Here is a 269,336-nt window from a genome sequence, read left to right on the forward strand (position 1 = left end):
TAGGAAGTCAGAGTGTCTGTTTTACAAGTGAGTGTCAAGGGTCAAGCAATTCGTTTATGACAAATCCTGTTTTAGAACCTACTAAGAATTCGTCGGCTGGGGTCCATGTCATGGCATAACGGGAATAAAATAGGGAAGGGGTAAACAAAGGTGTTCGGACGCGCTGCTGGTGGAATTTTATTTGCTTGATTTTTGTGGTCACCCTTTTAATATAACCAGTCAACAAGGAAAGTTAGGATGTTTCAGGATTTAGATATGTACTAGACCGTGATATTGGCCACACTTCCTCTTTTATCACTCTCCATCCTCTGTCCAAGGTGCAAAAGAGGCAGTAAAGACAGGGTTTCCCACTGGCTCACGCCTGTAATTCTAACACTTTGGGAGGCCTAGGTGGGAGGAGCCCTTGAGGCCAGGAGCTTGCAACCAGCTTGAGCAACATAGCAAGACCCCGTCTCTGCAAGAAATTAAAAAAAGAAAAAGAAAAAGAAAAACCCAGCCAAGTGTGGTGCTGCACGCCTGTAGTCCCAGCTACTCAGGAGGCTGAGGCAGGAGAACAACTTGAGCCCAGGAGTTTAAGGCTGCACTGAGCTACGATGACACCAGTGCACTCTAACCTGGGCAACAGAAGGAGACCCTGTCTCTATAAAAAAAAAATTAATTAATTAAATTTCTTAAAAAGACACATTTTCCTTTAGGAGTGCATGGTAATTAAAATTCTAACATTAAAGCATCCCAGTTATTTAATATAGACATGTAAAAGCAATTCATCTGGGCGCTATGGCTCACACCTGTAAATCTCAGCTACTCCAGAGGTCGAGGCAGGAGGATCGCTTGAAGCCAGGAGTACAAACCAACCTGGGCAACATAGGGACACCCTGTTTGTACAAAAAAAAATTTTTTTTTTTTTAGTTAGCTAGAAGTGATGGCGCATGCCTGTAGTCCCAGCCACCCCAGGAGGCTGAGGTGGAAAAGATAAAAGTTGAATTCACTTAATTAGGGTGATCAATCTGTACCTCCTTTAATTGGTTTTTGATTCCAAAAGATATAGTTTTGATAACCCAAAAATAAGTAACTGACAGTCACAATCACTTAAAGTTTATTAAACCAGAGTTTGAGGATGCCCCTAGGAAAAGCACAAACACCAAAAGCTTGTGTGACCTGTGCTCTCCAAAGAGTTTTGGGAACTCAGTATTTAAGGGGAGGAGGGTAGGCAGTGAGGCAAATGGTTACATTCTTGTGAGGTTCTAATTAATTCTTAGTAAATCTGTTTTACATAAAATAAGGTGAACCTTTGAAAAAGAAGTAGAGGGAAAAGTCAATTATGTAGCCCTCTCAGTGTAGGCAGAGGAGTGATTGATTGATCTGTCTTGTCCTTGTTCTGTGTTTGTGGAGATAAGCTCATATTGTTAGTGTGAGACTTAACAGGACTCAGGTTTAAGAATTTACTTAGGTTGCAGACCTAAGGTTGTGATTTTAACATGCACTTGTTTTTATAGGGGGCTATATATCCTGAAAGGTTTTGGGGTTTACAGGGAATTTCCTTAAAAGCAGTCAGTGAGGGCCGCCATCTGGAGAGGCAAAAGGCCTCTTGTTGTGGGAACCTAGCGTATATATAATGTTATGACACAGGGTTGTGAAATCACTGCCATCTGAAAAAGGATGGCAGTGTTACATGACTCAGTTCCCAGGCTTAACTCTCCCCATGGCATAATGAGTTTGGGGGTCCTAAGATTTTATTTTCCTTTATAGTTTCCTGACCTCTATTACAATAAGGGTTCATATCCAACATAGGGAAGCTATTATTTTCTACTTAGTTAAGAATTTTATAAGACTTTAAGCCTCATGAAACATTCTATTTTTTTGACTGTATATTCAGTGCCAAACACTCTCTGGTACTTAGTAGGTGCTCAATAAATATTTGTTGACGGAATGAATGTATCTCCCCTGAATTGCATGTATGTATATATGTATGTTTTTATTTTTTTTTTTTTTTTAGAAATGAGGTCTTGCTCTGTCACCCACACTGGAGTGTAGCGGCAAGATCACAGCTCACTGCAGCCTCGAATTCCTGGACTCAAGCCATCCTCCTGCCTCAGCCTCCTGAATAGCTGGACTAGAGGTAGGAGCCACTGTGCCCAGCAATCAACCTTCATCTCTTATGTGAGTGCAAAGGTATGCTAACTTATAAAGCCCATTTACAGTTTAAAAACTTATCAAAGGGCACGAAATGAATACATATTGCATGGTTTCATTTATAGGAAATTCTAGAACATGCAAAACTAATCTATAGTAACAGCTGATCAGTGGTTGGTTGCCTGAGGCTGGATTCAGTTGGTGGGGGAGAGGAAATTGATTGCAAAGAGGCCCAAGGAAATGTTTTGAGGTGATGGAAAGGAAATGTTCTGGTGGGGTAGTGTACCCTGAAGGAGAAACAGAATATTTGTGTACCATCCTCATGACTACTGCACTAGTTTTCCTTCTTTTACAGTGTGGTTTCTATTAATAGAACCACCACTCTTTTAAAATGATTGTGTCCAAACTGGAACTCAGAAATCTGAGATCTTATTTTCCTGTCAAATGGTCAGATTAATTTGGCAGGATCATAGGACACATCAAGAGAAGTTATAGGAAAAGGGGTAGAAAGAGAAGTGCCAGCTACAGAGTTTAAACTTACAGTAGGCAAAAAGCAGCCACTGAAAGTTTTCAAATGAAAGCATACATTATGTAGCAAATAAAAAGATTACTTGGCAGTTAAGAGTAAGAAGCTTTGGAGGAGAGAGAGAATAAATTGGAGGACTTGCAAGAGTTGTTGTGATCTCTGGAATTACACAGAAAGAGAATGGCCATGAGGACCATCTGTCAACATTATATATTTGTCTCTCTTGCCCCAGCAGGTAAAGTTAATTAAGTTAGATACTTTGTGCACTTGACTAGAGCAATGTCTGACGTATTGTGGGCATTAGATATTTGTAGATAAATAAAATCATTTCAAAGAATTAGAGACACTTTTTACATTTCATCAGAGAAATCCAGAGGGATTCTCAGGACCAGTTATTAATTTCATTCACCTGGTCAATGTATCTGCACTCCTCTACATACTTCAAACATTTGAGCCATCTCTTGGGATACGGAGTGTGTATAAGACTACAAATTTCTAACTACAAGTAATATTTGCTAGATTTTTAGATTATGTATCACAGTATCTGCAGTAATAGACTGGGACTGATCTACCAGGGTACTTTACTAACCTTATACACATTCTTTCTAAATAATAGGTTCCATCACTAATCTGCTCAGACTATTGAATGCTACATCGAAAAATCACACCACTATGAAGATTGATGCATCACAATTTCATGCCCTGCAACCCACCTGAAACATATTTTTCTGCCTGTCCCACTTCAGTTATGTTTCACTCCTCCCATTCGTTATTTCAGACTTTCATCGCTTTCCTAAAGCCAGCTACTCAGCCCTTTCAGTCCTTTCAGCAAATTACTATGCCTCCAACTTCAAAGAAATAGAAGCTATCAGATAGAAATTCCCTCAACTTGGGAAGTCACTGTGGCAGAGACTGACTGCCATTTGCCCACCAAATACCCATTCTGCTTAACAACAAAACCTAGTTTGATGCAATCGGCCACCTGGAATAAGGACTATATTTCCCAGAGTCCCTTGCAGCTAGGTGTGGCCATTGATCTATCTTCTGGGCAGTGGAAGTGTTATGTAGAAATTTTAGGAAGGCAGCTGGGAGTGGTGGCTCATGCCTGTAATCGAGGCAGGAGGATTGCTGGAGTCCAGAAGTTTGAGGTTGCATGATGAGGCCACTGCACTCTAAACCAGGAGATAGAGCAATCTCTCAGGTAACCAGGTTCTATTCATTTTGTTGATCCACCGTCACTACAGTGTTTTCTTAATTTTCATGGTCAATATAAAGTCACTATGTACTGTGTACATGTTCCATCAGGTGGGAAGAGGGAAAGAGCAAGTGGTGAGCAAGGAGTATCAACTTTAAGTGTATGTAGAATTTGCACGTATCTGCTCATATCCCAATGGCCAAAACCTAGTCATGTGGCCACACCTAATTACAAGGGAATATGAGAAACATGGACTCTAGTGGGGCAGTCAAAACTCAGAATTGGGGGCTCTATTAGTAAAAGGAACAATGAGAGGATGGATACTGGGAAACAAAAGGAGCCTTTGTCATTAGTCAGCTCCTCTGGGAGCTAGGCATTCATGAGCATCTTTTTTTTTTTTGCTCCTGCCACAGAACAAACTTAACCCCTCCCCAGGGGAAACAACCCAAAGTTCTATCCAGGGTCTGAATTCAGCAAAACGTTCAGAATCTCTGGGTAACTCTGTTACTGAAGGGAAGAAGGAAAGACTGGGCACTGCAGACAATAACTGTTCATGCTTCAAACATACATTTGGCAAACTCTCTCTACCTTTCACACACATAAGCAGACGACGTGTGTGTGAGTGTGTGGCTTTGGCACAGCATAGTCACAATTTTAAGCATGCCAAATATGGGTCCACAATGTAGCAAAATAAATCATAGGAATAATTCAATTTGTGTCAACTATACAATGGCCTCATGTAGGCCAAATACAAATTTATAAGGGAGTAAATACAAGGAGATAAAAGGAAACATAATGATGGTAATGCTTAAAAAGAAGAAGAAAAATTTAGTATTTGTCCATCCATATAAAGTTGAGATGAGATTAAAACATCAATATGTATATTCTATCTGGTAAGAATTTCATGTGATAAAGGATTGCAAATAAAGGGAAACAGATTAACCAACAACTTCATACTTTAAAAATTATAAACAAGGCCAGTGCAATGGCTTATGCCTATAATATCAGCAATATTATAGGCATAAGTGGGAGGCTGAAGTGGGAGGCTTGCTTGAGGCCAGGAGTTTGAGACCAGCCTGGGCAACACAGTGAGATCCCCCATCTCTACCAAATATTTAAAAATTAACTGGGTGTGATGGCATGAGCCTGTAGTCCTAGCTGCTTGCGAGGCTGAGGTAGAAAGATCACTGGAGCCCAAGTGTTCAAGGTTACAGTGAGTTATGATCGCATCACTGCACTCCAGCCTGGGTGAAAGCAAAACCCTGTCTCTTAGAAAAGTAAATAAATAAATTAAATAAGTAAAAATTATAAAGTGTACTCAAATGATATTAAATGTAGAACTTAATAATTAAAAACTTTTAAACCTGTAATTTGAAGGAAGCCTTTAACACAAAAAATTTATTATACTTATATTAGACAAAAATGAAAACATTTAAATGGAAATATCTAACATTTACACTACATTAGGTTTGCCTTAACTAGGTACTATCATTAGTTATATATTTTAATTCCAAAGCATCAAATTTTTAATCATAAATTTTCTTAAAGAATAAAAATATTAAAAGAAACTTTTGAATTAAAAAATTGACATACTGTAGCAGCTTAAAAGTTAGCTTTCCACACTTAATTGAAAGATTTGAATTTTGCTTTTCTTTATTATCCCAGCAAACATTACACTAGAGAAAATGATTGGGAATATACAAATAGATTCATTAAAAACACAGGCTGATTATTCATATCTATTACATTCAGAAGTATGCAAAACAATTTAGTTATACTGCAAAGCTGTAATTCCTTTTCTAACAAAGCATTATTTTATAAAACTGTAGTGTTGTCATTGATTCAATTTTAATACAAAATACGTATATACACAATACAATATAAAAGTAAACTGTGTAGTGCCTTCCACAAAGGGATATATTAAGGCATTTTACAAATATACCAATATGTTGACCCATATTACTTTTGCTTTAGATTAAAATGAACAGGCTAAATGTTTCACTTTAAATACCAAAGGAATTTTTGTTTATTTCTGATTAAAAAATTTTTTCTAAAGTACCTTGGGTAACAGCAGCAGCAATGTCTAAAAATCCTCCCACTGTATTCTCTAATTTCTAACATATTATTAAGTCAGAATAAAACATTTCCACTCACAGTTTGCACTTTGCAACAGCAGAAGGTAATAACTTTTTTAAAAAGTCAATCTCAAAGTGACTTCTTAGTCATACATTCTATAGTTTCTATTACAAATAAGAAAGTAGAAAAGATATAGGAATAGGGCCTGCCTTATGATGTCACTGGACAATACATAACAGTATCTACAATAACATAATTATAGAACATATTTTATAAATACTATTGATATGCATAAAAAGGGGTAAGTATAAGAAAGACAGCAAGTTTTTTGATAAATCAGAAAATTATTTTAAAAAGAAAACATGTAGAACCAATGTTTTCACTCCATTTCAATTGAGAGCATCTATATTTTTGTTCTCACCTTTTTGGTCAGGAAGCACCAGATTCTATCCTGGAAGAACTGATGTAGTTCAGGAATAAGATGGCTAAAAATATATCCAAACTATTAAAATTGCAGATACCAAAGGCTTGTATAGTGCTTCAGATAAACACAGAAGGCTTATACTATCAGAGGAAATTTTAAAAGAATACAAAATGTGTAGTGTCTGTTACATTTGACAAATACAAATGGGGCAATACAGATTTTGTGGGAAGGGAGGAAGGAGACAGCACCTTAGTTTCCCTACAACATAAATGTAACAAAGTTATTTTCTACTGTATTGCACCATAGTCCAGAAGGAAAACAACTAACTGAAATTTAAATAAATCTGACTGGAAAAGCCCAAAGAGCAAGAAGGATATCTTATAAATGTGAGTAACAAGCTAAAAATTCTTGAATTAATTACTTTGTTTTGCATAGGATTTTATGGGACTAATCAAATGTTCCATGAGGTGAAGACTGCCATCTCCAAATAGTGCGTTTTCTTATAATTCTCTGATTAGAAATCCTTCAGAAACATTTCTGTATTAAGCCTGCAATGAGCCAAACATTTCAGTGCCCTCAAAATGGTGTTGGTGTATTTAAAACATCTTAGTGTTGTCCCAGCAAGAGAGAGGCATTTGTTAAAGTCATCTTATCACATGCTATATGCCTTTTCCATCACAAACTACCAGTGTTTATATAAGGTGTGCTAATCTGAATATGAATCAGTAAATTAAAAGCAAAGTTCTTAGGTTAATGTATCAATTTTCTTATAGGATAGATATCCTTAACCTAGAGCCTGTGACAGGTTTCAAAATGTCCAGAATCCCCTGAAACAGCATGCAACATTTTCTGTGTATGTGTGGGTGTGCATTTTTTTTCTAGAAAGAGAGTCGCCAGCTTTCATCAGAGTCTCAAAAGAACCAGTGATCCCAAAAAGCCCACGATAACACAGCAGTGGTTTTCAAGCTGAGCTCTAAGAGGCCACCTGTAGAAATGTGGGAAATATGAGCTAATAAATGTTCTTTGGCCTCCCTGCCATTCAACTGGAGCAGCTTTGCCTTTAATTTTACTACATACATGGTTTCCATTAGCTTTATATGAAGAAAAAGTTTGAAAATCACCAAAATTACACCTCTGATTCACAAATACTAAGTTTTGATAAAATAATTCCATGAGAAAAGGAAATAAAATAAAATACAAATTTTACTGTGGTCACAATAAAGCCTTTTCCCCTTCCTAAAAGATAACCTATGTGTATTTTGGTTTGAAACCATGAGTCTTCCTTAGAACCTAAGCGTTATATATAATAGGCATGTTGAGAACATATTTAACCTTAAATAAGTTAAGAGAACTTCAATTTTCTACTAAGACCACTAAATAACTTTCCTTAATTATTAATATCTATCTCAATTAACAGTTAATTTTTTCATCTATTAATCTGCCCTTAGGTAAAATATTGCCAAATAGCCAGATTTTCTTTTGCCAATAACAATCTGTATAGGCAACACTGTTCTGAAAGAGGAAACCTGTAACATTGATGACATAATTGAAACTAGTCACTATATAGAAAAAGTACTTTTTAAATGAGTACCCACAAATAATTGCTATCAAAGTTTTATATGAAACTGAAAATAATTTCTCTTAAAATGGTGGGAAAATGTTTTTTTCATTTCAAAGTAAAAATATGAAAGACATTAGTTTTTAGTATTTGAAAATGTTGATTTATGGCAGCTTTGTTCCCTTTTAAAACTGGAAGCAGCATTAAAAATACCAATATGGAAAGAAAACTAATAGTGCTTTGGCTTCTTTTAAAGCCAGAAATTCTTGAGAAATAAATGCTAGAAGATTAAATATTCCACCAAGGGGGGAAAAAAGATAAACTGCATTATTTTTCATTCTGATAAACATTAATATTGTTTCAACCTTGTATTTCTTAGTTCCAGTATGTGAATTACACAGATTATCATTAGTCTAGGAATACGCATCAACATGATGGCTTAATTTCTCTAGCTTATTTTGTACCAAAAACAAGGTTATGGGGGAAAGAAAAGCTCTGTAAATATGGAGTATGTTTCATATTTGGTTAAAGCAAGATAAAACTAAACTGTCTTTCAAAAAAATTTCAAAAACTCTTGTCTTTTAAAATTAGCATATATACAAATAGATAAACAAAGCTTCTCCTTTTATTAAACAAAGCACTATTTTTTGTTTTTAAGTACTTTTAAGTACCAAGAACTGACTATAACATTCAGTTCATAATTTACTTATAACTTTTTTTTCTAAATTACTGATTTAAAAGACTGGAATAAATTAACATTTTAAAAGGATTTCCCATAATTTAGGAAAATAAAATATTGTACACAGAGCACAGATACATAGCTCTGCCACACTTGCATAATTTCACTGTCAGAACCTCAAAAAGCCTTGCATTTCAGGCCCCTTTGCAAATCCTTATTACAATTACTTACTAGTGTATTAAACATATACTAGATCTCGATTTTTGATCTCTGAGCCTGTGTGTTGATCATCTTCATCTGACTGTTGCTCGGAGCCTTGTGAATTAATGTATTCATATTCAATAGGCTTTGGATAATTATATGGGTAGCCGTTGTCATCAAAAAATCTTCGAAAGGTAAATTCATAGAAAGCATGTTCAGGATGCTTTCCATTTTTATACCATCCGTTGAGAGTATCATTTACGTTTTCTTCCTCATTATCATCACTCCATAACTTATCAGGATCAACAGGATCAAAATTTGATGTATCTGTTGGGTGTGTGATTTTAGGAATGTATGAAGCAGACTGCTGTCTCAGGTCACTGGAGAAATCAATTGTCTTAAAAAATGGATGAGCTTTTATTTCATCAGCACCATTCTTGCCTAAGCGATCTTCTGGTCCTCGGCAAAGTTTAATAATAAGATCAGAAGCTTCAGGACTCAGTTTAGCTTGCGGTGGAATGTGAAGAGATGTTTGCCAGTTGATAACCTTTAAAGATTTTTAAAAATTAGGAGGGAAGAGATAAATTAGAAAAACAAAAATTTTCTCGAAGTTTTATACCAAAAGTCTTATTAGACTATTTATATATTTCAAATAAATTGCAGCGTATTTCACCTTCCATACTTCTATTAATCACTGCTGGTAGAAAATAACTTTTCCTCCTATCCTCTCCAGGCAACTTATACTCACACTACAAGACTTACTGTAAGTTTCTGTCTCCCCTGGGAGGGTCTTCTACCTCTAGTAGAAATCACTACTTCCACTACCTTCCACCCTGCCTCCACTGTACCATATATTTCTACCATAGTATTTCTAACACTTTGTGGTACCTATGTACGTCTGTGTCCTTCTACTGGGGTGTAAAATTCTTTTTTTTTTTTTTTTTTGAGACAGAGTCTCACTCTGTTGCCCGGGCTAGACTGCCGTGTCATCAGCCCAGTTCACAGCAACCTCAAACTCCTAGGCTGAAGCGATCCTCCTGCCTCAGCCTCCCGAGTAGCTGGGACTACCGGGGAGCACCATCACGCCCAGCTAGTTTTTTCTATTTTTAGTAGAGATGCGTCTCACTCTTGCTCAGGCAGGTCTCGAACTCCTGACCTCAAGTGATCCTCCCGCCTCGGCCTCCCAGAGTACTAGGAGTACAGGAATGAGCTACCATGCCTGGCTGGGGGTGTGAAATTCTATTAAGGCAAGGGACCATGTTTTAATTGTCTTTGTACTTCCCAATGCTTGGCAAACTGCCTGGCACAAAATTAATAGATATTTAATAAATCTTTGTTCTGTTTTTAAATAAAATGGAATGAGGAAAGAAGGAATGCCAAGTAAAGCCAGACTACCTAGTCTCTTCCCCTGAACTCTGGGAGGCAGGGGAAGTGGTACAATGTTAAATGGATTTTGGGTAAAACCTGATAAGTAGTAGAATGCATTGCTATTTAACCTAGATAAGACATCTTCAACTTGTCACATGGTAGGTAGTCAATAAATATTTGTTAAATAACTAAATAAATGAACCCCTTTTTTCCTTATTCATATAGGAGCTATACTATAGAGAAAAGAAAAATATACCCCCTCTTCTATTATCTGTTAATTTAAAGTCTTATTCCAGGTTAGAAAATGGAGATACCTCAACTAATAATAGAATAGTTTAAAAATTATTTTTGGAAAAATAAAATCATGGTATAGTTAGTAATAGTAATTTATACGTCTGGTTCTGTCCCTTATTTCTGACAGGAGAAATGAAAATATACAATCAGCTGGACAAGTTTTTCATTTTTTATTATAAAGTACCTTTAGGATGTTTTTAGTTTAAGGCCAAAAAAGAAAAAAAAAAAAACACTAGGCACAGCAAAAGGAGGATTCTGTTAGTTCAAAGATGGATGAATAAAATTATGTAAACTGAAGCACAGAGAGAAAAAAACATAGAATAAAACATAAGAGACATAGAGGACAATATGAAATGAATACCATATGTATAATAATTGGAGTCCCAGAAGGAGGGAAGGAAGCAAAAGAAATCTTTGATGAGATAATGACAGAGAATTTCCCAAAGCTGATGAGTCATTAATGTACAATTAAAGAAGCTTACTGAATCTCCACCAAGAAAAATAAAAGAAAACTATACATAGGCATATAATGATCAAACTGCAGAAAATAAAAGTTAAAGAGAAAAAATTCTAAAATCAACCAGAGAGAGGTCCCAGTTGTAAGATGTACTAGGTACACTCTATCCTGTCTCTCCCTGAATGCAGCTATAAAACCTGGACAGAATGCATGAAGCAGCTACTTGAGGACTCTGAAAAGTAAACAGAAAATAGGCAGACTGGGGAAGAAAATGAGAATTTGAAGTACCACTGAACCTGATGGTGAGTTTACCATTTTTCCCCTCTAATATCCCGAGCCTGGACTCAAGGTAGCTCAAAACCTGGAAGGGGCATAACACAGAGAGAGCAAGCTGCAGGAGAAGCTCCTCTAGTTTAGGCTCAGGGAATGAGAAAGGAGCTTCCCTGCAGCAACAGAGATGGCAATGAGGGCCTGTACCAGCCAAAAGCTCTGAGGGGGGCACCTTCCTCTCCAATTGGAAATAAATCATACTGCAATGGGAAGTAAAATCTCAAGGAGATGGGTCAAATCTCTGTTGCTTGTTTTCTCTGTCATCTTGCCACCTTGTCCGGGATGCAGGGTCAGTTACAAGATGTGTGGTGGAATGGGATAAATAAATCCTTACTTTCTGGTCAGAGAACTGAAAAAGGGAGCCTCAGGGAACTAGAAAGTACTGGGGACATCCCAGACAGGGAGGAGCTTGGGAAATTGACCCCATAAAGTTGTTTATGAACTGGTGGGCTCACCCTCCAAACTGTACCCATATGGATCTAATTCTAAAGACAGAAGACTGAGAATTGAACAAAGGAACAGACCACACCCTAGGGAGAAATCTACCTAGCAATGAAAAGGTTTTGAAAATGAAACTGACATTGAAATCACAAAGCACAAAAGGCTGGTTGGAACTTGTGGCCTGAATCCAACCAGGTTTAATGCCTGCCAAAACAATGTCAACATTCTCCATAAGATATAAACAAGACTCGGAGTCTCATAACATAACATTCAAAATATGCAGGATATGATCCAAAATTGTTTGGCATACAAAGAACCTGGAAAATTTAACTCACATAGGAAAAGACAGTCAGTGTTGAGATGACACAGATATTAGAATTATCTGACAAAGACTTTAGCCATTGTAAAAAAATGTTTCAAAGGGTGAATACTCATGAAATGAAAAAGTCTCAGCAAAGAAATTGAAGATATAAAGAAGTATCAAATGGAAATTTTAGAACTGAAAAATTACCAAAACAAAAAATTCAGTGGATGGGCTCAATAGTAGAATGGAGGTATCAGAGGAAAGAGTCAGTGAACTTGAAGACAGGTTGATAGAAATTACGCAATCTGAATAGCAGAGAGAATAAAGATTTAAAATATGAGCAGAACCTCTGCAATCTACGGTACTATACCTAAAGGCCTAACATTCTTGTGATTAAAATCACACGAGGAGAAAATGTGTGGTACAGAAAAACATTTGAAGTGATGGTTGAACACTCCTCAAATCTTATGAAAGATATAAATGTACAGATTCAAGATGCTCAGTGAAAACCAAATAGGATAAACCCTAACAAGTCCATGCCCAGACACATCATAATTATAATACTGAAAACTAAAGGCAAAGAAAAATTATTGAAAGCAGCCAGAGAAAAAGGACGTATTGTTTGAGGGATCTGAATGACTGCAGATGTCTCATCAAATTATGGAGGACAGAAGGAAGTGGACATTTTAAAGTGCTGCAAGAACTGAAATGTGGAATTGTATGCCAAGTGGTAATATCCTAAGGAAGGTGAAATAAAGACATTCTCAAATGAAGAAAAATTAATAGAATCTGTTGCCAACAAAACTGCTCTAAAATATTTACTTAAGGAAGTTCTTCAGATGTAAGAGATATAATATAGAAGGAATCTTGAAACATCAGGAATACAGGAGGAGCAAGGAAAATGCTAAATATCCAGGTAAATATAATGACTATTCTTCCCATCTCGAGTTCTTTAGAGTAATTTAATGGTTGAAAGCAAAAGCTGTTACATTGTTGGAGGCAGTTTTAAACGTATGTAGATGTAATGTATAAATAACAACATGAAGAGTAGAGAACAAAGGGACCTATGTGGTAGTAAGGTCCTATACAGAACATGAAGTGGTAAAATATCAAGTCTAAACAGACAATGAAAACTCAGTATGTATTTTGTAGTTACTAGAGCAACCACAAACAAAACTATACAGAGAGATAAAGAGTCAAAAACAGAGCAGAAGCCAGGTGCAGTGGCCCATGCCTATAGTTCCAGCTACTCAGGAGGCTGAGGCGAGAGGAACTCTTCAGCCCAGAAGTTTGAGGCCAGCCTAGGCAATATAGGGAGATCCCTGTCTCTAAAATAATAATAATAAAATAAATAAAATTAAATTTCAAAAACACAGTATATAGCTTTTGATTTAAAGTGAGAAAGGAAAAAAAGAAAGAAAAACACAGCATAGGGAGATGTCACAGAAAAAGGCCCTGTGTCAGGGGTCTGCCATAAAACAATAAAAACAATCATTAAACTGGAAAAACATTATCAGAATAAACTATTTTGGAATGCTGGAACCTGACCAGACAGGGCAACCAGAGGAGTGCTTCATGAAGGGAGAGGCTGCCAGAATTTGGTAAGACAACAACATGTGTGAACCCACTACCATCTACCATTCCATAGGCCCATTGTGGTCATGGAGACCACAGCCTGCCTTCCTGACTGGTTAGCGCTAGGATGGGCAATGAGAACCCTTTCCTCCAAAACTTTGAGGTTGTGCGCTTTGGTTGGTCTTGGTGATTCCCCTAAGGACCATCCCAGATGCCTGCCTTTATTTCATACCCCTCTGGAAGATTTAAAGAGACAGACACACTTTTCTTTTTTTTTTTTATTATTATTTTTTTTGAGATAGGGTCTCCCTCTGTTGCCCAGGCAAGAGTGCAATGGCATCATCATAGCTCACTGTAACCTTAAACTCCTGGGCTCCAGTGATCCTCCTGTCTCAGCCTCCCAAGTAGCTGGGACTACAGGCATGCGCCACCATGCCCGGCTAATTTTTTCTGTGTATTTTTAGTTGTCCAGCTAATTTCTTTCTATGTTTTAGTAGAGACAGGGTATCGCTCTGCTCAGGCTGGTCTCGAACTCCTGAGCTCAAATGATCCGCCCACCTCAGCCTCCCAGAGTGCTAGGATTATAGGCGTGAGCCAGCACGCCCAGTCCACTAAAGGGTTTTAAATGGGACAGTATATGGTCAAAATTGTGGCTTCTCATTTAAGTGCCAGAGGTATTTTCAAGTGGAGATACAGACATTTGTAGTTTGGGGCTAAAATGTGCAAAGCCAGAAGACAGTGACTGACAAGGAGTAAACTGGAATAAATCTTCAAAAGGGACTAAAGATCTTTATGAGAATAAAATGTGAGTACAGTGTGTGAGTGAGGGAGCATATAAGAGTATGATGATAGCAGGCTGATGGAGACTAGAGTTTATACATGCAATTTTAGTGTGTTCATATACTCTTACAAGTTCATTCTTTAACTCTAGATTAAGATGCTCTAAGTGAAGTACTAATAAATAAAATACTATGGTGCAGGGACTTTGTGACAATTCCTTTGATATAGATTCTATGCCTTACCTTCATCTGTGTTTCTAATGGTGTTTGTGCCAAGAAAGGAGGCTGTCCCACCAACATTTCAAAAAGAATAACACCAACACTCCACCAATCACATAACTGTGTGTATCCTAAAATAAGATATCAAAGTTACAGTTATTCATAAGCACTTAAAAAGTGCTGAGAATACAATCAAAATTAACATTAAATTTCCAATTTATACTATAAAATTAATACTTTATTTATTATAAACCTAAAAAATAAGGCATCCTCTAGTATAAGTATTGGCTGGTCTAAAGACCTATTATTTATGAAACAAATGCTTTACCTGTTCGTAGCAACACTTCAGGTGCAATATAATTGGGAGTCCCAACCAAAGAATGTGCTAGACATCGCTGGTGCTGGCGTGCAGCTCTCCGCTCTAGTGGCTTCAGTCTATCTCCACATCGACAGTTTGAGGGATCGCCCCACTCATTACTGAAATCCATGCTATCTTGCCGAGGATGGTCACCTGTACAGTAAAAATAAATAAATAAATAAAAGCAACAAGGACAAGAGTAAACCTAGTCTGTTTAATCTTTTGACATCATGGTTTAGGATTAACAACATTCTCCCTAGTTGTGTAACAAACTAAGACACAACGTATGCCAAGTCGCCTGCTTTCTGAGATATCAATAGGTAAGTTTTACACTAAATAAAATTAGCCTTAGACTCAGTAATTTATTCAATGTTAAATGATAACAATATAAGTCATAAGTAAATTAAGAATTTGTTATTCAGACTGCTCCCCATTACTACTCTAGACAAATTTTCAAATAAATTAGATGAGTGTTTCATTACTTCAATAAATGACAATGACACATAAGACAGACAAAGTTCTTTTCTCAGGCAACTTACATTCTAGAACGGAAAGAAACACAACAACTACATATGTAAGAAACATAGCGATATATCCTACACAGAATCAACACAGTATGATGTGTGTGACAAATGTGACTGGACAGCTACATTATACTGAATGGCTGGGGAGACCGACTGAGAAGGTGACATTTGCTAAGATGTGAAAAATCAAGAGGGACTCAACCATGTGAAATCAGGGCAATGCATTCCATACAGAAACAACATCAACAGAGTGAGGACCAGTGCAGCTGATAAAGGGGAGAATGGTAGGAAATGGAGCAAGAGCCAATGCACCTGGGTTTTGCAAACAACAGAAATGGTTTGCCTTTTACTCCAAGTATAATGAAACGATACTGGAGCTTGAAGCAGGATGATGACAAGATCTGATTTATTCTTACAATAAAAAGAAAACTCTGGCTGGTGTATGGAGGACAGATTATAGGGAGGACAAGAGTGAAAAGAGAGACAAGAGGCCATTATAGGTAATCTGGGACTAGGATTCAGTAGAGCTGGAGAGAAGTGAATAGATTCAGGATATATTTTAGAGGTGGAGTAAACAGGACTTACTGATAAGTTAGACATGAGGGCATGGGAAAAAAAAGAATCAGAATAACCAGGTGGGTGGTGGTAGCACAATGTACTAAGATGAGCCATGCTGGAAGGGAGCGGACATGGGGGTGGTAATAAAGAGCTCTTTATTGGCAATAGTAAGCCTGAAAGGCCTATTTGAAATCCATGGGAAGATATTCAGGAAGCAGTTCGATATAGAAATTAGGAATTTCAGGAAGACCATTTCTAGAGAGAGAGAGATTTGGAAGTCACTGACATACAGATGGTATTTAAAGCCACGATGAGATGAGGTCACCTAGAAAAATGTATCTGAAATTAACCTAACTGTAACAATCATATGGGATATTTGATTAAAATATGATTTCTATCCTCGAATGAAGATTTTTAATCAAAAGATTGGAATAGAGCCTAGGGATCATGTTTTTAAGAAGAGCCCCAAACAATAATTCAGGTGAATCTGGGAAGACACTAAATTCCATTATGTCAAACATTAAAGTAGGTTCAGATGTCTCAATTCTATCCATTTAATGTCAATTTACTTGTGTTCACAGAAGCACAGGAGGCTAATAATACTTACCTCAGAGGATTGTTATGAGTATTAAATTAGAATATATTGTATGTAAAGCACCTAGTACATAGTAAGTATTCAACAAATGTTAGATCAACTTACACTTCCTTTAGCGCTTGAAGGAATCTTGGTGAGGCAGTGTGGTGTAGTAGAAATAACATGGGCCCTGTAATCAGACAAACTTGGGTTCAAAGCCTAGCCCTTACACTTAATTTCTGTCTGACCTTGGGCAAGTTACTTCATTTAACTAGGCCTCACTTTCTTCATCCTGCCCCACAATGCCATTGTGAGGATTACATGGAATCATGTACATAAAGTGTTTAGGGTTAAATAAATTGTGTAATAGTCACACAACGGAATCCTAAATAGCAGTGAAAATATTACATGCGATAACATGGAGGAACCTCAAACATATAAAGGAAGTCAACACAGAAGAATACATATAGAATGATTACATTTAAATATAGGTTCAAGAGTAAGCAAAATGAAATAATGTATTGTTCAGGGATATATATATATGTAGTAAAAGTATAGAGAAAAGTACAAAACTGATTACAAAGTTCTGAAATAATGGTCATCTCTGTGGAGGAGAGAAGGGGAAGTGATTGTCTAGGGGCTTCAAAAGTACTGAAAATCTAGTTCTGAAACTGAATGGTGGATATGGGGCTTCATTTAAAAATTATTTTAAAAACACTGACATATTTCAAAAGTAAAGGATTTCACTCAAAAATGTTAAAGATATTTAGAAATAATCAAATCTAACACATTCTTTCATTTTATAAGTCTAAATACCTAAAGGGTTCAACCAAGTTTATGCAACACAGTCAAGACCTGACCCAGGTCTTCTGGCTCCCATCCAATGATGATCCATCTCATATTTTACTGCATTACTAAATCACATTATTATGAACAAACTAAATTCTATGAGTTTACTTACCACTTTGATAGTACTTAGAATCATGTGTCCATCTGAAGCCAGTGCAGAGGCCGAAGTCAGTCAGTTTAATATGACCATCACGATCAATCAAAATGTTATCAGGTTTAATATCTCTATGAATAAAACCCATTTTATGAACACTTTCGACTGCACAGGTAAGTTCTGCTATGTAGAATCGTGCCAGATTTTCTGGAAAGATGCCCATTCTAATTAATAGGCTCATCATATCACCCCCAGGAATGTAATCCATTACAAAGTATAAATTGTCCTTATCTTGGAATGAATAATATAGACGAACTACCCATTCATTGTCAGCTTCAGCCAGGATATCTCTTTCAGCTTTAACATGAGCGACTTGATTTCGAAGCAGAACATCTTTCTTTCGAAGAGTTTTTGTTGCATACAAAGCCTTAGTATCTACTTTTCTTGCTAGACAGACTTCACCAAATGCTCCTATTCCTAGTGTCTTTATCTTCACAAACATAGACTTGTCCATTTTAGCCCTTTTAAGACGGATGTAATTAGACTCTTTTTGGCAAAGCATCTTTCTCATTTGATCCTGGGCATCTTGAGATAATCCAACCTAGGCAAATAAACTAGATGTTAAATGAGGAATTATCTTCTTCAATATTGAATATTAAGAAATAGCTTAGAAAAACTTCAGGCATATGTTTAAAGGTTAAATGCATAAAATTTTTAATAAAGCAGGTTAGAAATCTAGAATACATTTCAGAGAAAATTAAAGATCAAAAGTGTGGCTTAGGAGATAGTTAACAGGAGATACAAGGTGAGTATATATGCAAATTTAGCTGTGGAGAGCAAGAAGAAGACACCAGTAGCTTTCTACTCTTCTCTAATTCACTCAGAAAAATGTTCCCAATGTATAAGCATCTGTTAACATGCATTTTCATCTATTTCTCCATGCATATTCACCAAAAATTATATGATTTAATTGCCTTCATCATATGCTTCTCTTTGTGGAATGCCTAGGCCTCAAATATTCTTCCCATTTTATCCTTTATGAAAAAAAAAAAAAAAAAAAACTTCCATTCCAGGCTCATTCTAAAAAACTGATGCATTAAGAATAATAAAAGAATGCCTTCTCTAACCCACTAACCCTTTCTCCATTCTCAATAAATGTACAATAGTCACTAACAGTCAGTCTTTCCTTTTGTCTTTCTCAGGGCATTAGAGTAAAGGTGAGACTCACAGCCAACCACTAACACAAAATGCAAAGGATTTCTCCTACTTTATTTAAAAGGAACAATATGCTTGGTTACAAAGTATCTTTTAGGTATTTTGGAATATTTTAAATAATCATGTAACTTATGAAGATATCAAAAACAGATAAAAACAAAAACCAACTTCTAAGTAGATACGGAATACCTGTTCTTAGAAGGGAGGAACAGTTTGTTTTGGCTAATTAATACAGAATTAAAGGGTTTAAATAGAAAGGAATTCCATTGAAAAAGTAAGGTCTAATTCTAGAAATGTGAGACTAAAATATAGCAACCTCATGCTTCTGTTAGGATGCACATTTACATGCAAAATCTTTTAAGAAGGGTGGCATGCCAGACTTAGTATAGAACTGTTTCTCTTAAAATCTTACTTGCCTACACAGTAATGGAGGCTACAGAAGTCAGCAAAGCTTCCAACACCATAAAAGTTTAAATCAGCTATTAGTGAAAGTGAAGAGGAAAAAGGAAAAATAAACTAAGAAAATACATACAGACAGACTTTAGTAAGAAATCCTAAGAACTAAAATATGGATAAGTCATAGAGATTATCATGATATTTCTCATCTAATAAAATTCAATTTAAAGTAGGAATAATAATATTATAAAACCAGATTTGGAAAAATCATTTTAGAAGAATGGATCTCTCAATTAGGTAAAGAAGTTTAATCACAAATTTAAGCCTCCTAGATTCTGGGTGACAGATGTAAGATTAGGAGTCAAATCTTTGAATTCTAAGTATATGATAAAAATAATGATGATGATGATAGTGTTCCCATAATATCTAGGGAAGAGATCTATCTGTAATCACAACACAGATTAAAGTAAATATTTACTTATTAATATTTTGATCTGCTTTTTAATACAGTCTGACTTAATAATTTCAGCATATTTTTCTCCAGTACATTATAAAAATGAAATTAGAAGGGAGAAATAACTAAAGGGAGAACTCTGACACTTTCTAATAAGACCTATGTGATGAATAAACCTATAAACTCAAAAACTTACAAGTAAAAAGAAATGTTTCATAAGTGTATCAAGAGATGGGACCCAGATATCCCTAGCTTATTCTTAAATGTTGTAAGTTAATGTGTAAAACCTAGGAAACAACCTTTGCTCCAATTTCCATATAAAGGGATTATGTATATGTAAACTGTATACTGTAAATTATATTTTTCTTAATTTAGATTAAGAACTTTATTATATGAAATTCTGAGTAAATCTTGAAATACTAAAGTATTTCATATTTTTAACCACTTTTAAATTCTGTAATTGATAATATATTTAGCTATAAGAAAAATACTAGGGCACAATACTTTAAAATAAACATAAAGCAAACAGATAATAAGTATAAAAATGGACATTTTAAAAGGTTTTACCCGCATCATTTCATTCTCTAACTGTTTTTTACGATGTAGACGTTGTTGATGAGATTTGAGTACATTTTCTACATGTTGCTCCATAAAGAATTTAAATGCCTGAGGAGAATAACTTTGAATACGAGATTCTCTTCGATCTTCATCTTTCTTGTTTTTCCTAACGGTGATAGGTGAAGTTGTAATCTGTTTCTTTTCTTTGTCCCCACTATCAACATTTTCATAACTCTTTTCACCTTCATCTTCCTTGGGCAAGCTGGGCTGATCCTCTTTGCTAGATTTATTGATTGATTCATATGGAGGAACAGATGGGTTTTGGTGTAGCAGGTGTTTCGGGTAAGGTGGTGGTGGACCTTGATAGTTTGGAGCTTCAGCAACAGGTGGCATAACAGTCATATTTGAAGCGGTACCTTCAGAAAAAGGACTGGCTTGAACAGTTTGAGTTGGTTGTGGTATCCAAGAAGGGTGTGTAGGTGCCAAAGCAGTCTGCAGCTCCGGTTTTAATACACGCATGCTTTTCACAGGCTGTTGAATAGGAGCTGGTGTAATTGCAGTGACTGTTGTAGCTGAAGGCTGAGAATTAGCAGAGTGACTTGCTCTATTTCCCAATGGGTTATTAAAAGAATTTGACCTCACTGGTATGTTAGGTTGCCATGTAGGGATTTCATGCCCGCCACTCGGGGATGACTGGGCTGGAGCAGAAGATGACTGAGGCCAATTTGTTTGCAGTCCAGGTACATTAATGTTATAAAGTTCCATGTTATGACTATTTCTGTTTGGCACCATCATAGACTGAGGAATATTTCCATTTGTATATGATGAAGGAGCAGCGGATCCCCCTGTTTGCAGAGCAGAAGGGCTTTGTCCATTAGCTGGGGTCAGAGGATATGGAGGGGGTGGCTGCCGATTCACAGTGCCAGCAGGAACAACATTTTGGTGTATCATAAACTCAGTCTGACCACTACCATTCTGAATCCCAGGTCTCCCTGGTGGAAAGTTAAACTTGCTAGAACTCTGCATGATGATTGGTTGTCTGCCAACAGGAACAGAACTTATGCCTCTCTGTCCCTGATTAGGGGGATTCATGGGGGAAGTGTTAAGAGGTGGTGGAGGATAGCCCTCCTGCCATGCCCCAGGGGGAACAGGAGAGATTCGGGAGATTACATATTCCATGTTCCCAGAATAGCGCTTTGTTTGAGAATTTGGTTCCCATGAGGGGGGAGGCGGAGTTGTACCTCTTGGAGGGGGAGTTTGGCCTCTTGGAGGTGGTGGAGGAGTGACACTCCTTACTTGAGGTGGCGGTGGTGGGTTGACTCTTTGTCCGTTGCTAGGGTGAGCTTGAGCAAATGCTGTTATACCAGATCCAGACAAAGGTCTTCCCACATCTGTCTGTGAGTTGGGACTTTCAGAATGATAGGCCACACTTTCTCCTAGTGGTGGGCCATGTCTCTGAGGGACTAAGGATTCTTTAGAACCTTTCCAGCTTTGTTTGCGGTTAACTGATTGTTGCACACTCCCTATGATCATAAAAGAGAAAAAAAAAAAAACATGTTTTTAACCTCCTATATTTGAAAAATTTAGCTTGGAATTGACACTACTAAATGATGCTCAGTTCTCTTTCGAGAATTATAAAAATAGGAGTAAGTTCAAGAGATCTATTATACAAAATGGTAACTATAGTTGATAACAATGTATTGTTATTGAAAACTGCTGAGAGAGTAGATTTTCAATGTTCCTACCACAAAAAAATGATGTGAGTTGATGCATCTGTTAATTAGTTCAACTTAGCCAAAAAAAATCATAAAAATAAAATTTCAGCAAGTGGTTTCATTTTACCTTTTAAAATTTTATTTATTTTTAACTAGGTAATATACTCATGGCTCAAAATTCACAAAGTACAAAATAATACCCACCTTTGTCCGTTAGCCGTATAGTCTCCAACCTTTTTGGCAAACTATATTTAATAACACATATGAGAAAAAATTGGTAAATGTTTAGAATGTACAGTTTAACACTCCTTTTCTTCTAGGTTGAGCACCATTTGGGGTCTGTGACTTAAGGGAAAATCATCATTCTGGGCAAGCCATAGAAGTCCTCTGGCCACCAGGCTCAGTCTCATGAGCCAGCTAAACACACCATGTCACTTACCCTGCTTTTAGAGTATACAGCCATCCTGCTATGCTGCACCTCCCCTAGAGCTCTTCATGTTCTCTCCCTTCCCAAACCTTTCCACTACCCTCTCTGGACCAGCTCTGCTCCACAACCAGCAGCTGCTCCTACGTCACTAACCTCTGCTCCAAGCTTTCCTGCCACCTCCTTAAAGCTGATTTTCTTCTGCTGATATTACTTCCTTTTCAGCTCTTTGAAATTAACGTTTTCTTTAAAAATAAACTAGGTTGAAATATGGGGTGCTACCATTTATGCTTTCAGGTCCTTATTAGTCTCTCAAAAATTAGCGAGCTCTTTTGAAGCTCACGCTATCTGGAGGCCACACTCAGTCCTACGTGCTCCTACCTGCCCTTTCTCAGTCACCCACAACTTTGGCATTTGGTCTCCCCTAAGCCCTGCCATTATCCTGTGATCTCAATATCCACGTGGATGAACCATCCACTGCCCTCAGCTCTCAGCTTCTTGACCTCCCCTTCTGCACTCCTCTTCAAATATCACTCTGAAGATCGTATTTCAAATTTTGATTATCACCTATATCTGCCCTTCCTGCAGAAGGGCAGAAGTTAAGGTTTATACTCTCAAACCACAACTTCATCTCCCTTTTCTTTTGTTTATTCCTATTGCAAAAGTTCTTCAACCTCATCAAGATCTCCAAGAATAATCCCTATTTCATCAGTCCTCCTCTTTCTCTATGACACACTTTGTCCAATTTAAATCCATGCTCCATCACTTCTTTCTTCCCTATATATTCCTTTTCTCCTCTCCTCCTTTCTATCCATTCACTAAATATTTATTCAGTATCCACTATATGCCAGGTACTACTCTAAGCAATCCAAGCACATTGGTGAACAAGAAAACATCCCTGGCCCCATGTGACCTACGTTCTTGAGGAAGGAGCCAGACAATAAGAAAGTAAATAAATAAATAATGTAACTTCAGAGCATGATGAATGCTATGTGAATGAAACATAAATGGTGTCAAAAGACAGAGAGTAACAAGAGGATAAAAGATGATAAGATTCAGTGGTCAGAAAAGGCTCCTCTGAGGAGATGACATATGAGGCTAAGGCTGGTTAAAGGTCCTGAGGTGGGAGCTTGTTATTTTCTAAGAACAAAAAGAAACCCAGTAAGGCTGGAGAGCAGTAAATGTAGGGAAGAGTCGTACTCGATGGGATCCGACAGATAGCGAGGCCACAGACAGGAGTTTGGACAGACTGAGAAGCCAATGTAGGCAGAGGAGGGGTATGCTCTGATTAAGGATTCAAATTACCCTCTCAGGAGTATTATCTGTCTTATTTTGTACTTATTTACTAAAACTCTGGTCATGGGTAATTCCAGCTATCTATTTTTTTTTTAAGGCTGCAAGAAAAGATGATGTAATGGGCAGATTGATTGTACTATAAGTTCATGATCAACATCTTCAAATGGCCTCCAGCACCACCAGTAAATTCCTTTCTTTCTCTGGTTTCCATGATTGTCAGCCCTCAGTCCTCTTAAAGTGTCTACCCTGTTTCTCACTCGTCACTGCTAGCAAATGACTCAATTTACTACTTCAGAGAAAACAGAAGATCTGAGAAAGTAATTCCCTTGCCAAGTGCTATGACTCATGCCTATAATCCCAGCCACTACAGAGGCTGAGGTGGGAGGATCACTTGAGCTCAGAAGTTCGAGGCTGCAGTAAGCTATGACCGCACCACTGCTCTTCAGCCTGGGCCACAGAGTGAGACCCTGTCTCTAAAAAAAAATGAAAGAAACTCCCTTCCTCATTTTCTCTACATAACCTAGGCCTGTTTGCTGCTGTTAGAGAAGATGGTTATTCATCTTTCTATCTAAGGCTAATAATCCCTCATCATATGCTTTGGATCCTATCTCCTGTTGGCTTCTCAGGAAACTTCTCTCTTGAATATTTATTTTTATTCTCTTAACTGTTATCTTACAATCATCTTTCGAATATGTTTCTTTTCTTTAAAAAAAACAAAAAGACTCTCCCTCCACTCTCATATGTAGACCTCTACCACAAAGTGTTATCTGGTCTGGTGCTGGTCCACAAAGTGATACTGGCCTTGAAGCTGAGTGAGAACTGAGAAACCTACAGAAATTTGACAGAATAATCTTATGTTTGTTAAATCTAATAATAAAATATGTAAACTTATATTTTGTATATCACTTTAAAATTTAATTTTCTAATAATTTATTTTCATTGTATTTTTAAAAATGATTAATTCATGATGAATTGGAAATTTTTTTTAAAAAAGACCAAAGATCTTCACCACAATGGTTTGAGAATCACTATCCTTGCTAATGTCCTCACTTTCTCCTCACAGAAAAACTTCTGGAAGTTATACTTGTGTTCTTTACTATTTCACATTCCATTTGGTTCTCAGCTCACTCCCATCTGAATTGTGCTCCCATGACAGGATAGAAACAAGTTCCCCCATTTGTCATACTTGTGTCCCCCACCAAATCCTTATGTTGAAGTTCTAACCCTAGTGCCACAAAATGTGACTGCATTTTGTAATTAAGGTTAAATGAGGTCATTAGGGTGAGCCCTAATGCAATATGACCTGTGTCCCTTTAAGAGGAAATTTGGACTCTGAGACACAGCCCAGACACACACACATGCAAAGGGACAACTATTTGAGGGCACAGCCAGAAGGCAGCCCTCTAGGAGCCAAAAGACGCCTCAGAAGAAACCAGACCTGCCAGTGACTTAATCTTGGAATTCTACCTTCCAGAACTGTGCGAAAATAAATCTTTGTTGTTTAAGCCACCCGTTCTAGTATTTTGTTTTGGCAACCCTAGCAAACTAATAACACCATGTCACTAAAGCCAACAAGATATTTTGTAGTTCTCATCTTGGTCAATCTCTTTTTTTAGTACTATTTGGCATTTTAACCATTCCCTCCCCTTCTTGAAACATTCTCTTCCCTTGGTTTCTAAGACACCAAAAACCTTGTTGGTTTTCTTCCCTCCTTTTTACCTAATTCTCCAATCTCCTCTGTAGGTTTATTCTCTCCTACCAGCTTTAAATAATAGGCTTGGTTGCAGGCCATCTTATCATTTTTATCTACGTTATCTCTCTTAGGTGACCTATGTCATACACATGGCTCATACATACGTCTCCAGCTCCCTACTTAATATCCCCCTCCACTTGGATAATTCAATGAACTTAACTCAACCTTTGGTCCAAAATTGAACTTATGATCTTTCCCACCAAATCCTGCTCCGTCTTAATATTCCCTTTCTTAATGTAGGGTGTTACCAGCCGAAAACCTAAGAGGCATCCTTCTCCAGCATCATCCCCCACAGGTAATCAATTCACCAAGTCCTTGTCAATTTTACTGTTCCCACTCCTCTTAATTCATTCACTTTTCTCCACTGCCATCTCCTTAGCCCAAATTACCTTCATTTCCCATGAACTACTGTATCTCCTCCATCAAGCCTATCCCCATATCCTCCCTTGCTCCTCTATAATGCATTCTCATCCACTGCAGCCATCTTTCTGCAACACGAATTTAATCATGTCACTACCTACTTGAAACATTTCCATAACTTCCCACTACTCTAAGGATAAAATTAATAAGTCCTGCATAGCCAGGCCCCTGTGAACTTCTCCAGTCACATCTCATATCTTGTTTTCAGTGCTCCAGCCATTTTCATTTCTTTGTGACATCAAAACCTGCCTCAGGAGCCACACATAGGGACACTCTTCCTCACTAAACTCATCCCCATTAACCCCTGTATTTCTTCAGGTATCAGCTCTATTATCAGTTTCTAGGAAGGTTTTCTCTTATCTTCTTGATTTGGTAAAAAAAAAAAAAAAAAAAACCCTTTATTGTATCAGTCCACAATATCATGTAACTCTTCCCTCTTCATTCAAACTCACATAGCTGTTATTCCACATATATTTGTGTGATTATTTGATCTCCCTTACTAGGATGTAAGCTCCACAAAAGGGCAGGAACTTACCCAATGCCAAGCAAAGAGTCTGAAACAATGGTTGACCAATAAAAATTTACTGCATGAAAAGAAGAATGAGTAAAGCCCTCTTATGAATCAATTAAAAAATAACAAACACAAGATTAACAAAGAATTAAAAAGGCAATTAAAAAATAACCAATAAATAAATATTCAATCTCACTAGCCATTAAAGAAATGTGAATGTAAAATAAGATAGAATTTCCACAGCCATTAAACAGACAAAAATGATATCTAGGCTTTACAAGTGAAGGTATTCCCATAGTAAACTGATACGGAGAATATACATTGGTAACTACCTTTCTGGACAGCGATATCTATGAAAAATCTTCCTTTTTTTTTTTTTTTTTTTTTTTTTTTGAGTCACGGTCTCCCTCCATCACCTGAGCTAGAAAGTACAGTGACATCACCATAGTTCACTGCAGCCTCGAACTCCTGGGCTCAAGCCATCCTCCTGCCTCACCTTCCTGAGTAGCTGGGACTATATCTGTGCGCCACCACACTCGGCTAATTTTTCTATTTTTTGTGGAGATGGGGTCTCGCTCTTGCTCAGGCTGGAGTCAAACTCCTGGTCTCAAGTGATCACTCCACCTTGGCCTCCAAAAGTGCTAGGATTACAGGTGTGAGCCACTACACCTGGCTAAAAAAACCTTACATTTTGATAGGTCTTCTAAAACTTATTTTTAGGAAATCATCAGGTATGTACAAAGATTTAGCTGTAAGAGTAATTTCTGTGGTGCTGTCTACGATGGCAAATAAAAAACGGACACAAAGCAAATGTCTAAAATGGGAGACTGGTTAAATAAAGTATGTGATAAATTATTTCAATGTGGCTATTAAAATTATTTTGTAAAACATTTAATAACAAGTAAAGTTATGCAGGGTGTATTAAATGAATAACATAGATTTTAGTATGATCCTGTGTTTTGTTTAAACAAGTATTAAAATACACTTATATAAACCCATTCAGGTTTCCCACAGGAAAAAAAACCGGGAAACAAAACATACTAAAATATTGTGGTTATCAATAGTGGTGTTTTCTTTTTATTTATTTGCTTTCGAAATAGTCTATGATTCGCAGGGCATGGTGGCTCATGCCTGTAATCCTAGTACTCTGGGAGGCCGAGGCAGGAGGATCATTTGAGCTCAAGAGTTCGAGACCAGCCTGAGCAAGAGCAAGACCCTGTCTCTACTAAAAAAAAAAAAAAAAAAAAAAAAAATAGAAAGAAATTAGCTGGACAACTAAAAAATATATATAGAAAAAATTAGCCAGGCATGGTGGCGCACACCTGTAGTCTCAGCTACTCGGGAGGCTGAGGCAGTAGGATTGCTTGAGCCCAGGAGTTTGAGGCTGCTGTGAGCTAGGCTGATGCCACAGCAGTCTACCCTGGGCAACAGAGTGAGACTCTGTCTCAAAAAAAAAAAAAGAAAGAAAGAAAGAAAGAAAAAAGAAATATTCTATGATTCTATGATTTTCATAATATGAAAAAAATTTAAAAAGAAAAAAATAGTTTGAATGATGGCATTTGTAGGGAAAAAAAGATGTATTTCAGTTGCAGTATAACCAATCATGTACTTTTCAACCTAGATTGCTGCTTATCAGAATTACCTGTTAACTTTTAAACGTGAGGGCCCCATCCTCAAATTCATTTTGGTATAAGACTATAATGTTATCTTAATTTGAAACTTTCTTTTACTGGGATGCTTTTAACAATTTCTAAGAGAAAAAGTTTGACATACTTAAGTATTTTAACACTATACAGTAAAAGAAGAGACTAGAAAAAAATGTTTGATTAGTCACCTGGTTTCATGCTGGCATTAATAGGTCTGGCAGCTGCCGTAGCCATCTGTTCCCATCGAGGATCTTGGTAACTCATTTTACTAATGAATTCAATTGCTGCTTCTATACTTCTGTTATTAGTTTTCTGAAGAGCTTGTATAACCATATCCTGATACAAAGTTTAAAAAAAGAAACAAAATTTAAATCTTATAATTAATACTCAGGGAAAGAACCCTGAGTTCTACTAGAGAAATTCATAATTATGAAGAACAGGGCCCCAACCACATTATTAATGTCCTATTTGTAACTACTAAAAAATCCATATAATCTCAAATTACTAAAGAAAACAAATCTTCAAATCTTTTAAGTGTTTCTTTAATACTTTGACCTTTATGTAACATATTACTATTTCCTTCTAGGAATAACTTCTTTGGTGTGGTACAATCATAGCAACATGAGTCTGATCATTTCTCATTCATAATTTCATCCTTATGTAAACAATCAGAGACTATCAGATTGTTAAAAAGCTATCAATCAAAATATTAGAAACTACTTTTTTCTATATTCAAGCATTTTATTAAGCACTTTTGCCATTGTGTATACTAGTAAAAGAACTATGCAGTTCTGGTTCTCATCCTCTTAGAGTTTTCAATTTTAGAGAATTATATTTACAGGTATGCAAATACAGGACAAATGGTAGAAGAAAATACCTAGACTAAATATGATTGTTATGGAAGACTTTAGGAGGTGAGATAGCATGATAGAAAAAACAAAGGACTTGGATTCAGACAGCTCTGAGTTTTTGAGTTGCAGCAGCTCTACTTTAGAATTGTGTGAACCTTGACAAGTTATTTAACATTTCAGAGCTTTAGTTTCTTCTACTGTAATAAGCTCACACAGTTGACCTGAGTATTAAATAAAAAAATATGGAAAGCACTAAGCACAGTGCCTGAAGCTCAAATGTTGGTTGTCCTCTTCAACTCCTTAATGTTATATATAAACATAAATTATACACTATCATGCACAAAGTATACTGACAAGCATTTTTCAAGAGATAAGCAACTACTTACTTGTCCTAGAGGATTCAGTATTTCAAATGACATTTTTACATGAATAATGACTTATTAAGACTAATGGGTGAACAGGCTACTTATCCTCCTATGTGAAATGACTGGAGATAAACATGAGACCAACCAACAAAAGACTGTGGTAGAAACTTGTTGCCTACCTACAGTCCATCTCCCTTTCTTGGAAAAAGTTACTGATTTTGTTGGAAGCAGCAAGGGTTTCTGGAAAATTTTTGCTATGCCTGACTTAGGTACTGGTCCCTCCTGGATCCTGTTTCCCAGGCAACAGATATGATACCTGTGCTAGAGCATGTTGCCACCAGGAAGTAAAATTCAAGAGACTTATAAGAGGCCAGGCGTGGTGGCTCACACCTATAATCCTAGCACTCTGGGAGGCCGAGGCGGGAGGATTGCTCGAGGTCAGGAGTTCAAGACCAGCCTGAGCAAGAGCAAGAGCAAGAGCAAGACCCCCGTCTCTACTAAAAATAGAAAGAAATTATCTGGACAACTAAAAATATATATAGAAAAAATTAGCCGGGCATGGTGGTGCACGCCTGTAGTCCCAGCTACTCGGGAGGCTGAGGCAGAAGGATTGCTTGAATCCAGGAGTTTGAGGTTGCTGTGAGCTAGGCTGATGCCACGGCACTCACTCTAGCCTGGGCAACAGAGTGAGACCCTGTCTCAAAAAAAAAAAAAAAAAAGGAGGCTCATAAGAGTCATAAGCTCTGACAACTTTAAGAGGCTGAGCCAGTGACAGCTATAGAAATTGAATCACTATCTTGTTTAAAGTATTATTATTTGGAATTCTGGTAAAAGCAACCAAACTCAATTCCTAACTGATACAAAGGTACAGTATGGTCACATTTTATGTCAATCAAACTTTACAAATTTGTAATGAAATACAAAGAAATTAATAAGTCTCACTTTATGTGCAAATTTAAAATAATACAAATCACTGAAAATTAAAATTCATCCAGGAGTGCTAAATTTTAAAGCCGGTTAAGCCACATGAAATATATCTGTATTTATGCTATTATCACATGTCAGTGCCACCTCCCTCATATGGCAACAAATTGGCACCCACTATCCTTTTCCAGTATTGAGGTAATCATATTCTTATTAAATACACTGGAATTGCAGCCTGGGATTTTGGTGATTATTATGCTGGCTTTTATTTTTTAATATTTATTGCTATGTTTTAAAATATTTTTTACATCTGTAACAATGTCAAGCAATTGTTCTTAAGTGGGGATGTTAGTGCAGTGTGAAAAAGAGCACCCTCAAATTGGTAACCTTAGAACATAATTTTGTGATAAGAAAACATTATGTCCACATTACACTTTTGTTTTTCTTGCTTATAAACAAAAATACACTGCAGTGATTGTGTATGGATGTGCTCCAAGAATGCATTTCACATTTACTCCTATGAGGAAATTAATCTACAGAGTCACCAGAAACAAATTCTCAAGAAAATAAACTGCCTTGAACTTCGTGTAGTTAAAAGGAATAGGTGAGGGTTTACAAAATGATAAAAAGAATGAAGTTAAAACTAGATAAGAATTTTGAAATACCAAGTTAGGATCTTGAGCAATATAAATTTTACACTATAATGGGAAGCTACCAGAATGAGTGATTCAAGGAGACAGTAGAAGTAGATTGCCATATTCTTTATATTACCACTGGTATAAAAAATACTTCATTATTTAGACAAATGAGGAATGACAGATGTCTAAATACTTTCAGTAGAGCAACCTTTAATGTTATTAATGTCATAAAAGTGACAATTTTGAAATGTATTATAATAAAGCCAACATATCTTTGTAATGCAAAACACTTATTATTGCCAATAGATAAAGAATATGACATTAATCAATGCCTTAGATTTCTTAAAAATCTAAGAAAGAAATTTTTAGTTCCTTAAAGGTATGGGCCATGTCTGGTATCACTCACTATCCTGACTGATGGGTTCACACATAGTAAAAGCTCAATAAATACATATCTATTAGGTGACTTATGTGACATATAGCATTACCACTCTTGAAGCTTTATACAGCTGTGTGATTTTATAATTCTCTTTCCTTAGCAATATATAAAAGCAATATATAAAACAGGAAAAGAATTTTAAGGGTAGTTATTTTTGTATAGTAGAGATAAAGGTAATTTTCAGTTTCCTCTTTATACTTTTTAATTTTTAACAGAGAATAGGTAATTTTTTTATAATCAGCAAAAAAGTTACAATTTCTAAAAATGTAATTAACTCTTAGTTATTCACATTTAGTTATATTTTACATTCTCCATAGCCAATATTTTTCTAAAATTATTTCTGCTACCTAAAATATTCATGTGCTGACAAGGTATATTATCATAAGAAACAAATTCTATTAACCTAAACAAAATATGACTTAAATATATATGTTACAAAAAAATTTCAAAATGAGTTCTGAAGGTAAATATTAAAGACTTGGCATAGTTAGCATAAATTGAAATTTCCTTAATTTTCGTGAACTTCAGATTTGGGCCTAAGTATATAACTGCTTAATCAACCATGACTATAGTTCTTTCTCCCTATAAACTCATACTTTATGTCCTTGGAGCTGTCTCCTTCCACCCCAACAGCCACTTAGCTCACCAAGCTCATATTTCACACAAACAGACATCCTTCCCCTACCCTCACCTGTGGCTTTCTTCAACTGCACTTGGACTCTGACTTCATGACCTGGCCTTTTAAATTCCAGAAACTCCAGAATTTAGTGATAGGTATCACAGAAGAAACTAAAGAAATAATAATTATTTTGTTATAATAATTAATGGAATTGTAAACACAACATTCTTTGCTGACAGAATACATAATTTATATACACAGTTAAATTCTCTCAAATGAAACACTTCAGCATAAGTTCACCTAAAAAGTGTTATGTAGTATAAGATAAGAAGAACCCTTTCTTCTGTCTTTAAAAGTTCTTACCTCATCAAATCCAGCAGCTTGCAAGTCTTGAAGCATTTGTGGATTAACTTCTGAAGTACTCCGGGAGGAAGAACTTGTTTCATTTGCAAACGGTAGTAGAGAGTTTCGAATTTCCTGCAAGGCTTTATGATGCGTCCCAAATTTGGGTGGATTTCTGACTTGTCGAGGATCTTCAGTTGACATTTTACTCATGTTATGCTCAGCCTTAGCAGCATCAGATGGTTTGGATAAATTCCTAAGGGATTCCCGAATTTCTTGCAACATTTGCCGGCTACTGCCAGTGTAGTTACTGGCAGGAAAGGTCTTAGGCCTCATTTGTCTATATCCTTCTGGCTTTTCACTCCTCTTCATGAAAACATCTATATATTTAACCCACACAAAGGACTTCTTTAAACTACTTGATAGATTCAGAGCTTCTTTTGAGCAGAAGTGAAAATGATCCTTCAAAGAAGTTCCAGGAATGTTAAAATTCTTTGCAACCTAAATAATTAACCCTATAAAAGAAATAAATAAATAAAAGCTATAAAGTGATTAATAAAGCAATACCATGTATTAGAGGAAAACCCCACTGATATCGGAGCTGAGAGATTCAGTTTATAGTTCCGACTCCATTAAGGATTATGTAGGATCAGAACAAGTTACTTATTTTCCTGGCCTAGAAAATAGATTTACCTCAAGTGGTTATGATGATAAAGAATAAAGAGTGCTTTAGTAGGCATATAAGCATATACAAATGCAAGCAGTTACTAAGTGAACAATACAACAGGCAACCTCTCATTATCAACTCCACCTCGTGGCTCCAATTAATTTTAAAAGATTTTACAAATTAGACTGTAATAAAAGGTATCTTTAGAAGAAAGAGTACTGTTGCTTTAAAAAGGTTTTTAAACCACTATTCCATAAGACCCCTTTATGCTTCAAAAACATGCTTGGGTCTATTTCCCAAGCTGTGAACTGGGCCTCTAGAGACAGTAAGCTTATCAACAATGGACTAGGCAAAGGCTCTCTCAGGTCAACTTGTCTGATTCCTCACTTAATGCATGAATGTCTTCTACAACACACTGGGAGAATAGTCATCTGAAGGCTTAAATGGGGACTTAAATGTCCCCCACCAATATGGAAATCACTAATTCAAGGAAGTCATTTCATTTGTAATTTGTAAGAAGTGTTAGAAAATCACATTAAATATAATTACCACTCATGTTACATAAAGATATCTACAGATATATTAATTAATAGATATATAAATATTGCCTTCTTGTGATTTAAGTCTCAGCCCTATGTTACCTCCTCAAAGAGCCTTTCCCTGGTCGCTTAATTATCCTTTTCTTGATAGTACGTATCACTATCTAAAATATCTTACTTGTTTACTTGTTAATTGTCCATTTCCCCTCACTGAAATAAACACTCCATGAAAGTAAAGGACCTTGTTTGTCTTGTAACCACTGTCTGTCTACCACCTATAACAAGACCTGGCACATACTGGGTGCTTAATAAACAAACACATATGTTGAATAAATGAAATAAACATGTGCCTCCTAAATATCACCAGTTACTTTAACCCTTCCCTAACTCTAGTCATGCTCTTCTGGATACACTTTGTCAAAATCCTACAAGTGCTAGAAGAGCACAGCACTTATAATGGAAATTCAACAACAAAAAATGTCATTCAAGCATTTGTTCTGTCAATTATTAGCAATACGTACTTGTATATTTAATTCTCTGAAACTGACTCCTGACGCATAAAATGGCTGGAGTTACATCTATCTCAGGATGGAACAAGGATTAAAAGGAACAATGCAATACAACTAAAGGAATATACACACAACTGTGTGAAGATATAGGATGTTTTTTGCAACATCATTTATAACAGCAAAAGATGACATCAGTTTAGATGCTCATCAATGGAGGATTGTTCAAGTAATTCATAGTACATTTATATAATATGTGACCAAGTTAAAAAGAATGATGTGGTTCTATCTATATGTACAGACAAGAACAGATGCCCCATAATGTATTCTTAAGCAAAAAAAGCAAGTTTCAAAATACTGTGTAAAAAATAAACCCATTTTCTATTCTAAAATTAAATCATGTTGATGGCTACACTGCTCTGTAAATATGCTAAAAAAATCACTGAATTGTACACTTTGTTTTAATTTATTCATTCATTCATTCTGCATGGGGGGAGGGTTTTCCTGCTAGACAAATTCTAAAAGAGCTGTAACATTAGAATTATACACTTTAAATGGATAAACTTTATGGCATATAAATTACATCTTAACAGAGCTGTTTAAAATAAACTTATTTTTTATGTTTGAATTTATATTTATAGAAATTAATTATATATACATACACACATATTTGCAGCAGGCCTAAGACAGGACACAGCCTGTAGCAACCACTAAAGGTATAGTTTCCGATGACTTACCTCATTAAACAGTACTCTTGTAGTACAACAGCAAATCTAGTTATGAATCAACCATACTCTACTTTGGCAAGCAGCCCACATTTGTCTATTTTGTTAAAAAAAAAAAAAAAATGAACTTTGTCATCTGAAAATTACACATTCTGTCTACAACATAACCCAAACTATTTATAATTATTTCATGAATGCAATTAGAACTGACATACCTTGTGCTTTTATGAAGGAAGCTGGTTCCTAATTATGAGCATTTTCTTTTCTAAGCATTCCCAAAATATTAATTTAATAGCTTACTAATGAATTTTCCTAGGCTTAATATTTAGCTTCACCAATCTAAAGTTTGCAGAAGTCACCTCTGGCCCTTTCTGAAAGTGAACATATTTTCCATATCCATTCTTCTAAAACCTACCTATTTTTCCACAATCAAGGATTAACAATATTGGCTGTGCAGGCTCACATATTAGTTCTTTCAGTATCTGGGTTGTAATTCATTTATAGGATCTAGACATTCCCTTAATATCTCACTTATTTTGGGTTTCAACTCCAAGTTAATCATCATTTTATTTTTATTGTTATTTTACCATTTCCAAGATCATTCTCTTTGATAGACAAGAAAGAAAAGAAAAGAAGCACAGTTTTGCTTATTCCTGTCCAGATAAAGCATTTGGCTCCATTTTCCTACCATGAAACATGGTCAATAGTATCCAGTACAAAAATATTTGTTGAACTTGTAAATGCAAATAACATATCACTTCTTTTTACTCTATTAAGTTTGTGATTTTTTTTCTAGTTATAAAAATATGTATCCTCATTGAAAAATTCAAGTATTTATATAAATATTACACAAATATATAAAGTAGAAGTTCCTTATAATTCATCTTCCTTACCAAGGAGAGTCACTGCAGTGGGCTGAAAACTGGCCTCTCAGAAGATACCTGCCTCCTAATCCCTGGAACTTAATAAATTTTATCTTATTTGGAAAAAGAGACTTTGCAGATGTAATTAAGGATCCTGAGATGGAGAGATTATCATGGGTGAGTCCCACATGCAATTACAAGTGTCCTTACAAGAGGCAGATTTGCTTCACACAGAAAAGGGGTGGGGGGCATGTGATGATGAAGGCAGACATTGGAGTGATGTGGCCAGAAGCCAACTAATGCCTGCAGCCAACAGAGGCTGGACAGGGCAAGGAACAGTTTCTCTCCTAGAGCCTATGGAGGGAGAGTAGATTTCCTGACAACTTGATTCTAGACTTCTGGCCTCCAAAACTGTGAGAGGATAAATTTATGTTGTCTTGAGTCACTAAATTTGTAGTGATTTACTTACATAAACCACAAGAAACGAATAATAATCACTATCAATACTTCATATTCTAACATATACTGTTAACCAAAATGGGATAATACACAAAATACGACATCTCATTCTTTTACATAATCATATGCATTCACAAGAAGAGAATGTAATGTTGCCCAAATTTCTCTTATTTAAATTTTTTCCGTTGGAGCATTTCATGAGCTTCATATTCTATGGAATATGCTTTAGAAAATGCTAGACCAGAGATATTCATTCTAGTCCTCTATTTTAAAACGCTGTGCTTTGATGATGTAATTTCTAACATTGTTAATACCCGAGTACACAATGGTCACAGAAATGACAGTTCTGGTATATGTGTAACAATGTGTTTTAGATTTATATAATTGAAAACTTATTTTAAGCTTATCTCTTTCATCTACATGTTGAAATACTTGTGAATAAAATATAAGGTCTGGAATTTATTTCAAAATAATTTGGCTGTGTGCTGAAGTGGATGGGGATATAGATAAGACAAAAGTGGTCATAAATTGAAAACTGTTCTAGCTGGGTAATGGGTATATGAGGGTTCATTGTACTATTCCTTTTACTTTTGTGTATGCTTGAAATTTTCCAAAATAAAAAATTAAAAAAGGAAAAGAAATGACTATAGTACTTTGGATCTTGGAATGGTTCTGCTGCAAATTCTTATTCAAATACAACATGCATTTAAAATATACAGGGATTTATTTAATTTAAAGAAACCATTATTTCCATGAAACAGTATCACTTCAACATTAGCTTTTAGCTTTTCAGGGGAATTAACAGAAATATTATTTTTTCTTTTCTTTTTTTTTTTTTTGAGACAGAGTCTCGCTCTGTTGCCCAGGCTAGACGGCCGTAGCATCAGCCTAGCTCACAGAAACCTCAAACTCCTAGACTTACGCAATCCTTCTGCCTCAGCCTCCCAAGTAGCTGGGACTACAGGCATGTGCCACCATGCCTGGCTAATTTTTTTTCTATGTATATTTTTAGCTGTCCAAATCATTTCTTTCTATTTTTAGTAGAGACGAGGGTCTCGCTCTTGCTCAGGCTGGTCTCGAACTCCTGACCTCGAGCAATCCTCCCGCTTTGGCCTCCCAGAGTGCTAGGATTATAGGCATGAGCCACCGCACCTAGCCAGAAATATTACATTTAAACACTCATTTCAATTGTAAGATGATCTGATCTTCTGATTTAAAAAATGTTGGAATGGAGGAATTGCGGTATGTCTTTATCCAATTGCTATTGTTAAATGTATTGTTGCAGAAACCATATTCACATATAGCACTTGCCTCCATTTTCCAGATAGCTCTGGCCAAAGCCCAGTGAGCAGATATGACACGTTTGAATTCTGGGCTGAGGCAGTTAAAAGCCAGTGTGCTTCAATGACAAGGTAAGTCATATTATGAGATGGTGGCTTTACAACATGGAGAGAATGTGGATTCCTGAGTCACTGGATGGAGAGCCCTTACTGATCACCATTAGACTTTCTGTGAGTATGACAGACATTTCTGTTGTGTTAACCCACTGATATTTTGGGATTTGTTACCATAAAACAGCCTAATACTACTGTGGAAATAGACAAAGAGTGCCCAAATGAGAACAAGCAGAGGCTATTTAATAAGAGATTGCTATAGGAAGGGGAATTAGTCACTGTCACTTGCATTTGGCAGAGATTCAAAGGCAGGCAGGGGAGTAGGAAAGCTTTATACTAAAAAGGGAGGAAGACTTCAGGTATGTTCCAACTGTAGGTTGTTAGCGTGAGGAACTGGAGGTGGGCTAACTATTATAGAAGAGGGGCATCCTATGTGATTGATTTGAGTAGCACGTTTGGCTTTCTCTGCCTGGTCCTGATTTAGAAGTAGGCACAAAAATTAGGGAAGCTGATAGTTACAGACCAAGTCCTGACTGTTTGGGTCTACTGCTACAGAGGTCATGGATCAGAGTTCTAGTTTCATACATGATCTGGCTATTGTCCATTGGTATATTCATCCTCTCATTATTCTAATGCAGAAATTGGTACCTAGAAGTGAGGTACTGCTACAGTAAAAACCTATGCAGTATTGGCTTAATGGTCAGGCTGAGGGCTGTGAGGAAACTGATACTAGAGCCTAGAAAAATGGAGAACCACGCTTTATAGTGGCAAAATATTTGGTAAAGCTGTTGCCTATAATAACTTTTCATATGACTGCACCTTATCCTATGATTCACCTCGTATGCCTACTGATTTTGTAGTCATATGAAAAGGGTTTGGAAAAGAGAATCTTGGAAGCGTATATTGGCTGCTATTGGCTATTTGGCAAACTATTATAAGTAAATGATGAGGTGGAAAAAAAAGCAGCTGATTTGAAAGTAGAAATAGAAAATAGAGTTCAGAAATTTAATCTTGAAGGATTGGAAAAGCAGCTTGCACCTGGACTCCAAACAGGAAGAGATAGGATTAAAAGACTGAGCACAGATGCCCCCTGAAACCTCTTAGCTAACTAAAGTACCTCAGTGGTAAAGATCGTATTAAGGGTATAGCCTTCCAATTCAAACCTAATAGTCTCAAACAACCAATTGAGAAGAGGAGGAATTGAAGCTCTCAAACCTTTGGATGAGTTAACTAACACATGTGAACTTTGGTTATGGTTACAGACACATGGAACTGATGGAAACCAAACAGATCGGAAGAGGCTTACTAACTTTGAGAAATCCGTTTTGTTGGAAAAAAATAATTATTTTTAATCCCTCAAGCTCAGACTAAAGAAGCTTTTGTCTATTCAAAATTTAAAACCCTTGAGTTCCCAACTTCTATGAGTAGGCTATTCGAGAAAGATTTGCACCTTCCAAAGAGGGACTATTCCCCCAACACCCACTACACATGTGGCCAAGGATGATAATGGAAAAAGAACATGCCAGGAAGTTCTTGGACGGTCTAAGAGAACAGTGGCTAAGGGTTAGGGAGAACAATGGATGAGAGAGTTCCTTCTAGATAATCGAATGAAGGTCTAATAAAGGAATCTTCCGTACCTCCAGGGCTGGTAGCTTACACGAGATCTGCCTAGGGAGAGTTCAGAATTATTATACATCAGTAATTGCTGTGTATCTCTGATTCTTCTCCTTTTCTAGTAAGAGTGCTCATTATGGCTCTTCTATCCTTGTTCTATCCTTATCATTGTGTATTATGGTGAGTGAGTGAGTGAGTGAGAGGGAGAGAGAAAAGGAAGGAGGGTAGAAAAAGAGAAAGAGCAGAAGGCAGATTACTTCACAGATCTCTGGACCAAGAGGAGACACATCTGGACCTGATAGAGAGATTACTGGGCATGTGGACCACAGGAGCTTGGAATTTAGCTTCTACCACTGATTTGGGCCCATTTTGCTAGTAAAAGAACATAATGAACATCCTTCCACAGCAATAGGTATCATGTTTTCTTGATTCTAAGATGCAGTTTTCCTATACTTTAATATTTCTAAAATCAAGAACATCTTAAGACCAATACTAAAAGAAATTTTCCAGCTCCAAAGCAGAGAAGTTCTGGAGTAGCAGACATTGCACATGCCTAACTTAACCATAAATAAAAAGTGAAATCTCCTTGTCACCTCATTGTATTATTTTGATTGGCAGCACCACATGATCCTCAAAATGTTTTGAAAAGATTCCAATGTGATGTAGTATTGTGTACTCAAACTGTCATTCAATAGGCAATGCAATTAATAAGGACATAAATAATTGCCAAATTTAAGCGAGATCACAGAATTTTCAAAGGTAAAATAGACTCAAAGTACATGAAACAACTATTAAAACTTTTGGAGTTATTAATACCTTCAGAAGAAGCTGTTTAATTTCCAACAATAAGTAACTTAAGGAAAAAAACGAAACTAAGAGTAAGCACAGGAAGAAAAGGAAGAAAAACCTCAGTATTCATCAATATGCCTTAAAATTACACACTCAATCATAAAGACAATAAAGAGGTTGAAGATAATTAGCTAGGGTTATGAAAAGCAGCATGTCATCATGATGTTAATTTCTGAAAGCCCAAAGTAATTCAGAAGAAGCCTAGATTCTGAACGTGAATAAAGTTGGGACTCAACCTTTATTGTAACAGATGAAAACAGTATACAATGGAATGGATAAATATATGCTACTGATGATTGATAAAAACTATATGTTTATTTTCTTCCCCCTGAAAAACTGCTACTAAATAGATGGTTTGTCTTAGATTGAGTGGTGTTTCAGAACTGAGAAAATGACAGTTCAGCCTCATCCCTTTTAATATTTGCATATTGAATTTCATCATGTAGCTATACTATAATTTATGTATTCCCAACCAAAGGACATTTAGGTTGTTTCCTACTTTCATTTATTAACAGTTACCTGTTGTTTCCGCTTTTATTTATTTATTTGTTTATTTTCCTGCTGAGGAAGCATCCCATTCTTTTGCTATTATAAAATAAGATTACAAACATCGATAACATCAATTATATTGGTACTATTCTAGTTCTGAGGATGGGTGGTGGATTCATGGATGTTCACTGTATTATACTTAACAGAACATGTACATAGCATATTCCTTATACATATCAAAATTAGTTAATAAAAATATGCTACAACAAAAATTCTTGTACACACATTGCTGAGCATTTTCCTTAAGATAAATTCCCAGAAATGGAATTGCTGAACTAAAGAAAATGCATATTTAAAATTCTGATACTTATTGCCAGATTGCCTTCCAGAAAGGTATACTAATTTACAGTCCCTTCAACAAGGTCTGGTCAACACTTGCATTATCAAATCTTAATAATCTTTGCTACTATGACATGTGAAAAATCAAACTATTACTAGGCAAAGAGAATTTTTAAAAGAACTCCTCTTTTCCTCTTTAACCCATGCTATGCTGGTGCCAGGTTAGTCTTCTTAATGAACAGTTCTGATCATATCACCCACCCCCTACTCCAAAACGTTCAATGACTCCTTTAACCTAGCAGTTAAAGTAAGAGCTCTGGAGTCAAACTGACTGGGTACGAATCCCAGCTCTACCATTCACTAGCTGTAGGACCTCTAGCAAACTACTCAGCCTCTGTGCCTCAGTTTCTTCATCTTCAAATGTGGGTCATAATAGGTCCTATTTCACAGGATTGCTGTGAGCATTAAATAAGTTTAATCCATGTCAAATGTTTACAACGAGTCCCTGACTCAGTAAGTGTTAGTATCTTCCTATCTCTGACCCACACTCTTTCTACTGTCTTACTCAGACTCTCCCACTATCTCCTTATGTGTACCTATCCCCTAACCAAGACAAATGACTTGCTTTCAGTTAACATACCTTGTGCTTTTCTGCTTTCGTGTCCTTATTCATCCTGTTTATTCTTTTTGGGAGAGCCCTTGCCACATTTCTTCTTATGGAAATTATACCCAATTTTTAAAGCCCCATTCAAATGCCTCCTTCAACCAAAGCGGTTAGCTGTTATCTTCCTCTGAACTCCAAATGCACTTTGCACAATTCAAATAAAACTTATGTTTTTGTCCTGTTCATGTTCTTGTCTTATTTTTCCTACAAGGTCACAGATTTAAAGAGCATAAAGTGTCTTGCTTGGAGGTTTTTTGTTTTGTTTTTTTTAACAGATAAAGAAATGGATCCAGACAAGTAAACTGGCCTACTGGTCATGTAGTCAGCTTGTGGAAATGCTAGGAATGGACTCCTTTAACACAGTTGAGGCCTCACTTCTTCATACCTACAGCTTTAACTTCCTAAGGGAAAGGATCATAACTTTTTTTTTTTTTTTTAAATTACTGACAGGGTCTTGCTCTGTTGACCAGGCCTGAGTGCAGTTGCCTGGTCATAGCTCACTGTAACCTCAAATTCTGGGGCTCAAGTGATCTTCCTGCCTCAGCCTCCAGAGTAGCTGGGACTATAGGTGTACACCACCACACCAGGCTAATTTAAAAAAATTTTTTTTTCTAGAGAAAGAAGTCTTACTATGTTGCCCAGGCTGGTCTCAAAGTCCTGGCCCTTAAGTGATAACACCTCACCTCTCAAAGTGCTGTGATTACACAGGTGTGAACCACTGCACCCAGCTATCACTCATTTTTTGAAGGGGCACTTAAATTGCTTAGACTGAATAGATTAAATCTCCCTTTTCTGGCAAGTTTAGATCCTCATCAAAAATACAAATGTCAGTAAATCCAAACAAATATTGTTGATTAGTTGGTCCAACTTAGGAAAAAACGAGGTACAATCACATAGTAAGACTTCAAAGTGTTAACTTGGGTTGAATTAAATTTATTAAAAAGGTAGCCTACCTGGGCCTGGTGGTGTATGCCAGTAGTCCCAGCTACTGGGCAGGCTGAGGTAGAAAGATCACTGGAGCCCAGGAGTACAGCCTGGGCAACATAGTAAGACCCTGTCTCTTAAAAAAAAAAAAAAAAGTGCCCTGCATCAATGCTTTGACTAGGTAAGTTATGAAAATAGCAACAATAATATGTACTGTTTCTTTCTTAGCAGCATAGTCTTAGTTGTTTAGACAGCAACATTCAAGAATCTCTGCACACTGACATTTTCTTCCATTCACTTTCTAAGAATTAACTGTCTGATCAAAAGTGAAAACAATCACTATTATATTTATCTTCATGCTGAAAAATAATTGCCATCTCTACTTGACAAAATGTTATTCAATAACTAAATAATTATTGTGGTGTATAAAAATCCCCTAATATGACAGAGTGTGGTGGCTCATGCCCGTAATCCTAGCATTCTGGGAGGCTGAGGTGGGAGGATTGCTTGAGGTCAGTACTTCAAGACCAGCCTGAACAAGAGCAAAACCCTGTCTCTACCAAAAATAGAAAAAAATCAGCCAGGCATGGTGGGGTGCACCTGTAGTCCCAGCTACTCTGCAGGGGGGGTGCTGGGCTGAGGCAGGAGGATCACTTGAGCTGAGGAGTTTGAGGGTGCAGTGAGTTATGATGACGCCACTGCACTCTAAGGGGGGTGACAGAGCAAGACTCTGTCTCGGGGAAAAAAAAAATCCCCTAATACAAACTTCTAATGTTCTAAAATTATAATCAAATATAACTAAATAACCACAGTTAGAACTGTTATATTTATGCAGAATAACATATTTATACAGAATAACAAGGACCAGCAATGAAAACAAAAAAATAAAAAATAAAAACCTATAGAATTCAAGCCAGATATCACACATAAAATATGTAGTGTAAGTATTTTTTATTTGCTTTTGGAGAGCAGCAAGGCATATTCAATCAATATTCGGGCATAGAAAGAATGTGCCTTTTCCAGCATGGGCCATGATCTAGTTTCTTGCAATAGCAGCTGATCACAGGAACACAATGCTACTTCTTTTACTGCTCAATCAGTCAAATTCCTCCACTGCCTTAGGGAATCAACTAGCCCATTCTACCTTATTTAAAAGAAAGAGATAATCTTAGTTAAAACAATCACCAAAGTAAGCACCTTACCAGAGAACATTCATTCCAATCATGTCTTACCTTTTCTTCCTCATGGAGGAAAATTGATAAAAATTTTTAACCTTCAATAAATAATCCATAAAGATCTGACAAGCTTCGTTATCCCAGCATTCAAATCCATTTCCCAAACTGAAGTGATAAAATATTATTTGTGTGCATGAGATTATACGTATTGCTCACTAGATTTACGAATAACTTCTAGACGATGATACATATTTTAAAAAGCCATATTAACATATAAGTCGACAAACATTAAACTTTTCTTTCCTTAGAAAATCACTTTCTAGAAGTCAGAGAGAATGAGGATATATCAAGCCATCTGAGAGTTATTCTTCGAGCTACAAATTGTTTCAGGTTACAATAAACAGTGTCCCCTTACTTGTATTTCCTTCATTTTCTGTAGTTATATACGTCCTCCTACTCCATAAAGACCCCCTCCAACTCTCCCACCACTTCCAACTATAAACACTAACCTAACATTACAGTGGCCTAGAAATAGAGATTCCAAGGATTTCTTTAAGGTATACCCAGGATCAGGGTCCTCTGGGATCCAAAGAACTGTAGCTCTTTTACTGCAATTTTCCTTCAGAATCACCTTTCGCGTTCCTTCCCTCCTAGACACCGCTGCCTCGGGTGTGTTGGGGGTGGGGTGGGAAGGAGTCAGTCCGCGCGAGGCCGCCAGCAAGACAGGCTCTTCCCTGCCTAACCTGCACCCCCAGGCCGAAAAGCCTGGGGCTATTCCTGCAGCACCCGGCGCGGCCAACCCTCGCTTCCCCAAGGCAGGGCTCAGCTCAGGTCAATGTAACCAGCCAAGGCAGGCCCGGACCGGGTCGGCTCTGCCCGCCAGTCCGCAGCAGCCCCTGGACCCCCGCCAGCGGGGATGGGCGTGGGCCCCGGCGGCCACCGCCCCGCCAACTCGGGCTATGGAGGAGAGAGTGAGCCCCTCCCGCTATGCCGGCCCCGGACCTACCTGCAGGGGAGACCAGGGCTTCTGGACAGCGGCCACGGGCCCGAGGGCGGGCGCCGAGGCGACCGGAACCCGTTTCAAGAGATCCCAAGTATTCCTCGTGCGGCAGGGCGGGGAGAGACGTCGGGGGGCTGCCGCAGGCCAGCGCAGCCCGTCGCGGGGGTCGCGGGGACCTGGCTCTCCCCTTAGCACCAGGCCACCGCCACCGCCGCCATTTTGCCTTCCACTCCGTGTCGCCGCCGCACTCCGCTGCAGGTTTCCCGGATGTGGGCATTTCCCGGCGTCGCTTGCGCGGGGGCCGAGAACTGGGGGCTTCTGCCCGCCGGGCCGCCGGGAGCGAGTGCCGCAGTGGCCTCTGGCCTCGCCGGTCACCTGCTGCTCTGAGAGTTCGTGAGCGTCGCCTCACGGCGCTCCCGCTGGCCACTGCCCAGATGACTCGCCCGCGTTCGCGGGGCACGGCTCTCTGCCGCCCAAGCCCACTCGGTTTATTCAGTCTCTCCCATTGAGTATTTTATCTGAACGGAGAGAGTACGGATGCGCATTTCAAAGAGCTTCATTCTCAGAAGGAAACAACAGTGAGTTGCTCTCTGAAGCGTCGCTGTGGACATCAGGATTCGAGGGCTTTGAAATAAAATTTTATCCTTGCTTAGAACTCTTTCTAGGAATAAATCTGTGAGCTTCGAACATCCGTATTTTCTGTGTCAGCCAGATAACATAATCTTGAATTAGGACCGACTGATTGACAGAGTTTAGAGATCTTTGTCAACTGAATCCGTAGACGAGGAGGTCATTATTGCCATAATTGGAATAAGGTGACGGTGTGAGAAGAGGTTTTATTTATCGTTAAGTTTGTAATGGAAAATAAAAACCTCAGGACCCGCCCCCCGCAAAACGCCTTATACCAAAGGGAAAGTCAAGCCTGGAGGCGGAGTCATACAACACCCCCTTCCAAATGAATAGCTTTTACTAACATTATGCATTACAGAAAGGTAAAAGGTCTCAGGAATCATTCATAAGGAAATTCTTCGCTGACCTCCCATAAACAAGGACATGCCAATTGTAACTGTAGGTCTGCAGGCTAAGTCTAGCTCCTAAAACTAAAGTCTGTTTGATTCCACATTGATAATGTTGATTCCAAGCTTATCTTTCCAGGTGCAGGACAGAGACAAGAGGAGATCAGTCATTCCTCCACCAACCCAGAGACATCTACATAACTGATTATTCCTTTACTCTCTTTTTCTCTTCAAACATTCACCTTATCTTGTATAAAATATAGATTTCCTGGGCACTAACTAAAGCCTCACAAGAATGTAACCATTTGTCTTGCTACCTACCTGCCCCTCTTCCTACACCCCCCCCCCCAACATTAAAGGAAACGTATAAATACTAAACCTCCTAAAAACCTCTTCTAATAAAAGTCACAGATACATCTGTGGCTTGTGTGTTCCTCCCTCCGTGCCCCCTCCCCTGCAGCCCCCGCAGGCACTCTAAAGCTGGCTTTAATAATCCTCCATTGATTGTGATCCTTGCCTAGTCACTCATTTTGGGTTGTCAAGTTGAATGGGAAGTCTGGGATAGAATCATTGGGTTTCTGATGTTTGTAGGTGCCATCCACCCTTCGTAAAGAGTGCCTTTGCCAATTTTGCCTCGTACAGTTAGTATTTTAAAATATCTCTTCATAATTTTTCTATTAGAGATTATAAAAATAAAATATTAATATTAAAGACATTTCTCTGATGTTAAATTAATGACTGGCTACTGTATCCAGAAATTCAAATGTGGAAAATCTCCATTAAAAGATTACATTCCCAAGAACATTTGGTTGAAAATCTATTTTCCACAAGCAGAAACTTTGTAAAAGATAGAGAATATGACTCAAGGTACATCACTAAATAGTCCGGGTCTTACTTTTTTTAACTGAATGACTAAGTAACCTATGATGTCCTTTTTAGCCCTAAAATTACATGAATTATTTGAATCTAATACGTTCACAGGCCTGTTTGCCCTGTCCAGAAGCATTATGTATCTGGAAGAGCATCTTGCCCCAAGAGTCCTGTCACCTGTCACCAACCCATGGAACTTCTTCACTTGAGTGCCTCAATGCTCTGTAAGCCTAAAGGAAAGTATTTCCACAAACTTTTTTTTAAAATTTATTTTATTTTATTTTATTTATTTATTTATTTTTAAAAAGTTTTTTTTTTTTTAAGTTTTTTAGAGACAGGGTCTCGCTCTGTTGCCCAAACTGGAGTGCAGTGGTGCAATTAGAGCTCACTGTAGCTTCAAACTCCTGGGCTCAAGCGATCCTCCTGCCTCAGCCTCCTGAGTAGCTACGACTAAAGGCTAATTTTTAAATATTTTTGTAGAGACAGGGGTCTTGTTATGTTGCCCAGGCTAGTCTTGAACTCCTGGCCTTAAGCAATCCTCCTGCTTTCACCTCCCAAAGTGCTGGGATTACAGGTGTGAGCCAGGTGTGAGCCACCTGGCCCTCCACCAACTATTGTCTTTAGGAAATTTCCTAGATAAATCAGTGTGTAGGAGTAGAAGGTTTAACTCCTGTGAAGCAGAGGGAGAGATGAGCAGGGAAAGGAGAGAAGGAAACAACAAGATGAAAAGTGGCTGAGACTGTGGGTGGGGATGGTGATGAAAGGCTGGGAAATACTGTGGGTGCTGGATGTCTAACAATGGTGATACCTGCCATGGCATTTGAAGGTCTTTGTATTACTGTGATGGAAAACCCTTGGTCCACCTTCAGCTACTTCAGCTCTTTAATGCTTCGTGGGAGTGGGGCTTGTTGGTTTCATTTTGTTTTTAGCAATAGATATAGAGGCTAGATTTCATGCTTGGGTGATTGCTGGTAGGAACAGGGACAGCATACATGGAAGTAGTATTGACACCAATGTGGCCCTGAGAACAGAAGCCCTACCAGATATTCATGCAATCTTAGGGGAAGACTCCAAGCTATGTGCAGCCCACACTTAAGTAATAGGGAATTGTGCTCCACCACCTTGAGGGCAGAGAGTCTCAATAAATTATTTGGAATTCTGCAGATTTTTCTCTTCTCCCACATTTATTTATTCAAATTTATTTATATTGGTACAGATTTATGGTTATTTTATACTTTGGGTATTTTGTTGCTCAAATTGTTTTAGTTTTGGCCTTTGGGAGTTGACTTGTGTTCCTTTGACATACTCCAATTAGTTTATTTTTTTATTTTTTTTAATAACTTCCATTTTCTGGCACTGTAATATGCTCTAAGCTATCTTATAGATTTCCTGTCCCGGTCCTGGAATCACCATTTCTCCAAGGAGCCCTGGTTTCTTTTGTTGGAAAATGGTATTAAAAACTAAATCTGGGCCGGGCGCGGTGGCTCACGCCTGTAATCCTAGCACTCTGGGAGGCCGAGGTGGGCGGATCGTTTGAGCTCAGGAGTTCGAGACCAGCCTGAGCAAGAGCGAGACCCCATCTCTACTAAAAATAGAAAGAAATTATATGGACAGCTAAAAAAATATATATATATAGAAAAAATTAGCCGGGCATGGTGGTGCATGCCTGTAGTCCCAGCTACTCGGGAGGCTGAGACAGGAGGATCGCTTGAGCCTAGGAGTTTGAGGTTGCTGTGAGCTAGGCTGACGCCACGGCACTCACTCTAGCCTGGGCAACAGAGTGAGACTCTGTCTCAAAAAAAAAAAAAAAAAAAAAAAAAAAAAAACAAACTAAATCTGCAGGCACGATGTGCTCCCTGCTACTGGGGTATCATTGATTCTAGGACCTCTCTGGCTAAATTTTTAAAATTTAAGTGTATTCCACACTATTCAGGGGTAAAAACTGTGTTTGATTTGTTGCTGCTATTATGATGATTTTTTTTTTTTTTCTTGAGACAGAGTCTTGCTTTGTTGCCCGGACTAGAGTGAGTGCCGTGGCATCAGCCTAGCTCACAGCAACCTCAAACTCCTGGGCTTAAGCGATCCTACTGCCTCAGCCTCCCGAGTAGCTGGGACTACAGGCATGCGCCACCATGCCCGGCTAATTTTTTTTTTATATATATTTTAGTTGGCCAGATAATTTCTTTCTATTTTTAGTAGAGACGGGGGTCTTGCTCTTGCTCAGGCTGGTCTCGAACTCCTGACCTCGAGCGATCCACCCGCCTCAGCCTCCCAGAGTGCTAGGATTACAGGCGTGAGCCACCGCGCCCGGCCATGATTATTTTTTGAGACAGTGTCTCACTCTGTCACTCAGGCTAGAGTGCAGTGGTGTCATCATAGCTGTTACAGCTATTATTTTTATAGTCTAGTATTAATTATAGTTTAGTTTCATATATCCATGGCCCATGCAAAACTCATTTTGCAAATTAATGCATTTCTGATGGCTGTGTGTTAGGTTGGTCTGTTAGCTACTGCCCACATAGTTTAGTCATGACAGTTTGGAATTGAATATTATTATTTTAAAAATTATTATGGGTACGTAATACTTGTATATCTTTATAAAGTACATGTGATGTTTTGATACAGGCATACAATGTGAATTAATCAAATCAGGGTAATTGGAGTATCAGTCACCTCAGGCATTTATCATTTCTTTGTGTTAGGAACATTCCAATTCCACTCTTTTAGTTATTTTAAAATATGCCCTTATTGATGACTATAGTCACTTTGTTGTGCTATCAAATATCATTCATTCTATCTATCTAACTATATTTTTGTACCTGTTAACCATCCCCATTTTATTCCCCCCACCCCTGCTACCCTTCCCAGCCTCTGGTAACCATCATTCTACTCTCTGTCTCCATGAAATCAATTGTTTTTAATATTTAGTTCTCACATGTGAGTGAGAGCATGCAAGATTTGTCTTTCTGTGCTTGGCTTACTTCACTTAACATAATATTCTCCAGTTCCATCCATGTTGCTGCAAACGGCAGGATTTCATTATTTTTGTGGCTATATAATATTCCATTCTGTATGTGCACCACAATTTCTTTATCCATTCATCCATTGATGGACACTTAGGTTGATTCCAAATCTTGGCTGTTGTTAATAGTGCTGTAATAAACATAGGAGTGCAGATATTTTTGCAATATCCTGATTTTCCCTCCTTTGGATATATACTAGCAGTGAGATTGCTGGGTCATATGGTAGTTCTATTTTCAGTTTTTTGAGGAACCTCCGTACTGTTCTTCATAGTGGTTGTGCCAGTTTACATTCCCACCAACAGTGTATGAGGGCTCTCCTTCCTTCACATTCTCACCAGGTTTTGTTATTGCCTTTTTGATAAAAGCCATTTTTAACTGGGATGAGATGATATCTTTTGATTTGCATTTCTCTGATAACCAGTGATACTAAGCATTTTTTCATATACCTGTTGGCATTTGCATGTCTTCTTTTGACAAATCCTTTGCCCGTTTTTTAATCGAATTATTTGATTTCTTGCTATTGCATTATTGGAGCTCCTTACATATTCTTTAGTCCCTTGTCAGATGAGTAGTTTGCAAATACTTTCTCTCATTCTGTGAGTTGTCTCTTCCCCGTGTTGACTGTTTCCTTGACTATGCAGAAGGTTTTTAGCTTGATGTGATCCCATTTCTCCAATTTTGCTTTGGTTACATTACTCGAGAAATCATTGCCCAGACCAATGTCCTGAGCGTTTCCCCAATGTTTTCTTTTAGTAGTTTGATAGTTTCAGGTCTTAGATTTAAGTCTTTATTTTGATTTGATTTCTGTATGTGGTGAGAGATAAGGGTCCATTTTCACTCTTCTGCATATGGATATCCAAGTTTTCCCAGCATCATTTTTTAAATTTTTAAATTTTTGAGACAGAGTCTTGCTCTGTCACCTGGACTAGAGTGCAGAGGCATCAGCCAAGCTCACAGCAACCTCAAACTCCTGGGTTTAAGCGATCCTCCTGCCTCATGCTCCCAAGTAGCTGGGACTACAGGCACACACACCACGACATCCAGCTAATTTTTTCTATTTTTAGTATTTTTTTTTTTTTTAGTTGACTGGCTATTTTTTTATATTCTTAGTAGAGACAGGGTCTCGCTCTTGCTCAGGCTGGTCTCAAACTCCTGACCTCAATCAATCCTCCTGCCTCAGCCTCCCAGAGTGCTAGGATTACAGGCATGAGCCACTGTGCCCAGTCCAGCACCATTTATTGAAGAGACTGTCCTTTCCTTGCTCTATGTTCTTGGCATCTTTGTTGAAAATAAGCTCACTATGAATGTGTGGATTTATTTCTGGGTTCTCTATTCTGTTCCATTGGTCCATGTGTCTGTTTTTATGCCAGTACTATGCTGTTTTGATTAGTATAGTTCAAATTCTGTAGTATAATTTGAAGTCAGATAATATGATTCCTCCAGTTTTCTTCTTTTTGCTTATCACTGCTTTAGCTATTCTGGGTCTTTTGTGGTTCCATATAAATTTCAGATGATTTTTCTATTTCTGTAAAGAATGCCATTGATATTTTGATGGGGATTGCGTTGAATCTGTAGATTGTTTGGGGTAGTATGGACATTTTAGCAATATTAATTTTTCCAATCCATGAGCATGGACCATCTTTACATTTTTTTGTGTCCTCTTCAATTTCTTTCATCAATGTTTTGTAGTTTTCATTATAAAGACCTTTCACCTCTTTGGTTAAGGTTATTCCTAGGTATTTCATGTTGTTTCTTGGTATTGTAAATGGGATTACTTTCTTGTGTTTTTTTTTTTCAGATTGTTTACTGTTGGCACATAGAAATGTTACTGAGTTTTGTATATTGATTTTATATCCTGCAACTTTACTGAATTTATTAGCTGTAATAGTTTTTTTTTTTTTTTTTTTTTTGGTGAAGTCTTTAGGTTTCGCTAGATATTTTTTTTTAAGGGATACTCACCACTATACAAATGAGGATCTAGATATTATTTTTAAGTAATAAATATTTTTTACCTCATCAGCAAGCTTTTAGTCATTCTTCTCCTGTACCTCCTAGGGTTTCCTACCCTCTTTGTACATCTCTAATGTAGGGCAATGTTTCAATGCTATGACGACTGTAGTCTAGGACCTAGCTGTTAGTTGTTCTACATTGCCTTTTAACATTAATGGTGGTTTAGCAAGATATTAATGAAAGAGTTCAAATAGTTGCATATCATATTTTGGGCCTCACCAGGTTTCATATCTGTAAAAGAGCACTACTACTGCTTCAGACCTTCTGTTAGTTTGAACCAGATATCATATTGATACCTTAAGTTTAAATGACGGCTTGATATAAACTATACACTGGTAAAGTATGTATATTTGTTGGACAAGACTCTAGAGTAGATCAATAAAAGGATGTTTCCACAATATTATTAAACAGAAGTATTATTCATAAGAGACAAGGAATTTTTCAGTTGTCAAATTTTTGATAGGATAGTTATAGCCCAGATATTTTCTCACAAGAGCCTCATAAGCAATTTAAATAAATGGAGCAGAATGTCAATAAACTAGTTTAGTTTACAAATACTTCAAGAACTGTAGGCAAATACCAAGATTCATGTGCCAGTGATAATTGAGAAGATTCTAACAGTGGGTCTAAGACCGTCAGTCCGTTTAACATCTGCACTTACCACTGGGATCAAAGTGTAGAGAGCATGATGGGCAATTCTGAAAATAATTAGCTTCTACAAAAGAGTTAAATAAAATTGTTAGTCCTTTCCTATAATGAAACAAAATTTGTCTTAGAACAAGAAAATAAGCCTATCATAAGGATCAAAAACCATCTGCATTAACTCAGGGAAATGGGAACCATGGCTTAGTAGTAGTATGTGTGAAAATTTAAGGGTCTAAGTTCAACTAATCAGCAGTCTAAAATGTCAGAATAGATAAAATAAGCTGAGACAGCATTACAAAGGAATATCGTAACTAGAACCAGGTTGGGAAGGTTTATCATAATCTCAGCAAGGCAAACACCACCTTGAAAAGTGTTCATTTTCCAAATCACACTTAACAAATTAACTGCCACACTAGAAAAAAAATTGTTTCCCTGGGGCCATGGTGTTTTATTAAAACAAAACAATCCTTGTTTTATTGTTTTCTGTGAGTTTTATGCAATGCAATCCACATTTTTAGAATTAAATTTTCAATATTAATTGTAACAATATGATCAACAAGTAAGATTTTCACAAACCAACTATAGGGTTTTGCTTCACAAGGCCCCAGAGTTAAAACTAGCCTGAGTTTTAATGTATACAACTCACATGACAGTCAGTGTGTTAAACAGGACCTTTGGTAAATGGGAGTATTTTTTAAATGAATAACAATATTGTGAATTTAGTTCAGTTCAACTGACAGTGATTCACTGCCCACTGTGCATCAGATGCTGTTAAACACTGTTAATGTAACACTAAGACATGGGCCCTGTCTTTGATATTCTGGTCCAGTAGGGGGAGACAGGCTCCTTAACACCTGCTGTAAACACAATTTAAGTCCTGCACAATGGGTTTTTAAAGCAGAGCGCAATGTGGTCCAGATTGTTGGAAGCCTGCAAAAGCTTTCTGCAAAAAATGATACCTAAAGGGAGTCTTGAAGGGTAAGTAGGATTTAGCCAAAAAAGGCAAGAAAGACTGAGAAGGGAACCTTGCCTGAAGAAGTTACAATAAGTAGTTTTGAATATTTGACTATGTGACAAGAGGGATTAAATTTTTTTTGTGGCTTCTAAGACAAATGAAAGCAAACTTCAGTTCAGTATATGAAAATTCATTTATTTAATGAAAACCCACATTAAAGCACACCAACATAAAGCAGATTCTAACATAACATGATTGGTGATTGGCTTGTCTCATAGGCTCACATCATTTCATTAACCCACATGATTCAACCTTTGTACAGGATTGAGTGTTCTGGATCCCACTCACACACTAAAACCCTACCACAATGGGGCATCAATTAGAGCTGTACAAATAAGAAGAAAGTGCACTGGAAAATGGGAAACTTTGTCAGAGTATGTTTTTAAGTATAGGCTGAATGATAATTTGTTGGGAATCCTGCAGAAGTGATGATTAAATTTAGGTTGGAGATGCCCTCCAAGGTAACTTCCACCTCTGATATCAAAAGAAACTCTATCTATGGTGGATCATGCCTGTAATTCTAGCACTTTGGGAGGCTCAGGTGGGAAGATCTCTTGAGCTCAGGAGTTTGAGAACAGCCTGGGCAATATAGTGAGAACCCGTCTTAAAAAAAAAAAAAGAAACTTTGATAGTTTCATGAATAAAGGCAGTGACAATTAATGAATTAATAAATTACAGTGTTATATACATAAAGCTTATTGTTTCTTATTAAAACTGGCAGAAATTGTCAATTGGTATAAAACGTAACACTATTCAAATGTACTTTCTTTTACTTACGGTTACAAGTATCCTTAAATCAAAGGAAAGCCTCAAACTTAAAGCAACTGTTTCCAGTCAAGACAGTATTCTAAATCCATATATGTCTGGCTCTCTTCTACCAATTATTTGCTATAATGATCAAGAGAAATTTTATACATTGCTGCTGGAAACTGCTAACATAAATGAAAGCTTCCAAATTTTCAGCAGAGGAAAGGTAAGGCCAAACAGGCTTGCCAGTCACTGTGCATGGAAAATGTGCCACCTGGGAGCTAGGGTCTTCCTGAAGTGAGAATCAACTCTAGGCCCACTCAGAGAAAGGATGTTAGTCTGCTGGGTAGGAGGGGAGGGTCCCTGCACTGGGTGAAGAGACGGCCATTGCCTTAGCAGGCTTTAGACTATGGCAATAGACATTTGTGCAAAGGGACATATAAAGTCAAAGGAAAATCCATAATAGCTATGTTTTTATTATTGAATCACAAGAGTGCACATTGGACCTGAATAATTGCGAGCCACTGACAGTTTTCATTTTTCCCATTTAGTATGGATGTATGTATTTCCCTGTAGGAATATTAATATGTTTAACTATAAGGTCCTGCTCCAGGCCCAGAGCCATTAACTGCTGTTAAAACAATGTTTTTACTATAGAAACCAGCTTGTCTTATAGAATTTCTTAAATTTTGGACTTGGCTGGTTGTATTCCCACGTTGTCATTAACGTTCTTTTGTCTCCTCTAGGGCCTATAAACTGGTAGAGAGGTAAATCAGGTTCCATTTTGCTGTTGTGAGTTGGGAAGCACAGCTAAACTGAAAACAGTTCTCAAATTGATATTTAGGGTAACAGTAATTTTGTGACTATTTGGTCTACTTCTTTTTAATGCTTGAAAAAAAAAAATCTACCCTGAGCTGAAGAACTATGTTTATACTTACCCCTGGAATACCACAAAAGATAAGTAGTTTCTCCTGGACAAGAATATTTCATAGGTGGTGTTATTTACTCCTTTTACATCACATTAGGAAGAACATGATGTCTGCTTGTCCACTTTTGTGATATAAGATTGATCAGTAGATTCAGGTGTTGTCTGCTTGATCTATTCATCATAAAATTAACCATCAGCAAAAAAGAAAAAAGGAAAAATAAAGGGGAATATACAGATTAAAAGCAATTTAAGAGACATGTAATCCAATGGACCTTGTCTGTTGATGTAAACAAATCAACTATAAAAAATGTTTATGGTCTGGGAAATTTAAATAGTGCTTGGATATTTGATGATATTGAGAAATAAGAATGTAGCATAGGCATGATAATGGTATTATGCTTATGCTTAAAAAAGGTGGGTTCTCATCCTTCAGAGATATATAATGAAGAATTATAAATGAAATATGACATGTAGAATTTGCTTTAAAATTATTCAGAGCAGGGGTGGGGTCATGGAATGGACAACAGCAGAGATTAAATAAGACTGGATGTGTGTTTTTAATTGATGAAGCTGATTGGTGAGTAAATAGGTTCATAAAATAACTCTTTTTATATGCTTAAAATTATCAATAATAAAAAGAAGAAACCTTCAGATATATTTGTTAAATAATTAAATTTCACTCATTCCTGTAATCCTAGCACTCTGGAAGGCTAAGGTGGGAGGACAGCTTGAGCTCAGGAGTTCAAGAGCAGCCTGAGCAAGAGTAAGACCCCGTCTCTACTAAAAATAGGAAGAAATTTGCCAGGCAACTGAAAATAGAAAAAATTACCCGGGTGTGGTGATGCACACCTGTAGTCTCAGCTACTTGGGAGGCTGAGACAGGAGGATCTCTTGAGCCCACGAGTTTGAGGTTACTGTAAGCTAGGCTGATGCCATGGCACTTGCCCAAGCAACAGAGTGAGAGTCTGTCTCAAAAAAAAAAAAAAAAAGTAAATAATTAAATTTCAAATGTAATAATTACATGCAAAATATGAAACCACAAAATATTTATATAAACCTAGGATAGGGATGGCATGATGCCAGGGGCAGAAATTGTAAAAAAAAGAAATCAATTAATTTGACCATATATAAAATGCAAAACTTCAATGAAAAGCCCCATAGGCCAAAAAATTTAAAAATACTTGTATCATATGACCAAAGGCAAAAAAAATTCTTCATATATAAAAAGATGTTACAAATTAATAAGAAAATGCCAAACTATCGAAGAAAATAAAAATGGCTAAGCATATAAGCAAGTTTTAAAAGAAGTACAGACTAAATAAACATTACCGCACTAGTCATAACAGTGAGAAGCTGGAAATGTGAAATAACAAATAATGGGCAGCCAGTTGAAATAAATTATGGTACACATACCTATACCTTAGAATATTAATGATATTAGAGAATGATTACTAGAGAAATGTGTTTGCTGCTAGGGAATGTGCATCCACAATGATATTATGTGATATATTTTCATTTTTATAAAAAAATTATACACATTGATGGATAGAAAGGGGTATGAAAAGACTAGTGTCTCTGTTTGAAATTATAGGTATTTAAATTTTTGACTATTTGCTTTTTCTGTAATGAATTACTTTTGTAGTAACAAAAAGTCTTTAAAAATTAACCCCAGCAGTAAAACTATAAACAGATTAAAATTCCTGTCAGCAATATTCTCTTTCCTTCTCCAGTTCTTTGGAATTCAAAGTTCCTAATTATTTTCAATGAAATAGCTTTCAGACAAATATATGTAAAAAAGCAGATGCATATACCCCTGAGGTAAAGTGGCATAAAAAAATAGCAAACATAAGGTCAGAAAAACAAAAATCTTACCACAATTACTGTTATTGGAATTATAAAGTAAATGAACACGTACTTAAATTGTGTAATAGCAGTGATTTGTCATTAAGGTTTGTGGTCAATAATATATTTATAATAGAACAAACTTTGGAAAAACAATGTCAATAAAACTGTCTTATAACACTGTATGTTAAGTCATTAACATTTGAAATAACAATAAAGATGGCAAAATTCTTTACTCCTACCCTATCATCATATGATTATCACACTTGTTATCTCTCAAATACTAGTTTGGAATTCAGTCCACTCATCAAATTCATCATATTGTATAATGTCCAGTTTGGCAATCTTTGACTACGTTCTAAAGCTAAACAAAAGCAAAAATACTTAGAAAAAATATATTTTTCTTTTTCCAAGAAAAATAAAGTTGGGACTAAGTAGTTGATAGAGTTTTCCTCAAAAATGTATTCTAAAGGAATCTGTCAAAACATTTTCACCTTTAAAAAAATTTGAACATGACTATAAATTTGTCATTTTTGGTATACTCAATTCCTTCTGAAAAAGTTTATTAAAATTATGAAGGAAATAAAATATGGAAGGATTGAAGAAAATACTTGCAATAAAAAGAATCAGTAACAACTGGCTAAGCCACTAGGGATGAGTGTACTCCACATGCTGATGGTAAAAGTTGTGGGACCGCATTGGTGCTTCCCATTACCACCACTGATGTTAAGTCCCACAACATCAAAAATGAAGAATTGGCTCCATGAGCTGTCAATAATAGTCTGTTTGTGCTGATGTACTTACCAGCACAAAGATCCCTCTGCTGTTCAAAATCTTTTGCCATCAATCATCTATTATATTCTGCAATTGTTAGGGAATATTGCACAACAACATAACTAACAAAAGCCGAAAATGGGCATTGACATTAATAGTAGTTTACTAATTTTTCCCCTGCAATCCACATTTTCTGATAATAAAATTTTGCACAGAAGTTGGAATTCAAAAGGCCAATTTTATGTTTTATCCAAAATCTTACAATTACAATACTTTCATGAAAAAAGTTGTCTAGTGACATAAATTGCTTCTGCATCAGTTCCACAAACAAGGCAAGGACCTAAAACATCCAAACTGTTCACAGACAGAGTCCTGTTGGGAAGTAAGCTTGTGATGTCAATACGGTCTTTAGCAGGATCAGTGAGCCAGGAACTTATGAGAGACTGGTGAACATTAGCTTGGTTACTAATGCTATGAGACAAAAATGTACTAGTTCTTCCTCCTGGGAGAAAAAAAGAAAAGGGAAAAAACCTTTCAAGACTGTTTTTATAGTAATAAACATCAAACTTCTGATATTTTAGAAAGGTGATGATTTTGATGTGTTTAATTCTCTGAACAGGCTAATAATTAATTCTTTTATCACACGTCACCATTTTTTGACCAAAGGCTTATTCAGTGTTATTAAATATTCAGATTTCCCTGGGATAATATGGATACTAAACTTAAAGTCTTCAGGTAAAGCAGAAGATTTCATTTGACACTGTCTTTCTGTTCATCTTTTAATGGCAAGTCTCAGAAAGGTAGCAAAATGGCCAGAAGACGTAGAATAAATAAGGAAAAAAGAAACCAAAAATGTAGATAATATACAGAAATACTAGCTCTTGAGTAATAGAAAAATAAAGTGATCATGAGAAAGAAGTTCTGGATATATTTCTAGATGAATACTTCTAAAAATATATTTCTAAATATATATTTATTCCTAAAAATACAATCAACTTGCTTCAGATTATTCTTACCTTTTTTAGATAAACATTATTAAAAGCAGAATTTTACAATATTACTAGATTGAAAACTTTTATCTCTAACAGTACTCTGCATTTAATACAGAATAAAATGAGGCAGAGGCAGTATATTTCAATTTTAGCCATTATTTACAATTTTCTTTCCTCTCAACTTGCTGTTAAAGCAAATAAGGGCAAATTTCATTCACTCAACAAATGGCTGAGTACCTACTATTTGTCAGGCTTTGTGTTAAGAGCTGGGAACACAATACAAAGTCTCTGATGTCTCGAAGCTTAAACATTAGTAGCTTTAAATCTTGCTGACACTTTAAAATCCAGCTCAAATTCCTTCTCTAAAACCTTTGAAGACAACTCTAGTTCATGTTTCTCTTCCTTCTTGGTACTTTCAGCACTTGGATGTACCGTTAATTTACTATCTTGTAACATTTCTTATGTGATGATTTAACTTTCCATGCCCCTTCCCCATAACTAAATTAAGTATTTCTTAAGAGCAAGTTGCATATTTTATATTTGTTTTACTTTTCCACAGTGTCTCACATTGTGCCTTGCAATAGTAGGTATAGAATGTTTTTTTCCAGTCTAACTGAGGTTCCTTAAAAGCAAACTTGCAAATGAACGATAGTGGGGTGGGGGAGAAAGGAAGTAAAAACCAAGTACGTATTTAGTTAATGCTTAGATAAAACTGTTAATTTCTCCATAAATGAAGTTAGCATAGACATGCATGCATGGTTCACACTCCAGAATTTTTCTGGAGAAGTTTTAGAATTTTTTCCCTTAGTTTTTCTGTTTATCTTTCACTGCTCCTATATTTCACATTGCTCTTGAATACTGTAAAAATTAACATATTATTAGAACCACTCTGATGAGACTCCTCTCTGCTTTCATTTTTCCCATCCCTCCTCCCACAGTCTATTTTCAACAGCAGCCAGTGATTCTTTGGAAATATAGGTCAGATCATGCCACTCTCTTGCTCAAAATTCTGATGGCTTCCTATCACACTTAGAATAAGATCTAAAGTCCTTATTATGGCCTAGAAGTCCTATGGTATCTGCTCCTTAGCCACCAGGGCCTATCTCCTACCACTGCCCTGCCCTGCTAGCTACACTGCTGCCACAGTAGCCTTCCTGTTCCTGCCCGTCTGCTGCCTTTGGTACTTGCTGTTTCCTCGAGTGCTTTCATGTGACTTATACCTTCACTTCTCTCAGGTCTCTGCCAAGCAGCCTCTCCTTACACCTCTCACCCCTGCCTTCATTTTTATCCTCTTATTCTGCTTTACTCTTCTTCGCAGTAATTGTCAGTATCTTTGCCCCAGTTATTTTCCTTTTCACTTCTAGTCCCCTTTCCCACTTTACTGTGCTCCACTATGTATTATAGGGGTGGGAGTCTGCAAACTGTTTTCAAGCCTCCTTTGCCACCTGCCATCCGCCATCCAGCTGGGCCCTGCCAATGGGAGGTACTACTGGTGGGTGACTGGAAGGTGGAGGAGGGGAGAATCGGCTCCCTTCCTGCTCCAGTTTTCTAGCAACAATAACACTGGCAGTAGTTCCAGCCTGGTTGAGGTAGCACCTTTTCTGCTGATCCAGAACCAACTTTGCCAGCATTTCCAACAGTGCAGCAGCAGGGGTATTAACAAGTTTTGGGGCGAGGCAAGGTGACTTATACCTGTAATCCTAGCACTCTGGGAGGCCAAGGCAGGAGGTCAGGAGTTTGAGACCAGCCTGAGCAAGAGCAAGACCCTGTGTCTCTACTAAAAATAGAAAACTTAGCTGGGTATGGTGGCATGTGCCTGTAGTCCTAACTCCCCAGGAGGCTGAGGCAGAAGATTGCTTGAGCCCAGGAGTCTGAGGTTGCTGTGAGCTATGATGACACCACTGCACTCTAGCCAGGGCCACAGAATGAGATTCTGTCTCAAAGAAAAAAAAAATTTTGGTTTCTGAAATCTAGGGTAGTTTCTGATTGGACTCTTACTGATACGTTATCTATTTTTTTAACTGTCTGTTACAGCATTTGCTCTATGTGTGTAGAGACTAGAACAGAGCCTGCCAAATGGCAGGCATTCAGTAAATATGTTTGAATGAATGAATAAACAAATGAACTTTGGAACCACAGACAAATGTTCAGAAACAGGAAGCTTGGAAAGTGCAAAAACAGAAACCCTTGATTACAAACAAGTGTATGGCTTCTGACTGACCATTACCTACTGCTGACTTTAATCACAAGATAGGGCCTTTTAACTTGAGAAGAAACCAGTACCTTAATACATAAAAGATTGGCTGGGTGCTGTGGCTCACACCTGTAATCCTGGCACTCTGGGAGGCTGAGGCAGGAGGATCACTTGAGCTCAGGAGTTTTGAGACCTGCCTGTGCAAGAGTGAGATGCCATCCCTACTAAAAAGAGAAAAATTAGCCGGGTGTGTGCCTGTAGTCCCAGCTACTCGGGAGGCTGAGGCAGGAGGATGCCTTGAGCTCAGGAGTTTGAGGTGAGCTATGATGACACCACTGCACTCTACCCAGGGTGACAGAGTGAGACTCTGTCTCCAAAAAAAAAAAAAAAAAAAAAAACCAACAACAAACATGAAACATCTATTTTCTTCTTCCATACACCCTGTCTTGGCAATGCAATATAAAAGACTTGCCAACATTTATCCTATGGTACGAGGACCCAGGTCAACTGGCACTCACAAAGAAGAACCTTGGCTGTTTGAAGTGAGCCAGCTTGTAGCATTTCTAGTCATTAACAGTACAGCAGTAAGTAACTGACAGTCACATTTCAAGCTCTATGATACTCGATACTGAAATTTCCTCTGAGGCAGGAGAATGAAAACATTTTGCCATTAAGTTAAAGATACGAGAATGTCGGCCGGGTGCAGTGGCTCACTCCTGTAATCCGAGCACTCTGGGAGGCCTAGGCGGGAGGATCCTTTGAGCTCAGGAGTTGAAGACCAGCCTGAGCAAGAGCAAGACCCTGTCTCTACTAAAAATAGAAAGAAATTAGCTGGACAACTAAAAATATACAGAAAAAAATTAGCCGGGCATGGTGGCGCATGCCTGTAGTCCCAGCTACTCGAGAGGCTGAGGCAGAAGGATTGCTTGAGCCTAGGAGTTTGAGGTTGCTGTGAGCTAGGCTGATGCCACGGCACTCTAGCCTGGGCAACAGAGTGAGACTCTGTCTCAAAAAAAAAAAAAAAAAGTGAGAAAGACTTTGGTACTTAAAAATATAATAAAAACTACACACAAGAATCTTCATTAAAAAGTTTTACCTTGGTGAAAGAGTGATGACTTTTCAGGTACGTCTGTGGAGGCATCCCAGTGCCAGAGGGACCCATCTTCAGAACAAGTAAATAGATGATCTGGGTTGGATGGGTGAAAGTGAACTTCCCACACTAAGAGATAAGAACCAAGCAGCTTATTCCTGTGCAGAGTGGCTAAACAAACAACATTAAAACCTTATCTCTAGGCATCATCTTCCATTAACCTCCATCACATACCTTTGAATCTCAAGTTTGTGATAATGAAAGGCTTCAAAATTAAAGAAAAGATATAATATATTAGTATCTATCTATCCAAGCTGTAACATGTAGAAAGGAAAAAGCCAAGTAAATTTACTTATGTATTGGGTCACAAAATGAATAGAAGTAATTGCTAAATCATTTGACCTATTACATTTTTTATGAGAAAAAATGACCACTTTTTATGGAAAATATTTTTTTTAATTAGCAAGTTCCCTTATTTTTAATTCCTGTGTCATTACTATATGAAGGTTAATATTATTGGAAAGACTGAGAGAGAAGACCCTAAAAGGAATATATGAATGAATTTCTAAGAGGCATAATCCAATATTGGCTCATGCCAAAAATCTGGACACTTCTGGCCTCTATCACATAAATAGCAACTGGCTCCTAGCAAACCAAAACTTGGAAATGTTCCAAGAATTTGGCTCCAGTTTCAGATGGAGGGCTTTTAAAAAGTCATACTGGGACTGCCCCCTTCACTCCACCCATAAACTTTAAGAGAACTTTATGTGTCTATAGACATCTGGGAGCCAGGACTCTTCAGAAAGTAACCTGCAGCATGCAGATAAAACAGGTATTCTGTTAACAAGGGTTCTGTTAGTCTGGGCTAGGTGACTTTACAAAATCAGTATAAAAAGTGCCTGGGCCGGGCACGGTGGCTCACGCCTGTAATCCTAGCACTCTGGGAGGCTGAGGTGGGCGGATCATTTGAGCTCAGGAGTTCGAGACCAGCCTGAGCAAGAGCGAGATCCTGTCTCTACTAAAAATAGAAAGAAATTATATGGACAACCAAAAAAAAAAAAATATATATATATACGTATATATATATATACGTGTGTATACACACACACACACACGCACACACATACATATATATATAAAGTTAGTCGGGCATGGTGGCACATGCCTGTAGTCCCAGTTACTCGAGAGACTGAGGCAGTAGGATCACTTGAGCTCAGGAGTTTGAGGTTGCTGTGAGCTAGGCTGATGCCACGGCACTCTAGCCCAGGCAACAGAGTGAGACTGTGTCTCAAAACAAAGTAAAATAAAATAAAATAAAAAGAAAAAGAAAGTGCCTGAAGTGTGGCATAAAAAGTGAATAGCAAGCAGCCAGGCACAGTGGCTCACTCCTGTAATTCTAGCACTTTGGGAGGCCAAGGTGGGAGGATCACTTGAGGCCAGGAGTTTGAGATTAATAGGCCTGGGCAATAGGGAGGCCCCGTCTCTACAAAAAACATTTTTAAAAAAATTAGCTAGGTGCTCACTTGAGCCCAGGAGTTTGAGGCTGCAGTGAGCTATGATCACACCACTTATTAAGTATTGTCATAAGTACGGCAATACAAACTGGTATTATTACTAGTACTTTTGTTTTAAAGAGATGGAGTCTTGCTATGTTGCCCAGGCTAGAGTGCAGTGGCTATTCACAGGTGCAATCACAGCACACCAGAGCCTTGAATTCCTGGGCTCAAGCGATCCACCTGCCTCAACCTCCCAAGTAAGTGGGGCTACATGTGTGTGCCACCACACCTCTAGCTTAAGCTGGTGTTTAGAAAATTTTTTTTATGTGTTACTGGTATCATTTTAATGTAGAGCAATCTGACAATGCATTAGAGCTGTAAAATTATACAAAAGTTTTGGCTTATCAATTCTACTTCTAAAAAATTATTCTAAGAATACAAGCACATGAAGCTGAATATCTAAGGTTATTTACTACAGTTTTAGATGTAATAATGAAACACGTTAAAGAATTTAACTGTCAAATAAAAACGAATTAGCCATATGTATTGTTATGGAAAGGTGCTTACATGTCATATAACCCACCCAATAAAAACTTTCCATATCTCCACAATACTTACTTTCAGCTTCATGAGCCTTCAGCAGAGACACAGGCATAGTACCTTGTCTAACATCCCAAATACTCAACATTCCATCCTGGCCACCAGTAGCTACAACATGCTGTTGATTGGGATGTCTATCAACACAGTGGAGTGGCACTCGGTCACCAGTCCTTTTGTGGGAGATGCAGTGACATCAAATATGTTATTAAGTATAATTTATCTTTGCATAATACAAGTAACATGTTTTATGTAGTGATTAAATGAGAACTTTATAGAGCTACTGGCTGAATCTTAATGATGCCAAAAAATTAACTAGATTAAACATATGTCTATGTGGTAAGAATTTTTTAAAAATTAAAGACCAAAATTATTCATTCTCACTTCAATTTGGAGACATGGATGCAAGATAATCTGATGGTAAGATGTACTAATACAAAACACATTTCCATTTCTTAGATTTTTTAAAAACATCATATATCAACTATACCAAATAATATTTACTCATCTTATTTAATGCTTTCTTTATATAATGATTTTTTCAGTTTGATACATTCTATTTTCTTAAGACAGAAGAGAAAGTTGCACAACTAGAAAGGCAGATTTCTGCTCAGAAAAAATATCTTGGACCATATTTTCTCTTTAATCATATCCAGAGTATACTGTATCCACTGTACATTTTAACAGTACAATCATTTAATGAGCAGAAATAAGTTCTCCATTAAATAATGTAAACTTCAAAGAGTAAAGTCTCTGAACCAACAAATACTTATCAAATGAAACATGGTACTATCAAGCCCATCAAGTTATACTTGCTCTATCAAATATAATCAGGGATCATTCTCTTAAAACAATTAAAATACATTATGGTTTAAAGTCAGTTGCTACAAACTATCAAACAAATTTTGGATTACACTACTGAAATTACAAATTAAAACTTACAATGATAATATCTGAGAAGGCTCATTTCCTTGTTGTCTGAAATCCCATATTTTTAACTGTCCAATTGAATTTACTGTGAGAATCTCAGGAGTTCGAAGGAAGGTCACAGCATGAAGTGTACTGCTATCTGCATTGTCTAAAAATTTTTAAAATGGTAGTGTTAATGTGTCCCTTTTTCCCCAAGAAGATCTTAAATCACATTCCTTCTATTGATTGAAATATTAGAAATAAAATTTTCAGTAAGTCATAATTTAATTTCTATAGAAAAATGCATTACTCACATTTAAATGGCCTCTCCTTGGATAGAAAAATATCACTCACAGGACATCTGAACTGTTTTCAGATGGAGGGCTGAGTTTTCACATATTCCTCTTTCTCTATTTCCTCTTAAGATTGTTACCCTGCATTTCCGAGATAGTTGTTCAAGCTCCTCTATGTCCAATCTTATTTCCCACTAGTCCTTGACCCAGAACTTCCTTTCTATTGGGCCAAATCCCAGTACTTCCTACAGAGCTCACTCTGACCTTGTATTACTCTGCTGACTCATCCCAAATCTACACATCTTTATTCTCATCAACTCTCTCCTACGTGAACTTGTTCCTGATTGTAATAATGGTCTTTTTCTTTGATTTCCTAGAGTGTTCAGAACTTACGACACATAATCTAACATACAGACTTTCGTTTTGTGCCACACCTCCACACTGCCATTAGGCAATGGTCCTTAATAATAAACAAGTGATGTAACTGAAAACTGAAAATAATAATCAACACCACAAAAAAGCAATATCACAGGCTCAATTCCCAGAGATTCTGATTCAAGAAGTCTAGGGTGGGGAACAGTTAAAGAATCTCTTCAGGCAAGCCTGATCGAGGCAAAGCTGAGAACCAATAGACCACAATAACCCCTGCTCAAAAACTTTTAATGGCTCCTTGGTTTTCCACCTAAAAAATGTTACCTCTGTGGTTTTGCATTAGAGACTCTTTGCAACACAGCCCCAACTTGCCTTTCTTGCTTCATCTTTCATCTCTCTTATATAAATATCTAAAGTCAGGTCAAACTACACTGTCATTCTCTGAATGGTTTTATCCTGCCTCTGGCCTATTCCCTTTGTCTCGAGTGCCATTCTTTAGTGTTACTTGTGGTCTAGATTTAGAACCTAGATAAAATTACTTGCCACCAATGCCCTCAATTCTTTATCTGATAATCCCTTCTAGCCAGGAAAAAAAAAAAAAAAAAGTTTCTGTCTCCTCTGTAGTCAGTCATTCATGCTGGCGTTACCAACAGCACATTGTCTTGACAAAGGGATCCTGCCTTGTATACTTTTATATTCCTCAAACATTTAATATTGTGTTTACTTAGCATATGGTAAGTGCTTAATTACTATGTGATGGACAAAAGAAATGTAATGATTTTTCTTACCTATAGTTCTGACAGCTTCCTTGTGATCAGCTCTGAAGAGATTTATTCGACCATCCTCTCCAACCGTGACAATTTCTGGGTTGTTGCACACAATACCTGTACATGGTGCACTGCTATAGGAAGGACTGCCTGGACCTGTGTGGTAGTGAGCTGTTGTCCACTGCTGGTTGACTGACAGAGTCTAGGCATCAGAAATGACAATACTATTAATTAAAGCAAAGTTCTAACAAACTAGCATTTTTCCCCAACAAGAGTATCTTTAAACTCTATCTCACACTATTCTAGAAAAAGAATAACTTTCTCCTTTTTTGAGTACTGAAATCTAGAAACAACTTCCATCAAAGCTCTGTATTCGCTGAATTAGATTCAAAAGGAATATTGTTCAATAACCCCCCACATTTATCTCAAACTACAGAAATGGTTTTTAGGTATCACGTAGATCAAGTAGTTGTATATTCAAAAGTAATTCTTTAAATTCTTATGGGAATGAGCCTGCAGCTAATAAATAAATCTCTATAGCTTTTTCTAAATGACTCCATTAAGAAAAATACTCAACAAGAACTGGGTCTTACATTTACTAGGCATGTCTATTAGTAAGGTGACCCTTATTAATTCTATATTTTAGGTCTAAACTAACAGAATTTACTTAAGGAATATCCAGTTTCAACAAAAGCTCACACAAACATGGTTCTAGAATTAATCTACCAAACAGTGGGTAATGTAACGGTGATATTTTCCCCTTCATGTTTTAAGACTATAAAACTTCATTATTTGTGTAATGATTAGGCATAGTCTCCTTTAAACCTTTCTAAAACTAATTAAAATACAAATTCACCTTTCAAACAAAAGTTCTTTACCTGGTTATTTGGATGGTGAAGGAAAATTGTTACACATCCTGTTGATGAAGCAGCTACAATTCTTTCCTGATCAAAAAACTAAATAGAAAATTTCTGCTTGTTAAAAGATTCAGAAATATTAACAGAGAAGCCTGTTTACTCAAATAGTACTAAACCCTGTAACAATTTTAAAAAGAGCCTACAAATACTAAGAAAATAAAATGTGTTAAAAGATACAAAAGTCAAAACTGCTATACAAATAAAAGTATTTTCATGAAGAATAAACAATAAAATTTTTTTCCTGAACTCATTCACCCATAATTGATTTAATTTTGGACCACCACAATAACGCTTTAAAGAAATACCATTCCTAGGGCTATGCATCTTTCTACAGAATAAAATCCTGGGACTCTAAAGTCATACAGATGAGGATTTGAAAACTTAATTTCATCACCACCACTGACTACTGGTTTCGAGACCTTGGCCAACTTAAGTTCCTTAAGTCTTGATAAACCTGTAAAAGGGGGAGTACTAATCTCTATTTAGGGAGTTGTTATGAGAATTCAAAAAAACAAAACTATGTAAACTACTGTGCACAGTATTTGTCACATGGCATATGTTCAAAAGTATTAGTCTCAGTTTTCTCATTGGTAAAACGGATAACAATACTTGATTCACAGGCATGCAATGAGAATTAAATTAGCTTATGTAAAGCTCTGCACCAAACAGTGCTTAGCACACAGTAGGTGGTCAATCAATAAAAAACTATAATTACATCTATATACCCTTTCCCAGTCCAGATTCTTCCACTTAGTGGTTAAATGATGTTAATTCAGATTCCTGTAAACCAGGGGAGAGACTAGACAAACTTTAAGGTCCTCTGTGTCTTTAAATGTGTTACTCTCAGTTTTTTAAAAGTTAGCTTTTGGATACTACAGAGATTTACCTGTAAATCCATTACATCACCATGGTGTCTGATATCACACAATAATTGAGGGTCTCCTTCGAACCCTCCATCAGAGTCCAAGTTTCCAAAATCTCCAATAGACCACAGTGAAACATAATTTTCCTGAAAAGCAAAAAGTTTTATCTTGAGATAACGTAAATGTCAACTCTGGGAAAATAAAAGCTGTATTGCCTTCAGGCAACCTTGTTCCCAAAGCATCTCAGACAAATGGTATGGTGAGAATGTAAAATGCAAGGAGGTAAGAGGTTCAGGAACACCATCTCTGGCTCTGAGCCTGAGATGAAGGATTGAGAGACGGAGAAGTGCAAGAGAAGCCAGAAGGTGAGTTGGTGAGGGCGGCCGGAAGCGCAGGGGAGAGGGAGAGAGAGAGAGAGAGAGAGAGACACATAGCGCGCGCGCTCTTAGCTCAGGGGCCGAGGATACCTCATTGTCCCAAGAGCCCGTAATGAACGTCTCCGCGGTCTGCAGGCTCCCCGGAGGTACCGGTCGCCAGCGGGTTTTGCTAATTTTCTGAGACACAAACTTCGCATAAATTTCCTCCATGCCAAAATCAGCGTTAACAGGTACAGCAAGAAACACAACGCGCACCTCTCAGTACCGCCCCTTCCCGTGGAGTCCTGATTGGATGGGAACTCACTGGAGAGACGGTGGCTGCGGAGAGTCAATTCTCGTCAGTAGCTCGTGTGTACATCGCCAGCACCCAAAGTGAAGGAACCTGTGGAGCCCATCCTCACAAATGCTGCCCTGAGCAGACGCAAGAGTGCCTTGCGCATTGTGCGGTAGGCCTTGCGTCCACTCTGCAAACTCAGCATAGGTGCACTGAGATAATGTATTTGTGCAATAATTGTGCAATGTAAAATTTAAGAGCAAAATAAAACAAAATCAATGCAGGAGAAACCACCTTGTAACCACACCTAAGTATTCAGTTGCACGTCACTGCACATACACAATGATTTAAAATCCTTAAGTTCTCATGGAAATACCTCGACTAAAGTGCCAACTTATTATCCTAAACTTCTCCCTGTTGTCCCCCAAACAAATCCTTTTGCTTCAAAGTTGATACACACTGTCAGAGCCTGGAGTTGGAATTTTGAAAACTCCAGTTTTAATTTTGATGCCAATTGCCTAGCTGTGTAGCCTTGGTCAAGTCACTCATGTATATAAGTAAGAATGAGTTTGGTGATATCTAATGTCAACTGTGCAGAAATCAGTGCTCTAGGTTCTTTCTGTGCTTTTGGTTACACCTACAACATCCTTCCATTACTCTCTACTTCTCAAAATCCTGTCATTCAAGGATCAGTTCTTCCTGTACCTTTTCCTGATGACTCCAGCCCATCTTGATCTAAATTAACATAGCACTTGATATCTAGATCACTGACACATTTTGCAATCTGTAGTTTTCTTAAGATACAGATCTCTCCAAGTAGAATGTAAATCCTACCAAATACAAGAAGTATGACTTAATTATCTTCTTAATCTCCTTTACACTATAGGTATTCATAACTGTGTGCTGGTTGTTTCATAAACAGGGCCATGATTTGTTGTTGTTTTTATCTGATATTGGTAGTGCTGCTTGACAAGGACAGCTTGTGGAAGCACTGCATGTAAATGCAATTCATCTGCGTCAACTTTAGATAGAGTTATCAGGTTCCTATAGGACTTGATTTTTTTTTCCAACCAGAAGACCATCAAGAAACTGTAGAGAGATGAGTTGGCAAACTATTAAATGGGTAAGAGTCCCAAACCAACAATTTTTATTCCTAATATTGAAACAAAGAACATTGTTTTGCGTTGTTTCATTTATGATCACAGAATCCCAGAAAATAGGTAATGTATATTTCAGATTGGAGGCAGGCTGAGTAACATACTTGACAAAATCTGGCAAGAACTAGAATTTGAAAATTGCTGCTGATGTTACTACCATAGATGTCTTAGAAAGCTAAGACAAAGGTTTTCTTCCTCAAAGTTTACTGGACTAAATGATTGCTGGAATCTGGCGGTCTCAGTTTTAATTAGGAGTCAGCAATTTGTATGCAACAGGCAATGTTCCCTGTCAGCTTCTCACTTGTGGTCTTGCAGAGCTGATAGCAATAAAGCTATAGTGGAATTTGCAAGGCTTAATTAGCTGGAAACGCACACTTGCATCAGGAGAATAACACATTCACTATAGGATACTGTGGTATTTTTTTTTTTTTATTGTAACCCTTTACGTCTGTATTGTCCTAAATGAGCAAAGCTTTGTCCCCCACCCCCATGACCCTCATATGTCATGGTATTTTTCCATTCTCTGAATTTGCACTTTACAGTTGAAAACAAACCAGGATGCTCTGCTTAACCAAACAGTGATACGCTTGCACAAAGCCAGAGGCTGGTGTACTCAAATTAGAGAGGGCCTTTGCCTTGGATTCTATTAAGATTATTGTTCTATTATTCGGGCTCCACCACAGGGAGCCTAGACTCTAACCAACCTAAATATTAGTCAACTGGGTTGGGTGAGGCCGGACGGATGAAGCCCACCGCCTAACAATCTGGACAGCTATAGGAGCAGACCTGCCGCTCGCAACAGCTGACCCAGCGGCGACTGCGGAGCCACCAGCAGCGGCGGCACACATCTACCCCGCCATCCCGCCGTCGCGCTCGGCGACCGGAGACGCAGCCAGTAACGCTACTGACCGCGCCGGGCGCCACTGGCCTGACCGCAGGGCAAAGGCAGTGCCAGTCCAGGACCTCAGAAAGGGACACGCAGTGGCAGCCGCGGCGGCGCTGACTCAGCCCGGCTTCCCTGCGGTTTCCTGACAGCCCCAGCACCCACAGACACGGGCGTGGAGGCAACAGGCCTCCCGCGCCTCGGGCTCCACCCAGCCGCACCCGAGGCCGCGCGGCGTCACAGAGCGCATGCGTGCCGCGGGGGATGCCGGGAGCGCGCAGTGGCGGCAGCGGCGGCGACGGCAGTAACAGCGGCGACTCTGGCGGGGACGCGAGCGGGGCGGTGACCGTGTGGGAGGTGGTCTCACTCTTAGGGAAACTGCTGGGCACCGTCGCCGCGCTGAAGGTGGTTCTGTACCTGCTCCGGGTGTGCTTAGCGATGGCCTGGAAATCCGGCGGCGCCAGCCACTCGGAGCTAATCCACAATCTCCGCAGTAAGTGCCACCCCCGCCCGGTGTGGGGCAGCTGGGGCAGGCTGGGCCTGGACCGGGTCCCCGTGGACCGTGCGGAACGTTCTGTCTACCCCCCCTTCCCCCCGCGCCTGTTGGAGGACTCCAGCGTAGGGTTGCACCAGTAGTCCCGAACGGCATGCGCTTGCAGTCTCCTCCCCCGGGACCTGTCACTCGTCGGCGACGTGGATTGGAAGGGGAGAGAAAGAGCAAGGGGCCGCTGCTGGTGGGGCAGGGGCAGTCTCCCTGCGGGCCCGGGGGGGAGGAGGCGCGGCACAGGTGGTGGTGCTGTCACTCGAGTCCGCCGTCCGGGTCCGGCATGCGAGGGGCGTGCCTTTGGGGTGGGGAGGTGTGGGCTAGGCCCTTCTAGAAACTGGGCTGGAACTGAGGGGACCCCACCCTCGCACCCCGCATTTTCTCACCTTCCCCCTCTTTCAGAATCAACCTCTCTGCAAGCTTTGCCTCTTATGCTGCCTCCCCCGCCCTCCGGTTTTTCCTCTGGAGGGAGATGCCACCGTCTGATACAGGCGAGGGGGAGGGAGAGGAAGATGAGAGTATTGCCATTGCAGATGCTGGGAGAAATTTCTTGGGCTGCTGTCCAGTGGAAAGCTCCGTGGGGGGCGGAAGAAGAGAGAATCAGAGGATGCAGTTCCTGAGAGACTTGTATTTCAGGAGCCTTAGAGGTCCCTCATCCAGCAAACGATTGTGTGTGGAATGTTCTAACTTTTTTCACGGCTAACGTAGGCTTTAAAACCCTTGTATGGAAGTTTCTTTATACCATTCCCTTTAGCTATTGTATTCCTTGCTCTGATGATAATTTTAGGGTGGGATGAGTGCTGTGTCATGTTCCTTTTTTAAATCGAAATATAGTGTCCCTGTCTTGCTGGGAGACTAGAAGGACTGCAGTCTATAATAATCTCATTCTGGTCAGAATTTACAGCACTTTCTTTGCCACTAACTTTGCAATAATCATATCCTGCCATGCGGTATTTTTAATTGTCCTGTTATTTATCTTTTGGTGTGTGTGTTTTATCTCCCAACTTGATTTGTAACCTCCATAAAGGCTGGGACCATTTCTTAAAAAATGTCTTTGAATCCTTTCAAAGAACTTATACTCATTCCTTTTTTCATAAATGCCAATTAAGTGTCATTATATAACTAGATCTAGGAGTATAATGGAATGTAATGCTAGGAATACAAAGGTGAATGAGAGAAATAAGCAGTACTGTTTGGCACATGGTTGGCACTTTATATAAGTCATTTCGAGGGATTTTTTTTTGACAATGCTTAAAATTTGGAAATGGTGCCTTCAGTAATGAATGTTTAGATGTCAGAATTTTGTCAAGCATTGCTGGTTCACTTTATGGAACGGTATTTGATTGGAAGTTGTCATTTATGTGCTGAGACAGTAGTATGTAGTATAATTTAGGTTCCTGTGGATTGCACATAAACGCAGTATGTTGTAAATATTTTTATAAAATTTATTAACATGATCTAAGTACTTGTTATTGCAGTATACATACCTGAAACATTCTATACACGAATTGTGATTAAGTAATTTTCCACCAGTAGGTTGTCACAGTAGACACTTGGCTGTAGCAGAAATTTGTAATCAATCAGGCTCTTAAAGTCTCTCCTTTTGGGGCCAAATTTGCAGTAAGCCAAGACTAGATCTTTTCCCAGTGGCTTTGTAATCACTTTAATGTATTGCGTTACTGTTCTTAGCTTACATTTCTAAGGATGTTTTTCTTGTTCTTTTTTTTAAATAGGAAAATCTTTTTATGACATATCTGTAAAGAAGGGTTTCTTAAACATAATACAAAAGTACTAACATAAAAGACTGATAAATTTAAATTAAAATCAAGAACTTAAGTTCATCAAAACATCATAAAGAAAATGAAAGATAAAGCTCAAAGTGTCAGAAAATATTTACAATATATAAAATCAATAACAAATTAGTATTCAGAAAACATAAGAACTATAAACCAGTAAGAAAATGTCAAATAACTGAGTAGAAAAATTAGCAGCACACAACAGACATCGTGCAGAAAAGAAAATTTAAATGTCTAACAAACTTATGAAAAGATGATTAGTCAGAAAATGCCAGATAAGACAACAATGAGATACCATTTTATATTCACTGAACTGGAAAAAGAAAAGAAAAGCCTGTTAATATGAAGTGTTAGTGAGGAGGTGGAGTAATGGGAGCTTTTTACCCATTACTGGGGTAAAAAATGTACATTGCGCTAACACTTTCGAATGCAATTAGGTACTAGCTGATAAAGTTAAATATTCACGTAGTCTCTTTGACAGATTCCATCATTAGCATTCTAGAGAAACTTGCTCATGTGTTAGGAGATGTTTATATGAATTGTCTTTACAACATTGTTTGCAGTATCAAAAAATAAACTTAAATGCTCATTGATAAGAAAAAAGATAAACTGTTGTCATGTTTTATACCGTATCAAAGGATATTTTTCTGTCAGAAAATTTAATAAGGAATATGTAACATACATGGAGGTTGATGTTGCAAATATTTAGTTTTATACTAGATCTGTGATTGGTAAGGGGAAATTAGAGTAGTCAGGTAGTTTAGACTCTTGTAACACTTGTGCAACTTTCATTTCAACTTCTTGCTGAAGTTTGTAGCTGGTAGTTTTCTTTTTTACATTAGTAAATTTATTATAAAAGTAATATTTGCTCATGCGAAAGTTGCAGTTGACACAAATTTGAAAATATCTCCTTCCTTCCTCATTATTCCACTGTGTATTCTTCCTAAATTAAAGGCTTTTAATTGAAACCTTAGAAAAAGATGAAAATGTGATTATGCTGATGTTGAAATGAAAAGGGATCTGCAAATTAGAAGAGGAAGCAAATTAGTTGTAATGTTTTTTAAAAGAAACGAAGTTCATGATTTATTTAGTTTTAACTTTATAATTTATTAAGAATATTTACTGTTTTTTGTATTAGAATACATAATAATAGAAATGTAGTATATGATTTCATAGTTGGTGCATCATTTAGAGAATATTTTTATTATTTTTTTTGAGGTGGGGGTCTCACTATGTTGCCCAGGCTGGTCTTAAACTCCTGGGCTCAAGCGATGCTTCTGCATCAGCCTCCAGAGTAGCCGGGATTACTGGCTTGAGCCACTGACCCAGCTCATTTATAGAATATTTTAGATTGTAACGATAGATTTTTCATTATCTCGTGGCTTGTCTTGTGATGATTGCTCGTTAGTAACTTAGAATAGCGACTAACACTTGAGCATGCTTCAAAATTTGGATCGCCTGTAGAGCTTGTTAAAACAAAGATTACTGGGTTTTGAGGATTTGTATTTCTAACAAATTCCTAGGCGATGCTGCTGCTGGTCCAGGGACCACATTTTGAGAACCACTGACATAGAGAATTGAAAATTACAAGATTGAGTTCTGCCAGTGTCTCAGCTAAATCAGTTTTATGCTTTAAATAAAGTTTTAGAAGAAGTCCATAGCAACCTTGCCCTATGGAGCGCTCTGTGATCTCTAATTATGCTGTCCTGTAGCTACATATGACATTGAGTATTTGAAATGTGGTTAGGCGAACTGAGAAATTAAAATTTTATTTTATTTTATTTTAATTAACTTAATGAAATAGCCACATGTAGTAGTAGTTACCATATTGGACAGCATAGGTCTATAGAAATGAAAAATACAGTTAATTTATGATTATGGGTTGATAATGTGCTCATGAAACAAATTGGCTTAATGTAAAACACCTATGAGCCTGCTTAATCCAGGAAATGTGACCATTTAAGTAATGTTTATATTAGAGTTTATTTCCTACTTTTATTGAGTTAATTTCAATGGTAAAATTTAGGTAAAGTAGCAGAGTAGATAAAGTGATGTTCTAGAGCAGGGAATATCTAAACCAGAGGGTTTGTGGTAGGTTAACTCTTAACTGATAGACTTCAAAGCTATACAGTCGTTCTCCCTTTTGCTTTCCAAGGTTTCATTTACCTGTAGTCCAAAAATATTAAACGGAAAATTCCAGAAATAAACAATTCATAAGTTTTAAATTGTGTGCTGTTCTCAGTAGTGTGATGAAATCTGTCAATGTCCCGCCTCATCCTGCCCAGGACTCAAATCATCCCTTTGTCCAGTGTATTCATGCTGTCTGTACTACCCACCTGTTAGTCACTTAGTAGCCTACTTGGTTAGCAGTGACTGTCACAGTATCACAGTGCTTGTGTCCAAATCACCCTTATTTTACTTAATAATGGCCCCAAAGCACAGAATTACTGATGCTGGCATATTGTTTTCATTGTCCTATTTTATTATTAGTTATTGTTAATCTCTTACTATGTCTAATTTTAAATTAAACTTTATCATAGATATGTATAGGAAAAAAACAAAGTATGTGATGATGCCACTGTACCCTAGCTGCGGTGACAGATTGAGACTCTGTCTCCAAAAAAAAAAAAAAAATGAGTGAGCAGGAGGGGTTTTTTTTTTTGAGGGGGAAGAGGAAGTGTGGGAGATCAGGAGTTTATTTTGAGGAATGTTAGGTTTTTATAAGATATTTAAGTGAAGATCTTTAATAGGCATTTGAATAAGAATTATGATGATTTTTAGTTTTTATATTCTAGGAGCATTTACTTTTGAAAATAAAGTGAAATTATTTTCTTATTCCATTAGAGGATCAGTTGTTAGCCACTACCAGTATAGCTAGTGGAAAAGAGCATTTAGTCTTTTTTTTTTTTTTTTGAGACAGAGTCTGACTCTGTTGCCTGGGTGAGTGCCATGGTGTCAGCCTAGCTCACAGCAACCTCAAACTTCTGGGCTCAAGCGATCCTCCTGCCTCAGCCTCCAGAATAGCTGGAACTACAGGTGCACACCACCATGCCTGGCTAATTTTTTCTCTTTTTAGTAGAGACGGAGTCTTGCTCTTGCTCAGGCTGGTCTTGAACTCCTGACCTCAAGGTATCCTCCCATCTCATCCTAGGATTATAGGTGTGAGCCACTGTTCTTGGCCAGCATTTAGTCTTAATATTCCATTACTTTTGTATGTACATGGGATAAATATTAATATAACCAGCTAGAAATTGGGGCCTCATTTAAAATCCAGAAAATACCTCCTCATTTTAACTTATTTCAAGTCAGTCTTGTGGATTTGTACTAGTAAGTAAACTTACAGCAGATTAAAATTTAATTTGTACCATTTTTTTGGATTTTATTAGTGTGTCTACTTTAGTCAAAACTAAATAAAATGAAAAATTCGGTTTTTTTAGTCTTACTGGCCACATTTCAAGCGCTCAATAGCCACACGAAGCTAGTGGCCACCCTATTGGACTGTGCAGATACAGAACATATCCGTCATCACAGAACGTTCTGTGGATTGCACTAGATCTAGATGCTTGGTTTTATTACAGTTTATTTAATATGATCTTAGGCTATAGGAGAGGAAAGGTTCCATTGTGCTGTTACAGGTATTTTTATCAGTATTGCATTTAGCTTAGGCCAACGTGCTTTAAGGGTGATAGTGAAAAGCCAATGATTATCCCATAAGGGTAATGAAGATAATAATAGGGGCAGCATTTTACATGGTGCTTGGACAGGATTGAAGTTGTTTGGTTTAGCAGAGAGAAGGCTTTAGGGATCAATGGTGTTTAAATACTTGAAGAAATGTCATGCAGTAGAGGGTCAAATTGGGACAAATGGGAGGCAGATTTTGGCAGGTAGTATTCACAAAGCTATCCTAACAATCAAGAGTTGGCTTTGGAAAAGTGTTTTTTGTCACTGAATATGTTGAAGCAAAGAATGGTTGACCATTTCACTGTAAGGGATATTGTGGAAGGGATTTTGTCGTCAGATTTGAATGCACACTAGATCTCTAAGGACTCTCTCAAATCCAAGATTCTGTGTTTTTTTTTTTTAATTTCACCCTATTATAGGGGTACAAATGTTTAGATTACAAATATTGCCTTTGTCCCACCTAAGTCAGAGCTTCAAGCATGTCCATCCCCCAGACGGTGGCACAGCATCCATTAGGTGAATATATACCCATCCCTCCACCTTCCTCCCACCTGCCCAACACCCGATGAATGTTACTACTATATGTGCACGTAAGTGTTGGTCAGTTAAGTCAGTTAATACCAATTTGATGGTGAGTACATGTGGTGCTTGTTTTTCCATTCTTGTGATAATTCGAAGAATGGGCTTTAGTTCTATCCAGGGTAATACAAGAGGTGCTAGATCACCATTGTTTTTTTGTGGCTGAGTAGAACTCCACGGTATACATATACCACATTTTATTAATCCATTCATGTATTGATAGGCACTTGGGTTGTTTTCTGTGATTTTTTTGAATAGCATTATAGATTGCATGAAATCACTTGTGTGGTGAGTGCGTTTTAGAAGTGAGCCACAGAAGTTAACTTTTTTTTTTTTTTTTTTTTTTTTGAGACAGTCTCTGAACTGCCCCAGCTAGAGTGCAGTTATGTCATCATAGCTCACTACAACCTCAAAACTCCTGGGCTCAAGGGATCCTCATGCCCTAGCCTCCCAAGTAGCCAGGGCTACAGGCATGTGCCACCACACCTGGCTATCTTTTTCTGTTTTTAGTAGAGACGGGGTCTCACTCTTGCTCAGGCTGGTCTTGAACTCCTGAGCTTAAGCAATCCTCTTGTCTCGGCCTCCCAGAGTGCTAGGATTACAGGTGTCAGCCACCACGCCTGGCCAGAAGTTAACATTTATTTTAACATTAACTTCTAATGTTACCTGCATTTTAGAGTTTTGCATAACATTTTAGTTTGTCACAGATGTAAAGGAATCCAAGGAACATATCCTTCTCCTTTGAGAATACAGTGAAAGGGATTTCTCTTTTGAGAAATAGCATCAAAACAAACTGTTAAGTTTATATATCAATTAAAAGTGATTAAGGTATATATTTTTAAAAGATATATATTTTTAAATAATCTCTGGTACTTATATGCTTTACCATAATTTACCATCAGATAAAATTCTTCTTTGATTATAGTATGAATTTAAAAACTAATCCCTTTCAGACTCTCTGTACTAAAAACATACAGATAGTACTTTGGGAATGTCTCATGCTCTATTTAGCACCTATGATACTTAATCATTCTGTATGGGAAGGAAAAAGGTGAAGGATTTCTTAATGTTTTCCCAGACATGTTGATAGTAGAGAAGAAATACAGGGTAAATGATTAACAGCTGTTCAAGTCTTATAAACTAATATAATAAATAAGGTAATATTTCTTTTATTGATAGATACAATTGATTTTTATTGATTGATACTAAGATATAACTTTGTACCAAGCTTAGAAAAAGTTTCTATATGGCTTGAAATCCATTTGTGGCTTATTTTCTTACCTGTATTCAGAACTTCATACCAATACAGGCCGTATCTTTTTCGTTTCTGCCAGGGTTGCCAATGTTCTTCTATTCTCCTAGATCAAGAATTTTGGAATAAGCATTGATTCTTTCTTTCAGACTGTCATCAAGTTAACTCAGCACTTCTTATGGTTGCCTTTCATAGCCATCCCTTTCTTTCACTGTATTCTCATCAATACCATCCCAGCCCAGGCTCTTAGTACACACTTGGAGGTGATATACCTGGTGTCTGATTGGTTGTCACACTTTTCAGTTTCCCTCCCCTGAGATCCATTCTACACATTATACTTATTTTTCTAGTGTACTCTTTTCTGTTTTGTCACTTTTCCACTCAGGCTTCCTAATGCTAACTGTATCGAACGCAGACACCTCTTACTTAGCTTTCAGGCCTCTTTAGGGTCTTATACAGCCTGTTCCCGTGCTCTAGCTCCAATCTTGTTCTTCAGGCTGATCTCATTTTCCTCTTCATATGCCTTGTGTATGAGGGTATATGTTCAGTTGCTATAACAAAGATCAAAGTAACAGTGGCTTAAACAAATTAAAGTTTCTCCTATAACAATCCAGACAGTTCAGGGCTAATATGGAGGTTCCACGGTGCTGAAGAATTAGACTCCTTTTCTCTTGTTGCTCCACTCCTCATCTGCAAGGTGAAGATAGTTTGCCTCCACTGTTTCCATATTCCAGCCAGTGGGGAGGTAAACAGGAGAAAGAGGAAAACACTCATTCCTTTTAAGGGCATGATCTAGAAATTGTGTACATGATTTCTGCGTAGGTTCCATTTGCAAGAACTTAATTATAAGGCTACAGGTAATCACAATGAGGCTAGAGAATGCACCCAAATAAAATTCTATCACTATGAAAGAAAGGAGTTTCTCCTACATCTTGCCAATTTGGGGGGCGGGGCAGATTGTGCATACACACACATATATCTGTCTCTCCATACTATGTGATAATGAGGATAGGAGAATTGAAAAGATTAATTTTTAATCAAGTCATATATGTACATAAATTAAAGATAAAATATAAGAAGGGCTTATAATGAAAAACAATATTCCTCCCTACCCCTAGACTCACTGCCTAGAGTAAGCTGCTTTTAACTATGTTTTTGGTTCTTGTGATTATCTTCATATCTCTAAATCATATGCTTAAACTACTGTTGCATGTTTTATCAACTTTAGACATCATCTGCAGATCTCTTGCCAAGAAGGATGAGTATTTACACAATACAAACCTACCTTCTTCCTTTATAGAGTTATATCATAATTTTTGGTTCCTCTTTTGTGGTTACCTTTAAGTAATATACTTAACCTTTATTTCTTGTTCCATAATTTATAAACTGACACTAACTCTTACACACTTCTACTTTGTTGGAAAGGAGGAGTTCCACCTCTCATTTCCCAACTTATTAACAGTTCTTTTACATTGTCAAAGTTGATAAAATTTATATTTTGTTCCAAACAGTAAATCTTCTGTACTTTATTTGTTGATTTTAAAAGCTAAAAATCAATAACCATCATTAATATTTATGGCTATGTCAACACTTTTCTGAGCTATGTAGTATGCTATGAGCTTATTCCCTCCTCTTTGTTTCCAATATCACAGACCCCTCTACTATTGAAGAGGACCATCAAATGTTTTTTGTTTTTTTACACATCAGTTGTTTGAAATCATGCCACATTTTAGTTTTCTTCATATATAAATCATGACTCTGGTATTTTTGTTTTTTTTCTTGGAATTCATTTTATCCTCTGTACCCCTCTCTATCCCTCAAGTTGGGAAGAGAAATATGTACCTTCTTAACATGGCCTTAATTTCTTCAAGCTTTTTATTATATGGCTTATAGCTTGGATTCTGTTGCATTCTCCTGTTTGAATCCTATTAACGTCTCATTTGGATCAGTTGCATATTTGAACCAACATTAGCTATTATTATAATTATTTAATTAGGATCCTTGGACCCTAGGGTTGCAGGCAGATTGGGTATGGGTGGTTCTCAAGCTGTTTGCTGTTTCAGAAAAGCCTAATGGTAATTGCACATTTATCCCTAATTAGTCTATACATGCAAAGTAAAACATCAAATTACTTTGCTGTTTGCTAGAAATATTTCAGGGCACTGGCAGTTATATATGTCATAGGTTACCAAAAATAGGAAAATGATTTAATAACTTAGTAAATGTAGCTTGGTGTAGGCATCTTTCAAAAACATGGGATCCTGGGCAAAAATAAACATAAATGAGAACCTTGTGAAAATTTTGGAAACCACCCAGTAATGCCTAATAAAGCTTTATTCTGAGCCTTGATGTGTTCAGCTTTTTAATTAATGACTGATGACATGCTATTAAAAATGATTTAGAGTTTTTAGTAAATTCCATATGCCTCTATATCTATAGAGTAAGAAAGGAGCCAAAGAAACTCACATGAATTTAATAGAAGTATATTATCTACCATGAGAAAGTGATTTCTTTAATTTACTTTGATTTTTAGAAAGTGCCTTTTAATACGTTTGACTTAAGATGTCATACTTTAAGTTTCCACCTAGAGAAGAGTTAATAAAGTGAATATGGTTTTTAAAAATTGATGAATAATTGGAACTATTAAGTGAGGCTGCTTAACTTAAAAAATAGGGCTTGGGATAGTCAAGATGTATCTTCAGATGTATACAACAGGTTAGCTGGATAGAAAATTCAGTATATTCTTTGTGGCTTTAGAGAGCAACACTAAGGGCTCATGTGAGTTAGTTGTAAAAAAGGGAGATTCATATTAATACAGGGACATTTTCTGATAATGGTTTGAATGTGGAAAGGGCTGTTCTTTGAGCTAGTAAGTTCCACATTAGTGGAACTCTTCTAGTAGAGAGCGTGGTACTGGTTTATGAAGTTAGACTTGATAGCTTCTAAGGCCTCTTGTGGCCTTGAGAGTCTATGAATCACCCCTCTGGAATTTGAATTAATTTCAGGGCAAAGGAACCACTCAAAAATTATTTTGGGAAATGAATTACTAGAACTCACTAAGCTATTTGAATATGCTAGTAGCAGTACAGTGAAGTGGTCAAGAGAAGTCTAATATCTTCTGTAAAATTGAGTAATAATAGTGCCTATTTTATAGGCTAGTTAGAGACAATATAAGATAGTTTATAAGTTCATGTCTTAAAAGAGATAGTTTATTAAAGTGTTTAGGACTATCACATGGTAAATATTGAGTAAATGATATCTCTATTACTTTGCTTTTAAAACTTTAAAAAAAATGCTTTCACTGTTTTATTTCGGTAACTTTTTTGGGTAGCTTGCCTAAGCTGCTTTGGGTAGAAATAATATTTTCTTTTTTTTTTTTTTTTTTTTGAGATAATTCTCGCTCTGTCTCTCTCTGCTGGAGTGCAGTAGCGTCATCATAGTTCACTGTAACCTCAAACTCCTGGGTTTAAGCGATCCTCTTGCCTCAGCCTCCCAAGCAGCTGAGACTACAGGCATGTGCCACCATGCCCAACTAATTTTTCTATTTTTTGTAGAGACAAAAAATAGAAAAATAGCTCTTGCCCAGTCTTAAACTTCTGGCCTCAAGCAATCCTCCCACCTTGACCTCCCAAAGCTAGGATTACAGATATGAGCCACTGCATCTGGCCAGTACTTTCTATTTGGGTTAATTTATCCAAAATTCATATTTTAAAATGGAAAGATCATATAAGTTTGTCTTTGCCAGTCTATCACTGTTTACAATGTTTTCTCTATTTGGTGTGTCATGTTTGCTAATATTGAAAAATACTGTTATTTGGGAGATTTGTATTTATATGAATACCTTTTATGGTGTCCTTAATCTACCTTTTTCCTAACTTTTTACTATCTGGCCTACAGTATTAAACGCTATCTTTGATTCCTTCTATTAGCTATACAATAGTCAGTAATCTAATTCTACTTTGCCTTTTTTTCCTCCTTCCATTATTTTTAGTTTTATTCTTTCAACTTTGTCAGAACATACAACATTTAAGTGCTTTGTTTTACCCATGTCCCTATCCTAATTTTCATCTCTGCTCTACAATTGGATATGTGTTCTTTGCTGACATATTATTGGTTATCTATTGGTTAGATGAAGCACATCCTTTAGAAGATTCCTCAGGAAGAGCTTGTATGTACTGCATTCTCTGCGTTCTTGCACATCAAAACTTTTTTTCTGTAGCCTTGGTATTTAATGGACAGCTTGGCTGGATATAAAGTCCTTGGCTTACACTTTAAAAAATCAGCTTTATTGAAGTGTAATTTACATAAAAATTCATCAGCTTTAAGAATACAATTTGAAAAATGTTCCAAACATGTATAGTATGTAACCACTACCGTAATCATGATATAGATCAGGGATCAGCGAACTACAGCCCACAGACCAAATCTGGCCTGCTGCCTATTTATAAATATTTATGGGAACACAGCCACAGCCTTTCATTTATGTATTATCTGTGGTTGTTCTTGCACTACAATGGCAGAGTTTAGTAGTTGGAACAGAGACTATATGGCCTTCAAAGCCCAAAATAGTTACTATTTGGCCCTTTACAGATGTATCTGATCTCTGCTATGGAACACTTCTTTCACCCAAGAAGTTCCCTCATGTCTCTTTACAATTAAGCTCCTTCCTCCACTTCAACCCCTAGCAACTACAGATTGACCTTCTGCCACTATGGTTTTAGCTTTTCTAGAATTTGTTATAAATGAAATCATATAGTGTATAGTCTCCTTGCCTGGCTTCTTTTACTTAGTGCTTTTGAGATTCATTCATGTTGCTGGATATATCAGTAGTTCACCCCTTTTTATTGTTGACTTGTACTTTTCTTTCATTGAATTTCTTGAAAATGCTGCTTTATTCTTGCTTTGCTTCCAATGTTGCTCTTAACCTGATAGTTACCTAATTTTTTTTTTTTAACTCATATTAGGTAATTTGATCTCTTTGGCTTGAGGTTCTGAGAATTTTTTTCCTTGTCTTTAAAATCTAATAGTTTCATTAGAATGTTTTTTGATGTTAATTGTCCCTGGTAATATTTTTACTCACTTTCTGGCAAGTTTTCTTAGAATATAGTTTTTGTTTGTTTTGAGACAGGGTCTAGCTCTGTCACCTGGGCTAGAGTGCAGTGACGTCATAGCTCACTGCAGCCTCAAACTCCTGGGCTCAAGCTATCCTCCTGCCTCAGCCTTCTAAAGAGCTGGGATTACAGGCATGAGCCATCACAACCAGCCAGAATATAGTTTTAAATATTGGTTCTGTTTAATCAGCCGAAATGTTTTGATTTGCATTTATAGTAGCTTTGAGTGGGGTTGGGTTGATCTTTTTTTTTTTCCTTTTCCCTATTTTTAGGCATTTTGTGGATAGAGGTCAAGAGCACCCTCTCCTGTCAGTATAGTGACTTGCAGTTTCTTTAATGGATGATAATGTTGCTAGTAGTGCTGGGAAAAAGGGAGGGGTTAGCATACCTTGTTGTGTTCTGTTTGTGCAGGATTCTTAATTTTCTTCCTTCTTTCCCTTTATTGCCACGTTTCCCAAGAGGTACCATCCTTTCCCTGTTTATCTGATTCTGCCCCAGAAGCAGGGTTTCTGGTAGTTGTCACCTCTGTTCCCAGTAACCATTTTTTTTTTTTTTTTTTTGAGACAGGGTCTTGCTCTGTCATCCAGGCTAGAATGCAGTGGCACAGTCATATCTCACTGCAACCTCCAAACACCTGGGCTCAAGTGATCCTCCTGGCTCAGCCTCACAAGTGGTACACATCACCACACCTGGCTAATTTTTAAAAAATTATTTGTAAGGATGAGGTCTCGCTATTTTGCTCAGGCTGGTCTTGAACTCCTGGCCTCAAGTGATCCTCCTGCTTTGGCTTCCCAAAGTTCTGAGATTACAGGAATGAGCCATCACTCCTCACCCTATGTATGTTTTTTAAAAGCTTTACTGCAATATAATTCCATACCATATAATCTACCCATTTAAATTGTACAAGTCAGTGGTTTTTATTATAGTCACAGATGCATGCAACCATCACCATGGTCAATTAAACATTTTCATTACCTCAAAAAGATACCCAGTCTCACTCTCCTATTCCCCCATCATGATCAGCCCTAAGCAACCACTAATCTACTTCTTGTCTCTCTTGATTTGCCTATTGTGGGCATTTCATTAAATAGGTTATAATATGCCGTCTTTTTTCACTTAGCATGTTTTCAGAGTTGATCCATGTTGTGATGGGAGTCAATACTTAATTCCTTTTATAACTAAATAATATTTCATTGTGTGGATATACTACATTTTGTTTATTTATCCATTCTTGGACATTTGGGTTGTTTCCACATTTCGGCTATTCTAAATAATGCTTCGGTGAACATTTGTGACAAGTTTATATGTGGTCATATGTTTTTATTTCTTTGGGTTATATACCTAGGAGTGGAATTGCTGAGTCATGTGGTGACTGTATGTTAAGCCATTTGAGGAACTGCCAGACTGTTTTCCAAAGTGGCTGCACCATTTTATATTCTACTAGAAGTGCATGAGGATTCTAATTTCTCTACATCCTTGCCAACACTTTTTATATTCTAACTTTTTGATTATAGCCATCCTACTGGGTATGAAATGATTTCTTATTGTGGTTTTAACACATTAACTGCCATGTGAGTTCTATTTAATTCATGCTAGTTTTGAGCCCAGGGCCTTGTGAAGCATATGTAACTCACACATCTCTATCTTGGGAGCCACGTGAACTATTTTTCAAGTTGCATGTAACTCACACACAGAAAACAATAAAAAATAAATTTTTCATTAAATTAGAAAGGATTGCTTTGTTTTCAAAGTTTTTGTTCTATTTTCATAATAAAACACCATGGCCCTAAGGAAAAATTTTTTTTTCTAGTGTGTAGTCAGTGTGTTAATTTGCATTTCCCCACGACTAATAATAGACATCATTTCATGTGCTTATTGGCTGTTTGCATATCTTCTTTGGAAAAATGTCTAGTCAAATCCTTTTGCACATTTTTGGTATATTATACCGTGGAGTACTACTCAGCTATAAGAAATAATGGGGATATAGCACCTCTTGTATTTTCCTGGATGGAGCTGGAACCCATTCTACTAAGTGAAGTATCCCAAGAATGGAAAACTAAGCACTACATGTACTCACCGTCAAATTGGTTTCACTGATCATCACCTAAGAGCACATTTAGGAATAACATTAATCGGGTGTTGGGCAGATGTGCGGGGGGAGGGGATGGGTGTATACATACATAATGAGTGCAATGCACACCGTCTAGGGGATAGATACGCTTGAAGCTCTGGTTCAGGGTGGGGGGCAAGGGCAATGTAGGTAACCTAAACTTTTGTACCCCCATAATATGCTGAAATAAAAAAAAAATCCTTTGCCATTTTTAATTGGGTTATTTGTCTTTTTATACTGAATTATAAGGATTCTTTATATATTCTAGATGTAAGTACCTTCTCAGATATGTGATTTACAAATGTCTTCTCCTATGAGTTGTCTTTTCACTTTCTTGATAGTATCTTTTGAAGCACAATAATTATTAATTGTGATGCTTTTGTTGTCATATCTAAGAATCCATTGCCAAATCCAATGTCGTGAAGATGCAGCCTAATATTTTCTTTTAAGAATGTTGTGGTTTTAAGTCTTACATTTAAATCTTTGATCCATTTTGAGTTAATTTTTGTTTATCCTATGAGGTCTGAGGGTTGAATGTCATTGTTTTGCATGTGGCTCTCCAGCTGTCCCATTACAATTTGTTGAAAAACACTATTCTTTCATCATTTTTTTTTTTTTTGAGACTGAGTCTTACTCTGTCACCAGGGCTAGAGTGCCGTGGCATCAGCCTAGCTCACAGCAACCTTAAACTCCTGAGCTCAAGCAATCCTCTTGCCTCAGCCTCCTGAGTAGCTGGGACTATAGATGCATGTCACCACATCCAACTAATTTTTTCTATTTTTAGTTTCCTGGCTAATTTTTTCTATTTTTAGAAGAGACGGGGTCCCGTTCTTGCTCAGGTTGGTCTTGAACTCCTGACCTCAAACGATCCTCCTACCTGGGCCTCCCAGAGTGCTGGGATTACAGGTATGAGCCACCATGCCTGGCTTGTTCTTTCATCATTGAATTGAAGATATTGGCACCTTTGTCAACCCACTGATTTTTAAGTTCCTTTCTGGTAGCCAGTGCAATGAATTTCCAAGTCCCAGACCTGTGTTAAGTATTTTGATACTTAGCGTTTTATTCCTCTTTTTGAGAATGATTTTATCTGTACTTCATCTGTGTCTCCTGCTTCCTTCTCCTCTTTTTCTTGGAGTCTTTTAAACCTGACCCCTACTATCTTTACTTTCTGTACCCACAAGCTTATAGAAGTAGCAGGAGCTTTGTTGAAACTTTTTGTTTCTTTTTCTACTTAAAGGAAATTTGGAGTCTGGTTATTCTTTGTCTCCTAGTAATGTGATGGTATAGATCATGTATAGTTTTGTTTATAACCCTTTTTGATCTTAGGTTGAGGTTTTTTTTTAGTATCTCTGTGGGAGAACTCAGCTTCTGGTGGCCAGCATTACCCTCCAGAACTTGGAAGCACCACAGTTGATGAATAAAGTAAATTAGCTTGCATAAATATTTTAAACTTCTCATGATGCCTTTACGGAGGGAGTCTCATTTTAAAATAGTCACTGAGCTATACTACATTAATAGTCAAATTAATGTAATCAGTAATTTGGCTACATTTAAAATGTAGCTAAATGAAGCAGGGCATGTTTTGGTTAAAAAAATTTATTTCTGGATTGTTAAAGTCAAGTTTACAAATTTAATTTTATAAATTTTAGATCTGTGAGGACAGAAACTATGCTGTCTTGTTTATTTTTATAATCCTAAACATGAAGCACGTGTCTGGTATGTATTAAATAGTAAACATACTGATTGAGTAAATAAAAGCTTTCATTGCATAATAAAAGGCTTCATTGCATAATAACAATATGCGTGGTACCATGAGGGCTTTTGAAGTTTAACATTTATTTAATCTCAAAGAACTAATTGTTGGGGAAGCCAAATATATATTATTGATCTTGCTTTCCTTGTTGAAAAAGTCACTTCTCCCAGGCTCTGTAACAATGTATCTACCTGGTCTTCATCCTGCCTCTGTGGCTGGTCCTTCTCATCATCTTAAAGACTCCACTTCCGTTGCATATCTCTTAAGTATTGGCTTTTGTTTTTCTTTTCTATTTATCCTTACCTGGCCACTTAATTCACTTCCATTGCTTCAGTTGCCATCTGTATAAACAGAAATTTAGATCTTTATCCTAGAGCTCTTTCCTGAGCCCCAGATCCATGTGTCCAACTGACTGCTGAGTATCTCCACTTGTATGATTATCCTTTTCCTTTTTAACTTGGATCCTTCTTCAGGATTTCTCAAATCAGTGAATGGCATCGGCACCTCAACCATTACCCCAACTTCCGCCCAAAATCCAGTTAGTCAGGTATACATTACATACTAAATATAACTCAAATCTTTCTACTTTTCTCTGTCCTTACTCTCAGTCACTATTAAAGACCAGGTTGCCATTATCTGGGCCATTTCAACAACTTCTAGTCATGCTGCCTTCCCGTCCCAGTGTCTACAGTACAAACAGAGTAATTATTCTAGTATACATCTGATCATGTCACTGTCTGCTGAAAATATTTGCCTCATCCATTTCAGAAAATGGAATCATCAAGACAGATAAAGTATTTGAAGTGATGCTGGCCACAGACCGTTCCCACTATGCAAAATGTAATCCTTATATGGATTCTCCACAATCTATAGGTAAGCTTTAGATTTCTGAAAATGTCACATTTTCCTCATTTATTTTATGAGTTTTGTAAGTAGAAAAAGACTGGGACACAGATATTTATTATAACCTTGTTAATTTGAATTTTATGACTCAGTAAGTTTCATAATCCCAAACATATCCATTTTAATAAAATGATGTATCTTTTTCTGTTTTCTCAAACAATAAATAATATTATAAAGAATTTAAAAAATTTTAAAACATGAAAAACAAAACTTTTAATGCAAACTTAAACAGTTTTAGCTGAGTGCTGAGTTTTCACATTAGATTGCTTTTTACATTAGCATTAATTTTTAAATTAATATTTAAAGGAAATAAGTGGGCTTAAGTTATTACTGACCTGTCTGCCTCACTTGCCCTGATTTTTTGGCTTGTGTTTGTTTTTAGAAAGTCCCGTATTTAACTCCTTCTCCTGAAGCAGGTTTTGCTGAACTGCTGAGCCTTGGCAGTGGGCGCCTTTGAGGCTTAGAAGTGCCTCAGGATTCTGTCGGCCAGCTGCCATGCTTATCTTCTTTTGAAGCACTGTAACGGTCAGCAGAGAAGATCCTGGGGAGCTTCTGAACCCCGAAGGCACCTGCTACCACCGCTCAGTGAAAATTGCTTCAGAAGCAAAAAGAAGCCAGGTAAATAAGTTTTGAGAAAGCAACACTGGAAGAAAAGAAACTAAAAGCTAAAAACCAAGACAACGTTATGTGAATTAACATCATCAGATGATAAGATAAGGAAGTAGTTTATTGGTTTCTTATGCTGCTTTGTCAGTTGTCTAGTTTTTTTAAAGTTGCCAGAAATATGAAGCAGTTTAATTTTGCAGTATATTTTCCCAATATATGGAAGCTTATTTTTTATATAAATCTGAAGAAAAAGCAAGTCAAAAATATATCAACTCTCAACTTACTGAACTTCTTCCTTTCTTAGCTAACTATACAGGAGAAGAAATTTTTAGGAATAGTTTTACCAGATGAGCCTTGGGCATGATTGTATTTTCTGATTTTAACTGCTGTGTGTCAGTACTCTAACAAATAAAAGTTTTATTTTCCTGAGATCATAAAAACTAAAAAAGAATTACTGTGAAAAATAATGTATGCATGTTAGAAAAGGAATTATATGAAATATTCAATATATTTTTGTAGCTGAATGCATCAGTAGTTCTCTTCTTGTTTTGCAGGTTTCCAAGCAACAATCAGTGCTCCACACATGGTAAGTTAACTTTGTTCATTTGGTTACAGATGAATCACATTTTTCTCCATGATCATTTTCTTCAGTAAAAAAGGTTTAAAGAAAGTTTTAAAATTTCAGGTAGATCAGTTTTATCATCTATGAATTACATGTAAATTGGTAATAATATCTTATTGTTTTCCTTTTTGAATATGTTATTCTGAATACATGGTCTGTAGAAGGAATTCTTTTTGGTAGAAACTGTCAGACTAAAGATTTTGGTGGTTGTCATTAGGGTCTATGACATGTAAAAATTCTACATAAAAGATTGTTTAGTGATGAGTTAATTAAAGGAGAGAATATTTTAAATAGTATACTAGATATGTTATAGAAATCACAAGTTGAATATTATTTCCCATTTTATTTGGAAAATTCAGTAGAGAATAGTTAAGTATGGCAGCCATGAAGCTGCACAGGTCCTTGAGAAGGACCTATTTTAAGTGATTTAGCACTTTTAATCTGTTGAGAATTTTCTTGGGTTTTAAATGTCAGTATTTGAATGAGTACTCTGTTGGATTTTGCTGGAAAGAACAATAACTTTTCTGATTCTTTGCAAGTATTGGGGGTTGGAGAAGCTCTTACTTAAACTTGATACTGATAAATTCTATATATGTATTTATAAGGAATTGATAATCAGAAGAAAACTAGGAGACATTTATAAAAATTGAATAGAAATGGCTTTTTAAAACATGACAGAAAACACAGAATCCATTTTAAAAACCTGATACATTTCGCAACATAAAACTTTAGGATTTCTGCAGAGAAAAAAATGTTATGAGCAAAATTTAAAGAAGAAAACTGAGGGAAATATTGTAATACATATAATAGCAAAAGTCAAATTTCAATTTATATACGTATATGTGTGTATGTGTAAATCCTGTAAGTTAATAATTAAAAGACCAGTAAGCCCAAAAGAAAGTGGATAAAGGACAAGATTGACAGTTCATTGAAAAAAATACAAATAACACTGACATTTAAACAAATGAAAAGATGTCATCTTCACTTAAACTTAGTAAATTTCAAATTAGCACTACAGTGTGGTTCCATTATGAGATCATCAGAGATCAAAAAGTTTGATACTTTGTCTTAGAAATGGGAAGCTGGCAGTCATATAATTTTTTTGGTGGAAGGGTAAATTGAGTCTTTTTGGAAGGCCATTTGACAATATCTATTGAAATGTGAAATAAATATAACTTAAGACTCCCCAGTTTTATTTCAAGATATTTACCCCATACTATAGTTACATGAATACAAAATGAGTTAACTAAATTTCTTCATTGATATATTGTTTATAATCACAAAAAAGTAGCAATAACCACTAATAGTCCACTAATAGTGGATGGTTAATAAATTATAGTACAGATGCTCCTCAACTTATAATGGGGTTACATCCTGATAAAGTCATCATAAATTGAAAATAATGTAAGTCAAAAATACATTTAGGGCCGGGCACAGTGGCTCACGCCTGTAATCCTAGCACTCTGGGAGGCCAAGGCAGGTGGATCGCTCGAGGTCAGGAGTTCGAGACCAGCCTGAGCAAGAGCGAGACCCAGTCTCTACTACTAAAAATAGAAAGAAATTATCTGGCCAACTAAAAATATATATAGAAAAAATCAGCCAGGCATGGTGGCACATGCCTGTAGTCCCAGCTACTTGGGAGGCTGAGGCAGAAGGATTGCTTAAGCCCAGGAGTTTGAGGTTGCTGTGAGCTAGGCTGATGCCACGGCACTCACTCTAGCCCAGACAACAGAGCGAGACTCTGTCTCAAAAAAAAAAAAAACAAAACATACATTTAGTACACTTAACCTACCAAACAGCCTAGCCTACCTTAAATGTGCTCAGAACACTTACATTAGCCTACAGTTGGGCAAAATTATCTAATACAAAGCCTATTTTATAATAAAGTGTTGAATATCTCATATAATTTATTGAATACTATACTGAAAGTGAAAAACAGAATGGTTGTATGGATAGTTGAAGTACAATTTCTACTGAATGTGTATCATTTCTGCACCATTGTGAAGTCAAAAGATTGTAAGTCGAGATTTTGTAAGTCAAGGACTGTGTGTCCGTATTGTGGAATATTGTGAAGCTGTTAAATGAGGAAGCTCTGCAAGTACAAATCTGGCAAAGTTTTCAAGAAACATTAAGTATGAAAGTCGAGTGCAGAAGGATATTTAGAACATTTTGTAATATGATAAAATCAAATATATACACATACATACATTTTTTTCTATAGAAATGAAAACTAAAAATTTTTGCTAAGGTAGAGAATTAGATGATTTGAGGCACAGGTGTGGAAGTGGGATCTGCTTTTCACTGTATACGCTTGATTCCTTATCAATTTCTTTCTTTTTTTTTTTTTTAAACCTTAGAATAGGAATGGCTTTTTTATGCATTCCCTATTCAAAGAAATTAGTGATTAAAAAGAAAAGTTGTAGTCTTAAGATACCCCAAATAATTGGAACTACTACTTAAAATGAAAGATTTATATAGAAGCATTCACTTAACCCTAAAGGTTATTTTAGAAAACTAGTATACAACATATTTGGGAAATTGACTGGAGGGTTATGTTTTCAGGTATTAAGGGAAATACTGTGGATTTTTTTCCCCATGAAGTTTGGTTCTGGGTGTCCAATTCACTGCCAAACAAAATCTGGCAGTTACTCCTTGGGAAAGGATGTATTTTTTTTTTTTTTTTTTTTTTGAGACAGAGTCTCGCTTTGTTGCCCAGGCTAGAGTGAGTGCCGTGGCATCAGCCTAGCTCACAGCAACCTCAAACTCCTGGACTTAAGCGATCCTACTGCCTCAGCCTCCCGAGTAGCTGGGACTACAGGCATGTGCCACCATGCCCAGCTAATTTTTTGTATATATATATATTTTAGTTGGCCAGATAATTTCTTTCTATTTTTAGTAGAGACGGGGTCTCGCTCTTGTTCAGGCTGGTCTCGAACTCCTGACCTCGAGCGATCCACCCGCCTCAGCCTTCCAGAGTGCTAGCATTACAGGTGTGAGCCACCGCACCCGGCCTAGGATGTATTTTTTAACAACAAAAAACCGCAGCTTTATTCAAGTACTATAGAGTTAATCCTTTTAAAGTGTATACTTCTGTGATTTTTAGTCTATTCAAGACTTGTGCCAATATCACCACTAATTTCAGAACATTTTCATCACTGCAAAAAGAAGCCCTATATCCATTACCAGTTTCCATCCCCTATTCTGCCCAGGTCCTGGCAACTACTAATCTACCTTTTGTTTCTATCGATTTGCCTATTCTGGACATTTTGTGTAAATAGAATCATATAATATGTGGCCTTTTGTGACCGGCTTTTTGAATTTAGTATAATGTTTTCAAGATTTATCCATGTTGTAGTGTGACTTAGTACTTCATTCCTTTTTATGGCTAAATAATATTCCAGCATATGGATATAGCACAGTTTGTTTAATTGTTGATGGACATTTGAATTGTTTCTACTTTTTGGCTAAATAATACTGCTGTGAACAGTTTTTCCATGGTCCTATGTTTTCATTTCTCTTGATAGGTATATGTATTACTGGGTCATATGATAACTGTATGTTTAACATTTTGAGGATCTAAAGTGGCTGCACCATTTTACAGTCTCACCAGCAATGTATGAGGATTCCAGTTTCCCTGCTTCCTTGTTAACATGTTATTGTCTGTTTGGTTTTTGGTTTTTGTTTTGTTGTTGCTGCTTTAGAGACAGGATCTTGCTCTGTTGCCCAGGCTGGAGTGCAGTGGCATAATCATAGCTCATTACAACCTTGACTTCCTGAACTCAAGCAATCCTCCTACCTCAGCCTACTGAGAAGCTAGGACTACAGACGTGTGTTACCACCCCTGGCTCATTTTTTAATTTTTTGTAGACGTGGGTTCTTGCTATGTTGCTCAGGCTGGTCTCAAACTCCTGGCCTCAAATATCCTACTGCTTTGTCCTCTCAAAGTGCTGGGATTATAGGCATGAGCCACTGAGCCCAGCCCTGCTTGGGGTTTTTTTTTTTGAGACAGAGTCTCACTGTGTTGCCCGGGCTAGAGTGAGTGCTGTGGCTTCAGCCTAGCTCACAGCAACCTCAAACTCCTGGGCTTAAGCGATCCTACTGCCTCAGCCTCCCGAGTAGCTGGGACTACAGGCATGCGCCACCATGCCCAGCTAGTTTTTTCTATATATTTTAGTTGGCCAGATAATTTCTTTCTATTTTTAGTAGAGACGGGGTCTCGCTCTTGCTCAGGCTGGTCTCGAACTCCTGACCTCAAGCGATCCACCCACCTCGGCCTCCCAGAGTGCTAGGATTACAGGCGCTGAGCCACCTCGCCCGGCCTAGAGCCACCGCGCCCGGCCTCTAGTTTCTTTCTTTCTTTCTTTTTTTTTCATCATCCAGCCCAAAATGTCAAAATGTTTTCATCTATCCTAGTTTCTGTAAAGTGATATCTCCTTATAGTTTTGATTTCCATTTCCCTAATAATTAATGGTGTTGATCATCTTTTCATGTGCTTATTGGCCATTTGTGTATGTTCCTTGGAGAGATGTTTATGCAATCACCCTTTTCTTAATTGGGTTTTTTGTCTTTTTATCGTTGAAAATGCATTTTATTTAAATACATTAAATTTTTTAAATTGTGTTAAAATACACGTAACATAAACTTTATCATCTTAACCATTTTATAAGTATACAGTTTAGTAGTGTTAAGTATATTCACATTGTTAGGCAATCGGCCTTCAGAACGCTTCATTATAAAACTGAAATTCTATACCCATTCAATAGCAACTTTCTGTTTTCCCATTCTTCCTTTCCTCCAGCCACTGGTGCCCACCATTGTATTTTCTGTTTCTGTGAATTTGACTACTGTAGGTACCTCATATAAGTGGAGTCATACAGTATTTATCTTTCTGTGACTGGCTTATTTGTCATAGCATAATGTCCTCACAGTTCATCCATGTCATAGCTTGTGTCAGAATTGTCTTCCAAAAAGGATGCATTTTGAATGACTTACATTTTCTGAGTAATGTATGACTTTTAATAAGGAAAACATGTATCTATGTGTGTACATTTATATGAATGTCTGTATATACGCATTTACAAACAGTAAACACACGGTGTCCTTTGATGCTTGCTGAACCAGGATGTAAGTAGGATAAAATATTATTAATTGTATTAATATTATATGGACAAGCAGTTGTGATCTTGAATGAATTACTACATAGATCTTTGCAGTATTAAAATAGAAGTAGAAAGTGAGGAAGCAAAGAGAAATGACATCTGCATCTAATGAGCCTTTAAATCACAAGCTTGGAAGTAACTATAACACTAGAATATTTTCCAGAGCTGTGAAGAGAAATGTGATGTGTGCGTTGGTCAAAAGATTAAAAGCAGCCTGTTAAAATGGCATGTTGGTAGCAGTGAGTACGCCTAGCATCCAGATTTTAGATCTTAAGTGTCATTGCTCACTAAAAGAGACTAGCACTTCTTGGAGAAGTGACTGATAGCCAGAAAGTGAGGAAATACTCAAAGGCTAATGGGATAATGTCAAAGGACATAGGAGCAGATTTAAAGAGGCTCCCAAAAGCCAAATTTGAGAGAATTTGAGAATCAAAAATAATGACGATAACAGATTATAACACAGTAAATTGAAAAACAAAAATCTGTGAGTCCATGGAGATTTTAAAAAAACAAAAAGAACAAGACAGGGAAAAAAATGAAAACAATTTTTTACAGAAAAACAGAAGAATGCCAATTACTAAACGTGGATGGAAAAATAGAATTTTAGGCCGGTTGCAGTGGCTCATGCCTATAATCCTAGTACTCTTGGAGGCCAAGGTGGGAGGATTGCTTGAGCTCAGGAGTTCAAGACCAGCCTGAGCAAGAGCAAGACCCTATCTCTACTAAAAATAGAAAAATTAGCCAGGCATTGTGGCGCTTGCTTATAGTCCCAGCTACTCAGGATGCTGAGGCAAGAGGATCACTGGAGCCCAGGAGTTTGAGGTTGCAGTGAGCTATCGATGATGATGCCACTGCACTAAACTCAGGGAGACAGAGCGAGATTCTGTTTCAAAAAAAAAATAGAAAAGAATTTTTAAAAATCACTATTTTGTAATCATCAATGTAATAATTAGGCAAAGATCATCAATAAATCTAAAACCATTAGGAGAAAGATTGTTGGGAAACAAAAATACTCATGTATTCTCAAATTATTACTCCACATACCACTTTTTAATTATAAAGAGAAAAATATGCTTTGAAAATAGTGATCACCACATTTACTGAGTGGTTAAGGTTGGCATGTCCAGTAGTGAGATGGCCCAATGAAATGTCATGTGGCTTCCTGTTGTGCGGCAGTTGGTGGGCTGCACGGGAAGACCTGTATGTGTTCTTGCTAGAAGTCTTGGATCTGAATCTAACTCTGAGGAAGTAGAAACATTGAGGATGTGGGGCATTATGTGTGGGGATAACTGAAAGTAGAAACATTTAGGATGTGGGGATAAGTGAGTCAGTGTTCTGAAGAACAGTGACATGGTGGGTGGAGGAGGAGAATTGAGGGGAGAATATTCTAGATTGGCAAATGCAGAATGTGAACTTTGAATAGATTGGGGAAAAAAAACCATTTAACGCATATTTGTGTGTTATTCCGAAAAGGGTTCTGTGTAACCTTAAAGACTTTCTACTTTGAAAGTTTGAAAACTCTTGGATTTATATGAGACTGCAGCTATTAAAGCCCATCTCTCCATATGTTGGTTGTGGGAAAAGATAAACTTAACCTTTCTTTTTTAACTTTTTCTTATGGAAAATTGTGGAAGAGTTCCAACACCACACATACAAATAGCATAATGAACCTTCATGTAACGATCATTCAGCTTTAGTAATTACGAATAGTTTGTTAGTCTTGTTTTATCTAACTTTTTCTCTCTTGGCAGAGTATTTTAAAGCAAATTCCAGACATATTATTTCACCCCTAGATACTTTAGTATAAAATCTCAATGACTTTAAAAACATAACTGCAATGCCATTTTTTAATTGTTTCATTTCAACTAAGGATTGCCATTATTATACCTAACAATGTTTGTTAATGTTATCTTATGTCTAGTCCATGTTCAAACTTTGCTTTAAAAATTTTTTATCGGCCGGGCGCGGTGGCTCACGCCTGTAATCCTAGCACTCTGGGAGGCCGAGGCGGGTGGATTGCTCAAGGTCAGGAGTTCGAGACCAGCCTGAGCGAGACCCCGTCTCTACTAAAAATAGAAAGACATTATATGGACACCTAAAAATCTATATAGAAAAAATTAGCCGGGCATAGTGGCGCATGCCTGTAGTCCCAGCTACTCAGGAGGCTGAGGCAGTAGGATCACTTAAGCCCAGGAGTTTGAGGTTGCTGTGAGCTAAGCTGACGCCACGGCACTCACTCTAGCCTGGGCAACAAAGTGAGACTCTGTCTCAACAAAAAAAAAAAAAAAAAAAAAAAAAAAAAAAAAAATTTTATCGTTAATTTGCTTAAATCAGTATCCAAACAAGGTCCATACGTTGCATCTTTTTTAGTCTTGTTTTAGTCTTTTGTCTCTTTAATTTTAGTAGACCCCTTTCTTATTTTATATCTTATTTATTTATTGACAAAACTGGGTTCATTTGTCATATAGAATTTCCCATATTCTAAATTTGGTTAATTGTTTCCTTGGTATTTAATTAGTTCCTTTAAAAAATTTTTTTTTAATTTTTTTCAAGAACACTACTTAATGATCCTTCCTGTTGCATCTCATCAGGAGTTACATAATGTCACTTTTTTTTTTTTTTTTTTTTTTTTTTTTTGAGACAGAGTCTCGCTTTGTTGCCCGGGCTAGAGTGAGTGCCGTGGCGTCAGCCTAGCTCACAGCAACCTCAAACTCCTGGGCTTAAGCGATCCTCCTGCCTCAGCCTCCCGAGTAGCTGGGACTACAGGCATGCGCCACCATGCCCGGCTAATTTTTTGTATATATATATTTTAGTCCATATAATTTCTTTCTATTTTTAGTAGAGACGGGGTCTCGCTCTTGCTCAGGCTGGTCTCGAACTCCTGACCTCGAGCGATCCACCCGCCTCGGCCTCCCAGAGTGCTAGGATTACAGGCGTGAGCCACCGCGCCCGGCCCATAATGTCACTTTTAGTAACTGGAATAAGAAGTCTTTAAAGTTTTTTTTTATTATAATACACACAGCGTATACACAGTAAGCCTAATGAATTTTTACATGTGTATACATGTATAACCACTGCCCAGATCAAGATACAGGACATTTTTCAGCACCTGAGAAATTTCCTGTGTGCTTCCTTAATTAGTCCCCATCCCCAAGGTAACCAGTGTGCTGGCATTTATCACCTAGATTAGTTTTGCAGAATAGGGAGTTTCCCTTCTACCCTTCTTGTTGACATTGCCTTATTTCTTATGATAAAAAAAAATTTTTATTTTGACATAATTTCAAACTTACAGAAATGTTGAATGAAGAGTAAAATTCCTGTGTACCTTTACCCATGTGCCCCAAATGTTATTTTACCACATTCACTTTATCATTTATTCTTTTTCTCCTTTCACCCCTCCCTCCTCCGTGGTGTGTGCGCGCGTGTGTGTGTGTGTGTGTGTGTTTGTTTCCTTTTTTCTGAGCTCTTTGAGAGTAAATTGCAGGCATGATGTTCTTTACCTTTAAAAATAAGGATTTTCTCTTACATAACCACAGTATAGTTATCAAAGTCTAGAAATGGATATTGATGTGACACTGTTAGGCAATTTACAGACCTTATTTAGGTTTCATCAATTGTTCTGATAATGTTCTTTATAGGAAAAAAATACATGTCACGAGTTTCATATGATTGTCATGTCTTTTTAGTTTTCTGAAAACACTGAGGAACAGTAACTCATTCTTTTCTTTTATGGCCTTGAAAATTTTTATGAATACAGGCCAGTTATTTTATATCATGTCCTCAATTTGGGTTTGTTTGATGTTTTCTCATTATTCAGTATGAGTTATGCATTTTTGCCTGGAATATCCCAGATGTGATCTTTCTTAGCAGAGGCATTTGAGATCAGTGTGTCCCATAATTGTGATGTTAACTGTGATCATGTGATTAAGGTGATGTCAACCAGATTTTTCCACTGAAAAACTATTTTCTGAACTCCACTGTACTACTCCACTACTACTACTGCTATTTTTCCTTTTGTGATTAATAAGTATCTTGGATGAACACTTTGAGGTTATTTAAATATCTTGTTTATTCATCAAATGTTAATCCATTAGTTTTGGCTTCCATTTATGATTTTTGCCTGAATCAATTATTAATGAGATGGTAGTTACCCAAAGACAATTTTCTAAGTTCATCACTTTTTCTATATTTATTAATATTGGGAACAGTTTCCCCTATTCTCCATTTATGTTAATATATGTATAGAATTATGTATTTATCACTGTAGATTAATGGATATGTATTTTTATTAATCAAGATCTGGTAGTAAATGTGCTACTGGATCTGATGATTTTTAATGGTGAAAACACCAGACATTTAAGAACAGCTTTTGAAATAAAATTTATTAGTTCCAACCTCATGTTTTGGAAAAGCACCGAGATGCAAGCTTAAAAGAGAATGAGGTAAGGAAGGTTTTAGTTCTTGGTTTAGTCCAAAGCATAACAATGAGTTTATCTATAATTTAAATGTACTGTAAGCATAAAAATACATATCCTTGAATTCTACTTCTAGGAATTTATCACCTAGATATACTTTATAATATTTTTATATAGATTATTATATTATTCTACAGGTATACATTATAAGTTTATTTCATCTTTTTGTTATAGAAGATTGGTGCTAACTTAAATATCTCCCATTAGTAGTATTTGTTATTATAACACATCCATATAAGAATATACTCCTTAGCCACAAAAAAGAATGAACAAGCTGGTTAAGTATTGATATGAAAGGTATTTCAAAACATAATAAATGAAAAAATGCATATATATTTACTTTCATATGCAAAGAATGAATATTTTTGGAAGGAATCACAGGAAACTGGTAACATTGATTACCTTTAGGGAGTGAAACTGGATAGTTGGGAATGGGAGTGGGGTGGGGACTTTTCACTGTAAATTATTCTATCTTTTTACTTTGAATTAATTAAATTTTAAAAATTCACACACTGGAGATCTAAAATTACTGAAACACTTGATTGAATTGTAAGAATTCTAATCAAACAGTGAGAATTTTCTTATGTAACTCCTATGTTGACATAAGTATATATGTTTTTGTTGTCTTGGTATGTGACAATAGTAGAAAAATTGGTAGAAAGTTAGCAACTATATTTATATGCCATGGTGTGTATACTTCAGAGTCTTAAATGAATATTTCCTTTGTTTTCTTTTGGCAGCATGCATATGCACTAGAACTCCTATTTGATCAATTGCACGAAGGAGCTAAAGCTCTTGATGTAGGATCTGGAAGTGGAATCCTTACTGCATGTTTTGCACGTATGGTAGGAGCTTTATTTTTCATTCTGGCCCCAACAGAAGAATATTGTATGATTTGGCTGTATGTTTTTTTAACTTGTGGTTTTGATGTTTGTTTGTTTATTCTACTAAGATAGTTTACTTGTTTGTTTATTAAGATAGCAGTTGGAGTGAGCATCGCTTAGGATTTTGTTGTTGTTGCAGGTGACAGAATATTCAACCCAAACTGGCAGATCTAAAAGGGAGTTTATTTGGTTGGTATAATGGAAAAGTATAGGGATATATCTGGCTTCTTGTGTGGCTGGATTTAGACCAGATGTTGTTATTGACAGTGGGTTTCTCTCTGCTTTTTGGTTTGGCCTTACTTTCCTCCACATGTTGGCTTCCTTATCAGGCAGACTCTACTCTGCCCTTGTGATCCCAAGTTAGTGGCCAGTAGCTCCCAAACTACATTCTTCCAAGTTCTCACTTGGCAGAAAAGAATAGCGTTTCCAAACACTCCTACAGGTTTATTAGGAATGAAGGTAGAGCTTCTTTTACATTATAAAAAGTGCCTTAGAAAAATGCCTTGTTTATTATACTTCAACTTTTATCACCAGAGGCTTATCTGGTAAGTGACTATTCAGAGTATAAGCTGGGGACATGATAACGCACCTTGGAGTAAAGGTTCATCTGTGCTCAGATAATCAAATCAGTTTGATTATGAGAAATCTTGTGCCTGCAGGCTAGATTGGAAAATTCTGGTCTTGTTAAGTTGGGATTTAACCTTGGAGTAGAATCCATGTAGCTTGCTGTAAATATATAATCAGCAGACTCACTAGAATGTAAGCTCTGGGAAGGTGGAAACTTTGTCTGATATTTTTCGTTGATGTATCTATCCTAAGCATCTAGAACAATGACTGGCACATAATAAGGACTCATATATTTTTTGAAGTTGTTTGCTTGTTTTCTAGAGGTTAAGTCCTCATTAATGGGTATCAGGGATTTTGTTTTTCTCTTCTTTTTTTCCTATCACCCTTGGTTGTCTGGCACAGGGATTTTTTTTTTTAAACGTTAGAAATAGCATTTAATTAGTGACTTGTTCTCTACACTTGAAATGTTTATGGTTATAGAGGAACATTCATTTTTTAAAATAATTAGGTTTCTGAGTTATCATTTTTAAAAAATTAGAGTTAATGTTTTTCACACATTTACCATCTGCTAGTCCATGTTCTAAGTGCTTTTCATGTTTACTCTTATTTAATCTTCATATCCTTTATGGAGTATATACGCTTTTCCTCCTCATTTTATAGCTAAGGAACCTGATTCATGGGAGAGGTTCTTTCCAAGGTTATACTGTTGTAAGTGATAAAACTTAGCTAAGAACCCAGGTAGTCTGACTTTAAAGCATTTATTGTTTAAAACTTTTTTTTTTATAACTAGTATTAATACTTGAGGCCTTTTTATATTTTTATTTATTTTTATGTTTTCCACTAATGGCAGTAGAATAAGGTATAGAGATCCTTTCCCATCAAATTTTTATGGAATATTTTAATATTTGAAGTTATGCTTTTAGATGAAACTTAAATTAAAAATTATTGCATTACCTTTAAATATTAGTAATTCTTCAAAGTTCTGGATTTAAAATAGAAATCTAAGAAAGATATAATTGTTCTTAGAATAAGTTTTTGTAATTTTTTTTTAGCTTTTAGATTGCTTAAACATAATTATTCAGTGAGAGTGATAGTTGAGAAAGTTGTATAGGTAAATAATTTGTGATAAACTGAGTGTTTAGCAATCTAATTGGAGGCTTAAGCTATTTATTTTTTATTTCTCATTGTAGAATATGATTTAGATAAGGAAACACTTCAATTGCACTTTGGAAAAACAAATTTAGCCCAATGAGCTATTGAATTATTTTCTCTTTTTCAGGTTGGAAGTAGTGGAAAAGTCATAGGAATTGATCATATTAAAGAGCTAGTAGATGACTCAATAAATAATGTCAGAAAGGACGATCCAACCCTTTTGTCTTCAGGGAGAGTGCAACTGGTTGGTGAGTATCAATCAACTTCAAAATTTCTTCTCCAGAGGATTTTTATTTTCAAAAGATCGAATGCAAACTAAATAATAGTCAGACCTAAATATCACACTTTTTACATTCACTTTTAAGTACTAAAAAAAGAAAAACAATTATTCTTTTTTTTTTTGAGACAGAGTCTCACTTTGTTGCCCAGGCTAGAGTGAGTGCCGTGGCGTCAGCCTAGCTCACAGCAACCTCAAACTCCTGGGCTCAAGTGATCCTCCTGCCTCAGCCTCCCGAGTAGCTGGGACTACAGGCATGCGCCACTATGCCCGGCTAATTTTTCTATATATATATTTTTAGTTGTCCATATAATTTTTTTCTATTTTTAGTAGAGACGGGGTCTCGCTCTTGCTCAGGCTGATCTCGAACTCCTGACCTTGAGCGATCCACCCGCCTCGGCCTCCCAGAGTGCTAGGATTACAGGCGTGAGCCACCGCGCCCTGCCAAACAATTATTCTTTTTGCCTGCCTAGTGAGTATATAGCATTGTATCTCTTTGTAATTTTAATTTTGTATTTCTTTCTAACCAATGGGATTGAATACTTTTTTCATGTGTTTGACCATTTGGATTTCCTCTTTCATGACATACCTATTAGATATTAGATTGCTTGTATTTTTATTTGATTTATAGGGCTTCTAGCCCTTTGTTTATATATATAGTAAATTTCTTCTCCCCCTTGTGGTGTACCTTTTCATATTACTGGTACCCTTTTGATAAATAGAAATTTTAAAATTTTAATGTAGTCAAGACTTACCAGTTTTTTCCAGTGCTTTCTGTGTCCTGTTTAAAGATACCCTGAAGTCATGAAGATATGTCCCTATATTATTTTTTAGAAGCTCTATCATTTTAGCTTTTCACATTTAGGTCTTTGATATTCCTAACATTGATTTTTGTATATGTATGAGGTGTAGGGGTCCAGTTATTTATTTTTTTTTATATGAATACACAATTGTCCCAGGATCATTTATTGAAAAATCCATCCTTTCCCCATCTTAAACCCTTTATACTAGAATTCTTCACATTAGGTTTGATCCGAACAGGTTTTTAAAGCATACCTTTTTTCTTTCAGTGGGGGATGGAAGAATGGGATATGCCGCAGAGGCCCCTTATGATGCTATTCACGTAGGAGCTGCAGCCCCAGTTGTGCCCCAGGCAGTGAGTTGGGATTTTTTTGTGTGTGTCTGTGTGCTTTATTTAACTAAAACTCTAAAAGATGATGTTCAAAATATAATTAGACTTTTGGGTCATGCATTTTGGTTACAGTTAGCTGTTACTCTTTTTTTTTCATATGCAAACAATTGTATAAATAATATGAAAATTACTAAACCACAGCTGTGGCTGTCTTACTTCAAGCAATATTTGATCCAGGTAAGAACTAGGACAACAATAGAATTGGGAAAATCCCTCTGGAGTTCATGACCTGATAATCAGTTTGGTGAAGTTTTATTATTCATAAATACGAGAATATGCAAGACTATGTTAGGTGCATGAGAGATATTAGGAAGTATTTGTCATACATTGTACCCTCACAGAGCTTATATTCTAAAATAGATGTGTCTCATATATAACAAAGAAATTAATGATATGATAGCATATCATTAGTAAATTATATATATTGGATGGAAAAGAAAATACGTTATGTGAGGGAAAAAATTTTGCATTGAGTGGTCAAGGAGACTTCATGCAGGGATGGAACTTGAACTGAATCTTAAGGAATAGTAGAATATGCATAGTTGGCAATGAGAAGGAAGTGTATTCCAGTATTGTATATTATTAGTATTATTATATTTTTGGAGTACAGTGGTGTAATCAGTCATAGCTCACTGTAACATTGAACTCCTGGGCTCAAGCAATCCTCCTTCCTCAGCATCTCAAGTAGCTGGGGCTATGGGCAGGTGCCCCCACACCTGGCTAAATTTTTTCTTTTTTTCTTTTTTTTTTATAGAGACGGAGCCTCGCTGTGTTGCCCAGACTAGTGTTGCACTCCTGGGTTCAAGCGATCCTCCCCCCTCTGCCTCCCAAAGTGCTGGGATTACTGGCATGAGCTCCCACACCCAGCCAGTATTGTACATTATATAGTCAAGGAAATGTTTAAGGTGCAATATTGATTTTTCATTTTAGTAAGGCTCTGATAAGCTTTTGTCATCCCTTAATAATTTTTGGTTAAGTTCACTAAAATGCTAGGTTTCTATTATAATACGTTTTACACATTCTTGACTAGATGACCATGGGCTCGATGTGACACTGTTTTTTCTGCCCAGTCTCATCTGCTCCCCAACCTGGAAAAGGTTCTTTTTTACATGTTTAGATCAGTTATAAGAAGCTGAAAGTTGAGGAATTTATTCTGGTTATTGACTTATATTGGCTGAATGACTGGGAATAATCACTTGATCTCTCTGGCCCTGTTGGTTATCTGTTAAAAAAAAAAAAAAAAAAGGAAGACTAAACCAATGGTTTTAACACATTTTAATTGAAGTATTAAAATAATGTAAAAAAGTGTACAAGTCATAAGTGAATATCTTGATGAATTTTCACATGTGAGCACAAGACCAATGGGTTTTTAACTTTTTTTGAGACAGAGTCTTGCTCTTTTACCCAGGCTAGAGGGCAGTGGCTTCAGCTTAGCTCAGAGCAACCTCAAACTCCTGGACTCCAGTGATCCTCTTGCCTCAGCCTCCTGAGTAGCTGGGACTACAGGCACGTGCCACCACGCCTGGCTAATTTTTTTCTATTTTTAGTAGGAACGGGATCACTCTTGCTCAGCCTGGTGTTAAACTCCTGAGCTCAAGCAGTCCTCCTGCCTCAGCCACCCAGAGCGTTAGGATTACAGGCATGAACCACCATGCCTGGCCTTGGGTTTTTTTTTTTTTTTTTTTTTTTTGGCAGCCTAGAATGAACAGTTAAAATCTAAAATATTACTAGAACGGCGTTTAAATGAAGGGGGTGGGTATAGGGCTCATCTTCCCTACTAGGACCCTGAGGCTTTCCAATTTTAAGGTAGCAAAGTACAGATGTTTATGCCTCCTCTTGGATATCACTCCAAAACAACTAGAAAAACAAGAAACAGAAACACAAACTCCATACTAGTTAACCAGGAGATTATACCTGCAATCCTGAACTCCACAGTATGAGAAGGTAGAAAGCAGATGAAATAATAGCTGACCCAGGAGGGTGGAGGAAGTGGAAACCAAAGAGACTACAGAGCAAAATATCATGCAGAAGCAGTTTGCTCTGCAAAACTCTGGAAAGGCTTAGGAATGGAAGGCATTAAGACTTTGGAAATCAGAGGTGAAGCATGAGTCTGAAAAGAGGGGGTGGTGCTTGAAATTCTGTATAAGAAACTATTAGCCTTAAGCCCCAAGTAAGAAAATTTCCCAAAGCTGACAGATTCTGTAGTTTGAAAACCTCTACTGAGTGCTCAAGATAATGAATTTTTAGAATAAGAAAAAAGAACCACAATATCATCATGAAATTTCAGAATATTAGGGATAAAGAGAAGATTCTAAAAGCTTCCAGAAAAACAAAGCAAATCTCCTGTTAAGGACTGCTAGTCAGAAAGGCATCAAGTTGCAAAATAACAGCATTAGAATCAAGTCAGGAGCAAATCATCAAAATTCTGAACTGAAAATTATTTCTAACCTTGAATTCTATGTGCACACACATCACCAAATAGAATAAAGATAGTTTTAGACTTATAAATCTCAATCTCCGTCTTTTAAAATATTCCAAGTACAATTTCACAAAATGCTTCTGGAGGAATTGCTTTAATAGTATGATCAAAATATGAGGAAATGGGGTTGGTTGTGGTGGCTCATGCCTGTAATTCTAGCACTTTAGGAGGCTGAGATGGGAGGATTGCTTGAGGCCAGGAGTTCGAGACCAGCCTGAGCAAGAGTGAGACCCCCATCTCTGCAAAAAAAAAATAGAAAAATTAGCCAAGCATGGTGGTGTGCACATGTAGTCCTAGCTACTGGAGAGCCTGAGGCAGGAAGATCACTTGAGTTTATAGTGAGCTATGATGATGCCACTGCACTGTAGCCAGGTGACAGAGTAAGACCCTATCTCAAAAAAAAAAAAAGGAAGAGACAGTAGGAACAACCAAAGAGGAAACCAAGTAGGGCATCTTGGTCAGAAAGAGGTATAGGAATTCCCAGGATGAAAGCTAAGTAGCAGGCCTGGAGAATAGGCAGTCCAGATTTGGAGTCACTAGAAGGAAGTCCCTCTACAGAAGAGAAAAGAAAAAAAGCACTAATTAGATAGGTTTGACTGTGTGAAATTTTTGTTGAGAAGCTGTTGGAGGGTAGAAGGATTTACGGACAGTTACAAAGAAAATTAAGTGAATGAATGAAAAAAGAAAAGCCTTCAATTTTAGCTGCAGGGAAAACAAAACTATTAATATTATATAAGAAAGGAAACAATCATTGGATACCTCTTGGCTCAGCAGCAAATCAGATTTACACAGTCATCACTGAAAATGATTTTAATAAATTATGATTGGTTAGATTGGGGCAAGGAAGCAGAATGTATGTTAAGAGAGCTCAATCCTTATATAGCATATATTTCGAAATATAAAGGTAAATACTAGAAGACAGCAGAAAGGATTTAAGATGATTGGATTTAAGGAGCAAGATTGGGGTGGGAGGAAGAAATCTGTTTTTCATTGTAAACCTTGAAATTGAGAAAAACAACTGAAAGAATACTTAAAAGTATTACTTTGATAAAAATTAAAATGAAAACTAAATTTTTAATTGAGGGCACCGTTCTCTGGGGTAATAGATATTATCCAAAGTAAGATTTCCTCCTTTGGATTGACGGTGATCTGTAAGGCTATATTATGATAAAATGGTAAAATATGATTTAAAAGTTTTCTGACTGGAGGGGCTTTCACTAAGTAGTCTTGGCTCTTCATTGATAGGAGTGTCCTTGTTCTAATGCTGCAGGGACTCCAGCCCTACCTTCCCTCCTCGTGGTACCAGTAATCCTAAATTTAATCATATAACTAGGGTTCCCTTATCTTTGCTTCAGTGATGCCCTAGATTCTAAAATAATAGGATAGGGATTCCTTGCTGATTTCTACACTTCTCCTCCTGCCCTATCCCTCCTTTTCAACCCACAGAGATTCAGAACAGGCACACAGGCATTAGAATTTTATACTTTGCCCTTGGTCTCCCCAAGGGAATAGTTCTACATTAGGTGGTTCAGTTCAAACATTTGGAGCACTATGGTTGTACCAGGTATTTACCATATGTTAGATGCTAGGAGCACAAAGATGAACAAGACACAGTCCCTATTCTCAAGGAACCTGCAGCTTAATAGAAGAGGCTGACAGTTGAGTAATAGTATAACAATCAAAGTATGTATAAGTTTGAATAGCCCTTATCCAAAATGCTTGGGACCAGAAGTGTTTTGGATTTTGGATTTTTTCAGGCTTTTTTGGGTTTTGAAATATTTGCATATATATAATGAGATATCTTGGGGATAGGATATAAGTCTAAACATGACATTTATTTCTGTTTCATATATATCTTATACACATGCCCGAAGGTAATTTTATTATTATATTTTCAGTAATTTTCTGCATAAAACAGAGTTTTGACTACCACCCACCACATGAGGTCAGGTGTGAACTTGTGTCATGTTTTGGATTTTGGAGCATTTCCAACTGTGGACTTTCAGATCAGTTTGCTCAACCTGTGTATATTAAATAAAGTACATTTCTGCTTTCTTCCCATGGACCCTAAAAGTTTTTTACAGTGATGTAAAAGGACTATTAATATCAAATCTATAACTTGGTGTATGTGTTTTTCTTTTTCTTTTAGCTAATAGACCAGTTAAAGCCTGGTGGAAGATTGATATTGCCAGTTGGTCCTGCAGGTGGAAACCAAATGTTGGAGCAGTATGACAAGCTACAAGATGGCAGCGTCAAAATGAAGCCTCTGATGGGGGTGATATACGTGCCTTTAACAGATAAAGAAAAGCAATGGTCCAGGTGGAAGTGATTTTATCTTCTGCTCTTTCTTCTTCCACACATGCAAGGTGAAAGGGTGTGGATTTTAAGACTACAAGAGCTGTTTTTTGGTTGTCACCTTTATGCTACTCCATTATAACAGAAATTCATTACATTAAAAATGTGAAAATTTTGCATGGTCTGCCCTTCTTTTGGTTTAATTCATGTCTTTGGGAAAGGGAGGGTGAGACTTGGTTGGCACAAAGGTGTTTTTTGTTTGTTTTTTCAGAGACTTTCAGCTGCAGTTCAGCACTTCTAAGGATATTTTTTTCATTATTGGCCACTCTGTGTTCCTATATTTACAAATCATTTTTATAGCTACTATATTGGCATGGAAACAAAGGCTTCCATCTGGAAAGGAATGGCCCTTGGTCACTCTCTATTGTATTAATACCATTGTTATAAGAAGGGGAAAGAACAGTTGTCTCAATTTTTGAAAGTGTTAGAATCCCAGAGAGGGCATCCTTCCTCTCAGCTTGATTTCTCTTTCAATCAGATCCATAGATGTCTGACAACCTGTACCTGCTTTTACATTCAGGCTTGTTTCAGAGCCACCATAAGGAATAAACTCATCATTCTAGAGGCCAGCCAATTTTTAAGCTATACTTGGGGAGGAGCAGGGATTCCATAAGCTACCTAGTGAGTGCCCAGGTCTCACAAACCCACCCAAAGGGCCAGCAGCATGCAGCAATTTTCAGCACAGCATGGCTTGTTGTAAATATAATGCCCACTTTTGTTTTATGTCTCAACATAATCTGAATATTTTGTTTGAAGCCAAGATTTCTCTTCTCTGTTTTCTTCCCATTCCCATTCCCTTTGATGAGAGGGAGTGAGATCAGAATGTAAAAGTACCATTAGCTAAGATTACTTGAAGTTAAATGCCAAAATACTAAAGCTTTATAATTTCTTTATCTTAGAATCTATTTTTATTTGACGTAAAGATTCTTATTTTAAGATAATTATTTTCTTAATTAAAATAGTGGTAAGTTTAATAGACCTCTCAATGTTGTTTTCTAGAAAGAGGAAAGGTACTTTTTGAATGAATGTTTAATTGCAAAAATGGTAATGAATCTAACTTAGTTCAAAACTGTGTTTTACTTTGAACTAAATTCAGATCAGGCTTTTCTAAAATATCTTCCTAGGAATTGCATTTTATTCTTTACCTATAGCTATTTTCTGTGAATTCAAGCCTTGAGCATAGCTACTTCTTAAAAGAAATTATTTAAAAAACTATCTTTTCAGTTAGAATTAGATATAGTTATTACCGATTTACAACCTTTCTTCATTTCTAATATGGTTTATATGATTACAGAGTACGTGATTACAAAGAATATGATTACATGGTATGATTAGTGAAATTTGATACCAAGTAAAAGTTCATATTCATTAAAAAGTTTAAAATTTTTCTTTTTGTATACAATAAATATTAGTATTAAACATTCTATCTATAATTTAATGATGGATTTATACAAAGTATTTTGTTTTTATATAATTAGAGGTGGCTTTACCATGAAGCTTATGGAGCTGAAACTACAGAGCCCTTTCTTGCTAAGGTCCTTTCTGACCCTGTACCTAATTTTATATGGTAGTCTTATTGATTTTTTTTCCTTCATAAAGAGGTTCTCCTAATTAAGTGAGCCTTAGGACCCCAGAAACCCTGAATCTACCTTTGATAAAACCAAACTATTTGTTAAAAAATTTAGAATAACTTTTAAACTTATGGACGATTATTTAGTCATTTGCCAAACATTTAAATGTATACCTGTTTTTCTTTTTGGCCTTCAGATTAAGAAAAAAATATCAAGCAATTTTTACATTTTCCATCATTGGAAAACTTTTTTCTAGCTGTACCAGGAGGACATTCTAATTTTTTCTGTTGTAGATTTTTTTTTTTTTTATCTCTTTGTTCAAATACATTTCCTACATCCAAAGATACAGTTCTAATTACAAAGCTACTCAGTTACTTGATTGTAATTCTGGAAGTTTAAAGCATATAACTCAAGGTGAAACAAAATTTAGAAACTAAATTGGGAAAAAAACAACTACCATATTAAAAAAATTGTCGTTGAAAATTACTGGAAAATAGGATATTTGAGAAGGTACAATATGAACAGTTAACTTAAAATCTTGACTGTTAATCTGCTGTTTCTCTTTGTGTTCGGAAACTATATCATCAGGGTCTAGGCAGGAAACAAGGCATAGTCAGGTAGGATTTTGAAGTGATTTTAATAAAGGGACTTTCAGAGAAATATGGGAAAGATATGGGAACCAGTAAAGGATGATGTTGTACCCAGGGACCAGGGACACCCGGGAAGCTTTTACCACTCTAGGTCTAAAAGGGAAAGGGGAGGAAGCAGTTTGACTGGAACCCTTGAGAGCAGGGACAACCTGGGTGGGGGATGGAGGAGGAGGTTGGTTGCTGACAGGAGCTGTAGTGACAGGGGGAAGCAGCCCCTACCAGATCTATGAATCACCTCAGTGTTCTTCCCTCCCGTGCTCCTCTGTCTTGCCAGGGTATCATGTGGGCCAGACTTACTGGAAGACAGAGGAAGGGGCCCTGTGGCAAATGTGGTCTGAAATCGGTTCTCACCACTTCCTTCCCCTTCCCCCTAAGTTGATACCCCTGCTGCTTTTAAAATTTAGGTCTGGAAGAGATTTGAGATGTCATCTAGCTTTTATATGCCCTATTTCTGTCTCCTTTAGGCCAATCTATACTTAAACTGTTCTTTTTTTTTTTTTTTTTGAGACAGAGTCTCACTCTGTTGCCCAGGCTAGAGTGAGTGCCGTGGTGTCAGCCTAGCTCACAGCAACCTCAAACTCCTGAGCTCAAGCGATCCTCCTGTCTCAGCCTCCCAAGTAGCTGGGACTACAGGCATGCACCACCATGCCCGGCTAATTTTTTCTATATGTATTTTTAGCTGTCCATATAATTTCCTTCTATTTTTAGTAGAGATGGGGTCTCGCTCTTGCTCAGGCTGGTCTCGAACTCCTGAGCTCAAACGATCCGCCCACCTCGGCCTCCCAGAGTGCTAGGATTACAGGCGTGAGCCACCGCGCCCGGCCCTTAAACTGTTCTTGACAGAAAAAAATGTGTTTAAATTTCCTTTGGAAAAGTAACATCTAATACCTTTGTTTGGCAATTTGTTCTGTTGTTAAATATTTTTTTCAGTGTGAGGACCTTCTTAATATCATTCATTCAACCAGTATGTGTGTACCTGCTATGCCAGGCACTGTACTAGGCGCCAGGAATCTTCAGCTGTGAATTTGAAACGGACTGTTCTCATGGAGCGTATATGAAGAGTAATGTAAGAGATCAAGACAAACAGGCAATTACAGTGTAGTGTGTTTAGATTCACAGTAAGGAGCAACTGAAGTGTTCCAGCCAGGCAATGAAGTTATCAGAATTACATTTCAGAAAGATAACTCTAGCTGTCATGTAGACAGTAGATTGGAAAGGGATAAGACTAGAGTCAGAAACAGGAGGGGGTTGTAACAATTCAGGGGTGAAATGACAGTGGCCTGAATTAAGGCGATGTTAGTAAGGATAGAGAAAAGTGGATTGATAGCTACGTCTAAAAAATGGTCACTGTTTTCTAAGTGTCTAAGTGTCTATTCCATATTTGGGAATTATCATCTAAAATGTTCCTTGGTCAGCTTCTTGCGAGACTAGATGATTTCTGTTCTTTCAGACTTTCTTCAGGATTAATGTAACAACTCACAGTGCTTTCTTAGGAACCATCTCTTGTTTCTCACCAGCTTTGCGTCCTTCTTTTACTGAGGGATCCGCTGAGGGTGAGATTTAATTTTTGCTGAGGAGGTGTGACAGAAACTGTATTTTAAAAATGAGAGCTAGTGGGCATGCTGAATTCTAGTACCAAATAAAGCCCCAAACTTGAATGTAGGCTTATGTCTCCTTATACTTGGAAAAATGTCACTTGTAATTTTGGTGGATTAACAGAAGGTGAAAGAATGCCATATCTATAGGCCATAGGCCATAGACCCAGAATCTGTGGTATTATGATTGTAGATATGTAATACTTGTATTAGTTGCTTCTGAAACGTAATACTTTTAAAATTTGTATTTTATTTTAAATAAGTATCTTTATATATGTATATTTATATCAATATTTTGTTCTTCTGGTGAAAGTTTTATATTTGTTTTGGGTTTTTTGGTTTTTTTCTTTTTTTTTTTTTTTTTGGGGTTTTGAGACAGGGTTTCACTCTGTGACCCCGGCTAGAGCACAGTGGCATCATCATAGCTCACTGCAACCTCAAACTCCTGGGCTCAAGCTATCCTCCCATCTCAGCCTCCCAAAGTGCTAGGATTACAGGTGTGAGCCATTGCCCCCGGCCTGATTGTGCATTTCTAAGGTTGACAATATAGGTCCTAGGGTATCCAATTGACCCTGTGTTCCATATTCTATATTGTTCCTTTTTTATTTTTTTACGTATGTTAGAGCATTGTGACATATTTTGTATCCTTAAAGCCAGGGATATATTGTTATTTTTGAAATTCTTTTTGTGTCTCTCACAATGCATTGTATGAAGCAAATTGTACAAAGCTTTTGTGGGGGGGCAGGGGACTGGGTGGAGGAGGGGCAGAGTCTTTGCACCATCATTGCTCGCTGCAACCTCAAACTCCTGGGCTTAAGTGACCCTCCTACCTCAGACTCCCTAGAAGCTGGAACTACAGGCATGTGCCACCACGCCCGGCTAATTTTTTTATTTGTTGTAGAGATGGGAGTCTGGCTATATCTCAGGCTCAAACTCCTGACCTCAAGCAATCCTCCCATCTCTGCCTCCCAAAGTGCTGGGATTATAGGCATGAGCCACTGTGCCTGGCCACAAAGCTTTTATTACCTCAGAAAATCCATTAAATTATTAGAAAACATTTGTGGATTTTGATTATTGATTCCTAGTAGATCTTTTCATTTGTTCTTGGTAAAGAACATATAAGAGTAAATGTTAGTAGCATGGAGTCATTAAAACCTCATAAACATTTAAATTATGTATAATTATATGTTATATAATAAATATAGTTAATAACCTAACGAATATATTTAGCACATTATATATAGCAATTTTATTTATTTTATTTTATTTTTTTAGAAATGGTCTCGCTCTATCACCCGGGCTAGAGGGTAGCAGTGTGATCATAGCTCACTGCAGCCTTGAACTCCCGGGCTCAGGCGATTCTCCTGTCTCAGCCTCTTGAGTAAATGGGACTAACAGGCGTGTGCCACCATGCCTGGCTAATTTTTTATTTTTATTTTTTGTAGAGACAGGGTCTCACTATGTTGCCCAGGCTGGTCTTTGAACTCCTGGCCTCAAGTGATCCTCCAGCCTCAGTCTCCCAAAGTGCTGAGAATAAAGTGCCAGCCCTTTTTTTAAAAAAAAATATGGTAATTTGAAAGAGCCTTTCTAAAAATTTAGGGCATACTACTTTTTATTGTAATTGATCTATTCATGTAAGTCAGATAAAGATATGGTTATGTAGAATTTTGAACATTAGGAAAAATTTAATGACTTACAAGTTACTTAGATTTCAGAGTGTTAGAATGGTGAGAAGATTGTACATGCACTGGTAGCAAATTTTTGTTTCTCCCTGGCATCCTAATTTTAAAATTCAGGTCTATAAACTTAATATCTTTATTAAAGCATTTTTTAGATGGAGAGAGGCTATTTGGAAATGTTGCGCTATGTTGATGAGGCATTAATTTATTTGCAGTATCCTTAATGCCTTGTAATAGGTAAATAAAATATAATGAATTAATAAAAGTAACAGTATGTTTAATCCATATTTTAAAAAGCACAGGTGAATTTGTTTATAAATAGAGCACTTTGCTAGTGAACTCTTTGTAGACTGAATATTTTAATGCTTGCATGAATTTAAGTGAAAAATTCTATGAGAATTATAGTACTGTTATTTAGAAGAGTATACTAAGAGCAATCAGAGCTTATAATTTATCACTTAATATATAATCCAATACTGTGTGATAAAGGCACCTTATGGGAGAAGTAATTTTAAAAATATTGCACAATTTACAAAATTCAGTTTTAACAAAATCAAATTATCTGGTAATTCTTTAAGTTACCACTTACCTGTGGAATATAAGTTCTTTGTTTCTCTTTCCCTTCACAGCAGTCCCCAACCTTTTTGGCACCAGGGACTGGTTTCATGGAAGACAATTTTTCCACAGACCGGGGTTGGGGTAGGCGAATGGTTTAGGGATGATTCAAGTGCATTACATTTATTATACACTTTATTTCTGTTATTATTACATTGTAATATATGGTGAGATAGTTATACAACTCAGCATAACGCAGAATCCGCAAAATCCGTGGGATCCCTGAGCTTGTTTTCCTGCAACTAATGCCGCCGCTGATCTGACAGGAGGCGGAGCTCGGGCGGTGATGCCCGTGATGGGGGGCGGGGGGGCGGGGGGGTGGGGGGGGATGGTCTGTAAAAAGAGATGAAGCTTCTCTCACCTCCTGCTATGTGGCCCAGTTCCTAACAGGCCACGGACTTGTACTGGTCCACGGCCCAGGGGTTGAGGACTGTAGCTTTCAAATTTATTTTAACAACTTTTTGAAAACTTTAAATTTTTATTACAGACAAGTTGCTAGAAGAACTCCTAAATCTCTCTTTCCAGAGTCACCAATTATGAGCATTTTTCTACATTGCTTCATCACTGCCTCTTTCTGTATAGACATATATGTGTAATTTTTTTCCTTTTTTCTGAATCATTTGAGATTTAATTGCTAACATCATGCTTCCTTACCCCAAAGTACTTGAGTGTTTAATGATTTTTTTTTACTCAATTACCCTCATATATGAGGCTTTTAGTCTTTTCTGGTAGTTTTATTTATCTTTTCACTTTTAATGGCCTTATTGAGGTGTAATTTATATACCAAACGGCTTATTTTAGGCTGCATTTTTGTTCCTCCCTCCCTCTCAGTGGCAGTTGCTGGCACAGTGCTGCACCTGGCTGAGCGAGTGGTTTCTTTGGGAGCTGACAAAGCTGCCTTATGAAGTCAGCTGACAGGTCTATTATACCTACAGATGGTGCCTTTTCTCCCAGAGAGTTTGGACTAAGATTGACCCACTCCATAATTGCTAACAGACACTCTCAGCAAAAGACTAAATTTTTGTCCAATTCTGTGACTTAAAAAAAAAATTTGAACTCTGAATACTCAAGTTGTCATTTTATAATAGTGTTAAGATGATCCTAGACCTAAAAGTTAGAATTTTTCTGAATTTTTGATCTTGAAGGAAGAAATCTATTTTTAGAATTAAAAAATAACTCAGGCTTCTAGGTTTCATACTTCATTCTGGAGTAGCATAAAAGATGTTCGAATGGCTGACTTCCTATTTTGCTTTGACTTGGGATTGTTTGCTCTTTTCTTTTTTTAACATAGTGATTGGGGATCAGTGCATTTTGATTGATTTAATAGTTGTATCTAAACTATTATAAAACCAAATTGTTTAGTATAGAACTCCTACTTATGTTTTTTTCCTCTTTTCTCTCCCCAGGGATGAATTGTAAAAGCAACATCAGCTTGACCAGTCTATAATATTACAATGGATTGCTCATCTCAGTCCTCAAAGCTTTTTGAAAACCAACACCATCACAGCTTGTTTTGGACTTTGTTACACTATTATTTTCAGCATGAAAATGTGTGGTTTTTCTAGGGTTTCTAATTCTTCAAAGAGGCACGGAGCCAAATTGCTAGAGGAAGGATGCAAAGTATAAAGTTGTGAATTATTACTTTAACATGCCCACATTTTACTTTGAAATATTAAAAGAAAGGGTTCTGCAAAGTGGAAAACTTAGTTTATGAATTGATTTTGAGGAGTGGTTTTTCTTTTCTTGGACACTTAATTCTGTTCTGATATTAATTTATCAGATTGCTTTTGTGCATTGGATAACGCCACCATTCACAAGTTAAGAGTTTTGGTATTTGAATGTCTGTTAAATGCTACTAAGAAAATAGAGATGAGCTTTCTTTTTAAAGCTTTTGATGTGGTGTCATAGAATAGCATGTTGTAGATACAATCAGCTGCTTTGTTACCTTAAAACTTGGCATTTGTAAATATTAAACCTTAAGATGGCAGGTGATGTCCTGTAAACACTCAGCTGTTCAGATTGGACATAACTGAAGTAGTTCTTCCTCTCTCTCTCAAAATTATAGGAGACTTGTAGCTTAGTGGGTTTTTTTGTTTGTTTGTTTCTAATTTGCTGCTGGTAATGTACATGAATTTAACATGCTGTGTAAGCTGTGTCCTAGTTACTGAACAGTTTATGCAGTGCTGCTTTGCCAAATAAAGTTCAAAGTAAAACAGGCATTGGTGGTGTTTGAATATGGAAGAAAGAACCGCATGTCCACCAGATACAAAATGCTAAGATCACAGAGAAAAAATTATTTCTCTAATGTTCCCTTTTGTGAAATCTAAGTAGGTAAATAGCATTAATCCAACTGTGCATTGTAGAATGTGACTACAATGCTTCAGGGCCAGGACCATACTTGAATCATCCTTTCTCTCTGCCTACCTAGCACGGGGCTTTCCTGTAGTAGATGTATAATAAATGCCGAATGAGTGCGTGGGTGAATAAATTGACTTAATGTCAGGAAAGAACAGGTTTGAGGATGAACATACCAAAACATTTCTCTCACTTATAAATAGATGTATTAATATAATGACTGTACATGAATTTCTAAGAAAGCAGTAGCACTTAGGGATCCTGTTGTGTTTTATACCTTTTATAATAAGATCTTAGTTTTTCTAAGGGTTCTAAAACTTGAGGAAATAGAGGCTCTAGAATGAGCAGAAGCAGCACTCTCAACAGAGCCCTCCTGGTCCGTGCAAGTGTGCATAAATCTGGCAGGGAGATCCTTAGCATGTGAGACACTCCCTTGCCTCCCCAGCTTTTAAAAGTCTTAGACATTACTTCTTTGTGACTTCTTTTAAATGGCTTTAAAAAATTATGCATACATTTTCACAATTGTCTCTTCTTGGGTAAGGTATTAGACACAGGAAACTAGCATTCTTGCTAGCTTTATTTGCTGTTGTTGATTGCTTCTGGACCCAGGCCTTGAACCCCCTCGGTCCAGAACTCAGTATCATCTGAGGTAGACGCAAAGGTCAAATATTTCAAATATTCTTTAGGACTTTAATTTTTAAACTTATCCACTAGTCTGTGTCTTTCATAGATATTACCTACATTTTACTATATGTAAATCTCTATGTTAGGTTTTGGGGATAGAAAAAGGCCTGTACTCTAAAGTAGTTTGCAGTCAGGTTGAGGAGACAGTTTATAAATATGATCAGACAAACTTAAGTGCCACCTGAATAGTACAGACAAATGCTATGCCTTAAGCCTTGTTCAAGCATTGCTCTTAGAGTTCATACTTTTATGAATTAAACCTTTGGAATGTTGCGTAAATCGGAATGGATTTTAAGGGAGCATCAGTAAATGGGTAGAAATGGAAGTAAAGGATTTTGGCTAGGTCCAAGAGTTTTTCTCTTTAAGAGAGTTAAATTTATGTATGGGTGTTGGTCAGAGATAAGAAATGTCTGTTCTTTTAATTCTTATTTTTATTTATTTATTTGGACAGGATCTCACTCTGTTACCCAGGCTAGAGTGCCGTGGCGTCAGCCTAGCTCACAGCAACCTCAAACTTCTGGGCTCAAGTGATCCTCCTGCCTCAGCCTCCCAAGTAGCTGGGACTACAGGTGTGGCACCACACCTGGCTAATTTTTTTTTATATTTTATAGAGACCGGGTCTCACTATGTTGCCCAGGTTGGTCTTCGACTTCTGGCCACAGGTGATCCTTCCACCTTGGCTTCCTAAAGTGCTGGGATTATAGGTGGGAGCCACCATGCCTGGCCAGAAAACATTTTTATATATTAATAAAAGTCCCTATACTCACCACAATTTTTCCTAAAATTTTTTTGTACAAGTTAAAATTATTTTTGTATTAAAATTTGTTTTGAGAAATTTCCTAGGTTTTGAAATAACTTTATAAAATTATTTTTACATTGAATAATAAGTTGATCTCTTTCCAATTCACAGTGTGATGACACTAAAAAAAAACTAATGTGTTTTGAGAATTAAGTAGGCATGAAGACATGCTTGCACCTAAATAAAGCAAATATAGGAGAAAGCTCAGTTCTAACCACTCAATCTGTTTCTGAAAATATTCAGCTTTGGGAGGCCTAACCTTATTTTTGTCCTTGGTGGTTTCCTGTTTATCCATTAAAGTAGCTGTAACTTAAAATAATTCACTTTTTATCTTCAGAATACTAGAATCTAATAGGGCAAAAGAGCTAGGAAAAGGGGGCCAGGAACAGAGAAGTCTGCAACACAGGTGTTAAAAAGCCAGCGAGATGACTTAATAGCAAACTGCAAACTAAGCTTTTCCTTCTTTGTATTCAGCTTGGGCAGTTCTTTGTTAGAAATTCTCATTCAATTTTAATGGGGAAAATTGTACAAAACCCGGAGTCTGGTAAACAAATGATTGAAGTAGTTCCGCTAGGAGCAAAGTGGCATAATCCTTAAACCAAACATGAGACAGTTGTGGAACAATATTAACAGCAACCCCAAATTACAGAATCTGAGGCTCAGATGCTGTGTTAAGAAACATCATCAATGATGTTGAGGGCACATCTGAAGGTGAGGACAGCGCCTGCGTTCTGGGCACAGCACACTGTAGTATGTTTACATAGTGAAATCCAGTTAAAGTCAGCAACAAGGTCAGCCTTGAACAGCAAAACTGAGAGCAAATAGAAATATGCATCTTCATGTTGGGTGGAGGGACGTGGAGGGAAAATACAGTAAAAAGCAACAAGAGCAGCCATCAGAGACTGAACGAAGGTGTTGGTAAGGGTAATAGGGAACTGTGGGGCCAAATCACAGGTTCTGAAAAGTCAGTCGGAGCAAGGAAAAAATTCTGTTGATTTCCTATTAAAACATACTTGGTACTCAGGTGATTTGAAACATTAAAATACTTGTGGAAGTCTGGAGGAGGAGTTACTGTCTACCGAGAATGAAAGGAAAAAGTAAGTTTAAGTGTTCAGGAAGATGGTTTAAGGGGGCCTTTTCATAGGAAAAGAGATGTAAAACACAACGTGTTTGAGAGAGAAATTGTGGACACGTTTCCCCTTAAAATTATTTTTAATTGTCTTAGATGCAGAACTCCTTTAATCAGGAGAGATAACTTTAAAAAGTCCCATTCAGTCCATCTGATGATATGTTTTGTAGACTTTCATTCTCCTTCCCTCCAGTATACTTTTTATGGCCTTAACCAAGTCACTTTTCTCTAATCCTCTGTCTCCCCCTTTGTCAGGTTGATATGGTTAAATTCCAGTAATGCAGTAACAGTTCAGTCAATATTAGTAACTTATGATTATATTAAAAGGTAAAGAAAAGCTTAAGAATAAAATACAGTTTATTAAAGGAATATTGTTTACATAGATACAGGATATATTTTCTTAAGTATTTCAACACCATAGCAACATTAAATTGTGTTTATTTTCTTTATGTATAAAAGATGTGCTGAAAGATGCATGCCTCATCAGTTTTTATGTTATTGGGTATGGCTATAGGTAACATCTTTCTATATAAAAACAAACTGCACAGCATCATATATAAACATCTTAAGTTCATTCACACAGTTCATTTCTCTAAACTGCCCTTGAGAAATCTAAATCTTTGCTGAATTCTAAACATTCAACAAAATGCTTGAGTTTCTCATGAAACAAATGTTATACCCAATTTCTTCTTTTTTTAGAACTAACTTTCCATCTGTTAATGTATTTTGATATTTTTTTTTTTTTTTTTTTTTTTTTTTTTGAGACAGAGTCTCACTCTGTTGCCCAGGCTAGAGTGAGTGCCGTGGCGTCAGCCTAGCTCACAGCAACCTCAAACTCCTGGGCTCAAGTGATCCTCCTGTCTCAGCCTCCCGAGTAGCTGGGACTACAGGCATGCGCCACCATGCCCGGCTAATTTTTTCTATATATATTTTTAGCTGTCCATATAATTTCTTTCTATTTTTTTTAGTAGAGGTGGGGTCTCGCTCTTGCTCAGGCTGGTCTCGAACTCCTGAGCTCAAACGATCCGCCCACCTCGGCCTCCCAGAGTGCTAGGATTACAGGCGTGAGCCACCGCGCCCGGCCCGTATTTTGATATGTTATATCCTCTACCTAAACTTAAGCCCTTTGCTAAAGCAACAACCTACCTTAGGTTCAGTCTAAAGTGTACTAGACTCTAGAGTGTTTTTCAAGTATTTTAAAAGATTTGCCACTTAACGGTGAAAAAGATACGTAAATGGGAACATCATGTGAGTGTAGACAGGCACCATACTATATATTCCTCTCAGAAGAATCATTTCTAGAATGTATATAATCACAGCATTAAGTGATAATTGGAATAATTTGCCTTTAAAAAGCCTACAGATCAAAAGGGGAAAGATGCTAAGCTAGATTCCGATTTTCTGTAAAGATGACTTTGTGAAAAACTGCTTTATGCTCTAGAATACATAAATGTGGCATTAGCTAATGGCACATTATTACATTTTATAGTATTAAAAATAATGGAAAAAACTGGCTTATTCCATTTATCCCAGGATAAAAGAACCTGCTGATACTTGAACATGGTGACATTTTTGCAAAAGCTGTACCCAAAAATCCACTCAATGTTCTGCTTTTCAATTCTCTCTTTCATCAACAAAGACTAATGTCAAAAACCAGTGACTCCGTAAATGAGTTGCTGTGCTCTGGACCATGGAGTAGTGTTGAGTTGATAAGGTATTAGTTGTCCTCCTCGCTCATTTTGCCCTCAGCTAAGTTTCTGTTAAAGTTTTTGGCCTGCCAGTTTCTCTGCTTCCACCTTGATTTCCTATCACATTTCATGACCATCTTAGAGCTGTTGTAATCCAAAGTCTGGGTTTTTTTCTCCCAAAGATCAGCCTAAGGAGGCACTAGGAAGAACCCACATTGATCCTCCCTGAGGTTCCATGACCTGTTCATAGGTTTATGATATACCTGCCATAGGTAACAGCTCATTGAAGGTATCAACTCACTTGAGATTGTTCTCAGAAACAGGTTTTGCAGGGGAAAGAAAAAGGAGAGCATGGGGAGCTTACAGGATAAAGAACAGGGCCACAGAACAGGGGGGCCGTGCCCACAGCGGTCCAGCGCTGCCAGGGGCTTCTAAAACGTGAAGGGTTAACACTGCCACCCTAAGACCACCTCTTGAGATACTGAATTTTCTGCCTCAGCTAAGTACAAATTTCTATTTTCAGGGACAGCTTATGTAAATGAGAATTTTAAAAGTCTTTAATCATGAATTCCACTCTAAATTTCAAAATATTTCATACTTTCTAAGGAAAATCTTACTATAATAAATAATAAAGACAAGATGTGGGATTTGCAGAATCTTCTAGCCCATTTAAAAACAAAAGAAGTTGTAAATACCCAGAACATAATATATGTATAAATTATAAGTGAAACACGTCCTTGCTCCAAAGCTATTTAAATTACATTTATTATAGATACATCCCATTTATGAGGTAGTCCGATTCCTCAGATGTAATGGGACGAGCTTTTTTAAGTTTCTGTTTCACCAGTCGTAGTCTGCAACCAACCATGAGAAGCAGCAAAGCAGTGATAGCCAAGCCCAATGCCAGGGGTAGCACCGCACCTGCAAAAAGGTTAGAAATGAAGAGGGTAAGACAGTAATTATTAACAATGACAGCTACTATTTACTATTCGATAAGCACTTTGCAGTTCTATTTAATCTGAACAACTCAACTAAATTGGTACTGGTATTACTACCATTTTGCAGACTAAAGTGCAGAGATATAATTTGCCTAGAAGTGCAAGCTCATAAGTTGTAGGTTTAGGTCTAAAACCAGACCTGTTTAAAACCGAATTCTGTACCAGCTTCCTATAAAATTTGTATGCCATCAGTGGGTGTAAATGTTGCAGTCCGATCACTCTTACATAAGAGACATTCTGACCATAAGAAATTTTTACTGTAGTCACAGGTTACATTTATGGATTCATAAATGATCATTCTCTCTTAAAATACATATGGACTAACTCCTGATTTCTTGTTTTGGTTAGTGCTTAAGAAATTTATTTTCTTTTCTAAATCCAGGGAACCTACTCTCAACCAGCAGAACCTTTGTTGAAAGCTAATTGCAAAATATGCTGGTATGATTTTGGCCAACGGTCATTAAGAAAAACATCTCTAGTTTTTCCTGTGGGGCTGGTCGCAGATACCAGACTAGAACCATTAAAGGTTTGCAGGAGTCTGGAAGGGACAGGGTGTGCCCAGAGCAGTCTTTCTTATCAAGTTCAGCAGGCTCTATTTTTAATCTGATCTACTCTGTAGTCAGGCCAGGTTTGGAGATGATATGGTGGAACTATTTTAACTACAGGAGTCTTGCCAACTGGTGGAACCAGAGGTGAAACATCTCCATTGTGTAAGCTCATTCTATAACATTTTCTTTCATTTATTCATTCATTCTGCATTAATTAAGAGCCTTCCATGTGCCAGATGCTGAGCTAAATGCTGGTAATCAAATAAGCAATTTTTATTTGTAAACAAATACCCCCTCCAAAAGATAAGCTAATGCTAAAAGTGCCAGCTTTATAGCTTAACACATTGACTGCCACACTAGAATTTTTTTTTTTTTTTTTTGAGACAGAGTCTCACTTTGTTGCCCGGGCTAGAGTGAGTGCCGTGGCGTCAGCCTAGCTCACAGCAACCTCAAACTCCTGGGCTTAAACGATCCTACTGCCTCAGCCTCCTGAGTAGCTGGGACTACAGGCATGCGCCACCATGCCCGGCTAATTTTTTCTATATATATATTTTAGTTGGCCAGATAATTTCTTTCTATTTTTAGTAGAGACGGGGTCTCGCTCTTGCTCAGGCTGATCTTGAACTCCTGAGCTCAAACAATCCACCCGCCTCAGTCTCCCAGAGTGCTAGGATTACAGGCGTGAGCCACCGTGCCTGGCCCTAAAACGATCCTTTCTAATGTTATTTTTTATTGTTTTCTGTGTGTGAGTTTTATGCAATGCAACCCATGTTTTTAGAATTGTCCATATTAATTGTAACAATATGAAAACATCAATAATTAAGATTTTCACCAACCAACTGCAGGATTTTTGCTTCACGAGGCCCCGGGCTCGAAACTAGCCTGAGTTAAATACAACTCACACGGCAGTTAATGTGTTAAGTCGTTGAATTCTCATAAACACCATATGAGTTGGTACTATTATCCTCCCCATTTTACAAATGAGGGAACTAAGGCATCGAGACTTAAGTGGCTTGTCTAAGATGGTCTTGTAAGTGGTAGAACTGGTATACGACCCCAGCCAGGTCAGCTCCTGAGCCTGGGGTCTTAACTCACTATGGTACACTACACTTAACGCATTATGGTACACTACACTTAACCCACTATGGTACACTACTTCTCCAAAAGGTACATGAGACAGTTTTTGAATGACTTTAAGTCTGAGTAGATAGGCATTTAAATGGAAAAAAAAATGCAACAAAGTGTTATAGTTATTATACTATGATAAAATTATTTATGAAATACAGATGTAAAAAGAAGCAGTCCATCTGGTCTGTAGGATTTTTGCTTGAGTGATTTTGATGTATAATAATGCTTGTTTGCGGTAGATGAAAGAGATAGTTTATTTTTTGACATTTTTCAGATCGAGATGCCTGTAGGAAATCCAGATGGAATTTTCTCTTAGGCTCTTGGATTATTTGGGTCTAAATATGTGGAAGCCTTGAGCATAAAGGTGATAGTTACAGCCATGAAAGAGGTAAGGCTGCCAGAGAGAAAGGAAGGAAGGAAGGGACAGGAACAAGTTCCTGGGAAACACCGACATTTAGAGAGCAGGCAAAAGAAAAGGATCAAAAAAGAACAGAGAAAGACTGGTCAGAGAAATAGTGGGAAACCAAGAGAGAGTGAGGTCTTGGAAGCTGAGGGAGAGGCCAGTCCAAGTGCTCAGCTGAACCAGATGCTACGGGGAGGCCAAGCGAGGTGAAGCCTCGAGAGCCTGCCGGAGTGCACAGCTGGCACTTCACTGACAGGGAGACTGAAGACTGAGGGATGCTATTTGGGTTTTGTGTATACTAACAGAGACCTGAGTGTGTCTGCAGCCGTTGGGGGAAGGAGCCAGTAGAGAGACAGACTGAAAGCATGGCAGAGCTCACATGTGATGGAGAAACGCACCTGTCAAGACCAAGGGTAGAGACTGACCTTGGAGAGAGGGGACACCTCTTCCCTTAGCACCGGAGGAAAGCAAGGGGGTGGGAATGCAAACGGATGAGTTGTTACGTCTGGGGGTAGGCAGCCGAGGAAGGTCACTCCCACATAGCCTTGATTTTCTGGCCTCCTCTTGAAGACAAGAGGACCTAGAACTGATGACTCACTAATGGCATTTCCACCTCTGGTGTATTTCTGGAGTCCCAGGTAAACCTTGAACAGGATTCTCAAGAACAGTTTGGAAGTGTCTGGGCACAGGCGGGGATGTGGAAGTTGCTTCGGTGACTGTTAAGTATCAAACGAAGTTTTGGGAGAGGCCAGTATTCCCCTAGAGAACTGTGAAAGATAAAAACCTGTGATAAACCATGGCCTGGAATTTTATTCTAGAGCTGTCTCGTGTGTTCCACACACAGCAGCTCTCCGGAGGTGTCAAGAATCACTGCTTCATCTCTCCACACCAGCAGTTTGGGTCTTAGAGCCACTGCTGGCTCCCAGTGGCCACCCAGTGAAAGTTTCAGCAGGGCGTGTGGCCTGGAGGTGTCAGTTTTCTCTCCACCTTCCTGCACCAGCCTCATAAGTTGGATATGTTACAAAGGAACAAGACAAAGAAGGGACTTTGGTCAACCCCACAGTAACTCCAGGGACCTCAAACCATTTCTTACAAACTGGAACACAACAAACCAGCCCCAGTTCTGCTTGTTCAGGGCAGGAAAATGAATGAGAGGGTTCCAGACCTCAAAATGTGTCTAACTTGTTTAAGGATGAGCACCAGAGTTTAGGCTAAAGGGGAAGGAAGGTTGTGGTTGAAGACCCCAAGCCCAATCCTGGGCTCAAGTTTAGCTACGGTAACAATAAAACAGGTGTGTGGTCTAGGAAAATGTTCTATTTGCCAAAGTAGATATGAGGCTGCTGAACTGTCCAATCTGATTCCTGCTTAATGCTTTGATGACAAGGAAAATAAAAATCTCCCATGCAGTACTTGCAAGAATACCAAAAATTATTCTCGATTTTTTCATACTTATTTGGCATAGTTTCTTCAATGTTTTTAGTTTGGGTAATTTGAGGGTTTTTTTTTTTTTTTTTTTGACAGGGTCTTGCTCTGTCACCCAGACTGGAGTGCAGTGGTGTGATCCTAGCTCACTGCAGCCTCGAACTCCTGGGTTCAAGCGATCCTCCTGGAATACAGGAGTGCATCATAATGCCTGGATGATTTTTAAAATTTTTTTGTAGAGACTGGGTCCTGCTATATTGTCCAGGCTGGTCTTGAACTCCTGGCCTCAAGCACTCCTCCTGCCTTGGCCTCCCAGAGTGCTGGGATTACACGAGTAAGCCACCACACCTGGCCTAATTTGAGACTTAAAATTCTCTAGCCCCTTCTAAAACATACCATGATAGTATTCTCAGTAACCAGCTAAGGTGACGAATTATGTATTCTGTTCATATGAATGGGAGTGACATTTAAAATATGTTAACAATTAGAATGGGCACCAGCCAATTGGAACTGAGACTCTCCGGATACATGTGGGTGTGGGAGCAACAGGCAGGCTGGTTTCCCTGATGGGGGACAGGGCCCCTTTTATTCAAGTATCTTGGGACAGGCTAAGTCTGGTAGGCTGGCAGACTGTGGGGGGTGGGGTACCCAGGTACTTGACATCTGGATTATTCTTAGCCATCTATTGTTTAAAATTTATATTTTAATATTGTCCATATATTAAAAAAATACTTTAGGATAAAAAGAAAGTTTTCTTAATGTTTAGATCTGTAATTTAAGAATCATATATTGTTCTCCTAAATCTTCTTTTACTTATGAGTTTGTGGAATTTAAGACTAAAACCTGCCTCTCTACAAAATTTCTAGTTAAAAACAACCAAAATTATGAAATTATGGTATTCTTCTTCCACTTCTTAAATACTCCCTCTACTTCTTACACCCTCCCCCCATTCCCACCATCTTCTGTCTTTGTCACTAGCGCACTTGGAAGAAACAGAAGTAGGTACTCTGAGACCTTTACCCTTCTGGCATGATGCATAATAACTCAGTAACAGCCACTGTTTATACATTTGGCTCATCGTGAGCCAGGCAGTGCACTAAATGCCTTTTATGAATTGTCCCATTTCTTCTCCCTAGCAACCCTATGCAGCATGTGTAGTTACTGTCTTCGTCGTACTAACGAGAAACTGAGATCCAGAGAGAGAAGATAACCTGCCCGAGGGCACAGAGTTCAATGGATGAGCCAGGATTTGAACTCTGGCATCCGACCCTAGAGCCTGCGTTCTTAACTACCACGCCACGGGGATGACATTCTCCACAGATGTCGCACCTGGAGGGTGTATAGAAGAGGAAGCTGAGGTCCAAAGATAGCAGGGTGCTATCGAGAGCCCCAAGATGCAGTGCAATATAGGAAATGAGAAGACAGTTCTGGTCCACAGTTCACTGCTCCTGTCATGAACTCTGGAGAGTTCATCTAATATGCTCAGCCAGAGGCCCATACCCCGCAGTGGGTTTCCACGGCATACGTTTACCTGCTTCTGGGGCTGGGTGTTCCCCACCTCCTCGATCGCCCTTTGACTCAAAGATATAATTTTCCTCTTTTGTCTTCTTCCCTGAGGAACTACTATCTGCAGAAAAGAAACAGAACATTTATTGAAGGAGCATCAGAAACTTTAGGAAACAGACATGAAAATACAGCCCTATTTATTTTTTTAATAGTGGATTTAGAAAAAGAATTTACAGGATTTATTTCTCTAATAAACACAGGTTTGTGCTTGATACTAAAATACCAGATAACTAATGTGACCAGTTTAATAAAGCAGAGTACGCAGCTAGCACAAAATCACCAGGACCGCCACCAGCTCTCCTGGAGGAGGAAGGACAGACCTCAGGCTAGAAGAGCCGCGGCAGTGCCTGGACATCACGTCATAAAAATCAGAAATAGTCAAGAAACGGTTTTCTTTGAAAAATAAACAATGAGTGTACATACAGCATTTAGATGTGCTATTTCACTTTTTCTCATCACAACCCTGCTCGGCAGGTGTGAGCAGCTCAATTTTTCCTGCTAATGCCCAGGGCTCAGGTTTCTATCCAGGTGGGTCACAGGGCTGGGATTCAAGCTCAGATGAGTCTAACTGCTCCTTGGTGGAAACCAGCACTTCTAATTTAATGACATATTATTTGTTTAACTATTCTACTCAGTTCTAATACCGAGGGGAAAATCTTAAGAAAGATAAAATCTTAGGATCCCCAGGATCTGATGAGCCATGGCTGTGCCTGTCATTTGCCATCCAGTAATTGACAGCGTTTGTGTGTTTATCACAATGACAGTGTAACACTTAATGTGTTGGCGGAGTTACCCTCATGCTGTGTGTGACGTCACGTGGGATTGTTTAATATTATAAAGCTTAATGGCAATGAATTAGAAATGATCTACTGACATGAATTTTCTTGAGAAACAAAAAACAAATTTAATGTTTCTTTACTCATATGGCATCAAGAGAAGTGTTAATAACTTCTGCAACTGAAAGAAGACTAATCAAAGGCAGTATATAAAGTTCTTTGGTAACTTGTACTTAGCATTAGTCATGAATTTACTAAGAATCACAAAGTCAACTGGATAACGGAACATTGTAAAGTTAGTCTGTATACCTACTGGAGCCAGAAAGTAATTATTTAAAATGATCATTGCAGCCACGTGTTAATGCTGTTAAACAGAAGAGACAAGAATTACATGTTTTTCATCAGGACATCCTTAGCCCTCCTTTTTTCTCACCCTTCATCCCGTCGGTCGCCATATCACGCAGCCCATTTCCCTCAAACCCTCTGCAGCATCCCTGATGGGGGCCTCTCTCCTCGCTCCTCACGGCCTCTGCCTCGGGTCCTCATCACCTTTGGCTTGAGCTCTACAAGAGCCTCCTCCTGGCCTTTCTGTTCCAGATATTCCAACTGGAGTGTCTGCAAAGTGGCTCATCCACACTCATTCAGCATATCAGTACCGGGAGATCAGCTGAGTCTGCTTGTCTTGGCCAAGGCCACAGCAGGCTCACGCCATTCTACTGTGCCACATCTTGGTACTCTAAAAGGACCTGTGCCTGTTGGCCTATACATAGCCAAAAATTTGGGCTTTCTCCATAAACCTCAGCTCGGACAGAATGAGAGAGATGACTGAAGCACAAGCAATTTCTTGCAGCTGGAAAATCAGACTGACCTTCCAGATTGCTTTCTGCTGCTGTCCACCTCACCGTAGTGGCAGAAGCCCCATTCGCCTCCAGAACAGGGAGGGGAGGGAAAGGAAAAGAAGCCAGTGTGACCCTGGTAAAAGAAGGTAGTGACCACCATGGGGAGAAGGGGACAGAGACAGCCAGCTAACAGGTATGGGAGCAAAGTAATCGTCACCTGGAACTTTGGGACCCATGTCCCAGTGGGATGGGGACAGGGAATACTGAACATTAATGACGTGGCTGGTACAGCACTTGGGCCATCGAGAACTTGGACTATTGACCACAAGGCAAAAAATTTCTAGTATGGTGATTTTAACACCTTGGGATTTCAAGGCCCAATAAAAATTGAAAATAATTTCTGAGGCCAATTTAGAGTTGTCAATTTTTATTTTGCCATGGCATTAAAGGAAACAACTATATACTAAGACCTTCATCCTAAACCCCCAAATTATGAAGGATCTAATTACATAAAAAGGACCGGTCTTTAAATTGAACAAATTTAGCCTTATAAAAAACTTACAACATTGTCCTTCTTTCTGTCACTTGCCATGAGTGGATGAAAGCTTAAGGATGGGTGCTGGTCCTTCCACTGGCTGTGGGGCTGGCTGCTCTGAATCCCCTTTTTGCCGCCCTGTCCAAGCCGCCAGGTCAGGGTTTCAAGGCTCTCAACCTGGCCTCTATTCCCAAAAAGCACCCTTCACTTTGGGCAGCCGCAGTGCCCTGCTTCAGTAGTTTCACTCCCGACTCCACTTGCCCACGCAATTAACTAAAACCCTTCTTTCCCACTTACTCAAATTCTTTATGCCCACTCTTCAGAGCACAGCTGTATTTCCATGCCCATCATGTAGCCAGGGCCAACCACCATTAGGCACCGTGGGCACAGAGCCTGGGCTCCGTGGTGCTTTTAGGGGCCACAAAAATGTTTCCATTTAATTTCTTCTAAAATCCTAAGAAAACAACGAATGTTAATAATGAATATGTAATAGTGAATTCAGCCTGGATTATATTCATGGTTATACTGACAAAGCCATAAAATATAATATTTAATTTTCTTTTAATGGAGGAAGGGGCCCATGAAGGCAAAAGTGCCCAGTGCCCACGAGAGTCACAAGGCAGCCCTGCAGACAGCAAACCCTAACTTCCCCAGTGCTCACGGATCTCTTCCTTCTGAGCTTCTAGCACCACCTAGGCAGGGTCTTAGGGGAGCTGTAGCTGCTTCCTGTCTCTGTGGCTAAGAGACAAGGTCCTTGAGCACACAGCAAGGCTTGCTGCATGGCTCAGGGCTGGTTTTCAACTACTAAGTTAAATCCTGGCTTCATCACTTACTAGCTGTGTGAGCTTGTGTGAGTTCTTAACCTCTCTGTGCACCTCAGTGTCTTCATCTATGAAATGGGGATAATGATTTCTACATATCATAGGGTTGTTATTATATAATGACCAAAGGAGTGGAGAGGGATGGGCACTCAATGAGTACTCAGTGCATGAAAATTATTATTATTATTATGATTTTAGAGATAGGGTCTTGCTGTGTTGCCCAGGCTGGAGTACAGTGGCACCATCATAGCTTACTGCAACCTCAAACATCTGGGCTCAGGCAATCCTCCTGCCTCAGCCTCCCAAGTGGCTGGGACTACAGGCATGTGCCACCATGGCAGGCTAATTTTCCTATTTTTTTGTAGAGACGTGGTCTCACTCTTGCTCAGGCTGGTCTTGAACTTCTGACTTCAAGCGATCCTCCCACCTCAGCCTCCCAAAGTGCTAGGATTATAGGTGTGAGGCATTATGCCTAGCCAAAAATTATTATTATTATTTTTAATCAGAATATAGTTCAACCAAATTTTCAGATTTGCAGAACATAGCCAGGACAGTGGTCACCAAGGACTTCTCCAGGTATCTGGATTTTCTTATATGATACCTGATCCCAAGTAAGGTAGTGTGTGTGTATATACATACATATATATATATATATATTTTTTTTTTTTTTTTTTTTTTTTGAGACAGAGTCTCACTATGTTGCCTGGGCTAGAGTGCCGTGGCATCAGCCTAGCTCACAGCAACCTCAAACTCCTGGGCTCAAGCAATCCTTCTGCCTCAGCCTCCCAAGTAGCTGGGATGACAGGCATGGGCCACCATGCCCAGCTAATTTTTTCTATATATTTTTAGTTGTCCAGCTAATTTCCTTTCTATTTTTTTAGTAGAGACGGCGTCTCGCTCTTGCTCAGGCTGGTCTCGAACTCCTGACCTCGAGTGATCCACCAGCCTCGGCCTCCCAGAGTGCTAGGATTACAGGCGTGAGCCACCACGCCCAGCCAAGATTTTGTTATGTATGTTTCTAGTTTAGGAAGCTATAGTACAAATATTGTAAACACCTGCTGGCATAGGAAAGCACTATTTAATACAGAGAAATAATGAAGATCATGAACCTATTTTATTACTTTTTTACTGCTAGTAAACAAACCAGAATGCAATTTTTTGGCCAGTAAATATTTTAAAAGTTTTTTCAAGGATGTGACACTGAGTATATATTTATTTAACCACTGCTTTTATGATGCAAATCTCATGGTGTTGATATCTGAGTATTTTCAATAACATTTTGAAGGTTCAACGTAAGCCTTGCTTAGGTTATTTTCTTATACACTCTCAGCTTCAGTGAATGTTTCTGAGCTTTTGTTTGGTAAAGATATGGAAAAATATTACTGTGTTTTAGAGTTAATGCTGCCTGGTTTTTCCAAATGCCTGTTGCTTATGGTTCTCTAAAAGGAACACAATATTTGTTTTTTAGACGCAAAACACTTGGTCCACCTAGCAGCTGCACACAGAAAACTAGCAGCCCTAACAACAGGCTGGAAATCAAACTACTAAATTACCTAAAAACCACCGTGTAGCACCATTCCATCCCTTTCTTCCTCCCCGCGTCTTACTGCCAGGTTAGCTTAAAAAGGGACTTCTGTGCATTCGGCTTTACTTCCCTCTCCAGTAATAAATGTGGAAGTGGGAAGATAACATGGTTGGCAACTCATGTCCTACTTTTTAAAAATAATGAGCCAGGGCCGGGTACATGGCTCACGCCTGTAATCCCAGCACTTTGGGAGACTGAGGCAGGAGAATCACTTAAGCCCAGGAGTTTGAGACCAGCCAGGGCAACACAGTGAGACGCTGCCTCTACAAAATATAAAAACATTAGCCAGGCATGGTTGCACATGCCTGTAGTCCCAGCCACTCGGGAGGCTGATCCCCTGAGCCCAGACATGTGAGGTTGCAGTGAGCTATGATGGCACCACTGCACTCCAGCCTGGTGACAGAGTGAGGCCCCATCTCTAAAAATAAAAAATAAAAAAATAAATAAGCCAGGAATAAAAACAAAATGCCAAAATTCACCAACTCCCATTTTTTTTCAGACGATTAGCTGGTTTGTCTTTCACCTAACAAAAAACATAAAATATTAATAATTGTTTTCACAATGTTCTCCCCGTCCGTCTCTTTCCAATGAAGATGAGAGCTTGTTCAACCTAATTTTGAAGAGGAACTCAGTACTGGGAACACCACTGCACTGTTTCTAGTTTTTATTTGAATTACTCATCTTACAGACTTGCAGCTCTCTTACTCTGGTTCCCTAGTAAATATCACTGGACTTGAATGCTCTAGCAAAAATTGATATAACAGTAACATTTACTGAGAGACATAAATTACATTTACATACAGTATTTCATGCAATCTTTTTTTTTTTTTTTGAGACAGAGTCTCGCTTTGTTGCCCGGGCTAGAGTGAGTGCCGTGGCGTCAGCCTAGCTCACAGCAACCTCAAACTCCTGGACTTAAGCGATCCTACTGCCTCAGCCTCCCGAGTAGCTGGGACTACAGGCATGTGCCACCATGCCCGGCTAATTTTTTTTTTTGTATATATATTTTTTAGTTGGCCAGATAATTTCTTTCTGTTTTTAGTAGAGACGGGGGTCTCACTCTTGCTCAGGCTGGTCTCGAACTCCTGACCTCGAGCGATCCACCCACCTCGGCCTCCCAGAGTGCTAGGATTACAGGTGTGAGCCACCGCGCCCGGCCACTCATGCAATCTTTATAGCCACACTATGAGATTATGTTAGTATCCTCTTACAGGTAAGGAAATGAAGTTCAAAGAAATTAATTAATTACCTGGTAGCTAATAATTGCTGGTGTCATAATTAGAACACAGGACAGATCTAAAGCAGGAGCTTTCCCACGGAACCATACTGCTCTCAAAATTATAGCTAGTAAGTGAGTTTTGTACACTAAGAACCAAGTCAATAATATATTTATTATATCATAAATTTAAGTGGTTTCCATAGGAAGGTCTTGGACAACGCTCTATTAAGGATGCAGTAGAGAAAATGGTTCACTATACTTGGGGAAAAAACTCTAGGCTTGGAAGTGGGCTCATTTTTTAAAATAATACAAGTTCATTCGGAATCTTTAGTTGTCGAAAATAAAGAGCATTTTCTTAACTGCCCTCATTCCCTGGAGAGAGGAAGACGGTACGTAGGAAGTGGGAGAGATTGCGTGTTAGTGAGCGGGCAAGGTGCACAGACTTCTGCAGGCACAGACACCATGGACCCTAGAATTACCCAGGGGACCTTGCCCTGCCTTCTGAATATTCAAAATATGAATTTCTGCTTTTTACATTTCATGAAAGAATTCACTGTAATTTCCCAGACTGCCTGATTCACTTTTCCTAGACTTCAGCGTATGGAATGCCACAGAGAAATGCTTCACTTCCAAATATCCAATCACAGGTTCTAACCAGTGTGGCAAATCAGAGCAAAACAAAACAATTGCATCACTTGCTTTTGCAAATAATCCTTTTTGGCAATGATCCTTCTAGAAGAGTTAATGTCATAGTAAATTATTTTTCCTCTCTTCTGAATGACCTGTTATATATGTTTACCATGAGTAGCCACACATTCACAGAGGGATCTGGCAGCTGGATGAAAGTTGTTTTAATTTCACTTTCAGTCGCCATTGAACATGCAAGCATGCTCTGGAAGAAAGTTGGAAACACCAGCTGGGAAAGTGGCTACCATATGGGCCTGCATTCCAGAATGCTCTGCAGCTTCCTGTGATCGCCGGCTACACCAGCCCAACAAACACAGACACCAGCATTGTCCTTTCTTGCTGCTCAGTGTAGATCACACCATACGTCTACAAAGTAGATAAGAGGGAGCTCTCTTCTTGGCCCGCCTGCCTCCTTACACCAGAAATGTTATTTAGGCCTCATCATAGCCATAAAACTCCTCATTGACATTCTCTTTGCTCATTTTCATTGCAGTACCAGTAGGCTTTGGAAAAGCCTCTACAACTTGTCTAAAATTAGTTAAAAAGAATTCTAACTTCATTCATCATCCTTTCTCCATTAGTGAGGACAGGATAATAAAAATGTCACTATTTACAAATACATTTGTATTTGCCTATAGGATAGTGTTTTGAACCTAACAGAATGCGGGGGCTAGTCAACTAATTTCTAGACAAAAATGTACCACGTCATTTGTTTAAAACCAAGTGGCTCCTGGGCAATGACCCACATGTGGGCCAGGGATTACAAAATAGAACTTTATGCAGTAAACTACTTTGAATAGTTACTACTTATAGTAGTAAACTATCTATAGGTAGTTTATGCAATAAAGTTATTGTATAACTAAGTTTATGCATAAACTAAATTGCATAAAATAAGTTTATTGCATAAAATACCTATAGATTTCAAATAATAAAAGTCACGTAATCTCCATTACAATCCACAAACTTGCAGACTGAGACCTTGTAGAGGGTAGAAAACCACCATCTCTAAGTGCCTCAGAATAGTGGGGTATGCTTGATGGCATCTGCTGATTACAGCTAAATGACATTTTCAAAAGTAGTAGGTCAGTGAAGGAGGCTATACTCTCCTCAGAATAATTTCATGGAAATAACCATTTGAGTATCCTCATTTGTGGTAAGTGAATTTCCTTTAGCTGGATCTTCCAACCACCTGAGCATCTGTCTGGGTGCTGGCGCCATGTTGGAGCATGACAGGCTGTTTGGATGTTCTGCCTGGCACGCATCAACACATTCAAACTACCTTCCCAGAAACGTGATCTTGCAGCTTCCAAATAGCTTCTCAGTAAGAAAAGGGACAAACACAATGAAGAAATGAAATACCCGTGAAAAATCTAGGGCATGTGAAAAAAAAAACCTTTAAAAATCCTTTATAAGGAAGGATGTCCTCTCTGAACAAAACACCTTCTATAATAACACAAAGGTTGAAGTTGCTCACTCTAGTTAGCTCTGGAGATAAGTGAAATGAAGCTTTGGCATATTAAGCAAGCAAACCTATGAAAATGCAGGCAGAAGACCACATCTCCACATAGAAACCACGCATGCTCCTAAGTCCACGCTTCCATCCAGTTCCTTAAAGACTCTGGCTGACCTGCTAGACATGAATTCTCATTTCCAAACAACAGATTCCATTTGAATGAGGTTACAACACTACTTCTCTAGCACCCTGCAGGGCTGAAAACCAGATTTCTTTCCTCTGGCTAGGTCTGATATAAGAGGATAGCCTTGTTATTGAATGACTTGGACCACAGAGAACAGGCCCTACAGCTGAAACCACATCCGACAACAATTCACCCATTGTGCCATGACATGCTGAGCAAACACCAGCAACACTGGACTTCTGTGCTCCTCCTGGCTGGTGGCTCTGAGCGTACTGCGTGTGTATTCACTTGTGTAACCAAAGACTTACCCATACCCTTCATTTTATCCTTAGTAACAGGTTTGGAATAAATCCTCAAGAGTGGGATAATTGGGTCAAGGCATACACAGTTGTAAAGCTTCAGAAACTGCCTTCTGGGAGACCACACTGATTTTATTCCCACCAGAAGTATATGAGATTTGTTTCTCATACACTCTTAGAAATATTATTATATTTTTTCATCTTTGTCAATGTGAAAGATGAACAACCGCATCTCATTGCTTTGTATACCACATTATTTGTATTAACCTTAATATTTCGTTAACAGTTAACACATCTTCAATGAGCTAAGCCTCACTTATCCTCACCACATGTCTGTAAGGCAGGAGGCAGAAGTACATCTAATTTGTTCATATTCATTGTACCAGCTGATGAGCCTTATAAAACCCAGGCACATGTCATGAACAATAAGGTACTTTTAAATCTGTTTATGTTAGGCTGAATCTTTACCTCAGGTGAAGTCAGAGACTGGGGGCTCTAGTCTGGTTGGCTTAAGGACAGCTGCTGTCCAAACAGAAACTACATGCTGTGAGGGCTCTTTCTAACATTTTCAAAGTTCCTTTCTTCCAACTTTCTTCATTCCTAGACTTCCAAAAATTATGGTTTTTCTTTTTTTGACAACATAGATGAACCTGGAAAAATTATGTTTTTTGTTGAATATTTGATAACCCATGAAAATGCTCATGAACTCAGAGAAAAATAAAAGTTTTACAAAACTATTATCTTGGTTTTGTTAAAAATGAATAAATATGCATGCGTGTGTGTAGAATTAAAAGTAACCAGAAGAAAATGCAACAAAATGTTAATGGTGAGTTTGGCTAGATGATTTTAATTTTCTTCTTTGTATTTTTTTTTTATTTTATGAATTTTCTACAGTAAATCTGTATTACTTTAATATTTAGAAAAACCCTCAATATGCTCTAAATGTAACTGAACATCTGATCACTCTGCATCTGTGAAATGCCATTCTTTCCATCTTCATAGCCACGGCCAAAGGCTTATTATCAAAAAGGACAAAAACAGAGATTGCAAATACATTGGAAACTGGGTGCCGACTCCCATCAACTGCTGGTGGCAGCCTGGAGCATTATTTTCAAAAGAATTCTAAGGCTGAGTCCACACTCCCCAGGGGACCAGTGCTGTGATGACTGAGCGACACCTAGCACAGGTAGGGATTGATAGGGTGGAGTATAGGGTCAGGCTATTTGTCATTCCTGAATCAGAATCAGGGCTGGACGGCACCTTGGAGGTCATCTGGTTGGTGTCCCTTATTAACAGATGAGGAAACTGAGGTCCAGAGATGTGAAGCAACTTCCTGGAAGTTCTAAAGGCAGAGCCAAGACCAGAACCTAACTAAAGTTCTCTACCCTCAGCTAATGTGTTCATGCTCAAGTGGGCCTCTCTGCCACAGTGACGTAGCAAGAATTCATCCATCCTCTGAGAACACAGTTCTCTCTGTCAACTCTTCACCCCTTCAGAAGTCCTGCCAAAGACACCTGGTCTCCCCTGACTCTGCTTCTTAGGTGGTGGTTGTCTTCTCCATAGAAACCTACATGGAGAAAACCTCCTAAACCAAGTAACAAGGCTTGGATGCAGTGACTGATCTGCCCAGTAGGTGGCAGTTCCAACAAGGAATGGACCAAAGCAGGCATCTGAAGTGGACTTAACCCAAATGGTCAAAAAGAAAAGCCACTGATAGAATTCAGAGTTTTGCAAACATATTTGTATGGAGGCACTTAAGATCTACAAAGTAAATGAAGTAACAAAATACAAGATTGGAAGAAAATATACCAAAATATTAAAATTAGTTTTCAATAAAGGGTGGTATTTTAAGTCATTTTCCTTTTTTAATTATTTTGCATCTTCCATCTTACACAATAAACAAAAATTTTTCACAATAAAAGTCATTAAAATAGTGACAGATGATTTCAATAAAATGTATGCAGAGTTCGAGTACCGAAAAGACATCTACAAAAGCATTTGGAAATGTGATGATCTGTATTTCTGTCTCATGTCACATAATCGTGCAAATATTAGTATGTAAAAAAGAAATTTAAAATGATGGGATGCTGTAAGACTTTAGTAGTGTGAATGTGTTTAAAATCTTATTAGCCTTATTAAAAAACAAAAAATGACATACTCAGTTAAATCGGACACATAACACTGAATTACTAGCACACGCAACCATTTTGAGATGACATATCTTTACATTCATCCTTATGTTCACTTGCTTAGGGTGAAGCGGACTTACATAAATGTGGGGAGCGGTCTAGGCCTCCTAGTGTATCCGCCCAGGACATGCATAGTCAGGCCCTCCACCTATCCCTGTGGGACACGCCTGTGGGACACACCTATCCGGGGCTATAAAAGCAGCTTGCATTTCCTGTTCGAGGTCTCTCGCCATGTAACTGTTGTAGGTGCCTCATTAAACTACTGCTGGAAGAACTCCAACTGGTCGTGTCGTACTTGCTGGCAACTGCGGCGCGACAAGTGGTGCCGAAACCCGGGAACTCTTGCACCAGGCGGAGACGACCTCATTAGAGGTGAGTTCAGAACCACAGTAGTTGAGGTAGGGTCGGACCCCCCCCCCCTGAGAGTGCTTTGATATGGGGAATTCCCCGAGCGCCCAGCTGCTCCGTGCTCTACAGGAGCTTTTGGCTGCACGAGAGTTGAAAATCCCCGAGCGTGTCTTACGGCATTTTATGCAGGAAGTAGATCGTGTGGCACCATGGTTTCTCCACTCGGGCTCTTTCACCGTTCCGAGCTGGGATAAATTAGAGAAGGACCTTCGCTGTGCCCATGCTACTGGGCCCCTTCGAGAGTGCGTCCTTCCTATTTGGGCATTGGTGCGCACCTGCCTAGAGGACTCTCCTTGTAGTATTCAAGTGCAGCAGGGGCAGCAGGCTCTGAGTGACTATCAAGATAGCATGTCAGAAAGGGATAAGGGTGGTCCGGACCGGCCGGGGCGTTCGAGAACCCGGTCGGAAGAAAAGCGGGGAGCCGCCCGCAAGGGAGGGCGCTCAGGAAGGCGACGGGGACGCCCGTTGCCCGGCCCGTTATCTAGGGAGGACATGGCTTGTAAAATGGCCGCCCTCCGTCTGTCTTCTTCTTCTTCTTCCTCTTCTTTGTCCCGCTCTTCTTCCTCGTCTCGCGAGAGGGAGGCGGAGCTTTCTCCAGCCGATAAGGCGGACTTGGAGGAGGCGGCGGCGGCGTATGAGGCGGAGCGTTATCGCCCGCCTCCGTATGCCTCCGCCCCTCCCCCACCAGTTGATGGCGGGGGAGGTACATCTTTCATGTCCGACCGGGTTCGGAGAAAAGTCAGCCAGTGCTTTCCTATACTTCCCGGGCCTTTCAACAATTTTGCCGCCGTCTCGGCGTTACCCATCGCACTGGCTTGCCCTATAACCCCCAGGCCCAGGGCATTGTAGAACGCGCCCATGGCACAATCAAAGTCTACTTACAAAAACAAAAGGGGGAGGCTGGGGCTTTGGGCGGTGGCAGGTCTCCCAAATCTGCCCTATCTCTTACTCTATATACTTTAAATTTTTTGCTGCTGGATGACCGTGGTCGCTCGGCGGCAGATCGCCATGTGGATCCTGGCCCCCCCCTTTCCGAGTGGGTGATGTGGAAAGATGTGCTTTGTAATCAATGGAAAGGACCGGATCTGATTCTCAGCAGATCCAGGGGAGCTGTTTGTGTTTTTCCACAGGACGCCCCGGACCCTATCTGGGTTCCGACACGCCTCACCCGACGCCTCAGTCATCCTGCTGCTTCCTCGCCGGCTCCTGACGACGATGCTGTTGTGGCGGATTCTGCTTTCCCTGACCATGACCCTCCTCGCCCTGGGAGTGCTGTCCAGGGCGAAACGTCGTTGGGCCATCCTGCCTGTATTCCCGAGACCCCTGCCGGTGTCTCATGATTCGCAGATATTCCCCCGGTTCTTTATTACCAATGCTTCCCTAGGACTTCCCTACCTCCCGTGGTCCAACGAGTCTGGAGCGGTTCCCGGCAATGAATCCTATATCCTTGCTGGGTCCTTGTGCTTTACTACCAGTATCCCGACTAACGGCAACCTGTCCTGTATACTTCTTGCCAACCAGACGGGTGCTTGGGTGGACCGGCCGCGTCCCCGCAACGGGACCTTTGCTAATGGGACTTTTGTGACAGGGATGTGGCCTGCGTTACACAAAACTGAACATTTGAGACCGCTGCGTCAGGCGCTCAGTTTTCCAACGTGACCTTCGGTCCCACGCCTGTTTGTCTCTGGCCTCCATTCATCTGGATTGTGGCCCGCCTGGAAAACCATACGGCCACCCTTAACTGCTCAACCGTAAACTGCACGTATACACGTTGCTGGAATGCCTCAATCGCGGCGGCGGGCGCCGTACAAACGGCACAGGTCCTAAATAACCTGTCAGCAACGGTAGCAACTGCCTTGGACACACAAAGCTCTATCAACTCACACCTGGCGGGAGGGATTATGCTCCTAAATCAACGTGTGGACTTGGTTCAAGAACAGGTGGACAGTTTGGTACAGCTCGCCCAGCTTGGTTGCGAGCGACGACTGCCGGGATTGTGTATTACTTCGATCCCATATTCTAACCTTTCCCAGGCGGCCAATCTCTCTAAAGAGCTTTCTCGGCTGTTACAGGGCTCTTGGTCTGCCAATTTCTCCAAGCTAGCCACTCAGTTACAACTAGAAATCACCCATATTAATTCTACCCGGTTAGATCCTATGCTTACTGATGGCCTCCTCCCCACCTTTTTGTCGCTTCTACACGGGGTTCGGGAATGGGCAGGTCTTGGATCCCTGGGCCTGCTGGGATGTCTTGCTTTTTGGCCTCGTGTTCTGGATGCTCATGCATGTCCGTTGGCAGCAACAAAGGGATCGAGTGGTTATGGCTCAAGCCTTTGCTGCCCTTCATGAGGGCTCTCCTCCTGGAGTGTGGATAAGCATGTTACATACGGACGGCAACTACCGCTTTTCCCCTTGACAGCATGGCGTGGCCCTTGCACCCCGAGGGCTTGTCCCCATTGCACCGGGAAGGGCGCGCGACCCCTGTTTTGTGGTCAGCCCTTGCACCTTCATGAGCTCTCGCTCATTGCACTGAAGAGTGGTGACCATACGCCCCTTGGTGAACTGTGACCCTAGATCCGGACTGGGGCTTCCGTTCACCATGAGGCAAAAACAAAAGGGGGAGCTGTGGGGAGCGGTCTAGGCCTCCTAGTGTATCCGCCCAGGACATGCATAGTCAGGCCCTCCACCTATCCCTGTGGGACACGCCTGTGGGACACACCTATCCGGGGCTATAAAAGCAGCTTGCATTTCCTGTTCGAGGTCTCTCGCCATGTAACTGTTGTAGGTGCCTCATTAAACTACTGCTGGAAGAACTCCAACTGGTCGTGTCGTACTTGCTGGCAACTGCGGCGCGACACATAAATACACAGAGTTTATGCTGTTTCATCTCAAAATAACTTAAAATTTAACATGTAGAGAATTGGTTTCCTTAGCTAAATGTTAAAACTTCCTGACTCTTATTTACAAATAAATGCATCGTTACCTCTGGAGTATGTGTATATGTATGAATGCATTTAGTAAGTAAGTGTCCTTTATATTAGCACAAATATCAGGGTTTTTTTTTCTTTTTGGCCAAATTCTTAATTTCAACTCTCTTCTTTCTTTTAAGATACTTCCTTAACACTTTTCAAATATAAACTTAATTGTAAGCCAAGTTTAGCTACAGAAAACAAGGCTCTTCATGGAGAACCTGACCCAAGTCCTCACCTGGCATCATAGGAATTACTTGACTTGCTGGTCCCCAAAAGGCAGAATGATTCCTCTTCTCTGTGTTCGATAATGCAGGTGGCTGGTTGGGGGCAGTGGCTTTCTGGAACTTCTCCAAAAAGGAGTCCCCCCCTGCCTCTTCACTCAGTCCTGTGGTTCTTGGCTGGGCAGGACTCGTTGCCGTGTGGGTCACCGTCTTTCGGTCAAGGCCCACTAAAGCATGAAGAGCTACTGTTAGTTGCTGGATTTCTTTTCTGAACTTTAAAACCACTGTATTTGCAGTCGATTCAAAGTCATGGATATTTGGGAATAATAACCCGCCCGTCTAAGACATGTCAGAGCCCCATAAAAAACTATTCTCTCTAGTTTTCAAGTAGGTAATCAGTTCTTCCAATAATTAGCTTTTCTAAGTATCCCCCCAAAAGAAATGGACAAGACAAAACTTAAAACCTAAAGTTTTGAGACTCTTCATCCTTCCTCAAAGCTGTACTTCATTAAACTTTCGGCAGCTCTTCTTCCTTGGGTTGCACTTTTATGTGTGTGACATTGTAAGAATTACAGCTCAGACTTAGCCACACCCTAGTAAGTCATAAAATCTTCTAAAAAAATTATCAAAAGGAAACATTCACTCACTTCAGTTTTTAGAAAAAGCATATGCTATACAACATTTTTAGGATGGAAAGAATCTTTGGAAAATTGAAAACAAATTTTACAACAATTTCCCAAAAATTTGACATTTGCAACTCAGACTAGAGACCTGTAGTGAATTCTCATTTAAGGCATAGCTTTTCCACATAAAGTTACACCTACCACCAACCAGAGGAACAACACCGAGTTTGCATTTTATTCTGAGAATGCAAACCTCCCTACTCCATTCCTTCCAGCCCCAGCCTGACAAGGCGACGATGACTCACGATTTTGGCAGAAGTCTTCATCGGACCCATCGGGACACTGTGGCACTCCATCGCAAGCCAGCGTGATGTCAATGCAGCAGCCGTTGTCACAGAAGAAGTGGTAGCGGGAGCAAACATGCAAACACTCTGTTTGTAAAGAAGTCTGGAGTCACAGGAGTGCAGGGAAGGTTAAGACTTCATTAAGATAAACAGAGACTGAGGGATGATAACATGCACTTGCGTAAAGAGATGCAGATAAGGAGGAAAACCTGACAGTTTGAGCTCAGGTTCTGGAGAGGCTGCAGGGCCCTTCTTGAGCCTCCCGGCTTAATTCTCAGGACTTCCCAGGGGCCATTCTCCAAACCACACTGCATAAGAGGTGGGAGCCCCGAAGCAGCAGCTCTGGTCTTCTCCATACACTCCTGCCTCCTCCCTCCGTTGTCCTACTCTGTTGTCCCACTCTGCACTCATGCCTTCCCCCCATCGCTGGGTGCTCTTCCTCTGGCCATTTATTGGTGTTACTGTCCCACCCCAATATGGCACTTGGCTGGCCATCCCTTATCAGAGACACGATTTTACGTATGCTATGTCCTGCATTCTTGTTTTCTAAGAAATCATTTTCATGGAGATTAACTTTCTACTACTGAATCCTATTTGTTGACTACCATAACATCCCTGCTGCTGGAGAGAATACAGAGAATCTTTAGCTGCTGGCTGGCATGAATTCGTTTTCATGCAGTGATGGCATTGCCTCCCCTTTGGAGCTCTTAGATTTTAATTTGCAATGTAATTCATAGGAGCTACAGATAGCTTCTTGAAAGGCATTTGCCCTCCCGCTTGATTAAACCAACTTTATTAGACTTGGCTCCAAAAGGATGGGGTGACAGTCTGGTACTGGCAACACAGACTAAAGGTATGAGGCTAGAAGTAGGTCCCAAGGAGTTCCACAACTTTACAGGGACAGAATGGACTAGAGAATTCACTTAGGAACATGAGACAGTGGCAAATTAGATGATACACCATCAAGAACAAAAGTCTGAGCAGTCCACACATCCAAGTGAAAACTCGGATACATATTTTATTGGAAAGCAGTTAAATCAATAGGGTTGGAAAAGGAGTCCGTGTGGGTGCAAGGCCATTTGAAGGTATCTTGATCCAGGAGGAAAACAGGGTAAAGAAAAGAAATGGTGGTAGAAACTCTTGAGGAAGGAGGGGAAGTAAAGAGCCTGCAGCTGTGGCTGAGAACTGGGGCCTGAGAGGAGAGTCGGCTCCAGCCACCGGGTAGAGAAAAAGGGGAAGGGGAACTCTGAACATCACGCAGGATACAGTTACTTGTCACATTCCTTAAATTCATGGCCTAAAAATCTCAACGATCTCGAAGTTTTAGTTAGTCCTTGGTAGTTTTGGAAAGCAGAGCCATATTTGTAATTTTTCTATTTCTGGATTAGCAGCCTCCAAACTTTTTAAACTATGCATCCTGATCAATAATATACTGTTGAACTGGTATCTCTAATTTATTTATAACTAATATTTATGTACTACTGTACTAACATGTTGTATAGCCTATAAAATATATTGCAAACTTTAAGGAGAAAATTTAAAATTAATAAAAATATAAGTTCTAGTGTCTTTTTTCCTACCTTAAAAATGTCTTGAACATCTCGGGGCCATCCTATTTGGAGACTGCTGAGTTAGATCATATAGGCAGTGCTTGCTGGCTTGCTATTTGAATAGATTATTTTTTCTAAACATGCAAAGAAGTTCAAAATGTCAACATATTCAAAATTGAACAAAATTGTTATCAAGCAGGAATCCCCATTTGTCTGGTTAGCCTAGTAGGTGCCACCCTAGGTTACCTTAACAGCTGGGTCCTTGATCGTAAGATCAATACATATAAGAGGGGAGAGAAACACCTCTCTACCCCACCTCTGTTTCTCAGTGTCTCCCTGTGGTATTTTATTAACTTTAATTCACAGCATGTTATTCCAACATAACCAGTAAGTGATTCCAGATAGCACTTAGTATGACACTGATTCTTTTTTATTTTCTATATAAAGTTATACACACAAGATATCTACCCAAGTGGCCATTCAGTAATCAAAAGTGATCCATACCACTTTCTGCCATTTCAAATACATTTTAGTATCCTCTTGGAAAAGGGCCAGATATTTAAGCTGGCAATTTACCTTTGGAGCCTAGCTGGCCTGAGTAAATAAGCCAGGGCAAATGAGTGGCTGGTAAGGTGTTAGCCCTTCCTCTCTCCCAGGCACCCAGGCTGTGCAAAAGCCATCCTTTTCTAACTTCTGTGGGAAATTAGAAGGTAGTTGTGTTTTCCGCACATGAGCACTTTCCTCCCAGAGTCAGCACTTGACTCAGTCCCTGCCTAGGGGAGCCCCATACCCAGGGGAGAGCCCTCTGGGTGCACAGTCCTACTGGTGACCCCACCTGTGGTCCTGGTGACATATCCTGTGAATAACTGGTGACTCTCCTGTGCAGCTGCAGTGACCCACCTGGGCCGGGCTGCACAGACTTGGGTGTCACTGGTGCAGGAGTGGGCGGGAGCTGGGTGTCTGGCTCTTCCATGTGCAGCTACCCCTCCTTCCTCACAGTAAACCTAAACCTTGGCTGGACAGAGAGTCATCAGCCAAACATATTTCTAATGCTACTTACGTAAGTCATCAATTTTTCCAAGTCCTTAGAATGCTATAATCTTTAACTCCTTGTAAACCTTCATTTCCAGTATGCATACTGAGCTCCGTTTTTGGTGGAAGACTAGAGCCTCTCGTATTCCAATTCTTTTATCCTGACTCTTCAAACTGCTGGCTTAATTAGCATCCAGATACTGAATAGTGAATACTGACTGTTCAAAACTGTCAGAGACGTGTGGGTTTACTAGAGCCATGGCTAGCGACTGCAAAGCTTTGTGAGACTGTAAGCTACAGGAGGACAAGAACCATCCCCACTGAGTGCACCACTCATCCTCAGTGCCTGGCACGGTTCCTGCACACTGCAGATGCTAAGAAAATCTCTGCTGACTAACTCGATCTACAAGTGTACCACATCTCAGCACCTCTCCAGAATGAATTATGAGGGCGTTTCCCTCTGCAATGTCACAATATCTTTAGTGCTGCCAAGTTCCATATGATGGCTATTTTTAAAACTTTGATGAGCTAATATTAGAAATGCAGATGTTTGGGAAGGCAAGAAACATAGATGAACGAAACAAATAAGTTTCACACTGTGCAACAGAATGTGAGAACCATCACATATATTTAAAATTATTAGTAATCTGTGTAAATGTCATGAAAATTTTTAAGTAGTGCTTTTAAATTGACATCTGTACTTTGCATATTTTAATTTATTTTATTTATTTATTTTTATTTTTTTGTAGAGGTGGGGTCTCACTATTGCCCAGGCTGGTCTTGAACTTCTGGCCTTAAACAATCCTCCTGCCTCAGCCACCCAAAGTGATAGGATCATAGGTGAGAGCCACCACAACTGGCCAAAAATCTACTCTTACAGCAATTTTGAAATAGACAATACATTATCAATAACTACAGTCACCATGCTGTGCAATAGATCACCAGAACCTATTCCTCCTATCTCCTTAAAACTCTGTACCCTTTGACCAACATCTCCCCTTTCCCCTTCCATGCCCCCACCTTGCTACTCTCTACTTCTGTGAGTTCGACTGTTTTAACTGTAGTCCTTAGCTGCACTCTTTGAACACACATATCAAACAGATCATCCATCTTTAAATAAAATCTCCTCCTGGGAGAGGCAGATGATTGTCCTTTATGAAGGCAAGTCCCAGAAAGATGGACTGTCCAGAGGGCCCAGTAGCTCACACAGTCCATTCTCATCCCCTGGGGACTCCCTTCACCCCCACCCAGCAGTGTCAACTTAACCCCAAACACAGTGGAACCTGTTTTTGTTATTGTCTTATTATTAAAGACTCTCTCATTCAACAACACCCAAAAAGAAAACAAAACAGCCCGTGTGTGGTGTGCAAAGCTAGAACACAAAATGCCAATCCAACACCACCCTGCCAGAATGGGGTAACCCAGGGTGGCACCTAGGGTTCCAGCTGGCTACTGAGAATGCGTGGGAAGGAATCTCTCTCTTTTTTTTTTTTTTTTTGAGACAGAGTCTCACTCTGTTGCCCGGGCTAGAGTGCTGTGGCGTCAGCCTAGCTCACAGCAACCTCAAACTCCTGGGCTCAAGCAATCCTTCTGCCTCAGCCTCCCGAGTAGCTGGGACTACAGGCATGTGCCACCATGCCTGGCTAATCGTTTTCTATATATATTTTTAGTGTCCAGATACTTTCTTTCTATTTTTTTTTTAGTAGAGATGGGTTCTCGCTCTTGCTCAGGCTGGTCTCGAACTCCTGACCTTGAGCGATCCTCCCACCTCGGGCTCCCAGAGTGCTAGGGGAATTTCTCTTACCTCCCGTGGCATAAGCTGTGGTAAGCACTGTCACCGACACGTTGTCAGAGCTTCTTTGCCCAGCAGTGTCGGTCACGGTCAGCTGGAAGATGTATGTTCCTTCCTGTAGGTGGGACAGCTTCAGGGTCCCCGATTGAGGCACCTGACACATAGATGGAACACATCATGTTTAGCGAGCAGATATGAGCATGGAGTCCAACATCACCCTGAACTGACATTTGTGTCCCTGGAGCAGTCCCAGGACCTGCCTCTCCACTCTGCTCTGTGAAGGCTGAACGCTAAATCGCACGCTATTTTGGCAGGTTGGCCTCACCTTGAATTTACCACTTCCAATTGTCCTCCGCACAACTCCACACTTAGTCCCTAGTCCCTTCCTTCCCAGCAGGCGGCCTCACTGACTTCAAGGAGAAAACCCACCACCCACCTCCTCCTGGTAACAAACCTGTACCACCATCACTTCCTTCCAGCAGCCCGAACGGAGGAGCTGTCTGTCCCTCTCGCATCCCCACCACCCCCCTCCTTCTAGCCCTTGGCCTTTCTTTCTACAACTTTTAGAACACTGACCCATCAACTCATCTCTCTTTAGAATGGCTCTGCTATTACTATGCTCAAGCTTCTCTCATCCTAAAAAACAAATTAAAAAAAACAACAAATACAAAATTCTCTAAGCGCCAAGGCCTCTCCAGCCAAGCTGATTTCCTTTCCATCTCCACTAACTTCCTGAAGGGGGTGGGGGCGGCCCCACCACTCCCCTGAGACTGTGCCGGCAAAACTCACTCATCCACCTGGCAAAAGTCACCTCATTGTCAAAGACCAATAATACTTATGTGTCTTTTATAAAAAGGATTTTTTAACTGGCCCTCTTACTGCATCTAGCAACGTTGGCCACTCCTGTCTTTGAAACTCCCTGCTTCTGTGGCCTGCCTTTCTGAGTTCGCCCAACCACTCTTTGCAGATGCCCTCACGGACTCCACTTCTGCTCACTCCCTACTCCAGGCCTCCGTCCTCATCCTCTGCTGTCCTCACGCCATTTGCAGGCAGCTTCCTGACCATGGCAAGAGCAACAGCTTCCAAGGCCCAATTTTGTGGTGTGATTTTGGGAGTCATTCCTGGATACAGCCTTAAGATTGTTTCTTCAGGTCTCCTAATGATTCTGTGAACAGTTTAATATCCTATTGTTTTGTTTTGTTTTTTCAAATTCCTTTCTGCTTAAATGAACTAGTCTGGATATTGTTCTCTGCAAAGCAGTGCTGACAATTATACATTCTATGACACTGATGCACTAATGGACTTCTGAAATTACAGAGGGTGGCACTATTATAACAATTATCTGCTTGCTTATTTATGAAATCCTAGAATTTAGACTAACCTTGGCTTAAGGATTTGTCAGCACTACGTATACTCACCAGCAGAATGCTTTATAATCATTCAGAAGCAATATAATGAGATACAGCGGTTGTCATGTTTTACACTGCTTAATCATCACCCGGAGCTCTAGTTAAGGTAGGGATGTCAGGGCCTTAGTCTTGGAGTCTGAGTCAGTGATCTGGGCCTCTACACTTGCCAAGCCCACTCAGGTGATCCGCTGATCACACTGGAAGGGACACTGCTGACATGGTAAGACAACAGGCACTGGCATCCAACAGACCTGGGTGTGAATGCTAGCCCTACCACGTACCAGCTGTGTGACCACGTACAGGTCACTTACCCTCTCTAAGCCTCAGTGTTTTCATATGTAAAATGTAAGTAATCATAGTACCCACCTTACGAGGATCAAGTGAGACAACTCATTAAAAAGAGCTTAACATAGGGCCCAGCATAGTAAGTACTCAAATATATGCACTGTCTCCTTTGTCTCCACTGGTTGGCTCTCATCTCAAGCTGACACTGCCCAGTTAGTTTTTATAGACAGGGCAATGAAACGTCAGTAAAGTGACTTTCATTTTCTTAGACAGTGACAGAACTGAGGCCTCCAGTTATTAATATAGTAAAGTCTACATTGGCCTGCAAGCTGTCCATCACTCTCCCTGCAAAAGCTTTAGGCTGGCAAGCTGGCAAAGACAGACACCTGTCCTTGGCTGTTTATTTCAAAGAGATGTTAAACAGCGTTCACTGCCATGCTGTTTCATCACCTCCAGCCCAACTATACTGAGAGGGCACTAACAAAGGTCACTTATGTGAGTGCCAAAATACTGAGGGTAACAGAGAGAGAGTGCTACTGACAGTAAGATGACTTCAAAAGGACCTAGAGTGAGCAATTGATCCTAGAACTCAGAACACACTGAGATGAAAGTGGCAGTCATTCTGAGAGCCACAGGGAAGATCAGAGAGTCAGGTAAGTAAGACTTAAAATGAGATAGGAACTGTGGTTTGCGACCTCAGGGTTGTACACGGCACCTCCTCTCTTTCATATTTCAAATTCAATCCCTCAGGAAATCCCACTGCCTCTACCTCAAAACCACACCCAGAATTTGACCACTTCTCACCGGTCCATGGTTACCACCCGGATCTGAGCCCACCCTGTCTCTTGCCTGGGTCACTGTGATGGCCAAGAGACCTGAGCCCTGGTGGGATCAGGGCCTGGTGCCCCCTTTCTTCTGGAAACCTTCCCTTCCACCTCCATCCGCAGTGAGGGAAGGGTCAGTTATGACCTCTCCCTGTGGCCACAGGGGCACCAGGGCTGAACCAAGGAAAAAGTCTTAAAGCATGGAGCTGCCTAAGTGGCCGTGGCAGCCTCTGACTCTCTTTTTCTCTGGCTCAGAATCAGGCAGGCCTTGCTGGGTGGTGGCAGTGCAGCAGGCTACACCATCATTTACTGCGTCCTGGGACTTAGGAACACAGGGGAACATGGTTGCAAACAATGAACATATTGGAATGTGTCCTCGTGAGGCCTTGCAGCCTCAGTCGAGTACAGTGCTTTGACAGAGCAGCTCTGTCCCAGCTGGTCTGCCTGAAGACAGATAGGAAGCCCTGGGCTGCCGAGGGGCTGCCGAGGACCTGCGTGTGGGACGGCAGCGGAGGGGGAGACTGCAGGCCTGACTCAGAGCAGGCACCTGCAAGGCATGTGTGACAGAGGAATGCTGAGTCATGACCAGCTTCTGAGCATGGCCATCAGGGTGAAGCAGAGAGGAAGTTAACACAGATTTGAAAAAGACCAAGAAAGGCTTGGGGCTGGGGGCTGGAAGGGCCATCCACAGGGAGACAGACACCCCACCCGGGACCTGTGCCAGAGCTCTCTGCAAGGAGAGTGAGTCACTGCAAGGAGAGTGAGTCACTGGGCTTCTGGACATCAAAACTCCGCATGGCAGCATGGAACAAAAATTCTACAGGCCTGGGAACCAATGGGAAGCCTTTTCCCAAGGCTTGGGCGGGCAGGACAGAGCATCCCTGGGCAAGGGGCCAATCCCTCCACGGGGACTTCGCATGCTGCCCCTCCTGCCTGCCCGGGAACCTCCTCCCTGACACAGCAAACAATGGATCTAGATGCAGACCATAATAATCACCTTCAGCCTCCCGAGTCCATTCAACTTTAGACCTATTCAGATTAAATACCCCTTCCCCATCTCTTCTTATTCATTTAGCTAACAAAAACTGTCTTTCCTCAAAATCAGGTATTTGGAATACATAGAGCTGTAAGATGGATGCTTTCCCCTCAAGGGCCCGGCTGACCCTTCTAGACATTTTCTCACATTAATATGACACTGGAGAGAGGATTTCAAGTATTTCACAAACATGTTCCAAGGTTCAGGATAAAACAATGTAAATATATATACATGTACACAACATACTTAATTTGTAACTTGGAGAGAAACATGACTTACATTTAATAAAACAAGGAGTTTCTAATTGCTGCCTGAGATCTCCATTCAGCAGTCACAGAGCCTTTGGTGGTTGGCCTCTGGCTAAATCAATGCATGACCCAGCCTGCTTTTCTGACTCAACCCTGTCTCCCTAGCTAGGAATTCAGGGGCTACGAATACATGTTTGAGCTTTACATATATACATACACACACACACACACACACAGGGTAATATACACACACATACTTACCATTGTATACACCTAATTACAAAATAAGTGTGGCTTATCTATTTTAAAAAATTATGTATAGCAGGTAGGCCAGGGTGCAATTGGTTTTGATTTAATAACGAAATCATTGGTGTAAACAATATCCATCCTTTAGTAAGCTTCCTTATGTATGGTATTCTGAAATCACTGCTACAGACTGTGTGCCCCCAAAATTCCTACGTTGAAACCTAATCCCCAATGTGATGGTGCTTCGAGGTAGGGCCTTTGGGAGATGCTTGGGTCAAGAGGGTGGTGTGCTCATGAATACGATTAGTGCTCTTATAAAGGAGGCCCCAGAGAGCTGCCTTGCCCCTTCTGCCATGGGAGGACACAGTGAGAAGACTGCTCTTTACAAACTACAAAGTGGGTCCTCAGCCAGGCGAGGTATCTTACACCTGTAATCCTAGCACTTTGGGAAGCCAAGATGGGAGGATTGCTTGAGGCCAGGACTTCGAGACCAGCCTGAGCAAGAGGAAGACCCTGTCTCTACTAAAAATGGAAAAAATTAGCCGGGCATGGCTCGCACTTGTAGTCCCAGGTACTCAGGAGGCTGAGGCAGGAGGATCCCTTGAGCCCAGGAGTTCGAGGTTGCAGTGAGCTATGATGATGCCACTGTACTCTGGTCTGGATGACAGAGTGAGACCCTGGCTCAAAACAAAAAAAAAAGAAGAAGAAGAAAGAAAGTGGGTCTTCACCAGACACCAAATCTGACTGCATGTTGATTTTGAACTTCTCAGCATCCAGAACTATGGGAAATAAATTTCTGTTGTTTATAAACCACCCAATTATAGTATTTTGTTAGAGAAGCCTGAATGGACTAACACAATCATTTAATTAAATAATTTTAAACATCTGATGAATGTAAATCAATCCACTGATTTATGAATTCCAAATCTCCCTGAACATACTGGTAACTCTGAATCATATTCCTAAATGTCATATTTTATGATCTGACTTCAGATTCGAAGATATTATGTTTAATAATCATGAAAGTCAGTGTCATTTAATGGGCTGCCTGAAAAATGTGTCTTTTTGCACTTAAGAATATATTATAGGTTAATATTCAGTCAAGTGGATATAGAATATCCTGTTCAAGGGCAGGAAATATTTAAGATCTAGTGGACAGCCTCTGGGTTCTGACCAATCATCCCTTCTTTCTTCATAAATGAAGAAGACAAGTCAGCAAATGAGCTTTCCTTTATGCTTAGTCCGTGCAAAGTGCTGGTACAGTACTGGACACACACTAGATGCTTTAAAAAAGTTAGCTATCCATTTTATCATAATTATCCTTTTAGGGTGAGAACCTCATTGATTTTTGTTGTTGTTTTTTAAATACCTGACTGGGTCATTTGGATGTGAAAGGATAGGTTCTAGAACCTGGTCTTAAATTATTACAGCAAGACAAAGCAAGGGATGACTTCTGTACCCCAGAGCAGAGACGGGTGAAGAGCCTATGCAGATGGTGGAGACAGGGGAGACAAGCCAGGAGACAGGAGGCTCAAGAAGGGGATGGGGTGGGTGCCCAGGGGAAAGCCCCGTCAGTGGGTGCTCCGGGGTGGTGGGAACAGTCAAGGGACTTAAGAACAAGGGAATCCAACACCAGGACTTAACTCAATTGCTTTGCCATGTGGGGTTGTGACTTCATGAAGAGGCTGCCCTTCCTCCATTCCCAACACCCTTCCAGGTCAGCCCATTTTGCAGCCTGAAGGAGGAACACATTCACATTCCAAGCCAGCTGGATATCATCCTCAGAAAAAAAGTGATTGGAGCTGTCCAAAATTTTAGGGTGTGAAATGAGGCTGCTCAAGTTAAAGCGATCAGAGGGGTGGCCCCTGAGGGTGGCTAAGTACAGTTAAAGGAAGATTCTCAAAATGGTACAACCATGACTCTCACACAAATATAATCTGAGCATGTCTCAAAGATTTTATTTAACTCATTAAGTAAAGAGGGAACCAACAAGGTGTTCAACTGATTGAAAGGAGAATCTGAAGACTAGACATATGTAAGCAGTCATGAATGACAAAAAGAGGTGTCAAGTAGTTGCAAAACTGAAACGGGTTTGCTAATCAGTACTGAAATGGATTTGTTAATATATTGGTTAGTATCTGTGGTACCAAAGTGCCATGTTTGAAATCCTCTTTTCTCCAATGTGAAAATCCATTGCCTCCACATACAAAAGAATTTATTGGAATTTCTATGGACAAGAATCATTTGATCACTACCAGTTTTCTACAGCTTATAAATGCTAACCCTGGAGGATCCACTAGCCAACACCCAGCATTCCACTGAAAGGTACTCAGTAATCTTTCGCCCATTTCAAAGTCTTCCACAATTTTTCCTGACAATCTTAACCCATAAAATGGGGATGAGCCTACATGTGATGTTTTGAGGATTACAGATATGTCTACACTGCCTAGCACTCAATGGGTGCTCAATCAACGGTGGCTATTACTATGGTGAAGTCATAGTAGGATGAGTTTACCCTTGGGGGCATTCACAAATATACACCATTATAGGAGACTCACAATTTGGAAGCAGATGGCTCTCCCTTTATTACTTAGATGATGGCTTCATAACTTTAGGTCTATCTGCCATTGCTATTATATATCTGGTTGGGGACATGCTCTAGAGTTTTCTCTTGATGGCATAGCAGTCAGTCCTAAAAGTATATAAGAAATACCTAATTTTATCAAATGCTTTTTCTGTGTCTATTAGGATGATCATATGATTTTTGTCCTTCATTCTGTTAATGTGATGTATTACATTTGTAATTTGTGTTGAACCATCCTTGCATCCCTAGGATAAATTTCACTTATCATGGTGAATGCTCTTTTTAATATGCTGCTGGATACAGTTTGCTAGTATTTGTTGGGCAGAGAAATACCTACTTTTTTCACTCCTTTATAAATGTCTTCAGTAAATTAAATGTTGAATCATCAGCATTATTTTTATTCAGCACTCATATATGCAATTCATTGCTTAGAAAATAAAGCTTTTAGTAGCAAGTATGAAAAGCTAGATGATGATAGAAGCAGCTGCTTGAATAGATATATCCCAGAGATGCCAATTAATAGTCAGTGTCCGTCCCAAGGGAGCTCTGTAGTGGTATGATCAGTGGTTATCCATACATCTTTTCTGATCAACAACCTTAATTCTCAAAATTTCAATTGAGATATATTACTCAATTCTGCAGCTGACACAAAGCATACAAGGATAATAAACATGATGGATGACACTCAAAGTTCAAAATTATTTCTGTTGTAGGTGAAAACCAAAAGCTAAGATGTAAGAAGGGTAAATAGAAGGTCCTGCACGCAGGTTCAATAAATCAATTACACAAACACAGGATGGGGAGGCCATGACAACAGCAGTTAATGTAGAAAAGTGAAGCAGGTTGCAGGTAATCTTGCTAATGGAACACTCAGCATGAACCTATTTGAGATGCAGCTACTAAAACAGTTAATGTAAATTAAGCTCATTAACAGAAGAGGCAACGTCTGGATCACAGGAGGTACTGGTTGTATCTGGAAGAACCACAACTTAAATATGGGGTTCCATTAGGGGTGTCAGATTTTTAGAAGGGCATGAATAAATTAATCCAAGAAAATCCAGATGAGGCTGGATGGTGGTCAGCGTGAAAGTCAATTCATATGAGGAACATCTGAAGAACTGAGGGTGTTGAGTTCTGAAAAGAATGTAGCAAATGGTCATGTTCCTTTTTTTTCAAAGACTTCAGAGGCTTTCACACTGCATACAAAGATGTGTTCCATGTTTTGCCAAGGGGAGGACCTGGCACCAACACACAGAAGTAACAGGCAGGCACATCTTGTTTGCCTAATAATTAGAGCTGATTAACCATGTCATAGGACATGATATGAAATAGTGAGTTTTTTTTCCTGGAAAAGTCAGGCAGAGAGCAGATGGCCCCTGGAAGGGATGATGTAGAAGGGGCTTGTCTGGATGAGAGGCTAGGTAGGATGTTGAACAAGGGTCCAGTCCAATTCTAAGACTATATGATCAGTGAGTAAAATCAGTGTGCTTAAATTGGAGTTGAGGGACTAGTTGATCATTGTTTTTGTTTTTGTTTTAATAGAGTATAAATCAGTGCTTTTCCACCTCACCCTTTCTCCACCTCCTTTAACTGAAATGGTTTGGATGAAGTCTATCTGTCTACACAGGGAATGCTCCTAACTAGAAAGGGTCCTGACAGGGCTAATAAAGAGCCACTTGTCTCAAAACTCAACATCCCCTTGGTGTAGGCAGCCCCTGGACCAGTGGCTCATTTCCGCCTGCAGCAATCCACACCCAGACAGGCCTGGCCAGGACCTCCTCATGCCCCTCCCCTCGGGCCTGACTGCCAGGAACGATGTTTACTGTTTACGTTCTGGGTCATGTAAAGAATGAGTTCATTCCATTGTTATTTTCCTCTTTAGACTCCTTATATTCCAAATTTTCTACCAGCATCTTTAGCTAAGAAAAAGAAGAAATAAAACTTTAAAAACGTAATCTGAGTCATTAAAACAAAGCATGGGTCTCCTTCCTTGAAGTATTTTTGTACTCTGGAGAAGTCCACAAACAGCAGCAAGAGGAAGGGTAAGCTTCAAAGCAAATGATCAAGATCATCGTTCACTCAGCAGGAAAGTAAATTTATGGAATAAACCATTTTTGGACAATCAATTTTATACTCTCTCTCCTGCTAGCTTGTAGACATTTGGGGAACATTAAGTGGCAGGACATTATGAAAGAGCACTTCACTGAAATACCTGTTTACATTAGCGATGACAACATGCATTACCTTCATGTCCACTGACGAGTCACCCTGCAGCAGCACCCACTCATACTGCACGATGGCGTGGTCATCTGTGCTCTCGCGCCCATCCAAAATCACCCCATCTGTGGGCAGATGCAAAACCACATCCTGCCCGGCCTTGCTAAGTGGAGGCTCATCCTTTTCTAAGAAAGAAAATAAATAATTCGTAAGAGAGATGATTCCCTATTTTTTCTAATTTATGAAGAGAGGTATCTTGTTTGCTGAGTAGATATTGTTTGGCAAAGAACTGCTAAAAGAATGTATATTAACTGGAAACAATTTTCCTACTGATTTTCATTGTATCTTCTTTACATAACAAGAAAACAGCAATATATTATGAATATGGAATTTAGCTATGATACATGCAGAAGAGGAGTGTGGCGTGTCAGCTGGTAGCAGTAGCTACAACAAAGTCCTGAGTACAAGACAGTGTACTAGGGCCTACCAATGTGTAAATCTGGAGAAGTGGTTTTATTCCCTAGAGGGGATTTTTTTCCACTTAATTTAAGAAGTACTTAAGTTCAAAGTTCTAGTACATGAATTTACCAACAACAACAAAAAAAAAATCCTTAAAACAAACCTGAAAAAAACCAAATTCACCTCTAATATGAATTTCCTTTTTTGTTATCCTTAAAGTTTTTAACATAAGAGTTCAATGAACATAAAAGTGTTCAATGGATGGGAAATATATTAAATTTGGAAAGTTAAGGCAAGTTCTTGCAGCCACACAAATTAAAGCCTGCATAGAAATTCTCTGGAATCCAGTTTTCATCTAGGAAAATTGAAGAGGTTCACAGCTTCTAATAACTAATTTTTATAACAGAAGCCAACACACTGAATTTCTGTTGTGATGTCCTACAACAGCAAAACAAGTATATATTTACCTTTGATCTAGAATGGTAATAAATAATTTAAGGCTAATTATGTTTACTTAAATATTAATATTTTACTGGCAGCTGCTTCATTGATGACTGATAGGATAAGCTGCACACAGAAAACATTTCTATGAGCATAGCTACAAAAATGTTAATTGACTTAACATTCTTAGTAAATTCACCCAAATAAATACATATGTTAAAGAAACAACAATATAATTGGAAAAACTCTACAGGTTCTTGTAATACATCCTTTTTGGTATCGACTATTTCCCTATTTCTCCAGGGCCAGAGCTCTTGTCCAAATGCTGCCTGGACATGTCCTTCCTCAATTACCCTGAATGATGCTGCTACGGCACTGCCTCTCCTCCTGCATTGTGACCTATCGCTTTCCTCAACCTCGGCAAACTTCCCAGGGCCAACCCACTTGTCCCAGTGCCTGAGACTCCGGGCTTCCTACAATCCTACTTCAGTTTCTCCTTACGCAACAAAGGGTAGTCACTCTTGATGCCCTGCCTCTAGAATGACTCTTCTGGAATGCTAATCTGATTGCCTCATTCTGCTGCTTAGGAAAAACCTTTCAACCAGTTCCTATTATCTTTTGGATGCTGGGGCCCTAACCCTCCAGCCTTATCTTGGCATCCAGTGGTCTGCCCAATGCCCAGCATCAGAGGATTTACGTGAGGGGCATGTGGCTCTAAGAGCCGGGGCTTTTCTCACTGAGAATGCTGCTGCCAGCCACAAAGGGAGATCTTTTTCTTTAAAGCGTGTTATAAGGAATAAGCACAATTGCTTATTATAGGCCATTGCCAAGGCGTATATTGTCTATGGAGAGAAGATAAGCCCCATTTCTCCAGTCATTTAAAATATGAGGACTAGTAACTTTGGTTTAAATAAGCCAAGTAAACAACCCCCTGCCTAAGAAGAAATTTGTTCTTCTGCCTTTTTCCTCCTCAGAGCAAAGACCCAGCATCTGATGTCTTTATTCTGCTCCTCCCAGATAAGGAGGGATGCGACATCTGCATTACCAATAAGCCCTTCTATAGAGTGTTCACGTTTCCTTTCGTTCTGAAAGGCTCATTGTTTCTACACAATGGTGTATCACTTCGTAATTCTGCAAAGCATCCGAGTTGTCCATTATAGCTTAAAATACTATTTCTAAGCAGACAAACTAAAATATGCCTATGTGATAAACAATGAACAATGAATGTGAAAAAGCAATGAACATTATTAATAATTTTTAAAAGCTCTCAAAGATTTAAGAGGGAGGAAGCAGGTAAGTGCTGAAATATCCCACATATTATAAAACTAATTGATCCTGCTTCTCCTGGAAGAAAAAAAATCATTTTAGTCATTTATTTAGGTGAGCTTCAAGATGATTTATGAACTTAGTAAAATCTTCATATCCTTTAAATTGATCACTGACATATTTGAAATAACAGAGATAATGTTTCCTCTTCAGTTCAAGTCCAGGCAAATTATACTGTAAAATGTATTATAAAATAAGTCAGAGCTTATCTACCCAGAAACAGCCCTTAAAATAAACAAATGACAACAGGAAGAGGAAACGAGTGTGCTACCATTTAAAAATGTTTGATTTGCTAATGAAAAACAAGATAAATGTAATTTCAAACTTTCGTCATAAAAATGTAATAAACCTATGTTAAGTACTATGGAAACACTGGTTTCTTTTGAAAACTAAACACACTAAGACCTGTGGAGGTGAAATAAGACTCCTGACAATTTAGAACGAGCTTACCGAGGTGGCATTTTATATAGAGAACAATAACATTGTTAACTAGCCTCATTCACAACACACTGCTGTGAACAGAGCCTCCGTGGCAAGGAAGGCACTCTAGAATCTGGGTCTGTGCTGTGTGGGCACCAGTGATATAGCCCAGACTGAGAAACTGGAAAGGACCCTGAGGTCAGGGTACGGAAGAGGCTTAAACACAGAGGGTGAAAATCTATCGTGTTTTTTAATTGCAACATTTTAGAAAAAAATCATCCACAACCCCAATATGATGATCATCATTTTGGTGTATACCGTTCTAGTCTTTCTCCATATGATGCTACCGATAGTGACAGTAGCTGCCATTTATGGGATGATTTCCAGGCACCACGCTAAGTGCTTTATAGGCACAACACCATTTAACTTTCACAACAAATCTCGGAGGTAGATAGTATCATCTGCTTAATACTGATGAGGAAAACTAGGCTCAAAGAGGCTAAGTTAGTTGCCTAAGATCACACAAGTGATAAACCTCTCAGCTCAGATGTCAGCCCAGATATTTCTAACTCAAAAGCTCTGTCCTTCTGCTATTCTTTGAGACACCCTAGGTGTATTCCAGTTAGAGTAAATATGATTTTACATTCTGGATTTAATCCATTAACTTATTGATATATACCACTTATTAACACTTATTCATATATCCTAGCACTGCCCATGTGATTACATAAACTTCACAATTGCCATTTTAATTTCCTAACCCTTACTATTGAACATTTACTTCATTACTAATGTTTTTTACCATTATAAATAATACCATATGCCATACTTTTTCTTCAGCATGGATCATTTACTATTTTAATAATCTCTGCTACATATTTCCCAAATTATTTCCAAGAGGGTAGTACCAACTTACACTATCAGTGAGCATATAAGAGTATATATAGGCTAGGCACAGTGGCTCACACCTGTAATCCTAGCATTCTGGGAGGCCAAGGCAGAAGGACCACTTGAGCTCAGGAGTGTGAAACCAGCCAGAGCAAGAGCAAGACCCCATCGCTACTAAAAATAGAAAAAATTATGTAGTCCCAGCTACTTGGGAGGCTGAAGCAGGAGGATTGCTTGAGCCCAGGAGTTTGAGGTTGTAGTGAGCTATGATGATGCCACTGCACTCTAGCCTGGTGAGACTCTGTCTCAAAAAAAAAACCATATAAATTTTTCCACATGTATGCCAATATAAAAGTAAACTTATTTTTTGCCAATTTAATAAGTGTAAGCTGGCATCATTTACATTTATTACTTGTAAGGTTAAACATTTTTACATATTTATCAACTATACTTCCTCTGGGAACTGTTTGCTTATGTCCTTTGCCCATTTATTTTTGTTTTTCTTGCTGATTCATAAGCTCTTTCTATTAATATAACAAATACTTTCTTCATATTTCCTAGACTCTTGTTTGCAATTCCTTTTGTTTCTGGATATGAAGTTTTTATAAACATGCACATAATATATCCTTTCCTTTTCGATCCCTTTAATTGATTAGAAAGCTATCTTCCTTCCAGATCCCTAACAGTAAGTTTATTTTCTTCAAGATTTCCAATGTATGAAGTAATCTATGGCTTAATTTTTAAAAAAATATTTAATTCTTTAATCCATCTGGAATTTAATTGTGTGTGGTCAGAATTGACACTGTCAACCAGTTATCTTAATATCATTTATTAAATATAATTGTTTATAACACAAAAGAGAGAAGATGAAAATGTGGGAAACTAAGGTCCTTGGAGAAGGAGATTGGTCAGGGACCTGTGGAGGGATTAGCCTTGAATGGGAAGGTGGCTCATTCCTTTGCACTTGGAGGACCCAAGGAAATGCTGGGGGTGGCTCGGGGTGGCTCTGAAGAGGGGAGAGCAGAAGTCTCCTTAACAGCTTTGATTTTCCCTGGCATAGAAGGGGTTAGCTTCCCAAATTCTTCCCAGAGATACTGGGTTTCAGGCTGAGTATCCAGTGGAAATCACATAAAGGTGCTGGGCCTTGAGCTGTTGGAGGTTGTATCCGCAGCTCCTCTAGGACCCCAGCAGCTCGAGCACCCACCTCTCCCTCCTGCACTCCCTTCTGCTGTTTTCACTTTAGCATGATATCCAGCCCCCAACCTCTCCAGTCACGAACACAACTCAACCAGAATTCTAGAACAACATTATGTACTTGTGTGCCACCTTTATAATTCACAAGGCATATCCATCCCTGAACCTCACAACAATCTGAGCTGGAACGCAAGTAGGCACCCAAGCCCCAAGGGGATCAGCAGGGACTTGTGTGTGGAAGAGCCAGGACTCAGACCAGGGCTCAGAACTTCAAGCACCCTCCTGTGCTCTACGGATGCTCTGGCAGACAGTTTCAGTCATTGCAAGACACCTCTCTCCAGTATCCCCCACTTGATCCTGCATTCTCCCACCATCCTCTACCCACCTGCTCAGTCCCAACCCTGCAGGTCCCTTCTCAGCTTCATTTCCACAACCCCTGAGCTGGGTGACCCCCAGGCAAGTTACTTTTTCTCACCAAGCCTTCATATACACCAGAAATTGTAACAGAATCTAGATCTGTGTGCTGTTGTGTGGGCAAAGTGAGTTCATGCATGTACAGAGCTTACAACAGCACCTAACACCAAACTCAACAAATCTTTGCATGAACAGGGTGGAGGGCTTCTGCTGTGAGTTTGTGCTATCCCACTCCACCTGGCCCGTAACCACTTCATGATCCTTGCATTCACCTCAAAAGGACCTGGTCATGACTCCTCTGTAAGGGCCCTTCTAAACCATTTCACCCTGTTTTAGCCTCTGACTCCACATGCTCACAAGATTCCAAGACATCAAGAAACAATTCAAGAGGGAAAAACTTAGTAGTCTCAGAAGCATAAAGAACTTCAACAGGTTAAGCATCTGGGCAGGGGACACACAGGACAATGGGGAAAAAACTTTGCCCTCTATGCAGAGCAGAACAAGGGCACCTCGGAGCCTGAGCTGCACCTTCCATGTTTCCAAGCTGCTAGGGACCTGAGGAAGTCTGAGCATGGCAGTGTTCTCCCTGAAATGAGGACCAGCCCAGAGGTCGCCTATTCTGATCCCCAAACCTCTACAAAACTGAATTTCTAGATGAACTCCCCCTAGAGAAGGGAAGGACAAAGAAGGATCTAGGAGGAAAAACCACTTGGAAGTCATAACCTAAACTTTTTTTTTTTTTTTAATTTTCATGGGCATATTCTTTCCTTATTTATTTTCCTTTTGGTTTCCCCTGGTTTATAGGAAAGCTCCCCTTGGCAATGTCAGTTTCTTCCAGGTGAGTAGTAAGAACAAGGGGAAGGGACTTTGTTTCTTTGCTGCTGGGGTATTTTGATCTGCGTTCAGGCAGGCAGGAGGTGTGTAACAGCAATGATGTGTGTGTGACAGCTGTGGGGAGACACTTTGGATGCTGGCGTGGGTCCAGGTGAAAGTGTTGCCTGCTCCTACTCCGTAGGGAAAACTACAGAGTCCTTCCCAGTGTTCTGCCTCCTTCCCAGTGTCTGTCTCAAGGCTAAACAGTCACAGCTGACGCCTTGATGTCTACTTCCCTGACAAGGGTCTTAAGTCTCATCTCAGGTGAAGGTCGGGGAGGGAGGCAGGGTGCAATGGACACAGATTTCCAGACCCTTCTCAATGGATCCACAGGTTTTAGACAATCCACATTTCCAAAGTGGCTGAACTCCTCCCCACCCTCATCTTGCTAATGATATCATTCCTGTTATTGCACATCAAACAGCAACAGAGTATGATGAAACACACTGCGCCTCACCACAGTGGACCCAATCAAGGTTGTGTTGCCTCAGTGACATCCATCTCCCACTGCTACAATTTTTTGTGCTTAAGTGTCTTGACTCTCATTCAGAGCATCTACAAAAAGTAAAGCCATGGAATTAGCATTATGTTTAGCTCTTTTTAAGAGACATGCCTTCAATGTTCTTATTTTCAATGAAAATCGAGCCCCTTCTTTTCACTCTTTATAGGCAGCAGTAGTTTTCGTCCCCGTTTTTGTCTGACGGAAGCAACTACAGGCGGAATCTTAACAGTCAGCAGAGCCACAGTAAGAAACAGGGGTGGGTGTTCTGAGCAATGTGGCATCTAATTAGATTTTGCTCTTGCAGGTACTTGACACAAATCATGCCTTATAAAACGCTTGAGAAAATAAACTTTTTTTCTCTGTACTTTTCTCCTCTTTTAAATCAAATTTCCGTGAATCCTTACAGATTAGCCTCCTTCTCCAAGCCCAGAAAAATTTCAGCAGCATCCCACCGTTCCAGCTTCTGCCAATCTACTGGGCTTTCTCACCCCTAAGACAGAAGTTAGCCTGTCTCAAGGCTAAACAGTCACAAGTGACCCTTTGATATCTACTTCCCTGGCAAGGGTCCTGAGCCTTATCTCAGGTGCAGGTGGGGAAGGGAGGTAGGGTGCAATGGACACGCTTCTTTGGATGCCTGAAGCTAAAATAACTTGGAACGAGTGTTTCGTTTCTAATTTGGTGAAGAGGGCCCAGCGATCCTGCCCAGGCGGGTCCCCTAAACGTCAGGTAAAGTGCAGCCACCTAACAGGTGCAAGGATAGCCCTACCCAAGCTGTGTGGCCCCAGTCAGCCCTTCAATCGCGTGCTTACCCAGCTCGGGCGAGGCGCGCGCGGTGGCCCCGGCGGGATCGCCGGCTTCCAGGCCGCCCCGCCCGCCGTCCCGGGCGCGGCTGAGGCTGTAGCTGCTGTAGCCGCGGTGCAGCGCGAACTTGCAGACGCTGAGGCCGCGCGCCGTGCAGTTGAAGAGGTAGCAGGCGAGCGCGGCGGCCGGGGGCGCGGGCCGCCGGGGCAGCTCCACCACGGCCACGGAGCAGCGCGGCTCGGAGCAGCAGGCCGCCACGCACTGCCGCCAGTCCCGCACGGCCGCCGGCGCCCGCAGGAAGCTGGCGCCCGCCGCGATGGAGTCCTTGGTGCGGATGATGGCGTCTGGCATGGCGCTGTAGCCGCCGCCGCCCTCGCCCGGGCAGTCCTCCTGGGGGCCGCCGCCCGCGCGCAGCTCCAGCTCCAGCTCCTCCTGCGGCCGCTCCTGCTGCAGCTGCCGGCGGAACTCCTCCAGCAGCTGCTCCACACCCGACAGCTGCGCATGGAGCTCGGACAGCGGCGCCACCGGCGGCCCGGCCGCTCGGCCGCTCGGCAGCCACAGGCAGAGCAGCAGCAGCCCGCGCAGCGCCCGGTGACGCGGCGGCCGCCGGCGACCCGAGCCCGCGCTCTCCCGGGCAGCGAAGGCCATGGCGGCGGGCAGCTGAGGGGACGAACCGAGACGGGCCGAGTGCGGGAGGGAGGCGGGAGGCGGGGGCGCGGGCCCTGGGCCCTGGGCCCCTCCTGCGCGGCCGCGGCGGGCGCTAGGCCCCGGCCTCAGAGCTCAGCGCCTCCGGGGCCCGGGCGCGGGCGCGGCGGCGCCAGCGGGAACCGCAGCAGCGGGAGGCATAGCTGGCCCGGCCGGGCACCGCTCCTCTCCCTTGCCCGAGGCCGACCGGCGCCCCGCGCCCCCCCGCCCGGCTCCCCCGCGCTGGGTGGCGGCAGGTCGGCCTCGGCGTAGTTCAGCACCCGGGGTCTGAACAGTGGCGGCGCCGGGGACCGAGCCACAGCGAGCCCCGCCCAGGCACGCCCCTCCGTGCGCGGCCCCGCTCCTCACCGGCGCGCTCGCGCGGCCCGGCCCACGCACCGCAAGTACCTCGCGCCGGCCTTGCCAGGGAGGGTCGGCAGCCTCCGAGAGCCGGCGAGCCGGGGAGCCGGGGAGCAGGGGACGGGTAGGCTCCTGGCAGTGCAACCCCGGGAACTGCTCTGGGCCTGCGGGCCTGCTCAGCCCGAGCAGGGTTTATGTCTGGGACCTCAGGCTTTATTATCCAACCAGACCTGCTCAGGGCGACAGCTCCCAGGAGCCTGGGCACTTGTGGGTGGCGGTGGGGGTGGGAGACAGAGTGCCTCTCCACAGATCCTTGTGGCCCCAGGGACTACTCCGGAGAAGGGACGCGCTCAACTAGGGACCCATCAGACAGCGTCCTCAGTCCTTCCTCTCCAGCGTCCCTGTTTCCACACTGCGTTCCTAAGCTGCTGTGCTTGGATGGCACGAGGGAGGGGGCAGTGCTGAAGGATGTTTGGTCAGTTTAACAATGTAGCAGTAAGTAGTCAGTTTCGCTTAGATTTCCACAAACATTAACTAAAAATCTGGACGCGGCCCATCATGGGAACCTGCTGAGTAATCTCTACAGCCTGTGAAGGAGAGGCCTTCAGCTGTTAGATCATGTACAATCTAGGGAGTTGTGCTTCAAATGACTTGAGGTATAAAAAAATGCCCAATTCCGGGGGGGGGTCTATACTTTTGAGTTCTAGCTGTCTGTGAACAGCTTCTGCCTCTTGTTTACTTCTGAGTCAGTTTCTGTTGATTCATTTTTTTTCCTGATTATGGATCACGTTTTGTTACTTTTTAGCAAATCCCCAAATTTTTGCCTGGGTGCTGCACATTGTGAATTGATCAGTGTTAAGTGTCTGTCTTTTTTAGAAGGGGAAGATTAAATACTTGGATATAGGAAAATAGCACTCTCTGCTGTCTTTTTTATTTCCAGAGCTGACATTTAGGAACCCATTGCTTGCAGGTCCAGAAAAGAGTAGGAGATAAAATAAGAAGGTAAAAATAGATAAGAAAAAGAAAAGAAAAGGAAAAAAAGCTGAATTTTACTTGCCATTCCATGAAAGGGAGAAATCATAAAGTTTTTGAGAGGATGTATGTGAGTGACTTTCAGACTGAAAGAAATGGCCTCTTAGCCCCTGAAGGCTAAGTCTGGACTGTACCACTTTGGGCTGGAGATTCTTCCATCTATGGGATGTTTATTCCACACACCTACACAACTGTAGCCACTTTAGGATGCCCTTGAAGCAATATAAGGAATTTTTTTTTTTTTTTTTTTCTGCCATAGGCCTTGCAGAACATGAACAGGCTGGTTATGAGGAGAAGCTTTCAGTAGTGATAAACGGCCTCAGAGGATATCAGCAAACCTAAAGACTACTTGTTTTAATAGTTGTTAAAATTAAAATAAGCATGCATCATAATATGTAATATTAACTAACAATTGTATGATTTCAAAGTTTGGTGAACACTTTCACGTACATGATTTCATGTGGCCTTCACAAAGATTCAGAGATGGACACATGACTCTCACTGCTGCCCTCTGGACAGTGAAAGAGAAGTCAGCACAGAATGAGACCTAGCTCATGTTCCATGGGAGAGGGAGGGAGGAGGGGACAGCATTTCTCAGGAGCATTCATTTCCAAATTTCTCCAGCATCACCAAAGATTTTCCCACCTCTAGAAGTCCACAGTAGGGTCTTTTTGAGAGACATGGAAATGACTTACGTTGTGTTCCATTAACAGTGGTTATTTCTGGGGTGTGAGATGGGGGTACTGAAGGGAAATGTTTACTTTTTTACTTTATAAGACCTTATATCAGTTGATTTTTTACAATGAGCTTGTTGTAAACCATTTTTTATTTTTAAAAAATAATCTCTGAAATCTGCTTTAGCCATGATGGAACAACAGGGATTGGACTTAACCCTGCACCCTGAAATGAAAATTTGAGGGGAAAAAAATGTATGAAACAATGGTTTTCAGACACCGGAGTTCTGATGAGCTGAGCCAGGCTCTCCGACCTGGAGCTTTCTTTGTCCTTCAGACCCACACCCTGCCTCTTAGCTCCCGCTCTGAGACACTCCCTCTTCACCCTTCTGTTCTGTCAATTAGTTTCAGTCAATCTTATCTCTCCTCCATCACATCAGCAGAAGCAATGCCAAGGAATGCCAAAGATGACAAAATAGAAATGTGTCATGGGCACTCAAAGCCCTTTTGTCCCTTAGGTGCTGGTCCTCCCTGTGTTGGGATGACCCATGAAACACAGTGGGGAGGCTCTTTCCAAAGACAGAGGAGGGTGAGGGGATACATTTCTTTCCTCTTAACTCTAACACACCCTTGCCTGGGCCTGCCCTGCGTTCCGTCTGTTCAGCTCAGCTGTGGGAACCAAAATCCACCAGCAGTTGAGCCCAGTCCCACTTCTGACCAGACACGCAGCCGTTCATAGCAGGCTCAGGTAGCCAGGCCCAACTTCCTCTGAATCCCCACAATTCAAGCCCAGTTTATAAAACTGGTCTTCTGCCTCCCTTCCTGCTCCCCAACCCCCTTTGCTACTGGGAATGGCACCTAAATCCCAGCCTGCTTGGTTGGGACAGTTAAGCCCTTCTCAGTCACCTTCTACCGGGCATTAAATTAGACCCAATTGCCTGCAGCTCTGTGGATGGGATCCGTTCTCATCTGTGCACAGATCTGTCCCCACCCAAGGGTGAGCACATCTATTCCCTGTATTCCTGTTCCTGCCACCCCACCTACCACCCCAGCCCCTTCTGCACCGGTGGCGCTTGTCTGACTCAAGCCATATCTTGCCAAGCCTGTTCGGACACTATAATTTGGTAAGCTCGCTTTTCACCTAGGAGCCCAGGCTCAAAACAGAAACAGACCTGAGTCTTGATATTCTTTTAAGCAACTCAAAGGAAGAAATCATTTCTCACATCAGAAACATTGACCCTAACAGAGTCATAGATGGAGAAGGTTATTTTTCACATCAGATCTCAGCTTTGGACTCCACAGAGAGCCCCAGGCACTTTGACTTTAACTCTAGAGCTGCCAACTTTTCTAAGTTGCTATACTTAAATGTTGGAGGTCTGCCTGGGCCAATGTGGGGAGGACACTGTGAAGACAAAGACAGCAATGAAAGAAAGAGAGGAATTCTTAATGTTGGAGCAATGATGGAGGAAGAAAACTAGTGGAAGAAGTCTGGCATCTAACAGTTCTCTCTCTCTTTCCACACTCACACATATCTGATTCTCATCAGAGAAAATATATAATTTAATTCATCACTGAGTATATTCCTGACAGGAGAATACTACCAGTTTGTCAAGATTTTTTTGAGACAGAGTCTCGCTCTGTTGCCAGGGCTAGAGTGCCATGACATCAGCCTAGCTCACTGCAACCTCAAACTCCTGGGCTCAAGCAATCCTCCTGTCTCAGCCTCCCAAGTAGCTGGGACTACACGCATGTGCCACAACACCTGGCTAATTTTTTTCTGTTTTTTTTTTTTTTTTTTTTTTGTTGACTGGCTAATTTTTTCTATTTTTAGTAGAGACGAGGTCTCACTCTTGCTCAAGCTGGTCTCAACTTCTGACCTCAGGTGATCCTCCCGCCTCGGCCTCCTAGAGTGCCAGGATTACAGGTGTGAGCCACTGTGCCCGGCCCAGTTTGTCAAGATATTAATGAAAACTGAAACCTCTCCTTAAATTTTCTAAAAACCTTTTTTGTTGTTGTTGTTGAATGTGTTTAATAATATCCCTACAGTAAAGTGCACAAATCTTAAATGGTCAGCTTGATGTATGTTTAAAAATGAAATCCACCTGCATAATCATCTGTCAGATCAAGTTACAGATTATTTTCCAAGGTATTCATTATTTTTCCGTTTTTAAAATTTATGTAAATGGAATCATAGAGTATATATTCATTTTCATCTGACGTTTTCCTCTCAACATCCTGTCTATAAGAGTCATTCGTTTTTTGTATAGCAGTAAGCTTATTCTTGATCAATTTCTATATAGTGTTCTGTTTGTGAAGATCTTCCACTTTGTCCTTTCTATGACATATTACAATGTTACTAGATATGTTAATTCACATGTTAGCCTGTGGCTCTGTACCTTTGTTTCATGGCACCTAGTGAGTCAGCACGGTTGACTGTGGTTTCTGCAAAGCTAAAACCTAACTGTACGTGAAAGTGAGTGTGAAGATATAAATATATCTCATTGAAACCAAATAAATATATTCTGAACTCATCTTCTTCTTAATTGAATTTTTAGAATGCCAGCAGCCCCTCTAATTCCAACTGGCGTGGAGGGAAGTCTGATGGAAAGTGTCAGTAAAAATGGCAGTCCTAATAGACTGTGGGCAAATATCTTATTTTTGCAAACTTTTCAAAATGAACAAGCTGACACATTGTAAAGGCCCCATCAAAAGCCATGGAAAGAACTCATGCAAATGAGGCACTCTGAAGCTTGGAAAACACACTTCCAAGTGGGAGATAATATATTAAATTGGCAGCCAGACTGTCATCAAAGGTCAGTTTTTGCTTTCAAGTGTTGGTCTAACATTGTTGCCTTCTCATAGTCCACTGTCCTTTTATGTTAGGTTATGTTATGTTATGTTTATTATTTGGGATATTTTTTTTTCCAAAATAAAATATTTATTAAGTTTTAAAATTTGAGTTTTTACTTGTTTAAACAATGGAAATGTCATAGATTATGTAGTAAAATGTATTTTCTACAAGTTTACAACATGTTTTTTTTTTTTTTTATTTTATCTTGTTATGGGGGATACAGAATTGCAGGTTACATATGTTGCTCCTGTGCCGCCTTTCCCCCCAAGTCAGAGCTCCAGGCGTGTCTGTTCCCCAGGTCGTGCGCATTGCACCCATCATGAGGTATATATCCCTCCCTTCCCCACCCCCCCTTCCCGAGTGAGCACCTTCAAGTGTTACCACTCCCCAAACGGTGCGCAATGCACTCATTGTGTAGGCATACCCCCATCCCCTCCCCCACCCCCCACCTCAGTCTGATATCCAATTGGTGTCGTTATTTGGGATATTTTGACGCACATATGTTACAGCTTTCTTCACCATCTGTGAACTCTTGATGGCATTTGCCCACATCTTCGGAGAATTAGATGTATCTTCACTTATTTGTAAAACAAATCATGTGGGTTTCTTTACATATGTAGAATAAACGAATTACTCAATTACTTAATTCATTATTAAATTATAAATTCCTCATATGGGAACCTTGGGAGCTCATTGGTAAGTACCAAAGGCTGTGACTCAGGTTGTCCATAGCCAGGGGCACAGGCAAAGCAGAAGGAGAAAAGTGCTCTTGTTGTTGACGTATAATTTTCAGCCAGACAGAACATTAAGTGCAAAAATTTCCTCACTTAGCACTAAGAGAAACTTCCTGGTATTCATAGAAAAGTGCAACAGAATCCTGACAAAGGGATCAAACTCTGAGATATGGAATGTACAGTTCTATCGTGGCTGCCTGCAGCCTCTGGATGTGTGGAGGCTTGAACTCCTGGAGGTCTGGATACCAGCGGCAAGTGCTGGACAGGTGGAGGCCAGAGGGGAGAGTGGGAACCAAGCCATGTTCACAGGGGCTTGGCATGAGCAGCTTCAACCTTCAGAAAAGACACAAGGGTTGGTTTAGGAGACTGAGGAGACCCTGGGTCAGTTCTCCTGGGCCGTCCCTCCCCAGTCATTCCCCCTGTCAGAGAGGACCTGTCAATAAGGGATACATTTTTCCTGCTACCCCCATGCCTGGTGCCTGCAGTCTATACCCACCTCCACCCACCTTTACAATTGGAGATCAGCCCAGGCCTTACTGCAGACCATGTGGCTCGGGACTGAGGCTGCTGAGAGATGGTCTGCGCCCCACTCAGTGCCTCCTCCCTCTCCTGGGCTCTCCAGTCCCCAGGGCCTGTCCAGAGGGAGGGCCTGGCTCCATGATGCCCTGGCCTCGGGAGGGGCTACAGGCAAACATTCTTCTCTCCCATTCTCCCAGTCTCTCATCACCCTGGTAGTGGCACCCACAACCCTGAATGTGACTGTCCCCCTCCATCCCCAGTCCATCTCAGCTATAATGGTGGGACTCCAGCCACAGCTCAGCCTACCTGTCCTCAAAGTCAATTCTGCTCGTCTGCTGGCTCAGGGTCTGGAGTGTGCAGGAGGCTGGGTGTCAGGGACATTGCCCAGGGCCCAGCCGTGAATCCCAGGGTCTGGGGACACTGGCTTTGTTCTCAACCTTGACCTGGACACTCTCTGCTCTCAACCTTCCAGCTTAGCTGCTGTGCCCCAAGCGACGTTCCATGGAGTGCAGCCCTGAAATCCAGCCTCTGGAATTTGGAGTGTCAAGGCCATTGCGGTTCCTCCTCCTGGGATTAGACCCTGTTCCCCTGCTCTTTTCCTTGTAAATAAAACCTACTTCCCTTTGAAACATCACCTGGAGCCACCAACATGTTGTTGGTGCCCGTGGTCCCGCTGTGTGCACGCCACCCAGCATGGCCCGTAGGAGCACACAGCCTGCTCTGAAAATCCCCTGACACTGCTGCTCCCCTCCAGTGTCCAGATGCCCTAAGCTTTGGTGTGGGCCCTCCTTTCCTGCTGGCCTGTGACAGTGACAACTCGTCAGAATGCAGAGCTGAGCTGGCCCAGGGTACTACTGTCAAGTGACAGGAGGTCTCTCTCCCCTGTCTCATTCTGGGATGAGAAGGTCCCATGGAAGGGACAGGGTGGGGGTGCTCTGTGAGTCCCTTCCCCTTCCTCCCACCTCACAACCTGCCCTGCTCCCCTCCCAAATCTGCCCACAGTACCTGTCACTCTAGGCACTCTCTCAGTACAGCCAGTAGGATGGAACAGGGGAGGAGCACAGTGAGGCTGCAGCAGATGGACCTGGTGGTCCTGGACATGAGTTGGGCTGTGCCTGGGGCCTCGGTGGATTGTGCTGAAATGGAAACAGGAGAGTGACAGCCCTGGTCCGAGCCCAAAATCTGAGGAGTCACCTTCACAGGTGCTGCTGTCCAGGTCCTCCTATAGCCCAGGTGTCTGTATCCCCTGCTGTGTGGCAGCTGCTGGGTCCTGTCCTGTCCTCCAGCAGCTCCCACACTGCTGAGGGAAGCAAGGGGACCACAGGACCCATCCCTCCTGCCCTGGCAGAACAGGAGGTGATGGCTGAGGGTGGGGTAGGGGAGGGTCTCTGGAGCTGGCATTTGAGGAGGTTTTGAAGAATTTCCACAAACAGACCAGGTGAGAGGAAAGGAGAAGTGGTTCTAGCAGGAGGAGGTCAGGCCAAAGATCTGGAAACATCATGATGCCCACAGTTTTGAGGCTATTCAGAAAATGACAATGATTAGACCAAAAGTATATGTAGTGAGGAAGAGATGTCAGGAGGTGAGAGGAGAAAGCAGGACAGTGACCAGACTAATGTCATTATCTCCCCAAGAAGAACCCAACATGAGTGGATCATTTTGCACACACACACACACACACACACACACAAATGCACACACACTATCTCTCTTTGTCTCTTTGTCTCCCTCCCTCACATATCACATTCTTTCTCACATGTTAGGATAATTAGGTTTCAATTCCAGAGAGCTACCATATTTAGTTTTCACACTTACCTGTTAGTTTCAGCATTTTCTCCCAATGCATCCAGAAGTCCTCAAACCATCTGGTGCAATCTCCCGTGGAGATCTTGTGGAAGAACATGGTTATGTCTGTCTCATGCTCCCACTTCTCTTTCATCCATCTGGCGCCAGGATGAAGGAGTGTCCACTTTCGATTCTCTGAGTCAAAGAGGAGGAACATCTGTCCATTGAAACCAATCTTCCAGGACCCATGGGCATGTCCTTTGGCTTCTTGGTGGCAAGACATCCTGCCCTGCAAGGTGAGAGGGTCTGTCCCCAAGGGAAAGAGATCAGGTCTGGGCTTGACAAGTCCTGTGCCCCCAACCTGTTCCTTTCCTATCTCCCGGCTGTGCTCTCTCTGCCACATCTTGGATTTGCTCCCAGACCCATTGGTTCAGATCAAAATACCCCCTTCCTCTTTTGTACATAAAAGGAACAAATGCCTACCCCAGTATCTGCTCTCTGCTGCCCTGGGCCATTGTAAACTTACCCCTGGGTGTGTGATTCTCCAGTTGAAAATCAAGCAGTTTCTTTCTGAGTTCTTCCATAACATTAGTCAGTGTTTCCATCTGTTCTTTCCAAGTGTTTGTGCCACAGATTTCCTTCCCCAGGGGACCACAGGGTTCAAAATTCTTGTTTCCACAGTTGCCCTGAAGAAAAGTCATTCCATCCACCTGGCCTTGAACCTCACACCACTGTTGTCCAGGTGTGAATTTAGGAATGATGGTGAAGTTATAGGAAAGAGTGTGAGTTTCTGTGGAGGAGAAAGACAGGTGAGGGCTGGGTGGGGAGAAATGGACCCGCAGATACTGCCCCCCACTGTGACAGGAAGAGATTTCCTCTGAAGGGCTGGGTGACAGAGCCAGGATTCCGCTTCCTGGGTTGTGATGTCCACCAGATCAAGGCCAGTGCTTCTCCCTTGTTTGAGGAGGAGAAGGGGAGGTCTGTGCCTGGCAAGAAAGCCCATGTGCCCAGACATGTCCCACCTCCCATCTGCCCACACAGGTCAGTACATGGCCTCACCAGGGAGGTGCCCACCTGCGATGGGAGGAGAGGCCTGGGTGCCAGAGCACCTTCAGCAGCAGCCCACGTGGGTGCGGGAGGGGAGAGTGGATGGGTTGCCCTGAGGATGCTGGGGCAGGGGGTCCGGGGTGAGGACAGGATGCAGGTTACATAAGGAGAGTTCACTGTCATAGGTCACAAAGCTCTGTCGTGATGTTCATCTGCTATGAGGATGCACTGGTGGAACCCTGGACACAGGTATGGTGCACAAGGCATGAAATAGAAAATGCAGGACTTGTGGGGCAGACGGTGGAGGAGGGGATCCAAAGGCTCAGGGCAGTGCATGTTCTGAGTGGCTGGAGTGTGAAACCCAGAACAATGTCCACCGCATTGTGGTCGGTAGGACAGCCCAGAGGATTCTTGCCTACCAAGCATAGAAGGAATGCACAGCGCAAAGTGCCCTGATATTATGAACCACCTCGGTGATGCCTGTTGCTGAAGGCAGAGTTGGTGCCAGGAGATGGTGCTCCTGAAATGGCTCCCAGTAGTAACGGGCGTGAAACATGCTGAAATAATTTGAGTGAGGTACTGCACTGTCAGAACCAAGGAGGGTACAGTGACAGACTTGATGAGAGAGCCACAGAGGGCTATGCCCGTGACTATAGGACATGGGGTGCAAGAGGCAGAATAGATGGCAGCCAACCCGGATACTGCTGGATTTACATGGTTACAACAACAAACACCAAACACAGAATGGATGCTCCGGAGGCTGAAGGCAGCACCTTAGGGAAAAATCAGGCTCCCCTGCCCAGTTTTCAGAACTGAGTCACTTCTGAGGCCTAGAACCCATGACAGGAGAGCCCAGGGTCCCAGGAGGGCCCCTGCAACCGCACAACAAGGGCAGTGGCTCCTTCAGCCTCCCCACAGAGATATCTGGGCCTTCCCTCTGGTAGCTGTACTCTGGGAAACAGGAAATATGGAGACCTTCCTACGAGACAGTGTGTGCTGACCTCCTGCCCAGGGACTGAGGCACCATCCTGTCCCTGTTACTGATGAGGCACCTTTGGAACAAGGTAATGAATGGACACCTGTCCCAGGTGCTGTTCAGAAGGCATGTGCTGGGTCCACAGACCCACTCAGTGGTCATTTCACATTCCCTGGTTTTGTACCAGGAATGGACAGCCTTTGTAGTTAATATGGTAAATATCTTATGCTTTGCAGGCTGTATGATCTGTCCTGCAAGCACATAACTCCTTTTGTTGCTTGAAACCAGCCATGGACAATATGTGATGAAAGAGTGTGTCTGGGCCTGCCACTAGGGCCATGTGTCCAAGGACACCATAAGATCCGAGAAGTACCTGTGGTTGGAAAAGTGGATTTGTGGAGTTCATGACAATTAGTAATTGGAGAATTACAACAAGGACTCCCAGTGCTCAGCAGCAAGGCCCTCCCACTTGCAGCAGGGAAATGCCGCTACTAAAAGTGGCTCTGGTATGGCTGGGCCCTGGTAGACATGGGGCCTCCAGCCATGGGATACCAGTGACCACACAGCCTCAGAGCTGCCCATCACCGGATGTGCTCCTCACCCAACAGGTCACTCAGGAGATAGGCCCAGCAATGACAAGACACATGCGATCCTCCTGGGATTGGCAGGAGCAGGGCCAGAGGGAACAAAGAAGCTGCACAAGCAGGTGTCCCGATGCCCAGGACACCACACTGTCATCCTGGCACCTCCCCAAGGCTCACACCTGTGGCTGCAGGGAGTGTGGGTTGGTCCATGTGGACTAGGCAGCCACAGCAAAGATGGGAGCAGTAGGCCCCAAACCATGGGACCACACTCCCACCTCATCCACCCCACTCACTTGGTGAGACAGGACACCCTGGGGATGGGACACCAATCCCTGGGACACTTTGTAATCCTGATCTGGGGTTACAACTATGACAGTGGCCACATCTGGTCCCCCTTTTGTCTGCAGGTTCTCTTTGCCTGCTTTTGCTCTGCAGAGAGACTGTACTTGACACAGAGAAAGAACCAACACCTGAAGATAGGAACGCGTCCCGTCCCTTCCCTCTGTGGAAAAGCTCCGCTGACTCCGGTGTACGTAGGGACTATTGCATATGACCCTGTCTCCCCAGCAGGCAGAATAGGTGGGTGAGGGACAATAGCAGAGGTGGGTACCTTTGCTTACCAGCATCCCCAGGGTCATACAGGGGGAAAGGTCCTTCCCATCCCTCCTACTTTAGGTCTGTGGGCCAGGTTGGCCATGTTAGCTGTGTGTGTCCCTGGGCAAGGGGGACAAGGTGCCAGTTGGTGGAGGTGTTAGGGCCCCTTCATGGATGGGGAGGTGAGGGAGGCCTGTGAGGGGACAGGCGGCTTGAGGTAGGGATTAAAAGGATGTGGCCTGTTCTTTGGCACAATGAATGTGTGTGTGTGTGGGGGGGGGGGGAGTGGCTGGGAGCCCCTGCCCTGCAGGTGATATTCTGGGGCAAAGTGCAGCAGGAAGTTCAAGGACACAGAGCCCAGGGGTGCTGGAGGGTTAGTGTGGGGACATTTTGTGAGTAGATCAGGGCCCGTGGTAGTAGCAGGGAAGTTTGTGGTCGCGTCCCTGTGGCACACTCACCCTCCTCTCAACAGTGCTAACCACACCTAAGCCCCAGCTCCAGGGCTCCGGTGTTCGCTTCTAGGGGGCGGGGAGGGGCTGGGGCAGGGGGGCTTCACCTGGGATCCGGGCCCTCTCCAGCCCTCTCGCCCCTCCCATTCATTCTCCCGCCGCGGTTTTGTAGCCTGTTTCCCGTCCCTCTCTTCGCGCTGAGCGAGAACCTGCGGCCCCGGCGACGGGGAACCGGAGGGAGGGAGCCTGCGGAGGGGACCTGAGGAGCGAGGCATGGTCCAAGGAGCGAGTTCCTGCCCTTCTAGAAGCCGGGCTCTCATTCGGTGCAAGTCCCCCCTTGGCCCCCAGTTCGGTGCAAGCTTCCAGCATTTGCCCCCGACCCGGCTTGGGGTCCGTCCCCGGACTCACCGGCCCGCTCCGCCCAGGCCGAGCCCGGCAGCAGAAGCAGAAGCGCGAGGACGCTGAGACCCAACTCGGAGCCCGCCGCTGGTGGCATCGGAGAACCGGAGCCCAGAGGATGGTGGAGACCGAGCAAAGCAGCTGGGCAGGGAGTCGCAGTCTGAGTCACCCAAGCGCTCCGAGGACGCCTATATATAAGGCCTATAATGCCGGGCCCCACCTCCCCAGGCCTCGTAGGGCACTTAGCTCCGCCCTCGCAGGCTACAGGGTGGAATTTCCCGCCGGGGGGGGGGAGGGGGGGACGGGGGGGGAGGGGGGGAGGGGGGGAGGGGGGACGGGGGGGGAGGGGGGGAGTGAGTACCTGGGCCAGAACAGCCACTGCAAAAGAAAAAAAAAAAAATTTTTTTTAAACAACAAATTTCAAGGACCCTTGCATCTGTCTCATCGTCTCATCCTGTAGAGAACAGGGAGGTGGGTAGTTCCACCCTTATGAGGAGAGATAAGAGTGAGCAGCTGTCTGTTAGATTTACAAGGGCTGGGGATTCTCCATACTCCTGTGGCTATTGTTTTACAAGTTTTGCATTAACCACATTATGTTCTATACATACTTTTTGGGTTCCCACCTGGAACAAACCTAACTTTCTACTGTTTTTATTATATACATGTGAATTAAAATAAAATCTTGAAGCTCACTCCCCCTATTCAGGCTGACTGAATAGACCCCCTCAGTGGCCAAGGGAATATCCTAAAACTAAATTGCCGGCCAGGAGAAGGGAGGTCAGACATCCCTCATTATGCCCCCTCCCTTCTTAGGGACATCCTTTGTAACCCATTAACAGGCTTAAGGGTATGCAAGACAAACCTGCAGGTCCTCAATTTAATTTACACAACAAATATATGTCTGATGGCTTCTCTCTGATAAACAGCAACTATGTTAAAACATTCCAAGCCTTTAGACAAAGCTTCATGTCTTTAGCCAATTACAAGTCAAAGAATCCTTAAACCAATCTATAGCCTGTGTCAACAGAAAAAAAGCCAAACTCTGTAAAATAATTTTAAAGAGATTTATTCTCAGCCAAATTTCAGGACCATGACTGGGAGCCACGTCCATGAAGCCTTGAGCAAATGGACTCGGTGTGGCTGGGTTACAGTTTAGTTTTGTACATTTCAGGGAGACAGAGCTTACAGGGAAAGTCATAAATCAATATGTGGGAGGCATACATTGGTTTGGTCTGAAAAGGTGGGCCATCTCTAAGTGGGGGCTTACAGTTTATAGGTGGCTTTGAAGATTCTTTGGCTTGTAATTGATTGAAGACATGAAGCTTTGTCTAAAGGCTTGGAATGTTTCACTATAACAAGCTGTTTATCAGAGATAAGCCACAGGACATATATATGTTTTTGCCTGTAACCTCCACCACCACACCCCACCCCCAGCACGGGCTGGCTGTCTCTCCCTGAGCTTTTCTGGAACACCTTGAGAGTGTAAAACAAATTCTAAAACCTGTGAGCTGGGCAAATGTAAAGAGAAATAGTTACATTTCTCTCCTTGTCTCTTTAGGTGTTTGTGAAAACAGAGTCCCAGCAGGTTGCCTGCTAGTTTGGGAGAGAAATAGCAATGAGTAGGGAGAGCCCAGAATTGATTTTTAGCTGTTATTAGAAAATTGGAAGATTCAACGCCACCCTGACATTCCCCCTTTCTGCTGTTAAAATTAAATTTTTATGTTAAATAAACTCAGAAGTTGGAAAATGGATGGAAATCTTTCTTCTGTAGCTACTTCAAGCTAAGGAGGGGCATAGAAATTTTTTTTTTTTTTTTTGTAGTTCATTTATTAAAAGGGAGGGGTTGAAAACAAAAGAACAGTCTTGAAGCTAGAATAGAGGCAGGATGGAGTTTTACTGGAGAGAAATAATTAAGGCCTGAATGTTACTATACAGTGGAAAGTGTAGGGTTTGAAAGTGAGAGTTGAAAGTAGAGCCACTAGGGGCCTTGGTAAAGAGCTTAAGATCATGCATGGTGAGAAGAGCTCATAGTTTTGAGAAGGCAAAGAGGTTTCTTTGACTGTAGGCAGATAGAGATGTCATAGAGCGCCCATAGTCGGGAGAGGGAAAGTAAGGTTATCATTATTAGGGCTTCCAGTAGGGACAAAGGACTGATGGGCCTGGTATATGCTGGGCTGTGGCAGCATTCATACAGTGACACAAGAAATACAAGGAGGAGGCAAAGCCTCCTAAGGAGTCATATGTCCCACAGCATATTACTGGAGCCTGGTATCCGTGATGGGCTTGACTTTTAGGGAGCACGCTGTGGGTGGAAACAGTTCTGGAGTTTTGAGTGCAGATGACTCTCGGATGGGATTTCCAGAAGTTTAGTTATAATGGTGGAAGCAGTGAAAGAATTATTTAAAAAGTTGAAGGGGACCCAGTTTGTCCTGGGAAATCCTTAAATAAAATCTAGTCTCTAGGCTATAAGTGTTGCAGTTCCTTTAAGAAGCAAGTCCAGTGAGTTTCATTGCTGGCAGGTAGGTGCTGGGTCAGGATGGTGAAAACAAAACAAAAAGAAAGGAACCGAACTTACTAATTTTTATCTCTTAAAATCAGTTTTTACAACTTTGTGAACGTTTAAACCTTAATAACAATTTAAAGAGATAAACTTGTTTATCAAGTTTATCTAGTTTATCAAAGATTATGAAGGTTACATAAAGTAAAACTCATTTGAATTCTTTCCATGTTCTTAATAAAATTTGATATAAGAACTTACTTTTTCTTCAAGCTAATTAATCAGAGTTCTTTTACATATTTTGGTAGTAAAACATTACATATAAATGGTCACACAAACATACATAGACATAAACAATTTTAGGTAAAATAAGGCAAAAAGTTTTATAGTTCGAAAGGGAGGTGAAGTATCTAGGACATTTGGTCAGTGATGGAAAACGAAAATTGATCCCTGAAAGAGTTTCAGGAATAGTCAATATGCCTTTACCAGCTACAAAGAGAGACTCAGGAAATTTTGGGGGTTAACGGGGTACTGCAGATTGTGGATAGACTCCTATGCTCTCAAGTCAAGGATTATATCTTTTTTTTTTTTTTTCCTTTTTTTTAAACAATAGTTTCATATTTTTTTCCCCACCCCCCCTTTCCCGAGTCAGCACCTTCAAGTGTTACCATTCCCCAAACGGTGCGCAATGCACTCATTGTGTAGGCATACACCCATCCCCTCCCCCACCCCCCACCTCAGTCTGATGTCCAATTGGTGTCGTTTCCAGATTTGTATTTAGGTGATGATCAGGGAAACCAATTTTCTGGTGAGTACATGTGATGCTTGTTTTTCCATTCTTGGGATACTTCACTTAATATAATGGGTTCCAACTCTCTCCAGGAGAACCATAGAGATGTCGTATCTTCATCATTCCTTATAGCTGAGTAATATTCCATGGTATACATATACCACAGTTTACTAATCCAATCATGTATTGATGGGCATTTGGGTTGTTTCCACATCTTTGCTATTGTGAATTGTGCTGCTATAAACATTTGGGTACATGTGCCTTTGTTACAGAATGACCTTTTTTCCTTTGGGTATATGCCCAGTAATGGGATTGCTGGGTCAAATGGCAGGTCTACTTGAATCTGTTTAAGATACCTCCATAATGCTTTCCACAGGGGTTGCACTAGTTTGCAGTCCCACCAGCAGTGTATGAGTGTTCCTGTCTCTCCACACCCACGCCAACATGTGTTGTTTTGGGTTTTTTTGATAAAGGCCATTCTCACTGGGGTTAAGTGATATCTCATTGTGGTTTTGATTTGCATTTCCCTGATGATTAGAGATGTTGAACACTTTTTCATATGTTTGTTAGCCATTTTTATATCTTCTTTTGAAAAATTTCTATTCATGTCCTTTGCCCACTTTTTGATAGGGTTGCTTGATTTTTTCTTGCTGATTTTCCTGAGTTCTAAATAGATTCTTGTTATCAGTCCTTTATCTGATGTGTAGAATGCAAAAATTTTTTCCCATTCTGTAGGTGGTCTGTTTATTCTCTGGACTGTTTCTTTGGCTGTGCAGAAGCTTTTTAATTTAATCATGTCCCATTCATTTATTTTTGTTGCTGCTGTGATTGCCTTGGGGGTCTTCTTCATAAATTCTTTGCCTAGGCCAATGTCTGTAAGAGTCTTTCCTACATTTTCTTCTAGAATTCTGATTGTATCACGCCTAAGGTTTAAGTCTGTTATCCACCGTGATTTGATTTTTGTGAGAGGTGAAAGCTGTGGGTCCTGTTTCAGTCTTCTACAAGTGGCTAACCAATTCTCCCAGCACCATTTGTTGAATAGGGATTCTTGTCCCCAGAGTATATTCTTTCCCACTTTGTCAAAAATTAGGTGACTATATGAGGATGGTTCTATATTTGGATTTTCTGTTGTGTTCCACTGGTCTGTGTCCCTGCACTTGTGCCAATACCAGGCTGTTTTAAGAACCACGGCCTTGTAGTATTGTTTGAGGTCTGGCAAATTAATACCTCCCATTTTGTTTTTGTTGCTTAAAATTGCTTTTGCTATACGGGGTCTTCTTTGATTCCATACAAAGTGTATAATTATTTTCTCTATGTCTGTAAAGAATGATCCTGGTAATTTAATAGGGATTGCATTGAATCTGTAGATCACTTTGGGTAGTATAGACATTTTAACAATGTTGATTCTTCCGATCCATGAGCATGGTATATTTTTCCATCTATTTGCAAGTTCTGCTATTTCTTTTCTCAGTGTTTCATAGTTTTCCTTATAGAGGAAGGATTATATCTTAAACTTTTGGATGAGAAACCTGACTCCCTCCTTTGGAGACCAGAAGAAACCCAGCTAATTGATACCCTCAAGCAGATCCTGATCACAGCCCCAGTCCCAGCATTACACTCCCTTGAAAAACCCTTCCATCTCTTTGTAAACATTGACAAGAGAAGTGCCTTAAGAGTTTTAGCTCAAGAACATGGTGGGCATAAACAACCTATGGCGCTTTTGTCTAACCTTTTGGATCCTGTCTCTGGAGGGTCAGTCAATAGCAGCCACCACTCTTAACAGAAGAAAGCAGGAAACTTACCTTTGGGGGACGTTTAATTATTAGTACACCCCATCAAGTTAGAACCCTTTCCCACCAATGGGTGGGAAGATGGCTAACTGTTTCTTGAATCCTGAAATATAAGGTTATCCTATTAGAGAGAGACGACTTAACCCTCATCACATATGGTTGCTTAAATCCCGCTGAGTTTCTACTTGGAAGAAAAGGAAATGTTCCAACTGAGCACTGTTGTATGGACTTGATAGAATACCAGACCAAAGTCCGCCAGACCTTAGACAAACCCTCTTTCAGATGGGCCTCAAATTATTGTAGATGGGTCTTCACGAATAATAAAAAGAGAGAGGCATAATGGATATTCTGTGATAGACGGAGTTCAATTAACCATAACAGAATCAGGAAGACTCCGGAATGGATGGTCGGCCCAAACCTGTGAACTATATGCTCTCTACCAAGCCTTAAAATTCTTAACAGACAAAGAAGGGACCATCTACACAGACTCTAAATATGCCTTTGGAGTAGTTCATACCTTTTGAAAAATCTGGATGGAACGAGGGCTAATGAATAGTAAAGGAAAAAACATAATACCTAAAGAGTTAATAATACAAGTTTTAAAAAGTTTAATGTTACCAGAAGAAATAGCTGTAGTTCATGTTCCAGGACATCAAAAGGGGTCCTCCTTTAAACACCAGGGAAATAGCTTAGCAGATGAAGTAGCTAAACAGGCTGCTCTCTCCTCAGAAACACCAGTGTTCCATTTAACACCACGTCTCCCTGCCCGTGTTGCAACCCCCATTTTTACTCCAGCAGGAAAAGAACAACTCAGGAAAGTAGGGACAGAAGAAAATTCAGAGGGAAGATGGCTATTGCCTGATGGAAGACAAATGTTATTCAAACCAATAATGAGAGAAATTTTAACCCAGCTCCACCAGATTAGTCATTGGGGTCCCCAAGCAACGTGTGATGCGATTCTCCGCATTTATGGTTGCAGAGATATCTACACGTTAGCCAAACAAACCTGAGGGATGTATAACATGCCAGAAAACTACTAAGCAAGCTCTAAGACAGGCGCCCTCTGGAGGAAGGAAACCACAGTTACTGCCATTCCAAAACTTTCAAATTGACTACACAGAAATGCCCAAAATAGGTTGTCTCAAATACCTTTTTGTAATCGTAGATCATCTCACTCATTGGGTAGAAGCGATTCCACTACCTGGGACAACTGCTAATAATGCAGCCAAAGTCCTAATTGAATGTATTGTGCTCCGATTTGGTCTGATCGAAAATATTGATTTGGATAACGGGAGTCACTTTGCTGCTAATATCCTCAAAGGACTCATACAGGTTTTAGGAATTAAATGGGAGTACCATATCCCCTGGCACCCTCCTTCCTCAGGAAAGGTAGCAAGAATGAACCAGACTCTGAAATATCACCTTACTATATTAATCTTGGAAACCAGGTTACCTTGGACTAAATGGTTGCCTATAGCCCTTTTAAGGATCCGAACAGCCCCATCGAAAAGACATAGGCTTATCCCCCATGAAATGTTTTACGGATTACCCTATCTCAGTTCAACTACTAACATTCCCATATTCGCAACCAAAGATGAATTTCTTAAGAACTATATGCTTGGTTTGTTTTCCACTCTGCTTTCTCTCAGGGAGAGGGGACTCCTGGCACAAACTCTACCCCTTGAGTTTTCAGTGTATCCACATCAACCTGGAGACTACGTGCTGGTCAAAGGCTGGAGGGATAGAAGCTCGAAGCAGCCTGGGAAGGACCCTTCTTAGAGCTTCTGACTACAGAGACAGCAGTCTGCACAGCCAAGAAGGGTTGGACACACCATACACGTGTAAAACAGACAGTCTTTCCCACAGAGGGAAGATGGGAGACAAAACCTGGATCCAATCCCATCAAAGTTAAAGGTTTAGCTAGCATTATCTTCATTTCCCTTTTCCAGCTATCAGCAGGTGTTTTTACAATCAATGTTCCCAGGTCCACAGCGCCGCAAACCATAACCTTTGACTCCTATCAGGTTATACCATGCGGAGGCCTGGAAAACCAAAGACAGCTTTCTGGAACTGACAAATACCTCTGCCCTCATTCTCCTCCACCAAATAATCCAACCCAAGATGTTACCACTGGCCCATACGCTAGATGCCCCGAGCTTTGTAGCCCATGCTACCAGTGGGTAGATATTTGGTGGACAAACCCAATATCAAAGGTGGACATCACCAGGAGGCTATCTTGGATCAACCTTAAAACCTAAAATCCACTTTTCAGAAGAGATTTCCCTAGAAAATTGCGAACTACATCAGTGCAGCCCTATAACTATTTCCATAAACGTCCCCACTTCTGAAGACACAACCTTAAATAGAGCCTTTGGAATGGGAGAAGATATATCTATCAGGTACAGATCCAATTGGAAAATTCTCTTTAAAAATAATGCCTTTGCCTCAACCATCACATTCCCCACTCCTTCTAAAAAACCCAACAACAGCATTGTACCTATATCGTTCCCCAGTAACCCATCTAAAGTAACCAGTATAGAGGTCAAGGATTTAAGGCAAACAGTTGCAATAGAAACTGGGAATAAAGATGAAAATGCCTGGTTAGAATGTATCAAATATTCTGTCCACACCCTAAATAAAAGCGACTGTTAGGCCTTTGTGACAGGGAGACCGGAGGCCCAAACAGTTACCTTTCCATTTGGATGATCTGTAGATCCTACAGGCATGCACTGTATGGTAGCTGTCTTCCAGGAGACCACGGCATGGGGAAATAAATCATGCAAAACCCTATAGTTGCTCTTCCCTGACGTGAGAGGTCTTACGGGTCAGCCCCCGAGTACAGCAAGGCCACCAGTCTCTGATGTCAACTTCTCCTCGTGTCGCTCTAGACAGGAGGAGGGGGCTGCATCTCTTGGAAACATGACCTGAATATTTCCAAATGAAAACCTGGCCTTCGAGAAGCTACAGAATCAATCTGCCCTCTCCATACCCCGAGGAGACGTCTGGTGGTATTGTAAAGACAGACTGTTTGAGGTCTCACCAGAAAAATGGAGTGACACCTGCGCTTTGGTGCAATTGGCCATCCCTTTTACCCTGGCCTTCCATCATCTCCCAGTTGAGGAAAGGGGACACCAGACAAAAAGAGAAATAGATGCTACCAGAGGATCTTTTGATCCCCATATTTTTATTGATGCTATTGGAGTCCCCCAAGGGGTACCAAGTGAATTCAAAGCTAGAAATCAAATAGCTGCTGGGTTTGAATCTATATTCTTCTGCTGGTCCACTATAAATAAAAATGTAGACTGGATCAACTACATATACTATAATCAACAAAGTTTTGTAAATTATACCAGGGATGCCATCAAAGTTATAGCTGAACAACTAGGACCTACCAATAAAATGACTTGGGAAAATGGAATGGATTTAGATATGATATTAGCAAAAAAAAGTAGAGTGTGTGTCATGATTGGAGGCCAGTGCTGCGCTTAACACCCCCAACAACACAGCTCCAGATGGTACAATCACCAAATCTCTGCAAGGACTTACTACCTTGGCTAATGAGCACTGAAAACTCAGGGATAGATGACCCTTTCACTAGCCTCATGGAGCAGTGGTTTGGAAAATGGAAAGGGTTAATGACGTCAGTATTAATTTCTTTAATTATTGTAGTTGGTATCTTCACATTAATGGGATGTTGCATTATCCCTTGTGCTAGAGGACCAATCCAAAGACTAATGAAAACAGCTCTAACTAAACAACCTCTTCCACCCTGATATGAAAACAGGTTATTACTACTAGAAGACCAAGAACACCAAAGGCACCTCCTCCTCACTGAATTTGAAGAAAAGAGTGAAAGAGTCTAATATAAAAGAGGGGGAAATAACCTTGATTTGATCTTTTCTGCCAAAGTGTCAGAAAGTAACACACTTCCGCATACATTACGGTGCCTGACTAGCCTGCCAACTCTAAACATTTACTACTCTAGGAGCCCCCTACCTCCTCTTCCCTTGGGCCTTAACAACATCCCTTAGCCAGTAGGGTAAGAACAAGGCTGTGCCATGGAAATCCTGGCCAGCAGGTTGAGTCACAGCCCTAGGTCCCCAAGAAGGATAGAAGCTGAGCAACCGCCCTGTAGCCTGCTGGCTGCTCTGACTGCCACTAGGCACCCTCTGATCAGAAGTAAAAGTTTTCAATTTGCAGTGTCTATTTTCTTAACGACACCCTGAGTCATTTCTAACATTTGGACCAAAGGGAGTTGATGGGGGGCTTTGGGTCGAAGTGGGGGTTAAACTGACGGGGCCGTGCACCGAAGGTGGGTGACACACAGGGTCTTGGACCGAAGAGGGGTGACGTAGGGGGAAAACCTTGGACCCAGTGAGGGCCAGGCTTTTGGAACAAGCTCCCCATACCATCGCACTCCTCAGATCCCCTTCAGGTTCTTCCATGGGGCGGCGGCCATTGGTTCTCTCCGCCAACAAGGAGAGTGACAGACCCTAAAAAGTCACGGCAGGAGGATGGGAGAGGTGAGAGGGCTCTCTGCAGGAATCCCAGGTGAAGACCCCCGCTCCAGCCCCAGGCCCTTGACTCGCCCTCCAGTAGAGAGAGCCCCTGGAAGACTGGTTAGGACACGAAGGGGGTGGGGGTAAAACAAACCACAGGCCCTGCTCTGCTCTCTCAATCTGACCAACCTTCCCCACACTAACCCTCCAGTACCCTGGGGTTTCTGCACCCTTGGACTTCATGAGGCAATATGCTCACAGCACATATCACCTGCTTTGCAGAGGCTCACCAGCCAATTCCTACCCCTCCCTCCACATTCATTGCTCCCAACGTCAGTGGCCCTGTCCCCCAACAGGCCTCCCTCACTTCCCCATCCATAAAATGGCCCTACTACCTCCTCCAAAAACTGGCATCTTGTCCCCCTTGCCCCGGCCCCATTGTGCAAACAAGGCCAACCTGGCCCATAGACCTAAAGTAGGAGGCATGGGAAGGACCTTTTCCCCCAGTATGATCCTGGGGATGCTGGTAAGCAGAGACACCCACCTCTGCCCTGGGGTCCCTTACCAACCTATTTATTCTGCCTGCTGGGGAGACAGGATCATATGCAATAGTCCCTACTTACACAGGAGTCAGCAGAGGATTTCCATAGAGGGAAGGGATGGAATGCTTTCCTGTCTGCAGGTGTTGGTTCTTTCTCTGTGTCAAGTACAGTCTCTCTGTAGAGCAAAAGCAGGCAAAGAGAACCTGCAGACAAAAGGGGGACCAGATGTGATCACTGTCCTAGTTTGGTGACCCCAGATCAGGATATACACAGTGTCCCAGGAATTGGTGTCCCATCCCGCAGGGTGTCCTGTCTGAGCTGCAAGGTGAGAAGTGGGTCCTTCCCTGCCTGAGGCTTCTGGGTGGGGTGAATGAAGTGGGAGTGCAGGTCCCATGGTTTGGGGCTTATTGCTCCCATCTTTTCTGTGGCTGCCTAGTCCACATGGACCAACCCACACTCCCTGCAGCCACAGGTGTGAGCCCTGGGGAGGTGCCAGGATGACAGTGTGGTGTCCTGGGCATCGGGACACCTGCTTGTGCAGCTTCTTTGTTCCCTCTGGCCCTGCTCCTGCCAATCCCAGGAGGATCGCATGTGTCTTGTCATTGCTGGGCCTATCTCCTGAGTGACCTGTTGGGTGAGGAGCACATCCGGTGATGGGCAGCTCTGAGGCTGTGTGGTCACTGGTATCCCATGGCTGCAGGCCACATCTCTACCAGGGCCTAACCATCCTGGAGACAGTTTAAAGGGTGGAATTTCCCTGCTGCAAGTGGGAAGGCCTTGCTTCTTAGCACTAGGAGTCCATGCTGTGCTTCCCCAATTAGGAATTGTCCTGAACTCCACAAAGCCCCTTTTCCAACCACACATGCCGCTAGGTTTTAGGGTGTCCTTGGACACATGGCCCTAGTGACAGGTCCAGCCACACTCATGCATTCATGTGTTGTCTGTGGCCACTCTCAAGCTACAAGACCAGAGTAAAGTGGTTGCAGGAGAGATTGTATTGCCTGCAAACCTAAAATATTTACTATATTAACTACAAAGACTGTTTAGTCCTGGTACAAATACAGAGAATGTGAAATGACCATTGAAAGGGTCTGCAGACCCAGGACACCCCTCTGAGCAGGACCTGGGACAGGTGTCCATTCATTACCTTTCCCCAAATGTGCCTCATCAGTAACAGGGACAGGTTGGTGCCTCAGTCCCTGGGCAGGAGGTCAGCACACACTGTCCAGTAGGAAGGTCTGGGTGTTTCTTGTTTCCCGATGTGCAGCTACCAGAGGGAAGGCCCACATGGCTCTGCAGGGAAGTCTGAAGGAGCCATTGCCCATGCTGGGGGATTGCAGGGGCCCTCCTGGGACCCTGGGCTCTCCTATCATGGGTTCTAGGTCTAAGAAGTGGCTCAGTTCTGAAAACTGGGCAGGGGAGCCCTTTCTCCCTAAGGTGCTGCCTTCACCCTCCTGAACATGCATTCTGTGTTCAGTGTTTGTTGCTGTAAACATTTATTATTTCAAATCAGGCAGTATCCACGTTGGCTGCCATCTATTCTGCCTCTTGCACCCCCATGTCCTGAGCCGTGGGCCTAGCCCCCTGTGGCTCTCTAATCAAGTCTATTGCTGCACCCTCCTTGGTTCTGACAGTGCAGTGCCTCACTCAAATTATTTCAGCATTTTTCATGCCTGTTACTACTGGGAGCCATTTCAGGAGCACCATCTCCTAGCGCCAACCCTGCCTTCAGCCATAGGCTTCACTGAGCTTGCCACAATGCCAGGGCCCTTTGCACTGTGCATTCTTTCTATGCTTGGTAGGCAAGAGTCCTCCAGGCTGTCCTACCGACCACAATGCGGTGGACATTGTTCTGGGTTTCACACTCCAGCCACTCAGAACGTGCACTGCCCTGAGCCTTTGGATCCCCTCCTCCACCGTCTGCCCCACAAGTCCTGCATTTTCTATTTCATGGCGTGTGCACCATACCTATGTCCAAGGTTCCACCAACACATCCTCATAGCACATGAACATCATGCCAGGGCTTTGCCAATGTGTTAAATCCTGTGACCCATGACAGTGAATTCCCCCTATGTCACCAGCATCCTGTCCTCACTCCAGGCCCCTCCCCCAGCATCCTCAGGGCAGCCCTTCCACTCTGCCCCTCCCGCACCCACGTCGGCTGTTGCTGAAGGTGCTCTGGCACCCAGGCCTCACCTCCCATCGCAGGTGGGCACCTCCCTGGTGAGGCCATGTGCTGACTTGTGTGGGCAGAGGGGAGGTGGGACATGTCTGGGCACATGTGCTTTCTTGGCAGGCACAGATCTCCCCATTATCCTCCTCAAACAAGGCAGGAGCAGTGGCCTTGATCTGGTGGACACAACAACCCAGGAAGGTGAATCCAAGCTCAGCCATCCAGCCCTTCAGAGGAAGTCTCTTCCTGTCAAAATCAGGGGGCGGGTGTACCAACACAACCCTCACCTGCCTTTCTCACTCTTTCCAATTACTTCACCATCTTTCCTAAATTCAGACCTGGACCATGGTGGTGTGAGATTCAAGGTCAGGTGGAAAAAAAGACTTTTCTTCACTATGACTGTGGCAATAAGGCCAAACCCTTTGGTCCCCTGGGGAAGGAAATAAATGGCACTAATGTCTGGGAAGAACAGAGAGAAACACTGAGCAATGTGGTGGAGGACCTCACAGAAACTACTTGACTTTCAACCAGAGAATTACAAACACAGGGGTAAGTTTACAATGGCCCAGGGCGTCAGAGAGCAGATACTGTGGTAGGCTAAAGGCATTTGTTGCTTTCTTGTAAAAAAAGAGGGGAAAGGGGATGATGTTGGTCTGATCCAATAGGTCCAAGAGCAAATCCAAGATGTTGCAGAGAGAACACGGCTAAGAGATAGGAAGGGAACAGGGTAGGGGCACAGGATTTGTCAAGCCCACACCTGATCTCTTTCCCACAGGGACACACACTCTGACCTGGCAGATCAAGCCATCTTGTCAGCATGAAGCCAATGGGCACACCACTGTATCTTGTCAGTTTGGCTTTGATGGAGAGGTGTTCCTCCTCTTTGACTCAGAGAATAGAAGGTGGACACTGGCACATCCTGGAGCCAGACAGATGAAGGAGAAGTGGGAGCCTATAGCACCCCTTCTGGTGGGGCCTCTCCCAGGAGAAATGAGAAAACTTGAATAGAGCTCCTACTCCACGCAGACTGCACTTGAGTATATTCAGCTCTGAGTGACTCAGAGTAAGGCCAGTGTCTGAGCTGCCTTGGGAAGAGTTTCTATTGACTGTTTTCTTTTTTGTGAATGAGGATACTTTCTCGGTTTTCTGTGTACCTTACATTTTTTTAGATAAAACAGAATATTTAAAATAATATAATTGTGGAATGTGTGGAAATTAGATTATCTTCTCTCTTCAAGGTTTGTTGTGGTTGCAGTTTATTTGTTTAGTGACTTTCCTGGGTGGATGCTATAAAGTCTGTGTTCTCTATTTTCTGTGATGCCTGAAGACTCTGCTCATTTAGTTGAGAGGTCAGCTATTACGTGAACAGAAATTTACATAAGTGCCTTGAAGAAATAAGTCTTTCACCCTTTAATGAAGGGTTTGTGTGTGGGATATGGCACTTCCTCAATACTGAGGCAGGCAGCTGATAACTCTGCCTTAGTCCTCACTTCCTTCTTGCACAGAGACTCAAGGAAAGTCCAAAATAAGAGATTTGTGCCTTCTCACATCTTTCCCTGGCATGTGCCACCCCTATGGACATCAGATTCCCCACAGTGTTTTCTTATTTTCTTGTTTTCCTAGCCCTGTCTTTTCCCCAAGTGGTATTTGTGCCTTGGACTGCTGTGATGTTATACAACTGCAATGATTGTTTTTATCTAATTCTCTGAAGTTTGGGCTTTTCCTCTAGAGCAAGTCCTAGTAAGGTCAGATAATGAAAATCTCTATGAATAGGACCTTTCCCGCAAGCTGTATATACGTCAAATATGCCCTCTGGTGCTGGAGCTTTTCAAAGTTCTCTAAACCCAGACTTTCCCCTGTGGGGTAGGCTGGGCTGCTGGGTTTCTTAGCTATCACAGTCATGAGATTGCTTGTTTTCCGTGCTCCCCTGAGTTAGGGATGACAGTGGGACAAGTTAACAAGCCACAAAACTCACTGTCCCTATTGAGATTCACTGTTTTGTTTTGTTTTGTTTTGATAAATGCTTCCCAGGTTGATTGATGGAAGGTTTGTTTAATTTTCAGAGTTCTGACAAAGCTGATTATGGACAATTATGCACATGTTCTCATTGCTTTCATGAGTAGCAGATCTTCAGGCATCCTAACTACACCATTCCAGAAGGCCTGACTCCCAGAGTGGCCCTTTTAGAATGGAGTCTGTGTCATGTGTCCTCTCTGCTCACACCCTCTGCTGGCCCAGCCTGCTGAGTGGCTGGGCTGTGTTGCAGGCCATGTGCTGCCCCCGCCCTCACCTCCCTGGACTCCTCTCCACGAACCTTCCTGCTGCTGCAGCCACTGGAGCCTCCTGGATTCTCTCGTGGACACTCCAGGCCCTGGACATGGGCTGTGGCTCCTGCCTGGAACTCTCACTTCTGTCAAGCCAAGACTCCCATGCCACCTTCTCAGCCATGACCTTCCTCGTCCATGCTTCTGAAAGCAAGGTGACTCCCTCCCACTCTTCACCTCCATTTCCTGGCTCCCCTGCTGACAGAATCATTGTCACTTTCTCGCAGTCTATGCAGTATGCGTGTTGGTTATGTTTATGTGTTTCCCCCTGGAGCAGGGATTTGTCTGTTCTCCTCAGTGAAGTGTCTGCAGGCCAGCACGCTGTGGGTGCTCAGGACGGACTTACTGGGTGAGTGAGTGAATGAAAGGGGGTGATTCAGGATGAGTCCCTCTTTCTTGTCCATTAGTTCGCTATACTTTACACTGTAACTGAGGACATTGTGGATTCAGTGTTTTCTGGGCACGATAAGTCAGGGTATGTTATGCAGACAAGACCTAGAATGAAATGATGATAGGAGGAAGAGTGTGAAGTTTCTTATAGCACTTGGGAAGAGGGAGAACAAAAAACCTGATCAGGAAAGAGGCAAAGTATGCTCGGTTTTAGCTCACCTGGCGGAGAGAGAGAGGCAGCCGTCTGGCAGCTTAGGGGCTGGTGCGGCCCACCCCTCTGCAATCCTGAGACCAGCGTCCAGGACCTGCTCGGCCCCTTCCTCTCTCCTGAGGCTGAACCCGGCTATGCAGCTCTTGGATCCAGGGGCCAAGGAAGCCACAGTCACGTGGTACAGGAAGGGCTGAGGGGGACAGTGGAGAAGGCGTGGTGGGCACTGAAGGGGACTCCCAAAGCAAGGTGTTCCTGAGGATAAGTGAAAAAATGTGCCCTTGAAGATGGGTCAAATGAAGAAGGGCATAAGGAACAAATGAGAATCATCTGTAATTCCATTATTCAGCATTTAATTTTAGCATTTTTGTACATTCACATATAATTTTTATAAAATTATAATCATATGCATTTAAAATATTTTAAAAGACTAGAGTTTATTTTTTAGAGCACTGATAGGGTTATAGAATACTGAGTTCATGGTGCACAGCCCCCTCTCTGCAGTCAGTTGACCCCATTCTTAACATCTTTAGTTTGATACATGTGTCACCCCTGATGAAGCACTATCGATACATTGTTATTGCTCACTCCAAAGCTTTCATTAGGGCTCACTTTGGTGTACACTCTGTGGGCTTTGCCTAATACCTTATGCCCTGAACATCCCCTGCGCTCTTCCTGTTTGTCCCTCCCTCCCCGGCCATCACTGATTTTTTTACTGGACAGCTTTCGTCTTACAAAGGTGCACACACTTGGAATATAGAGTGTGCACACTTTTCTGACTGGTTTCTTTCATTTGGCAATTTTCAGAGTTTCTTCCATGCCTTTCCTGGCTTGATCATCCATTTCTTTCTATCACTGAATCCTGTTCCAGTACAAGGATAAAGCAGACTTTGTTTATTAATTCACCTTTGATGGATATCTTGTTTCGTTCCACCTTGTGGAAGTTATGAATAAAACTGCAGCAAACATTAGTGTACAGGTTGTTTTCAGGACTTATATTTTCAACTCATTTTCTTAAATACCTAATTGTGTGATTCCTACATCATACCATTTAGCTTTGTAAGAAACTGCCAAACTGTCTTCCAAAGTAGTTGTGCTATTTTTGCATTCCTTGCAGCAAGTAATGAGAGTTCCTGTTACTCCACATGTTTGCCTGCACTGGTGGTAACTCATTGCTGTTTTAATTCATGATTTCCAAATGATATGTGATGTTCAGCATTTTCATCTATGCATACTTGTCATCTGTGCATCTTCTCTGTTGAGGTGTCTCATCACATACTTTGACCATTTAAAAATGAGGTGGTCTGTTTTCTTATTGTTAAATATTTTTTTGTGAGACAAAATTTGAAGTTTAAAATCAGAAGAGGGTTGCATTAAACAAACAAAATATACTTTTATGATTATCAATTTTTGAGACTCAGAGCATCCCTACAACATTGGAGATCCAGCTCATTCCTGAGACACATCAACCATCACAAAAGGTTTTCACTCTGTACTATTTGTAGCAAAAAAAAACAGAACAAAGTTCTGCAGGCATCCTTCCTATCTTTCAAAATATATTCACAAACAGGATCTTTTCATTGCTCAGAACAAAACAAATAGTTTTCTTGCTTAGCCAATTGGCCTGTTACTCTCCCCCTGGGATCTGATTTCTTAATAAGAGGGTTCAGGGCCCCAAATCCAGCCCGAAATTCCCAGGACACTATGGGCTACTTTATTGGTCCTTCTACGAGGGAATGGGTGCTTTAGCCTTTCTATGAGGGTAGTCACTCTCCTGAGATTATTGTGCCAGTGAACAATTCTAGGAGAGGTGGGAGGAGGAAAAGCAAAATGCAAAATGCAAAAAGCAAAGGGATGAGGCAAAATGATGAGGCTTTCATAAACACCCATGGCAAGGCAGGACAGCCCAGTTTACAAAGCACCCCCTACAAACTCCACAGATGCACACCCAAGACTGGGGGTGGGGGGAAGGAAAGAACTCCTAAGGGACTCAGGGAGATGAGGGATGATGACATAGAACAGCAGATTTCCCTAGGGACATTTCTCACCTTCCTAACACTGGAAGATGTTTCATTAAAAAGTTGCTGTTCAGGCCGGGCTCGGTGGCTCACGTCTGTAATCCTAGCACTCTGGGAGGCCGAGGCGGGTGGATCGCTCGAGGTCAGGAGTTCGAGACCAGCCTGAGCAAGAGCGAGACCCTGTCTCTACTAAAAATAGAAAGAAATTATATGGACAACTAAAATATATACATACAAAAAATTAGCCAGGCATGGTGGTGCATGCCTGTAGTCCTAGCTACTCGGGAGGCTGAGGCAGGAGGATCGCTTGAGCCCAGGAGTTTGAGGTTGCTGTGAGCTAGGCTGAAGCCACGGCACTCACTCTAGCCCGGGCAACAGAGTGAGACTCTGTCTCAAAAAAAAAAAAAAAAAAAAAAGTTGCTATTCAAAATTGTACTGAAAACATATATAAAAATAGCTCTGTAGTCATCTTAAAAACAAAAAATCCCGCTTGAGATAAGAGGAGTGACAGATAATATCAGACACCAACCCCTGAGGCATCTTTGATATAAATCTGAAAAATGGCCTGGCGGAGATAAAAGAAAGGAAAGGAAGAAGAGAGGAAGAGAGGGAGGGAGGGAGCAGCAGTGGGCAGGAAGAAAAGAATGGGGGAGGCAAGAAAGCTGGGAGGAACACAGTTTAAAGCCCATGCTTATCTATCCCAGCAGCCAAACAGAGCAGGTCCACAAAGGAAAACAATATAGCTATTTTTTAGGAACATTCTGAAAATCATCTTGAAGCTCAAAACATAAGAAACACAATCGCAAGAACACAAATCGCAATGCTCATTGGACTTAAAAACAATGACTACTGAGACTGGGTACTGAAATGGGTCAAAGCTGCTCAGAGGTCACTCGTAGGTACTGTCTGGCAGGATACTATGATCAGGTCTAATGCACCAAGTGGAGGCCACAGTGCCACTTGGTGTGGACCTGCTTTGGGAGCAGACACAGTCACCTGGATATTTCAAAGTACAAAAGAAGTCTGCCAGCAGCAAGATGCAAGCAGAGAGCAAGGACAAAAGAAGACAAAAGTTGGTTACCAGGGGCTCCCTTCTGACATAGAGGGTTTAAAAGTAAAGGAATGGGAAGACATTGCCCCAGAACGAAGAAGGGAAGTAAACCTCAAAACAGTGTCACAAGGTAAGCTATGAGAGTTGCACAAACTGTGCTGTCCCTAAGGACAAACATCTCAAGGTAAAGGGAAAGCAGCTCTCTTTTTCATCATCTCTCCCTGATGATTTTAAAGACCCCAAACCCAGACTCTGGCAGCGCTGAACCACAGGTGGGATACAAGGAGGAGAGCCAGAGGGGAGGGAACGTGAACCACGATGCACCCCCCACACCTCTGTATCCCTTCCCCAGACTTGCCAGCCAGGCAGTGTTGGTAGGTTGATATTTGATCTGGGATAAATTTGAGGGGGTTGGTTCTCAATAAAAAATGACCAGGGAAGCCACAGTTTCATGTTTTCTTCTATGGGCTGCTTCGCTCTACAGAAATACAGCAAGGGCCTTCAGTGTATTCTGTCCAACTGGGCCTGGGAACCGGGAACAGGGAGAAGAATGGTCAGAGGACAGTCATCTTCCGATCCTTTGGGGTGGTGGCGGGGTGGTGGAGACTGGCCCGGGGACTGCTGGTGCCGCCTCTTCTTTTCCTTGCAGACCGTGCTGGCGACTCAGGGGCACACACGCATGGGCCGTGCTGCTTCCTTCTAATCCTTGCAGGAGAGCCAGGTGTCCATCCCAGACTGAGCATCATCCCCCACTGCATGCTTCCTGTCGGGATCCTTCAAGTTGTGCGAATTGTTTACTTCTCCTTTGGAGTCTTCAGTTAAGGTGTCAGGGCTGGTGACTCCTGGGATACTGGGCAGATGGCAGGGTGGGGTCTGAGCCATGGGACAATTGGGACGATCCCACAGAAACTTTCGATCATGAATGATTCCAGTTCCTCCCGGTGTGGTGGAGAAGAGCGTCCCCCGGGAGGGCGGGCGCGGTGCGATGATAGGAGGCAGCTGCGGGGCGACGCGGATGGGCACCGTGCGCGTGGGTGTGGCGCGGCTCTGGCTGGGCTGGTGGCCGCGGCTGGCGACGAGGACGCGGCTCTGGGCGCGGGTTGTTGGCTTTGTCCTGCGGGCAGGCGGCAGCGGCGGCAGCGGGGCCCGAGCTTCTCTGGCTCCTCAGGCGGCCAAAAGGGCGCTGGGTTCGCTCGCTTGTCGCGCTCCGCTCCCGCCGCCCCTCGGCCTCCGCCAGCAGCTGCAGCGGCCTCAGCAACTGTAGCAGCGGTGACGACTGGGACAAGGACCGGAAGCGGGCGAAGGCCACCTTGTTGAGTTTCAAGAGTTCTTTATGTATTTTGGGCGCATATCCTCTATCAGATGTATGTTCTGCAAATGCTTTCTCCTCACCTGCGCTGCTTCTTTCATCCTCTTAGTTTCAGAGGATTAAAACTTTTGTAGAGCCAAAGTTTTTTATTTTAATGAAACCCAGCAGCATTTTTTTCAGGACTCTTTCTTGCTGTGTCTACAACCTCCTCGCCAAAGCGGAGATCTCCTAGATTTTCTCTATGTCATCTTCCAGAGGATTGATAGCTTTGCATTTTACATTTAGGTGTAGGATCCATTTCTTACTAGTATTTGTGAAAGATAAATTCCTAGCCAACATTTATGCTTATTTTTTCACTAAATATTATATTAAAAGAATTTCTCTTGTAGTTAAGAATATTTCTGAGACATGAACTGTATTTTCTGCATAACACTTGAGTTTCTGCACATACCATAGTACTGCATTAAACAATAGTGAACTGTTGAGCTAGCGAAGTAGCCTGGCTCCTGCTGCGCTGCCATCTCAGCTCAGCCTCTTTGCCTGTTCCCACTGTTCTCAGTTTCCTGCAGGTTCTTCGCAGTTCAAAAGCCTCCTGCCTTCAAACCTCCTGCTCACATCGTGTCTCTAAGGGATCTTGAGCTAAGATTGTGGGTAGCACGAGAAGCCAATGCTAAAATCGGAATTAGGACTTGGATTGCCTTCTCATGCAGGCACTGGAAGTCCATCAGGCCAAGGGGTGGCAGGGCAATTGTTCCAATTGCACTCCCGCTGAGCTAGGCCAGAACAGCCTTGGAAGGGATGCCATGAGTTGTGGGCGTAGCTCCAGCATTTGAGAGGCTCTGTGGTTAGGAATTAGGAGACCCTGGGATGCACTTCTCTGTGGGGTGCTACCAAGGCACTGGAGCCACATACGGAAGCTGAGCATGATGGATGTCAAGGACAGGCTAAAGGTGGGGGCTGAGGTGTCTCCAGCTATTCCCCGGGGACTTCTTGCTCTGTCCTCCCCATCCTTCCTGCCCATTGCTGACAAAGTCCCCCCCACCTGCTTTCCTGCCCCTCCCCTTCCCTGGGCACAAGAAGCCGCAGGGAAGCTGAGGCACCAAGAGGGAGAACCCCAGCTTAGCTTCCTTCCCTGGAGTTCTTCCCTTACCTTCTCCCCAAAAGGGCCCCACATTAGGTTCTTCTAAGTGCTCCCCATCTTGTGTGAACCTAAAATAAAAATAAATTAGCATTTTGGCCATGAAAGACTGTCCTGGACTGAAGTATGGCCCCCAAAGGTCACATGTTGAAGTCCCAAGCCTCAGTGTGACTGTCTTTGGAAATGGGGCCTTGAGAAAGGGAATTAAGGTAAAATGAGATCATAAGGGTGGATCCCTAATCCAGTAGCACTGGTGTCCCTGTAAGAAGAGGAAGAGGCACCAGAGCTCCCTCTCTCTCCTGTATGTGAAGAGAAAGACCATGTGAGGACACAGGGAGAAGGTGGCGTTTACAAGCCAGCCTGCACAGAGGGGTCTCATGGGAATGCAACCACGATTTCACCTTCATCTTGGACTTCTGGTCTTCGGAACTTTGAGACAATAAGTTTCTGTGTCTAAGCCACCTCCTCTGGTATTCTGTTACGGTGGCCTGAGTCCAGTAATCCAAAGGGTAAAATCACCACTTGTAGAATCTGCAAAAGACCCTGATTCTGGCTAACTGGGTCCTTGTTTTTGGCCGTTATTTCTACCCATTGAAAGTGGTCTGCAGGGACAGAAACCTTGCCATGGACAGCAGTGCATCGTCCCTTTCCCGTCACAGTGGTCTTGGCCTGGGTCGTTAGGGAGGGCAGAACGAATAGCTGGGTTAGGAAAGCTGTGGAGAGTCCTTAGCATGTGTGAGGCCAGGGTCACCTGCATGAACTCTCCACGATCTCTTTTCGTCCCCTGAGGTAGTGTTTCCTATATTACAGAGGTAGAAAGTGGTGCATGGAAAGTTTCAAAACCGAGTTTAAGCCAGTCAATCACAATTTCATCCATATGCCTGGCTCCTATTCCCTAAATACGATCTACAGCTCACACCCATTAACATCACCTCCACACCAATTCCATTGCCATCTGGGTCTGACCTGAGTCAGTGGCCAGGAGCCTGTCTCATGGCTGAGGCTGCAGTGCCCTGGTATCCACAGGGGCCCACCCTGCTCTCACCAGGCCGAGCTGCCTGGGGCCCTAATGCCAGCCTTCTGTCTCCCTCCTGGTCTCCCAGTGACTTGCCCACTTACCAGCCTCATTGGTGGGGGCTGCCAGGCAATTCCCAAGTGACTCCTCCCAGGGAACCACCAGGCTCCTGCACCCAGCCCCACAGGTGGGAGTCTCTGCTTCAGCACAGATCATGGGACCACTCAGCTCTGCCCCACTCACATCTGAGTCTCGCCCCCTGTGTCCTCCCTACCACCCTCCACATGGTCCCCCTGCACAGAGACTCTAGTGCATTGGGCCACAACCGTCTACCCTCCTGTGTACCTGCCATTCCATGTCCCTGTCCTCACACAAAGCAGGCCTGTGCTTGGTCCAGGCCTGCCACTTTCCCACAGGCTCAGCACTGTGGGTTTGTTGTCACCAGGTGCTGGTCCCCCACATGGAGACTGTGGAGTAGGAGGTCGTAGTCTCATATCCTCACTGGATGGGGAAAGGGCTCTGTGGATGGGGGCAGAAGGGCCTCAGCGCTCTGCCTGTACTTCCCCCAGGCAACCAGCTCCATAGCTCTAGAGGCCACTGGACCCTCCTCTCCTTTTGGCGTCTGCCCACAGTCCTGGATGTGTCCACAGGGACTGTGATGAGGATTCCTCAGCTGTGGATGGGTGGAGTGACACAGTGACAGACTGAGTGGGGACGGGGCTGTGGCCACAGAGCCAGGTGTGTAAAGTGAGACCCACATGTAAGAAGGTCCTCTATCAGCTTCTGTTCTCCATGGTAATTCAATCTGTCACATAATTGAGTCTCATCTCTGTACTAGACCAGATATTTATCGAGGAGGAAGGGACACATTATATTTCTAAAATCTCGTGAATTGGTGAGCTACAAATATACAATCTACTGTCACACAGTGAAACACTCTTAATGTGGGCTCAGGACACATGAGCGGGTGATCAATTTAGCCTGGGGAGGTGTCATGTGATGTGTCAACTTGGCAGGTGCTTTGGATGAGATGAACATTTAAATTGGTGAACTCTGAGTAAAGCAACGTGCTTCCCATGATACGGTGGGTGTGTTCTAATCAGTTAACTTCCTGAAATGAACTAAAAGATGGCTCTCTGAACAAGAAGGAACTCTCCAGAAGACTGCCTCACACTGCATCTGCACCATCCACTCTCCTGGGGCTGCAGCCTCCCGGCCCACACTGCGGAGCTTGGACTTGCAGCCTCATAGTTATGTGAGCCCCTTCCTTACAATAAATTTCTCTCTCTTTCTCTCTCTCTCTCTCTGCCTCTCTCTGTGTGCACACACACACAGAGACACACACACACACTCTCTCTCTCTCTCTCTCTCCCCCCCCCCCCCCACACACACACACATCCTATTGCTTCTGTTTCTCTGGAGAACCCTGGCCAATACAGGAAGATAAGGCAGCCTTAATGGGAGGTGATATTTGTGCCCACCTTTAAGCTTGACTGGCTCTTAGCTAGTGGAAAAAGGAACACCTGCTAGGAATGTACCAGAACTGAAAGGCTGGAGGCACAAAGGAAAGAGCAGGGCAGGCGAGGATGGTGACCTTAGGGGACTGGAGAGGAAGAGATGTCAGGAGGTGAGATGGGACAGGGAGGATGTGTGGGAAACCACTGTGGCACTCATGAGTCCTAGACAAAAAATTCATGGAAACACACACACACACACACACACACACACACACAGAGGTAGGTAAGTTAGTGGATTTAATATAAAAAGAGCTGTTAAGCCCTTTGGTGTGTTCCTGTCCCCTGTCATCGACTGCATCCAAGTGAAGGTAAGGATCTTTGATGTGAATGTCCCCACGGAAGGGCCTGGGGCTGACTGTGCAGGTGAGAAGGAGGAAGAGGGACAAGCTGCCTGAGGACAGGGAACAGAGAGTGAGGAGGACCTGGCTTTGTAGGAGCAGCAGGGTCGGGACTGTGTTTATTGAGGTATTTGCTTCTTTACATCAATTTCTGAAAATTAAGTTTTCCTTAAATTCCATTGTGTAACTAGTGGAAGGAATTTTAAAACAAGCAGAACTTACAGAGTAGCTGCACGTGCAGTACAGAGAAGTTCCCTTCCTGACCCCTTGAGAGTGAGCTGTCACGCTGACCCTCCCCATGTTGAGTGATGCCACCTGAGCCCTGTGCTTTACTGTGTTTCCCTGCACAGTGGGACACGCTCCTACCAGCCACAGGACCATCACCAAAGCAGATTCCCACCCAGACAGCTCTGCCATCTCTGTTCAGAGCCTGCTCAAGTTTCACCAATTGTTGTAATAATGCCTTTCCCAGCCAAGCATCCGATGCATTTAGGTATTTCCTATCCTCTTGTTTAGCTGGAGATACAGCTTGTGGTGTTTAATTTGCCCCATTTGTTTATCTGTTTATTTTTGAAAGTGTGTGGAAAAATCTGGATTTATGTGGTAATTACTATTGTGTGTCAATCAGAAGTCCTCATTAAAATATGTGGAAGATTTAACATTTTTCATCCAGCATTTTGGGTATTTCATTTCTGGTAGTTCAGACTTTCTAGGTGGACAAAGAGAGAAACAGAAATCTTTCTCCAACATTGAAAAATATATTGTACGTCAGTTGCATATTTTATTGCTAGTGGTTTGCTATGACATACAGCACCACAGTAAACAACTGCATATCTCTGTGGTTTTTGGAGTATGTGTGAAAGCCTGAAAATAACTCTGGGATTGTTGTGTAGTAGGATGAGCATATTGTCCACTGAATTGGCTACTGTCATATTATATGTCAGAGGACAGATTCAATATATACTCTTACCAACAATGAAAGCATCTCCAATATTCCATTTATTGTCCACCATTTGGTTAGTTAGATTTAAAAATGTGTTAGTATGCTGGGTGTGTAAGGTATACCACTGCCCTTTTACTTTGTTATGTTCATTATTTGGGATATGATGAGGCACATATTTCACAGGCTTCCTCACCATCTGTGAACTCTTGATAGCATTTGCCCATATCTTAGGAGAAGTAGACATATTCTAATTTCTTTTAAGGAGTTATTTTAATATTCTGCTTACTAATCTTTTGTCCATGGGCGATAAAATAACTTCAAGGTAAGTCCTCCTCTTGTGAGAACTTCCTTCCAATGGAAGCAGGTGCCGTCAGGGCTGAGGAATGACAAGGGAAGTCACTGCTGAGGGGGGACCTGCGTGGGGACGAACCCAGAAAACATCACAGTCCCTAAGCACAGAGCATGTGTTTGCATCCAGGGTGTGAGGACAAGGTGTGACACCCACAGGCAGATTGCTGCTAATTTACACTCTTTTTCTGCAGGAAATCTCACACGGTCACTAGGTTTATTACTGCCTGACATGAAATTCCATTAACTCTCTACTAGGTTGTAAAACAAAATCCCAAAGTTACTAAGATTTGACAAAAATCCAAATCTTTATTTAAATGTTAGTACAGTGCAATGAATTACTAAAGGAAGCAATCTTGAATATGATTTTTCTTATTAAAAAAAACTTACAATTTTTTTTAAACTTTTATTTATTATTTATTTCAGAACATTATAGGGGTTCAAATGCTTTGGTCACATAAATTTCCTTTGTACCCCTGAGTTAAAGCTGCCCATGCCCCAGACAGCATGCACTACACCCATTAGTGTGTATTTTCCCATCCCCTCTTCCCCCCATCACCTGCCCAATCCATGATAAATGATCCTTCCACATGTGTGCATAAGTGTTGATCGATTAGTAGCAATTTAATGGTGCGCACACGTGGTGTTTGTTTTTCCATTCTTGTGATACTTCACTTAGAAGAATGGGCTCCAGCTTCATCCAGGATAACACAAGAGGTATTAGTTCACCAGTTTTGCTTTGGGACTTTTTGATAACAGCCATTCTCACTGGAGTTAAGTGAAATCTCATTGTGGTTTTGATTTGCATTTCCCTGATGGTTAGAGATGTTGAACATTTTTGCATATGTTGGTTGGCCTTTATTCTATCTTCTTTTGAAAAATTTCTGTTCACATCCTTTGTCTACATTTTAATGGGACTATGTGATTTTTTTTCTTGTTGACTTGCTTGAGTTCTTTATAGATTCTACTTATTAGCCCTTTATCAGATGTATAGCATGCAAATATTTCCTCCCATTCTATAGGTTGTCTATTTGCTCTAATGATTGTTTCGAAAGCTTTTTAATTTGATCAGGTCCCATTTATTTATTTTTGTTGTTGCTGTGATTGCTTTTTTGGTCTTCTTCATAAATTCTTTGCCTAGGCTAATGTCTATAAGAGTTTTCCAAAACTTTCTTCTAGAATCATTATGATTTCATGCCTTAGGTTTAAGTCTGTTATCCATTATGAGTTGATTTTTGTAAAAGGTGAGAGGTATGGATACTGTTTCAGTCTTCTACACATGGCTGTCCAATTTTCCCAGCATCATTTATTGAATAGGGATTATTTCACCAGTGTATGGTTTTGTCTGCTTTGTCAAAGATCAGACGGTAATATGAGGATAGTTATCAAGTATCGAAATTGAAGTAGCAATACAAAATCTTCCAAAAAAAAAAAAAAACCACGCCTGGACCAGATGATTTCACACGTGAATTTTACCAGGCCTACAAAGAAGAACGGGTACTTATCTTGCAGAAATTATTCCATAACATCGAGAAGGAAGGAATCCTCCCCAACACGTTCTGTGAAGCCAACATCAGTTTGATACCAAAGCCAGGAAAGGACTCAACAACAACAACAACAACAAAAAACTATAGACCAGTAAGCGTCATGAATATAAATGCAAAAATTGTCAATAAAATCCTAGCAAACCAAATTCAGCTCCAAGTGGAGCTCCTTGGAGCTCCTTCATCCCAGAGATGCAGGGATGGTTCAACATACGCAAATCTATAAATGTAATTCGACACATAAATAGAAGTAAAAACAATGACCATATGATCCTCTCAAAAGATGCAGAAAAAACATTGGACAACATTCAGCACCTTTTTATGAGAAGAACGTTTAACAAAATAGGCATAAACGGTACTTACTGCAAAATGATAAAAACCGTATGTGACAAACCCACTGCCAACATGATACCCAATGGGGAAAAATTGAAAGCATTTCCTCTTAGAACTGGAACCAGACAAGGTTGCCTTCCATCACCACTTCTATTCAACATAGTGCTGGAAGTCCTAGCCACAGCAATCAGACAAGAGAAGGAAATCAAGGGTATCCAAATGGGAGCAGAAGGGGTCAAACTATAGCTCTTTGCTGATGATATGATCTTGTATCTTGAAAACCCGAAAGAATCTTGTCAAGAGACTACTGGAACCGATAAACAAATTCAGCAAAGTATCAGGTTATAAAATCAATGTACATAAATGAGTAGCATTTATATATGCCGAGGTGAGAACCAAGTCAAAGACTCAACACCTTTCACAATAGCAACAAAGAACATAACATATCTAGGAGTATATTTAACTAAGGAGGTGAAAGATCACTACAGGGAGAACTATGAAACACTGAAGAAGGAAATAGCACAGGACACAAACAGATGGAAAACCATACCATGCTCGTGAATTAGCAGAATCAACACTGTTAAAATGTCTATAGTACCCGAGGTGATCTACATATTCAATGCAATCCCTATGAAAATACCAACATCATTTTTCACAGATCTAGAAAATTAATTCTATGCTTCATATAGAACCAGAAAAGACCACGTATAGCCAAAAGCAACCTTAAGCAAAAAGAACAAGTTGGGAGGCATCAATTTACCAGATTCCAAGGTATACTATAAGGCTATAGTAACCAAAACAGCATGGTACTGGCACAAGAACAGAGACATAGACCAATGAAGCAGAATAGAGAACCCAGATATAAAATATTTATCAGGAAATCGGAAAGTAGGTTCACAACCTGAAATCTACTTTGGCAATATCATTTGGAAGAATAGTCATGGTTCACATGACTAAAGGCATCCCTAGGTTACAGAGGAGATACCTTCCTGAGAAGGTCTTTACGTCAATTAATAACCTATTTCAATAATTAATCTACTACGCTGCTTAGTAATACTTTTTGCTTTCATGGAAGCACTGCCTTTCATATGTTCCGTTGTTCTCACTTTCATCCTTTGTAATTGTTTCCATAGTGGAGTGACTGAAGCCTAACGCTCTCCTAGCGGACACTGGCATCTGGACTTTTTAGATGCTTAATGATTTCTACTTTCATTTCCACTGTAATCACCTTTGTCTTCACCACAGGCTCACCTGCACTTGCAGAGGATGTTCGCTTTGGAGACCTGGTCTTAAAGATAAACACAGACTCACGTGATGGAATAAAAAGGCTAAGACGAAAGAGACACTGTGTGGAACTAAATGATGAGACCAGCCCACAGCGTAAAGATGCTGCAACAACTACCCACCACATCATGCGGGTTTGTTTACATACGTGAAAGAAACGAGTTCCCGAGTTATTAACTTCCTCATTAAATTATAAGTTGTTCTTACGAGGATTCTTGCGAGTCCACTGGTTAATATGGAATGCCGTAAGTAGGGCTGTGTATAGCACAGGGACTGCCTGTGTCTGCTTTCCACAACCAAAGCCAAAGGAGAAAAGTGTTCTTGTTGTTGAGATTTCCTTTTCAGGCAGTGAGAACTCTAAGTGCAAAAATTGCATTTCTTAGCACCAAGAGAAACTAGCTGATACGTTCTGAAAAAGTGTAACAGGATCATGACAAAGGGATAGAGGCCCCAAGATATGGAATGTGCAGCTCCATCATGGCCACTGGCGGCCTCTGGATGTGTGAAGGCTTGAACTCCTGGAGGTCTGGACATCAGCAGCAGGTGATGGACAGGTGGCGGCCAGAGGGGAAAGTGTGAACCAGGCCACGCTCACAGGGATTGGCAGGAACAGCATCAACCTTCAGAAAAGACACAAGTGTTAGTTTCGGAGGCTGAGGAAACCCTCAGACAGTTCTCCTGGGCCGTCCCTCCCTAGTCACTCCCCCTCTTAGAGTGCCCCTCATGAAGGGACATGTTTTTCCTGAAACACCCATGGCTGGCGCCTGCAGCCTCTACCTACCTCCATCCCACTTTATAGCCCAGGCCCTACGGCTGCCCCCATGATTCGGGACTGAGGCTGCTGAGGGACGTTCTATGCCCCACTCAGTGCCTCCTCTCTCTCGTGGGCTCTCCAGCCCCAGGGCCTGTCCAGAGGGAGGGTCTGGCTCCATGATGAGCAGGCAAACATCCTTCTCAACCCTTCTCTCAGCCTCTCCTCACCATGGGAGCAGCACCCATAACCCTGATTGTGACTGTCCCCATCCATCCCTGGTCCAGCTCAGCTGTGATGGTGGGACTCCATCCACAGCTCAGCCCACCTGTCCTCAGAGTCAATTCAGCTCATTGGCTGGCTCAGGGTCTGGAGTGTGCAGGTGGCTGGGTGTCAGGGACATTGCTCAGGGCCCAGTGGGAATCCCAGGGTCTGGGGTGACTGGCCTTGTTCTCAACCTTGACCTGGACACTCTCTGCTCTTAACTTTCCAGCTTAGCTGCTGTGTCTCAAGCCACTGTCTGTGGGGTGTAGCCCTGAGCTCCAGCCTTTGTGACTGGGAGTGTCAAGGGTGTTGCAGCCCCTCCTCCTGGGATTAGATCCAGTTCTTTTGCTCTCTTCCTTGTAAATAAAACCTACTTCCCTTTGAAACATCATCTAGAATCACCAACGTGCTGTTGGTGGCTGTGGTCTTGCTGTCTGCATACCACCCAGCATGGCCCGTAGGAACACACACCCTGCTCTGAAAATCCCGACACTGCTGCTCCCCTTCAGTGTCCAGACGCCCTAAGCCTTGGTGTGGGCCCTCCCTTCCCGCTGACCTGCGACAGTGACAACTCATCAGAATTCAGGATTGCGTGAAACAGGGTACTGCTGTTAAGTGACAGAAGGTCTTGCTCCCGTCTCATTCCGGGATGAGAAGGTCCCATGGAAGGGGCCAGGGGAAGGGGGCAGAGCTCTGGGAGTCCCTTCCCCATCCTCCAACTTCATCACCTGCCCTCTTCCCCTCCCAAATGTGCCCACAGTACCTGTCACTCTAGGCACACTCTCAGGACGGTGGGTAGCACGCAGCAGGTGAGGAGCACGGGGAGGATCCAGGGGCCGTGTAGGGTAGCCCTGTCCGTGGGTTGGGCTGTGCCTGGGGCCTCAGTGGATTGTGCTGAAATGGAAACAGGAGCGTGATAGCCCTGGTCTGAGCCCCAAATCTGAAGAGTTGCCTTCTCAGCTGCTGCCGCCCCAGGTCCTTGTGCAGCACAGATGTCTGTGCCCTGTGCTGTGTGGCAGCCACCGAGACAGGTCCTGAGCTAGGATGGAAGGTAGGGACGTGTCCTGTCCTCAGGGAGCTCCCACACTGCTGAGGGAAGCAAGGGGACCACACAACCCATCCCTCCTGCCCTGGCAGAACAGGAGGTGATGGCTGAGGGTGGGGTAGGGGAGAGTCTCTGGAGCTGGCATTTGAGGAGGTTTTGAAGGATTTCCAGAAACAGACCATATGAGAGGAAAGGAGAAGTGTAAGGAGGGAACTGTCAGGCCTCAGGTCTAGAGACATCATGATGCCCTTAGCTTTGACACAATTTAGAAAATTACAACGAATGGACCAAAAGTATGTGTAGGGAGGAAGAGATGTCAGGAGGTGAGAGGAGAAAGGATGACAGTGACCAGACTAATGTCATTATCCCCCCAAATAGAACTGACCATGACTGCATCATTTTTACACACACCCCCCCCCCACCACCCTTTCTCACATGCTAGGGTAATGAGATCTAAACTCCAGAGACCTACCATACTTACTATTTCTGTGTTTCAATAAGTCTTTAGGCGTGATGTTTTCTGTCAAGATGCTAAATACGATGATCTCTACATTCTTGATAAACTTGTAGTTCTTCCCTTGACTCACTGCATCATGAAGCTGTTTGCATCTTTCATTCTCAGTTCCAAAGAGTTTTGAAACATTTCGATCAGTGTTTATCCAGCAAGTTGTAGTGATGTTTCCATTGGCTTCACGCTGAGAAGACATCCCCATCTCCAGGGTGAGAGTATCTGTCCCCAAGGAAAAAAGATCAGGTCTGGACTTGACAAATCCTGTGCCCCAACCCTGTTCCTTTCCTATCTCCTGGCGATGCTCTCTCTGCCGCATCTTGGATTTGCTCCTGGACCTACTGGGTCAGACCAAAATCCACTCACCCTGTTTTTTAACATGAAAGCAACAAATGCCTGTATCTGCTCTCTACTGCCTTGGCCATCTTAAACTTACCCCCAGTTGTGTCATTCTCCCATTGTCCTTTCTGTCTCAGGTCCTGTTGTTTGTAGGTCATTGTGCCATTTCTTTCCTCTTCCGAGGCACTGACATTTACACTGTGAAATTTACACCCCAATGATCTAAGTGTGAAGGAAGGAGTCACGATGAAGTCACAGGAAAGAAAGGCAGTTTCTGTGGAAGAGAAAGGTAGGTAGGTGAGGGCTGGGTAGAGAGAAAGGTACCCTGAGACACTCCCCCCCCCATGGTGATAGGAGGAGACTCCCTCTGAAGGGCTGGGTGACTGAGTCCGAGTTCACCTTCCTGGGTTGTCGTGTCCACCAGATCAAGGCCACTGCTCCTCCCTTGTTTGAGGAGGATAATGGGGAGGTCTGTGCCTGGCAAGAAAGCACATATGCCCAGACATGTGCCACCTCCCCTCTGCCCACACAGGTTAGCACATGGCCTCGCCAGGGAGGTGCCCACCTGCGATAGGAGGAGAGGCCTGGGTGCCAGAGCACCTTCAGCAGCAGCCCTCGTGAGTGCGGGAGGGGAGAGTGGAGGGGCTCCCCTGAGGATGCTGGGGGAGGGGGCTGGAGTGAGGACAGGATGCAGGTTACATAAGGGGAGTTCATTGTCATGGGTCACAGGCTTTAACACGTTGGCAAAGCCCTGGTGTGATGCTAATCTGCTATGAGGATGCGTTGGTGGAACCCTGGACACAGGTATGGTGCACAAGGCATGAAATAGAAAATGCAGGACTCGTGGGGCAGGCAGTGGAGGAGGCGATCCAAAGGCTCAGGGCAGTGCACGTGCTGAGTGGCTGGAGTGTGAAACCCAGAACTATGTCCACCGCACTGTGGTCGGTAGGATAGCCCGGAGGACTCTTGCCTACCAAGCATAGAAAGAATGCACAGTGCAAAGGGCCCCGGCATTGTGAACAAGCTCAGTGATGCCTATTGCTGAAGGCAGGGTTGACACTAGAAAACGATGCTCCTGAAATGGCTCCCAGTAGTAAAGAGCGAGGCACTGCACTGTCGGAACCAAGAAGGGTGCAGTGATAGACTTGATTAGCGAACCACAGAGGGCTCTGTCCGAAGCTCAGGACATGGGGCGAAAGGCAGAAGAGATGGAAACCAATCTAGATACTGCGTGATTTATAGGGTTACAACAACAAACACTAAACACAGAATGGATGATCAGGAGGCTGAAAGCAGCATCTTACGGAAACACTGGGCTCCCTGCCAATTTTCAGAACTGAGCCATGTCTGAGGCCTAGAACTCATTGCAGGAGAGCCCAGGGTCCCAGGAGGGCCCCTGCAACCCCACAGCAAGGACTGTGTCTCCTTCAGCCTCTCCACAGAGCCATGTGGGCCTTCCGTCTGGTACCTGTATACCAGGAAACATGGAGACCTTCCTACTGGACAGTGTGTGCTGACCTCCTGCCCAGGGACTGAGGCACCATCCTGCCCTTGTTAACTGACAAGGCACCTTTGGGGCAAGGTAATGAATGGACACCTGTCCCAGGTCCTGTTCAGAAGGCATGTCCTGGGTCCATAGACCCACTCAATGGTCATTTCACATTCCCTGGGTTTGTATGAGGAATGGACAGCCTTTGTAGTTAATATGGTAAATATCTTATGCTTTGCAGGCTGTATGATCTGTCCTGCAAGCACATAACTCCTTTTGTTGCTTGAAACCAGCCATGGACAATACGTGATGAAAGAGTGTGTCTGGGCCTGCCACTAGGGCCATGTGTCCAAGGACACTGTAATATCCTAAAGGCACATATGGTTGAAAAAGTGGATTTGTGGAGTTCACAGCAATTCCTAATTGGAGAATCACAATAAGGACTCCTAGTGCTCAGCAGCAAGGCCCTCCCACTTCCAACAGGGAAGTGCTGCTACTATGGCTCTGGCATGATTGGGTCCTGGTAGAGTCAGGGCCTCCAGCCATGGCATACCAGAGACCACACAGCCTTAGAGCTGCCCATCATGGGATGGGCTCCTCACCTACTATGTCACTCAGGAGATAGGCCCAGCAATGACAAGACACAGGTGATCCTCCTGGGATTGGCAGGAGCAGGACCAGAGGGAACAAAGAAGCTGCACAAGCAGGTGTCCTGATTCCTGGGACACCACACTGTCATCCTGGCACCTCCCCAGGGCTCATACCTGTGGCAGCGGGGAGTGTGGCTTGGCCCACCTGGACCAGGCAGCCACAGCAAAGATGGGAGCAGTAGGCCCCAAACCACAGGAACCGCACTCCCACCTCATCCACCCCACCCAGAAGCCTCAGGCAGGGAAGGACCCACTTCTCACTCTTCACCTCGCAGCCGAGACAGCACACCTTGGGGATGGGACACCAATCCCTGGGACACTGTGTATATCCTGACCTGGGGTCAGCAAACTAGGACAGTAGCCAGACCTGGTCCCCCTTTTGTCTGCAGGTTCTCATTACCTGCTTTTGCTCTACAGAGAGACTGTACTTGACACAAAGAATAAACCAACACCTGCAGAGAGGAAAGCGTCCCATCCCTTCCCTCTATGGAAAAGCTTCACTGACTCCTGTGTAAGTAGCGATTATTGCATATGATCCTGTCTCCCAGGCAGGCAGAATAGGTGGGTGAGGGACCCCAGGGCAGACATAGGTGTCTCTGCTTACCAGTATCCCCAGAGTCATACTGGGGGCAAAGTCCTTCCCATGCCTCCTACTTTAAGTCTGTGGACCAGGTTGGCCATGTTTGCTGTGTGTGTCCCTGGGGCAAGGGGGACAAGGTGTCAGTTGGTGGAGGTGTTAGGGCCCCTTCATGGATGGGGAGGTGAGGGAGGCCTGTGGGGGGACAGGGGGGCTGAGGTGGGGATTAAAAGGATGTGGCCTGTGCTTTGGCCCAAAGAATGTGTAGGGAGGGGTGGGAAGTGTCTGGGAGCCCCTGCCCTGCAGGTGATATCCTGAGGCAAAGTGCAGCAGGAAGTTCAAGGTCACGGAGCCCAGGGGTGCTGGAGGGTTAGTGTGGTGAGATTTTGTGAGAGCAGAGCAGGGCCTGTGGTAGTTCCAGGGGTGTGTGTAGTCGTGTCCCTGAGGGATCCCGCTCCACCCCGCCCCTGGTCCGGACTACACCTTGGTCACTGTCCATTGGCAGCAGTTGCGGGGGGAGGGGGGGCTTCATCTGGGATTATGGCCTGCTCCATCCCTCTTGCCCCTTCTGTCTGCCTGTGGTGACTTTTTAGTCTCTTTCCGCCCCTCTCCTAGCCGGTGTGGGCGGGGCACCCGGAACCCGCTGGAACTGGCAGGGGGGGAGGTGGCCCTCGAAGGAGACCTGAGGAGCGCGGCATGGTCCCGAGAGCTCCTTCCCGGGCTTCCAGAAACCGGGCACTGATTGGTGCAAGGCCCCCCCTTGTCACTCCCCTTCGGCCCAAGGCCCCCACTACTCACCCCCGTTCGCAACAAGGCACCCAATTGTCACCCCTACTTGGATCCAAGCCCCACCCCACCCCGCGTTTGCCCCCAGTCAGCTTGGGGTCCATCCCCGGACTCACCGGCCAGCCCCTCCGAAGCCGAGCCCCGCAGCAGAAGCAGAACCCTGAAGACGGTCAGACCCAACTCGGAGGCCACGGCCGGTGCCATTGGAGACCCAGGCCCACAGGACACCGGAAACCCAGGAGGACGCGGGCAGTTTGAATCACCGCCGGCGCTCTCGCGCTATTTATACCCCGGATTGCTCCGCCCACAGTGCTCCTCGCGGGGGAAGCAAGTTCCAGGGAAGTGCGCGCACGGGGGCCGGGGGCGGGGGGGGGGGGAGTGGGGGGAAGGGGCGGTCCATATGCTCCTTCGTTGCCCCTCACCCCTTCTTTGCTCCATCCGTTTCCTCCTGGGCCCCTATCCCGTGCCACTTCCTTTCCCGCTTTCAGGCTCCTTCCTTCTTTGCTTAAAAGGCAAGAGGTTCCTGCGCTGGCACACTGGGGCCTCAGTCAACCGCCTGAGTTCTGCACTTAGCTGTCCTAGTAGCAATGACATGTTTCCTAGAAGGTTCTGTCCTCATGGCGCCCCAGACCGGTTGCAAACCAAAGTTACTCCTCCTTGGAAAAAATATCAGAGCCCCCCCCATCAGCTCAGGCATTCGTAGTTCCAAGTTTGGGCAGTCGGGCGCGCTGCAGCCTCCTTCCCTCTAGTCCCTTCCACCGTGGGGCTTTCAGCCTTTAGGTGGTTCTCTGTCAGACTCTCATGTATTCAGCCATTCACTCAGCCACCCAGCTGGCATTAAGTAATGGCAGGCTCATCTGGTGGCAGAGGGGACAATCGGCACCTGTTGAGGCTGAGAAAGGCTCCGGAAACCTGTTGAGGCTGAGAAAGGCTCCGGAATCTTGATAAGCCGGGCCTGGTCCGGGGCCTTTGCAACCTTCAAAGAGACCTGGAGTGACAGGAAGAGGCCCTGGCCTGGGTGCAGGGCTGCATCTCTCCTCAGGGTGGGCCTGGCCTGTGCTGACTGGAGGGAAGGCAGGACTATGCCTGAAACAGGACCCGTTTTCAGTGGTGAGTCCTTAGCATGGGCAAGGACAGGGTTGCTTGTGTGAGCTCCTCATTTCATGTGTTTCCATAGCATTTGTCAATTTCTAATTGTGGAAGCTGATGCACAGAAAGGTGTAACAATTGCACAATATTCAGCCAGAATTCCATCCTGGCTTCTCTTTCTGAACATACAATCTAGAGATCACACCCATGAAATCACTCATGTGCAGATTCTGTTCCTGTCTGTGTCTTGACCTGAGTACGGTGGCCAGGAACCTGTGTTAGGGCTGGGGCTGGAGTGTTCTGGTGTCCACAGAGGGCCACCCTGCTCTGACCTGGCCATGCTCCCAGGGACCCTAATGCCAGTCTTCTGCCTCCTTCCTGGTCTCCCAGTGACTTGCCTACTTGCCAGGCTCATGGGTGGGGGCTGCCAAGCCCTTGCCAGTGGCCTCCTCCCAGGGACCAACCAGGATCCTACACCCAGCCCCATGGGTGGGAGTCTCTACTCCAGCACAGATCACTGGGCCATCCAGCTCTGCCTCACTCACGTCTGAGTCCCACCCCCTCTGTCCTGTTATCCTCCCTATCACCCTCCACAGGGCCCCTCGGATGGAGACTAGTGCATCAGACCACAACCGTCTACCCTCCTGTGCACCTGCAATACCCAGAGATGGCTGTCATCCCATGTCCCTGTCCTCATGCAGAGACAGGCCCTGTGCTTGTTCCAGGCCTGCACCACTTTCCCACAGACTCAGCACTGCGGGTTTGTCCTCACCAGGTGTGGTCCCCCACATGGAGAATGTAGAACAGGAGGCTGTAGTCTCCTTCCCTCACTGGATAGGGAAAGAGCTCCATGGATGGGGACAGAGAGGGCCTCAGGGCTCTGTCCCTCCTTACCCCAGGCTACTAGCTCTACAGCTCCGGGGTCCACCGGGAACTTCCCTCCCTCTGGCATCTTCCCAGAGCCCAAGATGTGTCCACAGGGATTGAGACAAAGATGTGATAAGGATTCCTCAGCTGAGGATGGGTGGAGTGACACAGTGATGAGCTGAGTGTGAACGGGGCTGCGGCCACAGAGTCAGGTGTGTCTGACCATGGATGCTTGTGCTATAAAGTGACACCACACATAAGAAGAATGAACGTCCCCCAGCTCCTGTTTTCCGTGGTAATTCAATCTGTCACATAATTGAGTCTCATCTTTATATTAGAGCAGATATTTATAAAGGATGAAGGGACACATCGTATTTCCAAAATCTCATGAACTGGCAAGCTATAAATAAACAATCTGCCATCACACAGTGAAACACTCTTACTGTGGGCCCAGGACACAGGAGGTGGTGGTCAGTTTAGCCTTGGGAGGTGTGATGTGATGAGTCAACTTGGAAGGTGCTTTGGATGAGATGAACATGTAAATTGGTGAATTTGAGGAAAGCAAAGTGCTTCCCATAATATGGTGGGCTGATCTAATGAGTTGACTTCCTGAAACCGACTAAAAGACGGGTGTTTCAGAACAAGAAGGAACTCTCCAGAAGATTGCTTCACACTGCATCTGCACCATCCACTCTCCTGGGGCTCCAGCCTCCCGGCCCAACTGCAGAGCTTGAACTTGCAGCCTCATAGTCATGTGAGCCCCTTCCTTACAATAAATCCCCCACCCCCTACCTCTCTGTCTCATCATCCCTTTATCTATGTACACATGTAAACACACAAACACAAAGACGCACGCACAGATTTTATTGCTTCTGTTTCTCTGGAGAGCCCTGGCCAATATAGGAAGGTAAGGCAGACTTAATGGGAGGTGACACTTGTGCCCACCTTTAAGCTTGACTGCTTCTTAGCTAGTGGAAAAAGGAACACCTGCTAGGAAAGTGCCAGAACTGAAAGCCTGGAGGCGCAGAGGAAGGACCAGGGTGCAGGGAAGGACAGTGACCTTAGGGGACTGAAGAGCAAGAGATGTCAGGAGGTGAGATGGGACACGGAGGAGTTGTGGGAACTCACTGTGGCGCTCATGAGTTCCAGGCAGAAAATCCATGGGAACACACACACAGACACACACACAGGCACACACATGTACACACACAGACACACACTGGCAGGGAAGATAGTGGATCTAATAGCAGAAGAGCTGCTGAGCCCTTTGCTGTGACTCTGTTCCCTGCCAACTCCTGCATCCACGTGAGAGTCAGGATCTGTGACCTGAATGTCCCCACCAAAGGGGCTGGCAGTGACTGTGCAGGTGAGGAGGAGGAGGAGGGACAAGCTGCCTGAGGACAGGGAACAGAGAGTGAGGAGGAAACATGGCTTCGCAGGAGCATCAGGATTGGGACCGTATTTATTGAGGTATTTGCTTGTTTACCTCAATTTCTGAAAATTAAGTGTTCCTTAAATTCCCTTGTGTAACTAGTAGAAGGAATTTTAAAACAAGCAGAACTTACAGAGTAGCTGCACGTGCAGTACAGAGAAGTTCCCTTCCTGACCCCTTGAGAGTGAGCTGTCACGCTGACCCCTCCCCATGTTGAGTGATGCCACCTGAGCCCTGTGCTTTACTGTGTTTCCCTGCACAGTGGGACACGCTCCTACCAGCCACAGGACCATCACCAAAGCAGATTCCCACCCAGACAGCTCTGCCATCTCTGTTCAGAGCCTGCTCAAGTTTCATCCCAGCCAAGCATCCGATGCATTTAGGTATTTCCTATCCTCTTGTTTAGCTGGAGATATAGCTTGTGGTGTTTAATTTGCCCCATTTGTTTATCTGTTTATTTTTGAAAGTGTGTGGAAAAATCTGGATTTATGTGGTAATTACTATTGTGTGTCAATCAGAAGTCCTCATTAAAATATTTGGGAGATTTAACATTTTTCATCCAGCATGTTGGGTGTTTCATTTCTGGTAGTTCAGACTTTCTAGGTGGACTTAGAGAAACAGAAATCTTTCTCCAGCATTGAAAAATATATTGTACGTCAGTTGCATATTTTATTGCTAGCGTTTTGCTATGGCATACAGCACCACAGTAAACAACTGCATATCTCTATAGTTTTTGGAGTATGTTTGAAAGTCTGGAAACTCTAGGAATTTTCTGTAGCGGGACGAGCGTATCATCCATTGAACTGGCTGTTGTCAGACTGTATGTCAGAGGATGGATTCAATGTATACTCCTGCCAACAATGAAGGCATCTGTGATAGTCCATTTATTGTCCACCATTTGGTTAGACTAATTGAAAAATGTATTAGTATGATGTGTGTGTAAGGCATACCAGTGTAGTTTTATTTTGTGTTATGTTGATTATTTAGGAGGTGTTGAGGCACACATTTCACAGGCTTCCTCACCATCTATGAACTCTTGATAGCATTTGCTCGTATCTTAGGAGAATTAGAAGTATCCTAATTTCTTTGAAAGAGTGCTCTATATATCCTGGATACTGATCATGTGTGCACGGGGGAACAAAATAACTTTCAACTGCTCTGTTGTGAGGACTTCTTTCCAATGGAAGCAGGTGCCATCAGGGCTGAGGAATGACAAGGGAAGTCACTGCTGAGGGGGGACCTGTGTGGGGGCAAACCCAGAAAACATCACAGTCCCTAAGCACAGAATGTGTGTTTGCATCCAGGGTGTGAGGATGAGGTGTGAGACCCACAGGCAGATTGCTGGGAATCTACACTCTTTTTCTTCAAAAACCTCCCAGGGTCACTATATTTATTACTCCATGACATGCAGGACATGAAATTCCATTAACTCTCTACTGGGGTGTAAAACAAAATGCCAAAGTCACTATGATTTGACAAAACTCCAGACCTTTATTTAAATATCAGTACACTATAATAAATTACTAAAGGAAGCAATCTTGGATATATTTTTTCTTATTATAATATTAAAAATTTTCTTTCAAGAGATGAAAAGAATCACAGGGGCTCTGAAGTCTATTTCAGCAATATCACTTGGAAGAACACAGTCACAGTTCAGATAAGTCCACGTGTCCCTGGGTTACAGACCAGATACCTTCGTGAGAATGTCTTTAGGTTGAATAATGACCTTTCTATGTGAATAATTAATCCACGACGCTGCTTAATAATACTTGTCACTTTCATGGGGACACTGCCTTTCACACGTTCCATTGTTCTCACTCCATCCTTTGTAATTGTTCCCACAGTGGAGCCACTGAAGCCTAGCGCTGTCCTAGTGAGCCCTGGTGTCTGGCCTCTTTCAGATGCTTAATGATTTCCACTTTCCTTTAAACTGTAATCACCTTTGTCTTCACTGCAGAGTCACCTGGACTCGCAGGGATGTTTGTTTGGGGACCTGGTCATAAAGGTAAACACGGACTCACACGATGGAATAAAAGGTTAAGACGAAAGTGACCTTGTGCGGAAATAGACAATGAGACCAGCCCGGAGCGTGAAGATGCTGGGACAACACATCACCACGCCGTGAGGTTCATTTACATTCACAGAAGAGAGGAGTTCCCAAGTTATTAACTTCCTTATTAAATTATACATTATCCTTACGGGGAGCCTTGGGACCCCACTGGCAAGTACCAAAGGCTGTGATTCGGGTTGTCCATAGCCAGGGGACAGCCTGTGCCTGCTCCCCACAGGCAAAGCGGGAGGAGAAAAGTGCTTTTGTTGACATTTCATTTTGAGCCAGTCAGAACTTTAAGGGCAAAAATTCCATTTCTTAGCACGAAGAGAAACTGGCTGATATGTTCTGGAAAAGTGCCACAGGATCCTTTCGAAGGGATCAAACCCTGAGATGTAGAATGTGTAGTTCATGCGAAGGCTTGAACTCTTGGCGGTATGGACAGCAGTGACAGGTGCGAGACAGGTGGCAGCCAGAGGGGAGAGTGGGAAGCAGGCCACGCTCACAGGGGCTTGGCAGGAGCAGCTTCACCTTCAGAAAAGATACAAGGGTTGGTTTCGGAGACTGAGGAGACCCTGGGCCAGTTCTCCTGGGCTGTCCCTCCCCAGTCACTCCCCCTGTCAGAGGGGACCTGTCACTAAGGGACATATTTTTCCTGCTACCTCCATACCTGGTGCTATCCCCATGCCTGGCTCCTGCAGCCGGTACCCACCTCTGCTCCCCTTTCTAATCTAACATCACCCCAGGCCCCACCGCAGCCCCTGTGGCTCGGGATGAGGCTGATGAGGGACAATCTGCGCCCCGCTCGGTGCCTCCTCCCTCTTGTGGGCTCTCCAGCCCCGGGGCCTGTCCAGAGGGAGGGCCTGGCTCCATGATCACTGGCCTTGAGGGGCTGCAGGCAAACATGCTTGTCTCCCATTCTCCCAGCCTCTCCTCACCCTGGAAATATTATCCAAACCCTGAATGTGACTGTCCCCATCCATCCCTGGTCCAGCTCAGCTGTGATGATGGGACTCCAGCTACGGCTGAGCCCACCTGTCCTCAGAGTCAATTCTGCTCATCAGCTGGCTCAGGGCTGACTGTGCAGGAGGCTGGGTGTCAGGGACATTGCTCAGGGCCCAGTGGGAATCCCAGGGTGTCAGGGGACTGCCTTGTTTTCAACCTCGACCCAGACACTCTCTGCTCTCAGCCTTCCAGTTTAGCTGCTGTGTCCCTAGCCACATTCAATGGACTGTCACTCTGAAATCCGCTTTTGGAATTGGGAGTGTGAAGGCCATTGTAGCCCGTACTCCTGGGATTAGATTGAGTTCCAGAGGGATTAGATCTGTCTCTTGCTCATAAATAAAACCTCCTTCCCTTTGAAACATCACCTGGAGCCACCAAGGTGCTGCCCGTGCTCATGGTCCCGCTGTCTGCACGCGACCCAGCATGGCCCGTAGGAACACACAGCCTGCTCTGAACATCCCCTGACACTGCTGCTCCCCTCCAGTGTCCAGAGGCCCCAAGCCTTGGTGTGGACCCTCCCTCCCGATGGCCTGTGACAGTGACAACTCATCAAAACTCAGAATTGAGCTGGCCCAGGGTACTTCTGTCAAGTGACAGGAGGTCTCTCCCCCCTGTCTCATTCTGGGATGAGAAGGTCTCATGGAAGGGATGGGGAGGGGGTGCTCTGGGAGTCCCTTCCCCGTCCTCCCACCTCACTACCTGCCCTGCTCCCCTCCCAAATCTGCCCACAGTACCTGTCACTCTAGGCACTCAGTTCACCAGTAGGATGAAGCAGGGGAGGAACAGAGTGAGGCTGCAGTAGATGGCCCTGGTGGCCCTGGCCTTGGGTTGGGCTGTGCCTGGGCCCTCGGTGGATTGTGCTGAAATGGAAACAGGAGAGTGACAGCCCTGGTCTGAGCCCCAAATCTGAGGAGTCACCTCCTCAGCTGTTGCTGCCCCAGGTCCTCCTGTAGCCCAGGTGTCTGTATCCCCTGCTGTGTGGCAGCGGCTGAGTCATGTCCTGTCCTCTGGGAGCTCCCAGGCTGCTGAGGGAAGGAAGGGGACCACATGGCCCATCCCTCCTGCCCTGGCAGAACAGGAGGCGATGCCGGAGGGTGGGGTAGGGGAGAGTCTCTGGAGCTGGCATTTGAGAAGGTTTTAAAGGATTTCTAGAAACAGACCAGGTGAGAGGAAAGGAGAAGTGGTTCTAGCAGGAGGAGGTCAGGCCAGAGATTTGGAAACATCATGATGCCCACAGCTTTGAGGCTATTTAGAAAATCACAATGAATGGAACAAAAGTATCTGTAGTGAGGAAGAGAAGAGGTGAGAGGAGAAATGAGGACAGTGACCAGACTAATGTCATTATTTTCCCAAGAAGAACCCAACATGAGTGGATCATTTTTGCTCACAAGTGCACACACACACAGACACAGACACAGACACACACTTGAGTAATTAGATCTCAGCTCCAAGGAAGCTCCCATATTTAGTTTTCTCACTTACCTGTTGGCTGCAGCAGTTTTTCCCAATGCGTCAAGAAGTTTGTAAGCAACGTCTTGCAGTCTCCTATCAAGATGTTATGGAAGAACATGGTCACATCCATGTTATTCTCCGACTTCTCTTTCATCTGTCTGGTTCCAGGATGAGCCGGTGTCCATTTTCTACTCTTTGAGTCGAAGACGAGGAACACCTGTCCATCGAAACGAAACTGCCAAGATCCATTGGTGTGCCCATTGGCTTCACGCTGACAAGACATCCTGACCTCCATGGTGAGAGGATCTGACCCCAAGGGAAAGAGATTAGGTCTGGGCTTGACAAGTCCTGTGCCCCGACCCTGTTCCCTTCTTAATCTCCTGGCCATGTTCTCTCTGCCACATCTTGGATTTGCTCCCGGACCCATTGGGTCAGATCAAACTACCCCCTCCCTCTTTTGTACATAAAAGGAACAAATGCCTGTAACCTACCCCAGTATCTGCTGCCCTGGGCCATTGTAAACTTACCCCTGGGTGTGTGATTCTCCAGTTGAAAATCAAGCAGTTTCTTTCTGAGTTCCTCTGCCACATTAATGAGTGTTTCCATCTGTTCTTTCCAAGCTTTTGTGCCATAGATTTCCTTCCCCAGGGGACCACAGGGTTCAAAATTCTTGTTTCCACAGTTACCCTGAAGAAAAGTCGTTCCATCCACCTGGCCTTGAACCTCACACCACTGTTGTCCAGGTGTGAATTTAGGAATGATGGTGAAGTTATAGGAAAGAGTGTGAGTTTCTGTGGAGGAGAAAGACAGGTGAGGGCTGGGTGGGGAGAAATGGACCCCCAGATACTGCCCCCCACTGTGACAGGAAGAGACTCCCTCTGAAAGGCTGGGTGGCAGAGCCAGGATTCGCCTTCCTGGGTTGTCATGTCCACCAGATCAAGGCCAATGCTTCTCCCTTGTTTGAGGAGGAGGAGGGGGAGGTCTGTGCCTGGCAAGAAAGCACATATGCCCAGACATGTCCCAGCTCCCCTCTGCCCACGCAGGTCAGCACATGGCCTCGCCAGGGAGGTGCCCGCCTGTGATAGGAGGAAACACCTGGGTGCCAGAGCACCTTCAGCAGCAGCCCACGTGGGTGCGGGAGGGGAGAGTGGAGGGGCTGCCCTGAGGATGCTGGGGCAGGGGGTCCGGGGTGAGGACAGGATGCAGGTTACATAAGGCTAGTTCATTGTCATGGGTCACAGGCTTTAACACGTTGGCAAAGCCCTGGCATGATGCTAATCTGCTATGAGGATGCGTTGGTGGAACCCTGGACACAGGTATGATGCACATGGCATGAAATAGAAAATGCAGGACTTGCAGGGCAGGCGGTGGAGGAGGGGATCCAAAGGCTGAGGGCAGTGCATGTTCTGAGTGGTTGGAGTGTGGAATCCAGAACAATGTCCACCGCATTGTGATGGGCAGGACATCCCGGGGGACTCTTGCCTACCAAGCATAGAAAGAATGCACAGTGCGAAGAGCCCTGGCATTGTGAACAAGCTTGGTGATGCCTGTTGCTGAAGGCAGTGTTGGCGACAGGAGATGGTGCTCCTGAAACGGCTCCCAGTAGTAACGGGCGTGAAACATGCTGAATAATTTGAGTGAGGCACTGCACTGTCAGAACCAAGGAGGGTACAGTGACAGACTTGATTAGAGAGCCACAGAGGGCTATGCCCATGACTATAGGACATGGGGTACAAGAGGCAGAATAGATGGCAGCCAACCCAGATACTGCTGGATTTACATGTTCATAACAACAAATGCTAAACACAGAATGGATGCTCCGGAGGCTGAAGGCAGCACCTTAGGGAGAAACTGGGCTCCCCTGCCCAGTTTTCAGAACTGAGCCACTTCTGAGGCCTAGAACCCATGACAGGGGAGCCCAGGGTCCCAGGAGGGCCCCTGCAACCGCACAACAAGGGCAGTGGCTCCTTCAGCCTCCCCACAGAGCTATCTGGGCCTTCCCTCTGGTAGCTGTACTCTGGGAAACAGGAAATATGGAGACCTTCCTACTGGACGGTGCGTGCTGACCTCCTGCCCAGGGACTGAGGCACCATCCTGTCCCTGTTACTGACGAGGCACCTTTGGAACAAGGTAATGAATGGACGGCTGTCTCAGGTGCTGTTCAGAAGGCATGTGCTGGGTCCCCAGACCCACTCAGTGGTCATTTCACATTCCCTGGTTTTGTTCCAGGAATGGACAGCCTTTGTAGTTAATATGGTAAATATCTTATGCTTTGCAGGCTGTATGATCTGTCCTGCAAGCACATAACTCCTTTTGTTGCTTGAAACCAGCCATGGACAATATGTGATGAAAGAGTGTGTCTGGGCCTGCCACTAGGGCCATGTGTCCAAGGACACTGTAATATCCTAGAGGCACGTGTGGTTGGAAAAGTGGATTTGTGGAGTTCACGACAATTCCTAATTGGAGAATCACAATAAGGACTCCTAATGCTCAGCAGCAAGGCCCTCCCACTTGCAGCAGGGAAGTGCCACTACTAAAAGTGCCGCTGGTATGGCTGGACCCTGGTAGACATGGGGCCTCCAGCCATGGGATACCGGTGACCACACAGCCTCAGAGCTGCCCATCACCGGATGTGCTCCTGACCCAACAGGTCACTCAGGAGATAGGCCCAGCAACGACAAGACACATGTGATCCTCCTAGGGTTGGCAGGAGCAGGGCCAGAGGGAACAAAGAAACTGCACAAGCAGGTGTCCCGATGCCCAGGACACCACACTGTCATCCTGGCACCTCCCCAGGGCTCACACCTGTGGCGGCAGGAAGTGTGGCTTGGCCCATGTGGACCAGGCAGCCACAGCAAAGATGGGAGCAGTAGGCCCCAAACCACAGGACCCACACTCCCATCTCATCCACCCCACCCAGAAGCCTCAGGCAGAGAAGGACCCGCTTCTCACTCTTCACCTTGCAGCTGAGACAGGACACTCTGGGGATGGGACACCAATCCCTGGGACACTTTGTAATCCTGATCTGGGGTCACAACTATGACAGTGGCCACATCTGGTCCCCCTTTTGTCTGCAGGATCTCTTTGCCTGCTTTTGCTCTGCAGAGAGACTGTACTTGACACAGAGAAAGAACCAACACCTGCAGACAGGATCGCGTCCCGTCCCTTCCCTCTGTGGAAAAGCTCCGCTGACTCCGGTGTACGTAGGGACTATTGCATATGATCCTGTCTCCCCAGCAGGCAGAATAGGTGGGTGAGGGACAATAGCAGAGGTGGGTACCTTTGCTTACCAGCATCCCCAGGGTCATACTGGGGGAAAGGTCCTTCCCATCCCTCCTACTTTAGGTCTATGGGCCAGGATGGCCTTGTTTGCTGTGTGTCCCTGGGCAAGGGGGACAAGGTGCCAGTTGGTGGAGGTGTTAGGGCCCCTTCATGGATGGGGAGGTGAGGGAGGCCTGTGAGGGGACAGGCGGCTTGAGGTAGGGATTAAAAGGATGTGGCCTGTTCTTTGGCACAATGAATGTGTGTGTGTGTGGGGGGGGGGGGGGGGGTGGGAAGTGGCTGGGAGCCCCTGCCCTGCAGGTGATATTCTGGGGCAAAATGCAGCAGGAAGTTCAAGGACACAGAGCCCAGGGGTGCTGGAGGGTTAGTGTGGGGACATTTTGTGAGTAGATCAGGGCCCGTGATAGTAGCAGGGAAGTTTGTGGTCGCGTCCCTGTGGCACACTCACCCTCCTCTCAACAGTGCTAACCACACCTAAGCCCCAGCTCCAGGGCTCCGGTGTTCGCTTCTAGGGGGCGGGGAGGGGCTGGGGCAGGGGGGCTTCACCTGGGATCCGGGCCCTCTCCAGCCCTCTCGCCCCTCCCATTCATTCTCCTGCCGCGGTTTTGTAGCCAGTTTCCCGTCCCTCTCTTCGCGCTGAGCGAGAACCTGCGGCCCAGGCGACGGGGAACCGGAGGGAGGGAGCCTGCGGAGGGGACCTGAGGAGCGGGGTTCCTGCCCTTCTAGAAGCCGGGCTCTCATTCGGTGCAAGGCACCCCCTTGTCCTCCCCTTCGGTTCAAGCCCGCCCCCTCCTTTTGCCCCCGGCCCCGCTTGGGGTCCATCCCCGGACTCACCGGCCTGCCCCGCCCAGGCCGAGCACCACAGCAGAAGCAGAAGCCAAAGCATGAGGACGGTCAGACCAAACTTGGAGTCCGCGGCGGGTGCCAGTGGAGACCGCAGCCCAGAGGACAGCGGAGACGGAGCGAGCGAGCTGTAAGAACCACCCGGGCGCTCGGAGGCTGAGTTAGATTCCGGTTGCTCCGCCCACACTGGACCTCGCCGGTCTCAGTCCAACAGGCTGAATTCGGTAGTTGGCTGTCCTAGCCGCAACGATGTGTTTTCTAGAAGGCTCTATCCCGATGGAGCCCCAGACCTGTTGTGAACCAAAGTTACTCCTTCTTGAAAAAACCTGGAAGTTCCCGCCCGTCAACTTTTGGCTGGGGAGGACTCTGCCCCCACCTTCCCGCTGCTGCCACCTTCAGGCCGCTAGTCACAGTCTTCCCTCTAGTCCCTTCCGAAAGGGCTCATTCAGCTTTGAGGCCGGTTGGTTCTCTGCCAGACTCTCACGTATTCAGCCATTCATTCAGACACCCAGCTGGCATTAAGTAATAGCAGGCTCATCTGGTGACAGAGAGGAGAATCGGCACCTGTTGAGGCTGAGAAAGGCTCCGGAATCTTGATAAGCGGGGCCTGGTCCGGGGCCTTTGTTTCCACCCTTCAAAGAGACTTGGAGTGACAAGAAGAGGCCCTGGCCTGGGTGCAGGGCTGCATCTCTCCCCAGGGTGGGCCTGGCCTGTGCTGACTGGAGGGAAGGCAGGACTAATGCCTGAAATAGGACCCTTTTCACTGGTGAGTCCTTAGCATGGGCAAGGACAGGGTTGAGCTCCTCATTTCATCTGTTTAAATGTTAATAGCATCTGTCAGTTTCTAATTGTGAAAGCTGATGCACAGTGTCAACATAAAAGAAGACAAACTCTGTAAAATAATTTAAGGAGGTTTATTCTGAGTCACATTTGAGGACCATGTCCCAGAGCCATGCCCAAGAAGCATTGAACAAGAGGACTTGCTGTGGCTGGGTTACAGTGTGGTTTTATACATTTCAGGGAGACAAGAATTACATTACTTTACAGTAAAGTCATAAATCAATACATGGGAGGCATACATTGGTTTGTCCCCAAAAGGTGGGACATCTCAAAGTGGGGGCTTACAAGTCACAGGGGGCGTTAGAGTTTCTTTACTTGACAATTGGTTGAGTTAGGCTTTGTCTGAAAGACTAGGAATCAGCAGAAAGGAAAGCTTGAGTTCAGATAAGTGTCATCTATATTTTAAGTGATGCTGCATGGGAATCAGGTTGGGAAGTAAGCCACATCACTAAAACCTGTTTACTGAGATTTTATCATTTATAGGTGTGACTCACCAGGCCCCCTCAGAAAGGACTTTTTTGGGCAAAGAAAAAGATCAGAGTTAGGTCCTCAACAGAAAGGTTAAGAAATTTGCATATGTATATCTGATGACAATGGTTTCTCTCCCTCCCATCCTGGCCTCCCACCCCCAGCTTGGAGCTGGACACCCAGCCTTGCTATGCTGCTGTGTTTCCTGCTGCCCTGGCTGCCCTGGCTGCCCTGGACCCTGGCCTCTCGCCTTGTCCTGCACGGCTGCTGTCACTCCAGCCAAGTCAGGAAGGAGGAGGGTTACAGCTTCCAGGTAGGTTTTATTACAGAAACAAACATCACCCAAATTTCAGAGGATTAAAAGAACAATATATTGTACACTACTAAATGGCTAAAATGGTAAAATTTGTTAAATGCTTTTTACCAAAATGAAACATTAAAAAATTATTTTAGAATGTATGTCTTGCTCATGCTATCTGCCCAATGGAGGCTGTCAAGAGACCCTGCTGATTAAAATCGAGGACAGCATTGAGAAACTTGTTCCCTAAAATTATAACCTGTGGGACACTTTAGACTTAGAAATCACATCAGAGGGATCGGCACATCCCTATGCCAGTTAAGCAGCCTGCAGTCCTCCTGCATGTCCCTGGCTGATGCTGGTTTCGAGCGAAGGTTCCTAATGCTTGCTCACTGCTGCCGCTCGCTGCTGGCCTGCTCCGCCTGGGCAAGAGACAGTCATCCCTCAAAGCTTGGCACAAGTATCAACTCCCATATATCTACCTCATCTTCCTACAATAAATAAGTAATACAGTACTCTCCTGTGTTGCTAATGCCTGAAGCCACAGTAAGGATATCTCACTTCGTGATAATTATTTGTATATTTCTTTCTTTTTTCTGAGGGAAAGTCTCACTGTGTCATCCAGGCTGGAGAGCAGTGGCCTGTTTATAGCCCACTGCAGCCTCCAACCCCTGGGATCCGTTGATCCTCCTGCTTCAGCCTCCTGAGTAGCTGGACTACAGGCTTAAGACACCACACTCAATTAATTTTCTTATTTTTTGCAGAGACAGAGTCTCACTATGTTGCCCAGACTGGTCTTGAACCTCTGGCCTCAAGCGATCCTCCCACCTTGGCCTCCCAAAGTGCTGGGATTTCAAGCATGAGCCATGGTCTGTGTGTATATTTCTTTACCTCTCCACTAAAAGCATGAAGTCTTTGAGAATATGTTATATCCCTTTATAACTTTTGCAGAAAAAAATTAAAAAAGACCTAATAGACTACTTTTCCTCAATGGTTATGTGATAGATTGTATTTCCATAGGGAGCAGGTGCTGGGGGGCGGTCTATTCACGTTTGGGGCTCACTTTACAGCACAACCATCCATGGCCAAACCACCCCTGAATCCATGGCTGTGATCTCACCTGTATTCAGCTCATCACTATGGTCACAGCAGCCATCCTCAAAAGGGAAACCCTAACTGCATCCTTGTCTTAATCATCATGAAGGTGCTAGGTGTTGTGGGCAGAAGTGAGAGGGAGGAGCGGGCTCCCTTGGCCCCTGGCTGCCAGGGAGGTCTTAGCCTGGGGTGAGGACTGGGCAGAACACCCAGGTCACATCCCAGCCATGCGTTGGACCATTTCTCATTCAGTGAGAAAACTAGACTAAAGTCTCCTACTCCATAGTCTCCATGTGGGTGACCAGCACCTGGTGATGACAAACCCCACAGTGCTGAGCCTGTGGGAAAGTGGAGCAGGCCTGGACCAAGCACAGGGCCTGTCTCTGCTTGAGGATGGGGACATGGGATGGCAGAAAACTCTGAGAATTAGCAGGTGCACAGGAGGTTAGACAGTTGTGGCCCAATGCGCTAGAGTCTGTATCCTGGGAGGCCATGTGGAGGGTGGTAGGGAGGACACCAGCACAGAGCGAATGGGACTCAGAAGTGAGTGGACCAGAGCTGGGTGGCCCCATGATCTGTGCTGCAGCAGAGACTCCCACCCATGGGCTGGGTGCAGGAGCCTGGTGAGTCCCTGGGAGGAGGCCACTGGCAAGGACCTGGCAGCCCCCACCCATGAGCCTGGCAAGTGAGAGAGTCACTGGGAGACCAGGAGGAAGGCAGAAGGCTGGCATTAGGGCCCCGGGCAGCTCGGCCTGGTGAGAGCAGGGTGGGCCTCTGTGGACAGCAGGACACTGCAGCCTCAGTCCTGATGCAGGCTCCTGGCCGCCAGACTCAGGCCAAGACACAGACAGGAACAGAATCTGCATACAGGTGATTTAATGAGTGTGATCTCTAGATCATATGTTTAGAAAGAGAAGCCAGGATGGAATTCTGGCTGAATATTGTTGCACAAGTTTCATAACTTTCTGTGCATTGATTTCTACAATTAAAAACTGACAAATGCTATGGAAACAGATTAAATGATCAGCTCACACAAGCAACCCTGTCCTTGCCCATGCTAAGGACTCACCACTGAAAAGGGGTCCTGTTTCAGGCATTAGTCCTGCCTTCCCTCCACTTGGCACAGGCCAGGCCCACCCTGGGGAGAGATGCAGCCCTGCACCCAGTCCAGGGCCTCTTCCTCTCACTCCAGGTCTCTTTGAAGGGGTGGAAACAAAGGCCCAGGACCAGGACCCATTTACCAAGATTCTGGAGCCTTTCTCAGCCTCAACAGGTGCCGATTCTCCTCTCTGTCACCAGATGAGCCTGCCATTACTTAATGCCAGCTGGCTGTCTGAGTGAATGGCTGAATATGTGAGAGTCTGGCAGAGAACCAACTGGCCTCAAGGCTGGAAGAGCCCTTGGGGAAGGGACCAGAGGGAAGACTGTGACTAGCTGCCTGAAGATGGCAGCAGCGGGAAGGTGGGGGCAGAGTCCTCACCTGCCAAAAGTTGGAACTATGAATGCCTGACGGGGGCTTCCAGATTTTTTCCAAGGAGGAGTAACTTTGGTTCACAACAGGTCTGGGGCTCCATCAGGATAGAACCTTCTAGAAAATATATCATTGCTGCTATTAATAGGACAGCCAATTGCTGAATTCACCCCATTTGACTGAGACCAGAGTGTGCCAGGGACAGGAACGTCTTGCCTTTTAGGCAAATAAGGAAGGAGTCTGAAAGCTGGAATGGAAACAGGACAGGGTGGGGGGCCAAGAGGAAAGGGATGGAGGGAAGAAAGGGTGAGGGGCAGCAAAAGAGCTGGTGGATGGGCTGTGGGTGGAGCAACCTAAGTTAAATCCAGTCTGGAAGCCCTGTCCTTGATCCCAGAAGCCGGGTCCCTTTGTCCTCCATGGCTGCAGGTCCCAGTGGCTCTGGCTGGGGCTCCCAGTTGGGTCTGTCCTCGTGCTTCTGCTGTGCTGCAGGACTGGAGCTGGGGCTGGGCCTGGGTGGGGCCGGTGAGACCCAGAATGGATCCAAAATGGGGTCAGGGCAAACGTGGGGGCTGAAGGGGGGTTAAGAGAAGGACCAAGTTTCTAGGAGGATGGGAACCTTTTTTCTGGAATGTCATGAAGTGTTGCTAGCTGAAGCCAGTGTGACATGGTGAGAGAGATGTCGGCCTGGTGAAAGAGGCACAACCTGGTTTTTTTGGGTTTTTTTTTTTTTTTTTTGTAGAGCTAATTTTTTATTGTAAAAAAGCGAAATTATAGTATTTTTCAGTGAAATTCAGTACTGTGTTTGAATATGGGCATAGGAGGCTATTTAAATTTTCTCCAAAGAAAAATATTCAGAATTCTAACATGCCTTCAATTGTATAGGGATCATAAAACCATCAACAGATACGACTACATCAGCCGAGGTGTTGGAAGTTCCAAGCAGTTCCGTGAAAGTTTTGAAGTCAAAAAGCAAACACCGAACCCTTTCAAAGAACAATAAAGCATATTTTACATGCTAAAAAAAAACCCCTAACCAAAAGCAAAACCTAGCCTGTGTTTACTGATATACCTCCTTTTTATTCTTAATCCGTTTCTTTACATTTGAAGGGTGTCTTCTGAAAACAATGTATGTTAGTTATTTTTTGAATCCAACTTGAGAGTTTCAGTTACTTAAATGATGAGTTTATGAATTCACATTTGTTGTAATTACTACTGTATTAGGACTTAGTTGGGCTGTCATATTTTTTATTTATTGTGCTTTTTCTTGTTGCTGTTGTTTATTTTCTGCATACCTGTGTTCTTGTTACTCTATGAAGGTTTCTTCCTCTGGTTTAGAAGTTATATAATATGTTCTGTGTTTCTTCTCATGATGGCTATCCTTAACCTCATACTAATATTTATTCACATTTATTTATTTATTGTTGTTTTTGTTTTATCTCTAATAAGAAAGGATTGAGCATGTTTTTATATCCATTTTGTGTGCTACCTCCAGCTCAATTTCCCTGATGCTTTTTAGAATTTTTATTCTAGGTTATTTATAGGGTTTTTTTTGGTTTGTTTGTTTCAAACAAACAAAAATTAAGATGTAATGTCGCATTTCCCCCTTTTTTGTTAGACAACAACTTTTAACAAATTATTTGGGTACTCATCCTCCTTGGTTCCCTTGTTACAATCTCCTGTGTTTCTCTTACTATTGGAGTACTTTCCTTAAAAAGTCTTTTCAACTTGGATCTTTGTGGGGCAAACATCCTTTAGGCTTTCTTTATATGTTCAAAATATTTCTAATACTCAGTGGTAGGCAGAATTCTAGAGCTGCCCCCTCAAGTTCCCTGTCCCTTGGTTATTCAATGCAGCACTAATCCAGGTGCTGTTCTGTAGGGGCTTTGCAATAATAATTAAGGTTACTGATAAGTTGACCTTAAAACAGAGAGACTTTCCTGGATTTTATGAGCAGGCCCAGTGCCATTCGTGAGCCCTAAAAGCAGAGAACTTTCTCAAGCTGGAGGCAAGAAGGATGCAGCAGCAGGACTCAGAGAGACTCTGAGCATGAGAAGGATCCAGCGCTGTCGCTGGCTCTGGGATGTAGGGAACATGTGCAAGGACTGGAGAGAGGCCTCTGGGTGCTAAGGAAGGGACAGTAGCAAGGAAGCAGGGACCTCAGTCCCACAAGTCCAAGGACTGGATTCTGCCGGCAGTCTGAATGCACTTGGAAGGAGAGTCTGCTCAGAGCCTCCCAATAAGAGTCCTGGACACCTTGACCTCGGCCTTGTGAAACCTGGAGCAGAGACCCTACTTAAGAAATCTCACACTTGTGACCTATAACCTGTGAAATAACAAATATAGTCACAAACACGTACTGATTTAAACAGCTAAGTTTGTGGTAGTGTGCTCTGCTGCATTAGAAAATATACCCTCTGTTTAAATGAGAATTTGACTGAATATCACATTCTAGGCTCAAAGTTCTTTTCCTTCAGTACTTTAGAAGCAACACTCGTTTGTCCTCTTGCCACCAGGGTTGCTGCTGAGAAGTCTGTCGTGAAACCGTTTCCTTCTTCCTTCTGTAGTTTCTCAGGGGTAACTTGAGGGAGGGGGCCAGAAGACTGTTGTCTCCATTCGTGTGATTTCGTACTGTACGAGGCTGTCAGAGTCTCACGGAGGCAGAGGAAGGTATACATTTTCCCCCTACCCTTTCGTAGATGCACTTGTGGATGCGACAAGTTCATTGTTTTTCTTTTATTCAGCTACGACTAGTCTTCTCTCCCCCTGCCTTTTATAAAAATCAAGTCTATTGAGGTAGAATTTACAGACGATTCTCCTCTTTGTCAATATAAGCAGCTTCAAGTGAGTATATTAGAAGCACGTAGGCATTTGGGCAAATTATAGGGCATGTTCCCAGGCTATGAAAATAAAAGCAGATGAATGACATTATTTCAGCCAGGAACTGTCTTACTAACCTGTAAATTCTATTGAGAATCATATTTCCAAGCAGTGCTATCTGCAGGTTTGCAGAGGGGAAAAAAAATGATTTTCTCAGGGAACACCCTTTAGCTTTTAGACAAAATGAATGCTAGAACTATATTAAGTTCACTTTTACTTCCTGTCATTTCTATACTTTATAGATTTGATAAAATCAGCCTATATAATCCTAGATGTATTATATTATGATAGATATTTTAATAAAAAATCCAATCCCTTGTAGTCATTAGAAACATTTACATTAATTCTAGGCTTTAAAAATAAATAGCCACATTGTGGAACAACAGCATCCTTTAAAAAGTGAACTCATTTGAATTAATCAGATTTTATGAGATATTTTTATGATGCTAACAGAAGCTTAATGAATAATTTTAAATAGATTTAAATATTGTTTGGAATGTACCTAAACTTTGCAAATTATTGTAAGACTGCCTTTGAGAAGAAATCATCAATTTGGAATTTAACATATAGAACAGCACTGTAGGAAACATGTAAAAAAGTCAGGAGAATTGTACCTTTTAGAGTACAAAGGAGCAATGAAAATGCATGTTAGCAGAGTCACCTCAAGGGATACCTAGACATTTACTTGTGATGCCAGCATTTTTCTACCTAGAAACGGCAAAGTCGACTGCTCAGTTCTAGCTGGCAGACACCCCGTGACACAGCAACCGCAGAACAAAGACACCAGGAAAATTCTCTGCTAGAAATAAACTTATTTCAAATCTTCTTTTGCAAAGCATCTTGGCTAAGGTGCTTCCTCCTCCCAACAAACTAAGAACAAGCAACAGCAGCAACAATGATGAGCAGCATGAACAACATTTTGTATGTGTAAAACCCAATAAAGGAAACTCTTCCCTAAGAATTAGTGTCTGTTGGCTGTCCTTAGGTTTAGCATTTTCTCTACCTGACTGACCCAGGAATCTGCAAGTCAAGAAATTAATATAAGGTGATCCCTGGCTTGTAGCCATCCCTAGGCATTTAGCAGAATCAAACATGGTATCTCTCCAGGACACACCTCAAGTAGGCTGCCGAGGCTGCAGAGGTTTCAACTCAAAAAAGAAAAAGGAAAAGCCCATGCCAAAGAAAAGCTTGGTATTTAAATCTACAGAAGACGTCAAGAGTCAAACCACAAACCACAACAACTGAAGTAAGCCTATTTAACACAGTGGGTTATGCCCTCAAAAACTCCAGATAGTAGAACTATCAATAAAATGGTAAAATATGTATGATGAAATCATTAAAGACATAAAAGAGGGAATAAGAAACACTGCAAAAAGTGAGACATTGTAAAAAAAGACTAGTTATATTTGAAATAGAACCAAGTGTAACTCATAACAATGAAAAATATGTTTATTAACCCCTTTTGTGGCCATTGCCCAAACACCAGCGGCCAAAATGAATTTCAATCCCTTTGTGATTCTGACCGAAGCAAGAACTGCAAAAGGCATTTCAATGCTCCTTCCCACATTCGCAGGAAGGTTACGTCTTCCCCTCTTTCCAAAGAGCTGAAGGAGAAGCACAATGTTCGATCCATGCCCACCCGAAATGATGATGAAGTTCAGCTTGTTCAGGGACACCATAAAGGCCAGCAAATTTTCCAAATAGTGCAGGTTTACAGGAAGAAATATGTCACCTACACTGAGCAAGTGAGGTGGGAAAAGGCTAATGGCACAACTGTCCCTGTGGGCATTCACCCCAGCAGGGTGGCTACCACGAGGCTTAAACCGGACAAAGACAGCAAAGAGGTCCCCAAAGAGAAAGAGGAATCTCGCAAGTAGGAAAGGAAAAGGGCGAATACAGGGAAGGAACAATTGAGAAAATACAGGAACAAAATAATCTTATACACACTTGCATGAAAAACTGCTAAAATGAAAAAAAAGAAAAATGTGTTTATTAAAATTTAAAACTTAAAACCCTGATGAACCGAATATCAGACATGGAAGGATAAAGAATCACTGACCTGGATAGTTAATCTCAAGACATCATTCAAAATTCAACAGAGAGAATTTCACTCTGAATCTACAAGAGAGAGGTGTAAAGCTGTGGATATACAACGTGAAGGTCCTGTCTACATCTAACAGGACTCCCAAAAACAGAGAAGAAAGGAAACGAGGGAGAGGATGTTTTCCAAGAGCTAATGGCTCAGAATTTTCCAGATTTTATGAAAGACATTAACTCTCAATTTCAGGAAACACAACAAATCTCCAGTAGAAGGCATAAAAGTAAATTCACTCCTAGGCATATTGTGGTGAAATTGCAGAATATCCTAAAGATCTTTGGAGGGAAATACTCAAAGGAGAAAAAATTATAAGCAAGTATTGACAAAGTGCAGATTACCCTCAATGGAAAGACAATCAAATGGACAACATTCTCCTAGTCAGTTTTGAAAACTTCTCAGCCATTATCTCTCAAAATAGGACCCCTCTGTATTTTTTTTACCTGTCATTTTAGGATTCCAATGAAATGTGGGGTAAAGCTTTCCACTGTGTTAAATGTTTGCTATTCTGTCTTGTGTATTTTTGCACCATTTGCTCTTTCTGTATCTCAGATGATTTCTTCCAACTCACCTTGCAGTTTACCACTCCTCTCTTCAGGTATGTCTAATCTGCCATGAAAGCCATCTATTGAGTTCTTAATTTCAGTTATTCAATTTAATAGTTATGGATTATTCCATATTTCAGATGTCCTACATAACTTTTATATAATCACCAGCTCTACATTGAATTTTTTCATTTTATTATTTTTTAAGTACTTTAAACATCATGAGCATAGTTATTTGAAAATCCCTGCCTTTTAGTTCTAAAATCTAAAGCTGCAAGATCCAATACTGTATCATCAGCTACATTGGGCTATTGGACTCTTGAAATAGGGCTAGTTTGAATTGAGATGTAAGTATAAAATGCATACCAGATTTCAAAGATTTAGTATAAAAATATCATATATCTCATTATTAATTTTATGTTGATGACATGTTGAAATAATGATTTGGGCTGATTAAAAATTTGAGTTAAAATATATTCAGTTACATAAGCAATATTTAAAAAATGTATTCCACTTGTTTCTTTTAACTTTTCCAGTGTGGTTACTAGAAAATTTAAAATGGCATGTGTGGTTCACCCTTGTGGCTTGTGTTATATTTCCACTAGAGCACTGATCTAGAAGTTCCGTGTATTTTCTGTTTCTATTGTATGTTTCTACTGGTTCTCATTCTTATCTTATCTCCTCGTGTGCTTGGTGATCTTTGTCTATTGTGCTAGATATGGTGTTTTAAGAATTGCTGTTGAAGAATCTGAAGTGTAGGATGATGATATTTCCTCCCTCCAGAAATGACTTTCATCTTCTTATATCAGGTACTTGGTGGCTATGAATCCAGAACCACTTTAATTTCTTTTCAGGAATTGAGATACTTTGGGCCATGTAGAAACCCTGAACCTGGACTGCTTCTGTCTAAAGACTGGCTGCTGCCCAGTTTCCCTGAACCCCAAGGGTCTGGTCCTTTAGGGTTCTACCCAAAGAGCCAGGAGTTTATCAGGGCCTCCACTCTTGCCAGGCCCTGGACTCAATATCTGCTTGTTTAGCGCCATGAAGCTGTCCACAGCCTGTGGGAGCTGACGAGAGAGGGGCTCCTGCTGTGGTCAAAGGCTGCCGACTCTGTTTCCGCAACTCTGGTGTCACAATCAGGAAGTCACTGCCACAGCTGCTGTTGCTGGTTCCAGACCGCACGGCACCTGTGATGATTTTCACCATCAAAATGGGTCCCCTGTGCCCTGCTCTTAACATCTCAAAGCCAGTGACCAGAGACCAGGACCTCCTCTAATGCCTCTGCAGAACAACCAAATGATTGGCTCCACATCTGGGCTTGGCAGCAGGTGCGAGAGGTGCCTGGCCTCTGCTCCAATTCTGCCACATTCCGCGGATGGAATCTAGACCACATCCAGGACTCTGCTGGTGCGGGAGTCTGGGAAGTGTAGTTCTTTGCTTTACTGTCTCTGTGGTATAGGCAGGCACATACAGACAGTTATGATCCCACTTAAAGTTTCAAAATATGTGAAAGAATACTGTATCTTTCTGACTGATATATCGTGTACACATAAATACATGTACATCCACACGTCTGTAACTATATATCTACATGTCTGTATCTCTGCACACAATTACCATAAAGGCAGCCAGGAGTGGGTTTCAAGCATTTCTACAATCAAATCCTCCAGTTCATAACCTGTGTATGTGTGACATGGGGCACACGTTCCCTCAACCTCTCTCTCCAGGCTTGTATTTCCCCATCTGTACAATAGGTTTACTGATAGCACCTACCTCAGCACATTGCTGTGAGGCTCAAACAAGACAATGCCCGCAATAGATTTAGCGCAGTGCTTGGCTCACAATAACCACTTAGTAAATTGTAGCTCTTTTTATTATAAGGTAGTAGAGGATCTAGGTGGTTAACTCAACTCATCATATTAATGCCACTTTGGCAAGTCACTTAACTTCTCTCAGTCTTTATTTCCCCGTCTTTCAGATGAAGGAGTTGTCCTAAGTGATCTGTAAGGTGAGTGCCTGAGTGAATAGCTCCAAATTCTGTAACGGAGAAAGTGAGGCATTGGAAGTTATTTTCTTAGCATTTTACAGTGAGCAGGTCGGAAATTCCGGATTCCATGCATCTTAATTATTATTTTTTAGCACAGTCTTATAATTGTAATTTATCTGTAGATGTTACCTAAGAGAAACCGATGATAAAATACCACCAGGATGCATTTGAAACAAGACACAAGGGCCAATGACTTTGTTGCTAAAATCAAGACCAACACCAGAGGGCGCGTCAGCTAATGAGCAAGGCAGAAGGAAGTCAGGCTGACTGTAGCTGGTCTTCTAGGGGGTGACAGGAGCAGGACATTAGTCCTCCATGGAAACCAAGGGGAAAAATATGGCTTGATTCAGTCTTCAGCTACCTCCATGTGCGCGCCTTGGGAGAGTAGTTGCATGCAGTTTTGTCACGCTCATTTGGATTGTTGTTTAAAGCTTAAAGGGTCACATTAATGAAACAAAAACAAGTAACAAAAATAAAAGCCTTCATTTTTTGCTGTGAAGTCTTACACAATGAAAAATATGTCCATGCTTCTAGTATTTGATGAATGAGAAAATGTCTGTGTTTACAGCCTGTCAAGATTGTAGGATTTCACAATACTGAGGGAGACCACAGCTGGAATGGGTTAAACTTGTGGCAGTTTACGACACAATGACTTTAGTCCCCAAGGAAAATTTGGGCTCAAAGAAATGTACATTAGGACTGTAATAAATATTGGAGATGGATAAAGATGGATGGATAATTGAAAACAATTTCAATTAGTTGAAATATTATGCAATTGAACCATTTTTAATTCTAACAGATATGATACTTTTTGAAAAGTAGAAATACCAGCAACCTGATAAAAAAAAAAAGGCCCTCATTAGTGTTAAATTTAAATAAAAACATTAAAGATCTCCTGATACCTGGTTTTGTGCTGAAGGTTCATAGTCTGTCATATACTCTTTATTCCCAGTTAACATAATTTCCGGGAAACAAAGATTTTATGCAAGGGATGTTTTGTAAAACGATAAACTGCCTTCCGGTTCAGAAATGATGAAAATCTAGGCACAGGAAGCCTCATATCTAACAAAGTTTCCCATTAACTCTGGCCCTCCGTCTTGGCCTCAGCACTGCATGTTCAGAACACTGGAAGGCTGGAAACTCTCACTAGCTTTGCCCATGGCGGACGTGAGCACAGAGGGCAGCGGACATTCCAGCTCTGATGTAGGCAAGTTCCCCAAACTGCGCAGATGCCGACACAGAGCATTAGGTGCTTGCACAGAAGGGAGTGCTTAAGCACGGCTGTAAAAACCCTTTTGGTGACTATGAGCTATCAAAAGTAGCATGGCTGCTTTGCATAAGAACTTGACAATAGACTTGCTCAGGGATTAGTAAATGACAGAGTGATGTTTAATATTGAAAGTGCTTCCCTAGGTGCTGCATGTTATAGTGAACGTCCATGGTTGCTAGTTTGTTAACCACGGAGCAGATGTGTCACTTTCCGGCAGATGCTGTGTCTGGCACCTGGCTGATCCTCTTCCGGGGGACACTTGGGTTCTGGGCCAGGCTGGTGAGGGTGCACGTGATGGTCTCCTCCACTGTGGGCACGTAGACATGTAAAGATCCTTGTTTTTAACTGTTCTTTTCTCAGACTTCACACCTTTTTATTTGAAGCCCAAGTTAGGCCCAGAGGATGTGGGATGGAGATGTCGGAGCTGTACGTGTCTCCGCGTCTCACACTGAGATGTGTCCCGGTTAGTACTCTGCTGAGTGACAAGAGTGAGGGAAACCCCAGGGTCAGACAGTGCACCCCCCTGGAGAACCCATTTTGATAAAAAATTTGTACAGAATAAGCATACTAATGTCTATTAAATATTTTTATTAAAACAAATCCATCTATATTATGGAGGAAAATACTGAACTGGAAGTGGGTTTTTCTGTTGTTGTTTCAGTGAAAACAAGGAACTACAAAGAAATTTCTCTCTTGCAGAGGGCCGCTTTGGGTTGGGTTTTCTGGTCCTTAGGAATAAAACAAATGCTCACTCATGCTCTTCTGCCAGTAGCGGTACTTCAGGAGAAAACTGTGGAGACCAGATACTAGTTTAATAATCTCATCTGACATGCAAGAAACCTAATGCACAGCAAGAAAGTTTCTGATGTATGAATGTGATTTGGACTTTATTCAACTTCTTTCTTCCATTTAACCTTGAGTATTTCTTCCTACTCCCAACCCCAGCCTTGGCCAATTAGAAAATGCAGAGAAAGCGTGGCCTAGTGGCACAGGAAGAACCTAGGATGGTCCATGGTTCTGGTCCCTGCTGCACCACTGACCAACTGTGTGACCTGAGCAAGGATTTCACGTCTCAGTCTCTCAGCAGTGGAGAAATGTATGTAAAACGTGAGAAAGAAGATCTGAATGCCCATCCTACTTGCCTCACGTGGTTAGAAAGATCAAACCCCATAACAGATGTGAAGTTTGAAGGGCTGTGGAAGAGGCGGGGCCCCAAGCCTGGAATCCAGCAACTCAAGGCCCTTTGGCAGGTGCGAGGCGGCCTCAGCACAAGCAAGTCGAATTTCAAGCTCAGGTACTTGCCTGCTGCTTTCTCTGTGTGGCCAGGGGTTGGGGATTCATCAAGCCCGCTTCACTACTAAGCTTTGCTTCATGCCTTGGCTATGGGTTCCTCCTAATTCTGGCCTGTGGATGCTACTAGAAACGCAGACTCCAGGTTACTAGAAGGAGTGAGTAAGAGTGGGAAAGACTCGCACAGACCCACCTGCCGCTGTTGGGAAACAGGGACCTGCCGGAGTGTAAAATGGTTGAGTGCTATGTAAGTGTTAGGGGCTAGGCCTCCCATTGCTCCCTAATCCGCTAGCAAATGTCATTAGGAATGACATCAGGAAGGTCGGGTCTGTGCCTCCTCCCATCCTGTAGAGGAAGACACTGAAGCTTAGAGAGGTCAAGTGCTCTAGTTTCCTGCTGGTCTATCTGCAATACCTCCCCACCCCTCTGCCTGGTGGACACCAGCCCATCACCTCCCCCAAGAGTCCCCAGTTTAGACGCCCACTCCTGGGTGTTCCTGTGATGTGGCTACATGGTTTCCTCACTTTCCCATTAGTGGGTAGGTTAAACCACTAGTCCCACATGTCTGTGATTACTACCGTAACAGACAAGGGCCATACCAGGGAGGAAACCACCTTAAAACATCGCTTCCTCGGAGGAGGCCAGGTCTGATCCTGGCAAAGGTGACTCTCCCTGTCCTAAGCTCCTCAAGGGCAGGGGCTGCCTCTGTCCTGCTCGGCACTGTGTCTCTGCACTGAGCCCAGTGACTAGGCACGTTTGTGGAATGAATGAAGACAGACTTACAGAGATGGTGGCATTTGCAGTGGATCTTAATTCAGAGGGTTTGCCAGGGGAAGTGAATGGATTATTTTGCAAAACAAATGTGTGTCATTAGATTTATGTCCCTTCTCCCTAGCACAGAAAATCCCTGATGTTTATAAGTAGGTATCACGGCAGGCTGGAGCTCAGGCCTGTGAAGTGCCTTTAGTCTCTTATTCTCCAAATGCTCCTTTCAACAAGATGGGCAGCGTCTGGTAATGAGAGTGGGGCTGAGTGAACAGGAAGTGTCAGATCAGGATGGGAGAGCCCAGTCTGCCTCCCCTTCATTCCTCTGTCCTCCTGGGAAGACAGCCACTGCCCCTCTCTCCACCCACGGACTGCGAAGAGTTGAGCCTTGAAAGAAAGCTTTGCAAGATTGCCATTCCATTGGTTAGGATTTCTTATTTTACCTTCCTCTGCTTTCAAACTGGGGCGATTATATTGGTGACAGGGCACTTGCCAGTTGCAGTCTAAATCAGGAGTCTTAATTCACGATCAATTCCATTCAACAAATATTCAGTAAGCACCCATGACATCAAAGACACAGTGCATGAGCCGCTGTAGAAGGTACAAGGTGTGCGAGCCGAAGGCCCTGTCTTCAAGGAGCTTATTTTTTAGTAAATAAATAACACAAATTACATAAACAATGTAATGCAATGAGGACGTAAGTGTGTGGAGCAATTGCATGGGCAATCAGACACCGCACGCGGGGAAGGGCGGCTCCTGAAGGTGCGGCACGGTGGAAAGCACAGAGCACCAGATCCGCAAGTTCCCAAATGTGAACGATCTTAGGGAGGTGACACACTAGAGAGGGCAGCACAGGGATTCAGACTCTTATATCCCCTGACTCAAAGTCTGTGTTTATCTCACTGAGGCAAGCATAAACTATTTAAGCATCCTGGAATTAGAAGGAAAATGGTAGAATTTTCAGGAATCTTTATTGCCAGGCAGATTTGCAATATAAAATTTTCCTAAATGTTAGATGCAAAAGTCCCACAGCCAATTGGTCTGAGCAGAAGGAAGGTTACGGGGGAGACTTTTCTCCCCCAGCATCAGGAGGGATCCAAATGAAAACGTTGGCATGAACATTGCGAAACTGGCTCACTGTTAGATTGCAGAGTTTGAATTCTGGGTTTGGTCTCTGGGTCGTTTTTTAGCGGAGTTTGGGAGATAGAAAGAGCTGGAAACTTGTTCCTTTCCAGAGGAATGAAGGAGCCGCAGGAAATAGGAGGGCATCGGATTCCAGGGTCCTGCGTGGTCAGGGGCTGGTGGAGTCACTTTATGGACACTGTGGGTCAGAGTGTTGGGAAGGCCTGACTGGCCATCTCAGTCCCCATTTGCAGCATCCTCCCTGTTAGAAAGCAAGTCCCGGGTTCTCAACATGAACTTTGAATTGCAAATGAACTTTTGAAACACAACCTATTTGTAAGTTGAAGTTACAATGATGATAACGGTTTTAGGTTTAAAACTATTTTTGAAATCCTCTTGAACACGAAACTGGGTTGGGAAGAACATGTAGCGAATGGGTGTGCTTGACAGTGGGGAGGCAGTCGTCTGATGGGTTGGGAGAAAGGGTGACTGTACATTTTCCTCACTCCCAGTCAAATTAGACTGAAACCTGCCACTGCCTGAAATGACTCTCTTTCTGCCAAATGCTTTGTGACTTGTCTCTTTTTATTAGGTAAGCTTTGTTTGTCCTGGTAGGGTGTCTTTTATGTATTTCATCTTCTGTGGAGCAACTAGGGGGATAATAAATGAATTCTTGCTGTATGCAGGTGGGGCAGAGGAAGGATGCCAGGGTCAGAGGACATGGGTGGGTTCTGCTTCTCCCTCACCCACTATTGCTAGGTGACCTCGGAAAAGTCACTTGACCTTTCCAGGTCATGTTTGCTCATCTGAATATGAAATGAGAGGATGCAGCAAGGGTTCCTCTAGCTCTGAAAGTCTGTGATCCTATGTATAAAGCAAAGTTTTATAGCAGAGCCTCTTTGAAGAGGATTAATAAAATTATTGTACAATGAGAGATTTTTTCCCCCATGGCTATATATATCATTATTATCAGGGATAGGTTATTGTCTTTAAAGTCTGTGTTTTGAAAAGATTAATAGTGTTATAAGTGGTGAGTTTTCTCTGTGTGTGCGCGTGCGTGTGTGTGTGTATTTAGAGAGGGGGTCTTACTCTGTTGCCCAGGCTGGAGTGCAGTGGTGTGATGATAGCTTGCTGTAACCTTCAACTCCTGGATTCAAGTGATCCTTTTGCCTCAGTCTCCTGAGTAGCTAGGACTACGGGTGGGGGCCGCCGTGCCCAGCTAATTTTAAAATTTTTTGTAGAGATAGGGTCTCACTATTTTGCCTAGGCCAGTCTTGAACTTGAGGCCTCAAGCAGTCCTCCCTGCTTGGCCTCTCAAAGGGCTGAGATTACAGGCTTGAGCCACTGCAATAAAGTGTAGATTCACAAAGTCAGTTGAACGACAGTGGACATTAAATAACAATTGTGGATCCTTTGTTTTCTTTGTATTTCCTTTCTGATACGCAGCTAACAAGTTATTTGATTTCTAGCAGAGTGTTATAGATATTTTTATACCTTTGACTTTAGGAAAAACAAACATCAGCACTGCATGTTGGAATTACAAATACTCATGGTTATGTAAGTCATTATTTAATTCAAAAGTCAGAATTTCTGAGAAAAAAATTGGCCTGAGGTATCTTAAACGGAGGGAAGAAATAGTACTTTGCTGCAGTTACGTGTGTAGGAATCAGGGCGCAGTCTCCCCCTCGGCTTCTCCATGACACATTGGAGCTGCCCTTATTATTCTGCAACTTTCCATCTTCAGAAAGAAACCAACTATGGTGCTGGGAGTGTTGGAAAAGCTTGTTTCTGTGCCTTTTTCTTCCGTAAACGTGGCTACTTCATTCTAGGCTGGGGAAGAAGGGAGGGCATGAACTCACTCTTCTTAGGAGACGCTCTCTCTGTTCATGTGCGATCGGTGAGAAGGATCAGTGGTCATCTGGGATCAAGCACCAAGTTCTCTTACAGACCGGGAGCTCCATTAACTATTCAGTGAGACCCCGTACGACAGTTCCAGAGCAAAAGAAAAGACACACCGAAAGGACGAAATCTTTTAAAGCTGATGCAGCAGAGAGCCTCTGAAAGCTACGTGGAGAGAGCGAGTACGGCTGGAAGGAGACAGGACTCTGCGCATGCACTGCTGTGTGTGGGGAGGAGAGGCCTGAATGGGCAGGCATGTGGGGGCCTGGGGCCGGGGAGCCCACATGGCTCTGCCTTGGGGCTGAGCAGAGTAGGGGGCGCATGGAAGCTTAGATGCCTTCAGCATTGCTGTCCTTGCCTCTACAATCGTATCTTTGCCCTCTGAAAGCCAACCTTTGTTTGTGTAGCACTTTCCATGGGAGATGCTGGCTTTCCTCTTGTGTTGCAAGTTGCTCAGGAAATATTATTTACTCCACTTCTTACACGAAGAAACAGACACAGGAAGGTGAACCAACAGGCCCAAGGACACACTGTTAGTAACAGAGGTTGGATTAGGACCCAGATCACTCGATGTTGAATGTAATGCTCTGTCTGCTGTTCCCTGTTACTTCCGAAAGAAATTCTCAGAATATTTCCTGCACAGATTTGCTGCCTTCCCATTGCTACTCTTCTAGCCCAGTGCTAATAGCATCTGTTTTTTCCAGCAGTTTAGAACCATTGAGAGACTCTGTGGAAAGCTCACATCCTGTGGCCATGGGGCAGGAAGCTGCCACTGCAGCAGAGAGGGGTGAACTGTCCAGATGGGAGGACTAAGTCCCCAGCTCTTGCTTCTCAAAGGCTGGGCAGTGGCTGCTCTGTGGCTGGGCTGTGTGCAGGAGTCTGGTAGATGACATTCGTCAGGGAGCTGCCTTCAACAGTGGGGGAGGGGAAGGAATGGAAAGGAGGAGGGGAGCATTCATGGGACACCTGCAACATGTCAAGCACAGTGCTCCCTTAAGCTCCACAGTGGGAGGCATGGAGCCTCCTAGGGTAGATATTCTCTCTTGCAGGCCCCTGGCAGCGAGGCAGTAGGCAATGGCCTGCAATGATGACTGGATGCTTCCCCTGGGACCCCAGATTGGAAGGAGTGGCACAAGGTGTGGGGAGAGTATGGGATGCCTCACAGCAGCAAGGAGGTGAGTGCCCAGTGCAGCCACCCTGGCATCCTAAGCAGAATGTTCCTGTGGGTCCTCCCGGCTGGGCCTGGCCTTGCCTGGTGCCCATGGTTGGACAGCCTAGATCTACCGCCCTCTGGTCAGTCCCCATATGCCTCTTTTCAGCAGACTGTTTTTCTGCTAAAGATGGATTGTGTTGTTTGTAACCAAAACCCAACTGATGCAGCCAGTAACAGGCAGACTCAGATTCAAACAGGGCCTCTCAAATATTATAAACCCATTATTTATTCTTGTACACCCAAAAAAGTGGTCAGAATCCAAGTGACTGTCAAATCCTGTCCATCTTAAACCTTCAGGGGAAATACATTTAAGAATAAGTCAGTGGTCAAGTAGCCACATATGAGTGTTTAAATTGATTGCTTACCAAGTTGTCATACAAGAAATCGGTTGACCTTCATGTTGCTGGCATTCCCAGAGAAGGAAAGCAGAAGTAGCACAGCCTGAGTGGTTGTAGGTGCAAGAGGCAATGGGTGTTGTCTTAGTGTGTTTGTGCTGCTATAACACAATTCCACAGAGGAAGCAATGTATAAGCACAAGAAATTTCCCACAGTGCTGGAGGCTGGGAAGTCCGAGATCAAGGTGCTGGCGTTTGGTGTCTGGTGAGGGCTTCTTGCTGCACCGTCACATGGCAGAAGGGGAGGACACTGTCCTCACATGGGGGAAGGCAGAAGAAGAAAGAAGGGCCTGAGCTGGCTCCCTCCTGCCCTTTTGCAAGGCACTAATCGCTTCCTGAGGGAGAGTCACGGCTTCATCTCTTCCCAAAAGGCCCCGCCTCTTCATACCACCACAGTGGGGTTAAGTTTCAACACATGTAGTTTGGGGGACATTTGGACCATGGCAGGTGAGCTACAGCAGTGATTTGTTGGTTAAGACACAGATTTGAGAGTTAGATTCAGTTTCAATCCCAGGTCTGCTATTGAGTGTATCTTTGTGACTGTGGACAAGTTATTCTTCTTCTTCGAAACTGATGTGTAGAGTAGAGATAATAACACCCATTTCGTAGCAATTCTGAACAGCACATGTCATGTGCCTGGCGCAGTGTCCGGCAGTGAGTGCTTAGTAAATGGGAATTTTTACTTTTAATTGAGCACATTACCTAGTTCCATGCTCATGACAGTGCTGGCAGACTGGATCGTTTGTCCTTCCTTACATGGATTTAGGAATCTTAGCTGTGGGCATGTCCTCTTACCACCCTTCAAAACAGAAACAAGGTGGGAGAAGAAGCAGTGAGGTGGGGGAGGCCAAGCAGATCTTTCCAGAAGTTCTACTGGGGCCTAAAATGGCATCTGGGTTGTCTGTTTTCAGGGTCATTATTGATCTGTTTGTCAACAGCTAATTTGAACTGTTCATTTTGCTGCCAGAATGCCCAGTAAGTTTGGATTAAAAAGAGGCTATTGTAGGTCAAGAGTGCTCAGCATTTATAATAAACTCTGACACAATTTCCTGGGGTTGGGTTAGTCATGTCATCCTGGACCCTGAATCCACCCAGGTAAGGCCCACAGCCCCGAGCATCCACCCCTCGCTCCTCACCCCGAGGACACTGCTCTTCCTGTGTCTCGGGAATGAAGGCAGGGTCTGAGCAGCACCGGGCCAGGAGCGACCTCTTCACCTGGTAGCAAAGATAGCTTTTGAGGAAGCAATGGAATCCACTAGAAGACCAGTCAACACATTCATTAATGAATACTCAATAATAAACCACCTTGTCTTCTCTTACACTGTGTGATACATAAGAAATGTCTTTGTAAGCGTGCTTTGCAAATAATAGGTACTAAGGGAATGTTAATTTCCTTTCTCTCTTTCAAAAATTGTTTTTGTGGTTTGTAAAAAATTCTCATCTGCATTAGGTCATATAATTCTCACAAGAATATTGAGATGTGTGTTGTTTTTCATCTGCTTTACAGAGGTGGAAATCTGGAATTTAGAAAGGACTGTCCTGGGCTTGTGCTGTGTGGACATGGTGGGGCAGGGACTCAAACCCCAATCTTTTGACACCAATCTTGTATTCATTCATTCATTCATTATCACCTACCAGGTGCCTGCAGCTGGGCTGGGCACCAGGGACTGACCCATATTAGGAAGAGTTTCCTTTTTGCCATCCTGTCTGAGACAGCACCGTTTTTTTCTGGCCCTAATTAATGATCCGTTCACATCCTGAGGCTGGAGGATGAATAGCTATATTCAGGTTTCCAATTTATGGTAATTTTCTTTGGATGCCAACCAGTTTCGGGTCTCCATTTCAAGGTGCCCACGCACTCCATAGCTGCACTGTGGAATGTGGTGTGGAACGCGGAACCATTTCCCACCAGGCCCCACGCGGGGCGTGGCAGGGTCCGGGCCTCGCCGGCTCCCGTCGGTCTGGGCCGCGGGGAAGGAAATGCTCCGGGGTCCTACTTTCACTTTGACAGTGCTCCTACTTTCTGCCTTCAGTTTGCTTTATTTTCTTCGTAAGGCAAAGCTGAATTTACTTTTCACCCTGTCGAGGGAGACAGCTACTTCAGCCTAGTCTTGATAGCATCTCAGAGGGGTAAGGGCAAAATTGGGGTATTTATCAAGACTTTGACGTCTGGTTGAATGCAAGTCTTTAAGTGTGGGGCTGGACTAGAAATGTGTCATTGCTTTCAAACTCGAGAATGAGTGCCTTGAGAGAAAAGGCTTAGAGAACTCTATTAATGTTTGGGGCTATTGTCCACATCTTCCTCTGGCCACTGGCTGTGTAACTAGTCCTGAGAAGGCCAGCTGTGAAACTCATGGGTGACACACCAGTGACCTGCATCCCGGCAGACTCAGCCACTTTGATGTCTCTTAGTTCACCGCTGCTTCCCACTGTAGTGCAGGGACCAATCCTCCTGTCTTCTCCACCCCCAAAAGGCGGAACTGCCCAGGAGCATCATATACGTGACAAACTAACCACCATTAAGTTTCTGCTCAGCCACACTCCATTTACTTTATTATTCTTAAGACTCTTCTAAGAGGAACTTCCTACATAACCTGCCCAAGACAGAAATCAACACCAAAGTCTTCCCTCTTCCCTTCTCAGTCTTACAAACGGAACCGCAGGGCCAGAACGCTGGGCGGAGTCATCTCTGACTCGTCCCTCCCCTCTCTCCATGTCCTTCCCCACGCCAGCCAGCTGTGGAATCCCATCAGTTCTACCCCCTTGCTATCCTCAGGTCTGTCCCCTCTGTTCTGTTTCCTGCGGCTTCGTTCCAGGGACCTCTCCTCTTGCCTGAGCTGCAAGGAGACCTCTCCTCTCTGCCTGCAGTCTTGTCTTCCTCCGATCCTCTGGGAAGACTTCCCTGACTGCCCAGAGACCAGGGGATGACTGGGAAGTCACGTGACCTGGTGATTTTCAACAACAAGGTGAAGGTGTCACCTGAGTGGGACCTGAGGTTTTTATAACAGTTGCCAAAATTGGCTCTTGTTTGTTCTCCAAGTCTATCCATGATGGGATTCCTGTTCCTTCTCCCTGTACCTGGTTTGTCTACCTACCTCCCTCTAAGAGGTGGGTTCTTGGACATTCAGTGCAATACTCAATCCCTCATAAACAAGTTTTTATGACATGCTGCAGCTGTGACTGTATACAGTTGACCCTTGAACAACGCAGGGGTTAGGGGCGTCAACCACCCCCCACTGTAGAAAATCTGTGTATAACTGTTGATTCCCCCAAACTGAACTACTAACAGCCTACTGTTGAGCAGAAGCTTTACTGATAACATAAACAGTGGATTAACATATTTTGTATGTTATATGTATCCTTACAATAAAATAAGCTAGAGAAAAGAAAATGTTATTAAGAAAATCATAAGGAAGAGAAAATATATTTTCTATTCTTTAAGTGGAAATGGGCTATCATCTTTGTCTTCACACTGAGTAGGCTGGGAGGAGGAAGAGGAGATGTTGGTCTTGCTGTCTCAGGGGTGGCAGAGGTGAAAATAAATCCACGTACAAGTGGACCAGTGTAGCCCAAGCCCGTGTTGTTCAAGGGCCAACTGGATATGTATTTGGTGGTGGTTAGGGGAGTCCAGGGCTGGTGTTGGATCTGCAACACAGAACACCTCCACAGATACTACGGGAAGGTGCACGCCAGCAAGACAGACATGTTCAGCAGGGCCTTCCTGGCTCTTAGCCTGGCCTTGATCTACTGTCTTCCTTGCTGTTTAAGGGGGTGAGGGGTTGATTTTGGTCAAACTCCCTGGGGAGGGGAGGGAAAATTTAATTGAGTGATTGGTGGAAAGTGGTGTTTGAAGGCTTGAAAGCTACTGACCTAGAACACCCGTGTATTTTATAGCATGTAAACTATCCCCCAGTGTAGTACTAAAGATTTCCCACGGGCCGGCTATGCCCCACCTCGTCAGAGGCATTAAGAGAGGTGTAAAATGTGTAAATATTTTCCCCTTAAAGTAGGGGAGGCAACTTATATGCATGGACCATTAGTACAAGGTTAAAGAACCAAGTGCTGGCCGGGCGCGGTGGCTCACGCCTGTAATCCTAGCACTCTGGGAGGCCGAGGCGGGTGGATCGCTCGAGGTCAGGAGTTCAAGACCAGCCTGAGCAAGAGCGAGACCCCTGTCTCTACTAAAAATAGAAAGAAATTATCTGGCCAACTAAAATATATATAGAAAAAATTAGCCGGGCATGGTGGTGCAAGCCTATAGTCCCAGCTACTCGGGCGGCTGAGGCAGTAGGCTTGCTTAAGCCCAGGAGTTTGAGGTTGCTGTGAGCTAGGCTGACGCCACGGCACTCACTCTAGCCAGGGCAACAAAGCGACACTCTGTCTCAAAACAAACAAACAAACAAAAAAAAAAAAAAAACCAAGTGCTGAATTGTATGAGGCAGAAAGAGAAGCTGTTGGAGAAAATTTTACAGCATCCTTGAGAGCCCATTGTGGAAAAACATCTAAGCAGGAACCCGGACTCATTGTATTTTAGAATGTGGCTCACAATGTATCGCATGTATTTGTCTGTCTGCCTTTCAGAAAGCAGTGTGGGAGGAAAATATTTTACCTGCTTGGAGTTTCATTGAAAGTTCATAAGGTACCTTTTATAATTCTAGTTACTGGCTGTTTTTCTGGCTGTTAAAATGGGAATGAAAAGAGAAAAATTCAATCATATGTCTTTTTTTTGCTTACTTTGCATAATTGCATTTGAAATTGTTCTTCCAAGTGTTGGCAGCACATGCAGACTGAGCCACGGCAAACGACAGAGATTCCAACTGTGGGTTAGTGAGAGCTGTAAAGAAATCGCCACGGATATGCTACCTCTTGTCAGTGTTTACTTGTGACACTGGGATTAATTTTATTTTAATTAGGATCAGCACTGGGGCCTCAATTTTTTTAGTGAATGCCAGGCTAAATCCATTACTTATTTCATAACTGTGAGTGAGTCTCCTTCTTTGTTAACATTTATATATTGCAGATGTCAGACATCTGTAAGAAAAATTTCTGTAAGAGAAAGTTTTCATTTTGTTTCATGTTTAGAAAATTTAACTTGTTGGTTCCATCAAAAACTGAACAGAAATAACATTTGTGATCACTATTCCTTAGGTTGGATGGACTCATTTGACTTAGGATAAAACTTCACAACATCTAACAAACAGGGTCTGTTCTCAAGACAAATGTTACATGATTTCTTCAGTTAGGTCAAACTCGACACATCTGTGTCCCTCCCTCTCCTCAAATCTCTATCTTGAAGTCCTAACCCCAATACCTCAGAATGTGACTGTAGTGGAAGACAGGGCCATTGAAGAAAAGATTAATTTTTTTTTTTTTTTTTTGAGACAGTGTCTCACTCTGTTGCCCGGGCTAGAGTGCCGTGGTGTCAGCCTAGCCCACAGCAACCTCAAACTCCTGGGCTCAAGCGATCCTCCTGCCTCAGCCTCCCGAGTAGTTGGGACTACAGGCATGTGTCACCATGCCTGGCTAACTTTTTCTTATATATTTTTAGTTGTCCAGCTAATTTATTTCTATTTTTTTAGTAGAGATGAGGTCTCACTCTTGCTGAGGCTGGTCTCAAACTCCTGAGCTCAAGCGATCCTCCCGCCTCGGCCTCCCAGAGTGCTAGGATTACAGGCGTGAGCCACCACGCCTGGCTTGAGAAGATTAAATTAAAAGGAGGCCATTAGAGTGGAGCCTGATCCAATCTGACTGGTGTCCTTATAAGAAGAGGAAATCTGGACACACAGAGAGACACCAGGGATGTGCACATGCACAGAGGAGAGACCACGTGAGGCCACCGCGAGAAGGTGGCCACCTGCAAGTCCAGGAGAGAGTCCTCAAGAGAAGCCAAACCTGCCTATGTTGATCTTGGACTTGCAGCCACAGAACTGTGAGAAAACAAATTTCTGTTGTTTAAGCCACCCAGTCTGTGGTACTTTGCTATGGCAGCCCTAGCAAACTAATACAACATCTGTAAGCAAATATTATTCCCGTCCAACCCATTCATTCTGTGGCAGAGGCACTCATGGCTTGCTAAATATCCACATGATTCCCTCTGAAACCCCTGCACCCCTGCAGTTAGGTGGGGCCATGTGCCGGTTCTGGTCTGTGGGCTGTGAGCAGACATGACATGAATCACTTCTGGGCTAAAACACTTGAAATCTTGTCTGAGACCCTCCAGTGATCTTTTCCTCTGTCACAGTGACCAAGGATGCTACTTGTTCCAGAGGTGTAGCTCCAGGATGGTAGGGTCTCTATCAGCGTATGCCTGAGAGACTGGGTGGAACAAAATCTGCCACCAATCAGTGTTGGCCATGTACCTAGATGACAAAGGGTTCATTACTATACTAACCCTGGGATTTGGGGGTTTAATTTTTTTCTTCAACTGTACTTTGTTTATCATGACTAGCACAATCTCTATCTTCTTAGTTCTCCTGGGAGTGGAAACTTAGCCCTAATTTGGAGTCCTCCCACTGATGTTAGTCCTTTCCATTCTAGTTTTGGAACATTCCACAGGTTTGTTCCTACTTTCCATTCACAGAGCTGCCATAATCATCTCCCTAAACTAATGATGATGACGAGGATGGGCTAGAGCTCCAGGCTTTACATATATGAAGTCATTTAATCTATAACCTTATGAGCTAGGTACTATTATCATCCTCTTTTTCAGATGAAGACATTGAAGTACAGAGAGTTTAAGTAACTTGTTCAAGTTCACACAGCTGCTAAGTGGCAGAGCTGGTATTTGAACCTTGGTGATATGGTTTTCATTGCTTATGAATAAATTCAGGTATTAACAAACTCTCATGTTCTGATCCCACTGTCCCCTCTCAGCCTCTTCTCCCACCAAGAACAACCTTCTACCCCTGACTACTTCTAACCCTTCACTCTAGTTAGAGTCCACATGGTGTCTGTTCTCCAAACACAGCCTGCATTTGCCGACCTCTGTCTCGTTGCTCAAGCTCTCCCATTAGAATTGCTCCACTTTCCATTCCCTTTCTCCCTTGGCCCTGTCCCTTAGCTTCCTGTGCAGCCTGCCATGCCCCACTCAATGGCCACCTCTTCTGGGAAGCCTTCCTTGGGGTCATCCTCTTTATGCACCCCCAAATCCCTTGCCTGGACTTCCCTGTGGGCTCTTGTATCCACTTACTTGTGCCTGTATCTATCTCTCTCCCTAAAGTCTAAGCCCCCTGAGCCCTGGGACCCTGTTTCTTCCTGGATTTCCTCTGCAGGTAATGAGCACACAAACATTGTGCTATAAACATTGACTGCATTTAATTAAAAGGGAAGTCTCCTTGACTGCCTTCCTACCTGACAGAAGATAACAATGTTACCCCTTCTCACTTGGGCCACCATGGCTTAGAATTCCACGTCACACTGAGTGAATGTGACTTTGTTGCTATCAGAATATTTTTTTCTTCATCCCTACCTCTGCTCTCACTTCTCTGAGTTTGATGTTACCACTCCTCATCTGTGTGATGTCAGCAAATTGCTCGTTTGGTCTTTATATTAGAACTCAATTTCACTGAGTTTCAATTATTTCTTAGCTTTGATTTATTAAGAGCAGCCTTTTATCCTGGTGGTATTTGTGAGCATGTGGCAATGCATGTTCTAGTGAGTTGAAAGAAAAGAGGAGGTTGGTGTTCCTGCCTCTCTTTACCCCTGCAAGTCTCACCTTTGAGCATTTCATGAAGCTTTGGTCACAGGAGTGGGCGGAAAGCAGAAAAGAAAGCGGAATTCAGTCACTTATGCTACAAATATTCCTGGTTCAAATGCAGGATGAAGGAGTTGAGACTTGAACAAAATTGCATTTTCTGAAAATATCAGTTGATCATTCTCCCCAAGAATGCATTTGTGCTAAGTGTGTTCTCGTGCAGGCATGCATTTTCCATGGTGTGGCAGTCTTTCTCCAGTGACAGACTCCAATGATTCCTGCCTCCCGGTCCCACGCTTTTGTGTCATCCCCTCCCACAGCGAATAGGGGAACCAATCCTGCGTAAGCAATGGGATTCCACAGAAGTGACGGAGTGTGATGTCCACAGCTGGATTGTAAAAGACATCGTGGCTTCCAGTTCTTTATTGGGTCACTCACTCTGGGGGGAGGCAGCCTCCAGGTTGTGAGGATCTGGGTCACCCTACGGAGAGGTATGTGGCAGTGAATTGATGGCCAACAGCCAGCCAGTGAACCCTCTTGGAAGGAGACCCTCCCTCCCAGGGAAGCCTTCAGATAACTGTAGCCACAGCTGACATGTCGACAGGAGTTCCTGAGAGACATGCAGCTGGGTCAGCCCAGCCAGGCTGCTCCCAAATTCCTGATCTACAGAGTCTGTGTGAGATGATAAATATCTGTATTTGTTTTAAGCCACTGAGCTTTGCTGTACAGCAATAAGTAACTAATAGACATGACACATACAGTTTGATTTTATTGGTTCTTCGTAAATTCACAGTTTTGTATTTTCAGTTCTACAATATTTTTGGCAATATATAGAGTATGACTCTGTGTGGCAGAAGTTAAAATCAATAGTATAAAGAAAAATCACCACAGTTTAGGCAAATCTTAGCATAGAGAGTTGCTTCGGTTTCCTGCTGCAGTTGTGCCTGGACCCCTGGAACTGCCCGGAGACCTGCGTCCCTTCCCTACCTCACTCCAAGCCTCCCTTGCCCCCTCCTCTCAGCCACCCTCCAGGACAACAGCACTCTCGAGTAGGTGCTCCAGGACTCCCCTCAGGACTCAGAGGCACCCACCAGTGCCCAGGTCAGCATGGACCTCTGTGCTTCTAACATCTACCGTCATCGTGCCTGGCTTCTCTGCTGGGAAGGCCGTGACTTTGAAGCACCTTGTGAAATATTTTCTTCCTCAGTCCCCGAAGGAGAGATAACATGCTAAGGAACTGGTGCAAAATCAGCAAAGAGGCCAAAACTTGCTTTAGAGATATCAGAACCTGGCAACTAAAACAAAGGGCTGAAGCCATGAGGTCTGCATTGCACTGGCGGGATGTGAGTTAGTCATTCCTGTACTAGCACAAACAGCTCCAGACACAGACCACCCCACGGGAGGGACCCCCTTGTGCCCATTGCCTGAATGTGCAGGTGAAATACTGAAGCTAACTTGCATAAGAGGGAGTCTCAGATGCTGACATAGCAGAGTATCTCTTTGACAAGTACACTGGAGACAGCCACAATGAGATTAAGTCATGGACTGCTTTCCTCTGGCCTGGAAAAAGGTGGCCTTGCCCACACCTGTCTGATTCAAAAGGTGCCTCTGCCACCTGGGGACGTCTGCCTTACCTGCCTGAGACACCGACTGCTCCCCTCCCTTCTCCCCCTGGCCCCCCATCTCTGTACTTTACACACTGGCACAATTATGCACAGTTAGTACAATTGACCTTTACAATTCTGAGTAGTGCATTTACATCTACCTTAGTTAATTAGTGGAAATTCTACATTGCTTTGTAGGCAAAGAGTATGCAAAACATCATGTGAGATGCTGTAAGGATTAATTATTTTACTTTCGATTTTTAAAAAAATCAAAACAAATATATTAAGTGTATACAGTAGTCCCTCCCTTACCTGTGGGGAATATGTTCTAAGACCCCCAGTGGATGCCTGAAACTACAGATAATACTGTACATACATATCTATGCACAGTAAGGGATTAACAATAACTAACAGTAACATAGAATAATTATAACAATATACTGTAATAAAAGTTATGTGAATGTGGGCTCTCTTTAAATCTCTCATTGCGTGTAATATTTTGGACCGTGGTTGACTATGGGTCACTGAAACCACGGAAAGTAAAACGGTGGAGCGGGGGACTTCTGTACATCTCTCCACTAAAATGTTTCAGAAATCAAGTTATCTCTAGTGTAAATATTTGCCATGGATCTATACAACTTAGACTGAAAGTCAAAATCTGCGTGGTTGATACATTCAGTGTTCAAACCCACACTGGGTTATTTAGGCAAGAAAATATACTTCATCTACTTTGAATCTGCAAGATATGGGGGTTGCCAAATTTTCACTTGGCTCCATGTTGCACAGATATTTGGAAAGACATTATCAATCATTCCAGTTATAAGGATACTGACAACACCTGTCACTGTCCACCCCAAATCACTTCAGGTTTTATTTAATCTACTGATGCTCACTTTGTATGAACAGGTTAAACTCGTCTAGGTGTCCACTGACAGTGGCCTTACATGGTCTGAAGAAATCCTGACTTCTCTGAGCCCCAGAAGCTAAGAGACAAGAGGGTTCCAGACTTTTGAGCCTCCTTGGAAGCTCAGGTCTTCTCTGAGGATCACACTCAGCACGGGGCCTGGCTGGGCATGTAAGTCTTCATCCTGACATCCCAGTCCTGAGGTCTGGGCTGGAGAAACTGCCACCCTGGCCCAGCTCCTGCCCTCCCTTGCTGGCCCCCCTGGGCTGGCCCACTAGGACTGACTCCAGGTACCAGCTCGGCTCTAGGAAGGAATGGTGTCCAACTGCCTTTGCTATTCATGGTGTCAATCAGGACCTTTACAGAGTCGTGCCCTCTCCCCCAGTCCATCCACACCCCAACAAGAGCTATTGTGTTATTGAAACTGCTGAGGGCACTTCCTGGGAACGTGGAATTCAACAAATAGAAACCCACAATGGGAGGTATGAACAAATTCTACAAGTGTTTGCTCCGCTCAGGGTTTCACAGGCAGCCAGTCCCGCAGACTCCTCTTGGCGGCCAGTGGTGGGGCTGCTTTGTGCTTCTTGCCCTTGGAGAGACACGGGTGCTGCCCAGCTAGCTGAGGCCGAGGCACAGCCAGGGAATGCCTGGAAGGGAGTACTGCTCTCTAGGAGGGCTGGAAAGGCCATTATTGTGACCAATTCTCAACATGGAGGGACAGCCTTGGGCGATACTGCGAGTGGGTGGGCTCGTCTTTATTGGTCCCTCTCCATGGAGGCCTCCCTCCTGGCACATCCCTTCCAGGTTCTGACACCCTCTCCTCTCATCACCCATGTTCCATCAGCCGCCCCCTCTCACCACTGGCCCCCAGCTACCCAGGGCACCTGGCTTCATCTAAGACCAGCTCCCTTCCACCCTGTTGAGACGCTCCGCACTTCACCTCTCACCTTCTCCTCTGTGAGTGTCATCTGGTAAGGTCCCCCCCACTAATGCCGCAATCAAAGACACCACTGTACCCCCAAGGCCTTCTCTGCTTTTGAGGGACACACATACATCCTAAGAGTGGCTCCATGCACATCTGTAACCTTCTGGAACCCAGCAACAACTGCTGGGAGAGAAAGGACAGCCCTCTTGGTGGGTGAAGGAGTTCAGGAAGTGCCACCCACAGTGTGCTGCTTCGGCATACTGCTTATTTTGAGTTAAAAACACTGGAAAAACAGCAGGTGCCAGGTGCTGCAGAGGGAGCCCTTAGGTGGCACAAAGCCGCAAACCACAGCTCAAAACCAAATAGGGCTCACAGACGTTTTTTGTTTGCTTGCATAGTTCCTTTTTAAAAATTTTGTTTAGTCATCAATATTTGAAAATTAGGGAGATTTCACGTAAAAATCTTGATTGTCTTGGGCATCTGAAAACCTGGCAACATGGGGCCTGACTGGTGCTTGGTGGAAGTGAGGAATGCACCTGTCGGGGCTGCCTCACTGCCTTCCGGGGCCTTCCGGCCGCGGGCTGGGGAAGGCATTGCTGGTGGAGAGGCCACCAGGCCGATGGCAACTGGTTCCCAGAGCCAGTTTGGAGGAAGCCAGAGATTCTCTGCTCAGGAAGCAGGGTTCCCTGCTCAGAACCTGCATGTCTAGAATCAAAAGAAAGTGACAAACTCGCACCTAAATAAACACGGTTTCACAGTGAAGCCCATGTCCACACTTCCAACCAGCTTAGAGGCCGTACCACTCAGGAAGTTCTTCAGAGGTCAAGGGTAAACCAGCGCTGTGGAGGTGGGGGCTGGAGCTCTGGGCCGGCCTCTTGGGCCCGCGGCCCGTGTGTGGAAGGGCTTATTGCTTGGTTCAGTGGTCTGCTGACGCTGTCTTGAAATTATTGATACTTTTCTAACAGGGGCCATTTTGTACTGCAATTAGGTAGCCAATCTTGGCAGAGATTAATGAAAGCAGGATCCGCTGTCTCACCAAGAAGGTAGTTTTGAGACTGGATGCTTTGAAGGGACAGAATGTTGATGGGGGCTCTGTAGCTCTGGTGTTCTGAGCAGAGAGTAATTTCCTATAACACTGTCAGTGGAATTCGAGGATACAGTCAATGGATGATAGAGCCCCTAGGAGAGTGTGGGAACAAGTTAACATATTCTCTGTCAAGTGATCAGAAAGTTATTGCGGTCTCACACGGAGTGAAGTTAATGCCTTCTCTGCTTTAAGAGTTTTTTGCAGACTGTTGGCTGGGTGGATCAGAGCGAGCTAGGCCCATGTGTGGGACGACGCTGGTATGAGCTGCGGTTCCTCCCGGCCATCAGGTCTCAGTGAGTGCTTTGGGTACCTTGGAGAGAGTCCACTCAGGGTTGCTGCCTTTCTTCCAAATGAATATGGTGTAAATATCTCCCTACCACAACAGTTACTCAACTAAATGCTTTGAGAACTAAACAACAAAAAAGGTAATATTTCTGTAAGTATATTATATTGGTGTCTTTGGCTAAGTTTTTCAGTGTATACTTGGCATTTATAGTAATTAAAAAATGATTTTTGGCCAGGTGTGGTGGCTCACGCCTGCAATCCTAGCACTCTGGGAGGCTGCAAGGTTTGCTTGAGGCCAGGAGTTCGAGACCAGCCTGAGCAAGAGCAAGACCCTGTCTCTAAAAAAAAATAGAATATTAGCCAAATGTGGTGGTGCACACCTGTAGCCCCAGTTACTTGAGAGGCTGAGGCAGGAGGATCACTTAAACCCAGGAGTTTGAGGTAGTAGTGAGCTATGGTGACACTACTACACTCTAGTCCTGGTGACAGGCAAGGACCTGTGTCAAAAAAAGTCAATTATTTAAAAAATATTTTTAATTGACAAATAAAAATTACATTTATGGTGTGCAACATGATGTTTTGAAATATGTATATATCGTGGGTTAGCAAAATCAAGCAAATTAAAATGGGTATTACCTCACACACTTATTATTTTTGGCTGTGAGAACACTTAAAATCTACTCTCTTAGTGATTTTCAAGTACAGTTGATACTTGAACAACACAGTTTTAAGCGGCATCTGTGTATAAAAAAATCCTATACACAGATTTTCTTCCACCTCTGCTACCCCTGAGACAGCAAGACCAAGACCTCCTCTTCCTCTTCCACCAACTCAACATGAAGACAACAAAGATGAAGACCTCTATAATGATTCACTTCCACTTAATTAATAGTAAATATATATATGCATATATATATGCATATTTTTTTTGCAACAGATTCTCACTTTGTTGCACTGGCTAGAGTGTAGTGGCATCATTATAGCTCACTGCAACCTCAAACTCCTGGGCTCAAGTGATCCTCCTGCCTCAGCCTCCCTAGTAGCTGGGACTACAGGCATGTGTTACCATTTCTGGCCAATTTTTCTATTTTTTGTAGAGATGGTCTCACTCTTGCTCAGGCTGGTCTTGAACTCCTGAGCTTGAGCAATCCTCCCGTCTTGGCCTCCCAGAGTGTTAGGATTACAGGGATGAGCCACAGCGCCTGGCCCTTTTTATTTATTTTTTTTTCTTTCTCTCCTTTCTAAGGGCATGATCTTGAACCCTTTTCTTAATAACATTTTCTTTTCTCTAGTTACTTTATTGTAAGAACAGCATATACTAAATGTAACATACAAAATACACGGTAATCGGCTATATGTTATCGGTAAGGCTTCTGGTCAACAGTAGGTTATTAGTAGTTAAGTTTTTGGGAAGTCAAAAGTTATACTTGCATTTTTGACTGTGAAGGGGTTGTGGTGCCCCTAACCTCTGAGTTGTTGAAGCTTCAACTATATACAATACATTGTTATTAACTATAGTCATATGTTGTATAATACAATAGATCTCTTGGACTTTTTCCTCTTGTCTAACTGAAATTTTGAATCCTTTGGTCAATATCTCCCTAAACTCTCCTCTGTCCAGTCCCTGGTAACCACCATTCTACTCTCTGCTTCTATGGATTCAACTATTTTAGATTACACATGTAAGTAGGGTCATATGGTATTTGTCTTTCTGTGCCTGGCTTGTTTCACTTAACATAATGCCCTCCAGGTTCCTCCATGTTGTCCAAATGACAGGATTTCTTTTTCTAAGGCTGCGTAGTATTATATTGTGTGTGTATATCACATTTTTCTTATTCACTCATCCATTGATAGGTATTCAGGTATGGGAGTGCAGATATCTCTTCATCAATACACTGATTGCATTTCCTTTGGATATATATACCCAGAAGAGGGATTGTTGAATCATATAGTAGTTCTATTTTTAATTTTTTGAGGAACCACCAGATTGTTTTCCATAATGGCTGTACTAATTTACATTCCCACTGACAGTGTTGCAGGGGTTCCCATTTTTTCCACATCCTTGCTAACACTTATCTTTTGTCTTGTGGATAATAGCCAACCTAACAGGTGTGAAGTGATATTCACTGTGGTTTTGATTTGCATTTCCCTGATGATTAGTAATGTTGAGCATTTTTTCATATGCTTGCCTGCTCTTTGTATGTCTTCTTTTGAGAAACGTCCAGTCAGGTCCTTTGCCCATTGTTTAATAGGGTTCTTGCTATTGAGTTGTTTGAGTTCCTTATATATTTTGGCTATTAACCCCTTATCAGATGTATAGTTTACAAATATTTTCTCCCATTCTGTAGGTTGTCTCTTCACTCTGTTGTTTGTTACCTTTACTGTACAGGAGGTTTTCAGTTTGGTGCAATCCCATTTGTCTATTTTTGTCTATTTTGACCTATGCTTTTGGGGTCATATCTAAAAAATCTTTGCCAAAACCAATGTTGTAAAGCTTTCCCCCTATATTTTCTTCTAGTAGTTTTACAGTTTCAGATCTTGCATTTAAATCTTTAATCCATTTTCAGTTGATTTTTGTACATGGTGGGAGAAAATAGTCAAATTTCATTCTTCTGTATGTGGTTGTCCAGTTTTCCCAGCATCATTTACTGAAGAGACTGCCCTTTTCCCATTGTGTGTTTTTGGCACCCTTGTTGAAGATCAGTTGACTGTAAATGCATGGCTATACTTCTGAGCCCTCTAGTTTTTTCTATTTGTCTATATGCTGTTTTTATGCCAGTACCATACTGTTTTGATTACTATAGCTTTATAGTATATTTTGAGATCAGGTAGTGTGATGCCTCCAGCTTTTTGTTTTTCTTTCTGTTTTTGTTTTTCTTTCTATTTTTGTTTTTCCCCTCAAGATTGGTTTGGCTATTCAGGCTCTTCTGTGCTTCCATATGAATTTTAGGATTGTTTTTTTCTATTTCTGTGAAAAATGTCACTGAATTTTGATAGGAATTGCACCGAATCTGCTTAGATCGTTTTGGGAAGTGGAAGCATTTTAACAATATTAATTCTTATAATCTATGAACATAGGATATCTTCCCATTTACTTGTGTCTTCTTTCTTCTTTCATTAATATTTTATATTTTTAGTGAACAGATCTTCTACTTCCTTGGTTAAATTTATTTCTAAATCATTTTTTTGATGCTATTGTAAATGGGATTGTGTTCCTGATTTTTTTTTCAGCTAGTTTGTTGTTAGTGTATAGAATGTTACTAATTTTTGTACGTTGATTTTGTATCCAGCAACATCACTGAACTCATTTATTTATTATTTCTAACAATTTTTTGGTGGAGCCTTTAGGGTTTTCTATATGTAAGATCATGTTATTTTCAAATAGGGACAATTTGACTTCTTCTTTTCCAGTTTGGATGCTACTGTTGTGATCCATCCCTTCAGGGTTTTAAAGTCAGGCCCCTTCTAGCCCCCCGCTGGAGTGGGCGAGTGGGACTCTTGGCAGCAACCTCTTCCCCCAGCTCCTCCTAACTCATACCCTTCCCATGAGAAAGGAGTTTGAGAGTTGCCTGGCTCCTTACCCCCACTTCCTTTTTGCAAGTCCTACATGGTGGTCTCACACCTTACTTTGGAGTGTGGTATCTGTTGTCGTCTGGGGCCTCAGTGATAGAGTCCCGTAACCAGGGCTTACTCTGCCAGGCCCCCTGTTCATCACTGTAATACAGCGTCTGTGCATTTTCTCGTTCAATCCTTAAAACACCTCTGCAAGGTAGATACTATTCTTATACCCATTTTACATATGAGGAGATGGAGGTTAAGAGAATTTAATAGCTTGCCCAGATCAACCAGCTACAAAGCCAGGGAGCCCAGAGTCAAATCCAGGTCTATCTGACTCCAGGGCCTAATATAGATTACTGTAGTTGTTAATATTTTTCATCTGTCAGTTTTTTATTTGTCCAGAAAAGCCCTAAAAATAGAACTTTTAAATATTAACTGAGAGGCCTCCTACAGCCTATATTGTTCAGAATCGTCCTTCTGCATTGAAAGTGGGGTATAAGGTTTAGGGTTTCCCCATAATCTCCTAGCTCATTACAGGGAAGAGACTGCTAAGGGCTCATCCAGACTTGGGCTCTCCATTTCCCCCTGGACACACAGCTGAACTCTGTTCCCCAGGTCCCCTTGCCACTAGGAGTGAAGTGGCTCATGTGACAGAGTCCAACCCAATAAAATGTGGACAGAAGGAGTAGATGCCATTTCCTGGTCTGGCCCATGAAAACCTCCCCGTGCCGTCCTCCAGCCTCCCTGCTTCTGAAGGCTTGATTTCAACACCTGGGGCTGTCTTGAAAGTCACTTGACTTTCACTTTGAAGAGTTAAGGGACTTTTTCCACTCGAAAAGTTGAAGATGGCAGAGCTTTCACGAGCCTGGGCCTCTTTTTAAATGGCTACAAGGAGGAGGGCTGTTCATCTCTCCAGAATTAATCTGTGAGCACAGAATAAACATCTGTGGTGGCAGAGCCATTATATATTTTGGGTCTCTGCCACAGCAGTTACCTTGCTCTAATGAAGGCACACCGTGCTGGCGACACACAAGTAGGTGTGCTCGGCTTACAGGCCAGAGGGAGGTGAGTGCTCTGTAAAATCCGGGCATGGTCTGTGGATGCTGTTACTGATTTCCCAGAAAAATAAATGTTTTTCGAATGTTTATTCAAAAATAAATGTTGATTCAAGTTTTTCTGAATAGCTTTCAGATATCATTTAATGCTAGTGAAGGGTCAGCTAGCTAGCTATAGCCTTGGAGGTGTCCCGAGGGCAGTTTAGAGCCCATAAAAAATATGATCCATGCATTATCTTGACCACATCAGGTAAATGGTACCCATTAGCAAACTCCCTCAATCCCATTCTAATTTCTCTTCTACACTCAGAAAATTTACTAACACCTCTGGGAGGTTTGGCAAAACGAAGTCATCAGTCTTGGTCCTGCAAACAGCCATCACTGCTCCCTCCTTGCTTGTATGTTTAACATTTCATTTTGGTTCTGGCCATTCGAGCCAGGTCCAGGGGAAATGTGACTTCTGAAAAGATAGCTGTTTAAACAAACAGGGCTGCTAAATTAATTGATTTGCAAACACTCACGTTCCTTCTGAGGAAGACAAGCCAGAACACTAAGTTCTTCCCAATGACGTCATGATTCATGCCTTGTTCATGGTGTGAATTTGGTGGATTTCCTGTACAGGGCAGGGAGTGGTGGGCGTGGCGTGGGGGTGGGGGAGAGCTGGGTAAGTGGGAACTTGCTGAGTCTGAAAGTCAGATGGACGAAGGAGGCTGTGGAGGGCCAGGATTTCGGGTTTGGGGGAATGTGAGTGTGCCATGGCCAGGAAGAGCCTTCTCTGTGGAGACTTACCGGTGCTGCTCTGTGAGGGTGATGGCCAGGGGCAGTGCTTGCGCACAGTGGGGACATCATGAACGTTCACTGGAGGAACAACTTCTGATGAGAGGCTGTGTGGTCCGGGGGGTGGGGGGGGGGGCTACACCGTCCAGCTCTGCCCTCCCAGCTGTGTGGTGTGGGCAAGTTACTTAGCTCCTCAGAGCCTCTGTTGCCTCCCCTGCAAAGTGATGAGTTGCTCTAAGTACTAAACCAGTAGTGGATGTAAATAAAGTGGTCATGGTGGCAGCTGGCAGTTAAGAAGTGTCATATAAGTGTTGCTTCTGTTCTTATGAAGCAGTATTAATATTCCCTTTCAACGTTGACTTTTAGATTGTTGAAGTGATTCTCAATGTCTTTCTCCTAATAAACTGAGAAGAAAAAGGGTATAGAACAGTTATAGCTTATCAAGATGATATCTTTATGTCCAAACAGCATTTGGTGTCTAAATATCTTGATGCTTTAAAAAAATAGCATATGCAGTCATGTATTTATTCATAAAGCTACAACTTGCCAAATACCACGCTGAGTCCTGGGAATACTGAGCTAGTATCGTAAGCCAAACCTGCTCCTTGTTTTCTTCTGAGATTTTATAATCTAAATTTTGTTATTTAAAAACTGTTTTATCCAGCCCCACAAATTTTCTGAAACCACTTTAACTTTAAACTTTTACAAGCTGGTTCTTTCTTCTAGGATCCTTCTCTAACTTTCATTGGTCTACTCACTACAGAATGGGTCCAGTTTCCATGAATAAGAAATCAGCTGACATTCAGTGTATTTGTATAAGAATAAGTCCACTTTTTAAGAAAAGATTTGACTCTGAGATCACTGGCATTTGAAGAAGACTACTCCTAATTTTAAGTGTGTTATATTGTGCCCATTCCCTTTTTTCTCCTATAAAGTGAAAACCAGAAAACGTTTCGACATGGTAGGAGAGCGGCGATTGTGGGAGCCTCCCGCCTAGAACGAGGGTGCTCAGGCTGTGGGCCTTGGGAGGCACCCCCCGCGGGGCTGGCAGTACTGGACACCAGGCTGTCACCGTCTCCTCCAGTCCATGGCAGACGACACTGATGCCACATGGCACGCTTCCTCGCCGAGCCCGCACTGCCGCAGAGACCCTCTCCACACAGAGAACTAAGGGATGTGGCCCCTGTGTGGCAACATGTGTTGTCATCCGAGATGAAACTTACTTTCCATGCCAGTTCTGTAGGAGGCCATAGTTAGCAGCCAGGTGCACATTTACCTGTGAAGCCTCTGTATTAGCTCCTGCAGTTGGAGGAACAAAGTTCCATAAACTGGGTGGCTTCAAACAACGGAAATTTATTCTTTCACAGCCCTGGAGGCCAGAAGTCCAAGGTCAAGGTGTTGGGGGCGGGGGTCGTGCTGCCTCTGAAGACTCCGGGTGAGGATCCTTGTTTTCTCCTCCAGCTTCTGGTGGCTGCTGGCAATCCTTGGCGTTCCTTGGCTTGTAGCCACGTGACTTCAGTCTCTGCCTCTGTCATCCGTGACATTCTGCTTGTCTCTTCACATTGCCTTCCTCCCTGTGTGTCTGTGCTTGTGTCTCTTCTTTCTTACAAGGACACTAGTCCTTACTCCAACGTGACCCATCCTGACCGATGACATCTGCAATGATCCTCTTTCCACATGAAGTCACACTGAGGCTCCAGGAAGGACGTCAATTGGGAAGGGGACTACTTAACCCAGTACAGGATATTTGCAGTTTGTCATCGTCACGCAGCTGGTTCATCCCAGCAGGAGGAGCAGAAAGACGGCTGGCGGGGGCAGGGGGAGAAACGTGGCTCGGGAAGGCTTGCGAGAAACTCTGCCGGCAAAGGGCAGTGGTGGACAGACGGGGCTCCTGGAGTACGCACCTGGGGAGCTGGGCGACCTGGAAATTGGGAAGAGGGACACAGTTCACCCCCTCGCAGCTTGGCTCAGGGCCGGAACCAACCTGCGACGGCATCCCAGGACCAGCGACTGCGCGTGGCCCCTCTTCACCTCCCCGAGCGAGGGCGCTGGCTGCTTCCTGGCGCCGCCTGACTGATTCGAAGGGACAAAATGGACGATGCAGCACCACAGGCAGATTAGATTCCTACCCCGTGTCCCAGAAAGACTCCCTATTTCTTGGCTCACTAGAATAGGGAATTTGCTCACATTTTTATTTTCTGGAATGATGGCTGTGATTACGATTGCAGTTCCTGTTCCAGTAGTGACAGTTTGGGAAGCACTTTAAGGCTCATCTTCATTCATTATGTGCTACCACATTTCTAGGTTTTTCAGTAGAAAACCTCATTTCTGAGTTCATAAAAGCTCAGAGGGCCAAAGGGCATCTGTGGAATATTATACAATTTTCAGTCTGTGGGCTGGACAGGTGGGGCAGAGAAGGTTAATGCCATTTATTACTTATTCAACAGCTTATTGCTTTGCTGTCTACATGGAGTACACTATGCACGCTTACTGTTTGGTTTGTTTTCTAGGCTGTGATGTTATTGCTGTACCATGACACACAGTGTTATTATTTGGTCTGTTTCCAAACAGTGTGTATGCAACATACTTCAATAGATTTTTCTCTTATCTTAAATACGAAAGTTAGGAAGAAATGCCATTCTCTACTTTTTCAACATATTATGATTCCTAGGATTAATATAATTCTCTACACAAGTTTCTGCCCACACTCTTAACTTGTTTTGTTTTTTAAATTAAGTAACTAGCTTTCTTGGTGGTATGATAGATTTAATATATCTGATCGCTTTATTATTCTAAAACTAAGTGTTTCTGTCTGCCCAGAAAGATCCACTCTTTTTATATTTTAAAACAGTTGGCAAATTGTTTTGCCAGTTTCAAATGTACAATGAAATTCACGCCATGAACAGTGTGTTTCTATAGCAGTGGAGTGTTTGAGAAAGTACTTATGGTGGAGCTGCTGCGGTTTCTGGGACCAAATGAAAAAAGTCTGAGAAGAAAGGAAAGAGTTTGGAGAGTGCAGTTGTCACCCATAATATTGTCCCCAAATGGTCTGGCACAATGGTCCTCAACCTTGGCTGCACAGTGGAACCACCCAGGAAACTTTTCAATAACACTGATGCCCAGACCCGGCCCCCAGAGACTTTGACTCAGTGGGTCTGGGATGGACCTATCATTAGATTTGCATCTCCTGTGACAAGGAGCACGGAACCAGACATCTAGTGGATGTCATACATGATTACTAATTGGTTTTAGAGGATCAGTTCTCAAAGCAGAAAAGGGGAAAGGAAAAACTACTTTTATTAATAAAAAACAAAGCTTGGCTGCTTCAAATTTGGAACTGGCACAGCAATCTTTGTGCAGGGTGGCCCTGTGTTCCTTTGAGGCTGACTGTCCCCTGAGGCTCTCTCACGATGACCCCAGGCTGTACCAAGCCAAGCTAGAATGGAAGGAAGTGAGGTGCTGTGTGCCCATAATCCCAAGATTCTGCCCTAAGCACAGAGCCTGGCTCTAAAGACCCTGCCCCAGAACTGAGAAGGGCTGGAACATTCAAGTAAGATTTGAGGCTGGGCAAAGTGGCTCACACCTGTCATCCCAGCACTCTGGGAGGCTGAGGCAGAAGGATCGCTTGAGGCCAGGAGTTCAAGACCAGCCTGGGAAATAGCAAGATCTCATCTTTACAAAAAATAGAAAAATTAGCTGGGCATGGTGGTACACACCTGTAGTCCCAGCTACTCAGGAAGCCTTCAGAATCACTCCTACTTTTGTAGATGTGAAAACAGTTGCTGAGGGAGATTATGCCCTGCTGACGGCACAGCCAGGTAAGAGTAGAGTTGGAATTACAGTATGATTTTACACCTCATTCCTAAGCCACTGTCTCATAACAGTGGCTCAGATTAATAAGGTGTTCAAAAGCTGAAATGAAATACTGAGAGAAAAAGTGGTTAGAGAGTCCACCCATGTGTAGGACCTTGGGGAGAATTGGGTGACAGCTGCCCCTTTGTTTACAACGGAAACATAGTAAAACCCATAGAAGCATCTCAGGAGAGGGCAAAAGTGTGACTTCTATAATTTAAAATAACAACCACCACCTGATTGGGTCTATACTGGGGAGAGACAAAAGAGATCTGCATTTTTGTGTATTTGTATTGGAGAATCAATAGCATATTTGTGTAGAGCCAGAAGTGGAGATAGTCCCATTCATTCGCTAATTTGGGGCACCCACCATATGCTAAACACCGGTCTGGGTCCTGAGAATACAAACTCCAATTAGCTGTGTCCTCATCCTCAGGAGTCTGCAATCTAGTGGGCTGGAGGTGGGGGAGAGGTGACACAACAGACTCCTTCTGTCCACAATGAGACTCCAGCTGCTACTATTGCCTCACACTGTTTTCAGAAGTAGAGATACCAAAGCGACCACCAGTTTACATGCTGGTGGGAGAGTGAGGCAATGGACAAATGCATATATAGTTTCCAAGTAGGTGTAAGAATGAGAAAGAGAGCAAGAGGATAGAGGGTGCATCTAGAAGGTCTGTCTGAGGAGGTAACGTTTGAGCAGATACCAGATTGCACAAAGGTTCGATGGGTGACGTGAAGAGCCAGGGACAGTGGCATTGAGCAAGCAGGAGATGGACACCTGGCTGAGACCAGGGAAGTCAGGGAGAGCTGCGTCAGGGGGTGAGACACACGCTCAGCCTGGGAAGAAGATGGGTGTCTGAGTCCGTTTGTGCTGCTATAACAAAACACCACACACTGGGTAATTTATAAAGAACAGACACTTATTTCTCACAGTTCTGGAGGCCGAGAAGTTCAAGATCAAGGTGCCTGCATTTGGTATCTTGAGAGGACCTTCTTGCTGTGTCCTCACATGGCAGAAGGGAAGGAAGGGCAAAAGGGGGGAGGCAGCTCCCTCACACCTCTTATATAAGGGTGCTAATCTACTCAGGAGGACTCCAGCTCACCACTTAATCACCTCCTAAAGGCCCCACCTCTTAATATTCTCACACTGGTGATTAAGTTTCAAGATATGAATTTGTTGGCGGGTGCACTTAGACCATAGCAGTGATGATTTCAGTTTGAGTTGCTTTCAATCTGAGGTGACTGCAAGACAGCCAAGTGGAGGTGCCTGCTGAGTAAGCAGCTGGAGATAAATGTTTGCCTTCCATTTACTGGGACTTCTCACTGGCCACAGTAATTAAACGTGTTGTATGGACAGTTGGAGCAGGAGCCCCATGGAGGTGTTTTCCCACCGCTCTCTCCCCATCCCTGAAGTCAGGCTGTGCCTGTGGCCATAATTCCTTTGGGACATTGTTGGCACAATGGTGAGCCAGTCCTCTCTGCTGTGTTTACGGTCTATTCACAGACAACAGCAGGCTCTGTCCTAGGTGCTATGTTCCCAGGAATTCATTCAACCCTCACAACGACCTGCCAGACAAGCACGACTGATCATGTTGTCAAGGGAGAAAGAGGCACAGAGAGATTAAGTAACTTGCCAAGGTCACTCAGGGCCTAAGTGGCAGAGGTTGGATTCAGTCCAGGCAGGTGGGATCCGGTTTTGGACTGCCGACCACCACAATATACTTGTCCTCAGCTGGAGGCTCAACCGGTCCTTGCCTTCCTGTCCTTACTCCCACCCACTCCGCCATTTCCTGAGGGAGGCTCTAGCTAAGGTGCATCTTAATGTCCAGAATATTCTTTCTTTTTGGTTCTTTTGTGGCACCTCAGGAGGATTGCATTCATGCCTTGGGTTGGCCATTTGGGGTCAAAGTTGTTCATTAGAACACTTCATAATTTAAAAATGGTGGGAAGAGAATGCCAGCGGGTCTGTAACCAGCCTGGAGTGCGCCATTAAGATGAAACAGAACCAGGATTGATGCTCACAGTCACACTTCTGGCTGCCAGCAGTCGTTTGCACAGTGGGCTTTTTGCAAAAGTCGGTTGCAGTCTTTTAGTGGGTTGGGAAATCAATTTAGTAAGTTGTGACCAGCATTCATTAAATATAATGAAACAAAATAGACTAGAATGGGAAATGTCAGAGTGTATCACATGAAATGTGGGTAAGTGTGTGTGTGTAGATATATATTTGGGTCATGACATAAAATGCATTCCTTATTGTGTTTTGTAGTAAAAAAAATTTTTTTTTAAAGCATTTGAAAAATACTGGGCTTGAGCATACTTTACTGTGCTGAGCACACATGGCCAAAAAAATATTCATTGTAATGTTTTGTTCTCTAGTGAATTGCTATAGATGGGTATTGATGTAGTTTAAATATGAACACGTTTGTGCAGTGCATTGGCACTAAGTGCTTTACGCCGCAGACCTGAAGCTTGGGCTGGAGATCTGTTCCAGGTTTTCGCTGGGGGAGTCTGCGGCAGGTGGGTGGTGTTCAAGGCTGCAGGAAGTAGCAGCTTAGGCAAAAGCACCTGGGGAGCCTGTGAATGAGCAAGCAAAGAGCGGTGGGAGGAAACTGGGAACCACCTACCTTTAAGGCGGGGATGCAGGGAAGGAGCTCACGAAAACCACTGCGATGCAAAAGACAAAGAGGTGGGAAGAAATCCAGGAGCGTGTTGGCATCTGGAGCCAAGAGAGGAGGGAGTTTGAAAAGCAAGGAGAGGTTTGAGGCTGTCAAATGTGGCAGGACGCCATTTAGATAAGAGCTGAAACTCGCACATGGACTTGAGCAACACGGAGTTGGCTGGTGACCTTGGTGAAGATGCTTTCACTCCAGGGGTGGCAGCTGGGCTGCAGAGGGAAGGGCAGAATGATGAGAGGGGAAGACAAGAAGACGTGGGGGGAGGGATCCCTCTTTCAAAACATTTGGCAGGAGGACAAGAAGCCATTGCTGGAAGGGAGGATAACTTGCTTCTCTAGAAACAAATTTGAGCCTAGTTTTATAGAAAGAGAAAAAATATCCACACATTAGATTTACTGCAATGGGCAGGGATATTTAATCTTTGTTAAAGGCATTGAAACAAAGCTATGGATGACCCCCACTACCTAGCATCGTGTCTGAACAGTCAGCTAAGAATTTCTGTTAATTGCTGGGACAAAATTTTAGATGTGTGACAATGACTGCTTTGTTGCTCTGGTTATTTATGCAAGTAATGGCTAAGTTTATTTTGGAATTATGATTCCAGATTGTGGAGCCTCATACAAAGGTCCAGAATCACAAAGCGAGAAAAAAAAAAAAAAGAGGATGAAACAGTAGCCAAAAGAAAAACTGCATTGATACACTGCGAACAACATTGCTGCCTATCACTCCGTAAAGAACAATGAAATATTGGACTGGAAACTGAAAAAGTTGTGGTTACTGACAGAATCCCAAAGGACAGATTAAATTTCTCTACATTTACGATGAAAACCAGATTTACAATTACTTTTGATTTCTCTTTTTGCTTTATCAAATCTTGAAAAGAATTCGGATATAGGCACCTTATCGCTGGTATTTATTACTCAAGCTGAGAATATTATGTTCAGGTTTGTGGGCCTCCAGGTGGTAATTATAATATTCTCAAGGTAGGTGACCAGTGTTGCATAATTATTGTGACATTTAGTCTTTAAGGAGTAAGGAAATTTGCATCTAAGTGTAAACATTTGCATTTAATTGTTTCCCTGGGGGGGTGAAGAAAGCCTTGGGACCCCCCAAGTGAGTCATCTTGTCTAACAACTGTTGGGCATAAAAGATCATATTCAGAAATAAATGACCTATATAATTAAAAAAAAAAAAAACTTTCTCTAAATAGGGAGCAAGTAAAAAATGCCCAAGTGAAGAAACTCAAAGCTTTAAGAAAAAGGTATTGATGAATGAAACTTCCTTAGGCTGCTTGCACAGCAGGGAGTAATTGACTTAAGGTAAAAGCTCATCCCTTGCATTCTAGAAAATTCCCAGACCATTCAATTCACTGAAAACTATTCATTGTTTTTGATTAACCAGCCTTTAAAAACACTCGTCTAAACTGATTAGATATGAAAGCATTTGTCCTGAATAAATATATAATATATTGGTCTTACAGATAAGAAATATCATTGGTTATGCTGAATTTAAATAGTCACCTATGTAAAGTAACTCTGGCCTAGGAATAACTCCTTTATCCCAAATATTTTGTCTTCAGTATTTGAAATTTGCAAAAGCAGTATTTCTTTCTGTCAAGATTTGAACATTTGAGTTTTAATTATTCAAATCTGGATGAATTATGTGTGTTTTGGTGGGGGGGGGGAGCATGCTATGGAGTTTCCTTTGAATATAAATTGTGTCCTGGGTGGAGCAAGTGGGTTTATAGGAAGAGGAACTCTTGACCTGAGTTCCGCTCCTACTTGCAAGTCAAGGTGACTCATTTGAGCATCTGGTGGCCAACATATCCACAGAAAGAAACTGACTATTCCTGCCTATTTTTTTTATAAGTTAGGATTCCTAAAAACTCTCATCTTTTAGTATCTATCATTTCTGAAGTTGTAAGTGAAAGTTGAGTTTTAAGCACAAAGGAAAACGCATCCTATGCAGTGAGGAAATATTGACTTAAGAATTTCTCAGAAAGAACTTAGTGAATTTTTACAAATCCTTTGAAATTATTCCTGAATGACTGACCTCATTGTCCAAAGACTCAAAGTAAGGAGCTGGAATTTCCCACTATTTGCCACACTGCAGTATCACAGGCACAATTTTCAAAATAATTGGTATTGCCAAGTCGCAGAGCCGGAATGAGGTAGAGATTTTATATAGTTTCTCCTTTGTTAACATTCTAGCGGCTTTTGTTTTGATTTAAACTCTCCTGGTTAGTGCAGTTGGTTAAAGCTGGTGCTAGCTGACTTGGCTAGGTGCCAGATGTCTGGAGTGAGACAAGCTTATTCTGTGTGGGGAGACACCGCTGTTGGTCACAGCCCTCTCTCCTCTTCCTCCTTGCAGACAGAGTACCATTTTGTTGAGGTGCTCACCCTGTAGAGTGTGAGTTCAGGATTTAAAATGATCTGCCCTACCAGGCAGACGGGGCAGAGGTGACTGGGAGACTGCTCATATTCCCTAAGGGCCAATCCTGGTAGTTCCGTCTCCGGGGTCCTTGATAGGTTTGGTGAAAAACCTACCTTCTAAAGGACAGCTGGCCTCTTCTATCCCACGGAGATCTTCTAACCTTGACCGCTTTGTCATTATGATGGGAGTCCAAGGCCAACACCAGCCACCCTATTTGACACACTATCCCCCGACATCCTTCCCTTTCACTCTTCAAGGCCTGACCTGGCCTTATGAGGAGCTGCAGGCATGGAACGCTTTGGGAAAAATCCCTGCTGGCTCTTGCTGAGAAACCCCAGACCTGGGGGACAAAGGCGATCATGCATCTGGGTAGGGCAGACCTGGACACCGCTTGTTGCAGAGCTGGAAGAGCTGGGAGAAAGCTGCTGTTTCACTTCTTTTATTTTCCATGTCTTTATACCTGTCAGTCTAGAACCCCACGCAGAATCCTCTCCACCATAGGGAGCGTTCAGAGGAGATTGACTTGGTTGTCTGTTTTACCTGGAGACATTTCTTTGAGTACCTGCCAGTAACCTTTACCAGGTTTTTTTTTTTTTTTTTTTTTTTTAAACCTTCATAAAAGCAACTTGTATTTGAACATCTTTGCGGTTTCTCTCAGTTGCCTAAACAGAAATTTATTGTTATGTACAACAGAGATATGTTAGTCTTCCTAATTTGACACACATACACATACAGTTTTGTTTATAACTTCCCTCCCCACCTAATTGCCCTAAACCTTATAATAAGCTCATTCATTTGTAACTCTACTTGGCTGCATGATGTTTAAAAAGTAGAGTTAGTCAACGCTGTTGCTTTCCTGGATAAAAAGAGGTTGTTTGGGAATGGTATTGCGAGGAAGCTGGCTGTGCAGGGAATGCAATACTAAAAACGTAAAACCAGCAACCGCCACAGACTGGATGTCCCCAGCGCCTTTGCCCCAGCGCTGATCAAGCCTTTAGATATAAAGATATCTTAATGCTCTGCCTATGGTTGAACAGATGTTTGGTAAAGAAAGAAAAACTGGCCTGGAAATAATTTCCCAGGCGCGGGGATCGCCAGATTGCACAAACATCGCCTCGTCAATTTTTCTCACAATCCGAGAGAGGAAGTGGCATCCATCGTGGCATGAATAGGAATGTGTGTTTGGAGCTGCGAGGTGGGGCTGGGAGGGGAGGAGACACCTCGCCTCCGAGGAGACAGTGGGGCGAGGAAAACCTCAGTGAGGC

At 42.1% G+C, this 269,336-nt stretch overlaps 4 protein-coding genes and 3 pseudogenes across 13 annotated transcripts; 3 read left to right on the forward strand and 4 right to left on the reverse strand.

The window, feature by feature from the left end:
- Positions 1 to 8,708: 8,708 nt before the first annotated feature.
- LATS1 (large tumor suppressor kinase 1) lies at positions 8,709 to 44,332 on the reverse strand. 2 transcript variants are annotated; one of them, XM_069489228.1, is made up of 8 exons: positions 44,296 to 44,332; positions 32,104 to 32,597; positions 28,093 to 28,240; positions 20,149 to 21,662; positions 17,535 to 18,117; positions 14,888 to 15,070; positions 14,584 to 14,690; positions 8,709 to 9,339 (listed from the first exon to the last, which is right to left on the reverse strand). In XM_069489228.1, exons 2-8 carry the CDS (start codon positions 32,452 to 32,454, stop codon positions 8,830 to 8,832), a joined length of 3,396 nt encoding a protein of 1,131 aa, XP_069345329.1. In that variant the 5' UTR covers positions 32,455 to 32,597; positions 44,296 to 44,332; the 3' UTR covers positions 8,709 to 8,829. The 2 variants fall into 2 exon arrangements, with proteins under 2 accessions (XP_069345329.1, XP_069345330.1); XM_069489229.1 differs by lacking the exons at positions 32,104 to 32,597; positions 44,296 to 44,332 and adding an exon at positions 29,142 to 29,174.
- On the reverse strand, positions 34,285 to 34,332 carry LOC138396170 (U7 small nuclear RNA; annotated as a pseudogene).
- LOC138396003 (uncharacterized) lies at positions 44,125 to 44,798 on the forward strand (annotated as a pseudogene).
- Positions 44,799 to 53,026: 8,228 nt separating this feature from the next.
- Positions 53,027 to 70,405, reverse strand: NUP43 (nucleoporin 43). Of its 3 annotated transcripts, XM_069487584.1 has the most exons (9): positions 70,367 to 70,405; positions 68,117 to 68,203; positions 67,673 to 67,795; positions 66,748 to 66,825; positions 65,891 to 66,071; positions 64,471 to 64,606; positions 63,550 to 63,701; positions 61,442 to 61,564; positions 56,976 to 57,661 (listed from the first exon to the last, which is right to left on the reverse strand). In XM_069487584.1, exons 3-9 carry the CDS (start codon positions 67,682 to 67,684, stop codon positions 57,435 to 57,437), a joined length of 909 nt encoding a protein of 302 aa, XP_069343685.1. In that variant the 5' UTR covers positions 67,685 to 67,795; positions 68,117 to 68,203; positions 70,367 to 70,405; the 3' UTR covers positions 56,976 to 57,434. The 3 variants fall into 3 exon arrangements, with proteins under 3 accessions (XP_069343683.1, XP_069343685.1, XP_069343682.1); XM_069487582.1 differs by lacking the exons at positions 56,976 to 57,661; positions 70,367 to 70,405 and adding an exon at positions 53,027 to 55,508 and having other exon boundaries at positions 68,117 to 68,288; XM_069487581.1 differs by lacking the exon at positions 70,367 to 70,405 and having other exon boundaries at positions 68,117 to 68,288.
- A 166-nt stretch (positions 70,406 to 70,571) lies between these two features.
- On the forward strand, positions 70,572 to 116,166 carry PCMT1 (protein-L-isoaspartate (D-aspartate) O-methyltransferase). Of its 6 annotated transcripts, none has more exons than XM_069487609.1 (8): positions 70,572 to 70,833; positions 87,935 to 88,039; positions 89,230 to 89,261; positions 99,672 to 99,776; positions 101,662 to 101,782; positions 102,882 to 102,967; positions 107,632 to 107,848; positions 115,354 to 116,166. In XM_069487609.1, exons 1-7 carry the CDS (start codon positions 70,605 to 70,607, stop codon positions 107,809 to 107,811), a joined length of 858 nt encoding a protein of 285 aa, XP_069343710.1. In that variant the 5' UTR covers positions 70,572 to 70,604; the 3' UTR covers positions 107,812 to 107,848; positions 115,354 to 116,166. The 6 variants fall into 6 exon arrangements, with proteins under 6 accessions (XP_069343710.1, XP_069343709.1, XP_069343714.1 ...); XM_069487608.1 differs by having other exon boundaries at positions 107,632 to 107,801; XM_069487607.1 differs by lacking the exon at positions 115,354 to 116,166 and adding an exon at positions 114,779 to 114,930 and having other exon boundaries at positions 70,605 to 70,833; positions 107,632 to 107,801.
- Positions 116,167 to 120,021: 3,855 nt separating this feature from the next.
- LRP11 (LDL receptor related protein 11) lies at positions 120,022 to 163,064 on the reverse strand. Of its 2 annotated transcripts, XM_069487782.1 has the most exons (7): positions 162,371 to 163,064; positions 155,072 to 155,229; positions 146,208 to 146,349; positions 141,783 to 141,908; positions 140,869 to 141,081; positions 126,633 to 126,728; positions 120,022 to 121,523 (listed from the first exon to the last, which is right to left on the reverse strand). In XM_069487782.1, exons 1-7 carry the CDS (start codon positions 163,008 to 163,010, stop codon positions 121,369 to 121,371), a joined length of 1,530 nt encoding a protein of 509 aa, XP_069343883.1. In that variant the 5' UTR covers positions 163,011 to 163,064; the 3' UTR covers positions 120,022 to 121,368. The 2 variants fall into 2 exon arrangements, with proteins under 2 accessions (XP_069343883.1, XP_069343884.1); XM_069487783.1 differs by lacking the exons at positions 120,022 to 121,523; positions 126,633 to 126,728; positions 140,869 to 141,081; positions 141,783 to 141,908 and adding an exon at positions 145,506 to 145,513.
- Positions 163,065 to 230,073: 67,009 nt separating this feature from the next.
- Positions 230,074 to 230,545, forward strand: LOC138396004 (large ribosomal subunit protein uL24-like; annotated as a pseudogene).
- The last annotated feature ends 38,791 nt before the right edge of the window (positions 230,546 to 269,336 follow it).

The sequence above is a fragment of the Eulemur rufifrons genome, chromosome 15 (assembly GCF_041146395.1).
Source record: "Eulemur rufifrons isolate Redbay chromosome 15, OSU_ERuf_1, whole genome shotgun sequence".
NCBI lineage: Eukaryota > Metazoa > Chordata > Mammalia > Primates > Lemuridae > Eulemur > Eulemur rufifrons.

What these genes read in the sequence shown, in the direction of transcription:
- LATS1 (XM_069489228.1), bottom strand. Translation starts at nt 32,454, where the DNA reads ATGAAGAGGAGTGAAAAGCCAGAAGGATATAGACAAATGAGGCCTAAG. An exon ending in AAGCTGCTGGATTTGATGAG is followed by an intron (nt 28,241 to 32,103) that starts GTAAGAACTTTT and finishes ACTTTGTATCAG; the next exon opens with GATATGGTTATACAAGCTCT. An exon ending in TTCTAAGTACTATCAAAGTG is followed by an intron (nt 15,071 to 17,534) that starts GTAAGTAAACTC and finishes TTTACTGTACAG; the next exon opens with GTGACCATCCTCGGCAAGAT.
- NUP43 (XM_069487581.1), bottom strand. Translation starts at nt 68,236, where the DNA reads ATGGAGGAAATTTATGCGAAGTTTGTGTCTCAGAAAATTAGCAAAACC. An exon ending in CCTTCTCAGATATTATCATT is followed by an intron (nt 63,702 to 64,470) that starts GTAAGTTTTAAT and finishes CTCCCACAAAAG; the next exon opens with GACTGGTGACCGAGTGCCAC. An exon ending in GAAGGCTCATGAAGCTGAAA is followed by an intron (nt 61,565 to 63,549) that starts GTAAGTATTGTG and finishes CTTATCTCTTAG; the next exon opens with TGTGGGAAGTTCACTTTCAC.
- PCMT1 (XM_069487607.1), top strand. Translation starts at nt 70,605, where the DNA reads ATGCCGGGAGCGCGCAGTGGCGGCAGCGGCGGCGACGGCAGTAACAGC. An exon ending in GCTAATCCACAATCTCCGCA is followed by an intron (nt 70,834 to 87,934) that starts GTAAGTGCCACC and finishes CATCCATTTCAG; the next exon opens with AAAATGGAATCATCAAGACA. An exon ending in AAAGAAAAGCAATGGTCCAG is followed by an intron (nt 107,802 to 114,778) that starts GTGGAAGTGATT and finishes CCTCCCTCTCAG; the next exon opens with TGGCAGTTGCTGGCACAGTG.
- LRP11 (XM_069487782.1), bottom strand. Translation starts at nt 163,010, where the DNA reads ATGGCCTTCGCTGCCCGGGAGAGCGCGGGCTCGGGTCGCCGGCGGCCG. An exon ending in TGAAGACTTCTGCCAAAATC is followed by an intron (nt 141,082 to 141,782) that starts GTGAGTCATCGT and finishes TTCATGCTTTAG; the next exon opens with TGGGCCTTGACCGAAAGACG. An exon ending in AGTAATTCCTATGATGCCAG is followed by an intron (nt 126,729 to 140,868) that starts GTGAGGACTTGG and finishes TCTTTTCTGCAG; the next exon opens with ATAGTAGTTCCTCAGGGAAG.